This window comes from Syngnathoides biaculeatus, chromosome 3 (assembly GCF_019802595.1).
Source record: "Syngnathoides biaculeatus isolate LvHL_M chromosome 3, ASM1980259v1, whole genome shotgun sequence".
In the NCBI taxonomy this organism is placed as follows: domain Eukaryota; kingdom Metazoa; phylum Chordata; class Actinopteri; order Syngnathiformes; family Syngnathidae; genus Syngnathoides; species Syngnathoides biaculeatus.
The window spans coordinates 6,166,208-6,372,043 of NC_084642.1; the positions used below are offsets into that span (position 1 = coordinate 6,166,208).

Below are 205,836 nucleotides of genomic sequence, written 5' to 3' on the forward strand. Positions count from 1 at the left end.
GTTTTGGGTGTTGGGCTTCGGGGTAAAAATTTAAGAGGAGCATAAAATGCACTATAAACTTTACAGCTAAACCTAATTTGACCAGGTGATTTCATTTTTACTACAACTTTCTGTTCTCTAAGGGAGCGCCAAGGCAAAATCCACAACGTACCGTAATTCCCGGCCTACAGAGCGCACCTGATTATAAGCCTCACCCAGTACATTTGTAAAGGAAATACCATTTGGTACATACATAAGCCGCACCTGTGCGAAAGCCCCAAGTGCCCCCATTGAAACACGAGATATTTACAAAGAAAAATGGTACACAGAGAAGAGTTTTTAAAACCTTAGCTTAGCATAGCAACAACACGGCGGCACAAAGAGAGCCGGTAAAAAAAAACAAAAACAAAAAAAAAAAACAACCGCAGCAGATATACAGTAACAACACGCTAGTGCGGCACTCACAGGGCCGGTTAAAAAAAAAAAAAACATACTTAAATCACTGAGACGCGGCAGTAACACAGCAGTAACATGCTAGGGTGGTGCTAATGCTAGCGCGGTGCTAACTGGGCTGGTTGAAAAAAACAAACCGGTAAAAATCACTGAGATGCCGCAGTAACGCAGCAGCAACATGCTAGCACAGTGCTAACGCTAGCGCAGCGCGAACAGACTGGTAAAAGTCACTTCTTCGGCACATATATTCCACCGGTTTCACTCTTACCTTTTCCGCTCGAGTGCCCCCTTGCGGCCGTTAGAAAAAAAAAAAGCAAAAATGAAGCACATCACCGCATAAGCCGCAGGGTTGAAAGGGTGTGAAAAAAAGTCACGGTTGATAAGCCAGAAATTATGGTAAATTCATACATTTACAGGTCTTTCTGTAACTCCTTCAGTCTCACTTTCTCTTTGTCACAAGTTGCTGTTGACACTCTGAGAAGACGTATAAAGCTAAAGTCGACAAAACGCTAATCGCATCTTTTTGGCCATCTCTTCTCCCAGTCGGCCATTTATGGAGAATTTACAACTCGCCAGTCCGACTATGGACTCCCCCTGGAGCAGTGAAATGATTGTTATCCACTAGCCCCTACATAATGTTACCACTGATCAAGGAAAGTCAAAATATTTACAAAAATAAATGGAGTTTTACTTCCGTAGCAGTTTTATTTCAGTTAACATCTCTCTTTACTTTCCTTGGACTAATTCTGCACCCCCCCCAAAAAAATATCACCAAATATTTACTGTAATTCCGAGCGCACTCGGTTACAAGCCTCACCGAGTACATTTGTAAAGGAAATACCATTTGGTACATACATATTCCGCAGCTGTGTAAAAGCCGCAAGTGCCCACATTGAAATTGAAACACGAGATATTTACAAAAAAAAAGACGGTACAAAGAAAGAGTTTAACGCTAACGCTAGTGCTAGCGCGAGCATCGCGCTAACGCTACCGCTAGTGGCACGCTAAAGCTAGCACCGCGCTAGCGGTAACGCTAACAAGGGTCGGTTAAAATGAAACTTACCGGTAAATATCACAGAGAAAAGCCAGTAACGCAGCAGCAACACGCTAGCACAGCGCTAACAGGGCCGGTAAAACTCACTTCCTCACCGGTCTCATGCTTACCTTTTCCACTCGAGTGCCCCCTTGAGGGCGTTAGAAAAAATGCACAAATTACCCGCATCACCGCATAAACCGCAGTGTCGAAAGCGTGTGAAAGAAAGTCGCAGCTCGTAGGCCGGAAATTACGGTAAAAGGTTTTATTGGTCTTTTTTACTAATTTAGATTTATCGAGAAAGTTTCCGTGAGTGAATGTTCATGTGAGGGAGTATAGCTGGAAATGTTCACTCAAAACAAAACGGTATTAAATCATTTTAATTCCTCCACACTAAAATCCGTTTTCCCACAAATTTAAGTTTACACGGCTTCATGCTATCCGTGACATTTTTTTTTTTTTTTTTTATGAACGCGTGGCGTAATCACTTGTGAATCATCCTGACAAACGCTGTGCGATTTTTCATACTCAACGGAGTGGAGACGAAATGAAATGACTTTTTATTCTTCTTCATTTTCACTTGTGAGGTCTGCGGAGCGTGGAAACAAATCATGTTTTGGCCCGCGGCGGCGGCGGCGCGGTTCCATCCCGGCACTCTCATCAAATAACAACTTCACGTGGGTGAGATTATCATCACCCTCTCACCATCCCATGTGTTCCTCTCCACTACCTTTTTTGGTCTCAGACTCTCCCCCTATTTTTGGGCTCCTTTGCAGACTAAGCGCAGACCCGCTTACTGCAGTCTTGTTTTCTAAGGGAAATGCCAGAACGTTCAAAAATGCGCAAGGAGCTAAATACAAGTCTTTGAGTCAGCGGTGTCCAAACTATGGCCCGGGGGCCATTCCCTGGCCTCACTCTAAGTGGGACAATGCTCGAGAAGTCGGAAAAACCTGAAATCATTTAAAAAAAAAAAAATACAGGGTATCCAAAAAGTCACCATCACTACATCATTCATTTTAGGGTTAGCAGGTTGCTATTTCTCTGCATCTACTAAATCTCATTTTAGTGGATGCAGTACTGCCTCGGTTCTCGACCGTAATCCGTTCTCGAAGGCGGTTCGAGAAGTGATTTGTTCGAAAACCGAATCGCGTCATGGGTGGGTCAGCTGGTTGGGCCGCGCGCGTTATATTTCCGGGTTTTCTGGCGGCGTGGGAACCCACAACAAAGCGCGTCGTGGGTCAGCTGGTCTTATTTCCGGGGTTTGTTGGGGGGCGATCAAGTACCGATTTTCGTTGAAAAACAGAAGCAAAAAAAAAAAAAAAAATCTCAAAATTTTCGTTCCAAAACCGATTTGTTTGAGAACGGGGACGTTCGAGAACCGAGGCTGTACAACCTCGGTTTTCGGCCACAATCCGTTCCAGAAGACGGTTTGAGAACCGATATGTTCGAAAACCGAATCCATATGTCCCACGTCTGCGTACAGAAGCTGCGTTATACACAATAACAACGCGCGTCGTGGGTCGGCTGATCGGGCCGCGCACGTTACGTTATTTCTGGGTTTTTCCGCGGCGTGGCTATTTACAATAAACTGCGTCGTGGGTCGGCTGGTCGGGCCACGCGCATTATACTATTTCCGGGTTTTGTCGCAGGCGTTTGAGTACCGATTTTCGTTCGAAAACCGATTTATTCGAGAACGGGGACGTTCAAGAACCGAGGGTGTAGTGTACTCACACCGACAAGTTCTTCAAAGACGAGTGGGAGATCGTGTTGTTCAACAACCTGAAGTTCATTCGGGTAACGGGTCCACTCAATCACGTTTTTGATCATAACAATGTCCAAAACTGACCCTGAATTGCAGTTGGAGACAGAAAAACGTCTTGCCAGGTTGGCGATTTGCACCGCCGTTCAACTGTCATTTGGCGAGCCGGCAGCAAAAAAGAACAAAAACTGCAAAGCTTAAACAAACAGTTTGACAATAACACGTTAAAATTTAAGTACCGTAATTTCCAGCCTATAAGCCGCGACTCCCCCCCCCCCCCCACAAACACACACACACACGCTTTCAACCCTGCGGCCTGTGCGATGATGCGGCTAATTTGTGCATTTTTTCCTAACGGGCGCTCGAGCGGAAAAATTAAGAGTGAGACTGGTGGAATATATGTGCCGAGGAAGTGACTTTTACCGGCCCTGTTAGCGCTGCGCTAGCATTAGCATTGTGCTAGCGTGTTGCTGCTGCGTTACTGGCGTGTCTCAGTGATATTTAACGCTAAGTTTTATTTTAAGCGTTACCGTTAGCACCAGCTTTAGCATTAGCAACTCTTTCTGTGTACTGTCTTTGTACATATCCCGTGTTTCAATTTGGGCACTTGCGGCTTTTACACAGCTGCGGCATATGGTATTTCTTTTTACCGGTATTTTTTTTTTTTTTTACCGGCATGTTAGCGCTGCGCTAGCGTGTTACTGCTGTGACTCAGTGATTTAGGTATGTTTTTTTTTAACCATCCCCGTTAGTACTGTTCCACCGTTTTGCTACTGTGTAGCTGCTGCGGCTGTGTTTTTTTTTTAACCAGCCCTGTTTGTGCTACCGTGTTATTGCTATGTTAAGCTAAGCTAAGGTATTAAAACTTGGAAAACTCTGCAGACCGTTTTTCTTCGTAAATATCTCGTGTTTCAATGTGGGCACTTGCGACTTTTACCAAATGGTATTTCCTTTACAAACGTACCGGGTGAGGCTTATAATCAGGTACGCTCTGTCGGCCGCGAATTCCGATAAGTGAATTTTTTACAGTTTACAGTTACTTTTGGGACGCTCTGCGTCTGCAAAAACAAGTTAAAAAAAATGTCCAAGGGGTCCTTCGGCCCTCAGAAGAAAAGTTTTGGACACGGCTGTTTCGAGCCTGCTGCAATCGGACTATTAGCAGTTTATACAGCATATTTGTTTACACAAAGGCGTAGTGACTGCCAGGCTCATTAGAGCACAGTTATAACAATTGCGTTCACGTTGGCCGTGACTCATGAGAAAAAAAGAGGCATTTGCAATCTGTGAGAGTATGCGGAGCGTCGACATGATCGTATGACAGGATTTCCCGGCAGAATACGGTCGGACATGGAGAAAACATTAGGAGGGACGTGCACAAGCAAGAGTCAAGTTCCAGGTGGAATGATGTGCGAGGTTCTGGACAGGACCAAGAAATGATCTGGCACCCTGAGAGCAGCGCTTGGGCGTGGACGACCTTCTACATCATTACTCAGTCGTTCCAGGAAGCGTCCGATCGCTCCCGCGTTTACGAGAAATTTCAAGAATCCAGTTAACAACATCGTTTGAAAAAAAAAAAAATAAAATAAAAAATCCACAGAGGAGCCAGTTGAGCGCCGCTCAAGTCGGCACGACATCGCGACGGTAGATTTCACCTCTGACCCGCGTCGACTTGGGGTCGACTGACGCTCGCCCCGACAAAGGGAAATCGTTGACGGTCTCAAGAGACGCACGTGACGTCGCCAGCAAACGGACGCACATTCTGGACTCAGTACAAAATACTCTTATGAAGGTAAACGTACCATCCGTCCATTTTCTTTGCCGCTTATCCCCACGAGGGTCGCAGTTAGTGCTGGAGCCTATCCCAGCTGTCAACGGGCAGGACGCCGGGTACACCCTGAACTGGTCGCCAGTCAATCGCAGGGCACATAGAGATCACACCTACGGGCAATTTAGACTGTCCAATTAATGTTGCATGTTTTGGGGATGTGGGAGGGAACCGGAGTGCAAGGAGGAAACCCGTACGGGCAGAACATGCAAACCCCTCACAGGCGGGTCCGGGATTGAACCCGGGACCTCAGAACTGTGAGGCAAACGCTTTACCAGCTGATCCACCGTGCCGCCGTAGACATACCTTTGAATATATTAAAAAAAAAAAAAAGTAGCCTAAAATGAAAAATAAACTTAAAAAATAAATTGAGTCATTTGCAGCATCTTTGATCGAAGAAATAGCGATTCAGCTTTTTGACCTACATGAAATTAAAAAGGACAAAAGTAAAAATGGAGGCGGAACAGTGGCGCAGCTGGTAAAGTGTTGGCCTCACACTTCTGAGGACCCGGGTTCGATCCTGGACCTGCCAGTATGGAGTTTACATGCTTTCCCTTTGCCTGCGTGCGTTTTCTCCGGGCACTCCGGTTTTCCTCCCACATCCCAAAAACATGCAGCATTAATTGGACACTCTAAAAATTGCCCATAGGTGTAATCGTGAGTGTGGCTGTTTGTATCAATGTGCCCTGCGATTGGCTGGCGACCAGTTCAGGGTGTACCCTGCCTCCTGCCCGGTGACAGCCGGGATAGGCTCCAGCACTCCACTGCGACCCTTGTGAGGATGAGCGGCAAATAAAATGGATGGATGGGTGGATTAATTGGACACTTTTCCCCTAGACGTGAGTGTGACTGTTGTCTGTCTCCATGTACCCTGCAATTGGCTGGCAACCAGCTCAGGGTGTACCCTTCCTTCCACCCGATGATAGCTGGGATAGGCTCCAGCACTCCTGCGACCCTCGTGAGGATAAGCGACGAAGAAAATAGATGGATAACTAATGATGATTTTTTTTTTTAACAGTATATAAAATTTTGCATAGTGCTCATACAGACACGAAAAAAGCAAAATTCTGACAGCAACTCACAACACATGAGAAAAATGCATGAGGGGAAAAAAAAATGAAGTTACCTGTCACGTTTTGAAGTATTTATATTTCCACACCAAGAGATAGTTCAGTGTCAGCTCAACGAAGCAATCAATCAGAATCAGAACCAGCTTTAGAACACACAAGGAATTTTCCTCCAGCAGTCGGTGCTGCCCTGGTACGACATACGGAACGGAAAACAGAGAACAAGGAACAACAAAGCAAGAAGAACAAAGAACAAGAGACATTTGTCTTTATCGGAATCGTTCCTCATCAGACGCGCAAGATGTCAAATCTACATAGATAAGCGTGTTAACAATGTCAATTGTGCAAAGGGAACTGTTTAAAGGTCTAATCCAGAGGAAATGTATTAAAAAAAAAAAAAAAAAAATCTAAAGTTGTTTATGACAACATTAAATGCACGAGTGTCTGGAACAATTTCACACGTGCGCATTCTTGAGGTTTGAGCAATATGTTGCTAGTTTGTCCTCGGCCGAGCTGACAAGTGTAAGACAAGTTAGTGCGAAGCGTACGTACAGCTATTAAAAAAAAAAAAAAAAAAAAAAAATGGAAAAAGGCATACCGGTGCTTAACCGCCAAGCTGTATGGTGAACAAACAGCTGTCTTGCAAGACTTTCGCATATCAGGTTGAACTGTACTTGAACTAAACATTGAAGCAACTTTAAAAAAAAAAAAAAAAGATGGGGATATTAAAAAAAATAAATAAATCAAGATTTTTATCTTGTGACTTTTTTTTTTCCTTCTCAGTGCAGTCCTGAGTTATCAAAACAGCATAAAAGTGACAGGCAAAATTGTGTTTTTTAGCCAACTATATATCCATCCATTCATTTTCTTAGCCGCTTATCCTCAAAAGGGTCGCGGGGATTGCTGCGGCCTATCCCAGCTCTCAACGGGCAGGAGGCCGGGGTACACCCTGAACCGGTCGCCACCCAATGAGCACACGGAGACAAACAACAGTCGCACTCACAATCACACCTATGAGCAATTTAGAGTGTCCAATTCTTGTTGCACGTTTTTTGGGATGTGGGAGGAAACCGGAGTGCCCGGAGAAAACCCACGCAGGCATGGGGAGAACACCCAAACTCCACACAGGTGGGGCTGGGATCGAACACAGGACGTCAGAACTGTGAGGCCTGCGCTTTACAGCTACCCCACCGTGGCGCCAAAACTATATTGCTTGTGCCCCCCAAAAATAATTTTTAAAAATTAAACAGGGGAATGGAGATTTTTACAGTGAATTACAGAAGATCCCTGCTAAAAAAAAAAGAAAAAAATCTATAGAACATTTCTAAAGAATTTCTATATATAAAAAAAAAACTATAAAATTTTAGGACCCAAGTCGTATAGGATTTCTATAGAAATTGTATTGTTCTGCAGAAATTCAATAGAAAATCACAGCCAAAGTTCTATAGAACAAGTTGTTCTGTATGATAAATTATATCAATCAATTATATCAAATTATATACATTTTTAGACATTTTTTAGCAGGGTCACTCCCAAATAATGCAACTAATTGGCTCAACCGGCACCATTATTTAATGAAATAATACTGCTGCCTTTTTTTTTCTTTTCTTTTTTAACTGCAACAATTTAATTTTTTTTTTTTATGTGTATCACTTACTCACTCGTCCTTACCTAATCCCCCCACAGGCCTCACGCCGAGGTGAAAAAACACTCCGGACAGTGACCTCATGTTTCCGAGAGCGAGTGAATTAAAATGAGCAAAAGAGGAGCGGAGCCCGTGGCCCGGGGCAACGGGAAACACCACAACGCCGCGTCGTGAGCGACCGGCGACCGCCGAAGCCGCAATAGTGGAAACAGACGCGGAGGGAGAGGACATAAAAGGGCAAATAAACAAAGCAAGCGCATTTTATTCATCTGCAAATGGAAGCCATCCCGAAAAAAAATTGCGGTCCAGTACGTGGGCCTTAATCTGAAAAATGGCTTGCAACTAAAATTTATTATCATTGTCTAGGATGGGGCCATCTATGGCAGAGCAAACATCAGCGAGGAGGTGCTGGCGGCAAACGGGCGTTTTGAATGATAAAAAGTTTCTGGTAAAAATTGGAAAAAAAAAAAAAGTGTTAGGTTTGCATTGAGTCTCTGCTAAAATAGGAAGCACATGGCCGCGTAATTGTAAAAACCGCCGCTGCTGCTTCGTGTTCTCCGTGTACGGCTACGCTGCTCCGTTTTGTTGTTTCGGATTTCAACAATTGGACCGGAATGACTGGAAACAATTGGACGCTGTTTCCTTTTCCGGGAATCAGCGGATTCACACGGAGCGCCTGGGGGGGATTTCTCCCTCGCACTGCTGAGTCAAAAATGTTGTACGATAGTAACGCAGGGGAGATTGCATTCACTTACCTAAATCTTAACATCCATCCGTCCATTTTCTTTGCCGCTTATCCTCGCGAGGGTCGCGGGGAGTGCCGGAGCCTATCCCAGCTCTCAACGGGCAGGAGGCCGGGTGCACCCTGAACTGGTCGCCAGCCAATCGCAGGGCGCATAAAGACAAACAGCCCCACTCGCAATCACACCTTCGGGAAATTTAGTGTTCAATTTTTGGGATGTTGGGAGGAAACCGGAGTGCCCACCCGTCGAAAAGCGACGCAGGCACGGGGAGCACATGCAAACTCCACACAGGCGGGACTGGGATTGAACCCAGGTCCTCAGAACGGTGAGGCCAACGCTTTACCAGCTGATCCACCGTGCCGCTAAATCTCAACAATTATGTTTCATGGAGTACGAAATTGAGCAATGCAATCGTTTTTTATGACATCCCTATGATGATCGTCTGAAATTAACAGAAAATATAAACATTGTGATTTTTTGCCACGTGCTAGGAAGACAGACAACCCAAGCACGGGGAAAACATGAAGGGTGGATCCCGGATTCGAACCTGAGGTGGGCTAACCCCTCATCACCGTTTCGCCCATAATGTGATCAGAAATGTTTTGTGTACTACAGTGAACTCCAGAAATGGAAGACAGGGACTGCCGTGAATAGCGGAAAATGACAAGTTCACTAATGGTGACCTTTCCAATGGTGACCTTAAGCTCCGCCCCCTTAGCCATGTCCCGCAAGCTTTCAAAATGGCGATTGAATAGAACAGGTTTGAGGTCAATTCTCTATTGCGTATTCCAGATAATATTGCTGTATGTATTTTTTTTTTTTTTTGCCAAATGCGTCAAACTTGTCCAAGAGAGCTCTACAGTAGAGGTCTCGTCTATTTCACGGAAGGATATTTTACAAGGAATTAAGATTTTGGACGGAGCGGGACGCAATGTCAAGAGTTACAGCGAAACGTCAACGATGGATGCAAAAAAAAAAAAGTTTGTAGGAATAATTGTGAATATAATTGCACGTTCCCCGAGCGCATCTGAGGACCATCTTCTTCGTAACATAAACCTTTCCAAGCGCACGCTACTGGCAACCAGCATTGCTTGTGGGACAATACGACGAGAGGGGCGTGGCAAGCTAGGGGTTAAGACAACGTGGCTATCTGATTGGCTATTATTGTTCGAGTGAATGACAGGTCGGAAAGGTCCATTGAACATCGATGCCACAGGATGGCGGCAAAGGACAATGTTTGCCCGGATGAAGCTCCTCAACTCACTTCATACTAAAGGCCGCGATGATGTAGCCATTAGTACTTGCCAAACAATGCTGCGGGCGGCTATCGACTGCACGTCAGTTATGCAACGTGTAGCATCGCAGTGTTTATTTCGCGGCTCAGGCAGAGAAGCAGATAAAGGGAAAGTTGAGTTTTCGGGCGCGAGGAGGGAGTCCGACACGACGCAGCTGCCCTGCAAAACTGCCTTTTACTAACGAGGTCCAAATGAGCCACGTTATGTCCGCCTCACCACGAGAAAGTGGCAGTTGAAGCAAAGACCACGTCCCGTGGAGGCTGTATTCGAGCAAACATGGAATGTTCGAGAGCTTCACGGCACCGTAGGGACGCTCTAGTAGCGCTTCGGCCACGCTTGTGAAAGTATTTCGAAACATGGACGCTCTACCAGCACACAAAACTGCACACTCAGGGACACGGGACGGGCAGATGCGCTGCAACAACCAACCAACGCAAATGTCAGATAAGTGGCAGTGAACACAACTTCCTTCATAAGTTTTGGAGATAGAATTAGTGAGCAATTCATCCATCCATTTTATACCACTTCTCCGGGTCGGGTCCCTGGGGAAGTAGCTTCAGCAGGGATACCCAGACTTCGATTACCCCAGCCACTTCTTCCAGGTATTCCAAAGGGATTCCGAGGCGTTCCCAAGCAAACCGAGAGACATCGTCTCTCAAGCGTGTCCTGGGTTGTCCCCGGGGTCTCTGCCTTGTGGGACATGCCCGGAACACTTCACCAGGGAGGAGTCTGGGAGGCATCTGGATCAGATGCCCCTGCCACCTCACCTGGCTCTTCTCAATGCGGAGCAGCAGCGGCTCGACACTGAGCCCCTCCCTGATGACCGAGCTTCTCACCCTAGCCCGGACACCCTGCGGAGGAAACTCATTTCGGCGGCTTGTATCCGGGATCTTGTTCTTTCGGTCACGAGCCACAGCTCGCGCCCGTAGGTGAGGGTAGGAACGTAGATCGAGTGGTAAATTGAAAGCTTTGCCTTTCCTCTAAACTTCCGCTTTACCACAACAAACCGATGTGTTGCGATAGAATCATCGGTCACCGGTCAAATAAAATTTGTATTTCAAGGCAACGCTTTATTAGCAACAGGACTGTTTCAGGTTAACTTTTAGAGCCAGATCACTAAACCTCAACGACATTGGGATTTTTCCATCTTCTAATTGGTTAGTCAGAGGAAAACCCGGACGCCAACCACGACAAAGACTTCTTGTCAGCAAACCCCTGCTTTGACTGCTGGTCAATCACAGGGCACATAAAGACAGACCACCATTCACATCCGCGGCGTCACTGAGCGGGAAGTGAACCGACGTCGCCTGCTCGGAAGTCAGGCGAGCGAATCGGTAGGGCGTCAGTGACGCAAAGAAACGATCTCTGTTTTTACTGGACCCAATTGTATCGTAAAGACTCTGACTGGCACATCCTGGGGTTTCCTGCGTTAACACAACCGACCCATCGCAATAGAAAACAAATGTTCCGGAATGATCCCCAAAGCCGCAGCGTATTGAGAACACGTGATATCACGGCGTGGGATTCGGTCCAACAGGTAATTCTGAACCGTTTAGCAGACTTCAGGCCGAAATCTGCATCTGTGTTTATTTAACAGTGGTTCATGAGGTCATCAATCATCATTCGCTTTGTGTATGCGAAGGTATTCTGCCGCATTACCTCATGTTCAGTTTGGAAATTACCCATCCTTAGACTCTCAACTGTCTGTACAGTGATAGATTATGATTGACGTGACTGAAAAAAAAAAAAACTATCTACAAATTGTAAAAGAAGCAAGCAGACGTTTGTTGACAGTTTTGTGAAGCGCTATTGTTATGTCGACCTGCTCTTGGAATAATTGGAAGGGAAATCTTTAATTCATACTTTATGCTCAAAGTAGGGCTGGAAAGGGGCAGAACTAGTTCTTTTCCTTTCGGCTTGTCCCGTTAGGGGTCACCAAAGCGTTTCACCTTTTACCATCCAAGCCTATCTCGTGGATCTTCATGTCCTCCCTCACCACATCCATCAACCTTTCCTTTGGTCTTCCTCTCCCTTTTTTGCCTGGCAGGTCGATCCTCAGCACCCTTCTACCAATACACTCACTCCCTCGTACCTGGACATGCCCAAAACCATCGAAGTCTGCTCTCTCTAACCTTGTCTCCAAAACCTCCAACTGCCTCTAATGAGCTCATTTCTAATCGTATCCAACCTGCTCACTCCGAGCGAGAACCTCAGCCTCTTCATTTTTGCCACCTCCAGTTCTGCTTCCTGTTGTCTCTTCAGTACCACCGTCTCTAATCCGTACACCACGTTCGGCCTTACCACTGTTTTATAAACTTTGCCCTTCGTCCTAGCGGAGACTCTGTCACATAAAACACCAGACACCTTGCGCCAACTGTTCCAACCTGCTTGGACCAGTCTCTTCACTTCCTTATCACACTTACCATCGCTCTGGACTGTTGACTCCAAGTATTTGAAGTCGTCCACCCTCGCTATCCACACATATTTTGTTTTGGAAAGGGGCAGAACATTTCTGGAATGTTTCAAGTAAATTACCAAGGGAAATCCAACTGGGTAAGATCAGAAATAATGCACATTTGAACTGGAGCTTTGCGGTCAATGCAGTTTTCACATTGAATGATAAAAATGAACATTTTGTGGCTGCAGAGCGCTCCTTGCCCAGGTGTGAGGCCGTTGCAGTTTTACTGGTTTCAAGTGAACGTTTTTCAAGCGACAGGAGCAGAACAGCCGTCACAACACCCCCAAAATTGTGAAGCATACCCGCCGTGTCTTCTACTAAAACTCCTTCAATGAGGAACTAGAAGGAAGTTTGTTCAGACTTGTGGTCTCCAGTCCAGAACTCTTATCTTGATACCAAACAGATACCATCGAGTTTCCGCCGCATTATGAAAAAGAAGCCATTGACTTCAGCGTTCACTTCTGGCTCTAATTTCTGGGAGACACGTGCGGGAGTCAGGGACATACCGATCAATGATTTCAGCGTCCTACAACAAAAATACCACATGATTATTCAGCGCGTTTTCAGCACATAACGGCGATTAAAAGATGGGCAAAAAAAGCTCGTGATCGTGGCTTTCTTTGAAGACATTCAAAAACAAAAAGCGTCATTCTCTTTTCATCGCGACAGACATGACAAAATAACGACGCCGGCATATTTAATAACAACTGATGTTAAAATACAAGTTTTCTGTTGACATCTTGGGTGACGGAATCCACCTCTTAATAACTATCATATTGCAATAACAGAAAGCATCAAGACTATACAAAAGTACGGAAGTAAATATGTACCACCGGGATTTGAATATGAAATGCCACAAAAAACAGGATTTAAATTCAAAATGTAAAGTGATCACAATTTCAGTGTAACTTTTCAATGTTAACAATTCGCTGTCTAAAATCCACCGTCTGTGCCACCAGGCAGGGTTACTTCAGGTCAGAACCGAACAGCCAGCCAATCCAGTTACGCTTTCTGAGTATGTGACGTCACGTGACTAAGAAAGCGTAAACTGCGATTGGCCGGGTGTTCGGTTCTGACCTGAAGTAACCCTGCCTGGTGGCACAGATGGTGAATTTTAGACAGCGAATTGTAGCAACTACTGAAAATGTGATCACTTCACATTTCAAATTCAAATCCCGGTGGCACTTATTCACTTCCATACAAAAACGCATAATAACAGCACATAACTGCTCCACTTACATCATTTGAAATCAACACATATCTTATAGCGTGATGAACAGTTTTTTTAAAATCCGTCATACTCACCAGTTATAATTATTCACTGTATTAATTTGTGAAGATCAACAGATCTTGGCCAATCGTAGTCGGCTGGGACAGGTTCTGCTGTAACTAATCAATCATGGGATGGAAAAACGCTGACATCATCAAGGGGCCAGCGCTCTGGCCCTGTGAAGATGAATTTGCAATACAATTGGTAAAAAAAAATAAAATGAAATTTAAAAAAGTCCCATTAACTAATGCGGTTTAGTTAGAAAGGCCAGCAGCAGTGAATGTGAAGGCCTTGGGCTGATTTTCTTCACATGCAAAACAAGATATTCGCATTTGGACAACATATATAAACAGCCACATACTGTACATGCCAAGTGAAATGCTGCGAACTGAAAAATCTAGACAGTTGGGGGAAAAAATGACTAACATTTTACTGAACAAATATTACATTGTTGGTTGTACTTAGGCCAGCAAACAAGACTTTGCGACTGTGCACAACTGCTTATGAGGTTCTGTGTCCCCATTTGGGTTTTCTTCATCATCAAGCTAAAATTAGGTAGGCACCAAGTTTTAAAAGGTTCATTTGAGAAGAGTTTGTCCTGGAACAAAAACAAAGTAACCGCAAAGGCTTTTAATGAATGACATGGGAGCACATTTAGAGGACGTGCTGGGAAAGGAGAAACACGACATGCGGCACATTCTTGTGGCGGCCCGACGGCTAGTAAACTCTCAAGGGTTTTATTGGGAAAATGTGATCAACTTTTGGGAATTTATGGTGTCAAGATAGTCCTTGCCGAAATCAACTTGACGTAGCGGAGCGGCTCGAGTGCTGTATTGATCATAGGGAGCGCTGTGCTGCTAGTTTGGAAAACAGGTTCTGGCTGTATTTTATTTTATTTTTTTTTTAAATGCACAAACAGCAGTTCAGGTTACTCATTCTTGTTGGGACACCGGCACCGTTCTACCGGGGGATTTCAATAAAAGGTACACAACCCCAAAAACTACTGGGTCCTGGTATTGACACATGGTCACACCAATTTAACCCTGAGTGGATCTAAAGAGCTCATGCACCTACGTCACCAAAATCACGTGACTTTTGTTTACCTCGCCATATTGCCGGTCAAGCTCCGCATTGGTCAATGCTAAGTCGGTTGAAGACGACACGGAAATGCGTCTTGTAGTACGACCCCCAGAGTCTTGTCCGGTACCGTCAGACATTTAGAACGTGAAAATAAATGACGGTACGTGGAAAAAATTAGATAAACTCGGCAGAGAGGACCCGTATTTCATGCCTAAATTGTTTTCGCCGATAAGAAATTGGACTGTTAATTGGCTTCCACTTGTCTAAGACAACTGGATATACACACGGATCTGGTGAGTAAGTCTTCAAGATTTACACGGAAAGGTTTGAAAGCGTATAAAACTCAAGACGCATACGAATACTTCGTTGCTGGATCTTTTCTCATCAGGAATAAATCCCACAGAGTGACAGTTTTGACGGGCAGCTCGTGAACGTGGAAGTGTGTTCGGCGTCGCGTTAACCTTTGCCGGAATCCAGCGATCTTTTCAGCTAGTATTCAACACAAATGTCAATATTTACACAAACTCACATTCATTAACTACGTTTAGAAAAAAAGAGGACAGGGTCTTTTCCACGGAACGCACACGGAATGGATTGCGGCCACACTTAACCTCCGTAAACCTTTGCGACAGTCTCTTTCTATTCACGAGCAAACTATTTTGAAATAAAACCTGTATTCGGCACAAATGGAAAAAAAAAACCTGTGGATGAAAAGGCCTTCAAACGGACAAATAAAAGCAAGTCATCGTTCCATACATACATTTTATTTTATATAAAAGAAAAATCGTTGTAATATTAACATTTATAAACAAGAGCGATTACTGAAAAACAACCGTATCCAACATGGCAGCGAGGCACTGAACAATGTTAGATGTCATCAAAACATCGACGTGCTCCTCCAAGTGCCTCTTGGGATCCTGCAGGAGAGGAAGAAAGGAAAACAAAAAAATTATTTTATTATCTGCTAATGACTGCCCCATAAATACTCACGTTAAAGCTCCACTGTCATGCCTACAAACATTCTAAAATAGATTGTCATGAAAAATACATATAACATTATTCACATCAATGTCTATACGAAAAAATAAATATGAGCTGAGACACAATCCGGTGAAGTGACCGGGGTAACATTACCCCATCGTTTCGAGCCATATTTAGATGATATGCGAATCGCTTCTAACTAATAACAGACTCCCTAACAATATGTAGTGTACTGAGCCACGAGCGACGACAACGCCGCGGCCCGGACGCAATGAACCGATGCTAAGCCGGGCCGCTCTACGGTGTTATCGTCGGCTATCGGCGGCTGAGTGCGCGTTGTTCATCTGTTGGCGTTGTTCATCGCCGAATGCTGCCGACGATGGCGCACTCAGCCGCGAACGACGACAACACCGTAAAGCCGCCGGGCTTGGCGCCACAATGAGCCACCTCGGCTAAAGCTGTGATCGGCTTGTCGTGCCTGGGCGATAAACAACACCGCCGACGATGGCACACTCAGCCGTAAGTGACGACACATTTAGCACCCCTGACTTATGTACGTGGATCTTTTTTTACGTTATGAGAGGATTATGTCTCCCCCCCCCCCCCCGCCACTACTGTTTTTTTTTTAGTAGCTGTATACAATGTCCAGCAATAGAACGAGCCGGCATTTTGGCTAACACGAAGCAACAACGCGCTACCTTTCAGCAGGTAAAACTAGTATAAACAGGAGAGACCGCTTGAGTGCGCTGCTGCTGTTCACGTCACTTCCTGCTTCTTGTCGAAAACAAATCCCCCGAGAGGATTTTCATGGCAAGAGTTACAAAAGCCATACGTCAAAATCATGTTTTGTGGTGAAAAAAAACATGGATCCATTACAGCTGCCTTTTATTCATTAATAACATACTAAAAATCATGCATTTAATGACAGTGGAGCTTTCAGAAAGAGTGCATCGTTATGTAATTGTATTACATTTACAGTTTGGCCGAGGTGCAATTATTGCGAAGATACTTGACTGGACTACAGTACTGTACTTGAGTTGTCTTAATATACAGTGCTCAAAGAGTTGCGTTTGGCATAACGCAAGTCGTACTTGTACCGCAGCGAAACAATAATTCGATTTTCTCAAATGGGATGCACAGAGTTGAAGGATAACTGCAACATTACCTGTTTTCCGACATTCTTGATGGCCAGCTGTTCTGGTGTCATTTTGTCCTCCTCTTCAACAGCCTGAGATGGAAACGCGACAGTGACGCGAACAACTTGTGTAGCAATGCATCCTGACTATATTTGTGAATTAATTTTGCAAGTTCATTTTAAGATAACTGTTAAAAAAATGACGGGCATTACGTCAATGTTAGCATTTAAATGCTCATATCGAATCACAATGTATGATACTGAAGATTGAGCCAGCGTCATGCCTCAAAATAAAGCAAAATGATCGTTACTTTGTTGTAGTTCTTGGCGAGTTCCAGCATTTCCTTGACGATGGTCTCGTTGAGTTTGCAGTGCTCGCTGTAATCCTGCAGTGTGAGACCTTCCATCCAACTCTTCTTATGCAAGTTGAGCAGCATCTACAGGAGAGTCAGACATGTTTTCTCGTGCTCCGACAAGAACGCTAAGACAGTGAACCCCCTGCTATATCGTGGCCCGCCCAATATTGATTTTTAATGCTAACAAATTTCAGACATATGGACAAGTTGGACAGACAGTACAATCAGGATATTCTGCTTGAGTGACGTAAACAATAGCCCACGGTGTGACGAGGCTAAATTCTGTTTTTTCCAATTAATAATCCTGGCAATGCAGTCAGTTTAAAGCATTAGGGAAACACAGAATTTATTGCAATGATGTTTTTATCTACAGTTCTGTAGTTGTAGGGAAAAAAAAATGAAGTTAAACGTTGCTCTTTACTTGCATTTTTTCCTGCCAATTATGTTATGACAATGTATATGAGCTATTTGTTGGGCTAGTGTTGGTATTTGTGACTTCATTTCACAGAACTTTAACTGTGGTTTGTATTTTAGCCACTTTCTGGACTTGTCCTATACATTCTTAAGCAATATGGGGATTTCCCAAAACTCAGTTGCATATAATATACTCAGGGATGTGTCTTTTTTGGCCAAGAAAAAGAGCATAATTGATTAATTGCTGCCACATTAAAATTAGATCGCCAATTAAGATAGGGTTATCAGAAATGTGCAGGCAATAACTTCTCACTTGACCTATTTAGAGGGAGGAAAAAAATGCATTCAAGCTGCAATAAATAAAGCATGATGGAGCAAGGAATTATTATATACAATGCTTAATTCTATTTTGTTATTTTTCATCACGATATTAGAAATAAAGAGCCTGAATCAAACACTTTTCCTCAAATCAGAGTGTGAAACTTTCTGAATAAATTTGAATGTGATTTTAATAGTGTCGGAGATTTAAAATGTTTTTACACGATTAGACTTTCAGTGGGACTGGAACCCATCTTACACAAAAAACAGGGTTACCAGTGTTATGGGAAATTCATAAACAATGGCGAGTTATACCTTCTGCTCCAACTCATTTTTCCTGTAATTAATGGTGATTGAATAGTAGTGTCTGTTCAGTCCATGAATCAAAGCCTAAAAAGAGGGAAAAAAAGGTTAATTCTTGCATACATGTAGGATTAACAATTCAACAGTCGACTAATTCGCTGTTAGTTGTGGAAGTTCTTATCATTTATATATATTATATATTTCACCTTTTGCACATTCTGCCTGGTTTTAAAGGAACAAGTACTGTATTAAGATCCCGTGATTCAATGGACCATGTTACCTGGATCGAGGGTTTGTTCAGATGACCCAGATTTGATGTGGTTTGTCTTGGTTCATGACCCAAAACCATCATATTTGCATTGATCAGTCTGAAGGCATCAATGACAACCTGGAGGACACACAAATTGAATCCAAACGTATTTTTAAATAATCCGTTTATGCTGAATAAAGATTCAAAAACGCTCACCCACCTTTCCCTTGACACTCTGAATGGGATCCACCACCACGGCGACCGCTCTCTCCGACAGCGCCTCGAAGCTCTGCTGTGTGTTGATGTCCACCCCGGACAACCAGCAGCCAAAACCGGGGTGGCTGTGATACCAACCCACCACCATCTCGGGCCTGGTGAGCAGAGCAACAGCAATGTGCGTTGTTAATTAAATACAGTAAACGTCCGTTTATGTTGAGACAGACCCATGACAGTAAAAGATGAAATGTAGAGACCCCAAAAATAAATAAACAAATAAATAAATGAAACGGAAATTTCCATGGTTTGGATTAACAATGGATCCAATAGGTCATGTCATATAATAGCGTAAAAGGCGCGGCAACAAAGGCTCGCTTACATTAGCAACATGATTTACAGCCACAGGTTCAAATCTGTACGGAAGTATTCCCCCGTCTTCCCGATCAACCGATATTGCAATTTCTTCATCAGATGAGGATAAATCAGAGAAATCCAAAGCCACAATTGTTTCCCCACGTAAGCGAGCCTTTTCTTGGCGCGCCTGTTACGTTGCATCCGCGAGCGGAGGTCATGTGACTCGCCAAAATGGTGGCGCCCCTGATAATTCGTAATTGCTGATAAAAATCTTTTAAAAAAACATTAAATGAGAGAGGATTAACATCACATTGTCAAGGTACAGCACATATGACATGACCTATTGGATACATTGTTAATCCAAATCACCGGAATTTCCCTTGAAATAGTTGATCCTTGCCATATAATTTAGAAAAACACACATTAAAAAGTGTTTCTTAGTGCCTGTTCTTACTCTTGCTGTCAAGAAATGGAATTATCACATAAATGTTTGTTCTCCAAATAATCAGCAAACTTTGTGTGCTTCAAGCATTTTGCCACTGTAGACTGACACTGTAGAACTTGACAGATACAACTAAATATAATTGGACATATATGGATATTTTAAAAAAATGCCAAGTGAAATTCAATTAGGTTAAAGCTAAAATAATCCCAAAACTTTAACGAAGATTAACAAAGACGGTATGGTAATTATAACCTTTGAAACGACTACTACAACTACGACTTTAACCCACATGGCGCAAACAGAGTGAACCCCTAAATACATATTTGTGGTTTGGCAATTGGAAATACACTTTGGTGGATATTTTTGAAACCTGTCTTCTATTATTCACAAGAAAACTCAAAATCAAAATTCAAACTTATCTGTCTGTATATGTAAAAACACACACAAAAAAAAAAAAAATCTGGGGATGGAGCGACAAAATGCATATACTAGGAGTTCACTGTATAAACCAAATCTAAGTTTGACTCATTAAAGACAGTTTTATTACAAACCTGGTCATTCTTTGATACATGGAGACATGAAAAGGGACCGTTCTTAAGCACTGTCAGTGTCGAACATCTTACCTCCCCGTTTGCTTCAACATATCCAACATCTTGGCTTGGAACACAGGATCCACTGCCTCAACACTCACACCCTGTGAGACAACAAATAGTTCAACACATTAAAATAATCAGTATGATGGAACTTCTGAAGTCCAACATCCCTTAGAGTTGGAAATCCTTGCCTTATGGCAGTGCTAATCAAATAGTGGGGCGTGACCTCCCTGGCATCTGAGACACTTGAGAACATGATTTGCCATACTAAGATAAAGTGTGATTGCAAATCCACTGCAGTAGATGGCAGTGGGGCTCTCGCAGGAATTGAGAGTTGCAGTATCATGTTTCAAACAAGTTGTGCACTGCAAAATGCGCTCATTGTAGCCATTAATTGTGAATAGTTTTAATAGGAAAAAAGGAACAGAAAAAATGATTACAATGTTCATTTTTTTGTAAATTGAATAGTTTCAACATTTACAGTTCACGTTATTTATTCATTCTTTTTTTAGGTTTTTCCATTTCAGGGAAATTGATGCAGTGTATTTTTTGCAACATGAATACATTTACAGTATTTGTTATTGTAAATTGATCTCTCTTTTGTACTTTCTTCAATGTTTAAAAAAAATTTAATTATCATGTATATCAGGGGTGTCAAACTCTTTTTTTTGGGGGGGGGGGCACATTGTAGTTGTGGTTTCCCTCACAAGGCCGTTTTGGCTCATCATCATATTTACACATGAAATTTATGAAATAGTTTTGGAATCTGAAATCAAGGGTAATGGGTTTTTCAACTATTGTTGAGATTTGAGAGCACAAAAATGCTTGCAATAGCTCAACGTTATCATTTATGATATCCATCCATCTTCTCAGCCGCTTATCCTCACAAGAGTGCTGGAGCCTATCCCACCTGTCAACGGGCAGGAGGCGGGTTTCACCCTGAACTGGTTGCCAGCCAATCGTAGGGCACATGGAGACAAACAGCCACACTCACAATCACACCTAGGGGCAATTTAGAATGTCCAATTAATGTTGCATGTTTTTGGGATGTGGGAGGAAATTAGAGTGCCCGAAAAAAAAAAACCCACGCAGGAGAGAACATGCAAATTCCACACAGGCGGGGCTGGGTTCAAACCCGGGTCCTCAGAAGTGTGAGGCCGATGCTTTACCAGCTGATCCACTGTGCCACCTTCATTTATATGACAATTTGAAATTTTGGTTCAGATTTGAACAAAAAACATGGAAGCTGTTGCACCTGATTTGCCTCTGCGGGCCACATAAAATCATACGGCAGGCCGGGTCTGGCCCCCGGACCTCGAGTTTGACACCTCTGCTCTATATCCTATATACGTTAAATATAGAGGTGTACTTGGGGGGACAGATTCTTTTACTTTTTTTTTCTAGAGGTTGGGTCATAATAGAAAACAATTGAGAAGCAATTGAGGACCACCTTATTGCAAGGCATTTGAGCAATTATTTAGCATAGTCTTGTGATGCGTTTTTCCTTCACTAGTGAGGTCAAAGAGTACAACACACTTGTATATAGACAATAAGATGGTTAGTGGATAGTGAATACATCCTCAAATGCCTTACCAATCCCTAGCTTCTTCTACTTTTACTACTACTCGTCTTTTTTTTTTTATTTTCTAGCAGTCTGGATATTCTGTGGCACCATGCTGCCTCTCTCTGATTAGTCTTGGTACTACACAAACATGGTTATGTGTGTGGTGTTCTGCGTCTGTCTTCTGGAGTACACCACACCCTTATTAAGAGCAGTCCTTACACAGTTTGTTTTCTAGTCATTTGAAGGGTCTTTCACATTTTGAAAGTCAGCGTAGATGTCAAAAATTATTGTGTTGTCTTTGGAGTGCCAAGTAGTGAGATGTGTTAGTGTAATTGCTACCTTTATCACCCTGGTACTTTTCTTCTTTCATAGACTTTACTACAGTTAATATAAATTTTACAATGGAGGCAGTTTGATATGGAAATTATTCTATTTTCATGACTAGATTGTGGAAAAAAAACGTTTGAAATTGGCATAACACTTGTTTTTTTTTCCTCTGTAGAATACAGAATATGGGTGTAGAATCTCAATATAAAGGAAAATAATAAAAAATAAAAAGAGCATACCGTTCCAGACTGGGGCATGGCAAAGACATCAATAACTCGCACAGTGTAGTCGTCAACAAACTCTCCCAGCATCAGTCCCATGACTTCCATTGGTACGCCCGCACGCCCGTGCTTCAACATCTAACGAGGAATGTTTAAAAAAAAAAAAAAAAGAGGTCACACACACAAGTAAAAAATAATGTTAAAATATATTTCGCTATTTTTGGTGGTGTGTACCTTGAGCAGTGCCAATGATGAGATGTAGACTTGCTCTGCTGTGTCCACAGCCGGTGCATCTGTCGGGGGGCCCTGAACCAGCGCAGACAATCAATCAGGTTATTTAACTTAAACATCAACTAAATACTAATCAATATTTTCTTTCAGAGCTTTGAGGTGTGTACAATTATGGCTTTATGAAAATGTAAGCTTTGCTACCTGGCCGAGCCCTGGCATTCCCCCACCGAGCCTCAAGAGACGGTCCATGTCAGGGTCTGTTGACTTGACAATGACACAAAATGCTATGTGATAATTTCACTTAAATTAAATGAATATTTCACATCTGGTGTTAACAAATTGATCTTTAAGTATGAGATATAGATATGTTTAAAAAAATGTGACCACTAGTGGTCCGTGACCTCTCTCTAGTGACTACATAAGTACAGCCTGTTAGTATTTACCTTAACTTTACTTTAACTTTTAAGTTACAAACATTTGCATTAAGCTTTAAGGACTATTTGTTTTTCTACGTGAATGTTTAATTTTATTTCACCTCTATTTGTGATATACTCATATTTACCTTAATAATTGTTTAAAGTACACTTTTTTTGTTTTAATATTTTTTTCTTAATGCGCAGTCCTAATGTTCAAACTTTTTAAGCTCTTTTGTTAAAAAAAATAAAATACTTGCTGTATTAATGTCAAAGTTGTTCATGAAGAGGGTACTCCGAGAGAAACATTTGCAGTGGTACATTGTGTAAAAAGTTTGAGAACCACTGTTTTACAGGACTGAAAGATGACTTTCAACAGAAAATATGCATACATTTAGTGCATATAAACAGTTTCATTTGTGTGTACAGACTGGATGTTGCACAATCCATTGTGTCGCTAATAACACTTCCCACTTTGCACTAATTGTACAAAATACTATAGCACAAGTGTACTATACATGTTACTTAATTACCTTATACCAACAAGAAATATCGTAATCTTCTACCGCCATCATTTACATTTTGAATGGGTCCCAAGTGCCGCTATCTGTATTCGTTTTTGCCTGGTTGTGGTTCCTACATTAATTAACACACATTCATACAGGCATAATAGGTCTATTTAGTGATGTGACACTTTCATTTTGGCCACAGAAGTAATAACGTATTTATTAAGAAGAAAACTTTTAGTCACATTCGTTCATCGCTAGCATTACTCGGCTAATCTACCCCCTTTTTTATCTGGAAAACTACACGTTGTACTTGGAACCTAGTTCAAGAAGTAAAGCTTTATTAGACACTAGACTGTTCCTGTAGATTGTCGTTCCATGAAAAAAAAAAAAATCGGTGTAAATTAAAATTGACGTTTACGTCCTGGTTAGCATGGTCACGATAGCCTATGGTCAGCCTCCCAAAAGAAGGGCAGCAAACAAATTATTTACACCGATTCCTCGTTATCGAATATCTTACATAATCATACAAATTATTTAATATTTGCCTCGGATGTGCTTACCAATCTGTGTTGTCGCTTTCAGGGTCTGTTTTAATACACTAAAGTAAATCGGCACGACTGTCTACAATGAATCAGCCAGAATGCTGTTGTCGAACAGCTTCCGTCGCACATTCGACGTCACAGCATTTTTTGCAATGACGAAGGTGTGTCGCAAGGGGCCGCTAAATTTACATTCAGTTGCGCAAGTCGTGGCTTCATCCATTTTATATTCAGTTCGGTACTGCTTTTCTTTTGTGGTCATGATGGCTAAGAGGAACTACTATTCCCCAGTTTGCATAATAACAAGTGTATGAAAAGGATTTTTTCTGGAAATTGTGCGTGAATCATGAAATGCTGAAGTTGGGTGCACATTACATCCACATCCTCAAAACATGCATTCATTGACCCTTGTGAGGACAAGCGGCTAAGAAAATGGATGGATGGATCTTGAATGATGGATAAAATATATTTTAAAATGTGTTTTGTTGTGAAGTGAGCTGGACAAATCAAACTTTCTGATAGTTTATCATCATTATTTTTCCATATTCCAAACCCCTTATCCTCACAACCCAGACCTTAACCCAGTTTACTTTGGACAAAAGGTGGACTACACGGGGGACATATCGACGCCATCACTGAGCGGGAATCAATCCCACGCTGCCCGCACCAAAAGTCAGGCGTGTGTACCACTACACCAGAACTCATTTTTGTCACGGGCCACACTGTAGGTACGATTTCCCTCAGAGGGCTGTGATGGTGAAACCATAGAAAACCTGAATCGCCTCATCATATTTACGCATGAAATGTATGACCTAGTTTTGGAATCAGAAATCAGGCGTGATGGGTTTTTCAGCCGTCGTTCATGTTTGGTAATACAAAAATGATGATATCAACATTATCATTTATGGTATATGACAATTTGAAATGTTGAGACATATTTTCACAGGAATCACAGATTTTGACACCGATGATTTACCTTCGCGGGCCACATAAAATCATGTGGTGGGCCGGATCTGGCCCCCCTGGCCATGAGTTTGACACCTGTGCACTACACCATCAGTGACTTCGTTCTTAAAACAAAACCCAAAAAAAAGGACATGGAATAAGTGAAGTCATTTAAAAAAAAAAAAAATGTTGCATAAATTATCCTGCAGTTCTGGAACTGAATTCCAATTTTGAAATGTAAAATCTTGGAAATTTTTTTTTTTTTTTTTTAATTGGTCACGTGTCCTGAATTTTTTAAACGTTTGAAAGTTTGATGACAGTTTGAATCAGTGGTAAGAAAAGTGTGGCAACAACCCGCCAGGAATAGAAAACAATACATTATTATAATTATCTTTATTTTAACTATATACATGTACAAATGTAATAAAACAAAAATCAAGTCATAAAAATATCAAAACTGTGCGTGAATGATGAAGAGTTGAATCTGAATTGAATCTCGACTTGTGTGAAATGTGAAAAGTTGAAGTTGGAATCGTTTTCAGAGTGCGGAAGGATAATGTAAACTTGTAAAATATGTTTTAATCTGGCAAATTCAGCGCGCAGGGTGAGGAATTTGCGGAATGCGGGAATCCTCGGAATGCGCAGGACAGTTCCCGGGGTGTCCTGGACGCGTTGAACACTTTGGATTCGGGACGTGGATCTCCACTTCACTCGAGAGGACTTTGCATTTGTGGAAACGTGGAAGTCTTTCGACGTAACAAATTCATCAACGACTATTTTGATCGCCGATTAATCATTTGCCGTCATTTTCAAATTTTCTAAATCCTCTCATTTCTGCCCCTCAATAGCAAATATTCTCAGATGTCCCAACCCTGGTTTTATCCACGTGTTTCACTAAAATAAGACATTCGCAAACGTGCTTTTACTTTGGAATTCATGGGAAACAAGTAATAGTCCTGTTTTTTTATTTTTTAATCCAATCATCATTTGCAGCTGTAGTATGAATAGCATGCAAATGACTCGGAGTTGAACCCGAAACGGCGACAAAAACCGTCTATCAAACTGCCCTGTGGATTAATCAGTAGCCAAGAAGTCGCTCCTGCCCGTTACAAAACCGTTGTGGAGTACATCAGGCCCTCTGTTTATGATATTGCTTAATTTCTGTTTTTGTTTTTTTTTTTTTTTGTTCAATAATTCAACGATACCTAATCATCATCAATAATCAGTTAATAAACCGTAATGGTGGGGAAAAAGCTTTTGGAATAAACTTTAACAGCTAATACATTTTTATCCGATTGTTCAATAAACCTGGTGAATTAGTAGAATAATCCATCCACCCGTTTTCTTTGCCGCTTATCCTCACGAGTGTTGCGGGGAGTGCTGGAGCCTATCCCAGCTGTCGACGGGCAGGAGGCGGGGTACACCCTGAACTGGTTGCCAGGCAATCGCTGGGCACGTGGAGATAGACAACAGTCGCACTCACAATCACACCTCAGGGCAATTTAATTTTCCCGGAGGAAACCCACGCAGGCACACAGGCGGGGCCGGGATCGAACCCGGGACCTCAGAAATGTGAGGCCGACGCTTTACAAGCTGATCAACCGTGCCGCCAGTAGAATAATTGATTCTAAAAATAATTGAGCCCATGTCACGAATTTGTGACTTTTAAATGGTTTTGAATTATTAGCGAGGAATAATATAATGCAAGAAGCAATGGCCTCGCCGCAGGAAGTTTCCGGGTTTGAATCTCAGCTTTGGCCTTTGTCTGTCCACTTTGGATCTTCGCTCGATCGCCTACTTGTGTGGATTTTCTCCATTCTCTGTTTCCATCCATTTTCTTTTGCCACTTATCCTCACGAGGGTCAAGGGGCAGGAGGCGCGGTTACACCCTGAACTGGTCGCCAGCCAATCGCAGGGCACATAGAGACAAACAGTCGCACTAACAATCACACCTAGGGGCAGTTTAGAGTGTCCAATTCATGTTGCATGATTTTGGGATGTGGGAGCAAACCAGAGTGCTCAGAAGAAACCCACGCAGGCACGGGGAGAACACGCAAACTCCACACAGGCGGGGTGGGGATCGAACCCGGGTCCTCAGAACTGTGAGGCCGACGCTTTTACCAGCTGATCCACCGTGCCGCCCCATTCGCTGTTTATGTCTTTAAATTCCAAAGTTAAAAGCGTAAAAATGTCACAGTGTGTGCACGGTCTCATATTTCGACATGCAAGCATGACGACCCCCTCCAAGGACTCGCCGAGCTGAAGCCAACCCGCACCTTGTTCACTAAGCTTCAGTGTTTCCTTTTGTTCTCGCCAAACGGTTTACAAGTCCCGCAATCCAGCCAGCGGCGTCACTTGACCGCCAAAGCGTCCTACGGGACAGGGTTCTCTTGCCCGGGACCCGCATTCCTCGCTGACGGAGGGAAGAACTCGTCCACATTCCTCGGCCCCTCCCGCTCCGCACCCGCGGGACCTCCCTGGCTGCGAGCTCAAAACCGCCCCGCCAGGATGTGCCTTCCCTTACGTGCGATTTGCTGCTTTCAGCGGCCATTTGAGCTCCACGATGGGCTCCCGTCGGACTTTAAATCTTTCTATCTATTATTCATGCGCTCTCTGAAATCCGTTGACAAATGTTTCCCGACTGTATAAGAATACTTCGCTCAACTAGGAGGCCTTAGATGTTAACTCGTAGTCGTTTTGCCTCCCGTGTAACATGTCCGCCGAATATACATACGGTTTCTTAAAGCTCAACTGACATGCCGATATATGTTTTAAAATAGATATTGTGATGAAAACTACATATAATATTATTCACTTCAATGTCTACACGAAAAGATAAAAATGAACGGAGAGCGTGTCATTCATGCGCAAAGTTGCTGAAGTCTCACCTGACATCCCGGTGGCAGCCATATTGCCTGCTACGTCATCAGCAGACGTCACACCGGGAAATTCGCCATTGATAAGACGCTGTGCCACCCGCTATTGGAGACGAACAACAGAGACTTTCAATTTTTTTTTCTTTCTTTTCTCAATCGAGTGACGTGACTGGGGCCATATTACCGTTAACGCTTCAAGATATATTTAGATGATATGCGGATCACTTCTAACAACAGTATGTACGACAGTATGTCGCGTACTCAGGAGGACCCGTGCCGGGCGAAGTAACTGGCCGGTGGGGGTGGGCTCGTTCCCCCTCCGCACCGACGAAACCGCCTGATCCACCTTCGCGGCGGCGATGAACGACAATGCCGTGGTCGCCGGTGACGACAACGCCATGGCCGCAAGCGATGAACAATGCTGCGGCCGCGAGTAACGACAAACAACGCCGCAGTCGCGCACATCGACACATTTAGCGCCCCTGACTTAAATACTTTATTAAGTTATTATGACGCGGATCTTTTGTTACTTCTGAGAGGATTACACTGTCCCCCCCACCCCCAACTATTATGTTTTTAAAGGGAAATTCTGGTGGTTTGGCATAACAATGTAACCAATCGCGGCGCTCGCTCGTCAGACTTTGCGTCATTCCCGTCCGAAGAACCATCCGAAAATTATACATTTACAGCCATAGGTTCAAATCTGTATGGAAATATTCCCCCGTCTTCCCGATCAACCGATACTGCTATTTCTTCACCAGATGAGGATAAATCCGAGAAATCAGCGCTAGCCATAACTGTGTCCCATCGTAATCGAGCCTTTCGCGCGGCACGTAATACGTCACATCGGTAACATCGATGGAGACATGCATAATAAGTCTTTGTGATGTGACAATTTCATTTCGGTCACACAATTAATAAAGTATTTATTAGGAACCATCAAACCCTGGAAAAAAACTTTCAGTCTGAGATTCGTTCATCACTAGCATTACTCAGCTAATCTACCCCCACATTTTATCTGGTTAACTATACGTTGTACTTGGAACCAAGTCCAAGTGGTAAAATTTATTAAACACTACACTATTCCTGTAGATTGTTGTTGTATGAAAAAAAAAATCAGTGTAAATTAAAATTGACGTTTGCGTCCTGTTAGCATGCTCACGCTAGCCTAGTGTCAGCCTCCAAAAAGGACCAACACTGCTATTTCTTCATCATATGAGGATAATAAATCCGAGAAATCAGCGCAGGCCATAATTGTGTCCATCGTGATCGAGCCTTTGGTGCGGCACGTAATACGTCACATCCGCGCACGTAGGTCATGTGACTCACCAAAATGGCGGCACCCCTGAAAATTCACCATTGTTGATAAAAAAAACTTCTTAAAACACTATTAAATGAGACAGGATGAACATCCCATTTTCAAGATACTGTACGTATTACATGACCCATTGGATACATTTTTAATCCAAACCACCAGAATTTCCCTTTAATAGCTGTATACACGCCTAGCTGTCATTTAGAACCCACAAAGCTCTCGTCCTTTGCACCTGTGCAATCCATTTTTCATGACGAACCGGATCTTTTGGAAACATATGAAGAGTAAATGCATCCTCCCGAGTATTCGAGCGATATCTACCAATACAACAAGACGGCATTTTGGCTAACACGCAGGAAAAACACAGCTACTTTCCCGCCGGTAAAACTGGTACAAAGACACGAAGCCGCCAGTGAGGGCGTCACTTCCTGCGTCTACTCCTAGACAAATGCCTCGAGACTAAAATCCATATACGGTAACTTCATGACATGTGGTGAAAAAATGAATGGGTCCATTCCGGCTGGATTTTTTTCTCATTAAAAACATACTAAAAATTCATGCTTTACGTGTCAGTGGCACTTTAAACATTGGTGACAAAGTTCATACCAGTACACGGACCTGAAGCTGGATATCAAGATATGGAATAAAGCGGTTTTGCATACAACCCTGCAAATCCGTCTGAGCATTTCCTGAACGTGGGCTTTGTTATTGTCGAATTGATCTCTTGAAAACGTTACACATTCGCCGCGAAATGGACTTGCGGCGTCAATGCATCGATCGGGTCAAGACAATGCAGGAAACGCTGCTGAATCACGTTTGCTGACCGGCTCATCTCATTCAGTTCAGCTCGGCACACGACCGGTTGACAGTTTGCCCATTTATTTCATTTTAAAGCCATTCAAGCCGTCGCTCGGGTGGGACGTCATTTCTCCAGGTTTTTGTTGAACGCCCCAAATTACGTCGATTGACCTATTGGCTGTATCGTCCATTTGAACAGACACAATGGCGAGCGACGTCTTTGCAAAAGATGTGGACCGAAAACCACGCGGGGCCCCTCCGCTGTCGCTAAACGAACATATGTCATCCGTTACGAGAACAAGGAATCTTCTAAACAAAGACGCCCGCAGCTGATGATTCGATTTGGAGCGAGCGCCGCTTTCGAGGAACTGAAGAAGTTTGTAACACGACACCGGCACGAAGCCGTAATCCCGCCGGCCCGCTGAGAGAGAAGACCGGAGAAACCTGATTCTTGGAAAAGCTTCCCTGCACGCGGATGATTTGGTCTTACGTTTGAAAATCTCCACCAAGACCCGAAGACTAGCAAAATAAATACTGCACATAGACAAAAGTAGTATCCTGTAGGGCTCGTATTTATGTTTATTTATTGCAGATTGTCACGATATTGCGTGTAGACCGTAAATGAGTCAGGACTCAAAACTGAAGGTCATTTATCATCAATAATTTTGATTTTTTTAAATGAACTTCCGACAAGCCACATCTAAAAACATAAAGAGGCAGAAAGCGAGTTTGACTGTCGGATCGACACGATGTAGTAATTACGGAGGCATTTCTCCCTCGGGGCGCAACACCTAAAGGGTTTCAGTCGGGCCGGGCCTGGACGGCAACGACAGAGATCAACAAAGTCCACTCGAGAATCCATCATCTTGAAATCTTTTTTTATATCCTTATACAAAGCATGTTCACATATTTTTACGTCTTCTTCTAAGTCCCCCGAGAGCTCGGCTTAATCAATAAGTCCAAACTTTCAACCACAGTTAACCTTACTTCTCTCTTTTTATGTCATGTCATCAGCAACGAGACTGTTTTTCGGCAGAATGAGGAATGGAAAATACAGAGATATGTTTTTTGTAACGTAGGGAGAAAAAAAGGGCAAAATTAGGAAAAAATAATACACAAGTAAATTACGGATATCAGAAAATCTACTCCAGCAGAGTCACCAAACATTTGTACTTCAATGAAGATAATTCAGAAACGCTTAGTTCTCATTTTTACTATCAGTTCCATAATGGCAAATTAATGATATAAACGAGCGGGGTGTTAATTCTCGTTTATACGTTCATAAATGACTCAATATTTGCTTGAAACGTGGGTTCGTTAAATCTTTGTAATCTTCACACTATTTCGGCCGTATCTGAGAAGTAGATTCTTTGCGTAATACGTAAATGACGGATGGACTGAAACCTGGTGCATGGATGGATGACACAAAAGTAAGTGCACCCCATAGATTTTTGTGACTATTTAACAATATTTTGTAAAGGACTGATTCTTTATTGGCTGGCTCGGAGGGCCAAACGTGGGTCGCGGCGCCGTGGCGGAAGGGTCACGGACTGCTAGTATCAGAACTTCACCGATGTAAATAAAATACTGGATGGAAAAAAGTAAATTGGCAGTCCGCTCAAAATAACTCAACACGGGCATAAATATGGAAACCACTGGCAACAAAAGTGAGCTCACCCTCAATGGAAAACGTTGAAATTGGGCCCAATAGATGGCTAGCTAGCTGCTAGCTGGGCCCAATAGATTCTTAGCTTGCTAGCTCGCTAGCAAATCCTGTTTTCTGTGGTATTTCAAATTCAAATCCTACTTCAGTTAACATTTCAAATTCAAATCCTGGTGGAACTAATCTACTTTCGATATAGTAGATTAGTGCCACCAGGATTTTAATTGAATTTAAGTGATCACATTTTCAATAGTTGCTACAATTCGCTGTCTAAAATTCACCGTCTGTGCCACCAGGCAGAACGCCCAGCCAATCGCAGTTGCGCTTTCTTAGTCACGTGACGTCAGATACTTAGAAAGCGTAACTGGATTGCCTAGCTGTTCGGTTCTGACCTGATGTAACCCCGCTTGGTGGTACAGACGGCGAATATCAGACAGCGAATTGTAGTCGGTTGAATTGTTAACATTGAAAAGTTACACGGAAATACAACTATTGAAAATGTGATCACTTTACATTTCGAATTCAAATTGGTGGCACTAATCTACTTCTATGATAGATAGATAGATAGATAGATAGATAGATAGATAGATAGATAGATAGATAGATAGATAGATAGATAGATAGATAGATAGATAGATAGATAGATAGATAGATAGATAGATAGATAGATAGATAGAAGAAGGGATGGAGGGATGATAGATAGATAGATAGATAGATAGATAGATAGATAGATAGATAGATAGATATATAGATAGATAGATAGATAGATAGATCGATAGATAGATAGATAGATAGATAGATAGATAGGATAGATAGATAGATAGATAGCTAGATAGATAGATAGATCGATAGATAGATAGATAGATAGATCGATAGAAGGGATGGAGGGATGATAGATAGATAGATAGCTCGATAGATAGATAGATCTCTCTCTCTCTCTCTCTCTCTCTCTCTCTCTAGATAGATAGATAGATCGATAGATAGATAGCTCGATAGATAGATAGATCGATAGATAGATAGCTCGATAGATAGATAGATCTCTCTCTCTCTCTCTCTCTCTCTCTCTCTCTCTCTCTCTCTCTCTCTCTCTCTCTAGATAGATAGATAGAAGAAGGGATGGAGGGATGATAGATAGATAGATCTCTAGATAGATAGATAGATAGATAGATAGATAGATAGATAGATAGATAGATAGATAGATAGATAGATAGATAGATAGATAGATAGATAGATAGATAGATAGATAGATGCAGTCTGGATCATTTCACTCAGGGTCGCACTTCTCTTTTGTCGCCAGCAGCGTAGACACGACAACGGATGAAAGTTATTTTAAATTGACATTTAATTTGCAGTGTAATTCCAAATGTACTCTCACTACTTTACTACTCGTGAGTTGCATTTCTTTAGTGTTGCCCCACAAAAAGGTGTACAGTACAATTATAACTTGACACTAAGGTGAGGAGTGTACTCATTTGAGTGTGTTGTGATCTTAAAACAAAAAGTCAGGCCACACCATTGCATTTTATTCCCAACAGTGAAGGCTCATAGTGCTCCATGGTGATTTATCATCAAACCTCGACGTTATGTATTATTTTCATGTGCACGTTTATTATTTTTTTTTGCAAAGGGGTAGTGTGACCTCCAGTCCAGGCCAGCGCCTGCTTCTATTTCATTCCATCCTGATTCTCTGACATGTTGTGTGTGGGATGGGGGGAAGGGTAGGAAGAGGAAGTGTGTGCGTGCGCCCGCGTGTGTTTGTGTGGTGGGGGTGAAGAATGCTTGGTATGTGCGGGCGACACCAACACGAGAGGCGGTGAGCCTCCCGCGCGCTGCTCAATCTTAACCCTTAGAAAATGCATCTTTTCGCTCGGGATTTCACCGCGAGGAGTTCGCTCACCACCGCGCGACACGGCAACGTCAGATTCCGTCCTGCGGAGGCGGCTACGCAGGCGAGTTGAAGCCGGATTTCCCTCCTCCCCACCCTCCCGGATGCAGGCGGTGGTTCGCTCCGTAGTAGGTGGGACTGGCGAGCGGTGTGCAAGCAGGACGTCGTCGATCAATGAACTGAAGCGGAGGCTCGCTCGATCTCGATCAACTGCTGCACATCAAACTGAGCTAACTGGTTAAATGTGTCACTAGCGAAGCAAAAAAGAGAGGGGGAACACACACACACACACACACACGCTTTGTTCCGCTTAACTAAGTCGCTCAGTATGGCCACGTTCTAACCAGACCGGTTATTAATTTCGAGCCTCACAAACCGCTTCCGACCTTTCCATTCAATCTGCGATTATATATATTTTTTATATACATATATTTTTTTTTGTGGAGGAGGGGGTGGGGGAGTCTTGCTTCTAACCTCCAGGATGATCTTTGCAAACACGGGCAACCCGCTGAAAGCTGCTCCTCGCAAGCAGGTAGGTTATTGTGGTTTTTTTTTTTGGTGTGTTTTTTTCTTTTTTTTTGCTTTCCACTTTTGCTGTCACTTTTCAAATCATCCCGAGCCTCGAATGACATTGGGAAGCCCTTCCTCTTCCTCGCCGCGGTCCGACCCGAAACAGCCCTCGCTATCAAGTGATTAACAATAGAAGAGACTTGTAGGGATAGGGATGAAACCATCTGCTAGAGGTTTACATTTTTTGTTGTTGTGTGTGTGTGTGTCCATGTAACCTTGCTTGGCCAGCCGCTCTGCTCTGCATGCACCGTGGTTGTTGTAGTCCACATTTTACGGCATCGTGCATTCTGGCTGAACTGAGGGGGTGCCCGTGCACCCTTCATTTTGACCTCACAGGTGAACCACAAAAAAAAAAAAAAAAAAGAGGAGGAATGCTGGGGGCAGAAGGCCTCTGATTGAGATGGAAGATTGATGCAGGGTGCAGGAGTTTTTTTTTTTTTTTTATGGCCCCTTGCCGTTGAAATATGAGCACAGCCGAGCGGATGGAGTGAATTATTCCCGCACGTTGACATCCACCTTTTAGATTCCTTCCATATGAATCTGTCATATCATTTGGTTCAGTCAAGGTGAGTCCACCTGTCTCATTGTAGCTGCTCTTTTTGACGCCCCCCCCTTGCCAAGAAAATAAATAAATGTAGTATGTACAGTAATTTCATGCCTACATAAAAAGGGCCTCCACTTGAAGGGTGGACAGATGTTCTCGCCACGGCTAAGCGTTCTGTTAAAAGTATCCCTCGACGCACGTTCACGCGTCACATGACCGGGTAAGAATATCTGGGCGCCGGGCAACGCGACCGTGGCGGTTTCCATGGCCGTGGGGTCTCGGAGTGGCTCGTCCTCCGGTCGCGGACAGATGGCACAACGTCGTCGTGCTTTTGTGTTTGAACTGATCCGGTGGGGAGGCTTCGGGTTGGCCGGGAGCTATTTTAAAGGATGAGTAAGGGGAAGGAAATTCTTCGAAGGGTAGTTATGTGCCGCTTTGTCTCACAAGAACAGGAAAAAAAAAAAAAAAAAAAAAAAAGCACCAGATACATTATTGCACAGCAGGGGTGTGACGGTGTTGAACTCATTTGTGTAGCTGGCCACGTTGTTGTGATAGTTTTCTTCTCAGGGCCACGGAACCATATAAATTTACGATTGCCCGATATTATTACATAAATAAAACAAATTGATGGATAACTTGTTTTGAAATCAGAGCGCAATGAAAATACAGTTCACCCGCACATATTTGCGGCTTGGCGTTTGCAAAACTGCTTATTTGCCATTTTTTTTTTTTGGGGTGGGGTGGGGGGGGGAGTTGGGGATCCTCCATTATCGGCTGGGAAAACTTACAATTGGCTTTATTTCTGTTCAACGCAAAGCCAAGTCGAATTTAAAAATATTGCTTTGGTGCCTAAGTAACTATGTTGAACTTGGGAGGAGCTTCATTTATCAGGCCATAACCTTTTCTAATTAAAAAAAAGTTGTTTGCTGCCACCTGGTGGGATATGTCCGTAATTACAACCCTTTTTGTATGTGCGCCAATTACTAGCAGATTTTTGCAGCGGGCTAAATAGCTGAGGGTTTTTTCTGTAATTGTATAATTGCTTCATGGTAATATTGCATATACACACAACAAAGATGGATGACTTGTTTTTCAATAAGAAGTAAATGCGAAACAATTGTTCAACTACAGAGAGTCCTCGGGTTAAGACGGTCTCGACCTACGACGTTTCAACTTTAAAACGCCCATCCGCCATTTTGTCTGGCTAATGCTTTTGTGTGTGCCCCGGGAGTATCTTCGGATTTTTCGCCCTCCTTTTTAGACCTTGTCGCCCCAAAGAAGAAAGCTGTGTCTTCTGCAGCCAAAAGAAAGTCCATTACCATGGAAACGAAGCTCAAGATCATAAAAAGATTGGAGATTGGAGAGACAGCAACACCACCAAGGCTTCTGTCGGTCAACCGTGGTGACAATTATTAAAGACAAAGTGCGTATTTTAGCGCGTGTGAAGGGTTCCGTTCCCATGTCGGATACAATGATCAAAACAAGGTTCTTTGATACTTGTCGAGACGGAGAGGATCGAGGACCAGGTTCCTAACGCAATAGCGAAGCGCAGCCTCCCCTTCTGCTTCTCCATCCACCTCTCAGCAGTAATGCTATGTACATCATCTTGTTATTTCAATGTATTCAAAGTATTTTCATGTAAATTGTGACTTTAATGGTGGACTCCGACTTAAGTCGAAATTCGAGTTAAGTCGCTACTGTAGGAACGGATCTCAGTCGTAGACCCAAGGACTCTCCTGTATTGTTCAATTTAATAAAGGGATTTGGTAACAAAGAATGGTCGGATTAACGCAACGTTATTCAAAGTGAAGTTGGTCTGCAATTGCAGATTTTAGCAAGAAAATGAAGTAGGCACGCGTGATTTACTCTCGCTGCTGTACACCGAGCAAATGTCCCAACGCAGCTGAATTGGCCCGCAGTGTGCGAGGTTCTGCAACTCGTTCTCATGAGTGGCCAACAGTAAGCAACCACTTTGACCTATTGAGGATTTGTTCAGTGAAAAACATATAGAGACATTTCTACTTTATATAACATCTATAATGTCATTATATTTACAATCCTATTCTTAGCCGGGGGTTAAAAAGTGCAGCGTGAGAATCTCTGTCGCCAAACTACAGACAGTGAATCATTGCTAATATAGCCTCGGAAATAGTCACACTTTCCATTATTGCTGCTCGTTTCCTCTCTTTCTATTATTATAAATATGGCTACAGCAACCAAGGCTGCGCATCTTTCTTGACAATCACACGGCGTTGGTTCTGATTAAATATAATATGGTGTACTGTATATGAGGAATATAGAATGCAAATATTAAATGAAGAACAGTTTTTTTGAAAACTACTTTGGTGCACTGTGATTGCATCATCGCTGTTGCTTCATTACAACATACCGGATGACTGTCAGCTGGTCGAACTTCTGTAATAAATATTGAATAAATATATAAATAACGAAAAAATATATTTCAACTGTCTGTATTTTACACAGTTACCACAAAGAAGATACTAAATGTCCGTCCATGTTGTTACCTTTTTCAATATTTATACCATAATAATATATTACATAATAACCCCTAATAATCATTATATTATATAGTAATAATAATAATTAAAATATATATATATATATATATATATATATAAATAACTTCTGTCAAGTTTTTCTGTTTTTTTTAATTTCAGTATTTTCAATGAAAAATAGTTCTTGGATCACCTTGATTTCTTTTTCTTGTGTCAGCATAACAGAAGCATCTAATATCATAGTATATATTATATAATATTATTATATAATTACTATATATAATAATAGTTATCAGTACAGTATACAGCACTACATACTGTTATTATACCATACAGTGTTGTGTATACTGGATAGGGAAAGATTTTGAACACAGCCCATGTTTTTATAGTGATGTAAATGTCAAACCTCATTCATATTGAAGACCACAATGTTTTCTCCAGCCCATAACAAAATACCAAAGCGTTATTGAGGTTCCGAGGCCCAGTTAAGACTGATGAAAAACATGAGGCATTAATACGGAATGTGTGCACAATTTGATTTGTCTTTCTGTATTCTTCCATGCATTTTTCTTCATCTTCTTCTTCTTTTTAATCCCTTCCAGAAAAGACTTCCTTTGTGATAACAGTTGATCAGGGTTTGAATTTGATTATGTGTCTCTGGCAAGCGCTCGATAACAGTGGCCCTCCTGTGTGCAGTCGTACCCCATGACTCCGTCCAGTCCAAGCAGCAGCAGCAACAGCAGCAGCACGGGCCTGGAGCAGCTCAGCAAGACCAACCTGTACATCCGAGGCCTGCCGCCCGCCACCACTGACCTGGACCTGGTCAAACTCTGTCACCAGTGAGTGCGAGTCATGTGTGTGCTATGGTAGCCGGATTTGCCCCCAATTTTTTTCCCATTACTAATTGTGATTGACAATTGACTGTCAAGTTTGTCCGCTTTATTTTTTAAGTTCAGTATTTTCTATGAAAAAAAAATAGTTCTGAGACCACCTTGATTGCCTTCTCTCATGTGTCAGCTAAACAGAAGAGAAATCTTTTAAGATTTGAAAAATCTGGGCGTGTGTGTGCTATGCCTTTGCTTGTTGTGGGTGGTGTGTGTGGACATTTCAAAATACCTGAGGACCCCTTCTAGACTACCGTAATTTCCGTCCTACAGAGCGCACCTGATTATAAGCCTCACCCAGTACGTTTCTGTGTAAAAGCCGCAAGTGCCCACATTGAAAGATGAGATATTGACAAAGAAAGACGGTACGTAGAGTTTTCATAGTTTTAATACCTTAGCTTAGCTTAACATAGCAACAACACAATAGCACGAACTGGGATGGTTAAAAAAAACAAAAAACAACAGCCGCGGCAGCTACACAATAGCAACAGGGTAACACAGCACAAAATCACTGGTATCAGGCAGCAACACAAGAGAAACACGCTACCGTGACGCTAACGCGGCGCTAACAGGGCCGGTTAAAAAAAAACATACCAGTAAAAATCACTGGGACACGGGAGTGACACAGGAGCAACACGCTAGCACAGCGCTAACAGGGCCGGTTTAAAAAAAAAAAACATAGTAAATTGACTGAGACATGGTAGTGACACAACAGTAACATGCTAGCACAGCACTAACGCTAGCGCTACGCTAACAGGGCCGGTTAAATATTAACATCCCGGCAAAAATCACTGATACACGGCAACACAGTGCTAATAGGGCCGGTTAAAAAAAAATGTACCGGTAAAAATCACTGAGACATGGCACTGACACAGCAGCAACATGCTAGCACAGCGCTAATGCTGGTGCAGCACTAACAGGCCAGGATTAAAAAACAAAAAAAAAAACAGTAAAAGTCCCTTCCTTGGCACATGTATTCCACTGGTCTCATTCTTACCTTTTCCCTTGCGGCCATTAGAAAAAATGCACAAATTAGCCGGATCACGGCATAAGCCGCAGGGTTGAAAGCGTGTGAAAAAAGTTGCGGTTTATAGGCCGGAAATTATGGTACACACTCTGTATCAGACTGTAGTGGAACTTATTACTTAGCACTGCGCCTGCCCCATTAACGAACACAATGGTTCAATGCGGCCTACTAGGTACTCTCGGGTCTAGTTGTGATCCTGCTGTTTTAGTAGGTCCAACTGTTATTACTATTTTTCTAAATCCGCGCTGTGACTGCAATAGCAAATTTTTCGACAGTTTAAAAATCTCGCTGGGCATCCATGGCAATCACATCCTATCAATTTTTTTTCATCTTTCCACCCACGTTGTCTCATGATCACCCCAGTTTGTAACCGGAGACGGAAACAGGGTTGCCATGGGCGACTGGAACCTGGTGTAAATGTAGCCTGGAAGCCATGGCTGTATTAAAAGCCATTTCAGCAATAGAATTCCATATCCTTAATATATGTACAGTACTAGTATGCTGTTTGTCCTCATTACTAGAATAATGTTGGCATATTAATAGAGCAATTACATAACTATAGGTAGTTGGACACCATTGGCATACTAATAAGACAATACACGGCACAACTACTGTATGGACTTTAAGATTGGTATCAAGGATAGCCGCAACCCTAGATCATTTCATTCTCCATCCATCCATTTTCTGAGCCGCTTATCCTCACGAGAGTCGCGGGAGTCCTGGAGGCCATCCCGGCTGTCCTCGGGGGAGAAGGAAGGGTACACCATGAGCCAGTTGCCAGCCAATCGCAGGGAACAGAGACAGGCAAGTCGCACTGACAATCATACCTAAGGGCAATTTAGAGTCTCCGTTGGATGCATGTTTTTTGGGATGTGGGAGGAAACCGGAGTACCCGGAGAAAACCCACGCAGGCACGAGGGGAACATGCAAACTCCACACAGGCGGGAACCCGAACCCCAGTCCTCAGAACTGTGAGGCGAACGCTCGACAGCTGCGCCATCGCGCCGCCCTCATTTCATTCCCATCTTAAATCAATGGCCAAATGCATCTGAGATTTTTCATGATTACATGTGCATTTAAGTCAAAATATGTCTCTCCCTTTGCCACTAGATTTGAAAAATAATGTGTAGAACACGATGGATTATTTTTAGTAAGTATTCCTTTTATGCTAAGTTTCTGTAAATCCTTTAGTAACTCATGTTCCCTTTATACACTGGAGAAACTGTTCAAATTATTCATACCTCAGACAAATTATGAGTTTGGGTGATTTAAATGTAAAAAAAAAAAAATGCTCAAGAAATGGTTGAATTAAAAATGCTTTGCACATCAAATGGTAAATGCATTTTAATAAATGTTTGAAAGCAGTTTTAAAATATTAAATAGAAGTGTATTGCACTTTAAAGTTAAATACAAATGAACTGTACTGAACAAATGTAATGTAAAGTTCAAGATAGGGTTTGAACATTTATTGGTAATTCAGTCAGGCGGCACGGTACTACAGCTTGTAAGGACCCGGGTTCGACCCCGGACCCGCCAGTGTGGAGTTTGAATGTTCTCCCCATGCCTGCGTGGGTTTTCTCCGGGCACTCCGGTTTCCTCCCACATCCCAAAAACATGCAACATTAATTGGGACACTCTAAATTGCCCCGAGGTGTGATTATGAGTGCGGCTGTTTGTCTCGATGTGCCCTGCGATTGGCTGGCAACCGGTTTAGGGTGTACCCCGCCTCCTGTCCGTTGACAGCTGGAATAGCCTCCGGCACTCCCCGCGACCCTCGTTATGGAAGAAAATGGATGGATGGATGGATGGATGGATGATCTTCAATCGTTCTAACTCGCTGTAAATATAGATCATTGGTTATGGCTGAATTGAAAAAGGGGTGGGAGACACTTTTGACTTGGATTTTTTTTTTTGTTTTTTTTTTTGTCCGGCCTGTATGACGCAAACCAAATAAAGTATTTCTATCTAAAGTAGCACAGCGTCGACAAGGATAGTGATACCATGGGCCGGCCTCCATGTGGCCACTTAGCGGTGTAGATTCCATAATTAGCGAGTTTTGTCTCCTCTACTTGCCTGCAAGCACATGGAGTGAGGCATTCAGCCATGTAACCAGCGGCAGCTGTTTTTGTCCTTTTCGCCCGTTTTGTTCACGCTCCTGATGTTGTTTGCCAGCACAAAGCAGAAATGAAAGGGCTTTTTCATAGCAACAACGTCTGAATGGTGATGTCAGGCTCGCCGTTCACTCTGTTTGGACGTGTGTGCATGCAATTTGTTGCACAATTCAGGTTCGGTTTGTGATCAAACAAAGCCTGAATGATGCACAATCATTACACCCACTTTAATTCTCGCTAATTAGCGTTCAAGTGGTTGACTGTGTTAGAAATACAAGGTCCTGTGTTTGGAAAATACTTGAGCAAAGAGATGCAAAGGTTTTTAATTTGACGCCGATTGTATCTAAAGCTTAACTAAGAGGAGCAAATTAAGTGTTGATCAAAGCCGTTTATTAAGTACATCAACTGCATGTTGTGCTCTCAGGTATGGCAAGATTCAGTCGGCAAAGGCGATTCTGGACAAGACAACCAACAAATGTAAAGGTCAGTTTATCATCAGTACCTTGCCATTAACGTTATAAATACGGTAATTCGCGGCCTACAGAGCGCACCTGCTTACAAGCCTCACCGAGTACATTTGTAAACAAAATACCGTTTGGTACGTACATACGCCGCAGCTGTGTGAAGGCCGCAAGCGCCCACATTGAAACGCGAGATATTTACAAAGACGGTACACAGAAAGAGTTTAGCGCCAGCGCGATGCTAATGCCAGCGCTGACACTAGCGCTAACGCTAACAGGGCCGGTTAAAATAAAACGTACTGGTAAATATCACTGAGACACGCCAGTAACACAGCAGCAACACGCTAGTACAGCGCTAACGCTAGAGCAGTGCTAACAGGGCCGGTACAAGTCACTTCCTCAGCACATATATTCCATCGGTCTCATTCTTACATTTTCCAATTGAGTGTCGCGTTGCGGCTGTTCGAAAAAATCCACAAATTACCATATTTTTACACTATACAGCGCACCTCCAATGAATGGCATATTTTAAAACTTTTTCCATATATAAGGCGCACCAGATAATAAACCGCCCAGAATAGACAATACAGTAAAGGCTGAGGTTACGTTATGCATCCATTAGATGGAGCTGCACTAAAGGATCAATATTGGTCCATATATAAGGTGCACTGGATTATAAGGCCCACCGTCGGCTTTTGAGAAAATTAAAGGCTTTTAGGTAGGCCTTATAGTTGCGTTAAATATGGTAGCTGCATCACCACATAAACTGCAGGGTTGAAAGCGTGTGAAAAAAGTCGCTGCTTGTAGGCCGGAAATTACGGTACTTGTAATTCCTTAGTGACACTTTTGGCAGTTTGCACATCCCTCTCTAGTGTTCCCTGCATATTTACGGATTCACCAATCGAAGGTTTTTTTGCTTAACGTAATTCCCAGCCTACAGAGCGCACCTGGTTACAAGCCTCACAGAGTACATTTGTCAAGGAAATACCATTTGGTACATACATACGCCGCAACTGTGAAAAAGCCGCAAGTGCCCACATTGAAACACGAGCTATTTACAAAGAAAGCCAGTACACAGAAAGAGTTTAACGCTAGCGTTAATGCTAACAGAGCTGGTTAAATGAAAACTTACCGGTAAATATCACTGAGACACGGCAGTAACACAGCAGCAACACACGCTAGCACAGCGCTAACAGAGTCGGTAAAAGTCACTTCCTCTACACATATATTCCACCGGTCTCACACTTACTTTTACCGCTTTAGTGCCCCCTTGCGGCCATTAGAAGAAATGCACAAATTAGCCGCATCACCGCATAAACCGCAGGGTTGAAAGCGTGTGGAAAAAAGTCGCGGCTTGTAGCCCGAAAATTCCGGTAGTTTTTTTGTTTTTGCTCAGGCCGTTAAATGCATGTCAGCTCAATGCTAAAGCGCTATGTTGAAGTGAGTTGAAATGCTTCACGTAGTGTATAATCACCAACTTGTCTCATCGCTGGGTGATTATGTGTCAGATTTTCATTCCTCACCACAAAGCTACTAGCTACTAGCCTCTACAAATATCGCGTAATAGTATTCAGCTGGAGATGTGCGTGTGTTTTAAGTTACGCGCAAGGTCAGTTGAACTCGTATGTCGAGGCACTACTGCGCTGGGCCAATCAAGATGATTCTGACTTTCATTCCGTTCATGTAAACACAGCGCTGCTCTTCCGACTACAGGTTACGGCTTTGTGGACTTTGACAACCCAGCGGCCGCTTTGAAGGCTGTCCACGCTCTGAAAACCAGCGGCATTCAAGCCCAGATGGCCAAGGTGAGGAGTTAGTGTGCGCTTGTGCGTTGCGTTGTTGCATCGCCACAAGGTTGTCTGTGCTTCCTCGCTGAATGTGTGCGATGTGCACTACTGAATGACATGAAACCGGTCACGTGACCTGAGCTGACAAGCTGTTCTTCCCCCGTGACCTCATTCTCTTTCACTGTATAACCAGATGCCGCGTCTCGCTCTGCCAAGTAACCTGTCAGTTATGTCGCATACCAGACCACCAGCTCGCGCGTGGACACACACCACCCTTGTGGTGCAGCTTCACAATGTCACGCTACCTCATAAATATTTGGAATATATTATGTCTTTTAGTTTCTCCCTTATTCCTTTATTTATTCTGATCCTGTCAGTGCCATTTAATCACAAGTCGCTAAACTAGTGCTTGTGAAACGACGAGCGGCTTAATGAACTGTACTATTATTAATACCGTGAGAGATTCGCAGTCTCTTGCATATACAGTAGGTGTTGTCACAGCTGCATGGTAGCAGGAAAGCTGCATAATTAACTCTGTGAGTACTTTTCGCACCATTCCTTTCTGCCGCTTCTGCAGCCCAGACTGTGTTGATTTGCGTGAATCCGGAGATAAGAGTTAATTAGCGATGGGTTGCTTTCTAAAGCCATGGATGTAGCGGCTCTGCGAGGAACAAACAGCGCAGCTTGTGCGGGGCTGTAGCTCGGATACGCAGCTCCCCTGATGTTACTCAGGTAGGCCGACGAGGCGCCGAGCTGCTGCAGTGCAGATGGGTGTCTTTCAGCGTATGCGCACGTGAGCCGCTTATTACACTGTTTCGCCAGATGTGTAATGCTTAAGCGTACTGCCAAAAGATGTACTGTGAACCCCTTAACCTACCGCTAATCACGGGGGATACGTTCCAGACCCACCTGCGATAGGGATAAATCTGTCATAATTTTTTTTTTTAATGACAACCCCAACTCCAAGGAAGTTGGGGTATTGTCGACAACAGACTGATTTTTTCTTAACCCCAAGTTCTACTTTTCAAGCATCCAGCCTCTCGCAATCGACGGGGGGATGTTTTTTTTTTTTTTAGAATGACTAATGATGAAATGAAGAAGTCGCAAAAATCTACATACTACAAAAATGCAAAACACATTTATTTTAAAGTATATTGAGGATTTCTTTTTGTTTAAATGTATGTTTGTGTGCCTTGCATAACCGCATGAGCCAATATTACACATAATTAACTTTAAAAAAAAATGTTGTAACTCTGTTTTCACGTTGATGATCACTAAACGGCATACGAATGAAAATGTACACCTGGGCTGTGTCACGTCAGTGGATTCGTCCAACTGCAGTGAGAAACACTCATAATCTCCGACGTCCTTCCACACATCAGCGCCAAAAGATCGGAAGGAGTCAGATATGCTTCTTTTACCATCCCTCCGTCTTGGAAGGACTTCTTGTTATTAACGATGATGTGACGAACCCGGAAACGATGCTTCCGTGGCGGCTTTCGCTGTTGAACGATATTGTGTGAAAAGTGACTGCTGCGCGGCCAGCTGGGATTTTAGTTTGTTCGCTTTTCTCATTCTCAGCTTGCTTTTCGGCGGAATGCCGGTGTCGTATTTTCCATGAACAGTTCGAAAATCCCGCTCTACGTTTCACTACGCTGGCAGATGAGGCAAACGCGCTTCGAAAATGACATCGTTAAAAAGTTGGCCGCCTCCCATTCCGTATGAAAGTGATGCGTTTTTGTCTTCTTCTTTACTCCAGTTTGATAAGATTTTTTAAGCGAGGGCTTAAAATAGTGGGGAACTCACTGACAGCGTGTTTTCCTGTACTGTCGTTGTTTGCACGTGCGCGGTGAGCTAAAGTAAAAAAAAAAAAAATACGGCTGATGTCTTTTTTTTTTCTTTTCTCGGCACGCCATCGCGATCGACGCATTGAGCACCTCTGCTCTACAAAGATTTGCAAATTCCCTTTTAACCAGTGTTCATACAATACAAAGATGTTTAATGTTCAAAGTGATTAACTTTTTGCAGAACTTCTCTTATTTTGAATCCGATCTCTGCAACACACTCACACTACCCTTTGATGTGTATTGAATTGAATACAGATTGAGAAGATTTTGCAAATCATTGTTCTGTTTTTATGCTTTACACAACATCCCAACTTTATTGGAATCGGAGCTTGTAGTTTTACCACTCTCCCAATCGCCAAACTTTTTAAAACGCTTGCTAAAACGCTACATTTCAAGTATTCCGTAGCTCCTGTTCTCATATCAAAATACAGAAGTCAATTGTGTGGGATCGCTTTGAGGAAACGAAAAGAGGGCTCGCTCGGACAGTAAGCGGCAAATTGTGCTGCTCCAAGAGTTTTGTTTGGCATTGCCAAAACAAAAGAAAAGTGAAATATTGATTTTATAAAAACACTGAAAATGTTCTACAAAACCATGTAATTTTCTCTCAGGAATGTCTACTATCTTAATGCTAACGTACACTGCAAAATACCAAGCAAATGTAAAATAGCATAAATTCCGAATCAATTACGCTGCATATCTTCCAGTCGAGCTCAGTGCTGCCCTCCTTGGTTTGGCACAAAGTGGTACTACAATGGAAAATTATAAAACGGTTGCAATACAGTGCAGGGTATGAACGAACGAATGAATGATTAGCAGCGATCACTGTGCAACAATATCATTGTTTCATTTTGTCTTTTTTTTGTGCATCTGAACAAGCCCAATTTTTCAATCTGTTCTCTGTGATTTGTTAGAAAATGTTTGATGCGCCTCATTAAATATCGCTTGTCCATCTTCTTGTCCGTGAGCAGCAACAGGAACAAGACCCCACAAATCTGTACATTTCCAACCTTCCTCTGTCCGTGGATGAGAAAGAGTTGGAGAACATGCTGCAGCCTTTCGGCCAAGTCGTTTCCACGCGCATCCTCCGCGACTATGGCGGCAACAGCAGAGGTGTGGGCTTTGCCAGGTCAGTCACGGAAGAACCGAGACATAGTTGAAATTTTGCTGCAAAATTCCAGGGATTTTCTAAGGTGGGAAACCTTCCATGCTCTTGAACGCAGTTCTGTCGCTGTAGAAAAATCAAGCTAAACGTTGCTCTTTACTTGCATTCCTTCCTGCCAATTACAGTGAAGAAAATGAGTATTTCAACACGCTGCGATATTGCAAGTTCTCCCACTTGGAAATCATGGAGGGGTCTGAAATGTTCATCGTAGGTGCATGTCCACTGTGAGATAGAGAATCTAAAAAGAAAAATCCAGAAATCACAATGTATGATTTTTTTAACAATTAATTTGTGTGATACAGCTGCAAACAGTATTTGAACACCTGAGAAAACCAATGTTAATATTTGGTATAGTAGCCTTTGTTTGCAATTACAGAGGTTAAAGGTTTCCTGTAGTTGTTCACCAGGTTTGCACACACTGCAAGGAGGAATTTTGGCCCACTCCTCCACACAGATTAGATCACTCTAGATCAGACAAGTTTCTGGGCTGTCACTGAGAAACACGGAGTTTCAGCTCCCTCCAAAGATTTTCTATTGGGTTTAGGTCTGGAGACTGGCTAGGCCACGCCAGAACCTTGAAATGCTTCTTATGGAGCTACTCCTTTGTTTTCCTGGATGTGTGATTCGGGTCATTGTCATGTTGAAAGACCCAACCACGAACCATCTTCAATGCTCCGACAGTCACTGTGATTTGACAGATGCGTATGCGCCCGTGGGCCATCTGCACAGTCAAGCACGAAAAATCACGTGTGTAAAATTTGTTACAGGTAGAAATACATAGCTATCGAAAGACGTCGCTTATTTTGTGTAGTCCTGACCAAATTTTCCCTCTAAGCTGCGACACTGCGCAATTGCACACTTGTTGCACAGTCTCAGAGCACACGAAAACTGATCCAGCACAGTGAACCACAGCCTGACGTCATTTTTTTCAACACGGAAGCACACAGTCTCTAACAACGAGTTGCTGCTCAGCTTACTTCTACTTCCTAGTTTACCTGACACCGCCCCCCGCTGCTCTTAAAGGGGTACACTCATAATTAGGAACAGAATACACACCCGCAACTTCATATCTGCGGGCATGACTGACCACACCCGTACATTTTTCAAATGTGAGTAACTGTAGTAGATGTTGGAGGTTTTGATGTACGGAGGAAGCCAATGTATCACTTCGTTGCTGACAACAATGAAAATACATATAGCATAATGCTATACATATTGGATATAAAAAGTGTACACACCCCAGTTCCAATGAGAGTCCAGATACCCTGCAGAGGAAACTATTTTCAGCTGCTTGCGTACGCAATCATGTTCTTATGGTCATGTTTTTTTTTTTTTTATATAGCATTAATGGTTTCTGTAATTGGGACGTGAAAGTGGTGGCATTAAGAGGCGGATTATGTACGGTAAGTACCCACTGAAGGCCCAGGGGTACCAAATGCACAGGCCGCCACCGCAAAAAAATAATTTGATGCGACTCTGATGACGACGATCACACTGTAATGTAATGGAACATTTTGTGCAACCGCATTGTGCTAGTATTTGTTAGCTTTTCATTGTCGTTTCGCCCTCTCCTCTCCCACCAGGATGGACACCACCGAGCAGTGTAACGCCGTGATCTCACACTTCAACGGGAAATTCATCAAGATGGCCTCCGGAGCTCTGAGTAGGAAAGCCATTCCCCCTTTTGTGGAGGCGGTGATGAAGATGGCTGATCTTAACCATATTCCTTTTCCCTCAGCTCCCTCTCAGCCCTTGTTGTGCAAGTTTGCAGACAGTCAAAGGAAGAAACACGCTCACGGTGGATTTGTTCCCAACGGACAGTCGGGCGATCTCAGACTAGTATGTAGCTCCTTTTATAATTTCTGTACACAATGTGAAAAGTAGCTCCAGCTGGCTAACTGACTGTCGGAATCAAATTTGACCTTTTTTGATATTTGATGGCAATAGGGATACTCAAAATGTCATTTCATGACCCTGAAATCTGATGTTAACAATAGTACACATGAAAATGTTAAAAAAATAAAAAACTGTCCATGTCATAAATGATTGTATTTTTTTTAATGGCGCTGTGGTAATAGTATTCAAGAGAGAGCTTGGAACATTCCTGATACTCGTCTGTGTCCTCATAACATTTGCAATGGTTCAGGATAAATACCTACGTATATGAAACCTGATATTCTATTAAGTGAATTTCCTCATTGTAGGGCGCAATGACTCTTACTTACGATCCTTCCTCAGCAGCTATGCAGAACGGGTAAGTCACATGTACCGTGTATCAGATTTTTGGAGTTTTTCCATTCGAGAACTTTATTTTGAGATATTCTCTGTTACCCAGGTACTATCCGTCTCCGTATCCGGTGACCAACAGGATAATGACCGTGCAGCCGGCGATGTCCCCCTACATGTCTCCTGTCTCTGCTTACCAGGTATCGCCATCATATTAGGCTTCCGTAACCCAGATTGAGGCACGTACAGTCACTGAATTTACTTCATTCTCACTCTTCTTCAAAAAGACAATTTGAGAGTTTTGCCCTTTCCACAAGCTCTTTCGACGTACTTTTTAAAATATGCTTTAGCACCTGTTCTCACTCTCTCGCTGTCAAGAAATGGGAGACGATTGTATAACGTCATTTTGAGGAAATGAAAACACTCGTCAAGAAGGAAGAAAAATGTGCTGACGCCAAGCTATTTCTTTGCCACTCCCAGTTGAAGTTTACTGTGCAGCTGATGTGAAACAAACGAGAATTAAACATTGGATACTCAAATACCACAAACAAAACAGAAAATTTGACGATACTCACAGGCAGACGTTCTCTTTGCTCTGCGGGACCGACTCATTTGATTCAATTTTATATATTTATTTTTTCACGCAAATGCTCGTCTGCTAACATTCTCATAATAATATTTTTTTTTGGGTCAGGGGGTGGGGCGGGGTGGACAGTAGCATAAATGTTAATAAGCGGTTCTGTCCTCTCTGAGTCTGACTGCATCTGTCTTGTCTTTCCAAAGGTTCAGAGTCACTCTTGGGTGGCACATCAGCCGTATATCATGCAGCACCCGGTGAGGCAACATGCATTTACACGCTGTGTGTGTGTGTGTGTGTGTCCACGCACTCAGGAAGTGGTTGTGTGGCTTGGCCGCAGCTACATGACACTAACTCATTACTTTAATTCAGCTTGTTCTGCTGACACAGATAAAACACTAACTTTCCCTCTTATAAAGCAGGACTTGTATGGAAAGCCTGTTGAGCATTTATTGAATATACTAGAGTACTGGATGACATTTCTGCACGCTACTAGGAGAACTTTGGTGTACTAGAAGGTCAACTACATGTTACTAGTTGGCCGTTTTGGGGCGATTAGTCTGGCCCAGGAAACTACTAGTACCTGACACGTGATGATTAGTTGGGTCTGTCAGTGTTACTAATGCAGCACAGTAGTTTACTAGTAAGGTTGAGTGGCATACACGGAGGCCAAAAGTAACATTAATGAATGAAAAACATTTGTAAATTGACTGTTTTACTAGTAACATTTTTTTCACTATTGTATGATATTTTTACACAGTATTTTACACACTATGTCCACCTACTAGTAGAACATCTACGTTACCAGTAAGACAAATTGAAGTGTTTTACTCCTACACTACAAGCACTACTAGTGAAGTGCTACAAGTTAACCTTTTATGTCACAAGTACCACTAGTAGCTTACTAGTGCTTCAGTAGTAACATGCTGTTATCTTACTATTGAAAGCAAAGTACTCGAAAGATAAGTCTCCATACTAGTAGTGTACGAGTAAGAAATTCTGAACAGCAGTAGAATGATTGACCCACACGAGCAAATTAACTTTCTTACTAGTAATCATTTTTCCAATCGTGCATGACATTTCTTCACGCTCGTCCCCAAACTGGAATACAAATAAGACAATGAAATGTTACCAATAAGGCAAAACTACAAGTAGGAATTTTTGTGCTACTAGTGTAGGTGTAGGGTCCAGGAAGCTACAAGTGTGACACAATCCTACTAGTTGGGTTACTAGTTCAACACAGCAGTTGACTTATAAAGTGTAATTGTCCAGTTGTGTGAACGTAATTAAGTAGTGGGGGAAAAAAAACATTCCAAGTACTCGAAAGATAATTCTCCATACTAGTACTTTACGAATAAGAGAATTCTGAACAACAGTAGAATGATTGATGCACACGAGTAAATTTATCTTTCTTACTAGTAACCATTTTTCCAATAGTGCATGACATTTCTTCACGCTAGTCCGAAGACTTTGGCATACTGATAAGACAACGACACGTTACCAATAAGGAAAAACTACAAGTGGGAATTTTGTACTACTAGTGTAGGTGTAGGTTTCAGGACGCTACTACTGTGACAGAATCCTACTAGATGGGTTACTAGTCCAACACAGCAGTTGACTTATAAGGTGTAATTGTCCAGTTGTGTAAGCGTAATTCAGTAGTGGGGGGGGGGGGGGGGCATTACAAGTAAGACAAAGCCATACTACTTATGTACGCTAGTCTTAAATCAGGACATTGTATGTACTAGTACATTGATCTTGAGCTAGATATGATATAAATGGTCAAATGGCTTTTCATATGCTTGCCTTTATCGGTATTTACATATCCCACATGTGTGAGGGCACATGAGCGAGAAATGGAACAAGCTGAAAGACTGCGATCCCCTCCAGCAGCCTTCCCACTCTCCGGATCCAGCAGGAAATGCCTGAAGCAGCAAACCCGTCTTGTGACTCTTTGACTCGTCCAACAGATGGTTTCCAATGGAACAAGTGTCTCCGCTCATCTGCCCCCCCCCACCCCCCCCACACTACACTGGGAAACGCACGGTTCCCAAAAGACCACCGCGTTCTGGAAACCAGTTTGAGTGTTTACTTGATATCCTTGATATCCAGCTTGAAGTCAATGTACTAGTTACGCTCCTGGTCCTCATTAGTAAGATAAATAAATGTCAGACAGTATTGGAAAGGCGCAGTGGGCAAAATGTTACTAGTACGACAGTTGTTCTCAGAGTATTCTTTACTACAGCAGCCTAGTAGTTTAGTAGTAAGATTTAATTACATACAGTTGGGCCAAAAACAAAATCAAGAGTCTTTTCACTTGTGCTCTGTAGTTTTTCTACAAGTACACTAATTTGTCTTGCTAGTGTGAAATATTGTACTAGTACATGGACCTTAGATATCGCATAAATGCTCAAACAGGTTTTGCTCCAAACTGTAAGCCCCACCTGAATCAACCCCACACTGTCACCGCGACAGCAAATGAAACGATTTGTTTATGGACCGCAAACCAGAACATGTGGTTAATATGATCATTTGATTCGTGAACATTTCCTGCTCTGATCTGAATTTATTTACTCTACATCCACTTTTTAAAAGAAGCTGCTTCCCTCGACCCTTGCGTGATTTATTCGTGTCCCCCCACAACCGCCACCACGGGTCAATTTCATTGGATGAAGTCTGTCATGTGATCTGGAGTAAAAAGCCAGCTGCTTGTGTGTATTTTGCAGGCTCCGGTGATGTCGCCCTCTGTGGATCCCTCCATGTCACTGCACCCCTCTGCCATGATTACTCAGCAAATGGGTCAGCTGTCGCTGGGAAACACCGGAGCCGTGAGTACAAGTCTACAAGGCAGAGGTGGCAAAAGTACTCACACTCTGGACATGAGTGAAGATACAGATACTTATGTAAAAAGAAAAACAAAGAAGTAGAAGTACTGATTTGCCTCCTTTACTGTAGTCAACGTACTAAAGTACTGACTAAAATGTAAGGAGTATAAAGTGTTATGTTTTCAAATGTAGACAAAAGAAAAATGCACACTCAAGTATCTGAAAAGTACTTCTCACCTCTGATTCTGGAATATTTTTCAAAATAGCTTACATGAATATAATTCTGTGTGTTTTGTTTTGCAGTATATTACAGCCAACCCGGGGGTCCAAGGTGCTTACATGCCGCAGTACCCACCTCTGCCGGGAGCGCCGGTAGGCTACGCGCTACATTTACAACAGTTTACATTTCATCTTAAACCATCAGCTCCTACCTGAGTGATTTCCAACCCCCCCCCCCCCCCACTCACCGACCACACCCAACGTAGCAAAAGTGTGCTTGCTTCGAGCTGATTTGAAGTTAACATTAAAACTGACATGCCAAACAAAAAGGAATTCAAAGATCCACTGCCATGCCTATAAACATTCTGAAATAGATATTGTACAGAAAAATACATATAACGTTATTCACTTCAATCTCTATACGAAAAAATAAATATGAGCGGAGAGCGTATCATCCATGGGCAAAGTGTCATTCAACATCTAAGTAGTCGCCATATTGCCTGTGACGTCATCAGCAGACGTTATTATGCCGGGACATTCGCCATTGATAACACGTCGTGGCAACTTGCTACGAAAAATGGAAGCTCTTTTCGAAGAAGAGAACACATCTCACAATCGAGTGAAATGACCTGGGCAATATTACCCTATCATTTTGAGCCAAAATTCGATGATACGCGGCTCACTTCTAACTAACAACAGACTCCCCGACAGTATGTAGCGTACTCAGGACTCAGGGGGTGGGGGCCTCCTTTCTCCTCCCACACGCGACCAAGCCACCTCTTAAACCGGCGAGCCGACTCGTCAAATGGGGGTGCCCAGACACCGGTGGCCGGTGGGGGGAGAGCCCGGCCAAACCACCTCCGCGTCGGGGCTAACAAGGCCGGCGGCGATCCACAAGGCTAGCGGAGACTGTCCCTCCGTGGCTGCTGCGCAGAAACCATCCGACACGCACAATGACACATTTAGTACCCCTGACTTACATACGCGGATCTCCCCCCCCCCCCCCACTATTGTTTTTTTTTTTTTTTTTTTTTTTTTTTTACTAGCTCTATACAAACCTACCTGTTATTTGGAACCCACGAAGCTCTCGTCCTTTGCAGCTGTGCAATCCATTTTTCACGACGAACCGAGTCTTTGTTAAAAGTATGAAGAGTAAATCCATCCTCCCGAGTGTTCAAACAATATCCAGCAATACAACGAGCCGGCATTTTGGCTAACATGAAGGAACAACAAGGTACCTTCCTCCAGGTATATCTAGTATAAACAGACGAGACCGCATGGGTGCGCTACTACCCTGTATGTCACTTCCTGCTTCTTCTCAAAAACAAATCCCTCGAGAGGATTTTCACATGGCAGGAGTGACAAAAAGCCATATACATACAAATCATGTTTTGTGATGAAAAAACGGATGGGTCCATTCCGGCTGCCTTTTTTTCCCCCATTAATAACATACTAAAAATCATGCATTTCATGACAGTGGACCTTTAACACTATGTATTGAAACACCAAAATGTTCAACCAGACTATGTGCTGTATTTTCTTCCAAGGTCTGCTACCGACGTGAAGTGCCATTGATGTTACGGTCCTTATAAACATTCAAACAACTGCTGCTTTAACACACACCGAGCAACATGACAAACTGTAAAAAAAAAATTATAAGCAGGGATGAGAATTTTCCGCCGATCTGCGGATTTTTTCCAACTTTTTCAGACCAAAATGACCATTCTCGAGATAAGCGCAAATCCTTTGAGAAAATTTCAGGGTTCGGGGTAGGGTATCGTGATCGCTAAAAAATCTGCGATACATCCCTACGCAAACAGATGACCCACGCAATGTAGCGAGGTGACACCATATTGTTTGGTGAATACCTCTCAGAGTGTCCATTTGCTTTTCAGGAAAACGGCACGCCACAACAAGTGGATTCTTCCAACAACTCATCCCCTTACAGTCAACTCAGCAAGTAACCACAGGTACGCGTCCTCAAACATGCTTTCCGGGAACTAATGCAGTGATTTCTTCTCACCTGAAAATGAGCAGATCCTGATAGATAGTACGACCTCGGTTCTCGACCATAATCCGTTCCAAAAGGTGGTTTGAAAGGTGATTTGTTTGAAAGCCAAATCGATATTTGCCATTACAATTCAAGGAAAAAGAAATAATGCGTGACAATAATGCTTTTTAAAGCATTTCATAATGTTTCCTGATAATAAACTCCATAGTAGAAATACATGTATAGTTGACATACTTTATATAGTAAAATAATTAAAGAAGTGTTTTTATTTTTTGCTTAAAATGTATGCTTTAGTAGTAGAGTAGGCTCGGCTGGGAGTGGGAGTGCACCCACTGCAAGGTTTCACTGGCTATATGCTCACATTTCAAAGATGTGGGAATGTATCGGTATAAAAAAGATGCTACACGAATAGCATCTGTTTTCAAGTTTCCCGTTCAAAACTCCTCATTTTTAAACACGCTTCTCGATGTCATTTGTACTTTTAGGCTCGGCGCTTCCTCAGCAAGCCCCGGAGGGTTGGTGGGAGTGGGCTGATGACGTCGCCGTCATAGCAACCCTCTCCGATTGGACCAGACACACAAACGTTTTTTGCACAGCCCTTATGCTTGTGTCGGAAGGACAGTGAAAATGCACTCAAAGCAGTTGGCTAAATCACACACACAAAAAAAAAAGATGAAGAAAAAAAAATAGATTTATTTTGATAAGAAACAACATGCTCTTCAAGATTCTCTTTTTTTCAAGAAGGATTCTCAAATTCCAGAGGACACTCCCTCCCCCTCGACCCAATTGTCCACGGCGTGATGTGATTTTACATGCATGATATTGCATTGTTGTTTTTGTATGATTTAATAGTCCCCCCCCCCTTCCTCCTGCAAAAACCTCGTTTGCACTGACTTCTAAAGTTTTAAAGAAAAGGGTGTCGCGTTTCACAAATTTGTCACACAATCACGAGCTTGAAAGAGGGGAGTGACCACGTCATGATTTTATTCTCGGAAAAGGTGCCTTCCTCGCCGCCGCCATCGTCCGCGTTTCTCAACGAACTTGATCAGGTGTCATATTTCCCCGTCGTATTTCCATCTGATCGAATCCCACGCAGGGAACGTGTCGCTATCTAGTCTTCTGGTCGCAATAAAGACAATGAGAGTCTCACTGCAATACTGAATGGGGGTTGGGATAGTGACAAACTCAAGCAGCATAACTTATTTTTCCTCCACTTTGCTTTTTTTTTTTTTTTTTTAACTAACTGCCAAAATGACATGAAGCAAGAGCTGTGCTTTTTTTTTTTTGGTTTTTGTGGAAATTACACAGAATTGGCCTCTTTTCAATGCAATTTTTTTTCCGCTTCCTTTTTCCTCTCATGGTCAGTTTGACCGGTGATCTACCTCATGGTTCTGTGTCTGCCGGTGTCGTTGGGTTTGCAGGTAAAGCCCGTTTTTTTTTTTGTTTGTTTTTTTTTTGCACCAGAGCGGATGAATCAGAACAAAAGCCACGCTCGGGAGCTGGCCAACTAGGACTTTAAGCATTACGTCTCCTCCCGCATGCATGATTTTTATTTTCCTTCCACGCTTTTGACAATTTGTGACTTTGCCTCGTCTTTATTCGTCATTGCTTATGGTTTAAATGTTGATTTTTTTTTTTTTTATTTTTTTTTTTTTTCTTAAGAATCTGAGTGCAGTTTATTTTCAATGCTCCATCTAGACAGTTCTACTCATTTTAAGAGTATATCATATTTTTTTTGTGGCCCAGAAGCAAACAATGAGTCTTCCTGTTTGTCGCTGATTAGATTTGTTTTATTCATTTTGCCAGGAAATCTCACAAAATTCCATTTTCTTCATTTTTAAAAAAATGTGTATTTCAAGCATTTTTACCAAATCCCTACTTAATCCCAAAAGTCATAATACACTTTTTTTCCCCCAATATTTTGTGTAAGAAATCATTGTGACAGACGTCATCATTTGACTTTTTTTTTTTTTTTTTTTTTGGTAAGCATATTCCCTCGCCTGTGGCTCGCCGATGTACATCGCATACTCCAATTTCCGCCTGAGCTTTTTTGAGCATCGTGATTTTTCCCGCTTGAAGCCTTTCAATGCAACCCTCTGGATGGACTTCCCCCTGGCTTTGCACAAACGGCCGCTCTAAGAGTTTGGCGTTTTCATCAGTTGGCGGCAGTCGCAGGCCTTCCGCTACCCGCTCGTGACGGACAGATCCCGTTTCGAGAAACTTGCCTTGAAGAGCGTACTTTGTACGACGCGTTGTCCAAATAATGCTCAAAACGGGGAAAACAGTGTAGTGTTTGGGGACACCATGTATACGTTACCCCAAAAATGTTTGTGTTATTTGATTTTTGGGTGAAATTTGAAGATGAACCTAAAACGTGCTAGAATATTTGCTTAATTTGACAGATTTCCTTGGAAATGTTCCTGGCTCCAAACAACTGTTGTAAAAAAAAAAAATGGCAAGTTGTGCAAAAAGTGCCCAAACTCTCGTTAGCTCCTTCCATACTGTTCAGTAAATGAATTTGGGCTCGGTGGACCTTTTGTCCATGGTACACACCGCTGCCCCCTGAACGCTTTTCTTTCTGAGGTCATTGTAGGTCAAAGCTGTCGCCATGAAGTTCTCCAACTGCTCACTAGAAGCAAAACTGTTGTTTATGCAAAAAAAAAAAAAAAAAAAAAAAAAACGGATATGAATTTGTGGCACATTATGGGATGTTATTTTTCATGCAGTATTTGATTCCAAGCTGCAATTAGAAGTTGTATGAGTGGTAATGCTTGGTGGACAGTCCTAGATTGGTTGTTAGTTTTTTTTTCAACCAAAAAAAAAAAAAAATGGTGCCCAAATGAGGAAAAAAAAAAAGTGATTTGCATTGTTTGCTTTTTTCCCTCCAGTTGACTTGTTTCGAGATGGACTTCGTGCTATGACACATGAAAGAAAGAACTCATAGTTATGAAGGTCAGGTTGGACTACTTAAGTACTTAGTACACACAATAGGACGGTACTTCTGTAGTTACGCTCTTACTGCAGGGGATTTCACATTGTGGAACATTTATTGCTCGGGGGGGATCTTGTACATTTGATCCTCAATGTTTGCCCTGTCACCCTCAAACAATCATCTCCTTGCTCTCTCTCTCCTTTGAAAACATTTGAAACCGTGCTGAATAAAAGACTTCTTCTCTGACCGCGTTCGAGTCTGTTTAATGCCGCAGGACCCCTGCAGCCTCGTAGTTGGACGCTGGCAATCGATCCTTCGGCCTTTTCATCAGATTTGTTTGGAAAGCAAAAATTTAAGTGGCAAAACTCGACCCCGTGCTCTAGTTAAGAGATGAGCAGCAGCATTTGGAACGACCGGAGATGTCTGAGTGAAGACTGGCCTCTGAAATTGGACAAATAAAAGGGCCCAAGTCATATGCTGTGTTGAACACCAAGGAAGGTATGAAATGTTCCTCATGTGTTCCAGTTACGAGGCAAAGGGCTGCATTCTGAACCAACCGCAGACCTTTGAGGAAAGACTGACACTTTCATTTCTAAGTAAACCATCCACAATTGCATCCATCCATTTTCTTTTGCCGCTTATCCTCACGAGGGTTGCTGGGAGTGCTAGAGCCTATCCCAGCTGTCAACGGGCAGGAGGCGGGGTGCACCCTGAACTGGTTGCCAGCCAATCATAGGGCACATGGAGACAAACAGCTGCACTCACAATCACACCTAGGGGCAATTTAGAGTATCCAATTAATGTTGTGCGTTTTTGGGGGATTTAGGAGGAAACCGGAGTGCCCGGGGGAAACCCACGTAGGCACGAGGAGAACATGCAAACTCAGAACTGTGAGGCCAAGACTTTACCAGCTGAGCCACTGTGCCACCTCTACAATTACTATTTTATTAATTTTTTTGTGTTGATTCCACTTATAATCCATTTTCAGGGTGTCAAAAGTCGTTGGATCATAAGATCGCCAAATGCAGAGAAACTGGAAGAGAGTATGGACATATTGAGAATTTCAGATGTTATTTTTCATGTAAATTGAGCTACGGGGCCTCCTGTAAGTTGTAGCAAAACATTCCTGTTATCTTAATGTGTCGTCACCGAACCCTATCGTGAACAATTTGAGCATGTGCATGAGCGATGCACGTCATCTACCAGAAGAGGGCGCTGTTCAATCCCACACTGAGAACACATGAACGCCTGATCTTTCAAGGGCGATTTAAATTCAGTCCTTCAGATGGGCAACATGCATGTGCGTATGTGTTTGAGAGCTCAACCCCCCCCCCCCCCAAAAGCTTTTGCCGCTGCACTATTTGTGGCACGCAGCCTCAGTAGATTTATAACTCTTGGGCCGGATCTCCAGATTTAAGCCCCCGACTTAGGGGCAGCTGATCCCTGAGACACGAAGGCACCACGCGCCATCCCTTACCAGTCAGAAGGGATCCCGAGCACCTGGGTGCGGGATTAGCAAACGCACCCTCGCGGCGGACCCTAAAACACACACTCGCACTCGCGACTAGGCCTGTCAAGTCATTCAACTTGTATTTCTGGAGATGCTGTTGAGTAGAACCTGTCACCTGCGATCGTGTATGACATGCTGTGTAATTCACAACACCCCACCCCCTCCCCCCACCCCCCCCCAAAAAAGCTCTTACTATACACACACACACACACAAGAAAAACGCTTAAAAAAAACTTTCATGCACAAAAAGCTCACACACATATACACACACACACACACACACACACACACGCGGGTGGTACAGTGGGTCAGCTTGGTAAAGCGTTGGCCTCACAGTTCTGAGGACCCAGGTTCGATCCCGGCCCCACCTGTGTGGAGTTTGCATGTTCTCGGTTTCCTCCCACATCCCAAAAATATGCAACATTAATTTGACACTCTAAATTGCCCCGAGGTGTGATTGTGAGTTCACCAGTGTTCAGGGTGTAGCCCGTCTCCTGCCCTTTGACAGCTGGGATAGGCTCCAGCACTACCCCGTGACCCTAGTGAGGATAAGCGGCAAAGAAAATGGATGGATATCAATTTACCCAAAAATATCACATTCAAAGAGAGAGACAAAACTCACAAAAACAACCTCATAAGCACCAAATACCTCACACACAAATAAAAATTTGATTTAATTTAAAATTCACACACACCAAGAAACACACACACACACGAACAAACCTCTTACACAAAACATCTTAAAAAAAAAAGCTTTTTTTTGGGGGGGGGGGTGAGGCAAGCAACACAGAGAAACAAAAACCTCACACACACCCCAAAAACACAATATTTACCTCTCACAGAGACAAAAATTATGCCAAAATTATGATGACTGTATTTTTCTCCCTTTGTGTACGAGGCTTTTTGTTTCAGTGAGAAGATTCTGCATAAATTAGATATTTTATTGTATTTTTTTTTTATGTGTGTGAGGTTGTTTTTTTTCGTGTCATCGTTGACAACGCACTGTTGCGCTTTTGTCCCGTCACACAATGAATGGCGCTGTACTTGTGACACAAATTCATGCAACATTCTTTTGTGTGTGCGTGTGTTTTTGTGAGCCGCAGCATTCAATGTCATCGCCGGGAACACACACACATTTCCTCCACTCAAAACACACACAAATGTCAATCACATTCCTTTGTTGATGGCATCAAGCCTGTGAACGAACACATGGAACGTGGCGAGTATCTCTCTCTCTCTCTCAACGGCTTTGGTTTTAATATTCACCACAGCTGAAGGGACACATGGCACTGATCCCTGGAGAGAGCCCAAGGTTAGACACGGGGCACCCACATGAAAAGAGCGGCGAGGGGAGCTGGGGGCGTGTGGGGTGGGGGGTTCAGCGTCTAATCTGGTTTATTTAGTGTGACACAATCGGTAATTCGACACGTGGGATGCCTCGGATGATGACTGCTGTCTCCTGTCATCGGCCTGGCGTCGTCACAGAAATAATCCAGATAATCTTTTTTTTTATTTCTTTTTTTAATCATTTATATTATATGTTTTTGAAAAAACGGGCCCGGTGGTGGTCAACATGATGGGAAGGGTTGACCTACATTTTCAGCCTATTCTCCTCATTCATATTCTGTTCGTGTCCCCTCGGCACTACTTGCAGGACTGTATGTGATTGTGGACTTCATTGTTTTTGTCCAATCAGGTTTGGGCCTCCTTGCGTTGCTATGTCAAGCTAATCTGCCAAGGGCCTTCAAACCCATATAACTTCAACTATATTAGCAATTTCTCGAACCAATCAGAATTCAGACGTCAGACCTTTCTCGTCCTGATTGGTTGGTCTGACTTGGACTAGCAAAACACTTCTGGAACATTCTGCAAATGTTAATACAATAAATAATCAGTGTTTCTGGTGAGTACAATGTGTTTTTCTTACATTTTTTGAGTGTTTTTGTCTTGTTATTAGATAAATATCAATTATACTAAAGATGATGTACATGGCCCAGTTGCAGGTGGTTATATGATTTAATTGTTTTATTCTTCTTTGTTCTTATATGTTTTTTAAGGTAGTTTTTATTTTTGTCTGTATTTTGATAATGCTTTAATCATGTAAAGCAGATTGAGTTGTTACCTGATTATAAAATGTGTTCTACAGTATGAATACATTACATTAAATTTTATTTTGATCCCGCTCAAAATTATTACCGGTACTTTGTCTACATAAAAAAAAAAAATACTTTAACACAAAGTGAGAATATGAACATTGAATAAAACTTACTATATTTTTTATCCTGAGCACTGTTTGTTTTTTTCTTTTCTTTTTTTTTTTTTTACACTTAGCAAAAAAGCAATGATTAGCATTTCAGGTAAATGGAGGGAGAGGGGAGTAAAAATTCAAATAATTTTGTTAGAGACTATTTTGTTACCTTTTGTCAAGTTACACTTTTGATTTATGTCAAAAGTGTACTACTTTTAAGTTTACTTTAGTCAATACATTTCTATTGGTCACAAGCTAAAATATGGATGAATTATTTTTTTTAATTTTAAATTTAAATTTTATATATATAAGAACAATGTATGGATTAAGTCTGTCCGCGAACTCTCTTCATCCCCCCACTGTTAAATTGCAATTTTTAAATTATTAATTAATAATGTGTGTAAAATGTTCATTTCCCCTCACTAATGCATGAATGTGTACGTTTACATTTCTGATTCGCATGCTGTACAGGTTAAAAATGCCATTTACCTCCTCCACATAAAATTAAAAAAAAAAAACATTAAAAATCTGAACACTCACCCAAAAACCCTGACACAAGCTATTTTCACAACAACAACAAGAATAACAATACACACAAAAACCTCTCATTCATTCATCCATCCATCTTTTCTGAGACTCTTATCCTCACGAGGGTCACGGGGAGTGCTGGAGCCTATCTCAGCTGTCAACGGGCAGGAGGCGGGGTACACCCTGAACCGGTCGCCGGCCGATCGCAGGACACATAGAGACAGCCGCACTCAAAATCAAACCTAGGGACAATTTAGAGTGTCCAATGAATGTTGCATGTTTTTGGGATGTGGGAGGAAACCGGAGTGCCCACCCGGAGAAAAAACCCACACAGGCACGGGGAGGACATGGAAACTGCAAGCAGGCGGGGCCAGGATTGAACCCGGTTCCTCAGAACTGTGAGGCCAACGCTTTACCAGCTGACCCACCGTGCCGCCTCTCTAAAAACTTTCACCCAGAATTTTGGACTGACAAATCATAGACATATATAAAAGGTTTTTGGGCGAGTGTTTTGTGTGTGTGTGTGTGTATGTGAATGTGAGACTAATCATGTACTACTAGTACAGTACACAGATCTTGTCAAGGAAATCGCTTTAATTTTTCTGGTGTGTGTGAGTATTTTTTTTTTGTGTGCAAAAAGTTTTTGGGGTGTGTCTGTTTGCGTGTTTTCACGTGGAAGAGGTTTTATAGTTTCTGTGAGCATGTTTGGGTGTGTGAGGATTTATGAGTACGAATGCTCTTTTGTCTTCACTATTAAGACAATCCACTGCACTAGTAGACCATCTTACAAGTAAGATATTTTCCACTACTGCTTTCCTGTACATTGTAACACTACCACACATTTGTGGAGAAACTTTGCATACTAGCATGACAACTAAATACTACCACGTACTACGAGTGAGACAAAACTTCTAGTGGCCATGTTTTTATTTTTTTTTTTTGCTACCCATAAGTTCCATCCTCGACAATTGCGTACTAGTAGACCAAAAGTGGCAATGTTGTGAAAAATGTCACCGGTAAGCTTGTGCGCTGAATTGTCTTATTAGTGAGGCAAACCGGGGTACTAGTCCACGGCCCTTAAACTGGATGCCAAAGATCTCCACTCGGCTTTTGCACTTTCCGCTTTGAGTGAGTACTTAGTGAGAGAGCCGAGCTTGGAACTCTCACAGGCAACAGTTGCTACTGTCACTCATTATCATCCCACAGGCACACACACACACACACACACACGTGCGTCACCCACGTCGGGACGCTAGCGCACACGGGCAGCGGGGTCACCCATGCCTCATAAAGGCCGCCCTTACAATGGCTTTTCTGTTTCTCTGACCACGGCGCAGAGATACAATAGCCCACTCGGGTGAACGTTCCGCCCCGATGCGGCCCCGCTTCTCGCTATTTTTCACCGGATGACAGCGAGGACGGCGCAGGCAGACGACGACGGCGGCGGGCCGGCATGTTTTCGCACGACGCCCCTGAAGGTGAGCCCAAACATTGCAAGCCGACACTGGGACGCCGGGAGCAGACAAAAAAAAGAAAAGATAATGCTGTCATTTATGCCACACTGAATTTTAATCAGTCAGCCTCATTATGAAATGCAAATTTAGAAAAAGTGTGCAGGAAGATAAAAAAATTTTGTTTCATTATGTTCTGGTAATTCCTTGAAAGCGGACGTGAAGTGAGAACAGGTAAACTGCTACTTGAGAAGCAGAAATGTAGTACATCACAACACTAGTTATGTTTTATCCACAAGTGGTGCCTACTCGTATACAATGACACTTTATTAGTAAACTGTTATGCACTAGTAACACCCCTAAACCCAACTGGTAAGCATCTGTCTACTACTACTAATAGCTTTCTGGACCTTACTAGTAGCACCAAATGTCTATGTACATTTCACGAGAACAACCGTGTCCACCTAGTAACATTCTTTTTCCCACTACTGTCTGATATTTCCGTACACTAGTTTGACAATTTTGGCATGCTCCATGTTACTAGTGAGGAAAAACTGGGCTCTGCTGCATGCTATTAGTTGCGCTAGTGAACCACTAGATGTTGGCTCGTAGAATTGACCCCTCCGTACAGGGCACTTAACCACGCCTCCTGAAGTGACGTCACGCCACGTGCGCTGACATAAGACAAACAATTTGTAAGAAATGGCAAATACAATACAATACATTGTTAACTGAGACAGACGCCATGCTTCTGATTACATTCAATCATTCACACGTAGCAATGTTATGCTTGCGGAGAACGTCTCATTCATTTATACGAGACGTGGATTAAAAATCAAATTTAGGGCATATCTTCGTGCAAACACAGTCTGGTTAACTTTTGGCCGCGAGCCAGCAAGAAATTGACACGTTTGTGCAGTCCGATCATCGCTAAATATCGCTCAACAAAAAATAAGTGTGTCAATCGTTCACACGTAGCGGTGTTATGCTAGCGGAGAACGTCTCATTCATTTATACGAGACGTGTATTAAAAATCAAATTTAGGGCATATCTTCGTGCAAACACAGTCTGGTTAAGCTTCGGCCGCGAGCCGGCAAGAAAGCGACACGTTTGTGCAGTCCGATCATCGCTAAATATCGCTCAACAAAGAATAAGTGTGTCAATCGTTCACACGTAGCACTGTTGTGCTAGCGGAGAACGTTTCATTCATTTATACGAGACGTGGATTAAAAATCAAATTTAGGGCATATCTTCGTGCAAACACAGTCTGGTTAAGCTTCGGCCGTGTGCCAGCAAGAAATCAATACGTTTGTGCAGTTCGATCATCGCTAAACATCGCTCAACAAAGAATAAGTGTGTCAATGGTTCACACGCAGCAGTGTTATGCTAGCGAAGAACTTCGAATTCATTTATACGAGACATGCATTGAAAATCAAATATAGGGCATACCTTCGTGCAAACATGTGTTCCGGTTGATATTAGATGGATTTAGTTGATGATGCGGTCTTCCACAAAGTTTGATCCATCGAAGGCATTTTTCGGACTGGGTCTTCGGTTTTGGAAAGGGTACGAATGGAACTCCACCAACTCGCCTTTCGGGATACCTGTCGTCACTATTACAAAGTCCGTGACTACACCTCTTAACCATATTTTTTGTTAAATGACCCAAATACGCGATAAAACGCTAACAAAACCTATACTGGACCATTCAATGTTGTCTGAGAAAATGGCGGGAGCAAAAACGGGCTTTGGTTTATGCAGATCTCTGGCCTCTGATTGGTCAGTGACGCGGATTGCGCAATATCCACGGAGGGGTCAATTGTATATTGCCACTAATAGTACTAGTAGGTGTCAACAAGTGAACAGTTTTATCTCACTATATCCATCCATCCATTTTCTTTGCCGCTTATCCTCACAAGGGTCGCGTCGGGTGCTGGAGCCAATCCCAGCTGTCAACGGGCAGGAGGCGGGGTGCACCCTCAATTGGTCGTCAGCCAATCGCAGGGCACATGGAGACAGACAACAGTCGCACTCACAATCACACCTCGGGGCAATTTTAGAGTGTCCAATTAATGATGCATGTTTTTGGGATGTGGGAGGAAACCGGAGAAAACCCACACACGCACGGGGAGAACATACAAACTCCACACAGGCGGGTCCGGGATCGAACCCGGGACCTCAGAACTGTGAGGCTAACGTTTTCAAGCGGATCACTGTGCCGCCCAGGATCACTTTTGTAATGTCGTTTTAGATTAGCGAGCCATTTTTCAATATCAAGAATATCAAAAGCATTTGAGGATTTATTCGATATTCTTGCTTTTACTTCCAACTTTCATTTATTATTTTTTTTTTTTTAACTCAGATAAGATATTAATACAAACGGTTTCCGTATGCGTGATCTCCGGCTCAGGTGCATGTATCGGTACGCTCTTTGAAGTCATTAGCGGACATCCTATTACAATTACACGTGAGTAATGAGCATCATATCAAGGAGATCAAAGAAGCGCCTTGCCTGCGGAGCGGGATTAGCGCGACGGGGGCGGAGCCGGTCTGGGCTCGTGGGCTGACAGATGGACGGGACTCCCCCAGATCGACCGACCGGGGTGTGGCGCTGAACGCAGAGATTCCTGCCGGCAGAGAAATGCGTTGCGATTTGCCCCGCAGGTGTTAACACTTCACCACCTCCCAGCGCCGCCGTCCTCTCCTCATTGGCGGGGCTTCCCCCGCTCCTCCCCACCACCACCTCCCCTTCCAAGGAAGTTAAAAGTAAACGCTGACAAATGTCTGGCGCGACTATGATTCATATTCAGGTCGCTGGTGTTGTTAATAATTGATCTCCTGTTATGTACCTTAGCAATAAAGGAAGAAAGGCGCTATTTGCAAACGGCGTGGTTTGCGGGCCTTTTGTCAAAGTTCACTGCTCCTGCGCTAGTGCTTCACATATTCTCCGCTACTACTTTAAATATCCGATCCTCAATCAAAAGTGAGTCTCATCAACAACTTTGTCAAGAAATTTTCAGACATGCGCTCCTCTATCGGACGGAATTAGACTGTGAAGCTGTTCCCAATGTTTTTTTCTGGTGAGTCTATGGATAGATACCATGAGAGATATTTATATTGTTCAGTTATCTATGTGACATATGGTAACGGACAGTTTTGAGGGTGATGGGAGAGGGGGCGGGGGGGCAAACACCATGTTGGTGGGCACTGCCCCAACAACCCTTCACTAGAACCGCCACTGTTGCTCATTTTAATGCAAAGTACTTTTTTCCTCTTGCCTTCATGGCATTTGCTCTCCAAATGCGGCAACAATTTCGTTTCCGACCATCTTCCGGAATCATTTCTGCACATCCGCAGCGGGAGCACACGAAACAACCACGTTGGATTGAGCATTTGTTTTGTTTTCAATTGTGTGAATTAAGACGAAAACAAATTTCTTTCAAAGTCAACTTGGCCCCTTAAAATCTCTGTGCTTGCCTCATGGTAAGTTCACCTCCTGGTGCATCGTACATGGTATTATATAGAACATAATGAATGTAAAACAAATTATGCATTGATATACATAATTACATCATTATCTAACACACAGGTGTCAAACTCAAGGCCCAGGGGCCAGATCTGGCCGGCCACGTGATTTTATGTGGCCCGCGGAGCCAAATCTAGAGTGTCAATTTCCATGATTCTTGTAAAAATCTGTACCAAAATTTCAAATTCTCATATAACATAAAAGGGGCGGCACGGTTGCTCAGCTGGTAAACCGTTGCCCTCACAGTTCTAAGGCCCCTGGTTCAATCCCGGACCGCCTGTGTGGAGTTTGCATGTTCCATCCGTGCCTGAGTGGGTTTCCTCCGGGCACTCCGGTTTCCTCCCACATCCCAAAAACATGCAACATTAATTGGACACTCTAAAGTGCCCCTAGGTGTGATTATGAGTGCGGCTGTTTGTCTTGATGTGCCCCGCGATTGGCTGGCAACCAGTTCAGGGTCTACCCCGCCTCCTGCCCGTTGACAGCTGGTATAGGCTCCAGCACTCCCCGTGACCCTCGTGAGGATAAGCGGCATAGAAAATGGATGGATGGATACATCATAAATGGTAAAGTTGAGATACTACAAGCATTTCTGTTACCAAACGTGAATAGTTGAAAAACACATGACCCTTGCTTTGTGATTTCAAAACTAGTTCATAAATTGATGATGTAAAATATGATGAGATGATTAAATATTTTTGTTCCACAGTCATAATGGCCCTCTGAGGGAAACCCGAACAGCAATGTGGCCCATGAGAAAAATGAGTTTGACACCCCTGATCTAGCATATCACAGTCAGACTTGGATCATTATATTGTGGTCCACAAAAGCATATCAAGTGTGTCGACTTGGTTTCTGTTAAATTCCTGTTCATTTGGAAGAAAGTCTTGCGCCCAAATTGCATTTTTCTTTAAGTGAATCCTTCCCCCTCCATCATCTATATATATATATATATATATATATATAATATATATATATAATATATATATATATATATAAATGGGCTCCAGCACTTCCGTGACAGTCATGAGGATAAGTGGCTAAGAAAATGGATGGATGATGGATGGATGGATGGATGGATGGATGGATGGATGGATGGATGGATGGATATGTATTTGTGTGTGTCTGTGTGGCGACCCGTGGTCATGCTGAAGTGACACACATGCGAGCACACGGTAGGCCCCGAGCTGAAAATGTTTGGGGTATTTAATGATTAAAAAAACACATGGTAGTTTTTTTTTAACTACGACATCAACATGATTTTGATAGACGTCCTCACATTGATTGTGTAGGTATAAAGTTAAAGCGGAAATATTCAGGACTGACGCAAGTTGATGGACACACAGTCATGTATCGTGTGTCATGTGTGTCATATGTGACATATTTGATAAGGGCAGTTACAGGACAATCACAACAATAAATCAATGTCCTACCTTATAACTTCCATCCTCTGGGCCTTCTTGGTGAACTCCACGATGACTTTCATCTGACTTGGTGTTCTGGAGCATCTTCCGTTCAACAGACATCATGGCAAGGGTCAGACATTCTCTGCTGTCCCATGGCATTGCGCTGATAGGTTTTGATCCGTTTTAGTCCAGAAAATGTTCTTTCCACCGAAGGAGTTGTGGATGGTAAGGTGAGGAAGAGTTTGTAGACTTTTGACATCGCGCCGCACAATGAACTTGTAAATTCTGAGACGTTTTACCACACAAAGTTTGTGCAGAGATCCACGCACGCGCTTGCTCACAGGAGTGTGAATGTTGTTTAAATCATCATAACCTGTCGGAGTCCAGACTGCGTGTTCCGTGGGGGGGACGGAGACGGGGCGGACAGAACAGTTTCCTAACCTGTGGCTAACAGCCGGCTAGCCATTTTTGTTTGTGCTAGCTTGAAAGTGACGGACGAAATTCTTCCCCGTCATCGTGATGACTACTTCAGGAGTAGGCCGACCAATGTGAAATTATATTGTTCTTTTCCTCAAAAGTTCTCCGGGAAAACGGCACTGAACGTAAAGACTGAATTGAATTTATTTCACTCATTGTGACTCCGGCGAAAAACTGGACCACTGACTGTTTCCCGCCGAACAATTCTAATGAGCCAATTTTGCGCGTGCGCGTTGGTAGTTACTGACAGTTTTTGGGGGTTTTTTTTTGCCGTTCAAAATGCGCACGGGATACGACCACTGATCTTAAAAAAAAAGAAAAAAGAAAGACTGGATAGCGCATACATAGCTAGCTGTATGTCGATTGATTGAAGCCACCCGCCGCCATCTTTGTACTCCCAAACTTTGTGGAGGACAAGGTTTACAGGTTGGAATATGTTGGGGGGGTTCTCAAAGTTTGGCATGTAGAATTAAAACTGGTCGTGTGAGCTTGACATTTTTTTCATTTTTAACATGAATTAATTCGACTTAGTAAGCCCAAAAAAGGCTAAGTGCAAAGGAAAGACATATAACACCTTAACTACCAAGAAACCTTGCACATTACCTAAGGGCCTGATTTCCGTGACATGTTAACTTTTCCCAAAATACGCTGTGAAGCAATATCATCATAACATAGCAAAAAACTCAGCATTTTTTGTCATAAAAACATAACATTTTAAGTCACTCAGTTCGATGTATTTTCTGGAAATAAGACTTGCAATGGACAAAACGCATTGTTCATTTGTTGTCTCTGCGACGTCCTATTTCAGACAGAAAATTTAAACTAGTTCCCTTGCATTTGAAAATCAAATAAAATTTGCAGGGTTCTGTATGATGAAATTCATCAAAAATTTCACAGAAAATGTGTTTTCTTGCTTATCCACTGATGAATTTTGTGAAAACATTTACATCACTTTTTCGTGAAAAAAAAAATGTCGTTCTATGAAGGTGAAGCAGAGAGTGAACAGTGAACAACAACAACCGTAAACAAAAACTTTGTTTGAGTGAATTAAGCTCATCAGAAAAAAAAAACCCTTTACAAACAAACTTTAACAGTGTCAAAGTAAATATTTCTAATTCACCTGTGGAATGTTTTCTCACAGCCACGATGGTTGTTTTGGGAGTATCAAGATGGGGGATGGCGACTCCAGTTTTGGTGGCCAAGGAGCCATCCAGTCTTTTTTTTTTTTTTTGTGGTTTGTTTGAGATCAGTGGATACGACTGTACTTGGTATTTCATTGCGCATGCGCAACACATGTCGGCTAATACTAAGGTATTGTATAATAGTACACGCTGACAGATAAATATTTGCAATGATTTTATCAAAGGGCTTGGACATGAACTGCATTTATAGCTTATTATAACCGCTCGCACCTGACAGGTAGTTGATTTTTCACCTTTTTCGCGTGACTTCCGATTCAATATACAATCTCTCGCACCGGAAATTGTGCATAAATAATGATCTGTAATGAGCCGAAAGGGGAATATTTTTATTGATAACGTCCCTCTGAGGGAATGTGGCAAAATGCGTGCGTCACTCTTTTTTTTTTTTTTACTGTCAGTGAGCAAGTCAAGTGTTGTCCCCTTTTTTTTTTCCCCTGAAGCTTCCTCAATAAGAATGTAGCGCACGCACGCGCCGAGGAGCGAGCGTTCTGCGGAAGTGAGCATAAAAGGAAGCCCAGGTGAGGTCTCGACTCACCTATTCTCCCTCCTCCTCCTCCTCCTCCTCCTCCTCCTCCTCCTCTTTTCCAGGTAAAAGTGCACGGCGGCGCGTCTCACCCCCCCCCCCCCCCCCCCCCCCCCCCCGCTCCGCCCTCGTTGGAGAAGCGCAGAAAGGCACAAAGCTGGCCTTGCACGCCTTTGTCGCGTTTAAATATGAAACAAGTTGAAGTCACGTCACGGGACTGACTAAATGGGGCTTCTGCTACTGGGCCTGATTCTCCGCTACTGGATCGCCACTGTGGAGGGTGAGCGCACAACGTCCGCGTGTAGATGTGTATTATGTGTGTGTAAAGTGTAAACAAAAGCGTGCAAGAGTGACACTAGATAACAACTATCTTCATATGGCGTCTCGCCCCTTGTATGTTACCTCAATCATATACAGCCTACTTTTTTTTTTTATGTAGAGAGAGACCAAAAAGGATGACCTGAACACATTTACACATATTGAAACACAATTCTATTGATCAAAACACCGTTTTTTATGTTTATTTATGCTTTTATATTATATAACATCACTTTGAGGAAATGACAAAAATCTCAGTTTTAATCCATCCGTGTCACTCCCCGTTAAATTGACCGTAAGGCGGAAATGTAAAAACAAATAGAATTAAACGCGATATGTCGAACCATTTCGTTTAACAAAAATCCACAGCCTAATAAAATCATGTAATGTAAAATGCCGGGAATGGAAAGGATGCAGGAACTAGAAGTCCGGAACCAAGCAGCAATTAATTGAGTAAAAACTAAAAGTTGCCATGCCTTGTAAATTCTTCAGCAGGCTTTAACGATAGTTAATTGAAAAGTAGTTAGGAACAAAAAAAAAGGAGACAATTTCAATCAACAATAATATTGTAATACAGTATTTCACTTGTCCCAATTACACCTGGATCAATGTATTTATTGAAAACATTTTATAAGCAGCTTGGATAATGACATGACATGCCACTGCGTTTGCCAGTGTGGTGAAAGTCTCGGAGCGAAAAGATGAAAATCGTGCCGGGGAAATTGATGAAAACCACGGGGTAAAAAAACTGTTTCAGATGGTCATGGCTTGAAAAAAGTGTAACCACGCAGATGGGAATGAAAACTGTATGAAAGTGTCTAAAAATGGACGTTCCCGCCAAAGTGCTCTGCACTCTGTGTTCCGATATGATCAATTATGGAAGCCGAGGAGCAAAAAAATATCCAAGCCAGGAAACGCAAAGGTAAGTTGGACGTAAATTTCTCAAATATTATATATAACTGACAACTGTTAATACGATTGGGCCTATCTGTAGCACTGGCCCTGTAGGTCATGGATTTTTCTGCTCACTTTTATATTTCATATATATAAACAAATTACTTGTGTACTTATTTCTGAAGTCTAGCTTGTAAGTGCAGTAGCCGATTTGATATAAATTTCACTCAGTCTACATTTTTATGTCTGAAGTTTTGCAAAATTATTTGGGGTGTTTGGAGTCATATTTTAAGTTTTCAAAATGTTATGATTGCCCTGTATTTACACTGTTAAGAGTAATCACCATTTAACGGTGTGTTTTATAAAAAAAAATTCATAGTTGATTGGAAAGTAATTGGGAACAAAAAAAAGTAGACAATTTCAATCTACAATAATAATGTAATACAGTATTTCACTTGTCCCTATTACACCTGGATTAATGTATTTATTTGAAACATGTTATCATAATGTTAACAAATGAAATAGAGGGTTATTGTTTTATCTAAATGTAACAAAAAAAAAACATGCAGATGGATAATCGGGAACATTTTCAGTGTTTTTCCAAATTGTTCATTCTCAGCCCTGAAACTCGTAAGTCAAGGTACCACCACTGCATCATATCTTGGAGGAATTGCCAAAGGGACTCTTTGATTCATTCCCTCCATCTTGTCGAAAGCGATTATTATATTTTGCGCGCCTGTGTGTGTAATCCAGGTTCATGCTCAGCTAGTAGCGCTGTGACTTGTGATGAATGTCTCCAACTTGGTCCACACTGCGCCTGGTGTACACAGGAGGTAGGCAGCAGAATCCTAACCACGCAATTTTAGTTATTGTTTTGCGCCATCGCGTCATCTCGAAATTCCTCTTGCCTCAGAATTTCACAAACTGGTTGTCAGTCGGCGAAAGATGTAACACTGCGGAACGCCTGCTGGAGCGGGGATGCGCGGAAAGCTTTTTGGAGTTCCCCATTTCCGAGGGAAGGATCCTGGCCGATCGACCGCTCGGGAAGAAGAGTGGCGGAGTGAACCTCACTCAGATCTCCCCGCAGAAAATGGCACTCCGGCTACGGCCCGGTACGCGTTTTTCACGTTCGGAGACGACGGCTCTTCCTTAGCTCTCGATGGAGCATGTTGGTTTTATTTCTGACAGGCAGTCAGGTGACGTTCCAGGTGAAAATCCAGCACACCGAAGACTACCCCGTGGACCTCTACTACCTGATGGACTTGTCCGCGTCCATGATCGATGATCTGAACACCATCAGGAACCTCGGCTCCACCCTGTCCAAGGAGATGGCCAACCTCACCAGTAAATTCCGCATGGGCTTTGGTTCTTTTGTGGAAAAACCCGTTCTACCCTTCATCAAGATCACAGAAGAAGAGCTCGCCAACCCTTGCAGGTAGGACGGGGGCGGCCATTTGTAATTTTCTGCTTCGAGCGTCGCTATGTTCGAGTTCAAATCATAAATCGTATTGCGACCCGTTAGAGCGCCTGTCTCGCAGTCCTGAGGAGCAGGGTTTAAATGCCCCTTGCCTGTGAGGCGTTGGCATGTTCTTCCTGTGTGGGTTTTCTGCGGGTACTCCGGTTTCCTCCCAAAAACCTGCGTTCATCGGAGACTTTAAATTGCCGTTAGGTGTGATTGTCAGTGCGAATGGTTCTTCGTTTTTGATGTGCCCTGCGATTGGGTGGCAACCAGTTCCAGGTGTACCCCGCCTACTGCTCGAAGATAGCTGGGATAGGGTCCAGCACTCCCGTGACCCTTCTGAGCATAAGCAGCTCAGATAATCGATCGATAATTAGAAGACCTGCATACGTATAAACACGATTTCAGATTTTTGCGAGAAAAGCAGCTTAGAGCAGTGCTTGTTCAGAGAACAGTTCTTGGATCATATCATTTATCGAACGCAACTCCATAAACGTGGTATAATTCCTCATCTGACCAAGGTAGAGCGGCCGGCAAAACAGGCTTCGTCGTTTGAATGATGACTTTAGATTTCATCGCTACCGCTGTAATTTGAATGTCAGTTGAAAAGAGGACGTTACATAAGGTAAATTGTTTGGAACGCAAGGGGAACGTCCGCCTTCATTTACACGTGGACGTGATGGACGTTCAGACGTGGGCGATTGGCTAATTCATTGACTTTTAATTTTTCAGTTCCTTGGGCTAATCGACATAAACTTGCTTTTTTGACGCTAAAGTGGGTAGCATGCTGTCATCTACTCGTGGGCTTGCCAGTCTGATTTTTTTAAATCACTCAAAGACAAGAAATATTTGAACCATCCCTTCCACAAACATGATGACGGGGGCTTGATTTTCAGTCTGTCACCTTTAGAAGCCGCCACTGCGCTACCAGACAGTCTTGCCATCTTCTCTGTGACACTATTCACGACATCCACTCATTTCCTCTTCCTTGCCCACTGGTTCCGTTAGATTCATCCTTCCATCCATTTTCTGAGCCGCTTATCCTCACAAGGGTCGCGGGTAGTGCCGGAGCCAAGGAGGTAGGGTACACCCCGAACTGGTTACCAGCCAGTCGGAGGGCACATGGAGACAGACAACGATTGTACTCGCAATCACACCTTGGGGCAATTTAGTCTCCAATTGTTGCATGTTTTGGGGATGTGGGAGGAAACCGGAATGCCCGGAGAAGACCCACAGCACGGTGGAGCAGTTGTAAAGCGTTGGCCTCACAGTTTTGAGGCCTCGGGTTCAATCGTGGCCCTGCCTCTATGGAGTTTCTATGTTCTCTCCATACCCATGGGGGTTTTCATTAGAGTCATTTAGAGTTTTTTTTTTTACGGAAATTAAAAAACAAATGAAAAAATCTGTGAAACATTGAGGACTTTGGCTCTGTTTCATCTTTCTGTGCCTGTGGTCTGTCCTGCAAATTGCCCTGAGATTCAGGACTTGTTTGTCTCGGCTTTGTGTCTTGGAACTCCTCTAATCAAGTCTCAGAGTTAACTAGTTTCTCTCTGGGGTCCTCATGGCCCCCCAAGATGATAATTAAGAGGCGGCACGGTGGATCAGCTGGTAAAGCGTTGGCCTCACATTGCTGAGGACCCGGGTTCAATCCAGGCCCTGCCTGTGTTGAGTTAGCATGTTGTGGTTTTTCTCCGCGCACTCCGGTTTCCTCCCACATCCCAAAAACATGCAACATTAATGGGACACTCTAAATTGCCCCTAGGTGTGATCGTGAGCGCGGCTGTTTGTCTCCATGTGCCCTGCGATTGGCCGGCAACCATTTCAGAGTGTACCCCTCCTCCTGCCCGTTGACAGCTGGGATAGGCTCCAGCTCTCCCCGCGACGCTCGTGAGGATAAGCGGCAGAGAAAATGGATGGATGGATGATAATCTTTATGGGGGGGGATCTTTTTCTGTGTTACAGCAGCGCCGGGGTGAGCTGCTTGCCGACATTCGGCTACAAACACGTCTTGTCCCTGACAAGCAACACGGACAAGTTCAACGAGATGGTCTCGGCGCAACACGTGTCCGCAAATGTTGACATCCCGGAATGCGGCTTCGACGGCGTCATGCAGGCAGCTGTTTGCGGGGTACGTTTGACATCTCGGCCCGGGCGCGAGTCAGGCTCTCAGAAGTGAGCGGAACCAACGGTGTTCTCCCGATAGGACAGGATCGGTTGGAGGAATGATTCCATGCGTTTGGTGGTGTTCGTCAGCGATGCCGACTCGCATTTCGGGATGGACAGTAAAATGGCCGGCATCGTCATTCCCAACGACGGCCAGTGTCACCTGGACGCCAATAACGACTACTCCATGTCCACGGAGCAGGTTTTGGACCCTTTCATTTTCATTTGGTGCATGCGCACCCTCAGCTGGTCATCATGCAGTGTGTTTTTGTTCTTCAGGAGTATCCGACCCTGGGCCAGCTGATTGATAAAGTCGTGGAAAACAACATCTTACTGATATTCGCCGTGACGGAAAATCAGAAGCAAAATTATGAAGTAAGATATTCCTTCCAGAAAGATACACGCGATCGTAATGCAGTGAATTCCCGTTCATCGCATGGGGGAATACATTACAAACACATCTCTCGTCTCCAAAACGGTGACTTTTCATGACGACACCCAAAAGAGGAGCAAATGTTTGTGAAAAAATATGAAATTAACCAAATGTGCATTTGGAAACTGACGAGTGACGATGTGAAAAATATGTTTTTTGCTTGGTTATAAAGAGGTAGAAATAGACGCTTCCGTGTCATGGAACTACTGGAAATGAGCACTGATGTTACAGTAATTGTACTCCTTCATACAATTGCTGCTTTATTGGCACCACACACAAAGAGAGCCGAGCCATGAATTATTGCTTTAAGGAAAATTCCCGTGTTTTTTTTTTTTTAGTAACAATGTATCCAATATGTCATGTAATATGTACTCTATCTTGATAATGTGATGTTACATCCTCTCTCATTTAATAGTGTTTTGAGAAGATTTTTATCGACAACTACGAATTTTACGCCCACGGCTCCGTCACACTCGGCGTCATTCCGCCCGAAGAACCATCCGAATATTCAACATTATTTACGGCCGCAGGTTCAAATCTGTACGGAAGTATTCCTCCGTCTTCCAGCTCAACCGATACTGCTATTTCTTCAACAGATGAGGATTAATCCAAGAAATCAGCGCCGGGCATAAACGGCGTCCCGTGTAATCGAACCTTTGTTGCGGCACGTTACACGTCACATCCGCGCACGTAGGTCATGTGACTCGCGAAAATGGCGAAAATTCGTAATCGTCGATAAGAATCTTCTCAAAACACTATTAAATGAGAGAGGATTTAACATCATATTGTCAAAATAAACTACATATTACATGACCTATTGGATACATTGTTGCTAAAAAAAAAAAAAACACCGGAAATTTCCTTTAAAACTGTCTAACAGGGACGCAAAAGATGATCTGCGTTATGTATTGAACAACGGACTGTACCATCTTAGCTAGGTGTTCATGCTTTGGGTGCTTTTCCCCCTCCCAAACTCTCATAGAACTACGCAAATCTCATACCCGGCGCCACCGTGGGAGTCGTGGCCACAGATTCTCGCAACATCCTCCAACTGATTTTAACAGCGTACAAAGTGAGTATGAGTTTATGACAGAAGTTGTTTGTGGTCGGAAGAACTTTCCCAGTCCTTTTTTTTTCGCCCCCCCCCCCGCCCCCATAACGCGTCCTCACACCTTCCGGGAATTTGCGTCGGCTTGTTTAACTGCAGGTCTCGTCTTGTCCCGGCTGTTTGATCTGAACGTTGTCTTACTCATTTTTTCTCGGCCGCTTGTGCTTCCTTGTCGTACTTTTGTGTAAACCCGGCTCACGGTGGTGAATTTCCCATCACTGAGTGACAGTTCTGCCATTTGTAAACATTTCCACGCCGCCGACTAACTTGAATGTGACCAAGAGACGGGAACTCGCTTATCTTAAAGGATAATGTATCCAAATACATCATGGAAAGTACAGCACATTTTTGCACACTACTAGTAAATCTGGCATACTAGTAGGACTAGATGTAAGTAATGAGCCAAAAATACACTGGTTGACATCTGCATGCTATCAATACTACTAGTGAAGCGTTAGATGTCGATTAGTTGGATTTGATAATGTCACTAGTAATACTAGTAACTTAACCTAACCTAACATACAACAAAGTTTTTATGTCACTAGTAACATGGAGTTGTCCTGCTAATATTCCACAATTGTCCAAAATACTTTTATACATTTTGCCACCCACAGATTCAATGAATCCCAAATTTTTTTAAATATTATTCACGTTTATTCCTTTATTTTTATTTATTTCATTTTATGGTAGCTGTGGAATCATGAAAAATGTATGTTGTCACTTAATACCCTTATCTAAGAATAGTTTATGCCTTTTTTTTTTTTTTTTTTTTGCACTGTACTCCTCTGGGCGGCACGGTGGATCAGCTGAAAAGCGTAGGCCTCACAGTTCTGAGGTCCCGGGTTCGATCCCGGACCCACCTGTGTAGAGTTTGCATGTTCTCCCCGTGCCTGCGTGGGTTTCCTCCGGGCACTCCGGTTTCCTCCCACATCTTAACAAACATGCAACATTAAATGGAGACTCCAAATTGCCCGTAGGTGTGATTGTGAGTGCGAGTGTTGTCTGTCTCCATGTGCCCTGCGATTAGCTGGCAACCAGTTCAGGGTGCACCCCGCCTCCTGCCCGTTGACAGCTGGGATAAGGTCCAGCACGCCCCGTGACCCTTGTGAGGATAAGCAGCAAGGAAAATGGATGGATGGATGGATGGATGGATGTACTCCTCTGTAGGTCCACCGTACTAGTACTAGTAATGTGGATATAATGGGTATTGCATAAATGCTCAAATGGCTTTATAGAATGGTCCGTTTACTAGTATGAGCTTACTAGTGAGACAATTCAACGCACTAGTAGAACGACTGTGCCTTACAGCAAAATAGCACTACTGTATGACATTTAGGATGACTATGTCTTACTCGTGGGCACGATGGTGCTACTATTAGGATCCAGGAGGCTACCAGTTGGGCCTATTAGTGTTGCTAGTGCAGCATAATAATTTACTATTAAGGTTGAGTAGTGGTAAAAAATAAAAAAGCTGTTTTAAAAAAAAATCATTTTGTTAGTGGACACTAGTAATTCTATTTTTTATTGTTTACTAGCGAGGACAAAGCGCATACTAGAGCAAGGGCCTCCAGCTGGATATCAAGAATATTGAATACATGCTCGAACAACTTTCCTTTTAAAAGAAAATATTGTATCATGACAAATGTTTTCACCTTTGTCTCAGTAAGGAACACAGAACTCATTGTTGGCGCTGAAGTAACACACAGTTAAAGCCTCAAAGCACTCGGGCAGTTTGTCACACGGTTCATTTGTTAAACGACGTCTTTCCTCAAACCGAGGTGAGCCATCAGTCTTTCCTCGGGTTATTTTTTTTTTTTTACAACCCAGCACACCTGGGATGATGACTCACCCTCGCAGGGGAGATCGAGACAGGAGGCTTTGCACCACCACAAAAGGACATTGACCTGAAAATATCTGGAAAGTCTGCTTAATGATGACAGTTCAGTGCTGTGAGTTCATGTTTCCGAGACAAAGAAGTTGTGTTTTTATCCGTTTTTTTTTTATTTTTATTTTTTATTTTCAGGAGCTCCGATCAGAGATTGAACTGGAGGTCCTTGGGGACACGGAAGAGTTACGCATGTCCTTCGCCGCTATTTGTCCAAATGGTTCAGTGCTTACGGACCTCAAGCGGTGTTCTAATGTCAAACCTGGAGAGACGGTCAGTTCTATTCACATTCAATTGCTCTAAGTGCGTCCAGACGTTGCCGCAGTACCGTAAATAGTTCCACCAAAAAATATTGGGCACCTTCTCACACATCCCAAAAACATGCAACATGAATTGGACACTAAATTGCCCGTAGGTGCGATTGTGTCTGCGGCTGTTTGCCTCGATGTGCCCTGCGATTGACTGGCGACCAGTTCAGGGTGTACCCCGCCTCCTGCTAGTTGACAGCTGGGATAGGCTCCGGCACTCCCCGTGACCCTCGTGAGGATAAGTCTCAGAAAATGGATGGATAGATTAGTGTGTATTGTTATTGTTGTTGTGAAAGTAGCTTGTGTGTCAGTGTTGAAAATGGATGGATGGATATATCATAAGCATTTTTATGTTACCAAACATGAATAGTTGAAAAACACATGAACCTTGATTTCTGATTCCAAAACCAGTTCATAAATTGATGATGTAAAATATGACGAGATGATTAAATATTTTTGTTCCACAGTCATAATGGCCCTCTGAGGGAAACCAAAACAACAATGTGGCCCGCGAGAAAAATGAGTTTGACACCCCTGATCTAGCATATCACAGACATATTTATATCATATTATAGTTTGGTCCCCGAAAGCATATCAGGTGTGTCTACTTGGTTTCTGTTAAATTCTTGTTCATTTCGAAGAAAATCTTGCACCCAAATTGCATTTTTCTTTTCATTCACTTAAGAACTTGAATCACTCCCCCTCCATCATCCATATATATATATATATATATATGCACTTCCGCGACCCTTGTGAGGATAAGTAAGTGGCTAAGAAAATGGATGGATAGATGGATGGATGGATGGATGAATGGATATATATATATGCGCGCACGTGTGTGTGTGTGTGTGTGTGTGTGGTCATGCTGAAGTGAAAATTTTGGGGTATTTGATTAAATTTAGTAATTAATAAAATATGATGAGATGATTAAATATTTTTGTTCGACAGTCATAATGGCCCTCTGAGTGAAACCGGAACGACAATGTGGCCGACTTGGGTCATTCCATTGTGGTCCACGAAAGCCCATCAAGTGTGTCTACTTGGTTTCTGTTGATTTGGAAGAAAATCTAGCGTCTGAATTACATTTTTCTTTTCATTCACTTATGAAGCATTCCCCCTCCACTAAATCTACTCATCTATATTTCTCCTATATTGCTCCAGCACTTCCGTGACCCGTGATCCATGAGGATAAGCGGCTAAGAAAATGGATGAATGGATGGTTATATATGACATCACGTTGCCCCATATCTTCTCCACTCGTAGGTGGTGTTCAACGTGTCCGTCGAGCTTCCAGGATGCCTGTCGGGAAACAGGCGCTTCTCCTTAAAGCCGGTGGGCCTCCAGGACACTCTGGACATCGAACTGGAGTCGGTTTGCTCCTGCGAGTGCCCGCGGCCTCCCGCAGCCGACGGGAGCAACCGGTGCACGGAGGGCCGGGGGGTTTTCCGCTGCGGCGTGTGCGCGTGCCAGCCGGGCTTCTCGGGAGAGGAGTGCGAATGCGACGAGGAAAGCGCGCTGCCGAGCAGCTGCGCCGCAAACAACGAGAGCGACGTATGCAGCGGTCAGGGGCAATGCTACTGCGGGCAGTGCGCGTGCGACACGTCCACCTTCGGTCGCATCTACGGGCCGTACTGCGAGTGCGACGACTACTCGTGCGTCCGCTTCCGCGGGGAGCTCTGCGGGGGTGAGCGGTCGCATTCCTGTCGGATCGCCGGATGGATTATTTATGAGGCCCTTTGACTTTAGCGCGGTTCTGTTTCAGGCCACGGGGAGTGCGACTGCGGAGAGTGCCTGTGTCAAAGCGGCTGGACGGGGGAGTACTGCAACTGCAGCGGCAGCAGCGAGGCGTGCCGTTCCCAGGACGGGGTCCTGTGTAGCGGACGGGGCAAGTGCGAGTGTGGCCGCTGTGTCTGCTTGGTACCGGGAGCATCGGGGGACTTGTGCGAGAAGTGCCCCACGTGTGGAGATGCCTGTTCGATAGCGAGGTAGGAACACACAAATCCGGGGAAGCCAACTTTTTTTTTTTTTTTTTTTCTCTCCTCCCCCTGATTAAAGGTTAAGTGTCATCCCTATAAACATTCTAAAATAGGTATTGAAATGAAAAATACATATAATATTATTTGCATTAATGTCTACACAGAAAAATAAATATGAGCGGAGAGCGCGTCAGCCACACTCAAAGTTGCGGAAGTCTCATTCGACATCCGAGTGGTCGCCATTTTGGCTGCATCTACTGCCCGTGATGTCACCCCGGACATTCGCCATTGAAAACACGCCCCTACTGTGGGACACGCCCCTTCAAGCTTTTCGAAGAAGAGAACATCTCACAATCGAGTGAAGCGTCCGGGGCAATATTATCCTATCGTTTCGAGCCATATTTAGATGATATGCGGATCACTTCGAACTAATGACAGACTCCCCGACAGTATGTAGCGTACTCAGCCACGAGCGATCACAACGCCGCGGCCCGGGTGCAACGAGCCGAACCACGGCGTTTACAGCGTTGTCGTCGTTCGCTTCTGAGTGCGGCATAAACAATTGTTTATCGCTGTTATTCATCGCGGTTGACGGCAGCGGCTATGAACAACGCTGCCTGTAATGGCGCACTCAGCCGCGTGCGATGACAACACTGTAAAGCGGCCCAGCTCAGCACCGTGATAAGCCACCTCGGCGCCGAAGATGAGCCACCCCATCCGAAGCCGTGACCGAACCATTTCGAGCCCCTGTCATACGTACGCGTAACTTTTGTTACAGTATGAGAGACGGATTACGTGGTCCGCCCCAAACTCTTATTCTTTTTAGTCGCTGTATACACACCTACCTGTCATTTGGAACCCATGACGCTCTTGTCCTCTCTGCACCCGTGCAATCCATTTTTCACGACTAACCGGGTCTTTTGCAAATTTACGAAGGGTAAATCCATCGTCCCAAGTGTTTAAGCAATATCCAGAAGTGCAACGAGCCGGTCTTTTGGCTAACATGGCGGAACAACGAGCTACTTTCCCGGGGGTAAAACTAATAGAAACAAACTAGTCCACTTGAGGGCCGTCCCGCCATGTACGTCACTTCCTGCTTCTTGTCGAAAAAAATACCTCGAGAAGATTTCGTGGCGGGAGTTGCAAAAAGCTGTATACGTCAAAATTGTGTTTCGTGGTGAAAAAAAACGCGTGGGTCCATGTCGGCTGCCGTTTTTTTCATGAATAACATCATAATAATAACATAATAACAAAAATCATGCATTTCATGACAGTATTAACTATTAATGTTAGACAGGCTAAAATCTGTAGTTCAGCATTTGATATAGACAATTATTACCATGAGGAATTTCTGGGCCCAAGTGAACATTGACCTGCAACTAGATTATTTGTGCACGAAAGACGTGTTGTAATTGTGTAAGAGTGTGTTTCCTGACACCACGCAATGAGTTTGATCCGTATTCCCTCCTGAGTCGGATATCAGGTTTTGGTTCCCTGCAGGTGACATCAAAAGGCAACTCATGTCCTCTCCTCAAGGATTTCCTTTCGCTATTGTCAAGCAGTTGTTGCCTCTTGTGCCATTTGATAACTTAAAGGGCAGAGGGATGGCCCTGGGAAAATATTTTTGTCTTTTTTTTTTTTTTGTATTTGTGAAAGATACTTTCTTGAGACAATAACTTTATGTGGCATCTCTTATTTTCTCAACAGGACATGTGTCGAGTGTCATATTCATGCAAAAGAGGATGTTGAGCTGTGTGAGCAAAACTGCAGTCTCCCCAAGATTTACATCAACACGACAGCAGGTACTAGTACAGCATAGGAGGCTACTAGTGCATGACACGTGCCTACTGGTAGTATTATTAGTGCAGGAAGGTTTAATTCAGGGGTGTCAAACTCATTTTTCTCGCGGGCCACATTGTTGTTCCGGTTACGACGGTGGAAAAAAAACATTTAATCATCTCATCATATTTACATCATCAATTTATGAATTAGTTTTGGAATCACAAATCAAGGGTCATGTGTTTTTCAACTTTTCACGTTTTGGTAACACAAAAATGGTTGTAATATCGCAACTTAGTCATTTATGACTTATAAAAACGGCGGCACCGCTCTGCTGGTAAAGCATTGGCCTCACAGTTCTCAGGACCCGGGTTCGATCCCCATCGCGGCCCCGCTTGTGTGGACTTTGCGTGTTCTCCCCGTACCTGCGTGGGTTTCGTCTGGGCACTCTGCTTTCCTCCCACATCCCAAAAACATGCAACATTATTTGAATGCTCCAAATTGCACATAGGTGTGATTGTGAGTGCGGCTGTTTGTCTCTCTGTGCCCTGTGATTGGCCGGCAACCAGTTCAGGGTGTACCCCACCTCCTGCGTGTTGACAGCTGGGATAGGCTCCGCCACTCTCCATGACCCCTGTGAGGATAAGCGCCAAAGAAAATGGATGGATGGATCTATGAAAACTTGAAATTTAGATAGCAGATTTTTACAAGAATCATGGAAATTGACACTCTAGATTTGGCTTCGCCGGCCACATAAAATCATGCGGTGGGCCAGATCTGGCCCCCGGGCCTTGAGTTTGACACCTGTGGTTTAATAGAATAGCAGTTGGCCAAAAGTGGCACTAGTAGTGCAAAAAAATGTTATTAATCAGATAGTTGTTATACTAGTGCACTGACATTTTTTTTTATAGTGAGAACATTAAGTTGGCAATAAAGGCTATCCAATCAGTTTCAAATGGCTTGAGTTAAAGACAAAAGTACACTTTTGAGCTGCTGAAACCTTGGACCGAACCAGCAACCTTTAGATCTTCAGTTCAACGCGCTCCCAACTGAGCTATTTCTGCTGCTGCTGATGGTTTAGAGTATGCAAAGGTGGTCCACAACGTGCTAGTCGCTAGTTCTCATGTCAATCATTGCTCATGGCTAACGACACCGTTATACTTTTTCGAACGAAAATTTCTGACTGATTCTTGATGAACACCTGGGCCTACTAGTGACTCTATTGTAATGATGGCGGTACTTGGTTGCAACAAACTTGAGAACCACTACTCTGTTTGATTGTGAGCGACATCCTTTCAGACAGCGTCGAACAATGGCGAACATATTCTTTACCTCGTTCCGCGGGGCCAGCAACTGCGGTGCGTGTGAACGGCCGTTCAAGCGTGGCTTCCTTTTAAAGAAGAGATGATTTTAAACACGTTATCCTGGCGATATCGGATCGTCGGCGCGGATTTTTCAGGCTTCAGATGCGAAACACAATTGCGGCGACCACGCGCTGGCTCGCACGCGCAAACCCTCGTCTTTGGTATGGAAATCACGCTGACAGCGCAACAGAAGCGAGGGGATCCTTTTACGTTCTCGCCCGAGTGTTGAGAGGGGAAGGACGAGATACAATTCATCGACGGGGGTCATGAAATACGTACGTTCCGATTTCCTTTCAGGAGTGGACGAGAGCGCCTCGAAGCAATGCACGCTGATGTCGGGGAACGAGTGCTGGATCTCGTTCCGTGTCCTCGGAGGGGACGCGATGACGGTCTACAATCTTCACATGTACGGTAAGTCCGGCCACACAATATACACAGTCTGTACATACATAGATAGATTTAGCTAGAACCCTGTTGCAATTTATGCCACATTTTTCTCCTCAATTCAATGGGCATTGTGCTGCTCCCTCTGGTGTGCAAGTACAGGCCACATTGGGGCAGTATAGCGGTAAGTATAACTCAGTAAGGCACAATAATATCAATCATTTTTTTCCATAGATGTCGTTCTTTGCGAGTATAATTATATGACACGAGATCTACAGGAGTTGCTTCACCGTTTGTGTTCAAGTAACCCCGCTTCAAAGGTTATAACACAGAGACGCTAACGCTAGTTGTTTGCCTGTAAATTGACCTTTGGCACTATACGTCAGTATCTTTTTAAAATAACAAATGTGTAATTCTCCTACGTTTATTTTGACAGTAAACTTCAACTGAAAATGCTAATAAACAGCTTGAAGCCTCTTATTATTTTTTTTTTCAATAAAGCAAATGTATTTGTATACCGCATTTCATACACAAGGTAACGCAATGTGCTTTACAGCATTTAAATACAAAGAAATAAAAACAGTAAAAGAGAAAAAAATCAAAACGACAGCTACAAGTGTGTACAGAGCAAGAAATATCAAAAAAATTGGAAATACGTACTCCAGAAAGCATGACAAAAAAGTAGATTTTTATTTACTGACAGCAATTCTCTTGTTTTTTCCCAAAAGTAATTAGTAAAGTTTTGTTCTGGTTTAGTTGAAGAAAATTGTCTTATCCAGTTATTTATCGGCGGCACGGTGGATGAACTGGAAAGCGTTGGCCTCACAGTTCTGAGGTCCCGGATTCAATCTCGGCCCCGCCCGTGTGGAGTTTGCATGTCCTCCCCATGCCTACGTGGGTTTCCTCCTTGCACTCCGGTTCCCTCCCACATCCCCAAAACATGCAACATTAATTGGACAGTCTAAATTGCCCGTAGGTGTGATTGTGAGTGCGACTGTTGTCTGTCTCCGTGTGCCCTGCGATTGACTGGCGACCAGTTCAGGGTGTACCTGCCCGTTAACAGCTGGAATGGGCTCCGGCATTTCCCACGATCCTTGTGAGGATAAGCGGCGAAGAAAATGGATGGATGGACAGTTATTTATCCGCTTGCTGAAGAATTTGACCCGAGGGTTGCATGTATAGTTAATAAAGTAAATCAATGAATAAAGGTCAACTATTTGTCACTCTATACTCACTGTGTAAAAGAGGACGAGTGGTTCTGAGTGGTCCAATCAGAAAGTTTTCTGTGGGGTGGCCACAGGAGGGGACGGCATCTTAGCTCCGCCCGGGCAAGGTGAAGTTTGCTCTCGTACTGTGTGCCAGGTTGCCCCGACCCGCCCAACATCCCCATGATCATCCTCGGCGTCTCACTTTCCATCGTGTGCATCGGACTCATCCTGCTGGCTGTTTGGAAAGCGCTGGTGTCGGTTCACGACCGCAAAGAGGTGGCCAAGTTTGAGGCGGAGATGGCCAAGGCAAAATGGGAGTCGGTGAGATGCTGCGATACCTCTGCTGCCATTTAGTATGATTACATTTTCTTTTATGCCGTCACCACGTAGAAAAGGGTGATTGATGTGTCAAAATAAGAGAAATGTCACATTTATGGATGTCGTGTCTTGTTTAGAGTTGCAACAGTTTTCACATTTTCTGTAACTTTTTATGGGAGGTTCAGGTGTATTCCAAATTAAAAAACTTTCCATGGGATTTTCTGGGAATTGAGGCTATTTTAATTGAAAGCCATCACATTCAAACATTGAATTATGTACCGGTAATTAACAAGCAAGACACGGGCGGAACGGTGGATAGAGCATTGGTCTCACAGTTCTGATGACTGCAGTTCAAATCCCGGCACCGCCTGTGTAGAGTTTGCATGTTCTCCCCGTGCCTGTGTGGGTTTTCTCCCGGCACTCCGATTTCCTCCCACATCCCAAAAAACATGCAACATTCATTGGAGACTCTAAATTGCCCCAAGGTGTGATTGTGATTGTTTGTTTCTCTCCGTGTGCCCTGTAATTGGCTGGGTCAGGGTGTGCACTCCCTGTGACACTCGTGAGGATAAGCTGTGAAGACAATGGATGGATGGAAAATATGTCTTGCTTTTCCATTCATCCATCCATTTTTGAGCTGCTTATCCTCACAAGAGTCACAAGGAGTGCTGGAGCCTGTCCCAGCTGTCAACGAGCAGGAGGCGGGGTTACACCCTGAACTGGTCGCCAGCCAATCGCAGGGCACATGGAGACAAACAGCCGCACTCACAATCACACCTAGGGGCAATTTAGAGTGTCCAATTAGTGTTGCATGTTTTTCGGATGTGCCTGAAGAAAATCCACGCAGGCACTGGGAGAACATGCCAACTCCACACATGCGGGTCCGGGATTGAACCCAGGACCTCAGAACTGTGAGGCCAATGCTTTACCAGCTAATCCACCGTGCCGCCAAGAAACGTTTTAAAAACTTTAAAAAAAAATCTTGAATGAACAGTTGTTTCATTGTGGAACAAAAATATGAATGTTTAATTATAATATTACAAACTCGCCGCTGCCCCCCCCACACCACTCCAACCAAAACACCCCAAAAATCCGATTCAATGTGCAAATAAGAAAGAATTTTCCCTCAAGCTTCTCAAATCTCACCTCTGCAATCCACGCAATTTCATATTTCATGGTACAGTGAAAAAAGTGTGGGGGTGTCCTCGCCACACTTTGGCACGAAGGTACTACCAGATGGCCTGACCACAAAAAAAAAAAGTCTTTCCGCCAAAAAACGGAAAATCGAAATCCAAGAAGAGGCGAATTCACTACGCTCATTGGTGGGCGTTCATTGTACTTGCAAAATCTGGATCGATAGATTCCCGATGATCCCCCGTGGGAAGTTTCCATCTTTCTGCGAGTTTTCAGTCTTCGTCTTGTTCGTTTGATCTCATTTTCTTTTTGTTCTCCATGTGTGTTTTTTTTGGTGGTTCTACTCAGGGAACCAACCCGCTGTTCAGAAGCTCAACATCCACATTTAAAAACGTCACCTACAAGAACAGAGAACGGGACAAGATGATTGCGATGGATCACTACTGAGGATAAGCTGGAGGCGACGCCGACCGGCATGAGTGCACTTTGTGTGTGTGTGTGTGAGTCTAGAGTATGTGTGTGTGTTTAAAATGGGAATGCGATATATATAAATAGTTTTTTTTTTTTTACTGCTGCATTAAAAAAAGCTCTGGATCGGGTTCAGAGAAAACCGCCAGACTGTGACCGTGTTATGGCCGCGGGTCGTAACGTTTGCTGCTGTTTGCACCGCAGTTTGACTGCAGGCGCGAATGCGCACTGACGGACAATCGCGATGATCTCCGCCATCTCAGAGAGAGAACACAAAAATATATGAGTGGTCGACTACTGAAAAAAAAAAAAAAAGAATAAATGTCGTGTTATCTAGTGAATGTAAATGTCAAATTTATAATTTTCTCCCCCTTTTTTGTTGTAATGTAAGGCTGAGCCTTCACTGTTGGGAATAAAATGCAATGGTGTGGCCTGACTTTTTGTTTTAAGATCACAACACACTCAAATGAGTACACTCCTCACCTTAATGTCAAGTTATAATTGTACTGTACACCTTTTTGTGGGGCAACACTAAAGAAATGCAACTCACGAGTAGTAAAGTAGTGAGAGTACATTTGGAATTACACTGCAAATTAAATGTCAATTTAAAATAACTTTCATCCGTTGTCGTGTCTACGCTGCTGGCGACAAAAGAGAAGTGCGACCCTGCGTGAAATGATCCAGACTGCATCCATCTATCTATCTATCTATCTATCTATCTATCTATCTATCTATCTATCTATCTATCTATCTATCTATCTATCTATCTATCTATCTATCTATCTATCTATCTATCTATCTATCTATCTATCTATCTATCTATCTATCTATCTATCTATCTATCTATCTATCTATCTATCTATCTATCTATCTATCTATCTATCTATCTATCTATCTATCTATCTATCTATCTATCTATCTATCTATCTATCTATCTATCTATCTATGTCTGTCCGTCTCTTTCTGGATCATCCGTCCATCCATCCATCCATCCATCCATCCCCTCCTTTTCTTCAGCTTCCTCCGTCATAGGTGACGTTGCAGCTCCCCACAGTGAAACTCTAGAACGTCTGCCGCTGAGCTTTCTGCTGCGAGTGGGGGGAAAAAGGACGACGACGACGAAGACGACGGCAGAAGTGGATTCTCGGAATGTTTAGCCACATCGGACCTTGCAACCCGAACCCGCAGTCGAAATGTTCCTCCGGTTGTGGCGCTGCGCGGACGTGGACGTGCTGACGGCTGTTTGCGTAACTTTGTTGCTGCTGAAAACTTGTACTTGTTCCGCCCAGGAGGACGACGACGACGACGACGTCGTCGACGGCGAGATTTTGGAGGACCGCGAAATTACAGAGTTTTACGGTAAGTAACACTCGTGGTAGGGCTTTTTTAAAATTTGTATTTTATTTTTTTTCCCAGCAAGTAGCTATTACTGTCGTAACTATGTAAAAAAAAAAAAAAAAAAAGTGGAGAAGAAAGTATGCGGTAAAGTAAGCAGGATGGATTACGTGAAAAGTGATTGACATCTGGTACTGAGTACGCATACTCTGGACTTAAATAGAAGTACAGATAGGCTAATTGTGTAGAATAAAGACAACTAGAAGTACTGATTCGTCCCCTTTCTTAAGTAAAAGTAGTCCTACTAATAACAACAACAAAACAAAAAAAAAAAAAAACGGGAAAAAAGTCCTGCGTTTTTATTCCATGTATTCATTTGAAATTATTTTATTTTTACATTGACAAAAATACATTTAAAATGTTCTAATCGATACTCTTACTGAGAATTTTTAAATTACAAATCCACCCATCCATTTTCTAAGCCGCTCATCCTCACAAGGGTCACAGGAGCGATGGAGCCTATACCAGCTGTCATCGGGCAGGAGGCGGGGTACACCTTTGAACTGGTTGCCAGCCAATCGCAGGGCACATAGAGATCACACCGAGGGATTAATTTAGAGTGTCCAATTAATGTTCCATATTTGTTGGGATGTGGGAGGAAATCTGAGAAAAACCACACAGAGACGGGGAGTACACACAAACCCCACACAGGATGATCCGGGATTGAACCCGGGACCTCAGAACTGTGATGCCAACACTCTAACCAGTTGCTCCACAGCGACTTGTAAATTACAAATATTAAAATATATTTTGGCTGTAATGTACGGTATATGTGGAAAACAGTCACATTGTATTTGTGTAGAGGGATTTTATATCCACAAAAAATGTATTAACAAATTTTCAGATGAAGAAAAAGTACACACTTTTTTCTTAAGTGGAAGCATGTGTACACAAAAAAAAAATCCATCCATTTTCTTTGCCACTTATCCTCACAAGGGTCACGGGGAGTGCTAGAGCAAACTCCACACAGGCGGGGCCGGGATTGAACTCGGGACCTCAGAACTGTGAAGCCAACGCTTTACCAGCTGATCCACCGTGCGCATGCCGCTGAAACTTTTCTATCGAACATTTCCAAAGACTTATTAATTCGATAGAACTTTAGGAACCAAGTGCTTGTGATTGTTCTGTCAAATTTATATCAAAAATCACATCCAAAGATCTATAGAACAAGTTGTTCTGTACAAATTCTATAGATTTCTAGATTGTATAGATTTGTATAGAATTTATTTAAAAAAAATTTCAGCTCGGGCTGCCCTAATTCAACGTCTTCACTTAAAAAAAAAAAAACATTTTTTTCATGCGCTACTTTTATTCAATCAATTTATTATGGGCGGCAGAATGGACAACTAGCTCGAGCGTCTGGCTCAGTTCTGGAAAGCTGGATTTCAAATAAAATAAATCCAGTAAGTACAGACAAGTGTAAGTAATTGCAAAAGTAAACATGATTGTTTTATTTTTTTTTTTTATTACTGTGAATTATATAGACAAACATGCTAAATTAGAGTAACGCAGACAAAGCAATTTCCCCTGTGTGCACCTCCGCAGGAAAGGGTCTCTTCATCCTGGAGAGCAACCTGCTTCAGCGCTGCGTCGCAGTGGAACGGTCCAACCTGGTGCTGCGGGACTGCCGCCGTCCCACCCGCCGCATGCTGTGGAAGTGGGTCTCCCACCATCGCCTCTTCAACTGGGGCACAAACACGTGCCTGGGCCTCAACATGTCGGACCCCGCGCGGCCCCTGGGGACCTTCCAGTGCGACGTGGACCTCCCCGTGCTGTGGTGGCGCTGCAGGGGCAACATGCTGTACGGGGCCTCCCGGTGGAAGGTGGCCGTGGCGGGAAATCTGGTGGTGGTCAAAAGACACTCTTACCACGAGTGGAAAAGGTTCAACACGCCGAGAGAGGGGCCATGCTCAAATCCATATGAAGGTTACAAAAAAGAATCAGCCGAAATGAGCACTTAGCCCTCGAGTTGATTTCATTTGGTCTTTGCAGATATCCACACTTTGTTGGGAAACGCACACGGCATGCCCTGCGCGTTGCCCTTTAAGTACAACAACAAATGGTACTCGGAGTGCACCACCGAGGGCCGCGAAGATCATTTCCCGTGGTGCTCGACCACCACCAGATACGACCAAGCGGAAAAATGGGGTTTCTGTCCCGTCCATGGTAAAAAAAAAAAAAAAAAATAATAATAATAATAATAATCCTCGCACCCCTTCCCTTCTTCCTCTTTGGCTTGTCCGTGAAGCCGAACATCACTTTTCGACTGTCGTGCTAGATTACAGTTGCGAACATTTCTGGGAGTCCAACCAGGAGCTGCGTGCTTGCTATCAGTTCAACTTGTACACCATCCTCACCTGGAGTCAAGCGATGCTGACGTGTCAGGCTCAGGGTGGGAACCTGCTCAGCATCACTAGCTTGGCAGAGCACAGGTACATCACAGGTATGCATCTGTTTCAAGGTACTCAAAGGAATCAGGGCTACATTTTACTCCTATGTTGTACATTTACTATGTATAGGTCAGTATAGACTGTTTTCGATCACGTGACTACATTCGGGACATGCGGCCATGTTGGATGGGTTCACTCTACTGACGCGTCGTTGACTCGATCGCTTTTGCACGTAGACCGGAGTTACACAAATGTTCGTACGACTGTTAAAAGTGACGCGTGATGGCTAAAAGAGAGTTTGGAAAGTTATCGGGGCTCATTAGATGTCGTTTCAAGAAAGCGATACGACAAGAAATGCGCTTTGAGCGACAATATCGACCCGCATGCCTTGGAGAAACACAAATGGAGGACACAAATGTGGGCGCCGGTAACCTATCGAGACGTCGTCAACTATCTCCTCTTCTCGACGAGCGCTTGTACCATGGACTAACTGAAGCATTACAAAGGCCTGGAGGCCTACAACTGGGTTTGTGATGCGGCAGTATCCATTGTAAGCAACCTGTGTCTCCACACTCCTTAGGTTAGCGTAGCAATTTAAATGTGCACTGCGTGATAACAGTCAGCGTTGTGTTAAATCATGTTTATTATACCAACGAAAGAGCTGTAGATTATTATTTTCGTTTTTGTAACCAAGAGGGCGAGAGAGAGGTTCGACCGGAACGAGTCCCAAGTGGAGCCCGCACCGCTTTCTCCACTTCCATGGCAACATTTTTAACTGAACTCACGAAACAGCGAGCGCTGCGGTAACTCCTTTTTTCCATACTTTTTCTAATAAAACAAAAAATACAGAATTTGGAGACATGCATTGCATTCACACACAAGTATCTTTTAGGCCCTTGGCCCTGAAGAATACTCCTTCTTCACAGAACTTAGTTTTTGCTAAGTAGGTGTGAAATTCTAAAAGGTATCCATGCTTACCAAGGACAAAATGCTCCAAGCAAACTCTGACAGAAGGGAATGACTGATCGGCTCTGCTAGTACGAGACAGCCACGGTTGTCGGCGTTTGGTTGCTCACCGCTCCGTTTTCTCGCACTGGTTCTTGATCGCAGGTGGCAGACGAAAGAAAGACGCTTTACAAACGGCCTCTTTCGTTTGAGCAACCGATAACATAGCGGTGCGTCCCCGTTCACACGCCTTCTGAAATGATTCCTGCTTAGTTACGGTTTGTTTACTCGAATTCACCAAACCAAAATGGCGTCCGCGTTCTAAACCTGAACCTAAACAGTCTGTACACATTAGTCTGTGTTTGTACTGCAGCACCGAATTGGCGTACCACCTGATTTTGCACTTCAATTAGAAGCCGGGACAGCTCATGAAGTGACGCTCGTTTGGTTTTTGTGTCAGATCGCATGCGGAGTGTTGGCGCAATGGTGTGGATCGGGCTCAACCACTTGAAGGACGGTCGGGGGTGGGAGTGGTCTGATGGCGCACCTCTGTCCTTGGTTAATTTCACAACAGGTAGGAAAAATTGGGATGTTTATTTTAGTGCTGGGATTAAATGTAATTGCGGGAAAGATGAAAAGCAATTCCATTAATTTTCGCTGTTCTCCCTCCACTTTTCGCTACTGATTCAAACCGTTCAAATTTCAAACATTTCAAGTTCAGTACATTGACGGAACTAGTCTTCACATTTCTATACAATTTATGGATTTACCCCTGTCCAGATTCACTAAAACGATCCTGACATGAACTTCCAAATTCTACGTTTCAACAATTCAATTGCTACCTACAAGCCGTGACTTTTTTCATACGCTTTCGACCCTGCGGTTTATGCGGTGCTAGCATTAGCACGGCGTTAGCGCGGCACTAGCATTAGCGCAACGCTACACAGAAAGAGTTTAACGCTAGCCCCGTGCTAACGCGAGTGCTAGCGCCATGCTAACACTAGCGCCGTGCTAACGCTAGTGGCCCTAGGGTTAAACGCTTTCTGTATACCGAGGTTTATAACCAGGTGTGCTCTGTAAGCCGGGAATTGCGGCATTTTAGCTCACATTTTATGCAAAATTATGTACTCTGTGGAAATGTAAAATGTCAGACAAGACGTTGGAATGGTTTGAATCTGTCAAGAAATCTGGAAGGTGGAAAATTTTGGATTTCGGGGGACGTCCCAAGACGTCCTGAGTAATTTTGAAGTTGCAATGGTTTGAAGCTATTTGCCAATTTGTATTATGTCTGTAAACAGAAATAAGAATAATGATAAAAAAAAAAAGGGAGTTTGGGGACTGTGAAAAATATTTTCCAAGATCCAACAGTCGGAAAGGTTTCATCAGATAAAATGTGAATCACGAAAGAGGGATAAGTTCAATATGAAACACGACTCCTTTGATTTCAGCGGGAAAAATATTTTCAGGGAAACGTGGAATTGAAAGAAAATCTGCAATTTGGGGGAGGAATGTGGAAAATAGTTTCCCAGCTGTACAGAATGACGTGAATATGTTCATGTCGGAATGGTGGAGATGGACTAGAAGAGCGGAATAGTAATAATAATAATAATAATCATAAACAATTTGAATGCAGAATAACCCGTTTGAAAGCCCGCCAGCGCTTCCACAATCAAACGGCTTTTCTTTCCCCTTTTGTGATTCCGCCAGCGCTGCCGGCCAGCCCGCTCGAGGACAACAGACAGTGCGGCGTGTACAACTCGGGCCCCGACGGACTCTGGCGGAGTCTTTCCTGCGAGTCGGCTCTGCCTTACATCTGCAAGAAGACGCCCAACGGCACGCGGAGAGCCGAGCCGCTCGGTGAGGAACGCGCGAATCGCCGTCGTCTTTACCGGGCCAAGTGCGGAAGGAAAAACACGTGAGGACATTATCGGTTGTGGTTAGAGTCGAAAAACAACAGCTGCATTTTTTGATTTTTTTTCCTTTTTTTTTTTTTTTTTTTAAATCTGTGGTTGCTGCTTGGCTGAACAGCTGCTCTGCACCTGGAGCGCAAACCTCTGACCTTCCTTTTCAAGTGGCCGCAAAACCAAAACAAAAAGTCTCCGGTGAATGTATTTAACCTCGGGCTTTGGTGGATTTTCTTACATTCTCATCTCGTTTTTGGAGCCATTTTTAGCCAGCAATTTAAAATGTTTTTTTTTAATGTTGACTCAATCAACGCCACAGCAGCAAGTGTGACGCCGTAATTGAATCCTGAAGTACACGCACTGTGCTCCAAATGGTTGGTTTATGCTATGTTGGGGGCGCCACCGTGGTAAAGCGTTGGCCTCACAGTTCTGAGATCCTTGGTTCGATGCCGGACCCTCCTGTGGGAGTTTGCATATTCTCCCCGTGCCTGCGTGGGTTTTCTCCGGGCACTCCGGTTTCCTCCCACATCCCAAAAACATGCAACATTAATTGGACACTCTGAATTGCCCATAGGTGTGATTGTGAGTGCAACTGTTTGTCTCTCTGTGCACTGCAGTTGGCTGGCAACCAGTTCAGGGTGTAACCCCGCCTCCTGTGCGTTGACAGCTGGGTTACGTTCCAGCACTCCCCGCTACCCTCGTGAGGATAAGCGGCAAATAAAATGGATGCTATGTTGGACCTGTGTAAACACAAGTTATCACTTTTGTTCAGTGTAGTCAATAATATTGCATATATTATTTCCATTTTAAGACCCTTTGTGGACAGTTTTAATTTTTTTTCTAGATTTTAGAATAAAATATGCATTTATTCTTTTAACCCTTCAAATTTATCTACCCAATGCGCACTTTGTAAAATAACCACCATTTTTATTTACTTCCCCAGACCTTGCCATGGCTTGATTAGGAAACAATTGCATGTAATTCCCTATATATGCCACATGATGGTGGTAAAAGCTAGTCTTTTATATTAGACCAGGCTATGGCCTAATTAAATTAAGCTCCTCTAATAGTTCCTGGGCACCAAGATGGCGGCCAAGTGATGTTTTTATATTAGACATTGCTTTCCCAAATAGCAAATAAGTTAGTTTTTAGCGACAAACGGAGGAAAAAAAAAATGGAAATAGGAAAATGTCTGCGTCCAGCAGAGAAACTTTCATTTCTTAAATGAAAACGTGTACACTTCTGAAAATCCAAATTGTGTAATTCATTTTGCACCATTAAAGTCCAATCTTTCAGAAACTATGAATGTTAGATGAAATTAGCCCCCTTTAGGGTTGATTCTATCATAAGAACCATCCATCTATTTTCTTTGCCGCTGATCCTCACTAGGGTCGCGGGGAGTGGTGGAGCCTATCCCAGCTGTCAAGGGGCAGGAGGCGGGGTACACCCTAAACTGAACTGGTCGCCACCCAATCGCAGGGCACATGGAGACAAACAGACACACTCACAATCCTCAGAACTGTGAGGCCAACGCTTTACCAGGGGATCCACCGTGCCTCGTAGCCATTTTACTGAACTTGTATGATTATATTCAGTAAATATCAAAGAATTAAACATGGGATTCATTTGGCCCAAAAGATGGCCACAATTTGATATTTCAACAGTATATTATTGAAAATTTAAAGAGCCGGAGTTGGAAATGAGAAAATTGTCAAAATTGTCTTAACAGCTAAAAAAGGTTTTGGATTGTGTTGTCAAAGAAAACCGAGGTGGACAGAAATGGAATTTAAAAAATATAGGCAATCCCGAAGTGTTGCATTCTGATTCGGGTTCTCTTGTCCTCCTGTCCAGAGAACTGGCAGTATGTCCATACGGTGTGTGATGAAGGCTGGCTGCCTCATAACGGTTTCTGCTACCAGATCCTGGAGGATCCCAGAAGCTGGCAGGACTCTTCCCAGGCTTGCGTCTCTCGTAACGCCAACCTCACCGGCGTTCGCTCTCTCTCCGAGGTGGAGATGCTGCACAGTCTTCTGGCTAACTGTAAGATATTTTCCCACTCTTGTAACGCTGGAATGTTTCTATTAGCTACAGAAAACGCTGTGTCCAAATCCAATGTTGCTCCAGATTCTGGCGAGAGTTCAGGAATGTGGATTGGTCTGTGGAAAGGAGCCTCTTCTGAGACCGTGGAGTGGTCCGATGGCTCGGCAGTAACTCTCACGATGTGGCACCAATACCAGCCTCCTCGCAACCTGAGCGGCGCGAGCCTCTGCGCCAAGGCCGACAGGAAGGTGGGGAACAAATTCTGTTCTTCGGTTAGCCTCACAATGAATGCTTGGAAAGTATGGTTTTCCGTTTAGAGACGCGTCTGAACTTCACGGTACTGTACACTATTTTGCAGCTATACCTTTGCCTGTGACAGAGGAAATTACAATATAGCAGTCACTCACATTTGAAAAATGTACGAGTGTGGTCAGTCATCCCCGCAGATATGTATCGGTGTGGTCAGTCATGCCCGCGGATATAAAGTTACGGGTGTGGTCCACCAGTCATGCCCGCAGATATAGTCGCGGGTGTGATTAGGAATGGAATCCCAAGACTTCAAAATAATTTTCCGAGTTGTTATACCCGAGTGTGTAGTTGTTACCTAATACCATGATCATAATTTATTGACACTGCACAGACTGAGACAGACATTTTTAAAGAGGTCAATAGACCTTTCAATTTCAAAACTAAATATTCACACCATCAAATCCTTTTACTTCATCATAATTTATTGTTATAAACTCACATAATTTATTGTCATTCCATTGATGAAAGCTAGCAGTAGACGATCTGTATCTTCCTAAGGAAAAATTTTCAACTTCAGGGTAACGCGGTACCACGGGAGAAAATGACCGTTCGCATTTACATATATGGACAGACTAGTCTAACGTTAGAAATTAGATCAAGTCAAAGTACATCACAATCTCATACTTATTATAGTGAGATACTGAAAAATGATCTGTGTTATATCCCAGGAATCTATTCAATGTAACTCAGGGGTGCCCAGATTTTTTTCCCCCAAGATCTACTTTTCAAGCAGCCAACCTCTCGTGATTGAGGAGCGGGGCGGTGAAATAAACACGTAAATTAATGTCGGGACTACACAAAATAAGCGACGTCTTTGTCTATTTTTCTACTCGTAACAAATTTTACTCGCGTGATTTTTCGTGTTTGACGGGGCAGATTAGCTAGTGCGATGGTGCGCAAGCGTGATCACGCCCGTCAGATATGACTGATTGATATAGAGAGACCAAATAGAGTGAAAACTCGGTTCTCGAACAAATCGGTTTTTGAACGAAAATTTCGAGATTTTTTTTTTATCTTCTGTTTTCGAACGAAAATCCGGTACTCGTATACCCCGGGAATAGCATAATGCACGCGGCGCAACCAGCTGACCCCCCCACGACGCGCTTTGTTATTCTGTATAACGCAGCCTCTGTAGGCAGACGTGTCCCGGTAGTGACTGTTTTTTTTTTCTTCCTATTGAGGACTGTTAACCCCCAATCATGGCTCCAAAGAAGGCAAGTGGAAGCAGTAAGGCTGCTGGTGCTGAAAAAAGGAAAGATGTGCATAAAGAAAAATTCCATAGCCAAATACGAATCTGGACTGCGTGTTTCTGAGCTATCGAAGGAGTACGTCATGTCAAAATTGAAGATAAGCGCCATTCTGAAACACGAGGACGCCCTTAAAGCGAGTGATGTTGCTAAAGGAGCAACCGCGTTGAGCAAGCAGAGGCCGCAGATCTTGGAGGAAGTTGAATAGTGTCTTTTAGTTTTCATAAACGAACAACAGTTAGCTGGGGATTGTTTCAAAGATTTTGTTAACTCGAGTTACAAGTTAATGTTTTTGTTACTTTTGGTAAAAAAAATTTAAAAATTTGTTTGCTTTTTTTCCCCCCTCATTATTGCTTGTTTAAAGTTATTCTGCACTTATGTTAATAAAAAAAAAAAGTTTAAAAGGCTGTTGACTTAGTTGCTACAAAAATAAATGTATTTCTTAAATTTGTTTATTGTATAAAGTATTTAAATTATACATGTATTCATACGATGCAGTTTATTATCAGGAAAAGCTAAAAAAAATCCTTTAAAATGCCAATTTTTTTCAGGCTTGGAACGCATTATTTCTTTTTCCATTAATTGTAATGGGAAATATTGATTCGGTTTTCGAACAAATCACTTCTCGAACCGCCTTCTGGAATGGATTGCGGTCGAGAACTGAGGTGGTACTCTAAAAACAAATGTAATTGTTTGACGGCGAGTGGAAAAAAATCACAAGTGTTTAATTCTGACAAATATCCTTTACTCTATGTAAGGGTTCTAAACATCTCTGACTGTGACAATCGCAGTATTTTTAAATCTTGTGAGTGCGCCTAAGGAAGTTTAAAATGGCTTTACTTGTTGTTTTTTGCAGGACGGTACCTGGCTTTTGGTTTCGTGCGACGAGCGATTTCCCGCCGTGTGCCGAAAAGACAGCCATCGTCAATCGGTTGCGAAACCCGCAACTTGGGACGAAGGCTGCCCTGAGGTGCGACACGGACACACGTACACGTGTATTAAATCTGCGCGACATTTATTCCCGTAATTTCCGGCCTACGAGCCGCGACTTTTTTCACACGCTTTCAACCCTGCGGTTTAATGCGGTGATGCGGGTAGTTTGTGCATTTTTTGTAATGGCCGCAAGGGGGCACTTGAGTGGAAAAGGTAAGAGTGAGACCGGTGGAATATATGTGCCGAGGAAGTGACTTTTATCATCCCTGTTAGCTCTGTGCTAGCCTTTTACTGCTGTGTTACCGCCATGTCTCAGTGATATTTACCCGGTAAGTTTTTTTTTTTTTTTAATCGGTCCTCTTAGCGCTGCGCTAGCATCTTACTGGTGTGTCTCAGTGATTTTTACCAGTATTTTTTTTTTTTTTAACCGGCCCTGTTAGTGCGGTGCTAGTGTTAGCACAGCGCTAGCGTTAACGCGGCTCTCTGCATACCATCTTTCTTTGTAAATATTTCATGTTTCTATGTTGGTTTCAATGTGGGCACTTGCGGCTTTTACACAGCTGCGGCGTATATATGTACCAAATGGTATTTCCTTATTTATTATTATATCCTTATATATTATTATAACCAGGTACGCTCTGCTGGCCGGGAATTACGGTACTTGCTTTTTGCATCTTGCCACTAGAAAATGCAAATTCTAGAGAAACATTTGCATTTGAATGCTGAAAAGCTAGACTGAAATACCGTCGAGTGGATGGAATTTTTGAAAGGTTTTTGATTTTTGAAATGGTTTGAAAAGATCGAAAAAATGTGGAAGAAGGGGGTAAATAATGTGGTGTGTAACATTTTTTTATTTAGAAATTGTATTGCGAAAATTTGGCCATTTTGGGAGTGTGTAAGTTGAGATTTGGAATGTTTTGAGTAGGTCAAGAAATGTAGAAGTAGGAATGTCCAATTTCCTAATTGTGTGACTGCTTGTCCATCATCCCCACACGGGTTCCGGCGGCTCTTACTGCTGCGTCATTGCACTCGCAGCTCCCGTTTTTGAGTAAGCTGCTCGTCAGCATCACAATGAAAGTGATTCAACGGAGTTATGACGTGAATTCTGGCACCGGAGCGGCCGCTTGTGACTCTGTTGACATGAATATCGGCGCGCTGAGTCATCGCAGGAAACTCGAACGACGCCGTAACGGTGCGGAGGCCACGTTGCCCATGGACCGGATTACGCAAGCAGTGATAATTCCCGACTGTTTTTCACGACTTCTGCTTACGTCTTCTGTGGTCAGTGCTGACCCACTACAAATTCTTCATTACTATTTTTTCATTTCTGCACAGTACAGATGCAATGCCCCCCCGCTATCGGTTTAAGGCTAAGGCTTGCCACAAATAAGAAAAGTCAGCAAATAATTAACTCCCCCTCCTCCCTCCAAACAAATAATAATGTTTGGAATTGCCTATAGATGTCCCAAGGTGTCAGAAAATAAGTTTTTATCCATCCATCCATTTTGTTAGCCGCTTATCCTCACAAGGGTTGCGGGACTGCTTGAGCCTATCCCAGCTGTCAAGGGCAGGAGGCGGGGTACACCCTGAACTGGTCCCCAGCCAATCGCAGCGCACATGGAGACAAACAGCCGCACTCACAATCACACCTACGGGCAATTTAGTGTCCAATTAATGTTGCATATTTTTGGGATGTGGGAGGAAACCGGAGGGCCCGGAGAAAACCCACGCAGGCACCACGGGGAGAACATGCAAACTCCAAACAGGGAACCGTGGCCCTCAGAACTGTGAGGCCAACAACACTTTCCAGTTGCCCCACCGTGCTGCCAATGACTTTTTATACCTGAACAAATCTCACCTCATCTCTGCATAAGTTATTTTTTTTATGTATATATATATATATATGTTGTTTGTATGTTTTTTACGCTTCATTTTGTGCTTAGGCCGAAACAAAACAACTAACACTCTGGCGCCATCTTGTGGAATATTGTTTATGTTGATAAGTATAATTCATTGATGAGTTTTTTTTTTTCCATATGCTTGAGATGTCCTCTTTCGTTGGCGTCCCTTGAATGCACCCCGTGCACCAGTCTATGAAATCTACATTTATGGTGTATAAATGGTGAAAGATAGGTCTAATAATTTTATACCGTTTGTGGAAACTGTCAGTTTGTGCTAGCCTGTTATTTAGGGTAGGAGGCTAGAGCTACTAGTCTTCAGAAAACATTAGTACATGTAACCTGGGTACAAGATTATGTGCGGACTAGAATAGATGCATTGTTTTGATATATTAAATGTATTCATTTTACTATTCCTGTATTGTTTGATACTAAAATCCATTTCAGCGCTTACTTTTGAAGTTTTTCACTGATGGTGTAGTGGTACACACGCCTGCCTTTGGTGCGGGCTGTGTGGGATTGATTCCCACTCAGTGATGGTGTCGATATCTGACTGGTGACCAGTTCTTGTTGTAGTCTGCCTTTCGCCCGAAGCTAGCTGGGATAGGCTCTGGCTTTCTCGTGACCCTTGTGAGGATAAGCGTCTTGGATAATGACATTAGCTGACTCTTTAAATTGTATTTATCTGAAGAAGTTTAATTCAGTGCTTCTACTTTTACCAGTCAAAAACAAGTATTCCATGTACTTCCACAGAAAGTGGTGTTTTGCCACCGAGGCCTACCGTCACTTGACCAATTCAGAACTTGGAGTGTTTATTTCTGATTAGTTTTCTCAGCAATAGGAATCATACTTGGGGATGAAAAAGAAAAAAGAGAACTATTCCTTTTGTTCAACGTCAGCGCTGAATTTCTCTCGAAATGAGCGCGTCCTCCTGACTTCCAAGTGACTGAAGGTTACGCAAATGAAAGTGGACGGCGGATGTGGTGCTTGCAAAGGGGTGACAAATTAGAGATTAGCATGAGAGATTACAGATAATGCTGAAATAATACTAATAATGCGTTTGATAGCTTATTCGTAGACCTCGCTTTTGCAGCTATGTTTCTTTGTAAGCAATCATGTGATGTGTTTTTCAACCTGTAAATGTTTCATTCATATTTCATTAAGTGAACTTTTATTGATGTTGCAGGGCTGGAAGCGTTACGGTCACTCCTGCTACACGGTCACCAGGCACGAACAGATTTTTAAGGATGCACAGAGCGGCTATTACTGCAACGCAGCTCTCCTTACCGTGGCCAACAGGTGCTACATTCATATATTATTTCGTCTCCGTTTAAAATCTTGTTATGGGTGTATCACAATATTTTTTTCCATCCCTCCGAAAGGTTCGAGCAAGCCTTTGTCAAGAGTTTGCTGAGCGCTAACGGGGCCAACGGCAGCACGTCGTACTGGATCGGCCTCACGGACTCGGGGGAGAGCGGAGAATACGGATGGGTTCATCACAATGGGTCGGCTCTCCCGCTCACCTTCACAAACTGGAACAAACATCAGCCGGGTAAATGGGATTCAAACCTGGTTTCCGCTTTGGATACCGTTGCTCATCATGTGCTCGTAGATAAGCCAAGGGAAGGGGTACGTATCCTAGGGAGCACTCTTAAACGGAATCTCATGTATCGAATAGATATTGTTCTGTGGTTTTTGGGCTCATAAATCAGAGCCCGTTGTCCCCCTTTTGTGTGGTGTTCCTCAAGGGTCAATGTTAGGGTCCATCCTTTTTGTGCTTGACTTGCTTTCTCTCAGAGATATCGTCTATAAATTTCAAGGTGTCTCTCTACCACTTGTGTGCAGATGAAATTCAATTTCTTTACTTCAAATCTTGATTTTACAGATGAGAAAAGTCAACTCATCGTGATTTGATTTGTTTTCTTTTTGGTGTTGTTACAATGAAGAAAATAAGTATTTGAACACCCTGCTATATTCCAAGTTGTCCCACTTAGAAATCATGGAGGGGTCTGAAATTTTCAACGTAGGTGCATGTGCTCTGTGAGAGAGATAATCTAAAAAGAAAAATCCAGAAATCACAATGTATGATTTTTTTTAATGATCTATTTGTGTGATACAGCTGCAAATAAGTATTTGAACACCAGAGAAAATCAATGTTAATATTTGGTACAGGAGCCTTTGTTTGCAATTACAGAGGTCAAACCGTTTCCTGTAGTTCTTCCCCAGGTTTGCACACACTGCAGGAGGGATTTTTGGCCCACTCCTCCACACAGATTTTCTCTAGATCAGACAGGTTTCAGGGCTGTCGCTGAGAAACACGCAGTTTCAGCTCCCTCCAAAGATTTTCTATTGGGTTTAGGTCTAGAGACTGCCTTGATACGCTTCTTACGGAGCCACTCCTTGGTTTTCCTGGCTGTGTGCTTCGGGTCGTTGTTATGTTAAAAGACCCACCCCGACCAATCTTCAATGCTCTGACTGAGGGAAAGATTTTGTTCCCCAAAATCTCACAATACATGGCCGCGGTCATCCTCTCCTTAATACGGTGCAGTCGTCCTGTCCCGTGTGCAGAAAAACACCCCCAAAGCACGATGCTACCACCCCCATGCTTCACAGTAGGGATGGTGTTCTTGGGATGGAACTCATCAGCCTTAATATTCATTTTCTTCACTGTATATACGTATCTGAGACTATTCCCTAACTATGTGAAGCACTCTGTGAGACCTCCCCAGTGAAAATTGCTATATGTTATATAAATAAAAATCCACTTGCCTACTTACTCTTTTTTTTTCCACCTCGTTTTAGTGAGTTCCAACGGCTGCGTTGCAATGTCGGGTGGTCCCGCTCTGGGCCGCTGGGAGGTGAAAAACTGCAATACCCACAAAGCCTTCTCAGTTTGTAAGCAGAGCATCAGCGGCTACCGGGAAGTCCAGCTGCAACCGGAAGCCGGCATTGACGCCTTCAGCGCCTGCCCTCCGGGATGGGAATCACAAACTGGTCTCCTCCACTGTTTTAAGGTATGATCAACAAGGCATCAGTCGGAAAAATTATGTTAGTCAGTGGTTGATTGATTTTCTTGAGGTTCAAACGTTATTACTAAAAAAAATTCTCAAGTCAGTCCTTTTCCTTTTGTTGTTTTTCTGCCTTTGTCATCTCACAAATAACAGAACAACAAGATTCACAAGCGTTTGGTCCATGAACATGTCATTTGACTTCCAATTCTATGACTTTATGTGACTCTTCAGGTCTCTCCGCAGCCGCTTTTCGCACAAGCGTCATCAGCGTTTGAAGGAATTTTTTTTTTTTTGAAACGTCACAACTGACGACGACGCGTTGTCGTTTTAGGTTTTCCATGACGAAAAGGTTCTCATGAGACGTTCCTGGGTCGAAGCGGACTACTTTTGCCAGGCGCTCGGAGCCCAGCTGGCCAGTTTCCGCCGCTACGAGGAGCAGTTGTTTCTCAAGCGGCTCCTCGGTACCATCTTCGAAGGGTTGGTACCGCCTCACTACAGCAGGATTATTATCGAATGCATTCAGAGTACCGAAGATGTTTCTTCATTTTGTTGGTGTTTGTGATTTCTGCCAGATTTTGTGTACACGCAACGTGTTGTTATGGTTACCAAATACGTTTTAGCTTGGGTCCATATTGCTCATCACTCGTTTGCAAGATATTGTCCTTGATCAGAGCGGATTTTTAACATTTTTATTATTCACATTTTTCATTAAGCGGCACGTAGGATCAGTTGGAAAAGTGTTGGCCTCACGGTTCTGAGGTCCCGGGTTCAATTCCGGACCCGCCTGTGCGGAATTTGCATATTCTCCCTGTTCCTGGGTGGGTTTTCTCTAGGCACTTCGTTTTCCTCCCACATCCCAAAAATTAGAAATAATTATTTCAAAATGTTAGGAATTTTGTGCTTTGGTGTGACATTTCACCGCAGTGTTATTAATGTAAACGTATTAACTTTTTTCGGTTGGGTCAAATAATGTGAGAAGAATCTGCCATGCTGGACACATAACCCGACTTGGTGTTTTTGCTCCTCCTTTTCAGAACAGAGGGTCGCTGGTTGTGGGTCGGCTTCAATAAGAGAGACCCCGAACATCCGGGAGCTTGGGAATGGTCCGACGGCTCCCCAGTGAGTGCCTCTTTGACGACTATCATCCAAAATCGTTTCCATAATTTTGTACCTTGGGAAATAATCGTCCCTCGCATTATCCTTGGTAACCGGAGTCTTAGAATACCTCTCAGCATGATGGAATGGATCGTAAAACACAAACAAATTTGGCTCTTATGAGACTGAGAGCCGAAGGGTGTTGCTTACGGGAACACACTTGAGCGGTAATTGGATATCCTTGACGTGCATCTTTTGCTGCACGTACTGTACAAGTACACTCTTTGTCATCAGCAGTAAGACTATTCAACAAACTGTACTGCAAGAACAGCTCGGGAGAAGAAATAGAAAAACTAGTTTTACTTTTTACTAGTTTTTTCCACCAGCCGTGTCTACTACTTTCCAATTAAACCATTCTAATAAACTATTGTAATGTTCTGCATGAGTAATACTGCCGTAATTCCCATCCGACACAGCGCACCTGGTTTATAAGCCTCACTGAGTACATTTGTAAAGGAAATACCATTTGGTACATACATACGCAACAGCTGTGTAAAAGCCGCAAGTGCCCACATTGAAACCCACATTCAAACACGAGATATTTACAAAGAAAGACGGTACACAGAAAGAGTTTAATGCTAGCGCTAATGCCATGCTAACACTAGCACCGCGCTAGTGCTACCGGTAATGCTAACAGGGCCGGTTAAAATAAAACTTAGCGGTAAATATCACTAACATACACCAGTAACACAGGAGCAACACACTAGCACCGCGCTAACGCTAGTGCAGCGCTGAAAGGGCTGGTAAAAGTCACTTCCTTGGCACATACATGCCACCGGTCTCATTCTTACCTTTTTTGCTTGAATGCCCTCCTTGCAGTCGTGAAAAAAAAAAAGCACAAATTAGCCGCATCACCACATAAACCGCAGGGTTGAAAGTGTGTGAAAAAAGTCGCGGCTTGTAGGCCGGAAATTACGGTACTAGTACACCCTTGGTTCTGGCACGAGGGTGCACGTTCTCCTGTGTGCTGACGTCTGAAAAGGTGCACAGGTTGGTGCTTTTTTTTTTTTGCAGATTCTGCCGTCTGCTTAAGGAGGTCATATCCGCACCCTCATGGCTGCCGCAACCGTTGAAAGTGGTCCGTTCACTGTCGAATTTGGTCGCGCGCGCATTCTGCTGTCGGCTTAAAGCACCTTTCTTACTCCGCTCTGGAGGTTATAGTACGCCACGAGCGCTAACGCTAACAGGGCCGGTTAAAGTAAAACTTACCGGTAAATATCACTGAGACATTCTAGTAACACAGCAGCAACACGCTAGCACAGGGCTATTACGCTGGGCAAAGTGCTCAGAGGGGCGATAAAAGTCACTTCCTCTGCACATTTATTCCACCGGTCTCATTCTTACCTTTTTTGCTTGAATGCCCTCCTTGCAGTCGTGAGAAAAAAAAAAGCACAAATTAGCCGCATCACCACATAAACCGCAGGGTTGAAAGCGTGTGAAAAAAGTCGCGGCTTGTAGGCCGGAAATTACGGTACTTATGCCCAAATAGGCATGTGTCGTGCATAAGTGGCCTCCTGGACCTTCCAAAGCAGCACCAAAATTCCCACTAGTACTTTTTCCTCACTAGTAGAATTATGTGTGCTAATTGTCCTACTCCTATGCCAAAATTGTGCTACTAACGCACGGAAATATCAAGACAGTGTGCCTTAGTCAGATTTATTGAATTATCTCACTAGTTCCTACTTGTATTATGGAAGTACCTTTAATACTGAGTCTAAGGTCTGTGTGCTGGTACCTTCTTTTATTCACTAGAAAGATAATTCGGTTCACAAGGCACGTTCGTAGAAGGACCAGCATGGATCTAAAGCTGAATATCGACGATATCGTCTAAGCGCTCAAAGAGATTGTCAGTGAATGTATTTTGACCGTTTTTGCGCAGGTGCTGACCTCTTTCGTCGAGGACAAAAATGATGAGGATGACAGGAGGGACTGCGCGGCGTACAGCGACCTGCCCAACAGTCTCGCGCCGCGGCCCTGCGAAAGCAAATACGAGTGGATCTGTAAGCTGCCCAGAGGTAAAAGTCACAACCCAAAACAGTCGTACAGAAAGTGAAATCAAATGACTGAGCAAAATGTGTTGACGTTTCAGGAGGGCAACTGAAAAAACCCTACTGGTATACTGAGCGTAAGTGCATTGAGAAATTTTGCAATTTGATTCATGAAATTGTGACAAGTTGGTACACAAAGTTTGGGGTATTGAACTTTCGGGTGAAAGTGAGAGGAGAAGTGGCAGTAAAACAGGCCAAAATCGGGTTGTCAGGGCGTCAGGCAAGGCAAGACACTAATTGCATGTTACAGGTTTTAACCAAATGCAAACGGGTAGGAACAAGTCTTGACTCGAGTTTACACACCCCAAAGTACTGAAGAACCTGCAATTACTTGCATTCATGGATCAAACCTGTTGTGAATTTTGCCATTCAGCTCAAGTTGTGCAAAACGTACTGAAACAATGACCAGGTGGACACCCAAACGTTTAAGCTCAAATGAAGTTCACCTCTAGTCCATTTTCAGTTAAAATGTCACCCGAAAGCCCAATGCGCCCAACTTTTTCGAAGTAGTTTATACCAATCAGCGGCTCATCCGCAGAGAGCGAGCCGTGGGTGTTTTACCGCGGAGCCGAGTACCTGGTGGCCAAGCAGCCTTTCAGCTGGGATGCCGTCTCTCTCGCCTGCCAGATGATGGGCGCGTACCTGCTGTCCATTCACTCCCGAGAGGAGCTGAACTTTGTCAAGGAGCGCTTGCAACGGGTTCGTTTATTGATTATTATTTTTTTTTTTTATCATATGGTGCAAACGAGAGAATTTTCTGCAGATTTCTATGGAAGCAAATATGTACCACCAGGATTTTAATTTGAAATGTAAAGTGATCACATTTTCAATAGTTGCAACAATTCGCTCTCTGAAATTCACCGTCTGTGCCACCAGGCAGGGTTACTTCAGGTCAGAACCGAACAGCCAGCCAATCGCAGTTAAGCTTTCTTAGTTACGTGACGTCAGATACTAATAAAGTGTAACTGGATTGGCTGGCTCTTTGGTTCTGACCTGAAGTAACCCTGCCTGGTGGCACAGACGGTGAATTTCAGACAGCAAATTGTAGCAAGGTTAAATTGTTAACATTGAAAAGTTACACTGAAATACAACTATTGAAAATGTGATCACTTTACATTTCAAAATCAAAGATTATTTTATTTCATCTATTATTGACGCCAAACTGTAAACTACTTGACATCTGTGCACTCCTAAATATTTATTTTTACTTTATCCATTTCAGTTTGTACTTGCTTACTTTTACTTGGAAAGTAATACATTCATCCATATTCTGAGCTGCTTATCCTCACGAGGGTCGCAGGGAGTGCTGGAGCCTATCCCAGCTGCCATCGGGCAAGAGGCGGGGTACACCCTGAACTGGTTTCCAGCCAAAGACAGACAACAGCCGCACTCAAAATCACACCTAGTGGCAATTTAGTGTGTCCAATGAATGTTACGTGTTTTTGGGATGTGGGAGGAAACCGGAGAAAACACACGCAGGCACGGGGAGAACATGCAAACACCACACAGGCGAACCCAGGATTTGAAACCGGGTCCTCAGGACTGTGAGGCCAACGCCCTAACAAGTTGCGGCACCCTGTCGCCATACTTTGTATATAAAATTGTTTTAATTCCATCCTTTTTCTTTAACCCGGAGAGTTTTTTTTTCTTCCTCAAGTATCGATACTTCTGTATCTGGAGACAGAAAACCAGACAATGGAAAATGAAAATGGATTTCGAGGCCGAGGAGCGCGATGATTGGCTGTTGATGCTTTCCTTTCTCCTCAGCTGTCCCTCGGGCCCAGTGACTGGTGGATCGGTCTTTCCGTCGACCAGCACGGAGAGGAGGTCAGGTGTGTGCGTGTGTTTGTGTGTGTCTTGGAGCTGTTGAACATTTCGATTGGTCGCAGTTCCACGACTGTTGGTTACAAAAGATCACATTGGAAAAAAAAAAACATGTTCAACCAGATGTATTTTGAAAGTGATGGCAAAATGATGATCTTCATTGAAGATGTCTCCTCTCTACAACAGACCCGTTTCCGATCCCTTTATCAATACTTTGGAAACATCGGCATGTCTGGTAGACAGGAAATCAGGCCTTCAAAATAACAGCATTCCGGCAAAAGAACATGGTTCCCCCTTAGACCTCAGAAATGGAGGACCAGGTTATTTAACGTGTCAGACTTGTTTGTCCAGATTTTAAAAAAAAAATGATAAAAATTGGTTGCGAGACCACCATCATTCCTTTCTTTGTGTGGTCTTCAGTATTGCTTACTGGGTTTTTGCTGTTTCTTTTGTTTTTTTTTCACGAGATTTTTGTCTTTATGGACTAAATTCTAGATTGTGGTTAGAACTAAATCTTTAAAATTTATTTTTTTTTTATCTTCATGTGCATATACTGTATGGGGTCTGTAAAAAATGAACAATCTTTTAAGAATAACAAATCCATATGGGACCCTATGGGAAGCGGTTTGATCATTTATTTCATAGCATTAAAATGCAGTTTATGGCCCAGGTACTAGTAAGCCCTTTGTTCTCAGTCGTAGAATGACTATGTCTGACTTACTAATTCCTGGCCTACAGAGCGCACCTGGTTATAAGCCTCACTCAGTATATTTTTAAAGGAAATACTGCTCAATAGCAACAGCTGCTCAATATTGAGTTTAGGTTTATGTTGCGTTGTGCAGGTGGAGTGACAAGACAGAGGTCGACTTCCACAACTGGGCAGGGGCCAACGGTGGCCATGACGGTAGAAAAACTGGGTTGTGTGTCGCCATGTCCTCATCGACAGGTCATCAATCACACAAGACGACAGCGCACTAGTACTTTGCTTGTTAACCGCGTCCTCGCCCGATGCAGGAAAGTGGTCGGCCAACCAATGTAGCGGACTTCACGGATACGTTTGCAAGAGAAAGACCGTCTCTGTCGTGGAGACTCCGAGGGAGCCGCACTACATTGGAGGGTGTCCGGAGAAATGGATGTACTTTGGACACAAGGTACCGGCACTCCAGTCACTCTGGATAAGACAATTGTTAACAATGCTCCTGAAGTAGAATGAACAAAAAAACTGTCAAATATATAAAATGACAAATCAAAAAAAATCAAGACATTTTCTCCACTTTTAAGCCTTGTGGCCGCGTCGATTGAACATGCTGAGACTACGCCCAGTTCAGCTTTCAACTCTCAACCAAACACCACCCCTACACCTTTCGAAATTTGGACGCTAGTTCAGCCGCCGTCATCCGAGTACACAGGTGGCAAACCCAAGGCCCGGGGGGCTAGATCCGGCCCACCACATGATTTTATGCTAAATCACATGTGTGAACTTCCATGATTCTTGTTAAAATCTGTACCAAAAAAAAATTCAAATCGTCATATAATCAATGATAAAATTGAGATACTGCAAACATTGACGATAGTTGAAAAAGCCATTACCCTTGATTTCTGATTCCAAAACTAGTTCATAAAGTTCATGTGTAAATATCCATCCATCCATTTTCTTTGCCGCTTATCCTCACGAGGGTCGCGGGGAGTGATGGAGCCTATACCACCTGTCAACGAGCAGGAAGCGGGGTACACCCTAAACTGGTTGCCAGCCAATCGCGGGGCTGTGTAAATATCATGAGGTGATTTTTATGGTTTGAGTGCCCTCTTAGAGAAACTAACTACAATGTGGGCCACGACAAAAATGAGTTTGACACCCCTGTCCTAGTACCGACATAACTACAATACATGTTTTAGCCACAAAAAAACGCTCTGGTGACCAGGTCCGTTTTCCACACAACGAGGCGCTCTAAGGTTTGGCGTACCAGCGGACCACGAAGGGGAGATGCATTTTTGTACCGTGTAAGTACTGTAATTTTTTGGTGTATAATACACACCCGTGTATAATGCGCACCCCCAAAATTGTCTCCAAAAAATCAGGAAAGCCTTTTTCCTATGATAAAGCACACTCAAGACGTTCCCTTCATTAATTTCCCTCGTTCAGTTGGTCTGGCCGTCACTAATAATTCCAGTGTTGAGTTGAATTTCCCCATGAGGGATCAAATACCGTAAATCCCGGCCTGGTTACAAGACTCAGTACACAGAAATGAGTTTAACACTAGCGTGGCGCTAGTGTTAGCGCGGCGCTAGCGTTAGCGTGAGGCTAGCGTTAGCACGGCACTAGCATTAAACTCTTTAAACTCTTTCTGTGTACCGTGGCTTATAGCCAGGTGCGCTAAAGCGGGTGAAAAAAGCCTCGGCTTGGAGTCCAGAAATTACGGTAATCAATTGAACTTCACACAAAAATAATCTAAACAAAATGTCCAGTAGACACCCAAAGGCGGCAGTACTTTGTTTGCAAGTGTAACAAATAGACTACCACTGAATATTTTGCTTCCAGGTTTCAGTAATGCATGTTCTCACTGATTAAATGAAACGTTATAATTGCTCATGTGAAGAAATTAATAGAGCATGCCGATGGTGCACTGAGCTAACGGTGATCAAGTGGGAGGATTTCCTGGTTCTTTCCTTTACTTCTCCATCTCTGAAAGGCAACTGCGTGCAAATGATTGCGACAATTCCATTTGTGTGCACGCGTAGTGTCTCCTGCTTCACCTCCCTGACACGCCGAAGGAGGGAAAGAGTTGGAACGACGCCCGGTCCATCTGCTCCTCATTCCAAGGCTCACTCGTGGCGATAGAAGATGAGATTGAACAAGGTACATTTGACATTGTTTTCTTTACATTTACAAGCTACGTGTAGTATGCAACTACTGTACCTACTGTACTATATGTATTTTTTTTCTGTGTCATGCAGCATACATCACCATGTTGCTTCAGGGGATCTCTGTAGGCGTTTGGATTGGGCTGTGGAATCAAGACACCATGAAATGGATAAACGGGAGACCGGTCAGCTATACCAACTGGTCTCCCATTGAGCCAAAGAATAACCTCAATGTAAGATCCTCTGAACACAAAGCTTGCTAAATATTACCGTAATTTCCGGCCTGTAGAGCGCACCTGGTTATAAGCCTCACCCAGTACATTTGTAAAGGAAATACCATTTGGTACATACACAAGCCGCCCCTGTGTAAAAGCCGCAACTCCCCACGAGAGATTTACAAAGAAAGACGGCACACAGCGGTTTAACGCTAGTGCCGTCGTGCTAAGACTAGCGTCGCGCTAACATGGACAGTTTAAAAAAAAAAACATACTGAGGCAGTAACACGCTAACGCAGCGCTAACAGGGCCGGAAAACGGTTAAACAGAAAGCGTTTTCAAAGTTTTAATACCTTAGCTTAGCTTAACATAGCAACAATGCGGTAGCACGAACAGGGTTGGTAAAAAAAAAAAAACGGCCGTGGGAACATGGCAGCATAACACAAACAGGGCCAGTTAAAAAAAACATACCTAAATCACTGAGACGCGGCAGTAACACAGCAGCAGCCGTTAGCGCAGCACTAACTGCGCTATCCGCTAGCGTGGTGCTAACCGCTAGCGTAGCGCTAACCACGGTAACTGCTAGTGACACACGCGTACACAAAAAGCAAGATATCACTATCATTAAGCAATACACTGTTGAGTTTGAGAGTGACACGCAGACAATATGGTGGAAGAAAAGGGGGATGGGGCGGTAACCGCTAGCGCAGCGCTAACAGGGCCTTTAAAAAACAAATAAACATACCGGCAAAAGTCACTTCCTCGACACATATTCCACCGGTCTCACTCTTACTTTTTAAGCTCGAGTGCCCCTTGTGGCCGTTCGAAAAAAATGCGCAAATCAGCCGCATCGCCGCATTAGCCGCAGGGTTGAAAGCGTGGGAAAAAGGTGGCAGCTCGTAGGCCGGAAATTACGGTATTTGTGAATCTGAGTCAGAAAGTTGGAATAAAATGCTGCCATAATCACCAACTACACAGTGAACCACCGTTGATCTCAAGAGATATGTTCCCAATAAGTGAACAGTAAATACTGTCACCTGTTTTAAAAGTGGCAAATATTACGGTGGCATATTTGGGTGGCATTAAAGTAGTACGAAGAGGGCATACATGTCGAATAAACGTGCCAATGTGTGTAACGTAACGCCAGGAGGAGGAGTTGCTCACCGGCTTCGCTGACGAGCCGCTGTGCGCCGTGCTGTCCAACAACCACAACGTCCACCTGACTGGGAAGTGGTACGATGAGAAGTGCACTGACGATGGCTACGGCTTTGTTTGCCAAAAACCTCAAGGTCAGAATATCAAAAAATAAAGAAAAGATGATATGGACAGATCCCGGGTTGGAGTTTTCATGTTCTCCCCTGTGCCTGTGTGGCTTTTCGCCTCCCACATCCCCAAAACATGCAACATTAATTAGACACTCTAAATTGCCCAAAGGTGTGATTGTCCCGTTGTGCCCTGCTGTTGGCAACCGCCTCCTACCCATTGACAGCTGGGATAGGCTCCAGCACTCCCTGCGACCCTTGTGAGGATAAGCGGCGAAAGAAAATAGATGGATGGATGGATGGATTTTAAATATTTGATGATTTTATATAATTTATAATTGGCAAAGTTGTTAACAACACCCCCCCGCCCCCTCCCACTTTGCAGCATCTTTAACTGAGAGGCCACATGATGCGCATCACAATTCCACAAAATCCACAACGCTAAACATATAAATACATAAATGAAAAAATGGCAGAATTTTTTTATGCAGCTCTCTCACATTTGATCTTCTTAAAATGTGCCAGCGGAACATAATTTTGTGTTTGATTATTGACTTTTTGGATGCTGCTAAAATGAGCACACGAGAACATGAACATCATTTGCTTATCGATGGCTACCGTCGTGATCTTACTTACAATTGTCCGTGTTTTCTCCCCGTCCTTGTCTCAGATACGTCCAAACCCCCCAGCCACTCGTCCCGCCACCCGCTCCCTGACAGCCTTGAGTACAAAAGCCGCAGTTACAAGGTGGTTTCGGGCAACATGAGCTGGTACGAGGCCATGCACGCGTGCATTGACAACGACTCGGACCTCGTGAGCGTCACCGACGCCTACCACCAGGCTTTCCTGACGGTCCTCGTCAATAGATTGGGAGTCCCACACTGGATCGGACTGTACAGTCAAGACGTAAGTAAGATTTGTAAATTGATGAGCATCCGACTTGTCTCACATGGAATGACTTTGAGAACTAGCCTTGCAAAAATGTCATTTTTTTCAATACTCTGTGGGAAATTATGCAAATACTGTACATGGGAATAAACCTTGAAATATAAAAATAGAAGAAATATTGTGGCCCAGCAACACAGTGTTGATGAAGGACTGCGGCTAATTTGATAGTATAATATAAGTAGTGGCGGCACAGTGGATCAGCTGGCCTCACAGTTCTGAGAACCTGGGTTCGATCCCGGCCCCGCCTGTGTGGCGTTTGCGTGTTCTCCCCGTGCCTGCGTGGCTTTTCTCCGGCCACTCCGGTTTCCTCCCACATCCCAAAAACATGCAACATTAATTGGACACTTTAAATTGCCCATAGGTGTGATTGTGAGTGTGGCTGTCTGTCTCCATGTGCCCTGCAGTTGGCTTGGCGACCAGTTCAGGGTGTAGCCCGCCTCCTGCCCGTCGACAGCTGGGATAGGCTCCGGCACTCCGCCGCGACCCTTGTGAGGATAAGCGGCTAAGAAAATGGATGGATGTGACGTTTACATGTGCGGGGTACTCTGGCTTCTCTCCAGTTTCATCCCCTCGTCGGTAATTGAAGACTTTAAATTGTCCATAGGTGTGAGCGCTTATTCGCCCATGTACTATTCCACAAAAGTGAGTACATCCCCCACATTTGTGCCAACCTGTGACGCTCATATGAACTCCATACCCAAAAGGGATAAGGTAGTGCTGGAACATAGCGGTGCCACACAAAATAGTGCGACTTTGGGTACAGTTTGGACTTTTTCACATGGGGGTGTACTCACTTTTGTTGCCAGTCATTTAGACGACAACGGCTGTGGGTTGGGAGAAGATAAACGTACGCTGCGACAGTATACACGTAGGAGCTGCACACGGACTACTTTGGAGCAACGTGTTATTTCGTCATTTTCGTCCCACAAAAAGATATACCGTAATTCCCAGCCTACAGAGCGCACCTGATTATAAGACTCACCCAGTACATTTGTAAAGGAAATACCATTTGGTACATACATACGCCGCAGCCGTGTAAAAGCCGCAAGTGCCCAGATTGAAACACGAGATAGCTCCAAAGAAAGACGGTACACAGAGAGTTTAACGCTAGCGCCGCCGTGCTAACTATAACGCTAGCGCTGCCGCACAAATGCTAACGATGCGCGCTACCGCCAGTGCCACCGCGCTAACAGGGCCGGTTAAAAAAAAAAAAAACAGTAAAAATCACTGATACACGGCACTAAAACACTAGCGCAGTACTAACAGGGCCAGACTGGTAAAAGTCACTTCCTCGGCACATATATTCCACTGGTCTCACTCTTACCTTTCCTGCTCGAGTGGCCCCTTGCAGCCGTTAGAAAAAATGCGCAAATTAGCCGTATCACCGCATAAAACACAGGGTTGAAAGCGTGTGAAAAAAGTAGGCCGGAAATTACGGTAATTGGCAGCAGTTTTGCCTGACTGATGACTTGTAGTTGTCCTACTAGTATGCCTTCTCGTGTGCAGAAATGTCATACTGTAGTGGAAAAAATACACAAGTAAGACACAATTGTTCTTACTCGTGTTTCCTGTTTATAAGATGGAAATTATGGTAATATTTCACGCAAGTGTATGGGATGTGCTCACTTTTTTGGGATACTCTGCATGCTTTGCAATTGACTTGCGTAGGTGCACCCCACATCTTTGCCAAAGTCAGCCGGTGTACGTTCTAGCTTACCTAGAAGAAGCGTTAGAAAAAAATGCATGGACGGCACGTTTTTTTTTCCATTTAGGTTACTTACAAAAGGAGTGCAAACTTTTCCCCTTCGTGAAATTCCGTTTCGTGTTTCATTTCATCCAGACTGAATGCGGTATATTTTTTTTTCTTTTTTTTTTACAGAGCGGGATCAACTATCAGTGGTCGGATGGCAGCGACACCGTGTACACGCACTGGGATTCGGCCGAAGACGACTTCGACACGGGAGAATGCGTTTACATGGACGTGAACGGGGGATGGCGGCGAGCCGACTGCGAAACCTTTCTACCGGGAGCCTTGTGCCACGTTCCTCCGCCAAGTAAAAAATATGAACACTCAAATTATGGCTGCACATCTGATTTCCGGTCTTGTCCGCTTTCATTGAGTGACAAATACGCAACTTGAATTCTAAAAGGGTGGAAAATAGCGGTAAATGTTCTGGAAAGCTCCCATGGCAAGTGACGCCAGGGAAATTTATTTTTATTTATTTATTTCATTGATTATCGTTTTTATTTATTTATTTTGTTTATATTTATTTTTATTTATTCACTGGAAATGTAGGGTGACTTAATTGAAATTATACTGTATATGATATATATATATATACTAAAGTATATACAAAATATTTATGTATGTATGTATGTATGTATGTATGTATAGATAGATAGATAGATAGATAGATAGATAGATAGATAGATAGAAATAAAACAGATAGATATAGATAGATATTTTATAGGCGGCACGGTGGATCAGTTGATAAAGTGTTGGCCTCACAGTTCTGAGGTCCTGGGTTCGATCCCGGACCCGCTTGTGTGGAGTTTGCATGTCCCCCCCCCATGCCTGTGTGGGTTTTCTCCAGGCACTCCGGTTTCCTCCCACTTCCCCAAAACATGCAAGATTAATCGGACACTCTAAATTGCCCGTAGGTGTGATTGTGTTGTGCTGTTTGTCTTGATGTGCCCTGCGATTGGCTGGCGACCAGTTCAGGGTGTACCCCGCCACCTCCCTGTCGACAGCTGGGATAGGCTCCTGCGCTCCCTGCCACCCTCGTGAGGATAAGCGGCAAAGAAAATGGATGGATGGATTAATTGGACACTCTAAATTGCCCCTAGGTGTGACTGTGAGTGCGGCTGTTTGTCTCAATGTCCCCTGCAATTGGCTGGTGACCAGTTCAGGGTGTACCCCGCCTCCTCCCCGTCGACAGCTGCGATAGGCTCCAGCGCTCCCTGCGACCCTCGTGAGGATAAGCGGCTAAGAAAATGGATGGATGGATATATATTACATATGTAAATGTTGTGTTTTATCACAAGCAAAATAATCCGATTTAAAAACAGGACAAAGTACAAACTATTAAGGCCAAACTTAAATGATGGTTTGTCTGTTTATTCCTATAAAAATATGTTAATACAATAAATTCCTGTTCACAACCAACTTGAAACATTCTCAGAATTTTGCAACCCCGAACACGATTTGTGCTCCTTCCCAGCGAACAAGCCGTTCACCTCCTACGAGTTGGTGTGCCCCTCGACGTGGGTGAAATTTGGCCACGTCTGTTACAATTTTGAGCCCGCGGTGCAGCGGCTGACTTTTGAGGAGGCGCGAGACCACTGCAGGCGGAAAGGTACGGTGGCAGTCCGTTGATTCCACGTGAAAGCGCTTTAAGTGTAAATGAGGTGCTGCTGAACTGAAGTTTAGCAGACCACTCGATTCATGAATTAATATTAATTAAGTTCAGCATGTGAAAGGTTATACGGTGAACACAATGCAATTGCGCGGATTTTAGTGATTCGCCGCCCGGCCCTACACGCAAGCGCCTCTTAAGATCATTTAAGTTCATCGTGTCTTGGGCAAGCGGCTCGGGGGCGGACCCAAATGCGGGACTCCGAGGCGAGGGCATGATATTAAGAGTGGTTTGATTCCAGAAGGTGGTCAAACACAGACAGGTGGAAGCACAGAAACGCTAGGCAACGGACAAGATCCAAAAACGTGCACGAGGTCCGATGACTACGAGGGAAATTTAGAAACATGGACAAGACGTAAGGGGCACATGCTCGCTGAAAGAGGAATACTCGCCACTAAACTTGCAAACTTACGCACAGTAGCGGAGTATCCCAGGATGCAGTAAAGCATATGCAGCGAACTGGCACATTCACCACTTAAATCTTTGATCGACTAGTGTCCAAAATGTAACGCAGCTGTCAGAGGTGGTACCGCCCAGGGCAGTGGTTTGGCCACGCCCCTGACACGTCATGATTTTACCATTTGCCAACTTTTGTGAGCAGGCAAAGAAAATCCTGGCATAATGTCGAGTGTCTTTTCATTTTCACAGGCAACACTTCGGACGTCCTGTCCATCGAGAATGAGGCGGAGAACCGTTTTGTCCTGGAGCAGCTGTGGACTTCAGGGTTCCTCCACCAGAACATGTGGTTGGGCCTTTACTTCAACATCGACAGTGAGCGTTTTCATCACCGTATGGAAAATCGTTTGAGCATTTATTCCATATCTTCGCGATACAGCTTAAGGTCCAAGTACTACTATGCTCTTTGTCCTAAGACAACTATTAACCCATTAACAGGAAATCATAGGAAGTTTAACCTTTACCCTTTTAGTGGACTACAGCAGTGATTGGCTAATTTTGGTTCCGGGATGTTTTACCAGGGATGACGTGGTAGCTTGCTCAGGGGGTAGTGCGTTTGAGAGCTTCAAAAACTTTTGGGGTGGGTTCTAAAGCTTTGAATCTGATTAACGTAATTTGCGTCCGATAAAGCCGTGACTTTTTTCACACGCTTTCAATCCTGCGGTTTATACGGGGACGTGGCTAATTTGTGCATTTTTTGCTAACGTCCGCAAAGGGGGCACTCGAGTGGAAAAAGTAAGCGTGAGACCGGTGGAATACATGTGCTGAGCAAGTGACTTTTACCAGTATGGTTTTTTAACTGGCCCTGTTAGCGCTGTGCTAGCATGTTGCTGCTATTTTACTGCGGTGTCACCGTGATTTTTACCAGTATGTTTTTTTTAACCTGGCCTGTTAGCGCTGTGCTAGCATTAGCGTCGCGCTCCCGTGTTGCTGCTGTGTTTGTGTATGTGCCGAGGAAGTGACTTTTACCGGTCCGGCCCTGTTTGCGCTGCGCTACTATTTTACTGGTGTGTCTCAGTGATCTTTACCAGTATGTTTTTTTTTTTTTTAACTGGCCCTGTTAGTGAGGCGCTAGCGTTAGCATTAGCATGGTGGCGCCAGCGTTAAACTCTCTCTGTTCCGTCTTTGTAAATATCTTGTGTTTCGATCTGGGCACTTGCGGCTTTTACACAGCTGCAGTCTATGTATTTACAAAGTGGTATTTTTTTTTTTTTACAAATGTACTGGGTGAGGCTTATAACCAGGTGCGCTCTGTCGGCCGGGAATTACGGTAGTTACCTGGAATTTCAAGTAGAAGCTCCTTGACAGCGTAGTAGGACAAATACGCGTTACTCGTGGGGCAGAACTGCACTAGTTGTCCACTGTGTGCAACTATAAAATGAGATTCAAATGCGACTCGATAACATCTAGCACACAGGTGTCAAACTCAAGGCCCGGGGGCCACATGCGGCCCGCCACGTGATTTTATGTGGCCCGCAAAGGTGAATCATGTGTATCAACTTCCATGATTTTTGTTCAAATCTGTACAATTGTCATATCATAAATGATGACACTGAGATATTGCAAGCATTTTTGTGTTACCCTTGATTTCTGATTCCGAAACTAGGCGATGAATTGAATGTGTAAATATGGTGGGTCAATTCAAGATTTTCATGCTTTCAGTCACAATGGGCCTCTGAGAGAAATCGTAACTACAATGTGGCCCGCGATTAAAAATGAGTTTGACACGCCGATCGAGCACTTCATTAGTCGCGCAATTAGCATACACATCTCTACTAATCAATTGATTAGCTTCATTAGCAACAGGTAGGTGTACTATTTTTGTGCAACAATTTGAAACATTACGTGAAAAAGCATTATTAAACTTATTTTTACTAGCTTACTATAGTCACTTTCCGTGTCTGCAGAATTTGCTTGCCAGAAAAGATGAAGAGCAATCTTGTCAATAAAAGTTGCCGAAACCCGGGATCGAACCAGGGACCTTTAGATCTTCAGTCTAACGCTCTCCCAACTGAGCTATTTCGGCACATGAACACGGCGTCACTTCTTCTCTTTCCAGCCGGGTCGACGGCCTGGGTCGACGGTTCTCCTCTGGACTTCACCGGCTGGCCCGACAAAGCTCCGGACCCCAAGATGCTGACCCCCGGCACCTGCGTCAGCACCCGGGCGGCGGACGGAGTGTGGCGCCTGTCGGGGTGCACCGAGCGCCTCGGCTTCGTCTGCAAAACCGCCTCGGTTGAGCAAGGCACGTCTTGAGGAATTAGGATCTGTGTTATGGGCAGAAATGTTCTCTCACAATCCCGATTTTGTTTCTCTCTCCCACACCACAAAAATGTTCTCTCACAATCCAGATTTTGTTTCTCTCTCACACACCACAGAAATGTTCTCTCACAATCCCAATTTTTTGTTTCTCTCTCACACACCACAGAAATGTTCTCTCACAATCCAGATTTTTTTGTCGCTCACACACCAAAGAAATGTTTTCTCACAATCCCGATTTTTTCTCTCTCTCACACACCACAAAAATGTTCTCTCACAATCCCGATTTTTTTTCTCTCTCACACACCACAGAAATGTTCTCTCACAATCCAGATTTTGTTTCTCTCTCACACACCACAGAAATGTTCTCTCACAATCCCAATTTTGTTTCTCTCTCACACACCACAGAAATGTTCTCTCACCATCCAGATTTTGTTTCTCTCTCACACACACCACAAAAATGTTCTCTCACAATCCCGATTTTGTTTCTCTCTCACACACCACAGAAATGTTCTCTCACGATCCAGATTTTGTTTCTCTCTCACACACCACAGAAATGTTCTCTCACAATCCCGATTTTTTTTTCTCTCTCACACACCACAGAAATGTTTTCTCACAATCCAGATTTGGTTTCTCTCTCACACACCACAGAAATGTTCTCTCACTATCCCGATTTTGTTTCTCTCTCACACACCACAGAAATGTTCTCTCACAATCCCGATTTCGTTTCGCTCTCACACACCACAGATATGTTCTCTCACAATCCCGATTTTGTTTCTCTCTCACACACCACAGAAATGTTCTCTCACAATCCCAATTTTGTTTCTCTCTCACACACCACAGAAATGTTCTCTCACAATGCAGATTTTGTTTCTCTCTCACACCCCACAGAAATGTTCTCTCACATCCCGATTTTGTTTCTCTCTCACACACCACAGAAATGTTCTCTCACAATCCCGATTTTGTTTCTCTCTCACACCCCACAGAAATGTTCTCTCACTATCCCGATTTTGTTTCTCTCTCACACACCACAGAAATGTTCTCTCACAATCCCGATTTTTTTTTTCTCTCTCACACACCACAAAAATGTTCTCTCACAATCCCAATTTTTTTGTTTCTCTCTCACACACCACAGAAATGTTTTCTCACAATCCAGATTTTGTTTCTCTCTCACACACCACAGAAATGTTCTCTCACAATCCCAATTTTGTTTCTCTCTCACACACCACAGAAATGTTCTCTCACAATCCCGATTTTGTTTCTCTCTCACACACCACAGAAATGTTCTCTCACAATCCCAATTTTGTTTCTCTCTCACACACCACAGAAATGTTCTCTCACAATCCCGATTTTGTTTCTCTCTCACACAACACAGAAATGTTCTCTCACATCCCGATTTTTTTTCTCTCTCACACACCACAGAAATGTTGTCTCACAATCCCGATTTTTTTTCTCTCTCACACACTTACTGAAATCCTCTCAAACACTACAGAAATGCTTTCAGATGATACCGATTGTTTTTCTCATATAATACACACACTAAAGAAACACTCTCATACATACATACATACATTTTCTTAGCTGCTTATCCTCACGAGGGTCGCAAGAGTGCTGGAGCCTATCCCAGCTGTCCCGGGTCCTCAGAACCGTGAGGCCGACGCTTTACCAGCTGATCCACCGTGCCGCCGCCCTCTCATACATACGTACATAAATGTTTTTTGCTAACTGCTCATACAGCCACTAATGAAAGATTCTCTCACACAGTACTGATTTATTTTCTCGTCACAGACACTCAAGCAATGTCCTCATACGCCAATTTAACAAAAAATTAATGTGCATAAATGAATCGCTCTCATGTACGAACTGAAATTCTCCTACCTACAAAACTGTTTTTTGACTTTTTTGCTTGCATGCAAAATTAAAACACTCTCACACTCACTACTGAGGCAATCATACACACTGCTCTCTCTTCCTCTCTCTCATACACACACAGAGGCACCATCATGAAGAACCTGAGAGATTGTTTTTAAAATGAATAGTGGCTCTGAATAATTAGTATTTTTTAAAGCGAGAACCTCACTTTATGTCCTCTTTTGCAGATGCAACTACCGAGGTGGAAATGAAACCATTCAAAGGTAAAGTGGACTTTTATCACTCTTTAACTCTATTTTTTTTTTTTTTTATTGGGTCACAAGTGTCATGTGAGTTGGATGCTGCTCCTCTTTTGTGTCCGTTTTCTTTAACTGTGTTAATGAAAACCGAATAAAACTTCCCAAGGGCGGGGATTATTGTCTAATTTGACCACTTCCAACTTGGACTCTTGTATATCAAATATATCAAGAATATACTGTTTACAGGCGGCACGGTGGAGCAGCTGGAAAGCGTTGGCCTCACAGTTCTGAGGTCCTGGGTTCAATCCTGGACCCGCCTGTGTGGAGTTTGCATGTTCTCCCCGTGCCTGCGTGCGTTTTCTCCGGGCACTCCCGTTTCCTCCCAAAAACATGCAACATGAATTGGACACTAAATTGCCCATAGGTGTGACTGTGAATGTGGCTGTTTGTCTCGATGTGCCCTGCGATTGGCTGGCGACCAGTTCAGGGTGTACCCTGTCTCTTGCCCATTGACAGCTGGGATAAGCTCCAGCACTCCTCACGACCCTTGTGAGGATAAGCGGCAAAGAAAATGGATGGATATTGTTTACATCAAACAGAACCTTTTGGCACTGTCGTGGCCACATTTAGTCAATTGAAATACATGAAAACGGCATTTTCTATCCATCCATCCATCCATTTTCTTTGCCGCTTATCCTCACGGGGGTCGCATGGAGCGCTGGAGCCTATCCCAGCTGTCAACAGGCAGGAGGCGGGGTAACACCCTGAACTGGTTGCTAGCCAATCGCAGGGCACATGGAGACAAACAGCCGCAATCACACTTAGGGGCAATTTAGAGTGTCCAATTAATGTTGCATGTTTTTGGGATGTGGGAGGAAACCAGAGTGCCCACCCGGAGAAAAGCCACGCAGGCATGGGGGGGACATGGAAACCCCACACAAGCGGGTCCGGGATCGAACTGTGAGGCTAACGCTTTACCAGCTGAGCCACACTAATTCCTTTTTATTTTCTGAAGGTAAATCATACAGTTAGAGTCCATTGTCAAGAATTGAAAATCCATTTTTTATTGTGTTTTGCACCAGATGCTTTGGACGATGCCGCAATTTCCACGTTATATTGTTGGTTTATGAAAGAGGCTTTGAAGCGACGGACGATTTTATGTTTTTTTTTTTGTGACGCTCGCCTAAACGGAACGTCGTGTCCTTTTTCCAGGATTACACGACGGCGTCATCCTCGCCGCCGTTCTGGCGGCCGCGTTGATGTCTGCCCTGCTGGCGGGAGCGCTGTGCTTTGCGTACCGGAGAAACGCGGCCCATTTTTGGGGGCTCCCCGCGCTCGCCACCGCCTACTACCGTCAGACGGGCTCCCAGGCCACAGAGTCGGACGGTAACGTGCTGATCGCGGAGCTGGAGGATCACTCGGGATGACGTTTTCAAGGCTGACGTCGCAACTTCCATTCACAACAGGGTCGACTTCCCGCTCGCACATATTTTCTAATTTGTACATTTGAATTATTGGCCAAATAATCCCGGCGAAAATTTTATTTTGTCAGTATTACTAATATTGGATGTAAATACGTGTTTTGTTGTTTTTTTTTTATGTTGAAAGCTGCCAAACCTCAAATCTCCGAAGTTTATGGAAATGTTTTGAGCATTCGTTGCACATCTTTAATATTCCGCTCAAACTGTATGCATTAGTACATATTTTGTCTTCACGAGTAAAACAATATAGAACGGCAAGATGAGAACAACTGTGACTTACTTGTAATATTTTCCCCTAGAACTGCCATTTCTGGCCTTATGGCACATAATTAAACGATAACCTTATAAACTCCTGTGCAGCATGACGCACACTACTAAGCTGTCATGCGCTACAAACCTCCTGGATCCTGGAGTAGTTCAGTGTCGCTATTAACCTGTATTTGTCCTACTAGTATGACATTTCTGCATGAGTGAGGACCAAGAGGGTACTAGTAGATGGCCATCACATGCTAATTGCACAACTAGTAGGACAACGAAGTACTAGTGTGCATCTTCTGCTACTAGTAGTGTCCAGATTACTAGTGCATGACAGATACCTACCATTACTAGTGCACTGCAGTAAGTTACTCGTAATGCTGAATTGTGTGCTATTACACCAAATATAGTGCCAGTAGTGGAAAATTTTACCCTTAAGACAGTTGAGTTCTAGTAGTCATGTGCTGAATTGTCTTACTAGTGAGGACGAGGAGCATACAAGTACATAAATGCTCAAACTCCTTTCCGTCCAAGGTGACGTAGACTTTAATGGATGTGTTATTTGTTGCAAAGCAAGCAATGAGTGGTAATTTACACATTTGTGTGTACACTAGTTCAATAAATTCACGGTGGGCCGACAAACAAACAATTTGAGTGGTCAATTTGTTCTTGGGGCTGGTAAAGCGTCGGCCTCACAGTTCTGAGGACCCGGGTTCGATCCCGGCCCCGCCTGTGTGGAGTTTACAACGTTCTCCCCGTGCCTGTGCGGGTTTTCTCCGGGCACTCCGGTTTCCTCCCACATCCCAAAAACATGCAACATTAATTGGACACTCTAAATTGCCCATAGGTGTGATTGTGAGTGATGCTGTTTTTCTCTGTGCCCTGCGATTGGCTGGCGACCAGTTCCGGGTGTACTCCGCCTCCTGCCCTTGGACAGCTGGTATAGGCTCCAGCACTCCCCGTGACCCTTGTGAGGATAAGCAGCTAAGAAAATGGATGGATGGATGAATACGTACATTCCTCTTTATTCAATATCATACTATTTTGTATTATATTCAACAGAGTGGCACGGTGACTTAGCTGTAAAGTGTTGGCCTCACAGTTCTGAGGTCCCGGGTTCGATCCCGGCCTCACCTGTGTGGAGTTTGCATGTTCTCCCCGTGCCTGCGTGGCTTTTCTCTGGGTGGGCACTCCGGTTTCCTCCCGCATCCCCAAAACATGCAACATTGATAGGACACTCTAAATTGGCCCTCGGTATGATTGTGAGTGCGGCTGTTTGTCTCTACATGCCCTGGGATTGGCTGCCGACCAGTTCCGGGTGTACCCCGGCTCCTGCCCGTTGACAGCTGGGATGGGCTCCAGCACTTCCCACGACCCTTGTGAGGATAAGCAGCTAAGAAAATGGATGGATGGATACTATATTAAACAGCCCTTGCAACACTGATTATTGCCGGCGAGTTTAAAGGTCAGATGATCAAAGAATAACATTGTTTTATTGATTTTACTTAAACTCGGCAGTTGGCAGCAAGAAATCATTCATTACAATGTGACAGCAAAGTGGAGCTATTGCTACTCTGAAGAGAATCTGACAAAAGGATGCGATTAATAATTCATTGCCATATTTGAAGGAGTCAAAACCGCAGCCGCTGCGCTCTGCAAACTCAAAAGCACGACATCACCGTGCGCCAACGAATGAGCACCAAACGTTCAAGAAGGAATCGCTCAGTGCAGCGCGCGGCGTCTGTTCCATGGGAACTTGTGTTTGTGGTCTACGGGTGGAAATTGTGCGCGCTCTTTGCAAACACCTGCCACTGACTGGCAACCAGTTCGGGGGTGTCGTTTGCCTTTCGCCTGAAGTCAGCAGGGATAATTTCCAGCGCCCCGTGACCCTAACCGGGTCAAACCGAGTTATGTTTGCAAACATGCTGGACGAGTACTTTGCCAATACTGTGGCATAACGAGAGGTTGGGGTGACATTTGACATCCTGCCACTGACAACCGACAAAATGGCTTCATCGTCTGCACAGTAATTCAAACTCTTACCGAAATCAAAATTTAGAAACTAAGATTGTAGTACTGAACTTTTACGTATGTAGTTCCGTTCCGTTATAATACTATTTTACGTCACGATATGTATTTATATAATGTCTTTTTTTTTTTTACATGTATTTTAATGTCTGTACTGCATGTTATTCAGATGTGGCAAAAGTACAGCTACTGTACTCGTAAAGAAAAAGTATCCGAGTAAAAGTGAAAGCACCGACTCAACTCCTTTACGAAGAAGTAAAAGTAAAAGTACAGACTGAAATTTAAGAATTGCAGCCAGTTACCAGTATATACAGTGTCGATTTTTATAACTTGGCATACTGTAAAAATACATAAAAAAATACTTTTCCCTTGTACATAATTACCTTGCATTGTGAACAAGTGGAATCAGTACTTTTGCTATTACCAGAATCTTTTTTTTTTTACTCAAGTATTTGTACTGTACTACTCTTTATGTAGCAAATGTGTTTTTTCCTACCTCTGAAAAGCAGGAAGTTAAAAAAAATGCCAGAAAACTAAATATTATAAGTAAAGACAGATAGTGCAGTGGCTTAGTAGATTATAGCGAGTAGTTATGAGTAGTTGTACTGTAATTATTAATTGCATAGCTCTATTTACATGATCAAACGTATTTTACATTATAGTACATGTATTTCCGTTTGAAGTAGTCTCGCCGGCGAACAAGTAATTTTTGCCGGAAGTTACATTTATTTTATAAATGCCACCGGAAGTTGAAGATCGTTTCACATCCTGAACTTGTCGGCGTTATCGGCGCAACATTGGACAGTTATCAGGGTGGCCCACTTTTTTTTTTTTCATATTTCACTTTCGATTTACATTAAATGAAAGCGCGAGAAGTATTCTTTTCACAGCTTTGAATCTCAACGGACCCCGCCATATATGTGACGGGACGACGTCGCTGAAAATGTTGCGAGCGGTGGGACTCGGTTTGTTGTTGGTGTTGGGGACAAGTCCGACTTTTGGTAAGCGGCCGACTCAAAACACACTTTTACACTTTTAATTTATTTTTCTCCCGGTTCCTTTGTGACGCTTTGAATATGTCTAACCGAAATAAAAGTGCTTCTGGTTGATCCACACGAATCGGGACAATAGCCGCTGAGCCACTTCGCGACAATAAGGCAAAAAAGATGATAAAATTCGCTTTTAGTCAAGTGTTTTGTTTCCTTTAATGTGTCCGAAGATGTTTCGTACTAGTCGCTTTGGTTGCGTTCAAAGCGGCCCGTCAAGTTAAACGTAAATTGGTACAAACATCGTGTGTGTGAAGTCTCACGTTCAGGGGTGTGTCCACCATAGTCCACTGTACGTCCGAAATCAGTGGAAAATGAGCTCCAGAAATAGAAATAAATGCAATGTTTACCTTGAGTCTGGAGACCAGCTGTAGTCCACCAAGACCAGAAATTTCTAATGGCCGACCTGGACAACCAAAATTCGAAATTAATGGTGCACTTCCTTGATATTTGACTTTAATTTGTCCTGTCGTCACAAAGATTCTCCTCAATTTACTTGTAAAGTGGATCCCAACCTAAACTGTTTCAGTTTTTTCTTTTACGGGGGTTGGAACCAACTCCCCAAAACACCTTTTGGTGGTTTATTCTCTCTCCAAGAATTTTGAGCATTTAACCCATTCGTGGACATCATGATTTTCCACGCATTCTATCCTTCACTATATCAAAATATGTAAGTGTTTTTAATCTGAAGCCATAATTTGGCATCAGGAGAGGATAACTCATCGGTCAAAGTGAGCAGTTAGATTTTTGGGGCGAGATTATAAATGAGTAAAGTTATCATATAACTTAACCATAAACGAAAAAGAAGTGTTGTTTGCCACCGTGCCCATGAATGTGTTAAAAAAAATATTTTTCATGCAGTTATAATGACCGACGATGATCCACAAAGTTTTGCCAATCATGGTCCATATCCCCAGTAAATAGTAAGGGTCCACGTTATGTAAAATTTCCGATTAAAATTGCAGTAATCTGTAATACCAAAGAATTTCTGTTACATTTTTAATTGTAAAAAAAAAAAAAAAATTAAAATGGCTCACCCATCCATCTATTCATTTTCTTTTGCCGCTCATCCTCACGAGGCTCGCGGGAAGTGCTGGAGCCTATCCCAGCTGTCGAGCTCAAAATTTCACCCGCGTCGAGGGGCACAAGAACTCGTCAAAGATGAACGGCTTATTCGCTGCGAAGGAGCATAAATCGTGTTTAGGGTTGCTAAATTCTAAGAATGTTTCAAGTTGGACGTGAACAGGAAATTATTGTATCCAACAAGTTTTTATAAGAATAAACAGACAAACCTAAATGTAAGTTTGGCTTTAATAGGAATATTAACTTGAGAAAGTTTGTACTTGCATTGGTCTAAATATCCTGTTTTTAAATGGTATTATTTTGCATAGATGTCTGCTTGTGACATCATCAATACATCCATCCATTTTCTTTGCCGCTTATCCTCACGAGGGTCGCAAGGAGTCCTGGAGCCTTTCCCAGCTGTCAGCGGGCAGGAAGCGGGGTACACCCTGAACTGGTTGCCTGCCAATCGCAGGGCACATGGAAACAGACAGCAGTCACGCTCACAATCACACCTAGGGGCAATTTAGTGTGTCCAATTAACGTTGCATGTTTTTTTTGAGATGTGGGAGGAAACCGGAGTGGCCGGATAATTTTGAGGTCAACTTTTGACGATGCGTATTATACATGAGCGCGCATTATACACGAGAAATGATGGTACATATTGAATGAGTCCAATAAATGTATAGACACAAAAAACTGAACCCTACCTTGACTTTCATCTGAGATAGGCTACTGCTTACCTGCGACCAGTCCAGAAAATGGAAGGATAGATGGTCACATGCAAAAAAAAATTACTAATACTCGAGAAGTAAATGACTTTAATACCGAGAATATATTTTCAAGGTTCTCTCTATAGCGGTTTCTAAAGATGATTTAAATCCATCCATCCATTTTTTTACCCGCTTATCCTCACGAGGGTCGTTCCCGGAGGAAACCCACGCAGGTACGGGGAGAACATGCAAACACCACACAGGCGGGTCCGAAATTGAACCCGGGACCTCAGAACTGTGAGGCCAATGTTTTACCAACTGATGCACCGTGCCGCCGATAAATTGCACAGTATTTTAAAATTTATGTAAAAGTAAATGACGAAAGAGTGTTAAAAAAAAATCCTTCGTTTATAGTGTACTATACTTCAACCGAAAGTCACACGCTCTATAAGACGTTCTGTTTATAGATACTGTTGCCGCGGTGAATGACCTCGGGAACTGTTGTCACGTAATTACAACCGAGATTCCAATGAAGTTGGGACATAAACATGCTTTAGTGTAAAGCAAAGCTTTACTGTAAAACTTTATTGTTTTCAGCAAATAATCATGAACTATAACTAATTTGATAGGTGCAACACGTTCTTAAAAAGGTGGGACAGGGTCATGTTTCCCACTATGTTATATCATCTTTTAATAACAATAAATATTTGCCAACTGCTTTATAGATGGAATTCTCATTCTTCCTTTATGCATAGCTTCAGCTGTTCAACAGTCCGGGGTCTCCGTTGTTGTTTTATTACGCTTCATAATGCGCCATAAATTTTCAATGGGAGACAGGTCTGAACCACAGGCAAACCAGTCTCGTACCCATATTCTATTACTCCAAAGCCACGTTGTTGTAACACTTGCAAAGTGTGGTTTGGCATCATTGTGAAATAAGCAGGGACGTCCATGCAAAAGACGATGCTTGGATGGCAGCATATGTTTCTTTAACACCTGTGTGTAGCTTTCAGCTTTAATGGGGCCTTCACAGATGTGAAAGTTACCCATACCATTACCACTAACAGCACCTTGCCACTACAGATGCTGTCTTTTCAACTTTCCATCCATAACAGTCTGGATGGTTGATTTCCATTTTGACGTCCACGACTTCCAAAAAAGGAAATCAATGAAATGTGGACTCGTCAGACCACAGGATGATTTGCATCAGTCTACCTTAGATGAGCTTGGGGCCAGAGAAGCTGGCAGCAATTCTGCTTATTTTGCTTTGCATAGTAGAGTTTTAAGGTGCACTTATGGATGGAGCGCCGAACTGTATTTATTTACACACTGATGTAATTTTTTGATGCAGTGCCGCCTGAGGAATCAAACGTCACAGGGATTTACGATTGGTTTTCAGCCTTGCCACTTTCATGCAGTGATTTCTTCAGATACTCTGAACATTTTGATGATATTATGGAGTATAGATGTCCATCCATTTATTGAAAAACAGGACTATTTCAAAACAATGTTTACACGTGATCCAATCCAATAAGGTCTGTTTTCGATAAAAGAAAAAAAAAATACAGTAGTCAGAGAACATTTACTGTTCAGAATTGTTAGATGGCAATTCATTGTTGCACCTCTGCAAATTTCGGCTAACAACACAAAGCAAAACCAAACGATGGTTCGCAACCTGCAAAACTTTTAAATTTAGGCTCTTGTACGTCACTGTAGTTTTATTTGTCCCGGAAATTAAATGCCAGCTTTTCTGAAATATTCCTTTTTGTTTTATTTTCTTTCTGTGGCAGTGGAGGACGCATTCACCATCCAGCACTCTATCACAGCGGAGTGTTTATCCGCTCAGGACTCGGGAAGTTTGGGTGTTGGGGCCTGTGACGCCAACAGCACGTCCCACTTGTGGAAGTGGGGCTCGGCTCACCGGCTCTTCCACGTGGACACCGCCCTCTGCTTGGCGCTGGACGTCCACTCCAAGTCTTTGTCGCTGGTCGACTGCGGCTCGGACGGCCAGCTGTGGTGGCGCTGCCGAGACGGCGCTGTGTTCACCGACTACCAAATGGGCTTGGAGGTCAGCGGAGGCCAGCTGGTCGTCAAACGGAACAGCCGTGACGTATGGGTGAGAGGAGGATCTCTGGAAAGCATCTGCCAGACGGCGTATCGCAGTGAGTGACATGCGACCAAAACGTTGGGAACTCGTCCAGATTAGGTGCGGGAGCCACGTCCGAGCCGTTCTAAAAACGTATGTGGCCCGCTAAAGAGACTAGTGTGTGTCTACCTCAGGTTTCTCGATGAATGCGTTTGTCCTCTTCATTTTGGTCGATATCTGAACAAGATTGAACATTCTGTTCACTTTTAAAGGATATTAGAAATAATTTTAATAGCTTTTAAGGACATTTATTTGCAGGAAATAAAGGAATATAAAAAACGGGCCATTGTTTTTTTAGGGGGATTTTTCATGCAGGGGCAACTGTGTACAGTGTGCCTCCACGAAAGCAACAGTTCAAGAGTATTTGATGTCCCCCCCCCCCCCAAAAAATATTTATTCGTGCCTAATTATGCCACAAGATCCTGCTAGAATAATACTTTTAAATAAACTCCTGAACTCACTTTAGCATGCTGTAACTACTTGGCAGTTGGCACCAAGAAGCCACAAAATGGCAGAAAAGCACTACCGTAATTTTTTCGCATGCTTTCAACCCTGCGGTTAATGGGGCTAATTTGTACACTTTTTCTCACGGCCGCAAGGGAGCCTCGAGTGGAAAAGGTAAGAATGAGACCGGTGGATTATATATGCCGAGGAAGTGACTTTTACCTGCCCTGCTAGCATTAGCGCTGTGCCAGCATGTTGGTTCTGTGCTACTAACGTGTCTCGGTGATATTTACCGATAGGTTTTGGTGATATTTACTGATAAGTTTAGTGCTAGCGTTAGCGTCAGCTTTAGCGTGGCGCTAGTGTTAGCGCTACGCTAGCTTTTGTGTGGCGCTAGTGTTAGTGCTACGCTAGCATTAGCGCTGTGCTAGCATGTTGCTGCTGTGTTACTGACGTGTCTCTGATATTTACTGGTAAGTTTTATTTTAACTGGCCCTGTTAGTGCTAGCGTTAGTGATAGCTTTAACATGGTGCTGATGTTAGCACTACCGCTAGCATTTAATTCTTTCTTTGTACCGTCTTTCTTTGTAAATATCTCGGGTTTCAATGTGGGCACTTGCGGCTTTTACACAGCTGCGGCGTATGTATGTACCAAATGGTATTTCCTTTGCAAATGTACTCGGTGACGCTTCTAGCTAGGTGCGCTCTGTCGGCCGGGAATTACGGCACTTTTGTGAAAATTAAGGTCCTCAACTCACTTCTATTTAGTACCTTGGCACCATTACATTACAAGATGGTGCCTAAGTAGTAGTTTAATCGCATTAGTCTAAAGATGAAAACAGCAGTTTTTAAGTTAAGTTAAAAAATCTGAATGTCAAACCGTCAGATTGAGACCAAAGCGATTATTATTGGGAATAAATTAAGACAATATCAGGAACCAAATGTTGGAATTTTGTTTGTAAATAGATGGTCACATAATCACATATCTTGACATATAAGAAGTGAATTAGTGAATCATGAATTAGACGGTGTGGGAAGAAAGCGAGACAACTCAAAGCAGGCATGTGACGTGACCAAACTGGTTTTTGTACATTTCTAACCGCTTCATTGAGGTGTTGATCCTCATTCCTCGCAGCCAAGTCTCCTTTTATGTGAGATAACAACGGTTACGGTAAGTAGGTCGAATTCCGATGTCTCATCTATATCTGCCGTGTGACTTGGGCATCACACTCAGTCGTCCATTTTCTTTTCACGATAATGTCGAAGTGAGCTTTGACCCTTAGTCCCAGATATTGCTGCGTTCATAATAAAGTAGAAAAATCCCTGTCATTCCATAGCGTTGAAAAATATGTCGCGTCCTAGATAATCAATCGATGGTTCCTTTTCATTTTGATTTATGTTGATCAAAGTAAGTGTAACTCCAGTAAAAAGGGACAGAATAAAGCACAACGAGGAGTATCGAAGTCCATCAGAATTGTTGAGATGAAGAATTGCTTTGACCTTTGATCCATGAAGTTGTTGGATATGATAGCCAGTAAATTTTCGATTCTTCGGGGCTGTTACCGTAATTTCCGGCCGAGAGAGCGGACCTGGTTATACGCCTCACCCAGTATATTTGTAAGTGCCCACATTGAAACACGAGATATAAAGATAGTACACAAAGTTTTGATACCTTACCTTAGCTTAACATAGCAACAACACGGTAGCACGAACAGAAACCAAAGAAAAAAAACATACCGGTAAAAATCACGGACACACAGCAGCAACACGCTAGCACAGCGCTAAGGCTAGGGCAGCGGTAACAGGGCCGGTTAAAAAAAACATACTGGTAAAAGTCACTTCCTCTGCACATATATTCCACCGATCGCACTCTTACCTTTTCCGCTCGAGCGTCCCCCTTTGTGGCCATTAGAAAAAAATCCACAAATTAGCCGCATAAGCCGCAGGGTTGAAAGCGTGTGAAAAAAGTTGCGGCTTATAGGCCGGAAATTACGGTAAAATAAATGATGGTTATTAACAATATACTGTAGTCGTTTTTTGTATGTTTTGTTTTTATAAGTCATCATATCAGCCATTTGTTCAATTGGGCAGTCAAACACAAGCATGCGAAATTCAAACGCTCAAAAGGACAACTAATGGAGAGGATCCTCAGACGGGCGGGGGAAACAGCCAACCGGAGACAGACTCAGAACATGTGACTCACGAGGCCACGCCTCTTAAAGGCACATCAACTCACAAATTCAGTGTTAATGTCAGACTGTCAGTGGGAACATTGATTTGATTGACAGATTAAACTCATACAAGGCACCACTATCGAAATGTCTCTTTTATCTTTTATTTATTCTTTTATCGATGGTTCTTGGCTGTTATTTCATCATCGCAATGTTTTGCTCTTAACTTTTTCCAACCGACAAACAGGATAATATGTACGTTGTCACTGTTGAAACAAACCAGTCTTGTCTCTGAATGACTAAGCGTACTGTCCGTTCAGTTCGCCAAGCAATGTTTGACTTCTTTTGCGTCGTGATTCACAATTCAACAGTTAAATTTCTAAATAACTGTTCAATCATGAGCTGACATTCTTTTTTCATAATCTCGTCACAGTTGTTTGACTTTCCCTGTATTTGTGGTTTTGTTTTTTTTTATATATATTCATGCAGTCATTCACACCACGGGCGGGACTGCTGCTGGCGCTCCCTGTGAGTTCCCCTTCAAGTACAACGGAAGCTGGCACCACGGATGCCTCCCAGATGCCGACGTGCAGGGACTCTCATGGTGCTCCACGTCGTCCGACTATGATCAAGACCGACAGATGGGAAACTGTCTACTACCTGGCACGTTTTACACTTTTGAACTATTTGAACCCTTTTTTCAAAGATCTCTCAAACTGCTAAATTGCGCGTTGACCTGAACAAGTGCTGGTGGACATGTTACTTGTGATCTCATCAAATTGATTTTGCACTTTAGATAGCTCTTAGCCCTACAAGTGCAAAAATAAAGATTGAAGTGATGGAATTGGAAGTGTTAGTGGAAGAGGCGAATTAAACTTGGATATATCACCACAACGTTGGACTAATTTTGAATTCGACCAGCTTTGCACATAAATCTGTGTGCTTACCATTGTATTTAAACTCCCTATCTGAGGGAGGAACAAATTGCACAAGTGCAATTTTTGCAGCTAATTTTAATTTTTTGATTTAACTAGTTGTGAAGACTGGGGTTCAAATCTCTGCCCCACCTGTTTTGAGTTTTTATTTTCTCTCGTGCCTGTGCGGGTTTTCTCCAGGCACTCCGATTTCCTCCCACATCCCAAAAACATGCATACATTGGGGACTCGAAATTCCCCGTAGATGTGAAAGTGAGTGGATGTCTGATTTGATCTATCACATTCTGCGTTATCAATTAATCTTTTCATAGTATTCAACTCTGTGTCCACCAAGTTTGTACATCAGCTTCTGCATCTGTTTGCTACCGTTTTTGTGTGCACAAAACTTGAGTAAATCAGGCCATTAGTGGCAGTTTTTTAGCAAAAAACAAACACTCACTCTGTCCCTGACATTTCAGAGGATGGTTGCCAGACGCTGTTTACCGGGCCGGAGGGAAACTCCTGCTACGAGTTTGTTCACGATGCCGCCGTGACCTGGCAGCAAGCGCTAGATTCCTGTCGGAGCCAAGGTGCAGATTTGCTCAGTGTCTCTAGCCCGGATGATCTCCACTCCTCTACATGTAAGAAAGATACCATTATAATATGGAGAACACTTTAATTGAATAATACTGCACCTAACACAGATCAGCGCTCGAGTCATTGCCATTTGGATGCAAGGCGTCATGAGTCACTGTCTTGATGACTTGTGACTTGTATTGATAAAACACGACTTGACATAAGAGTCAAGGCATCTGAGAAGCTAGATCATATCACGGTCATATCATTAGTTTCCGGGTCTAGTATGTACTAGTACTTTCAACAATCACATCAAATCAATCACAAAAACTGCCTTCTACCATCTAAAAAACTTATCTAGAGTGAAGTCTTGTATGTCTCAAGCAGACCAGGAAAAGCTCATCCATGCTTTTATCTGAAGTAGACTTGACTATTGTAATGGTCTTCTGACTCAGTTCCCCCCAAAAAAACCATTAAGCAGCTGCAGCTCATTCAGAATGCTGCAGCTCGCGTTCTGACCAAAACAAGGCGTTCAGAGCATATAACTCCAATCCTTAAGTCCTTGCACTGGCTTCCAGTCAGCTTTAGAATAGATTTTAATGTTCTGCTACTGGTCCATAAATCACTAAATGATTTCGGTCCTGAATACATGAAAGAAATGCTCATGGAATACAAACCCGGTAGAGCTCTGAGATCGACCGACTCGGGTCAAATAATGGAGCGCAGAGTCCAAAGCAAACATGGCGAAGCAGCATTTAGCTATTATGCTGCTGCAAAAAAAAAATGGAATAAGCTGCCATAAGAGGTGAGGTCAGCCCCAAGTGTGAATGTTTTTAAATCTATGTTGAAAACTCATGTTTTTTTTTCTCATGCTTTTTAGAATATATCCACTTTTTGATCATATTACTTGCATTGTGTGCGTCTTTAACTGTGTTCTTTTTTTAATAATGTGTTTGTCATTTTTCTTGTTCTCATCCCGTTTTAAATGTTTTTTCTCTTTGTTTTCAACTGCCTTTAATCATGTAAAGCACATCGAGTTATCTCGTGTATGAAATGCGCTATACAAATAAATTTGCTTTGCTTTAGTACGCAAGTTGTCCTCACTAGTAAGACAATTCGAGACACAAGTACAATGATTACGGCATACTTGTAGAAGTAGTTAAGTTTAGATGGCTACTAGTGCCACTTTTGGCTTACTGATAAATTACTGTGATGGACTAGTAACACTGCTTGGCCCAACTAGTTGGCTTCTGTCATGGCCTCCTGTGTTGTACTGCTCCAGTTGTGCCAAAATGCCCACTTGTAGTTTTCCCTCGGTCACAACGGTTTTACTAGTTGTCTAAATAGTGTGCAGTAATCTTAAACAATGGTGGAAGGCAATAGTGGAAAAAATGTGACTAGTAAATTACTAAGGCACACTACAGACACCGTTGTACTACCAGCATTCCTTAGTTTTTCTACTTTTACAGTTAATTGTGGTAGTGTATACTCAATATACTTTATCTAGCTTAAGACCCATATACTAGTGTGATCTTTGTGCTCACTAATAGGACAACTTTGGCATACTAGTAGGACAACTGCTTGTTACTAGTGAGGTAGAACCGCACTACTTGATAATTGCATTATACTAATACTACTAGTGGCATATAATTATACTACTTAACATGTAGCACTTCACTAGTGAACTAATATAGCACAGATGTCAACTATTGCACATTTTTACTTCACTAGTACTGTGGCTAGGTTTTCCTGCTAGTTTGCAGAATGTCATATTGGAGTTTCTACTTTCTACTGGTGTTATGTCTTGTATTACTAGTAAGGGCAAAGAGCATGCTACTAGTACATGGACTTTAAGATCGATATAAAGGATGTGGAATGAATAAATAAATGGAATAAAAAGTCTTGTGACTTGAGGTGAGACATGATGATAATGTGTTATACATACAGGTTAGAATTGGCTAATAATGTAATATCATTATCAGACCTCTTTTTATGAAAAGTAGATGTGGTCCATAAGAATGCATTAATAAGATGACATGACTCGGGATTTGACTTGCCCATAACCAAATTACATTTTTGAAGGTTACAACGTCAGACTAACCGTAGACGTTTGTGAAGTGATCCAATTTTAGATACATAATCAGTCATATTGTCATCTTCGGCTTCCACCGGACGACGTCACCTCTCCTTAGTGTCAGTGTCACTTTCCTTTCTCTAAAATGCGCTCCGTTGCGTTTTCTTGGTTCTTTTCAGTTTTAGACGGCCTCAAGGTGATGCCCCAGAGAATGTGGATCGGCCTCCACCAGTTGGACACATCTCAGGGCTGGCAGTGGTCAGACGGCTCCCCGCTCTCGATCCTGCGCTGGGAAGCAGGTGACGATGCTTCTTATCCTCATTTTAGTTTTTTTTTTTTTTTATTAGGATAACAAAGGGTTGGAAAATCTCATGGTAAATTTCCATGCGAAGTTAAGATGACAAATTTGGGAAATATTCTAAATGGAAAACTTGTTGTTAATGCTAGCGCGCCGCTAACAGGGCTGGTTAAAAAAAAAAACAACAACATACCGGTAAAAAATCACTGAGACATGGCAGTAACACACCAGCAACACGCTAGCACAGCGCTAACAGGGCCGGTTAAAAAAAAAACATACCGGTAAAAATCACTGAGACACGGCAGTAACACAGCAGCAACACGCTAGCACAGTGCTAACAGGGCCGGTTAAAAAAAAAAAAAAACATACCAGTAAAAATCACTGAGACACGGCAGTAACACACCAGCAACACGCTTGCATAGCACTAACACTAGCGCAGCGCTAACAGGGCCGGTTTCTAAAAAAACATATCTGTGAAAATCACTTCCTCGGCACATATATTCCTCCGGTCTTACTCTTACCTTTTCCGCTCAAGTGCCCCCTTGTGACCGATAGAAAAAATGCACAAATTAGCCGCATCACCGCATAAGCCGCAGGGTTGAAAGCGTGTGGGAAAAAAAAGTCGCGGCTTATAGGCCGGAAATTACATTATTTGCAGTCTGCATGACCTCGGTAAACATTTACTGTATTTGAACATACAAAGATTTTGTGTGGATTGTCGGAGGAACAATGTGGCTAATAGCTGGTGGTGTAAAAAAAAGGTCATTGTCCTTGCTTGTTGGCCGCCCTGGCATTGGGGGGATGGGGGTGGGTTCTTCTCGATGAATAAGACCATTAATCGCCATGAATAGACGCCTCCGAGTTATTGTAATCTGGTAGTTTCTTTTCGAGGAGTGAAAGTGAAAAATACTAACGCTATTAGCCTGTCATGAACGCTACCCAAGTACTAAGTACATGCCATTGGAGATTTTTGAAGATGTTCTGCCCAGACATGCCGGGGATTTTTCTGAAGAAGCCTTTCTGGTCAGGGGGAGGCAACTCCTAGAAACTTTTTGGTGTTAACTCAACCCCACAGATAATGGATAATGCGTATATTTAAAATATACCCAGAGGGAAATGCCACTTGTCTTCTATTCTGTCATAAAGTGTTTTTTTTTTTTTTGTGCGTGATTGTTTTTCAATGACAGGAATGCCCCCCGCGTCCCTAATAATTGAGTCAGACTGCGGCGTCTTAAACTCCAAGCTGAACTACGAAGCCGAATCATGCAGCAAACTCCTGCCGTACGTCTGCAAGAAGACAGTCAACGCCACTCAGTCAACGCAAACAGGTTGCTTACTTTACGTTGGACAACTCGCGTGAATGTCAGCCTTTCAGTCATTTATTGATGCCGTTAAAGACACTTTACCCGTGTTGCTCTCCCTGCAGAGTCCCTCATGTATAAAGACACGGTGTGCGCTCCTGGTTGGGTGCCATGGAACGGCTGGTGTTACAAGTTAGTGAGAGACAACCCTTCGAACTTCACCGCCGCGCAGCAGTATTGCAACCGCACCGAGGGGGGAAGCTCTCTGGCCAGCCTCCATTCCATCGACACCAAGGAGATGATCAGCACAAGTTTTGCTTCGGGTCTGCCTCTCTCTTAAGTTTCCAGGTTTTCACAATTACTGTCTAAAGGTTTGGGATATTTGGCTTTGGGGTTAAATTTCAGGATCAATCCAATCAAAAGCAATAAATGTCCTTGTTCAATTGGAGATGCCATTCAAACAATAATTTTCATGCTCTTCACATCACAAGGATAGGGAAGAAACCTCCCATGAATAAAAATCTATGACAAATTGACAGCTAGGGAAAAATCTAATTGCCAAAAGATGGTGACAAAGCACTTTTTTTATGTTAGACAAAGCTACGGCCTGACTAAATAAAGCTCCTCCCCTTAGTTCACGAAAGGTGCTTTGCACCACGGCACCACCTGATGCCGTCAAAGCAATATTTTTATATGAGACGTGACTGAGGTGGTTTTTCACCAAATAATGGAGAATAGGTTCCCTCCCAAAAATCGCAGACTAAACCAATTTGTGAATGCCAAATTATGAATATACACGAGTTCAGTCCAGTGTATACCTGTTTAAACTGAGAATCACATGTGAATTACTGTTTGTCAGGTGGACCGTGGTTGGTTGTTTGGATCGGTCTGGTCGGAGAGGGCGGGAATCCTGCTGTCTTTAAGTGGGTGGACCAGTCACCAGTCACCTTCACGTTCTGGAGTCCGAATGAGCCGGTGCAGCCTTCGCAGGACAAGAGCTGCGTGTTCTACTCCGCGGTGTGTTCGTGTGTGTGTATGTGTATAGGGAAAGTTGTCCATTTGTGTAATGATTGTTTGTGCTGAACAGAGCTGGCAAAATCAATCACATGAAGAAATTATAAAAAGTATTCTAAATTCACACGCAACAGACAGTGTTGATACAGTGAAGAAAATAAGTATTTGAACACCCTGCTATATTGCAAGTTGTCCCACTTAGAAATCATGGAGGGGTCTGAAATTTTCACCGTAGGTGCATGTCCACTGTGAGAGAGATGATCTAAAAAGAAAAATCCAGAACTCACAACGATTTATTTGTGTGATACAGCTGCAAATATGTATTTGAACACCTGTCTATCAGCTCGAATTCTGACCCTCAAAGACCTGTTAGTCCGCCTTTAAAAGTCCACCTCCACTCCATGCATTATCTTGAATCAGATGCACTAGTGTGAGGTCTTTAGCTGCATAAAGATGCCTGTCCACCCCACACAATCAGAAAGACTCAAACCTGTAACATGGCCAAGACCGAAGAGCTGTCCAAAGACACCAGAGACAAAATTGTACAACTCCACACAGCTGGAAAAGGCTACGGAGAAATCGCCAAGCAGCTTGGTGAAAAAAGGTCCACTGTTGGAGCAATCATTAGAAAATGGAAGAAGCTAAACATGACGATCAATCCTCGATACAGAGGAGTCATGGGAGAAAGTTTTGTGGTCAGATAAGACCAAAATGGAGCTTTTTGGTCATAATTGCATTAACCGTGTTTGGAGGAAGACGAATGATGAGTTCCATCCCAAGAACACCATCCCTACTGTGAAGCATGGGGGTGGTAGCATCATGCTTTAGGGGTGTTTTTCTGCACATGGGACAGGACGACTGCACTGTATTAAGGAGAGGATGATCGCGGCCATGTATTGTGAGATTTTGGGGAACAACCTCTTTCCCTCGGTCAGAAAATTGAAGATGGGTCGTGGCTTGGTCTTTCAACATGACAATGACCCGAAGCACACAGCCAGGAAAACCAAGGAGTTGCTCCGTAAGAAGCATATGAAGGCAGTCTCCAGACCTAAACCCAATAGAAAATCTTTGGAGGGAGCTGAAACTCTCTGTTTCTCAGCGACACCCCAGAAACCTGTCTGATCTGTAGAAAAGATCTGTGTGGAGGAGTGGGCCAAAATCCCTCCTGCAGTGTGTGCAAACCTACTGAACGACTACAGGAAACGTTTAACCTCTGTAATTGCAAACAAAGGCTACTGTACCAAAAATTCACATTGGTTTTCTCAGGTGTTCAAATACTTATTTGCAGCTGTATCACACAAATAAATCGTTAAAACAAAATCAGACAGTGTGATTTCTGTATTTTTTTTTTTTTTAGATCTCTCTCACAGTGGAGATGAACCTACAATGAAAATTTCAAACCCCTCCATGATTTCTAAGTGGGAGAACTTGCAATATAGCAGGGTGTTCAAATACTTATTTTATTCACTGTAACAACCCTGACAAATACAAATGATTGAAAAAATTCTGAATTTGTACTCTACTTGCCACCACTAATGCAGACCAAGTTTATTTGCGTGTGACAGTGTAGACGTGAGTTTGTATGAAAACTAAAGATCTTTGTACCCCCCCCAGTCTCACGGTTGGCACGTTGGCAGCTGTTCTGAGACGCTAGCGTTCATGTGTCAGACAAAAGGAGAAGTCAGCCAATCATCGGGGACGGCTGGATGTCGCTTTGAGGATGTGAGTACTGCCTGCATTCCGGATTTCAAAGTCTGAACCGTCATAATTTGACCTCACATTTCTAGAATAGTTGAGCCACTGCGTTAACAATTTTAAAAAAAATCTATTTTCATTGCTGCAATAAAATCTAGGGGATTCATAGCTTTGTGATACAGTATATATGATAATTTTTTTTTTCTGGAAAATTTCTGCCTTTTGCTTAAAAATGGCAAAAGTTGAATTGTTCTCTGTGGCTGGGTCATACCTCATATTCTATTCATTGTCATTTGAAAAGCTTCAGAAATGAATATCTCTTTGCTGCGATTAAACTCTTCCTTACATATTGAGCCTCCCTATTAGCTTTGCTATTTGTCTTTTCTTTGATGATATCTGAATGAAAATAGAAGTACTAATCCAGTCATTATAGCATAAACCTCAGGACAGTTTGTATGTAGTATTAGTAGTGCATGTTGCTAGCGGGCAAGCTTTGTTTGGATGACTTCAATACCGTAATTTCCAGCCTATAAGCCACGACTTTTTTCGCACGTTTTCAACCCTGCGGTTTATGCGGTGATACGGCTAATTTGTGCATTTTTTTGTAACGGCCGCAAGGGGGTCTCGAGTGGAAAAAGCAAGAGTGAGACCGGTGGAATATGTGTGCTGAGGAAGTGACTTTTACCAGTATGTTTTTTTTAACCGGCCCTGTGAGCATTGTTCTAGCCTTAGCACTGTGCTAGCGTGTTGATACTGTGTTACTGCCGTGTCTCTGTGATTTTTCCCAGTATGTTTTTTTTTAACCGGCCCTGTTAGGACCACGCTAGCGTTAGCGCTGTGCTAGCGTTAGCATTGCACTAGCATTAGCGTGTTGCTGCTGTGTTACTGCCGTGTCTCAGTGATTTACGTATGTTTTTTTTTAACCGGCCCTGTTTGCGCCGCACTAGCGCCACATTAGCATTAGCGTCGCGCCAGCGTGTTGCTGCTGTGTTACTGCCGCCTCTCAGTGATTTAGGTATGTTTTCTTTGTGCTGTGGTACCGTGTTGCAACTGTGTAGCTGCCACGGCTGTTTTTTTTTTTTTTTTTTTTTTACCAGCCCCGTTCGTGCTACCATGTTGTTGCTATGTTAAGCTAAGATAAGGTATTAAAACTTTAAAAACTCTTTCTGTGTACCGTCTTTCTTTGTAAACATCTCGTGTTTCAATGTGGGCACTTTCGGCTTTTACGCAGGTGCGCCTTATGTATGTACCAAATATATTTCCATTACAAATGTACTGGGTGAGACTTATAACGAGGTGCGCTCTGTAGGCCGGAAATTACGGTAGTTGTGAATTTCAAAGAGTTAATTGAACATTTATTTTCTACAGTAATATGAAAGTTTGCCAACATTTCGCTGCTGTTTAAATGTAGGGATGGAGGAGACACGGCAACTCTTGTTACAGAGTGAACACCACGCAGGTGTCCTTCAAAGATCGCTGTAACCTCACCATAAGAAACAGGTAGGACTCGGTTCGCCTGAACACTTGACCGGTACCGAGAACCACACATGTAGTGTCACTATCAGAATACCAAAATTATGACTAAATTACTGCACCTGTACTGGATTAATTAAAAATAATTCTATGCTATGGAGGATGTCATGGCACATTTGGTATCATTTCTTTTTTGATGGCGAGGTATTGCCATATGTGTCAAGTACTGGTATAGCATGCATCAATACTATTACTTTTGTGCTTTTGTAGGCTTGAACTGTTCTTTTTTGTGGTTCTGAACAATCATTTTTATTTGTATTTCTTATATCCAGGTTTGAACAGGCCTTCATTAGCCGTCTGCTCGGCGATTATATCAGGAAGACGCCTCAGTACTTCTGGATAGGACTGCAGGATGTTTATAACACAGGAGAGTATCAGTGGCACGGCCAGAATGAGTCCTATGCCGAAGTTACATACACCAATTGGGGCTCTTCGGAACCAGGTAAGTAATACTTGATATTTACAAAAATGTATCCAGGAATTATTGGTCCTGGTAGGCAAATATGAAAACAGTTTTATCTTCCAAGCCCCTTGTTGACATTGCTGCCAGTGAGGTAACAATTTGGTTCCAGCATATTTGTCTGCCTGAGTTACTCAAAAACTGATAAGCTCATGATAATAGTCCGAAGCCAAAAATTCTTTTCCCTTTTGCTGACATTTGGCCTTGGCAAAGGTTAGATGTATTTGTTTAATCACACGAGCACATGCTCTGTGTAGTAGTACGTCTTTACTTGTAAGACACTTCAGCGTACATGTAGACACTAGAGTGCTTTAGTAAAACAAGTACAGTGCTACACTAGTAACACCACTACGGACAAGTACTGTACAGTAATTCCCGGCCTACAGAGTGCACCTGGTTACAAGCCTCACCGAGTACATTTGTAAAGGAAATACCATTTGGTACATACATTCGCCGCAGTTGTGTAAAAGCCAAAAGTGCCCACATTGAAACGCGAGATATTTACAAAGAAAGATGGTACACAGAAAGAGTTTAATGCCAGCGCTAACGCTAGCACCCGCTAAAGCTAGCGGTATCGCTAACAGGGCCGGTTAAAACAAAACTTACCGGTAAATATCACTGAGACGCGCCAGTAACACAGCAGGAAGACGTTAGCAGGGCCGGTAAAAGTCACTTCCTCGGATCATTTATTCCACCGGTCTCATTCTTACCTTTTCCACTCGAGGGCCCCCTTGTGGCCATTAGAAAAAATGCACAAATTAGCCGCGTCACCGCGTAAACCGCAGGGTTGAAAGTGTGTGAAAAAAGTAGGGCGGAAATTACGGTAATTGGCAGTAGTTTTGCCTGACTGATGACTTGTAGTTGTCCTACTAGTATGCCTTCTAGTGTGCAGAAATGTCATACTGTAGTGGAAAAAATACATAAGTAAGACACAATTGTTCTACTCGTTCACCCTTGTAATTTTATTGGTCTTACCAGTGAGGACAAAGATCACACTAGTATGTGGATGTTACGCTGGTTATCAAATTTATGGAATGAATGCTCAAAGTGCTCTTTGTCTTCACTATTTAGGCAATTCAGTACATAAATAGAACAACTAGGGCGCTCTGTGCGCTACTAGTATCACTAGTTTAAATGGACTAGTTGACATCAGCTGCTTCACTTGTACTACTGGTAGCACACAGATGTCATCTAGTGCATGGTTTTCCTTCACTAGTAACAGTGTGCCAAAATGACCTGATTTTTTTTGTCCCTTTGTGGGAGGTCAGCATTCTCTTGAGTGATCTTTTAAGACTGCCGGGTCAAAATATGATGTATTCAATACCTTCCCAAACTGATAATGTATAAAAACCAGTTGAACCATGAAAACTAGATTCAGAAGTTAAAAAAAGAACATTAAGAAATTATAAAAAGTATTCTAAATTCACACGCAACAGACAGTGTTGATACAGTGAAGAAAATAAGTATTTGAACACCCTGCTATATTGCAAGTTGTCCCACTTAGAAATCATGGAGGGGTCTGAAATTTTCACCATAGGTGCATGTCCACTGTGAGAGAGATGATCTAAAAAGAAAAATCCAGAACTCACAACGATTTATTTGTGTGATACAGCTGCAAATATGTATTTGAACACCTGTCTATCAGCTCGAATTCTGACCCTCAAAGACCTGTTAGTCCGCCTTTAAAAGTCCACCTCCACTCCACGCATTATCTTGAATCAGATGCACTAGTGTGAGGTCTTTAGCTGCATAAAGACGCCTGTCCACCACATACAATCAGAAAGACTCAAACCTTTAACATGGCCAAGACCGAAGAGCTGTCCAAAGACACCAGAGACAAAATTGTACAACTCCACACAGCTGGAAAAGGCTACGGAGAAATTGCCAAGCAGCTTAGCAGCTAAGAAATGATTATATTGGCAGTTCTACTTGCTGATTGTGTTTTTGTTGTTGTTTGTTTTGTATTGTTTTTTTGCAGAGTGGGATGGAGGTTGTGCTGTGATCTCCACTGCGAACCACCTTGGCAAGTGGGAAGTGAAAAACTGTACCGTCTTTACGGCCGGCACCATTTGCAGGACGGACCTCAGTCCTGTTGTGCCACCAGAACCGGAGCCGGACCCCAGCTTGCCGTGCCCGGACGGATGGGTTTCCTTACAAAACTCTAAATACTGCTATAAGGTGAGTGAGTATATATATGTATACTGTAATTTCTCTAAAATAATGTGCAAATTTTTCCCAAAATATTTTCAAAAAAGTTAATAGATTATATTTTGGGATGGATGAAAAATAATAAATACAGTCACATTGTGTAGTTGTATACAGGTACATAGAGTGGGGGAAAAAACAAAAAGGTATCCATATACAATTCAATATGATATTTGATGTCTTATGTTATATTTATTACAGTTATGTGTGCCCCCAACCTGAGCTCTCTTACCTCCTCGGGGTGCTTTGCATTTTACGATCGTTAGCGTAGCACGTTTGTTGCTACTGCACCAAAGATCAGAAACGACTGCCCGTGAGTTTGTTTTAACTTAAACCAAGACAAAAAATGCCGACTACAACGGCTAATTGTGGAGCCGCTTTTAAACGAAATGTCATAATTCGTGCCGATAACGCCGCGAACCCGGAAATAGCGCCGCAGTCCGAAACGATAGCTCGCCTCAATGGCTTCAGGTGACTATCAAAAGATCGTGAGCTCAAACTATGTAACACGAGCGTCATGGTCACATTAAAAAAAAAAAAAAAAATGGGAGAGCGCACACAATTAAAATTCTCGCTTTTTTTTTTTAAAAAAAAATGTGCCCATTACCCTCGTTACTACGTAGTTTGAGCTCACGTTGTTTTGATAGCCACCTGACGCCAGAGAAAAGCCAGCAGCAAATTGGTGGTGTGCATTGTACATGGGTTGAAGGGTTTACCTGATTTTTTTTTTTTTTTTTTTAGGTTAGGTTAGGTTAACTTTGGGGGTGCGCATTATACTTCAGGACGCATTATACTCGAGAAATTACAGTATATATGTATCGCAGTAGTATATAGCGTATTAATGGCTTTGCATAAAGCCGTTTGACCATTTATTATTTGTTCAATATCCTTGAACTTTTACACTCTTTGGCCTCACTAGAAAAACAATTCAGTACACCAGTGGAATGACTGTCTTATTGCCAATGTTTTTTTTTAATTCTACTAGTGCCACCTTTGTCCAAATGGTACACAATTCAACCACTAATAACAGTACTAGACTCAACTAGTAGTAATGTGTCATGCACTCTTTGCCTCCGTAATCCTACAAGTAGCAACAGAATGGACGGTAGTAGTGTCGCCTCACTAGGAATATGTAGTTGTCCTACTTGTATGTCAAGGTTTCCGTATTAGTGAGGACAAAGAGCATACTTGTACATGGACCTTGAGTTGACTATCAAGGACATTGAATAAATGCTTGATCATTTCATAATTCTTTCTTTTCATTTCATTCTTTTTTACATTTCTACATTCAGTTTCTCCGGAGGTTTTCTTTTGTTGTTGTTTTCTTGAATCAGGTGTTTTGCGTCTGAATCAGGTGTTCCACAAGGAGAGGCTCAGTCGTAAGCGGTCGTGGGAGGAAGCTGAGAGGTTTTGTCAGGCCTTTGGTGCCAACCTGCCGAGTTTCACCAACTTGGACGAGATGCGAGCGATCCATGGAATCATAAGAGAAACCATCAGGTGCGCAGAATGTGGCTATTCTACACTAAGCGGTGGAAACTTAACTGATTTGAGAGAGTAATTTTTAAACAATGAATCTGAATCCTCTGTTGTTGTCGCCGCAGTGACGATCGCTACTTCTGGGTTGGCCTGAACAGAAGAAACCCAGCCGACCGCTCCTGGGTGTGGAGTGACGGCCGACCTGTGAGTGAAAATTGAAATATTCTGTTTTATCATATTAGTTGTCACAAGGGCATACATTGAATTCCGGTTTTTCGTTCCAGACCCACCTGTAATAAGGGAATATCTGCATTCTGCAATATTCCACATGCTTTAAACCAGGGGTGTCAAACACGGAACCGGCCCGCAAATGCATAAAAGACACGGAATAAATATTTCTAATAAAATGCAATTCATAGATTATCCGACACTCTTGATCAGAATAGAAGACAACTTTGTTTTGATCAGAGAAGAAGACAGCAGCAGTCTGTTACTGAGACAGACCCAACACACCAGACTGTATCAAAGCGCCATCTGCTGGTAGTTACAACTTTGTTTTTACCATGCTCACTACCCCACCCCAACACCCTCATTAGCCAAAATTGTGTACTATTTATTGATAGAAATGCCCGGAAAACCTTTGTGCTTGGTGTGTTTGCAACAAGTTTCGATATTGAACGAATAAAATATTGGACGCCACTACGAGACTCATCACAGCGAGAAATATGACGGCTCACAAGGAAATCTGAGGTGTTTCATGAAATGTTTTAATTACATTTCAACATTTTCCTAATGTTCTTGTGCTTCTTTACACCAAAATAAAGGACATGATATTTTGGTTATTTATAGCAGTAAAGTATGGTATAATTTTAATGGTCCGGCCCACTTGTATGTGGCCCACAATGTGAAATGAGTTTGGCACCCCTGCTTTAAACACATTCAAAACTCTTAAAACACACTTACGTTTATCAAAGCACACTTTTTAAAGTTTTTCTTAGCACCTGTTCTCGCTCTGTTGCGGTCAGGAAATGAGAGACTGTTGTATAACCTCACTTTGAGGAAACGAAAAGATTGTTCTTCTGAAAGTGGGCTTGCCTCATTTCTCCTTCACAGTTGAAGTTTAGTGTAAAACCAACTCATAAAATAAAAGAGAAATACATTTTCTATGTTCAAACACCAACATTTTCCTCTAAAGCCTCATTAAAAACAAAGGTCTGCTAGCTTAATGTTAAATTATAATGCAAAACACCATAGAAGGCTAGCAGGAATTAGCATCAGGGTCGCGCTAACTATTACCCTTCAAACAACGATTTCAACACACTTTGAACAACAACATTAAAAGTAAAAGCGAGCAATATCAACATCACTCACGGGCATGCAACAGATTCACTCTGCCTTTTTGGAACAGCTGGAATTGCAATCCTATTAGGAGCTCATGCAAGAACTGTATTAAAGAACATTCACTTTATTATAATAATATATGAATATTGTAATTTATTTCATTTTAGTTCTTTCAGTTGTGCATGTGTGTGAAAGGACGTATCCAGTTCAGTATACGTTAGGTGCTGTTTTAACTCTGGATAAGACACGAAAGAAATTATGTTACTGTACTTTTTAAACGTGTTTTCCTCAGGTATCCATGCATGTTTTACATCACGACTTACATGAGGATGACGCATACAGTCGGGACTGCATTGCATTCAAGGTGACTTGCATGACTCCCTTGTCTGCGAATGACACATTCCTTTCCCCCCAACCCTGAATTGTTAGACATTTATGAGAATTATATGCCGCTTTTGGAGAAATTTGAATAGTCTCACTGATGTTGAACTTAATTTCACTTTTTAAAAAAAAACAGTTAACCGTAATTCCCGGCCTACAGAGCGCACCTGGTTACAAGCCTCAACGAGTACATTTGTAAAGGAAATACCATTTGGTGCATACATACACCGCAGCTGTGTGAAAGCCGCAAGTGCCCACATTGAAACATGAGATATTTACAGAGAAAGACGTACACAGAAAGAGTTTATTGCTAGCGTTAGTGCTAGTGCTGCTAACGCCCCTAAAGCTAGCGCTAACACTAGTACCAACGCTAACAGGGCCGGTTAAAATAAAACTTAACGGTAAATATCACTGAGACACACCCGAAACACAGCAGCAACATGCTAGCACAGCGCTAACAGGGCCGGTAAAAGCCACTTCCTCAGCACATATATTCCACCGGTGTCATTCTTACCTTTTCCGTTCGAGTGCCCCCTTGCGGCCGTTAGAAAAAATGCAGAAATTAACCGCATCACTGCATAAGCCGCAGGGTTGAAAGCATTTTTTTTAAAAAAAGTCACGCCTTGTAGGCTGGAAATTACGGTATATTTGTTTTATTATGTTTCTAATGTATAATACATTGCTTCTTTTTTTTTTTTTGTTTATTGACACAAGGTACCAAACAATTAAGGTGGTTATTTAGGGGAATTTAGAAGGGATTAATGCATTTTTATTTAAATGGGGAACATTTATTTACTTTCCTAGTAAATTTAGTTACGATCTTGGTCACAGAACAGATTAATCTCGAAAGTTAAGATACCACTGTAGCTTTATTTCACTACATTATTTGCTTTTTTGTGGTCATGTTCGGGTGTTAAATCAAGCAGAATCCAGAATCTGCATTCCCTTTACACCGAGTGTTTGAGCTTCCTCTGTGATTTCTTCTTATTTTCATTGAAGTTTTATTGAAGATTAGTCAAACAGAGCAGAATTTGTAAAGGGGTGAGAGAAAAAAAGACAAAGACAAAGCGCTAATTATAAGCATTTTTTTGCTTTTGTAACTATTGCATTTTTGCATTTCCAGAGACTTTAACAATAATAAAAAAATATATACCTGCATAAAAAAACCATTTTGTTCTTAAAAAATGTAACTTATTAGAGTTGTCCTATTATCGCCGGGTACAACATAGTGGTCACTGTGTATTCTCGCTGCAGTGACATTTCTGCAAACAATTTCTGCCCTCATTTAGACGATGAAGAGAACCTTGAAGGATTTCCTGATGTTTTTACTCCACGACCGTCTTACCGCATCTTTCTATGGATCGCCATTTCACTGTGATGCCCGGCTGGAATGGGTCTGCCAGCTCCCTCGCGGTGAGGCCGCCTACATATATGAAACCACAATGAAATGAAATTGCTCTCATTGTAGCAAATTGACTTGAAGAATCGAACAGTACTTAATATTTCATAACATATCATAGAAATCCCTGATATTGGAGCGTTGCTGTATATCATAAAGAGCAGTTTGATTCAATGGGTACACGCTACTCATGATGTCACTGGACAAAGATGACTCCCCCAAGTGTTCGTGTTCTTTAAATATGAATCCATAAATCTGACAATACTATGACCCAAAGTTATTATTGAAGTGACTTTCGATGTGTCCCTCCAGAAAACTGAAAACAGCATTTCAACCTCACGAAAAGATTTTAAATGTGAACCTTGCTTTTTTTTTCCAACAGGAAAGACACCAAAGTATCCAGACTGGTACAATCCAGGTAATGATTTTTTTTTTTCCCCCTTGATGGTGTACAGTAGGTTCCTATTAATCGTTTGCCATCTTCAAATACTGTCGAAACGTGATGCGGATTAAAATCAAAAGTCTGCAAAGATGTGCAAAATTCCATGGGAATTGGTATGACAGTACTGTAAATGGAAACAAAACAGGAATGTACATAATTGAAGGATTGGTTCGTTTTTGGGAACTAGTTAAGGAATATGTATGTTAACGGAACAGTGGACAGCTGGTTCGATCTTCTGCCTCACAGTTCTAAGGACCGCTGGTTCAAATCAAATTTTAATTAAACTTCCCCGGGCTGAGGATTTTTTTTTTCCCCTGATTTGGTCATTGCCACATTCAGGTCTTTAAATATATCAAAAATATATTTTTTACAACGGCACGGTGGATCCGCTGAAAAGCGTCACAAGGCCTCACAGTTCTGATGTCGAGGGTTTGATCCCGACCCCACCTGTGTTGAGTTTGCATGTTCTCCCCGTGCCTGCTTTTTCTCCGGGCACTCCGGTTTCCTCCCACATCCCCCCCAAAAACATGCATTAATTGGACACTCTAAATTGAGACTGTTGTCTGTCTCCATGTGCCCTGTCATTGGCTGGCAACCAGTTCAGGGTGTAACCCCGTCTTGTGCTCGTTGACAGCTGGGATAGGCTCCAGCACTACGACATCACCCACGGCACACCTGAAGAGCGCTCACGGCACACTAATGTTTGGGGAATCACTGATTTAGGATATGACAGTGGGAAATTTTGGTGCAGATTTTAGCAAAAATCATGGAAGTTGTTTTTGCCTCCGCGGGCCACATAAAATCATGCGGCAGGCTGGATCTGGCCCCCGGGCCTTGAGTTTGACACCCATGCTTTAAGATATTGTAACTCCTCTGCATGCGGTCAGGAATAACTATTTTTCATGGATGTCTGTAAATGTTTGCATCCAGCAGGGTTGAATGATACCTTTCCACCAGATGACCAGTTAGTTCAGCTACAGGAAGTCTTGTCGTATGTTGTGTTTCTCAGGTGCGCACCACGAGACGTCCATCTTCGTCGACGGCGGCGAGTACTGGTTCGTGAATGAGCCTCGCCTGACTTTTGAGGAGGCCATCCTGTTTTGCAACATGAACGGCAGCAAGCTGGCGACCCCGCCGAGCTCCACTGCTGCCCGAGTCATCCAAAAAAACATAGAAAAGGCAAGTGCCCCTCGCGCTGACACGCTATTAGGATTGCAAACACCTCTTACGGTCGCGCAACGCAAATCTGCGCCGCCGCTGTACGTAAGACTGAATGCTATCGATGCAGTCGATGAGCTAAGAGCCGAGCGGGATTGATCGTAAAATGATTCCGAGCAGATGTCGAGTTCTCCTAAGCAAGGCTGGTGGGTCAATCTGAGAGATCCTCAGCGGATGTTTCCCATGACGTAAGGAGAATACACACACCCACGGTTCATTTTTGCATTTCAGTTGACGACAAGGTAGCTGTGTGTATGTGTTGTAGGCAACCGCGGCTACACTTCTATTACTCAGTTCTCTTCGGCAGATGCACCTCCATCAGTTCTGAGAGCTCCTATCCAAGTGAGTAAACAAGCTTGTGATGAACACGGTTAACCCATTCGTGGGCAGGGTGGCAATTTTTTGCTTTATTGAGATAAAAGTCTCCTAACAGGCCACAATCAAGGAAATAATGTTGAATTCTTTTTGGATTAACGCATAAAACAAAGGGCAAAAAAGATGCAACCTCTCGCGGGCAGTATCCCAAAACTGGGACAGGTATGTTATCATATCTGTAAAGTGGTACATACTACAGATATGTTTATTCATTCTTATTCTAGAACGACACTTATGCATGAATAATACTGATGGATTCGCATTTTGAAGACAAACTTGTTTGCATACTGACCTTTCTCCTTTTCTTCTCTTGGAAAACGCTCCATGTGTACGTGAGGCAGCCATGTTAGTTTCAGGAAGGAAAGGGAAATAACTCCATACTAACTTTGACCAATGAGTTATCCTCTCCTGATACCAAATTATGGCTTCTGATTAAAACACTTAAATATTTTTGATACACTGAGGGATATAATGCGTAAAAATCATGATGTCCCTAAAATGGGACGTTGCCCACGAATAGGTTTGTTAGTTGTGCAAAAATATATTGAGACTTTTTTTGTTTTGCAATGGGTTTAACGCATTTTTCCATTTTGTAATTTGCAGAGTACGAGCACAGTTGCAGGCAGCGCTTGCCCTTTGTGTGTGAAAGGCTCAACGTCACCTACGTGGAGAACAACCCTCTGGAGCCTCATCCCGGAGGCCTGCCATGTGGAAATAACTCCCTGGCCTTCAGAAATAAGGTTTGGTACTTCTGATTTCTGCTTGTCACTGTCATCTTTCTTGCTAGGAGATTGTCGGCGATATTGAGCACGGTAGTCGCTGATCGAGGCCAGCAAGGCCTTCTCTCTCGCTCTTACAACCTAAATCGAATTTCTCTTCCATAAAATTGTAGTCTATATCATTTTCATGTTGTAATTTTTCTATACCTCCACTGCTTCCAGTAAAGAAATTTGAATATTTTATTAATTTTTACTTACTTAGTCCAATGAGAGTTCAGCCTCAATGTGTTGCAATGTCAGTCTAATCTGCTCAAAAAATTTTGGATCAGTAGTGCTGGCCTTGTAACTTAAACTTGTATAATGTCTTAGCAACAGAATTGTTTCTTTACCAAATAAAATTTCAATTTCATCCTCACGGTGTTAGAGCACTGACTTAAGTATTTTTTTTGTCCTCTCGGTAGTTACTCAGAGGAAACACTGTTATAACCAACTTTAACTAACAGGAGACATGAATACATGTGAAGTATTTTTTTGATACCCGAAATGAATGACAGAGGAGAAAATCACATACTTAAAAATCCATTTTGAATTTGGACTTTTCCAGAATGGTTCGGCATTGTAAATTATTTTTTCTATATGCACGTAGTATTGATGGTTTCTGTGATTCTGGCATGATAGTGGTGGACTCCATTCACAAATGTCCGCCTCGTTCAGGGATGTCCAACCCATTTTTATCACCGGTCTTCAAAAAAAAAAAAAAAAAAAATGGAAATCAAATAAATGTATTACCTATACACGATTACGCCTGCATTTCATTCTTACAGGTTATCCACAACAAATTCAGTTTAAAATCCGAAATCGTGGAAAATAGCGACATTCAAATCCAGTATACGTACTATTCAATTTATGTTATGGAATTTGGAGAAAGAACTAAGGGGGAAGTCAGAAAGGCACTACAAAGGATGAAAAATGGAAAGGCAGTTGGTCCTGATGACATACCGGTAGAGGTATGGAAGCAATTTGGAGAGATGGCTGTGGAGTTTTTGACCAACTTATTCAACAGAATACTAGCGGGCGAAAAGATGCCTGAAGAATGGAGGAAAAATGTTCTAGTTCCCATTTTTAAGAACAAAGGCGATGTTCAGAGCTGTGGGAACTACAGAGGAATAAAGTTGATGAGCCACACAATGAAGTTATGGGAAAGAGTAGTGGAGGCTAGACTCAGGACAGACAAAAGTATCTGCGAGCAACAGTATGCTTTCATGACTAGAAAGAGTACCACAGATGCATTATTTGCCTTGAGGATGCTCGTGGAAAAGTACAGAGAAGGTCAGAAGGAGCTACATTGCGTCTTTGTGGATCTAGAGAAAGCCTATGACAGAGTACCAAGAGAGGAACTGTGGTACTGCATGCGTAAGTCTGGTGTGGCAGAGAAGTATGTTAAAATAGTACAGGACATGTATGATGGCAGCAGAACGGAGAATGGTGAGGTGTGCCTTAGGTGTGACAGAAGAATTTAAGGTGGAGGTGGGACTGCATCAGGGATCAGCTCTGAGCCCCTTCCTGTTTGCAGTGGTAATGGATAGGCTGGCAGATGAGGTTAGACTGGAATCCCCTTGGACCATGATGTTCGCAGATGATATTGTCATATGCAGTGAAAGCAGGGAGCATGCAGAGGAACAATTGGAAAGATGGAGACATGCACTGGAAAGGAGAGGAATGAAGATTAGCCGAAGTAAAACAGAATATATGTGCGTGAATGAGAAAAGTAGAGGGGGAAGAGTGAGGCTACAGGGAGAAGAGATAGCGAGGGTGGACGACTTCAAATACTTGGGGTCAACAATACAGAGCAATGGAGAGTGTGGTCAGGAAGTGAAGAAACGGGTCCAAGCAGGTTGGAACAGCTGGCGAAAGGTGTCTGGTGTGTTATGTGACAGAAGAGTGTCTGCTAGGATGAAGGGCAAAGTTTACAAAACAGTGGTGAGGCCGGCCATGATGTACGGATTAGAGACGGTGGCACTGAAGAAACAACAGGAAGCTGAACTGGAGGCGGCGGAAATGAAGATGTTGAGGTTCTCGCTCGGAGTGAGCAGGTTGGATAGGATTAGAAATGAGCTCATTCGAGGGACGGCCAAAGCTGGATGTTTTGGAGACAAGATTCGAGAGAGCAGACTTAGACGGTTTGGACATTTCCAGAGGCGAGAGAGTGAGTATATTGGTAGAAGGGTGCTGAGGATGGAGCTCCCAGGCAAAAGAGCGAGAGGAAGACCAAAGAGAAGGTTTATGGAAGTGGTGAGGGAAGACATGAGGGCAGTTGGGGTTAGAGAGGAAGATGCAGGAGATGGGCTAAGATGGCAAAAGATGACACGCTGTGGCGACCCCTAACGGGACAAGCCGAAAGGAAAAGAAGAAGAAGAAGAATTTGGAGAAATAACTAAATCCTTGTAATATCTGTAAAAAGTAAAGAATCGCAATTATTGAACAGATTTGATTTGCTTTACAAATGACAAAGAAAGAAACGTTTAGTGGCGTCCGATGTGAACTGTGTTGTGGATGCGTGGGCAACATTCTAGACAGACTCCACAAACAATTATTTTGGTGTGATAGCTGATGCCGTACTATATATATATATATATATATATATATATATATAATTTTATTTTATTTTATTTTTTCCTAGTGCTACACACTGCTCCAGAACGCGAAGCCAGTGTCATTCAAGACCGCCAATGAGGTGTGCCTGTCAGTGAGGGGAACCCTGGTCACCATAGCGGACCAAGTGGAGCAAGGTAATTCCTTCATTTGCAAGCCAGACTGTTAAAAAATGAAAATAAAAAAAATTAAGATAACATCTTGCTCTCCAGAGTTCTTTATCTTAAGCAGATTGTGTCCCTTGCACTGAAAACACATAAAGTGCTCCAGCTCCCTTTTTTTGCATTTAGACTTCATCACCAGCCTGTTGCCAAGAATGAAGAACATGGGAGGCATTTGGATTGGTCTCAAACACAAACTCTACAAAATGGAATGGTTGGACAGGTCGCCGGTGAATTACGTCAATTTCCATCCGCTGCTCGTTGGAATGCACAAGGACATAAAAGTCTATGTGAGTGATTTTAATTCCGATTGGTTTTAAGATAATTGCGTGGGGGGGGCTGAGTAGCATTTCACTTTAAGACACACATTCGCAATTTTTCATTTTACAGTACTGTAATTTCTTTCCTATAAGCCGCGACTTTTTTCACACACTTTCAACACTGCGGTTTATGCAGTGAGGCGGCTAATTTGTGCATTTTTTTTTTCTAACGGCCGCAAGGGGGCACTCGAGCGGAAAAGGTAAGAGTGAGATTAAATTTTTTCTCAACAGCGTTTCAATAACATGAATTCAATTCCCAATCACATACATGAAAACTTCTGTGGGAAACGACAATTTGGCCATTGAATAGGGTATGATTTTTTTTTTTCCGCTTACCACTACTACCACTAAAGAGAGCTGGCGTACCACTAGTTGTACCACACTTTTGAGAATCACAGTTCTAGGATATAAAAGCGAGAGTGTGTATATTATTCCAGTGTTGTAGTCCTCAATTTGTTTCTCTGTTTTGTGGACTCATCTGCAAATGTTCTAAATGTGTATTTTCTCATTACAGTCGCAAGAGCCAGACGATTTGGGTTTGTGTGTGTATTTAGTCAATAACCATAATTCAGCTGTGATTGGTACCTGGGACTACACCGCCTGCAGCCAGTATCAATACGGAGCCCTTTGCCAACATTATGCTGGTACCTGACTTCTTCGTTGCACTTACGTTATTTGAACTCGCGTCCTCTCACTCGCAAACGCGTCTGCGCTACATTGTAGTTTGCTTTCTCGTTCTGCATCCTCACCTTAGCGCTCTTGTCACTTCAGATGTACCGGAGGAGCCATCCGTCACGTCGGACCCCTTCCAGGTCAACAACCACACCTTCCGGCTACTTGTCCGGAACCTCACCTGGTCCGAAGCCTCGGCGGAGTGCATGAAACTGGACATGGATCTGGCGAGCGTGGACGACACCTTCATCCAGTCAGCGCTCACTGTGCATGTGAGCCGGGCGCGTACGCCCATGTGGATCGGCCTCGTCAGTCAAGACGTACGTGTGTGTGTGCCCAATCGTGCGATTTAGGCTCGCCTTAAGCCGGATATCAGCTAAGTGCTGAAATATATCAATATCACTGATATCGATTAATGGATTTATAAAGAACACTGCACACGGCGCTACACGCTCTAACCCAATTGGACCGGACCATCGTGTAAATAACAGTTCCCAACATGACCCCCGGCACATTGAGCGATTCTACACATGGTAGTACGCTCATTTTTTCCTCACTCGAGGGACAAATTTGGCCTACTAGTAACACATTTGACCCGTGAGGCAAAACTTGGCATTAGCTGACAAATGTGTGCTACAGTTACTACGAGTGACATTGTAAAATTCTACTAGTTAACAATCCCATTCTCTAGCAATAGTAATGAGTAGCATATAACAATTAGTAAACAGTTTTGCCTCACTAGTAACATAGTTCTCCTACTAGCATACCAGAGTTGTCCTTCATGTATTCAAAATGTGACAAAGTAGTGTAGGGGATTAGTGGAAAAATAACCTTGCTAGTAAGACAGTTATTCTACGAGTGCACTGATTTGTTTTACTCGTGAGTATGATATCCAACTTAACCCATTCGTGGGCAGCGTCCCATTTTTGGGACATCACGATTTTCACACATATCCTTCAGTATATCAAGATATTTAAGTGTTTTATTCTGATTCTGGTTTTTGGTACGATCAACTAAGAAAACCCAAGTACCCTCTCGCAGGCAGCGTCCCATTTTTGGGACGAGATTACAAATTGGTAAAGTTATCATATAACTTAAACCATAAACGAAAAAGAAGTGTTATTTCCTTGATTTTTTTTTTTTTTTATCTCAATAAGGCAAAAAATTCCCACCCTGCCCATGAATAGGTTAAGGTTACTAGTATGCTTTTTGTTTTCACTACGAAGACAAATCAGTGCACCAGTAGAACAGCGAGTTGCACAACTAGAATTAATGTCTTACGGATAACGTTTTGTCCATGACTAGTGTCACATGGCCTACTTGTGTACACAGTAGTATACTAGTGGGCTGCAATAGTAACAGTGTTAAGTCTAACTAGTACACATCTCATGCAGTAGTAGCCTTCGGAAGTGACCCCTCCGTACAGGGCACTTAACCACGCCTCCTGAAGTGACGTCACGCCACGTGCGCTCACGTAAGACAAACAGTAAAAATGGCAAATACAATACAATACATTCTGAACTGAGACAGACTCCATGCTTCTGATTTCATTCAATCATTCACACGTAGCAATGTTATGCTAGCGCAGAACGTCTCATTCATTTATACGAGACGTGGATTAAAAATCAAATTTAGGGCATATCTTCGTGCAAACACAGTCTGGTTAAGCTTCGGCCGTGAGCCAGCAAGAAATCAATACGTTTGTGCAGTCCGATCATCGCTAAATATCGCTCAACAAAGAATAAGTAACACGCAGCAGTGTTATGCTAGCGAAGACATACGAGACATCTATTGAAAATCAAATATAGGGCATACCTTCGTGCAAACATATGTGTTCCGGTTGATATTAGATGGATTTAGTTGATGATGCGGTCTTCCACAAAGTTTGATCCATCGACGGCATTTTGCGTACTGGGTCTTCGGTTTTGGAAAGGGTACGAATCGAACTCCACCAACTAGCCTTTCAGGATACCTGTCGTCACTATTACAAAGTCCGTGACTACACCTCTTATATAAAACGCTAACTAAACCTATACTGGACCATTCAATGTTGTCAGAGAAAATGGCGGGAGCAAAAACGGGCTTTGGTCTATGCAGATCTCTGGCCTCTGATTGGTCAGTGACGTGGATGGAGGCAACGAAACGCTCAAAAGTTGTTTGCCACGCAGGATGGGATCCACTACCGCTGGACGGACCACAGTCACACCGTCTTCAGTCGGTGGTCTTCCGAGGTCACCGCAGGCTCCTGCGTCTACCTGGACACCGACGGCTTCTGGAAAGCCACCGAGTGTGAGCAGGAGCTCGGCGGCGCCATCTGCCACCGACCGCACAGTGAGTGAGGATTTCTGCCTTCTCCCGTTTGAAAAGAAAGAAAAAAAAAAAAATCTAAATTCCTCTGCCTGGGGAAGTTTAATTCAAATTCAATCAAAAGACCAACTCGGTAAGTAAAATATCCCCTCAATTCTGAATTTCAGAAGAAATCATAACCCCAGCGGAGGACGTTGCAGTGAAGTGCCCCCACAAAATCAACGGGCCAAACTGGATCCCCTTCAAGAACAACTGCTACGCCTTCCAGCTGGCCGCATCCAGATGGCAGCGGGTGGACCAAGGCCCGGTCCGCCAAACCTGCGTCAACCTTCGTGAGAAGCCGGATCGTTTAAATTGTCTCCCGCTCGGCTTCACGTGCGGCTCCTGACGAGCTTCTTTGCGTTGCAGACGAAGGCGCCGACATTCTGACCGTCCGGAACGCCGAGGAGAACGAGTTCATCAGGCAGCAACTTCTACCGTTTCAAAACTTGGTGCAGTTCGTGTGGCTCGGCCTGTACAAGAACACGAGTGGGTGTTTGGATCCGTTTCGTAGTCCTGCTCCCGGTCGGGCCGCAACTTTACGTAGACCTCCGTCCTCAAAAGAGATTTCAAAAATGATACCATTACCCTGATAATAATGCATCTTATTTTTTATTGTGATGCAGAATTCAAACAAATCATACTACCGTTTGTCAGTTGTCTGCATGAGTTACATTTGACATTTAAAGGTGAAGTGTCATGCCGATAAACATTATAAATTAAATTTAATTTATAATGTATAATTTAAACTAAATAAAATTTTACTATTATTATTATTAAATAGATATTGTAATGAAAAATACACATAACATTATTCACTTCAATGTCGATACGAAAAAATTACTTCTAAAGCATAGATTCTAAGCAAAAAAATACACATATTTCTCAAATTATTTTAATATATAAAGTATATAAACTATACATGTATTTCTACTAAGCAGTTTATTATCAAGAAAAACTTAAAAATGCTTTTAAAAAGCCTAATTTTTTAGGGTGGAACGCATTATTTCTTTTTCCATTCATTGTAATGGAAAACATCGATTTGGTTTTCGAATAATTCGCTTTTCAAACCGTTTTCTGGAACGGATTGCGGTCGAGAACCGAGGCATCACTGTACATCTTGTATTAATCACGGAATCCGGCTGGAATGATCTAACTAGTTTACGGATGTTAATGTTATGTTAATGTTAGCGACGGAACCGTGTTGATATTTTTCATAATACAAAATGAACTAACTTTTTTTGACACCTTTTCCATGTCTTTGGTGTGGTCCGTTCTTTTGCTAAAATGCGTTTTCAGCCGGTGGGAACCAGCTGAAGTGGTACGACGGCACAAACGTCCAATATTCCAACTGGAGGGACGGCAGGCCGGAGGTCGCCGGCGACTTCATGGCAGGTCTCAGTCTCCAAGGCAAATGGGTCCTGATCACAAACCAAATGTTGTTCCCCGAGTTCAAGCAAAGAGCCATCGTCGCCTGTAAACTAGATAAAGGTTTGTGCTGCCTAACTAGTACTGTCTGTGTCATTTAAAAAAAAAAAAACAAAGTGATCATGAGCTTTTTTTTTTTTTTTTTTTTTTTTGCTTCTTCTGTCTTGTGTCCTTAGAACCAAAACAGGAGTACTCCAAGTCCACCAGGGACTTTCAGCAGTTTGGCAATTTAAGCTACGAGGTGGTGACGCGACGCGGGCTGACTTGGTACCGGGCTCTGGAGGAGTGCGCTCGGCGTGGAGGTCACCTGGCCAGCGTGCACGACGCGCGGCAGAGTGCGCACGTCAAGCTCCTCGCGAAGACCGACGGCTTCCCGCTTTGGATTGGCCTGTCCAAGCAGGAGGTAGCCCGGCAGGGACCGAGGGGGGGGGGGGGGGGGGTCACAGTTGACTTTTAAAATGGAGATGAAGTTTAATCGTAACGGATGAAACAACTACCGTAATTCCCGGCCTTCAGAGAGCACCTGGTTATAAGCCTCACGCAGTTCATTTGTAAAGGAAATACCATTTGGTACATACATACACTGCAGCCGTGTAAAAGCCCACATTGAAACCGACATTGAAACACAAGGTATTTGCAAAAAAAAGATGGTACACAAAGAGTTTAACGCTAGCACCGCTGTGCTAACACTAGTGCCGCCGAGCTAATACTAACACTAGCGCCGCGCTAACAGGGCCGGAAAACATACTGGTAAAAATCACTGAGACAAATGCCACGCAAATGCCCACATTGAAACTCACATACAGAGAGAGTTTAACTTTAGCGCCACTGCGCTAATGCTAACACTAGCGCAGCGCTAACGCTAGTGCCACCGCGATAACAGGGCCGGTTTAAAAAAAAAACATCACTGAGACCCAGCAGTAACACGCTAGCGCAGCGCTAACAGGGCCGGACCGGTAAAAGTCACTTCCTCGGCACATATGTTCCACCGGTTTCACTCTTACCTTTTCTGCTCGAGTGCCCCCTTGTGGCCGTTAAAAAAAAAATGCACAAGTTAGCCGCATCACTGCATAAACCGCAGGGTTGAAAGCGTGTGGAAAAAAGTCGCGGCTTATAGGCCGGAAATTACGTTATTCAAAATCCTTAATGATACAGAAATACAGATAGATACATGAAAAAACAATTTTTGTGCTATTGAATTTTAAAAACATATTAGAGATACATGAGCATATTGATTAGATTAATGAATTGCAATTGCCTGTATTGATGCAACAGAAGTTGTGATTGAATCTCTCCATCCATCTTCTTTTGCTGCTTTTCCTCACAAGGGTCGCGGGGTGTGCCGGGGCCTATCCCAGTTATCAACGGGCAGGAGGCGGGGTCATCCTGAGATGGTCGCCAGCCAATTGCAGGGCACATGGAGACAAACAAGCATTCGCACTCACAATTGCACCTACTGGCAATTCATTTTAATCTCCAATTAGTGCATTTTGGGGGGGGAGTGGGAGGAAAGCCGAAAATGCACAATAACTATCTTTATTTTTATTTTTGTTTCATGTATTCACTTCCGACACTAACCGGGCGATTTGTTGTGTTTCCGCGTAGGCCGGGGGGGAGACCTACGAGTGGTCCGACGGGACCGGGTACCAGTACAAAGTGGACATCTCGCAGTCTCTGGAGGGCTCCAGCGCCGACGAGGGAGAGACGGGCTGCGTCACGGTGACGCCCTCCGGCGCCTGGGTGCGGACCGGCTGCCGCTCGCTGATCGATGGCGCCGTCTGCTACACCGCCAACATCAGCACCCCATCCCAGAGTAAGGCGGAGTACTTTCAAAGACTGATTATTATATGCATGTAGATCAAATTCTTTTCTCATATAAATAACTACAAAGCAAAAAGCAAAAAATGACATGGAAAAAAAAAATTACAGAATAAATTCATACATGTTCATAAGAGAACAATGATTTTTAGAAATGTGGCAAAAATAAATTTTGATTAAAATATTGTACATCAGAAATTTGAGAGGGAAAGTATAGCTTAAATCTGCATACATAAAAAAAAAACGAGCTCAGAAATGTGAATAAAAATAACAATAAAATTCGCTAACATTCATAAACAAACAAATGCAAAATACAAATACATTTTTACACATGAGCACATCATAATCATAGTTCAACCTTTTGTGAATTTGCAGATATTTGACAGAAACATCCAGAAGTTGCTTAGTCGCTGTTTTTATGCGCAGGCAAAGGCGCTGTCACATCTTTTAAAATAAAAATAAAAATTTAAAAAACACCTAGCGCCTATAGGTATGTTGAACTGAGTGGAGGAGCTTCAACTGGTCAGGCCATAGCTCTATCTAATCGAAAAAGATGCTTTGATTGAGTGGAAGTGCATCAGATGAATTTGCTGTTTTTGAAAAATGTTGAGCGGCACGGTGGTTTCAGCGAGTAAAGCGTTGGCCTCACAGTTCTGAGGTCCCGGGTTCAATCCCGGACCCGCCTGTGTGGGGTTTGCATGTTCTGCCCGTACCTGTGTGGGTTTTCTCCAGGTGGGCGCTCCGGTTTCCTCCCACATCCCCAAAAACATGCGACATTAACTGGACACCCTAAACTGCCCCTAGGTGTGATTGTGAGTGTGGCTGTTTGTCTCGACATGCCCCGCAGTTCAGGGTGTGCCCGGCGACAGCTGGGATAGGCTCCAGCACTCCCCGCAACCCTTGTGAGGATAAGCGGCAAAAGAAAATGTTGAATTTGATCCGGCCCCAGGAGCCAAGTTGCAGGCGACGGCCAAGACCAACAAGTGCCCTCAGAGCAACGGCACGTCCAAGTGGGTGCAGCACGAGGGCCGCTGCTACGCCTTCGACATGAGCTTCTACAACTACAGCGTCTACGACATGCGGCGGGCCAAGCGCATCTGTCAGGACCTGGGTCAGTTCCACGCGGGGGGGAAAAACCCGATTTTAGAAAATCACCTTCCGGTCGTCATCGTGCGCGGTCGTGTCTCGCCAGACGCTCAACTGCTGTCGGTGAAAAGCAAAGAGGAGAACGACTTCGTGGCCAAGTATATAACGGACGACCCGCTCATCACCAGCCGGGTGTGGCTCGGCGTCGGCCTCGACGCGCAAGGTAAGCGGACGCCTGCGGAAATTTTCCACTTTAGGTCTTGTGTACAAGTGAAGTAGGTAAGACGCAGAGATTTTTCAAATGCGATTGAATTTTAGTAGACGAATGAAACACAACAAAAGGCCCACACGCAGAAATAGAAACGTCAGTCCGATCGCAGCGTACGTTTGTACGGACATTCCACGTGAAGCCGTTTCTGATCCACGCAGGCGCCCCAACGGCCTGGGAGGACGGTTCGGTGCTGTCCTACACCAACTGGAAGTCGGGCGCCCTGCTGAGCGCGGGGAAGCGGGACGAGGCCCCGTGCGCCGTCCTGGACGGCGGCAGCTGGGGCGTCGTCAGCTGCGACGGGAGCCTCAGTCGCGTCGTCTGCCAAACCGACGCCGGTGAGTGCCGCCGGCCACAAAGAGCGTAACTCCCAACCTACCGAGCGCAACTGGTTATAATCATCGGTACGCAAGAGTTTAACACGAGCGCGGCGCTGGCGTTAGCGCGGGGCTAGCGTTAAACTCTTTCTGTATACCAAGGCTTATAGGCAGGTGCGCTAACGCTAGCGCCGCACTAACGATAGCACGGCATAAGCTGCAGGGTTGAAAGCTTGTGAAAAAAGTCACGGCTCGTAGGCCAGAAATTACGCTACTTTCTTACTATACTGTTGATTTTTCAGGCCATTTTTGTTCATCTTGTTTAAAAACTGGGCTCAATAACATACTGTAGTGCTGCGCTTGAGTGAGTTGCCCTGTCCTAAAAATGGATATTTATGAGAAATGAAGAGCGCACCTGATACAGGAAATACCATTTGGTACGTACTACACAAGCCGCATCTGTGGAAAAGCCGCTCGTGCCCACGTTGAAACACGAGATATTTACAAAGCACAGAAAGACTTTTAATACCTTAGCTTAGCTTAAGTTAGGTTGCGCCAGGAAGGGGATCCGCCAAAGAAATATGAGTGTTCATCTGAGACGCGCCAGTAACACAGCAGCGACACGCTAGCACAGTGCTAACAGGGCCAGTTAAAAAAAAAAAAAAAAAAAAACATACCGGTAAAAATCACTGAGACACGGCAGTAACACAGCCGCGACACGGTAGCACAGTTGCAAAGTGCTAACCTACTGGTAAAAGTCACTTAGGATGTGAGTACTTGTGCCACTTCTGTGTGAAAAGTCACGTGACCCGGCGGCGGTCCACTCCCCCCCCCCCCCCCCCCCCCATCCATTGCGTTCTCGCAGAGTCGTTTGGTTCTCCCGTGGCGGTGGTCTTCTTCGCGGTGGCCGTCCTCGCTCTGGCGCTAGCCGCGGCCTTCATCGTGTACAAAAAGAAGCGGGACCACTTCTCCTCTTCGGTCCGCTACAAGAGGACTACGGACCAGACGGACACCACCAGCATCCTCACAGAAGGCGACTGAGCCGCGCCGGAGGGGTCGCCTCAAAGTGGGGGGGGGGGTGATTTGGGGCCGACGGCGCCCCGCCCCTTTTAAGTCATGTATTTATTTATCTTATCAAGTCTCCCACCTGCTTCGATGAAGAGCGTAAATGTGATTTGATTTCAAATGTGCAAAAAGTACAGTGAACCTCGCAGCTATCGCAGCAGCGATATGAACAAAAACAATCTTTGGTGACGGAAGTACGTCGGAGCTTTTGATTGGCTGAAATGGAGACGACGGCCGTTTGGTTTTGCCGGGGTAGGAAACGCCGTTAAAGAGGAGTACGGGGAACTTGAGCGTTTACATCCGGGAGACCTCAGTGCTTCCTGGAGAAACAGGAAAAGTATGAAATATATAAACACATACCTTGTTTGAAAAAATAAATAAACAAACAGATACTGACTCCGGATGGTAAAGCGTTGGCCTCACAGTTCTGAGGACCCGGGTTCGATCCCGGCACCGCCTTTGTGGAGTTTGCATGTTGTCCCTGTGCCTGCGTGGCTTTTCTCGGGGTGGGCACACACCAGTTTCTCCCACATCCAAAAAACAACGTTCATTGGACAGTCTAAATTGCCACTCGGTGTGAATGTGATTGCGGCTGTTTTTCTCCATGTGCCCTGCGATTGGCTGGCGACCAGTTCAGGGTGTCCCAAGCCTCCTGCCCGTCGACAGCTGGGATAGGCTCCAGCACTTCCCGCGACCCTCATGAGGATAAGCGGCAAAGAAAATGGACGGATGGATGTATTTTGTTCCAGTTCTGAGGTCCTGGATTCAATCCCGGACCCGCCTGTGTGGAGTTTGCATGTTCTCCCCGTGCCTGCGTGGCTTTTCTCCGGTTTCCTCCCACATCCCAAAAATTGGACTCTCTAAATTGCCCAAAGGTGTGATTGTGAGTGCGACTGTTTGTCTATACGTGCCCTGCGATTGGCTGGCAACCATTTCAGGGTGTTCTCCCGCCTCCTGGCCGTTGACTGCTGGGATAGGCTCCGGCACTCCCCGTGACCCTAGTGAGGATAAGCGGTGAAAGAAAACAGATGGATAGCAGAGGTTCACTGTACTTCGTACTACATTGTTTGGATGTGGCTTTTATCTTCCTGAAAATGTGGCCCCATTTTTTTTTTTTTAGTTTGAATAACAAAATGTCGCTTCACTTCCCGAGCAGGTTTGATTGCACTAAAGATCGCTCAGTTTTGAGAATTTATTTTATTTTTTTTTTGTCAAGAACTTGAAGGAAAGAAATTATTTTATGTTATGTTTTAAATAAGATGGGGGGAGGGAAGAGAAAATTGTCTCATTGTGCCTTTCGGATGCCTTGAAACAAATCAGGAGCCGTCACGTCACTGGAAATTTTTTTTTTTTTACTTTGGTCAGGACACGTCAATGAGCCGCAACCAATAATAATGCGTTTTCATAATTCATGGGGAGCGCGGTAGCATAGTTGACCTCCGGTGAAGCCAGGACCACGTTTCTATCCGCTGCTTTGGCCGCTCTGGCTTTTCCACGGACTTCCGACTACTGAGCAAGAACGCACTTTAACAGCAAAATTGTTTGAAGACACGCACGTGCATGTTTGCTGGACGTGATTTGTACATAGCTGATGTTTGCCTTGGAAACCAAAGACGCTTTGTTTCTATTGAATGTCAGAACAATTTTTTTTTTTTTTAAACTTTGGTTAATAAACATTTGTGTTAAGGTCTAAAGCTGACTTTTTTTTTTTCCTTCTTAAAATCAGGTCAAATTAAGTACAACAACTAATAAAGTCTTCTTGTAATATTTGTCTGGATTTTCATTGCAATTAGATACAGGAAGGGACCCACCAGGCTAATTTCATTCGTGGGTATATTTTACACCATTGCGTGGAGGTTCCATAGCTCAGTGGTTAGAGCACTGGTTTGGGAAACGGGTTGTGGGTTCGCATCCCACTGGGGTTGTCAAGAAGGGCGCCCGGCTTAAAAACTGTACCAGACAAATGTGAGTGTTCATCTGAGATGTTATGCAACGGGACAAGCTGAAAGAAACTTACTCTAAAAGTTGGATATTTTGCTTGGGGTAAAAATTTCACACACAAAAAAAAAAAAAAAAAAAAAAATCTGCCATTTACCCAAAATTGGTGAATTTTATTCCACATTGAAACTTTTAAATGACCTTTCAGGGTTTTAGTCCCTGATGCTTAAAAGTCCATCTGACACTAAAAGCATGGGAAAAAAAGCAACCAGCTTGGAGCCACCTGTTTTTTTTCCCCCACCACAAAATATGATTTTGACGTGTACAGCTTTTTGTAACTCCCGCCATGAAAATCCTCGAGGGTTTTGTTTTCGACAAGAAGCAGGAAGTGACGTTATCAGCAGACGTATACTCAGGCCGGGTTCGTGTGTTTATACCAGTTTTACATGCAGGAAGGTAGCTCTTTTGCTACTTTGTGTTAGCCAAAATGCCGGGAGAATGGATTCACTCTTCACACTTTTCCAAAACACCTGCTTCGTCGTGAAAAATGGATTGCACAGGTGCAAAGAACGAGAGCTGCGTGGGTACCAAATGACAGGTAGGTGTGTGTATACAGCTACTAAAAATACATATATGCATTGCCATCCGGCTGAATACGCTACATAGTGTCAAACATACTGTTGGAGAGTCTTGTTAGAAGTGATCCGCATATCATCTTAAATATGGCTCCGGTCACTTCACTCGATTGAGATCTTCTCTTCTTGGAAAAGAGCTTCTGTGTCAGAAAATTCCAAAAATCTGTTGGTCTCCCATAGGCGGTGGCATAGAGTCTTCACGGCGACTGTCCCAGCGTGACATCTGATGATGACGTAGCGGGCAATATGGCTACCACTTGGATGATGCGTTCGCCGCTCATATTTTTTCGTACAAACACTGAAGTGAATATTGAAATACGATGTATTTTTTTTTCATTACAATATGTCAGTTGGACTTTAACTTGCTTTGGTTTAACTCCAAAATTCACAGGCGGGATTATTTCCATTGGACGTTCACGTCTGCCTTTCTGTGACCCTTCCAGTCTCCGCTACAACCGATTTTGAGCACGTTCTGAGACCGGCTGAGTCACAGAAAGGTCGCTACTTCCAAATAGCCATTTCATACATCAAAAAGTTGTTCATAATTATCAGTCGCTGTTTGGTATATTCAGAAGACTGAGAACTAAAAAGGTCTCTTTTAAAATCATTTATTTCTATAATGCAACACAAACAGTTTAGCCTTTAACATTTGAACACTGAAATGAAGACAATGAGCGAGACACCCATGCAATCAAAAAAGGAAGAGCGGACCAAAAATGGGGGAAAAAAAAAATTAAATAAAAAGAATTGACAAATCATTTACTTTTTTTTTTTTCTTTCCTCTCTTCCACTCCATTAAACCACTTCAACAAAAGCACTTGTGGTTGCATTTATACTGAATTATTCTGAATAAAGCGCAAATCACGTCCAAACCTAAATGCATGTTGCTAAGCAACATCTTTCACGACAATTTAGTTCCAAGTTTGCACTTGTGTGTAAATCAAAAAGTCAAGTCAAATGTTCCCAGAGCGCGTGATCAAAGCCAAAATGTGCATCACGCATTTATTCCATAACCTTGATATTCATCTTTGGGTCCTTATTGTAATACTGTTCCGACCTTTGTCCTCACCAGTAAGACGATTCCGTCCGCTACCCTGCTGGTCAAGTTCGCCCCCACTACTGCACAATAGCGCCGGCCAGCGACGATAATCAAGGATATGGAATGAAATGCTCATAAAGCTCTCGTTACGTGACGACGGTCAGTATTCCTCCTCGTCAAGATCGTCGTCCAGGTCGGAGAACTCGATCGACGGTCTGCCGTCTTCCTCCTCGCCGTCACTTTCTTCGGTGGGATCTGCGGCGAGAAGAAAGCGATGGCACAAAAAGTCTTTTCAGCGTGTATTCAATAACCAATCTGAGGTACTCGTATGAGCTTTGTCGTCACTAGTAGAAGGACTAATGAGGAGATGGGGAAAGTAGTCCGAGGATGTCTCTAAACCGGGCAGACCGGGCGGCCTGATTTTAATGCGGGGGGGGGGTCCTGTCAATCACTCGTACAATAATAACCAATCAGATAGCCGCATTTTCTTAACCCCTGGCTTGCCACATTGTCCCACAAGCAATGCTGGTTGTCAGTAGCGTGCGCTTGGAAAAGTTCATGTTATGAAGGAAATGGTTCTGAGATTCTGATGAAAGATATCCGGCTAAGTTAGATGACACGCTGCGGTGACGCCTAAACGAAAGGAAAAGGCGACGACGACTCTGGTGCTGACTGAGTTCATCATTAAGTGTAGAAAATCAAACATAACTCACATAAAGACTACAATGATATTAGTCGTGATCTTTCCAAGTAAAAAGGAACCCACCCTGCTTCACATGCGCAGTACGATTCCACAATTTTATCCTGTTGGATTTCAATATGAACTTTGTGAGGCGCCAAATTTTTTTTTTTTTTTTTTTTTTGCGTCCATCGCCAACGTTTCGCTGTAACTCTGACATTGCGTCCTTCTCCGTCCAAAATCTTAATTCCGTGTCCGTATCCTCGCGTGAAATAGTTGAGACCTCTCTTGGACAAGTCTTACCATTTGGCAAAAAAAACATACCGCAATATTATCTGGAATACGCGATAGAGAATCGCCTTCAAACCTGTTCTGTTCAGTCGCCATTTTGGAAGCTTGTGGGACGTGGCAACTGTCGCGAAGGTGGGCGGAGCTTAAGATCGCCAGTCGGAAAGGTCCATTCCTTCGCACAGATCACACGAAGGGCTACGTGACCCGTTTGCACCAAACTTTTATACTTGTATAATAAATGTATATTTATACTTTCCCAATGTATAAATACAATATTATTCTAACAATGTCAATGCAAGCAAATCAGATTCAAAATTTCAAAGCACAAATATTTTGACAACACGGCACCTTAAAGCGATCCTTGCGGGCACGGCGTTAGTGAGCCTGTTTTAAAACGGTATCGGGTACCCGTAATGCAAAAACAAAAATGTACAAATGGCTTTCGTGTATTTAGATGATCTCCAGCTCAACGTCCGTGTACGACACTTCGTCCTCAAGAAACTTTTGCCTTATTATGTTCTCGCCTTGTGACACGTGCATTTACTTCCGCCACAGCCTCGTGCGAGATGACATCATTCCCACAATGTGGATTTTCCTGTGACGTGAGGTCCTTTGGCGCCAACGTTGGAAATGAATCAGCCTCCAAAATGTGAAAACAAAATCAAACGTTGCTGGCAACGTGCCCTGCCTGGCGTATCGCACATTTTTTGATTATATAATACTGCGGCTGCCTCTAAAATACAAGTGGCGGAGGAAGAAAGGGCCTTCAAGTCGACGGACGGCAGATTGCGCGTGCGACCAAATTTGACAGACCACTTTCAACGGTTGCGCCAGCCACCAACCTGTGCGCCTGTTCAGATTTCAGCACACAGGAGAACATCCTCCCGAGTACCAGAAGCAAGCGTGCACTAGTACACGGACGTTGCGCTGGATGTCAAGATTACGGATTCATGCTCAAAGTGCTTTTCCGTGTTTGTAACACACGAGTGAGTGACGTACTTTCTTGGGTGTCCACATGTTCTGGAAGAATTCTCACCAGGTTAAATAACTGCATGGGAAGAGGGAACAAATTAGATCTTTTCAAAGCTAACTACAATACTTACATGTGTTCGCTCATCACAAAAAAAAAAAAAAAAAAAAACCCTACAGTACAGTGAACCGAATGGTATAATCACAGTTACTTTTGCCATCGTGATTTACCGTAATTTCCAGCCAGTTAGTCGCAACTTTTTTCCTCACACCTTCGACCCTGCGGCTTATGAGGTGATGCGGATAATTTGTGCGTTTTTTTTTTTTTTCTCTAACGGCAGCAGGGGGCGGGGGGGACTTGAGCAGAAAAGGTAAACGTGAGACTGGTGGAATATATGTGCCAAGGGAGTGACTTTTACCGGCCCTGTTAGTGCTGCGCTAGTATTAGCTTTCTCTCGGCCCTGTAAGCGCTGTGCTAGCATGTTGCTGCCGCATCTCAGTGATTTTTAGCGGTATGTTTTTTTTTTTTTTTTTTTTTTTTAAACTGGACCTGTTAGCGTAGTGTTTCAGTGATTTAGTTTTTTTTTTTTTTTTTTACTGGCTGTTAGTGCTGTGGTACCGTGTTGCTACTGTCTCCCCCCCCCCTTTACCAGTATGTTTTTTTTTTTTTTTTTTAAAACCAACCAGCCCTGTTCTTGGTACGTTGAGCTAAGCTAAAGGTATTAAAACTTTGAAAACTCTGTGTACCGCCTTTCTTTGTAAACATCTCGTGTTTCAATGTGGGCACTTGCGACTTTTACCAAATGGCATTTCCTTTACAAATGTACCGGGTGAGGCTTATAATCCACTGCGGCCTGTAGGCCGGATATTAGGGTAATTAACAGCGAGAGGCCACGAAGGACTCCTACTACACACCAATATGTCAAGAGCAGAACAAATACACGGCCGTGTACACTGTTTTTGTGTTGCTGCTCCATGTGTCTCAAAGTGACAGCTGTTTCAAGGATTACAATTAATGTAACAACTATGTTGACTCCCATTAACCCATCTATGGCATTTCACCTTCTATTACCATTAAACTAGCAGATTTTAGTATTCAACTGCTTTAAAAAAAAAAAAAAAAAAAACTGCCTCTTATTTTGGAAAATCCCAAGGATGATTTGAAAACGTGTGCTTGAATAATTTATGTTTTAAAAATTATTTTAATAAGTAACTTTAAAGCACTATATGACTTTACTTCATAACTTAAGACATCTCAAATTGTCCTTTCCCAATGAAATGAATGGAAATGCCATTAATCCTTTCTAGTATCCCCCCCCCCCAAAAACAAACAAACAAAAAAAAAAAAACGAAATGAAGCAGGGGGGTGGAAGCACTGTACAATTATTGTACAATATAAATAGGCCACACAGCACAGAAAATGTCATTAAATGATCTCTATAGTCCAGACCCCCACTTGTCAAGGTCTGGAACGCGTCTCGATAAACAAAGTGTTCGCTTTAAACGGGGACAGAGCGGAAAACCACAAGTAACTAATCAACACCAAAATTCACTACCCATGGAAATTTACTGGAACTTTTGCAAGCATATAGAAAGCGGTGCAAAAGAATCATAAACAAACACTGAATGATAATGATTCAAATTTGTGCACGTTTTACTTGCCTCCCCCTCCCTGGAGTGTGCGTGTACTCACCCCGGCCGCGTCGACTGCTCCCAGGACATCCGAGAACCTCTGTTCAAAAAAATGCAACAGGACCACCAGATAGAGACCACTGCTGATGAAGTTGTCATATTCTGACTGTGGAGCGAGACGAAATGTCTCAGCGCGCTGTAAGCTAACGTACACAAAAAAATATGTCTACCAAAAGAGCGAACATTCCTGACCTGCGCGTGTGTTCTGTACAGCTGCTGGATGTCGAAGTTGGCGATGTTCAAGCGCAACTTCTCCTTGCACAGTTCACAATTCGTGATGGCTGCCAGGTTGGTAGCTAAAACACAGACGCACCAAAGTTACTCGCATTATACTTAAATACAAGTACAGATATTTGTCCAAAAATAAAAGAGGTAACAGTACAGCAGTCACTTGCATTTGAAAAATGTACGAGTGTGGTCAGTCGTGCCCGCGGGTATAAAGTTGCAGGTGTGTGTGTGTTCCGTTTGTAATTATGAGTGTACCCCTTTAAGAGCGGAGGGGGGCGGTGTCAAGTAAACTAGGAAGTAGACTGAGCAGCAGCTTGGCTGTGTGCTTCTGTTTTAAAACATTTTTTAAAAATGTCAGGCTGTGGTTCACAGCACTGGATCAGGGAACATTGGTCAAGCCTACACAAAATAAGCGAAGTATTTCAATATTTATCTATTTCTACTCGTAACAAATTCATAAGAGTCATTTTTCGCGCTCGACTGTGCAGATTTACGAGTGTGATGGTGCGTATGTCAAATCAGTGACTGGTGCAGTGAACCTTCATAATTCAGGAGGGGAAATCCAAGTTTTTTTTTTTTTTAACTCCGAAAAATGCGACCGCGCCAGCCTAACGACTTCCGAGCAGGCGGAGTAGGAGCCACGTCGAAATACTTTAATGGCAAATATGGCTGGGGGAAAAAGAAAAAAAAAAAAAAAACGCACTAGAGTAGCGATGGGGCCAGTCCGGCAAGCACCAGGTTTCTCGAGCCCCGCCACTGTGTCACAAAGTCAACACGCAAGCGGTTGTATGATAAATTATTACTTCACTTTTCTAACTTGTGGGGTTCTCAAATACTTATCTTGTATTTCTTAAGACCAAAGAAAAACACTCCTCGCACATACCGGAGCCAATTTTGGAGCACAGCCATCTCTTGATGCAGTCCTGGTGGACGTACTGCAGACTTCCAGTGCAGCGGCAGGGTTGGATCAAGGGGTTTGACGTCGACTCCTCTCCCATCTGGCAGATTCGGCACAAGTCTCCTTCGTCCTCGTCGGAATCTTCCAGCAGGAGTCTGGCGGAGAAGAAGGGCATCAGCGGAAGGCAGCTTGCCACTTAATATGGAACAACTAACTTGCAGTTTTTGTGCCGGGTCGGCATGGTAAATGTTGGAAGTTACCTCTCCTTAATAATGCGGAGCTTCTCTTGCTTGCTCCTTGCGCCGTCCAGCGCCATCTCAGCACCAACCTGCGGCCCAGCGGCCTTGTTGTGAAGTGGCGGGCCTCTGCGGCCCTGCGCCAACCCCACTAAACTTTCCTCCGTTTGGGGTAGCTTGTCTTCCTCTTGCCTGCGAGGGCACGCCGCGCCGAACAGATTCAGACCCACTGCCCCTTGCTCTTCTTCGTCGTCCTCATCCTGCTCTTGAGGCGCTCTCAGTTCGAGGTCATTCCACCTTCTCAGCAAGTGTTGAGGACGGCGAAGGCCGGCAGTGGAACGCGCGCTCTCTTCCCGTGTGTGTCTTCGAAGACGAGAGAGGAGAGGAGAGCAGCGGCTCTGGAGTGAGGACGAAAGCCAGGAGGAGTTCCCGCCGCTGCCAAAGTCACTGTTCTCTACTTCAGGCTCTCGGGCCAGCGTCGCCCTGGATCGGCCAAGTCCAAAATCGTCGTTCTCCCAAATCAAAGAGGGATCCGCTCTGCGCTGCCTAGATTCAGGTGTGCTTGCTGGGCACCTGCGGGAGGCCGGCTCCACATCCGCCGACATGCTGGCGCCCTCGTCGCTGTCCAAAGAAAGACTGTCATCATCCGACGAGCGGACGCTAGACAGGCTGCTGGAAAAGGAGGAGGAGGAGGAGTTTTGGGGGCTGGGGCCGGGCGAGAAGAGGCGAGATAAAAGGTGCCGGGATGAGGTACGCCCTTGGGCGTCGCCGCCTTCGGGGGCGGGTTTCGGCGGTAGCAGGGCTTCCGGCCTGAGAGGGGAAGGCTGTTCCTGAGATGAGGCACGGCGGGACGAGGCGGTCAACAAGCGTGACGAGGGTCTGTTATTGTAGTCGCGTGGCGCAGATGAGCGACTGGCGAAGGAGGTGGACGCGACGTGACCACCCGGGGCGCTCTCTCGCCCATCAGTGAAGGAACAAGAGGAGTAGGCTTTATCTTTGGGCCGAGCTCCTTGGGCATACGTGGACGTCAGACGGTTCGTCTGGTCTGAGAGCCGAAAAGACGAGAGAGAGCGCACTTGCGTCAACAATCAAAAGAAACTCCACCAAGTATTCACTTAAAGCACCTACACAACGAAGACTTCAGTTCCTGGAATCGTGCCCTTCTTTCTCGCAGCTCAATGTCATCCTGCCTCTCTTCATCTCTACTGGACGCGAGTGGCTTCGAGCAGAAAGGCGAAGACCGCGAGAGAAAACGGCTGGAGCTCCACGACTGCTCCGAAGGCTCACTGTGTTTCTCTTTAACGCCTGCTGAGAGAGGACACAGAGTTGGTGGATGGGGCCAAAAATCAACAACCTCGCACACAAACACCAAAAACGTGAACTACATTCATGAGATTGTTGTTGTATGCAGTTTGAGTCGGTGTTGCGGCTCAGTGAGTGGAAAACTAGTAGGCGTTTGAAGGTTTGTATTTTCCCCAACATCAATGCTAATTTCTAAGCCCCGAGGTTGTTATACAGTTGAGAAAATAAGTATTTGAACACCCTACTACATTGCAAGTCCTCCCACTTAGAAATCATGGAGGGGTCTAAAATTTTCATCGTAGGTGCATGCCCACTGTGAGATGGATAATCTAAAAAGAAAAATGCAGAAATAATTTTGGATTTTTAACAATTTGTGTGTGTGTGTGTGTGTGTTATACAACTGCAAATAAGTATTTGTAGTACACCCGGGAAAACAAAATGTTAATATTTGGTAGAGTAGCCTTTGTTTGCAATTACAGAGGACAAACGTTTCCTGTAGTTGTTCACCAGGTTTGCACACACTGCAGGAGGGATTTTGGCCCACTCCTCCACACAGATCTTTTCTACAGATCAGACAGGTTTCTGGGCTGTCGGTCAGAAACAGAGCGTTTCAGCTCCCTCCACAGATTTTCTATTGGGTTTAGGTCTGGAGACTGGCTAGGCCACGCCAGAACCTTGATATGCTTCTTATTGAGCCACTCTTGGGTTTTCCTGCTCGTGTGCTTCGGGTCATTGTCATGTTCGAAGATCCAGCCAAGACCCATCTTCAATGCTCTGACTGAGGGAAAGCGGTTGTTCCCCAAAATCTCACAGCCTCACACAGGTCCACCTGATTCAGGATAATACATGGAGTGGAAGTGGACTAACAGGTCTTAGAGGGTCAAAATTCTAGCTGATAGGTGTTCAAATACTTATTTGGAGCTGTGTCACACTAAATTGTTTAAAAAAAAATAATAATAAAAAAACATACATTGTGATTTCTGGACTTTTCTTTTTAGATGATCTCTCTCACAGCTGACATGCACTCTACGATGACAATTTCAGCCCCCTCCATGATTTCTAAGTGGGAGGACTTGCAATGTAGTAGGGTGTTCAAATACTTATTTTCTTCACTGTATGTTAAGGTAGCTGACAATATTAAGATCTATATCAGTCATTGGCATTTAAATTTACAATGTTTATTTCACTTTCCTCGTGTGCATTTGTTATACTCTGCCAGAATGTTCACTCGAGCAGATACGAGTGGGAATGACCACACATCGGGGTTCCTCCACCCAGTGTGAGTCAACACCCAAAAGGTGCACGAATGACCGAATTACGTGGATGACAGAATGCGTGCGGGATATTTGCAAGGTGGGTTTTCGGTACCTCTGGCGTTATTAAGTCCACTACTGGAGTAGGTGGATCCCGTAGAAGAGGCACTGGGCATTTTTGAGTACAGGCCTCTGTTGCTGTAGGTCAATTTGGCTCTCTTTTTGTCACCATCAACAGTGCTGGCCAACAGAGTGGAATGGCCGAACCTCCCCTCCGAGTCAGTCTGTGAAAACCGGACGTTAATAGGAGTGGGGGAAAAAAATAAAAACAATAGTTCCTCCGGGTGGCAGAAGCCAAAGCTTTTTAACTAATTTCCTGCCACCTGGAAGTATCCTGGCATCTATTGCATACGTAGATATATCGTTTTCTAAAACAAGAGTTAGTTGACGGTTTAGTACCAGTTTAGTCCTGCTGCTGACTGAAGATTCCGCCCTCGGATGCTCGTAAGATCGGCTGGAAGATGCGAGAGGTGAGTGGAGCTTCCATCTGCTGCTCCGCGAGTCGGAACTGCCGTAGTCTCTCGACGAGCTCGCAAAGTGAGAACTCTTGAAAGTAGAAGATTTCAGTTAGTAACCTGGGCACAGTTATACTGAAGCTTAAGAAAGCCGTTTGGGCATTTACTAAAATAAACCGTGATTTGCAAATCCTTTAACCTATATTCAACTGAATACACGTCAAAAGATATTTCAATGTTCACACATACTTATTTTCCTGTTTGTTGTTTTAAGCAAATATTCTTGCATTTTGTACTTGACACACTCAACATGTTCCAAAAAAGCTGGGACAAAAAAAACGATTGGGAATGTCTTGTACGCTTTCAAGAAAAGGGTCATGAGCGGGTTTGAAAGAAACCTACCCAAAAGCCCGAGTTGATCACAACCAATTATGAGGGTTAAAATCAACAGCAAATAGTTCAACAGTTTAACCCATTCGTGGACAGCATCCCATTTTTGGGACATCATGATTTTCACGCATTATATCCAAATATTGAAATGTTTTAATATGAAGACATAATTTGGTATCAGGAGAGATTAACTCATCGGTCAAAGTTAGCACAGAGTTATTTCCCTTTCCTTCCTGACCCAGCATGGCTGCCTCAAGTTATCATACAACCATCAACACTACTTAAAAAAAATAATAATAATTTAAAAAAAAGGGTTATTTCCTTGATTGTGGCCTGTTGAGAGACTTTTATCATCTCAATAAGGCAAGAAAATTGCCACCCTGCCCATGAATGGGTGAAAGGGAACAACAATTCTCACCAGGAGGGGACGAGAGGGAAAAAAAAAAAAAAAAAATTCACAAGGAATTTACACATTTCATTACCTATTGTCCAAAACAAACAAAAAAATTCAGAGAATCTGGAAAAATCACGTAAGCAGCAGTGTGTGCGTGTATGTAATTGATACACCCAATGGGAAAACTGTAGGGGTGGGGCGAGTAGAACGGATACCAAGTAGTATTGGGCCAATACCAATCTGATTGGAAAATGTAACACAAACTTGTGAAAGCTGCTGAGACCAGCCAACAATAATTAAAAGGTTATAGTCTTCCAGGCCAGTACACTGTAAGAAAGTAAGCTTTGTCCACATTGTCATTCTGTTACCTGAAATTGTATGGAGGTTGTCTGGCAACTATTGAAAGTTTCTTATATTCTACATCTTAAAAATGATTCGTAAAAAAACACTTTCCTGAATTTTTCCACCATTTGCAGCACTACATTTGATCAAAACTGACGTAGTTGTAAGTATCGTAACTACTATATTTGATCACATTATCTGTTTACTAAAAGAAAAATACTGTTAAATCCGTGACTACAAGCGTGGCCTCTTTGAAAAGGTAGTTTGAATGAGATTAAACGAGGCTTGTTGAGCCTTTACAACGAGCTCAGATTCTTCTGCAAAGAACAGGAACACATACGAAGCAAACGCCATCTCGTGAGGAGTCTTGACCAATAGCTGGATTTAAGTACACGTGTTAGCTGCAAAGAAACCCGAGCCGTTCCATAAAAAGACCCCTGATGTTGCCCCACTGGCGTACATGCATCGCAACACAGTTTTAACTCCCTCACAACACGAGCAGAGAACATTGATCCCATCTCAAAAGACCGCAAGTACTGATGTGGTTTGACAACGCCAGCTTGTGAAGAATTTGATTGTAAAGCTTTAAAAACTCAAGCGAGTGTTCCAATGGACATCAGCACCCTCCAGAATGGAGCTGGACTGCTTCAGTTCCATTTTATTAATTTAAAAAAAAAAAAAAAAAAAAAATTCCTCTTCATCATGACGCAAAGATTTTGACATCATGGGACCGTAACCACACCCAGCAAGTGATCGAGACCACGTCAAACTCAGATTCTTCCTGGAAGCCTCAAGTTTTATTGACAAACATATTGCTAAATCAACTTTGATTTCAGCTATTCATACAGTCTTAGGTCAAACAATCGTTTACCAAAGAATACTCCAACTTTTTATGTTAAGTGATGCACAGTAGAACATAAGTTACTTTCACCAAATGCGCCCGTTTGAGTCAAAAGTGGATAAAATGAGCTTTTTGTGAAAAGAAAAGGGTCAGACAAAAACAGTGACTTTAACCCATTCATGGGGAGGATGCCAATTTTTTGCCTTTGGAAATAACACTTTTTCTTTTATGGTTAAGTTATACAATAGCTTTACGAATATTTCATCTTGTCCAAAAATGAGACACTGCCTGAGAGGGGGTACTTTGTTTTTCTTATCAGATCGTCCCAAAAACCAGAATCAGATTAAAACACTTAAATATTTTGATGTACTGCGTGAAAATCATGATGTCCCAAAAATGGGACGCTGCCCACGGATGGGTTAATGCCGAAATATTTTTTGCTTGGGTGACAGAATAAGAAAGGGCTACGTACAACTAAGAAACATGCCGTGAACGAATCCAACCGTCTGCGCTATCTCGAGTCAACATTTTATTCTTCCGCGAGCATCTTCTCTCATAACGACGACATACACTCCGTTTATACCATAAATAAAAGCTGTGTTGATCAGAAAAGCTAAAGTGAGCCCACGCCATCATCCACAGGGATCTCTCAGAGGGGTTTATAAACATGAATTTCACAAACAAGTTGGGAAAGACCCTCTTCTTCCAAGTTCACCCTTTGAAAAATTTTTTTTTGCCCCCGGTGGCAGTGAATATAAATATAAACACCCATGGGAGCAAAAAGGAGCGAAAGAGTTCACCTTTTGATCCATATCTGCTTTGTATGTGGATGATCCTCTCGGGAAGCGATCGCGAGGAGGCAGAGTTTCCCGGCTGGACAATCCGCTGGAGGCCAGTGACGCCGAGGACGCTCTGGTCGTGTAGGTGTATGGTGAAGTTGACAGGCAAAAGGGAAATCTGAAAGACTTTGAGTCCATCCCGGCTCCCTGTTATAAACGAGAGCAGGAGCGATGATGTCACGCCAATTACTAGCAAAGGCACCATGAAAAGAGCCAAGGTGAGGCACCGACTGTCATAACCTGTTCTGCTTGACAAAAGAGTTCGTCACAAAGCAGTCTGGGAAAGCACCCAAAAAAATACATTCATTCCATTCACAAATGATCTTAGTGTCATTCTTTAGAACGCGGGTGCCAAACTCAAGGCCCGGGGGCCAGATCTGGCCCGCCACATGATTCCACGTCGCCTGCAAAGCCAAAATTCTGTCAATTTCCATGATTCTTGCAAAAATCTGTACTAAAATTTCAAATGGTCATACATCATAAATGATAAAGTTGAGATATTACAAACGTGTTTGTGTTACCAAACGTCAATAGCTGAAAAACACAATACCCTTGATTTCTGATTGCAAAATTAGCTCAGAAAGTGATGATGTAAATATGACTATTACTGTAATTCCCGGCCTACAGACCACAACTGGTTATAAGCCTCACCCAGTACATTTGTCAAGGAAATACCATTTGGTACATACATATGCCGCAGCTGTGTAATAACCACAAGTGCCCACATTGAAAGATGAGATATTTACAAAGAAAGACGGTACACAGAAAGAGTTTAATGCTAACGCGGCGATAAAAGCATTGCGCTAACACTAGCTAGCATGTTTAACGCCAACACTAGCGCTGACAGGACCGGTAAAATAAATAAATACATTAAAAACCTTACCGGTAAAAATCACTGAGACACACCAGTAACACACGAGCACATTGCTAACGCTAGCATAGTGCTAATGCTAGTGCAGCACTAAGATGGCCGGTAAAAGGCACTTCCTCTCATCTTCCCAAATATCTTCCACCGGTGTCACTCTTACTTTTCCCAATTGAGTGTCCCCCTTGCGGCAGTTAGAAAAAAATTGAACAAATTAGCCGTATCGCCGCATAAACCACAGGGTTGAAAGCACGTGGAAAAAAGTCGCAGCTTGTAGGCCGGTAATTACGGTAAATATTTTTGTTCCACAGTCATAACGGCCCTCTGAGGGGAACCGGAACAACAATGTGGCCCGGGAGAAAAATGAGTTTGACACCCGTGCTTTAGATTAAGGCCACTCTTTAACTAACATCCAAACTTAAATCTTGCGAAGACTTTACAAGATGGTCACTTCTTGGTGCCGTCTAAACTTCCACCCCACCTCCTCAAACGCATGCCTATCGGTCCAAACATTCACAGCTAAGAAGACTACTTTGAAAGATGACACCGGTAATCTCATCAGCGTTGGAACTACCCCGCCTGTATGGAGAGGGAGCTCTTTGTAGAGAGACTATTGGACACTAGGCTGATTTTAAAAATAAATATTCCAAATTTACTCTTGTCTATTTCTACTACTTCCTGAATCTATAAGAGCAGCTCTAACTCAATATCGACTAATAAAAATCAAAACCATGAGGTCCTTAATGACTAACCCGATTGCACCAACACGCATAGCGAGGCAGAGGCGAAGCTAACGGGAAGCACTTTCCAACCCACCAGCTACTATGCTTCGGACAGAGTGCGTTGTGCTAGTAACCTTTTACCACTAATCTATGATATTTGTAGTAGTACTACTAGTTAGGAAGTTGTAACTAGTAGGACATCTCAGTCAAGCTAAAATCTAGCTAGCTACATGTTTCTATGTGGAGCAGCTGGTAAAGCGTTGGCCTCACAGTTCTGAGGTCCCGGGGTTCGAACCCGGCCCCGCTTGTGTGGAGTTTGCAAGTTCTCCCTGTGCCTGCGTGGGTTTCCTCCCACATCCTCAAAACATGCAACATTAATTGGACACTTTAAATTGCCCCGAGGTGTGATTGTGAGTGCGGCTGTTTGTCTCCATATGCCCTGCGATTGGCTGCCAACTAGTTCAGGGTGTACCTCGCGCCTCATGCCCGATGACAGCTGGGATTGGCTCCAGCACTCCTCACGACCCTCGCGAGGATAAGCGGCCAAGAAAATGGATGTTTCTATCAGGCAATACTGCATCAATTGACATCCTCACACTATTCGTACTAAAAATAGAATTAATAGCATTCAGTAATACATATATATATATATATAATATTCTTGCCTCACTTGTTACTAGAGTGTGACCCTGATTGGTGGTGTATTGTGCATCCTCTTATTTCAAATATTGACCAACAGTGTAATCAGATTTTTGGGTTACCCCAAATACCATTGGGGGAAAAAAAAAAAAAAAAAAAAAAAATAGCAGCCTCCATATTGGTGGGGCTCTAAAGGTAACGTGTATTTTATGTTTTGTTTTTTTTTTTTCCTGCCAAGATGCCAAGTTGTCCAACTAGTTAAGACAAAAAGTGTATTAGTACGTGGACTTAAAGAAGGAACACGTCAAAGGTGGTGTATAATTTTCCGGGAGGCTTATCATAGCCACCCCCACTCCTGTTCAGCAACCGGGCGCTAGTAGCGTGTTATTCATGAGTCACACGTGACGGTGTGTCCCCTGGACTTTGTCAGTCTATCTTTGGTACTGCAAACGCAAGTCACAGTAATATGATACTAAAAAAAAAAAATAAGTGCCAATCAAGAGAAGCTCTCTGAGCAGAATCAACAGCATACTAAAATTGAAATGATGAATTAATAGCGTTCAAGGAAGCCCAAGCATAGAAGAATATTTATTCAGGATTCTTCTCTTTTTTTTTTTTTTTTTTTTTAATGCACAAACATTATCTTCAATCCCTTCGGGTATAATAATTTTTAACAAGCTGGATTGTACATGTTTTATGATGCTAATCTCGCTTTCTCCCAAGTGTGATGAAAACAAAATTATTCAAGAATATGGCACAAGGCAAAATCTATTTCAAGACGCATCTGAAGAAGTTAAAAAGCGCACAGAGAAGGAATGGAAATACTCGAGAGTTTGTTGACTTACCAGCAATCAGCAACCCCGATAAACAAGTCGTCTGTGTGGAGTTTAAACTTGATACCATGCAACCTGAATCATCAGAATGGGGGGCAAAGGGGAGGGGCCTATTATAGCATGCTGTGATCATGGAATACTGCATATTTACTACTATAACACCTTGGCTTATAAAAATTTACAATTTCATACATTTTGTGAAGTGATCACTGCACCAAGCGCAACAATTGACTCCTCCGTGGATATTGCGCAATCAGAGGCCAGAGATCTGCATAGACCAAAGCCCGTTTTTGCTCCCGCCATTTTCTCAGACAACATTGAATGGTCCAGTATAGGTTTTGTTAGCGTTTTATCGCGTATTTGGGTCATTTAACAAAAAATATGGTTAAGAGGTGTAGTCACGGACTTTCTAATAGTGACGACATGTATGCTGAAAGGCTAGTTGGTGGAGTTCAATTCGTACCCTTTCCAAAACCGAAGACCCAGTACGAAAAATGCCTTCGATGGATCAAACTTTGTGGAAGACCGCATCATCAACTAAATCCATCTAATATCAACCGGAACACATGTTTGCACGAAGGTATGCCCTATATTTAATTTTCAATACATGTCTCGTATAAATGAATTCGAAGTTCTTCGCTAGCATAACACCGCTACGTGTGAACGATTGACACACTTATTCTTTGTAGAGCGATATTTAGCGATGATCGGACTGCACAAACGTATTGATTTCTTGCTGGCTCGCGGCCGAAGCTTAACCAGACTGTGTTTGCACGAAGATATGCCCTAAATTTGATTTTTAATACACGTCTCGTATAAATGAATGAGACGTTCTCCGCTAGCATAACATTGCTACGTGTGAATGATTGAATGAAATCAGAAGCATGGCGTCTCTCTCAGTTAAGAATGTATTGTATTTAGAATCTATAATATATCGTTGATTTGAATGAAATCAGAAGCATGGAATCTGTCTCAGTTCAGAATGTATTGTATTGGCCATTTTTACTGTTTGTCTATCGTGAGCGCACGTGGCGTGAAGTCACTTCAGGAGGTGTGGTTAAGTGCCCTGTATGGAGGGGTCAATTCCGAAGGCTACTACTGCATGAGATGTGTACTAGTTAGACTTAACACCGCCCCCGATGTTAAATAGCAAACCTACCACGCGAGACATCAAAAGCATGAAGAAACACTACTTGGCGTAAAATTTTTAACATCAATCTCAGTTAATTTCAAAAGGGACAGCTGCATTTTGCTTTAGTCACAACTTCAACAGTTTTGTTTTTAATAAACATGACCATGATTGTTTTAGTATTTTTTTTTTTTACACGACTGTGATTGCATTAGCAACATTCTCATGACCCAACTATGAGGTGCCTTTAAATGCTTTGATGCCCTTTACGATAAAAAATAGAGCGAGACGCAAAAATGGAACAGCTTAAAAACTGGTAGGTGCGCTGAACTATAATTTAAGATAACATGAGAGAGGACTTGATTTGAATTTCTTGTAACTCCTCAAAACTGTTCTTTGGATTTCTTTTTGTTTTTGTGTCCAAACGGTGACTACAAGTGTGAGTGAATATTGTTCCCGTTGTGACAAGTTCCCCTTTCAGGTTGAATAAAGGATGAAATTTATCCCCTAGTAAATACTTTTTCCCCCTCTTGTTCAATTTTGCCCCAATTATGACACTGACGACAAAGGGAAAAATGTGGAACCTTGAGATGGATAACAGGAATCTACAAAGAAAAAAAAAGAAAAAAAATTTACAAACGGCTTTATCTGTCCTTGATTTGTGATTTAAGGTCGTTCTACTCACTAGATCATAAGTCGTACGGTTCATATTTCATGGTAAAAAGAAGGGGGGGGGGGACTTAACGCGTTCGAATATATTCCTAGTGAAGACAAAAAGCAGGCTAGTACATTGATATTCGATTATTACGATAGATACCAAGAGTGTCAGATAAAGAATTGATTTTCCATAAATAGTTTGTGGTTTTGGAACGGTCCAACAGGCCGCACAACAAACTTTAACTATCAACGTTACGCTACAGTTGAAACGCTTGTTGAGCGCGCCGATGACATTACGAAGAATGCATATTTAACGGCTGATGTTTGCATTTTAAATGGAATTAGCTTGAAAAGTGGAGCTAAAGTCAAGCTGTGTGGACACGACAGCTGCTAAACAGCTTAGCTTAGCATTGTTAACACGAGCACTCGGTGTACTAAATAAACCGAATAACGGCTGCAATTTTCCACTGACTTGTGATTGACAGATGTAAACACGACGCAAAAGACATGAGAAACACCTCACCTTGAATTTCCGAGCTCGGCTGCACCTTGACGAATTCGCCCCGTTCGTATTCGGAGTGCACAGATCCAGGAAGTCAGGTGGCTCAGTATTAAATAGCTAGCACGTCTACGGATTCGTTATAGCCGATGACGTACAACAGGCGCAGAGGCCCCTTTCACTTGGTAATTCGGATTGAACTTCCGGCCAGGGCAAAAACATTGATTTGGGTACTAGGCAATGGCAGAAAATAATAATAATAATAATAAAAAAAAAAATATATATATATATATATATATATATATATATATTATATATATATATATATACTGCGCACCTCCGGTCAGGGCAAAAATCCATGGTAAACAATATATATATATATATTTTTTTTTCTTTTTTTTTTAATGGAAAACGATGTGATAAATCAATATACATGGGATGTTTGGAATCCCTAGGGACATGAATATAATCTAAATATTTGCACCATGCCCAGGAAGGTTTAAAAGATACATTGCGCCATACATAAGTAATAGGAGGTACAGACCTTCATAAGATTATAATGATATATTTTTCACGTTCATAATTATAATAATCATGAAGGTTAAACTGAAACACACTGACCGGTGAAAAGATACTTCTTTGCGACCGCCTGCACAGTTTTGACTGATAACAGCACAACAAGAATATTATTGACACCAAAAAAAAAAAAAAAAAAAAGCCAATTGTAAGGAAATCAAAGGATGTCAACTTTCACGTGAAATAGTACACAAAGCAACGTTTTCCCCTGACCGGAAGTTGAAGCCGAATTACCACGTGAAAGGAGTCCGTGCGCGGTCTCGTTTTTATTTACGTCATTGGTGGTATTTTTTCCGTGAAAGTTGACATCCGTAGAGTTGTACATTGTGAAACAAGATCGAATTTCATTGGAATACGTTAGGTTTAGCTTTTTTGGTGTCAATATGGTTAATTCTTGTTACGCTGCTCGTTGTCAAAACCGTGCAGGTGGTCACAAAGAAGTCACTACACCGGTAAAGGTGTTGCAGTTTACCCTTCATAATTAATTTTTCTAATTATGAATGTGGAAAATATATCATTATAGTGCAGATTGTGTTTGGAGTATTAGATCTAGGTGTATAGGAGTCTTCTATATTTCAGTACCACAGGCGTATATCTCAGCCTGATCACAGTATATCACAGTCACTGATATATATTTCAGAATCACAGTTCATCACAATTGTTAGATATCACAGGTTGTATCCTGTTCACACATTTTGATATGTATTAAATACCTAAAATTTTCAACACGAGATAAAAGCGCAGGGTAGAATTATTTGCATGAACACTTTCTGACACCTCGTGGTGACTATTCAGACAACAAAATAAAATGCACATTTTTACTCCTAATTTACGGGGGCGCTCCACGTTACATTTCCTTGAATCTAACAAAAAACAAAATAAAATATTGCAGTACTCACAAAGCTGTTTGGAACAATTGCACTTTTATTATGTAAACAAGAGAAAAAGCTTATATTCTCCTACACAATTACAAGTGTAGACAAGTTGAGGTCATGCACAATCATAATGCCATATTAAAAATAAAATGAACACGCCACAGTAAACATAACGCCAACACTGAAAAAATAATAATAATAATAATAAAAAAAATAAATATATATATATATATATATATATATATATATATTATATATATATATATATACTGCGCACCTCCGGTCAGGGCAAAAATCCATGGTAAACAATATATATATATATATTTTTTTTTCTTTTTTTTTTAATGGAAAACGATGTGATAAATCAATATACATGGGATGTTTGGAATCCCTAGGGACATGAATATAATCTAAATATTTGCACCATGCCCAGGAAGGTTTAAAAGATACATTGCGCCATACATAAGTAATAGGAGGTACAGACCTTCATAAGATTATAATGATATATTTTTCACGTTCATAATTATAATAATCATGAAGGTTAAACTGAAACACACTGACCGGTGAAAAGATACTTCTTTGCGACCGCCTGCACAGTTTTGACTGATAACAGCACAACAAGAATATTATTGACACCAAAAAAAAAAAAAAGCTAAACTTAAAGTATTCCAATATTATGTTTCACAATTTCCAATTGTAAGGAAATCAAAGGATGTCAACTTTCACGTGAAATAGTACACAAAGCAACGTTTTCCCCTGACCGGAAGTTGAAGCCGAATTACCACGTGAAAGGAGTCCGTGCGCGGTCTCGTTTTTATTTACGTCATTGGTGGTATTTTTTCCGTGAAAGTTGACATCCGTAGAGTTGTACATTGTGAAACAAGATCGAATTTCATTGGAATACGTTAGGTTTAGCTTTTTTGGTGTCATATGGTTAATTCTTGTTACGCTGCTCGTTGTCAAAACCGTGCAGGTGGTCACAAAGAAGTCACTACACCGGTAAAGGTGTTGCAGTTTAACCTTCATAATTAATTTTTCTAATTATGAATGTGGAAAATATATCATTATAGTGCAGATTGTGTTTGGAGTATTAGATCTAGGTGTATAGGAGTCTTCTATATTTCAGTACCACAGGCGTATATCTCAGCCTGATCACAGTATATCACAGTCACTGATATATATTTCAGAATCACAGTTCATCACAATTGTTAGATATCACAGGTTGTATCCTGTTTACACATTTTGATATGTATTAAATACCTAAAATTTTCAACACGAGATAAAAGCGCAGGGTACAATTATTTGCATGAACACTTTCTGACACCTCGTGGTGACTATTCAGACAACAAAATAAAATGCACATTTTTACTCCTAATTTACGGGGGCGCTCCACGTTACATTTCCTTGAATCTAACAAAAAACAAAATAAAATATTGCAGTACTCACAAAGCTGTTTGGAACAATTGCACTTTTATTATGTAAACAAGAGAAAAAGCTTATATTCTCCTACACAATTACAAGTGTAGACAAGTTGAGGTCATGCACAATCATAATGCCATATTAAAAATAAAATGAACACGCCACAGTAAACATAACGCCAACACTGACAAAATAATAATAATAATAAATACAAATATTTACAATAAGTCTACTTTTCGATGAGGAGGATAAAGAGTATACAAGTAATGAAACGAAAAGTTGACACATTCCTCTTTGTTTGTTTTCGTAACATACATAACCTTTGGCCATTAAGAAAGTGTTGAAAAATAGTTTTTAAAAAATTACAAAATCGACAAGTGGCTCCTCTTCAACACTTTCAAAAATCTCCCTTCTGTATTCATCCCGACACCAGGCAGGAACTTCCAAGTTGCCCCGATGTTTGACTTCATCCGGTAGAAGTTCACAGAGCATCTAAGGAGCGGATGCTGCTGGTTCGTGGTCGTTGCAATCCGATGTGGGCGGGTCTCCACCGTGGTTCTGATCGCGTCTGGAAGAGCGGCCGTGCCTCGGCCGGTTCCAACTCGGCCCCCCTCCTCAAAGTTCTTTCGGTAACAAAGTTCTTAATCCTGCTTTCAACTTGGTCCTCGGGGTATTTTGCTTGTACACTGAAATTCAAATTCCAGTTTTTACCCAAAGCTTGCAGGGCTCGCGAAGAGTACCGAACTTCATCTGTAAAGATGAAGGACGCAGACTCCTCGTGGCCCAAACCCGACGGATTCAGTTTCTCCTCGCGCAAGTAACTTACCCGATACCTCGGACGCATCAGAGTCTTGCGGACACGCCACACACGTTTCCTCGCCTCATGTTGGGTGGGAAATCCATTGAGTGTCGCCTTTTCAAGACTGAACACGGTCGATCTGGTTTCTGGTTCCGACACCGCTCCTGCTGCAAAGGCGAGCCACACGAGCTGTGACCGAGCAGCTCTTTCAAGACGTCGCAAGACGTCAGAGAGCGCAGGTCTGGCTCACTTCGACAGGCCATGGTCCTTGAGAGTAGAAATCTCAGTCGACAGACTTTCCTTAGTCACCGAGCAGGTGAAAGGAGATTTGATCTTGCAGGTTGCAGCGGTCCAAATGTGTTTCAGTGGCCTCACGAGCAGAAGGCGTCTTATTGTTATTGTGGCGAACGGCCTTGGCCAATAACAACAGTAATTCATGAACCGGTTATATCAGGTGAGACACAACAGCCAATCAGCACAATTCAAGTCTTTCAAGTCGCTCCTCCGTTTTACTCACGTTTGGCCAGTGTTATTCTAGTCAAAGTTGTGCGTTTCTAAACCTGTTTGTCGAATAATGATTGCAAGTCATTGTTGAACGTTCCATTTAGTCGATGACGTTTATGGTGTTGATTCTAATAGTCATTAGTAAAATGTTTCACTGCTGTTCAAAAGCGCTGCTTTGAAATGAGGACCGAAGTAGTTTTAGCATCAAACGCCCATACAAGGTACAAAGTAATTTCGTAATATCAGCTCGATTAAGATTCTTTTCATGTTGTAAGAGGTTCGTATAATTACACGTCGTCATTGTGGTTAAAAAAGAAAAAGAAAAAGAGAAACTATGACTTGGCCTAACTCTTGAGCAAAAGGCCTTCGTCATTATATGCAAAAATCTAGGGGTGACGTCATTTTGGATGCAGATACTTTTCGAACCACTAAGAGGCGCTGCAGTTCACTTCCCCCCCCCCCCCATCCCAAGCAGCGTCAGCTCAACTGGGTGAAAACCAAACTGCTCCTTTCCGCTCCAGAAGTTGTTTGTTGAGTCAGGGGAACAATTAAATCCCGTTTCAACAAGTTTAATTAGATCAATTAGAATAATTGTTTTGAAAAAGCACTGCAGATCCCCGTCGTCGGTGTAAATCCCGGATTAGCCAGCCTTCATTTGATTTGCACACTCGAACGGCTTTCTCATTTTGCAGGAAACCTTGGATCGGGCCCGCACCGTCATTTATTAGTCGACTTTAATTAAAACATTTCGGTGCAGAATAACGTGTAAATGCTCCTCACAATTATTGCTTATCCCATAATTCCACATTCAGTAAAAAAAAAACAACAACAACAAGACTGATACACATGGTCCAAATTGAACTCTTATATACATATTTTTTTTAGTTCATATATTAAGAACCTTTGCTGTTTTAATGATCCACGACTGCATTCATAAATGATCTTTTTTTTTTTTTTTACATTTCCTCCTTCCACAATCTTGAGTACTTAAAGCTATTCCAACTTTAACCCTCTCTGGAACAAATAAAATTTTGCAGAGAGAAAAATTTGATACTTTCAGGAAATTGTACTCTGGATTTAAAATTTTGGGATTATATTAACCCTGTTGCAAATTTGCAACCCCTGCCCAGAAAGGGTTAAACTGTCCAGCGCATTCATAATATATAAGTGATGGTGTCGATATATGACTAGCGACCAGTTCTGGGTGTAGTCACTGATCTCCCCCCCCCCCCAAAAAAAAAAAAATTAAATTAAAAAAAAAAAAAAAACACATCGAGCGGTATGTCGATTGGTTGAAGCCCGTTGGCCGCCATCTTGGCACTCCCAAAACGCGTGGAGGACGCGATTTACAGGTTGAATTATGGTGAGGTTTTTCCTCAGTTTGGCATGTAGAATTAAAACTGGTCGTGTGAGCTTGGCATTGTTTCAGTTTTGGTAACATGAAAGATTTTTAATTCGACTTTGTAAGCCAAAAAAAAAAAAGCTAAGTGCAAAGGAAAGACACCAAGAAACCTTGCGTATGCCCGAGGGCCCGATTTCCGTGACACGTTAATTTTTCCCAAAATACACTGTGAAGCACTATCATCATAACATAGCAAAAATCTAAGATAAATCTAATTTTTTCGTCATAAAAACATTCACTTTTAAGTCAATCAGTTCGGTATATTTTTGGAAACAAGGACTCGCAATGGGAAATACATGCTAAACGCGTTTGTACATTTGTTGTCTCTGCGACGTCAGAAAATTTCAACTTGTTTCCTCGCATTTGAAAATCTAATTCAATTTGCAGAGTCCTGTATTATGAAATTCACCAACAATTTCCCAGGAAATGTGTTTTCTTGCTTGTCCTTTGATGAAGTTTGGGAAAATATTTCCATAGCTATTTCGTGGAAAACCGTCAACCCATAAAGAGTGAACAGTGAACAACAACAACCGTAAACAAAACTTTGTTCAAGTGAATTAAGATCATCAGAAAATAAAAAAAATAATAATAATTTACAAACAAGCTTTCACAGTGTCAAAGTAAATCTTTCTATCTTACCTGTGGAATATTTTCTCACAGCCACAAAACTGGCGATCAACGCAGATAATCGCTGTAGCTGCGCAGGTCGGCATGGTTGTTTTGGGAGTATCAAGATGGCAGACGGCGACTCCAGTTTTGGTGGCCAATGCGCCATCCCTTTTTTTTAAAAAATTTAGATCAGTGGGTGTAGTCCGCCTTTCGCCCGGAGCTAGCTGAGATAGGTTCCGGCTTTCCCGCGACCCTTGTGAGGATAAGCGGCTTGGATTTGGATTTGACGCGATGTTGACAATTTACCTCTGCGCCTCCCACATTTACCAGTTCTAATCATTGTGTCTCCAAACTGTTGAGCTCGTTTTAGGACATAAATGAAGCGATTCATCACATTCCCCAAATTCACACATTTCTGAAGTGAATTTCCCAAATTCAGAAATATTTCACATAATATCCTCTGGCGGCACGGTGGCTCAGCTGGTAAAGCGTTGGCCTCACAGTTCTGAGGTCCCGGGTTCAATCCCGGACTCACCTGTATGGAATTTGCATGTTCTCCCCGTGCCTATGTGGGTTTTCCTCCGGGTACTCCGGTTTCTTCCCACGTCCCAAAAACATTCAGCATTATTTGGAGATTCAAAATTGCCCATAGGTGTGATTGCGAGTGCGACTGTTTGTCTCCATGTGCCCTGGGATTGCCTGGCGACCAACTCAGGGTGTACCCCGCCTCCTGCCCGTGGACAGCTGGGATAGGCTCCGGCACGTCCCGCGACCCTCGTGGGGATAAGCGGTGAAGAAAATGGACGGATGGATGACCTCCTCCTTCCACATTTGACTGGAACCATTTGTCAAAGACTCGAGATACCGCACTTGGATATTTCAAATAATCCCATAATCCATCCATCCATTTTCTTCGCCGCTCATCCTCATGAGGGTCGCGGGGCGTGCTGGAGAATTCTTTCTTTCTTTCATTCTTTTTCTTTCTTTCTTTCGGCAGGTCCGCACGGACGGCAACGCGAAGGTCAACATTTCACCGTGTGCGCACACGGTGAAATGTTGACCGCCCGCCGCGTGCGGCACAACAGCCGAGCGACCAAATCTAAATCGACTCAAGGCTGACGGAGCGAGAGGTGAAGGAGAATCGGGGAGCAAAAGGGATAAATATAGTCGGCGCAAATTAATTGCTGACAAAAAACAAACAACAAAAAAAAAAAAAACGGACGCCTGACCTAGACAAACGAGGAAGCACAAGGTCTACGGAGTAGGGGGGAGGAGGCTGCTCGGCCCAATTGCAGGGTTCCAGGCCAGTACCGTTCACCCTCTCCCTCCCCCCTGCCTCCTTCAGACACATGATTGTGCACACAGACAACAAGTACCCCCCCCCCCCCCAACTACCGCTGATAGGATGATAATGGAGCATTCCTCAGAGCTGTTTCTCATTCATGCTAGCTGTGACAAGGGAGGAACACGCTTGTTTTTCCACTGACGGCAGCTCAAAGTCTTCCAGGCCGGGCCGGGCCGGGCGCGTGAAACCCGAGATGGGCGCACAATCTCCTCCTCGTGCTGCTTGGATATGAGATGGATACTTAGCGGGTTGCCTCGCTCTCTCTGAGAAGTTGATCGTTTATCACAGGCCGGATGGGACGACACGCTTCATGGCGTTCGGTGTAGTTTCCTGAAGCATTGCAAATACAGGATGTGCCGATTTAGATGCCTGTGCCGCGTATCCTCACAAGGGGTCAGAATCAGAGCCGTCTTTATTGGCCAAGCATGATACGAAAAATAAAAGAAAGACATGAACGCTGACTGTGCCACAAATACCGTAATTTCTGGTCTGTAAATCGCAAATTGTTTCACAATCTTTTATGCGGTGATGCGGCTGCGAGGGGTCACTCGAGCAAAAAAGGCAAGAGTGAGACCGGTGGAATATATGTGGCGAGGAAGTGACTTTTACCGGTATGTTTTTTTTTTTTTTTTTAACTGGCCCTGTCAGCGCCGAGCTAGCGTTAGTGCTGGGCTAGCGTGTTGCTGCTGTGTTACTGCCCTGATTTTACCGGTATGTTTTTCTTTTAACCGGCCCTAATAGCGCCGCGTTAGCATTAGCACCACGCTAGCGTGTTTCTGCTGTGTTACTGCTGCATCTCAGTGATTTAGGTATGTTTTTTTTTTTAAAGCAGCCCTGTAAGTGCCGCGCTACTGTGTTGCTACCGTGTTGTTGCTAAGGTATTAACTCTTTGTAAATATGTTTATTATTAATGTTTAATTGTGGGTACTCGCGGCTTTTACACAGGTGCGGTTTATGGACCAATACCAAATGGTATTTCCTTTACTCCCTAGGCCAGAAATGATGGTACTGTAAATGTACAAGTAATTTATACCCCCACTCGCCCCCTAAATGGTTTATAACTGCTTACCGATGCCAGAAGATGGAGTGAAGCTACTCACCTCACTTCCACATTGTTCCTCAGCACCAAGATGCCACTCGATAGAGAAAAGCCTTACTTTTGGTGAAATGAAGCTCCTCACCTCTAATCTACATAGCTCCTTTGCGCCAAGATTTGACAATATACCGGCAAAGAACTCCTCAACTTACTTCAACATAGTCCTTTGACACCAAGAAGCCTCAAGATGGTGCTAAAGCAATATATTTATCCTACGTGTTCATAGATAGTTATTTATCAGCTGATCTGCTGATTTTTCGATAGGGGAGTGGGGTAAATAAGTAAAGACACAAAGCACACTCCTTTGGCCTACTCGTGCAATTAAGAAAATGACAACAAAAAAACACACCAACCATGTGGATTTTCGCTCCAGCCTTAAGACGCAAGATAACTTGGAAGAATGTCTGGATTTGTCCGGCAGTGTGTAATCACAAAAGAATGTCCTGAGACATTTCTGCTTTTCCTCCCCAAGACCCCTCTTTTCCCACGGCTCGTCCAGGGTCTTGAGAATCTGTTTCCGCTCCCTCCCTCGCCTGCGGAGTTTTCCCTCTCCCCGCGCGTTCGCCGAGACGCGCGGACATCACAAAGGCCGGTCGGTGGGAGAGCGATAACGCCGAGCTCGGTGTCCGCGAGAACACAAAGGGCAAAAGGCCCCCGCCATGCTCTGCGAGGAGAAAGCACTCAGGAGTGACATGAGGGTGAAAGGTTCGCAGGCGTTTCGAGTGCAAATCAAAAGCAAGATTCGGGGAACAAGCCAAAACACGGCGCAGTTGAATGGATTTGAAAAACACATTTTACAAAGACGCCGAATCCGCCGCGTACTCTGTATTTGCGCTTCATCGTTTGAAAATGTACTTCTTAAGTGCTCACTATAAATATCACTCCGTGCTGTTTTTGCGCTCACGCCAAACAGAGCAATAAAAGTGGGGTTTTGCCACCACCTTGGGACGCGTTGGTGCCAATGAACTACGTTGGAGCGAGTGCAGGAGCTTCACGGAGGCAAACGTAGCTCTTTGCTGGCCCCTTGTGGCATCTTGGTGCTCCGGAGTTATGTTGGAGTGAGTGGAGGAGCTCCATTTAGCCAAGAGTAGTGATTTGCTGCCGTGCTGCTCCCAAGGACTCAAGTCGAAGTGAGTTGAGGAGCTCCGAGTAGCAAAGGGAAGCAAAGAGATCTACGCTAATTTCCGGGCTACAGAGCGCACTTGATTATAAGCCTCACCAGTACATTTTTAAAGGAAAAAGCATTTTGTACAAACACAAGACGCAGCTGATTAAAAGCCGCATGTGCCCACGTTGAAACACAAGATATTTACAAAGACGGTACACAGAAAGAGCTTTCAAAGTTTTAATAATATACCTTAGATTTTCTTTTCAAACAGTGCCGGTGACATGGCAATAACACAGCAGCAACACGCTAGCACAGTGCTAACGCTAGCACAGCGATATCGGGGCCAGTTAAAAAAAACATACAGGTAAATGTCACTTCCTCGGCACATATATTCCACCGGTCTCACGCTTACATTTTCTGCTTGATTGCCCCCTTGCGGCCGTTAGAAAAAAAATGCACAAATTAGCCGCATCACCGCATAAGGCGCAGGGTTGAAAGCGTGTGGAAAAAAGTCGCGGCTTATAGGCTGGAAATTACAGTATTTATACACAATATGCTTTGCTTAAGTAAAATCGCGTAATATTGCAACTTGATCATTTATGATATATGACAATATGAAAGTTTTGTACAGATTTTTACAAGAATCGTGGAAATGGAAACTCTAGATTTGGCTTCGTGGGCTGGATCTGGCCCCCTGTGCTTGAGTTTGTTAAGGCTACGCTAGCGTTACCGCTGTGCTAGCGTGTTGCTACCGTATTACTGCCGTGTCTCAGTGATTTTTACTGCTATGTTTATTAGTTTATTCTTTTTTTTACCGGCCCTGTTAGCGCCGCGCTAGCGTCTTGCTGCTGTGATACTGTCCCGTCTCTGATTTAGGTATGTTTTTTTTTTTTTTTTAACCTGCCCTGTAAGTGCTGTGCCCCCGGGCCTTGAGTTTGACACCTGTGATCTAGTGTATCACCAAGACTTGAATTGACACCTTTCCCTATTCAGTCACTATTCAGAAAGTAGCTTCGGACAAGAGTAACGTATTACTGCCATCCTGGCGGCAAATAACTCTGTTGAAGTGACTTGAAGAGCTTCATTTTGACAAAAAAATGTGCATTGCTGCCATCTTAGTGCCAAGGAACTGTGTTGAAGTGAGTTGAGGAGTTTTACCAAGATGAAAATCAAGCTTGGCAGCCATCTTGTGGTATCGTGGTGCCAGGGAACTTTGTTAGAGTGAGTTAAGCCGCGATATGAAGACAAAAGTTGTGCTTTGCCACAATCTCGTGGCATCTATAAGTACTTTTAGGCGGATGTCAATCACGCAAAGATTTTCAACATCATTTTCTTGTGCTGGGGCAGCACGGTGGCTCAGCTGGTAAAGCGTTGGGCTGACAGATCTGAGGTCGCAGGTTCAATCCCGGACCCGCCTGTGTGGAGTTTGCATGTTTCCCCCGTGCCTGCGCGGGTTTTCTCCGGGTACTCCGGTTTCCTCCCATATCCCAAAAACATGCAACATTAATTGAAGACTCAAAATTGGCCATAGGTGTGATTGCGAGTGCGGCTGTTTGTCACGATGTGCCCTGCGATTGGCTGGCGACCAGTTCAGGGTGTACCCCGGTGACAGCTGGGATAGGCTCCAGCACTCCCCGCGATCCTTGTGAGGATAAGCAGCAAAAGAAAATGGATGGATGGATTTTCTTGTACTTTAAAAAACTCACTTATGGAGCTGTTGTTCCTTTCTGGTGGTATTGAGGCTCTCAGCCATCTGTTAATGGACAGGAAATGTTTTGAAAGGTTTTTTGTTGTTGTTGTTGTTATTCGCTTTTTTTTTTTTTTTGTCCCCGTAGTTACCATTTCCAATTGGAAACAGATCAGGTAAATGAAAAACGTCCACACGTGGCAACACTTCCCCCCAACCCCTCGCGTCCAGCGGCCGCCATCCGACGCGCTCGCGAGCTATTTCGAGACGCCGTTGACTCGGGTGAAACGCGCGTCCTGTCGATCTGACTGCTTTATTTCCAATCACGTCGCGGTGGGTAATGACAAAGTGAAATGTTGGAGCCGTTTATTTTCAATTAGGGACATTTTGGAAGCAGCGTCTACTCCCAACTCCGCGCAACCACTAAAAGGCTCCCCCTCCTGAAACACTCAGCAAACATTTGTTGGTCTTAATGTTCCCCAGACACAAAGTGACATCTGCCTCCCTCCCTCCGTGCCCGCTGCTCTTTGTTTAGAGGAGCGCTGAGGGGAGCCTCTGCACATTGAAGGCAAAAGATGATGTCACCATTGTGATCATTTCGGTGTCTGCGCGCTGGCCTATTTTCGACCGGGCGTCACCGAGGGAAGGCCGAAATGTCTCCTCGCACAGCGCCAGGAGCTACGCAGGCCTGCCACAATTAATTAACGCAAGGGCTGTTGTGTATTTATTTATTTATTTTATTCATGTTTCGGGACCACCCCCGCAGACGCGCTAAAACATCTAACAAACGATCCCTGGCAAATATTTGGAGCAACCTCAACATTCAGCGCACTTTTAATGGAAAAATGTTTTTAAATGTACCGTAATTTCCGGCCTATAAACCGCGACTTTTTTCCACACGCTTACAACCCTGAGGCTTATGCGGCGATGCGGCTAATTTGCAATTTTTTTTCTAACGGCCGCAAGGGGGCACTCGAGCAGAAAATGTAAGCGTGAGACCGGTGGAATATATGTGCCGAGGAAGTGACATTTACCTGTATGGTTTTTTTAACTGGCCCAGATATCGCTGTGCTAGCGTTAGCACTGTGCTAGCGTGTTGCTGCTGTGTTATTGCCATGTCTCAGTGATTTTTATCGGTATGTTTTTTTTTTTAACCGGCCCTGTTAGTGCCATGCTAGCGTTAGTGCCACACTCGTGTGTTGCTGCTGTGTTATTGCCATGTCTCAGTGATTTTTACCAGTATGTTTTTTTTAACCGGCCCTGTTAGTGCCGCGCTAGCGTTAGCGCCACACAGTGGTTTACTGTAGGTATGTTTTTTTTTTTTTTTTACAGGCCCTGTTAGTGCTGTGTTACTACTGTGTAGCTGCCGCGGCTGTTTTTTTTTTCCGGTATGTTTTTCTTTTTCCCAGCCCTGTTCGTGTTACTGTGTTGCTATGTTAAGGTTTGCGAAGGTATTAAAACTTTGAAAACTCTTTCTGCGCACTGTTTTTCTTTGTAAATATCTCGTGTTTCATTGTGGGCAGTTGTGGCTTTTACACAGGTGCAGCTTGTGTATGTACCAAATGGTATTTCCTTTACAAATGTACTGGGTGAGGCTTATAATCAGGTGCGCTCTGCAGGCCGGAAATTACGGTACTTGAATGAGTTCAATGGAATGCAATACTATTGAACATATTGTAAAATATGATGTTAAGTCAGAACCTTGATGAGATATGGATTTCTGCTGAGCAAACTCATCACTCAAATCCACTTTATAGACACAAAATGGTCAATATTTTGTCTGCATACATACATACACATGAGAAGTTTATCGATATCAATTGAAGAATCTCATTGGTTTTCAATTTACGCATTTAAAGCAAATAATAAAGCTACCAACTGCTTTAGGGATCATAATCAAGTTAAAAGACCAAAGTGCGGTGTTTTTAACCGATGTACGAGAGCACCCTCTAGCTGTATGTGAAAGAATCACCGACGTGTACGTAATGTTACAGTGGATTCAACTTTTTATTCTTTTAATCCAGGACACTACAGTCGTTAAATGTAGTTCATTTGTATTTAACATTTCAGCGCAATACATTTGCATTTAAAACAATTTGTTTTCAAACATTGACTTGTAGTAAAAATTAAATATTTTCTCACAGGCTCCGCATTTCCACAGAATCCTCTTTTAAGTGTCGTGTTTTATTTTCCGACAGTAAAGGACTAAAGATTTATGTTCAAACCGTCTGGAATGTTTCAGTCTGAGATTGACAGAAACAGCCAGTATATATCATACTGTATTTTGCATTATGAAATGACACAACGGGCGCCTTGTATACAGGTTCCGTTTCCCCTCGACGCTACTACTTAAGCATTCCGTGTCTTTCCCTGCTATTCATACGCATGACTTCCTGTCATAAAAATAATGGAAATGCCCATAACTCCTACAAATTGTCCAAATGCCTTTGAGCGCACAATTTGCAAACATGCCGCTGTGAAGCTGAAGCCGATTGAGGCTCTCCGGAGCGCTATAGAGATGTCTCTTCAAAAATATAAAAAAAAAAAAAATGAAAAAAATGAGCGTTTTAGGTTCTTGATGAAACACTCGAAAAACTTCAATCAGGCTTTGGGCCAAATGTCAACTCGTGATGAAGACAAAGCAAGATGTTACCCCGAGGGGGGGTAACCTTGCATAGGAATTATCCAAAAACGTCTTCTTGCAATTGCCCTGAAAATACAATTTGAAACTGTAACAATAAAAATATTATTTTTGATGTCGTATGTCAATGAAAGTGATGATAACTGCGAGACGGATACAATTCAATCACATCCATCCATCCATTATCTTTGCCGCTTATCCTCACGAGAGTCGCGTGGAGTGCCGGAGCCAATCCCAGCTCTCGACGGGCAGGAGGCGGGGTACACCCTGAACTGGTCGCCAGCCAATCGCAGGGCACATGGAGACAAACACCCGCACTCACAATCACACCTCGGGGCAATTTAGAATGTCCAATTATTTTTGCATGTTTTGGGAATGTGGGAGGAAACCGGAGTGAAAATCCACACAGGCACAGGGGGGAACCGTGTAAACTCCACGCGGGCGGGTCCGGGATTGAACCCGGGACCTCAGAACTGCCAGGCCGACGCTTTTACCAGCTGAGCCACCGTGCCGCCCAATTCAATCACAAACATTTTCAATTTGGATCCCAAAAGTCACAAGCATCGTTTAGAAATTCAACAACTATAAAATATTTCACAACCAACTACAGTGTGCCATATTTTAGTTGCACAGTACATACACCAGATGTTTATTTTATAAAATAATTTTTTTCTCAATTACGTACTAATTGCCTTTGAAGCAACGCTACAACTTGCTAAGACTTTTTTTCGATTTGAAAACTCAAAGTAGAAGAACTTTTCTATAGGTATACAGTAATAATAGCTCTTATAGTTTATATGCAAGTTTATGCTCTCCACAGACTGAAAATAGCTCCTGATATGCGTGTACATTTTTTCACAGGTGTCAAATAACTTTGAAGTCTATAACTGGACCACACGTGGAATTTGCGTATTGTTTATGTGTATCAAATGTCTGCTTTTCATTTTTAAAAACTATCTGTGAAAAAAAAAAGACCAAATAGAGACATCACGTGTTATGCTATCAAAATAAAGACTCTGGTACTTTGTGTTGAATTACACGTGTGTTCAAATGTGAGGAATAAATCTGTAATATTAATAACACATGTAATATGTGGGTGGCACAGATGGAAAGTGTTGGCATAGATAGATAGATAGATAGATAGATAGATAGATAGATAGATAGATAGATAGATAGATAGATAGATAGATAGATAGATAGATAGATAGATAGATAGATAGATAGATTAGATAGATAGATAGCTGGTAAAGCGGAGTTGGCCTCACAGTTCTGAGGACCTGGGTTCAATCCCGGCCCTCCCTGTGTTGAGTTTGCATGTTCTCCCCGTGCCTGCGTGGGTTTTCTCCGGCCACTCCGGTTTCCTCCCACATCCCAAAAATTGGACACTCTATATTGCCCCTCGGTGTGATCTCTATGTGCCCTGCGATTGGCTGGCAACCAGTTCAGGGTATACCCCGCCTCCTGTCTGTTGACAGCTGGAATTAGCTCCAGCACTCCCCGCGACCCTTGTGAGGTTAGGCGGCGAAAGAAAATGGATGGGTGGATATTGCATGTTGGGACAAGCCAGAAGTCAAGCCAAATAGAACTCGTGTAGCACCCAAATGCAACAGAAAGTGCAAAGACATGGAAAAAGCCCCCCCCCCCACACACACACACACACACAAAGTGTCTTCCCCCTCCCCCCGACACGCACTTACACGCATACATACATACTAACTGTGAGTATAGCAACATGGCTGAGCACTGAGGAATCAGGTACAAACAGACCAGCTGAGGGGAGCATCAAGACTAAGGTGCCAAAGTCCATCTGGTCCGAGACAACGCTGCGACGACGCCCCCACAGGCGGATCGGTGCGGAGGCCCCATCGGGGGGCACAGAAGGGGTGAAAGGGCGCTAAAACAATCCAAGAAATCACTTGAAAGCCCAAATAAAAAGGTGAGTCTTAAGCCTGCTCTGGATAACATCGCCAGTCTCCGCAGTCCTGATCTTCCCTGGCAGGCTGGTCCATAACTTAGGGCCATAATAGCCGAATTCAGAGGTTGTGTGCTCCTTGTGAGAATTCCCATTTTGATTATTTCAATAAATGCGTGGCCGGCATTCCCTGCGGAGTTTTTCTTTGTGTCAAAGCCCGCGAAGGGTCCGACCTTGCGTCACAAGTCGTGACGTCATAGAAACTCAACGTGCGGAATGACAACAGGTGTAGACGTGATATTTTATAAACAAATTAACCGTCACCTAAATTGAAATAGAACAACCTTTTGACCCAAACAGAATAGTCGATATCTTTGATATCCATCTTTTGTCCCGACTAACAAAACAATCCATCACACTAATAGAACTCTCTTATTTATTAATAATGTTTTTTTACTACTACCATCTACTGATGTGAGACATATTGTGGAAATGCAAACACATTTGAACACATATTATATTTTGAGAGAGCAAGAGCACTAATAACACAAAATAACAGTATATGTCATATATAATATATATAACAGAATTTAAAAAAATAAAGTAACAGTTCTGATAAAAGTGACAAAATAAACAACTGTGACTGCGAAAGGTGAACCGCAATTTAGTGGCGGTTTAGCGTACAATTAGATTATCCATCCATTTTCTTAGCCGCTTATCCTCACAAGGGTCACGGGGAGTGCTCCCACATTGAGACAAACAGGCACACTCACAATCACACCTACGGGCAATTTAAGGTGTCCAATTAATGTAGAATGTTTTTGGGATGGCGGCACGGTGGAGCAGCTGGTAGAGCGTTGGCCTCACAGTTCTGAGGTCCCTGGTTCAATCCCGGCCCCACTTGTGTGGAGTTTGCATGTTCTCCCCGTGCCCAGGTGGGCACTACCTTTTCCTCCCACATCCCAAAAACATGCAACCTGAGTTGAACACCCTAAATTGCCCGTAGGTGTGATTGTGAGTGCGGCTGTTTGGCTCGATGGCTGGTGACCAGTTCAGGGTGTACCCCGCCTCCTGCCCGTTGACTGTTGGGATAGGCTCCAGCACTCCCCGTCACCCTTGTGAGGATAAGCAGCTAAGAAAATGGATGGATGGATGGGTGGGTGGGTGGATGGATAGATGGATGTTTTTGGGATGTGGGAGGAAACCGGATTGCTCGGAGAAAACCCACGCAGGCGAGTCCGGGATCGAACCCGGGTCGTCAGAACTGTGAGGCCAACACTTTCCAGCTGCGCCACAATTAGAATACTTTCCTATATTCAAGCCCCGTGTTCATTTTTAAACTTGACATAAATTGCAGTGTATTATATTATTTATATTAAAATGTACATTCTAGTGCGACACGGTGGTCCAGCTGGTTAAGCGTTGACCTCACAGTTCTGACGACCCGGGTTCGATCCCGAACCCGCCTTTGTGAACTTTGCATGTTCTCCCCGTGCCTGCGTGGGTTTTTCTCCGGGCACTCTGGTTTCCTCCCACATCCCAAAAACATGCAACATTAATTGAACACCCTAAATTGCCCGTAGGTGTGATTGTGAGTGCGGCTGTTTGTCTCCATCTGCCCTGAGATTGGCTGGCGACCAGTCCAGGGTGTACAGCTGGGATAACCTCCAGCACTCCCCGCGACCCTTGTGAGGATAAGCGGAGAAGAAAATGGATGGATGGACGGTCATTTGCAAGCACTTTTGCAGACAGACCCCTTTTTAGTTTGCCATCAGCTTCGACACAATGACGAGATCCCCCTCCCGCTGCAGGTGCCGCAAATACAGAACAAGATCAACCGCTCAGCCGATGAATGCGAGAATCTTTTTTTTTTCCCCACGTCGCTTCATTTTCCGTTGATCTAATTTAAAAAAAAAAGAAAGAAAGTGCACAGCTCAGTGTATTTAACTGCTGTATAATGCGTGTAGCCCCCTCCCCCCTTCCCCCACACTGCTCGGACGATGTTAAAAATGAAGGAAATACAGATTTGATTGCCTCAGCGAAAGCAATGCACTTAGCTGCAAGATGCCAAAAAAAAAAAAAAAAAAAAAATGTTTGGCGTGTGCATAAAACGACACGAGTATGAATGTCTTTTTGATCGGATTAAGGTTATTTGGGCCGGCTGGGGAGACGTTTGTTTTGTGAGCTCATGCTTTTTTTTTTTTTTTTTTTGCTTTCGCCGAGCGATGCGTCACCGGAGGGCCTCGGCCTCGCTCCTGCACTTTTCCCGGCATAAGTGAGTCGCCGTTCCCAGAAAAGCGGCGCGCAAATACGTCCCCGCTCCGGCTTTCTCCCTCCCGCTCCGTCGGTCGCACACTGACACCATGTGCGCGCATCTCATCGCCGAATGACACAGTGAATACACCTCATCAACAAATGAGTCACTCCGCTACTCCGCTATTACGATGATTTCTCCCTTCTGTGTACTCCGTTGCGCGGAGGGGCCCCCTGCGCAGTTTTATCCGCGATAAACACCGCCGAAAGTGCTCGTTTGGACTCGGTTGGGTTTACCAGTTAACCTAGCAGGAAAAGAAAAAAAAAAAAAAAAACCTTTACAGATCGATGACGGCACGGTGGATCAGCTGGTAAAGCGTCGGCCTCACGGTTCTGAGCACCCGGGTTCAATCCCGGCCCTGTGCCTGCGTGGTTCCAGTTTCCTCCCACATCCCAATATCACAATCGCAACATTAATTGGAGACTCTGAATTGCCCCTAGGTATGATTGTGACTGTTTGTCTCGATGTGCCTGGCTGGCAACCAGTTCAGGGTGTACCCCGCCTCCGGCCTGTTGACAGCTGGGGTAGGCTCCGGCACTCCCTGCGACCCTTGTGAGGATAAGCGGCAAATTAAATGGATGGATAAACAGACTGCATGAGTTGACTGGGCTTTGTGCCGCTCTTTCATGCTGTACCCACCTCGGCCACCTGAGAGAAGACAAACATTTATTGAGAAATCTCAACTCGTCTCCCGGATCATCAGTGCAACACTTTTATCAGTCGTTCTTTGGAGAGGACTCCAAAAATATGAGTCCTTTTTTTCATATTGTCGTTCTTTGTACTGCTCCATTTCTGTTTGATCCATTGCTTAAAGCACAGGTGTCAAACTCAAGGCCCGGGGGCCCAGACCCGGTCCGCCACATGATTTTATGTGGCCCGCGAAGGCAAATCAAAATCCGTGATTCTTGTGAAAGTATGTCCCGCCATTTCAAATTGTCATCCATCATAAATGATAATGTTGAGATATGATCAGCATTTTTGTGTTTCCCAAACATGAACGACGGTACCAAACCCCATCACGCTTGATTTTTGATTCCGAAACCAGTTCATAAATTTCATGTGTAAATATGATGAGACGATCCAGGATTTCTGTGGTTCCACCATGACGGCCCTCTCAGGGAAATCATAACTACAACGTGGCCCGGGACAAAAAACGAGTTTGACACCCCAGGCTTAAAGTGTCACAGCACCGGAACATACGTAATTCGTGACTTTATTTTTCTTTTTTTTTTTTTTAAATTTGGAATGCTTTTAGTGAAATGAAGGTTTGCTCTATACTGTAGAACAGCCGCTCCACAAAAAGTGTGCCGCAAATGTCACGGTGCTTCCTTTCCACGTCCCAGGGGTTAAAGGTAAAGAATGAAGGCCCCCACCCCCCTTTTTTTCGCCGCCACATTGATTTCAATGCGCCATTTTAGGAAGATCTGCAATTGGCTCGGCGCGCTCAAAGCCATTACATCAATTGCAAGCCTTCGTCATTGACAGATGGTTGCACTCTAATCAATAAGAGTGTTCATGTAGCATAATCGCAGAATTTCATGTCAGCCAGAGAGAGCGTGACGGCGACGTGCGGCACGGCAATAATACGTTACAGCGGTTGCAAATTGCCCCTCCGCGCTTTAATCACACCGGCAGCTCAAATCATTGACTTTGCACAGCATCGAGATGTTTACCCTCATATTGCACTCAACGCCTGCATGTATCGAAACGATGCTGCAAAGAAAGAGAGATTAATTGCAGTTCACTTGTGAGTCTTTTTTTTTTTTTAAATTTGGAATGCTTTTAGTGAAATGAAGGTTTGCTCTATACTGTAGAACAGCCGCTCCACAAAAAGTGTGCCGCAAATGTCACGGTGCTTCCTTTCCACGTCCCAGGGGTTAAAGGTAAAGAATGAAGGCCCCCACCCCCCTTTTTTTCGCCGCCACATTGATTTCAATGCGCCATTTTAGGAAGATCTGCAATTGGCTCGGCGCGCTCAAAGCCATTACATCAATTGCAAGCCTTCGTCATTGACAGATGGTTGCACTCTAATCAATAAGAGTGTTCATGTAGCATAATCGCAGAATTTCATGTCAGCCAGAGAGAGCGTGACGGCGACGTGCGGCACGGCAATAATACGTTACAGCGGTTGCAAATTGCCCCTCCGCGCTTTAATCACACCGGCAGCTCAAATCATTGACTTTGCACAGCATCGAGATGTTTACCCTCATATTGCACTCAACGCCTGCATGTATCGAAACGATGCTGCAAAGAAAGAGAGATTAATTGCAGTTCACTTGTGAGTCTTTTTTTTTTTTTAATGTTATTACAAAGCAAAATTAATCCAATTAAATTACTGTACTGATGGAAGATGTTAGCGCGTCAGCGATGCTTAACACAGCAGAACCATTTAATTTATTGGCTGTTTTAATTGTTATGATGCACTTGTAAGGTTCAGCGGCAAGCGAGGTGTAATTCAGCCGCATCAAAAAGGGACGCTTTCCTTGAGGCCACTACTCGCGCGAGACCTTGTTTCAAGATGGCTCGACGTCGCTCAAATTAAGCATCTCGCAGTGGCTGGAAGCTCGTCGCGTTAATGGAATCATCCCCCCAACCGCGTTGAGGACGGCGAGCGGGGAGGAGGGCGCAAATTCATCTGTATTCCCTGAATGCGTCCGTGCGAAAAATCAATAAATGCAAGCGCAGCTCCTCGTTTCTGACGGTTGTCCCTGTCTTTGCGGTGGGAGGACTAATAGAAAAAAAAAAAATAATAATAATAATAATTAAATCCGAATCACCAGATTAATTTGTTTTCCATCAGTCTCAGGAGAGATTTTTTCCTCCCCTTGTTTCTTTAGAGCTCATTATACTTTCTAATCAACACGCACACACGCACGCAAAACTCTTTTCGACAGACATGCGGTGCCCCCCCCAACCCCCCCCCCCTTCTTCTCTTCCCTGTGGTGCTCTTTCTCGCGTTGCAGTCATTGTGCTGGCACTTATTATGTTACAAATGACTGAGGTACGGCAGCCATTCTCAGTGTGCATGCAAAGAGGGCCCACCCTTCTTTGCAGCTTGTGCCTTCTCCTAATGATGATGCTCGGAGTGCCCCCCCGCCCCCCGCGCCCTCCCAAAATAAAAAAAAGACACACACACACACACACAGGCTCCTCATGCTGCCCACTCCCC

General features: G+C 43.3%; 6 protein-coding genes, 1 long non-coding RNA gene and 1 other non-coding gene across 13 annotated transcripts; 4 read left to right on the top strand and 4 right to left on the bottom strand.

Annotated features, from left to right (window-relative positions):
- Positions 1-15,355: 15,355 nt before the first annotated feature.
- Positions 15,356-23,953, bottom strand: psmd14 (proteasome 26S subunit, non-ATPase 14). Its single transcript, XM_061813894.1, has 11 exons — positions 23,798-23,953; positions 22,517-22,579; positions 22,319-22,390; positions 22,103-22,222; positions 20,003-20,073; positions 18,585-18,735; positions 18,395-18,502; positions 18,127-18,201; positions 17,035-17,160; positions 16,754-16,816; positions 15,356-15,524 (listed from the first exon to the last, which is right to left on the bottom strand). Exons 2-11 carry the CDS (start codon positions 22,562-22,564, stop codon positions 15,426-15,428), a joined length of 933 nt encoding a protein of 310 aa, XP_061669878.1. The 5' UTR covers positions 22,565-22,579; positions 23,798-23,953; the 3' UTR covers positions 15,356-15,425.
- Positions 23,954-33,198: 9,245 nt separating this feature from the next.
- Positions 33,199-56,545, top strand: rbms1a (RNA binding motif, single stranded interacting protein 1a). The gene is made up of 14 exons (XM_061813904.1): positions 33,199-33,790; positions 37,585-37,727; positions 41,335-41,393; positions 43,085-43,176; positions 45,974-46,131; positions 47,751-47,830; positions 47,906-48,006; positions 48,372-48,421; positions 48,503-48,593; positions 49,177-49,227; positions 51,697-51,798; positions 52,099-52,167; positions 53,910-53,984; positions 54,511-56,545. Exons 1-13 carry the CDS (start codon positions 33,740-33,742, stop codon positions 53,976-53,978), a joined length of 1,116 nt encoding a protein of 371 aa, XP_061669888.1. The 5' UTR covers positions 33,199-33,739; the 3' UTR covers positions 53,979-53,984; positions 54,511-56,545.
- Positions 56,546-56,680: 135 nt separating this feature from the next.
- LOC133497753 (uncharacterized) lies at positions 56,681-67,789 on the bottom strand. Its single transcript, XR_009794101.1, has 2 exons — positions 67,654-67,789; positions 56,681-57,398 (listed from the first exon to the last, which is right to left on the bottom strand). It is a non-coding gene; the product is annotated as an uncharacterized LOC133497753 (long non-coding RNA).
- Positions 67,790-69,941: 2,152 nt separating this feature from the next.
- Positions 69,942-87,546, top strand: itgb6 (integrin, beta 6). 3 transcript variants are annotated; one of them, XM_061813899.1, is made up of 15 exons: positions 69,942-70,108; positions 71,794-71,873; positions 71,954-72,152; positions 72,229-72,475; positions 74,462-74,627; positions 74,703-74,864; positions 74,942-75,037; positions 76,078-76,167; positions 78,227-78,361; positions 79,660-80,080; positions 80,159-80,381; positions 82,080-82,174; positions 83,813-83,926; positions 85,262-85,428; positions 86,908-87,546. In XM_061813899.1, exons 1-15 carry the CDS (start codon positions 70,054-70,056, stop codon positions 87,004-87,006), a joined length of 2,349 nt encoding a protein of 782 aa, XP_061669883.1. In that variant the 5' UTR covers positions 69,942-70,053; the 3' UTR covers positions 87,007-87,546. The 3 variants fall into 3 exon arrangements, with proteins under 3 accessions (XP_061669883.1, XP_061669885.1, XP_061669884.1); XM_061813901.1 differs by lacking the exon at positions 85,262-85,428; XM_061813900.1 differs by lacking the exon at positions 69,942-70,108 and having other exon boundaries at positions 71,801-71,873; positions 72,233-72,475.
- Positions 87,547-88,017: 471 nt separating this feature from the next.
- On the top strand, positions 88,018-124,025 carry pla2r1 (phospholipase A2 receptor 1). Its single transcript, XM_061813906.1, has 30 exons — positions 88,018-88,386; positions 89,968-90,348; positions 90,415-90,588; positions 90,701-90,865; positions 92,218-92,331; positions 93,465-93,614; positions 95,513-95,701; positions 95,786-95,949; positions 98,114-98,227; positions 101,275-101,387; positions 101,471-101,640; positions 102,891-103,102; positions 103,431-103,576; positions 104,134-104,218; positions 106,134-106,269; positions 106,344-106,379; positions 106,841-107,001; positions 108,070-108,134; positions 108,969-109,072; positions 109,141-109,277; positions 110,866-110,983; positions 111,082-111,221; positions 112,351-112,492; positions 113,136-113,371; positions 115,293-115,467; positions 116,635-116,769; positions 117,478-117,600; positions 119,345-119,530; positions 121,644-121,679; positions 122,868-124,025. Exons 1-30 carry the CDS (start codon positions 88,221-88,223, stop codon positions 123,080-123,082), a joined length of 4,488 nt encoding a protein of 1,495 aa, XP_061669890.1. The 5' UTR covers positions 88,018-88,220; the 3' UTR covers positions 123,083-124,025.
- On the bottom strand, positions 119,239-119,311 carry trnaf-gaa (transfer RNA phenylalanine (anticodon GAA)). Its single transcript has one exon. It is a non-coding gene; the product is annotated as a tRNA-Phe (tRNA).
- Positions 124,026-126,170: 2,145 nt separating the features above from the next.
- ly75 (lymphocyte antigen 75) lies at positions 126,171-164,951 on the top strand. Its single transcript, XM_061813905.1, has 35 exons — positions 126,171-126,420; positions 130,031-130,402; positions 133,491-133,664; positions 134,395-134,556; positions 136,745-136,864; positions 138,051-138,191; positions 138,290-138,487; positions 139,024-139,181; positions 140,793-140,900; positions 142,285-142,373; positions 142,679-142,848; positions 144,845-145,044; positions 146,426-146,568; positions 146,673-146,751; positions 148,181-148,252; positions 149,559-149,682; positions 150,051-150,086; positions 151,120-151,289; positions 151,449-151,516; positions 151,594-151,670; positions 152,307-152,443; positions 155,103-155,211; positions 155,365-155,525; positions 156,070-156,199; positions 156,327-156,547; positions 158,396-158,558; positions 158,702-158,866; positions 158,943-159,062; positions 159,873-160,064; positions 160,178-160,404; positions 161,607-161,814; positions 162,769-162,930; positions 163,012-163,128; positions 163,335-163,511; positions 164,356-164,951. The coding sequence occupies exons 1-35, from the start codon at positions 126,363-126,365 to the stop codon at positions 164,529-164,531; spliced, it is 5,184 nt and encodes a 1,727-aa protein (XP_061669889.1). The 5' UTR covers positions 126,171-126,362; the 3' UTR covers positions 164,532-164,951.
- A 2,769-nt stretch (positions 164,952-167,720) lies between these two features.
- Positions 167,721-184,558, bottom strand: marchf7 (membrane-associated ring finger (C3HC4) 7). Of its 4 annotated transcripts, none has more exons than XM_061814265.1 (12): positions 184,405-184,558; positions 182,108-182,170; positions 178,998-179,183; positions 176,175-176,321; positions 175,831-175,999; positions 174,289-174,465; positions 173,185-174,205; positions 172,910-173,079; positions 171,991-172,094; positions 171,800-171,904; positions 170,137-170,185; positions 167,721-168,422 (listed from the first exon to the last, which is right to left on the bottom strand). In XM_061814265.1, exons 3-12 carry the CDS (start codon positions 179,172-179,174, stop codon positions 168,328-168,330), a joined length of 2,214 nt encoding a protein of 737 aa, XP_061670249.1. In that variant the 5' UTR covers positions 179,175-179,183; positions 182,108-182,170; positions 184,405-184,558; the 3' UTR covers positions 167,721-168,327. The 4 variants fall into 4 exon arrangements, with proteins under 4 accessions (XP_061670249.1, XP_061670250.1, XP_061670247.1 ...); XM_061814266.1 differs by having other exon boundaries at positions 171,800-171,838; positions 174,289-174,468; XM_061814263.1 differs by having other exon boundaries at positions 174,289-174,468.
- Positions 184,559-205,836: the final 21,278 nt, after the last annotated feature.

Excerpts from the sequence above, each read along its gene's own strand:
- marchf7 (XM_061814263.1), bottom strand. The coding sequence starts at position 179,174 with ATGGACTCAAAGTCTTTCAGATTTCCCTTTTGCCTGTCAACTTCACCA. Across the intron at positions 173,080-173,184 it reads CTCCGCATTATTAAGGAGAG|ACTCCTGCTGGAAGATTCCG; the intron begins GTAACTTCCAAC and ends CTTCTCCGCCAG. Across the intron at positions 170,186-171,799 it reads GAGCAGTCGACGCGGCCGGG|TTATTTAACCTGGTGAGAAT; the intron begins GTGAGTACACGC and ends CTTCCCATGCAG.
- ly75 (XM_061813905.1), top strand. The coding sequence starts at position 126,363 with ATGTTGCGAGCGGTGGGACTCGGTTTGTTGTTGGTGTTGGGGACAAGT. Across the intron at positions 155,212-155,364 it reads AGCGGACCAAGTGGAGCAAG|ACTTCATCACCAGCCTGTTG; the intron begins GTAATTCCTTCA and ends TTTTGCATTTAG. Across the intron at positions 160,405-161,606 it reads TTGGCCTGTCCAAGCAGGAG|GCCGGGGGGGAGACCTACGA; the intron begins GTAGCCCGGCAG and ends GTTTCCGCGTAG.
- itgb6 (XM_061813899.1), top strand. The coding sequence starts at position 70,054 with ATGGGGCTTCTGCTACTGGGCCTGATTCTCCGCTACTGGATCGCCACT. Across the intron at positions 74,865-74,941 it reads ACTCCATGTCCACGGAGCAG|GAGTATCCGACCCTGGGCCA; the intron begins GTTTTGGACCCT and ends TTTGTTCTTCAG. Across the intron at positions 80,382-82,079 it reads GATGCCTGTTCGATAGCGAG|GACATGTGTCGAGTGTCATA; the intron begins GTAGGAACACAC and ends TTTTCTCAACAG.
- psmd14 (XM_061813894.1), bottom strand. The coding sequence starts at position 22,564 with ATGGACCGTCTCTTGAGGCTCGGTGGGGGAATGCCAGGGCTCGGCCAG. Across the intron at positions 18,503-18,584 it reads TTCAGAGTGTCAAGGGAAAG|GTTGTCATTGATGCCTTCAG; the intron begins GTGGGTGAGCGT and ends TGTGTCCTCCAG. Across the intron at positions 15,525-16,753 it reads TCAAGAATGTCGGAAAACAG|GATCCCAAGAGGCACTTGGA; the intron begins GTAATGTTGCAG and ends CCTCTCCTGCAG.
- pla2r1 (XM_061813906.1), top strand. The coding sequence starts at position 88,221 with ATGTTCCTCCGGTTGTGGCGCTGCGCGGACGTGGACGTGCTGACGGCT. Across the intron at positions 104,219-106,133 it reads AATGGTCCGACGGCTCCCCA|GTGCTGACCTCTTTCGTCGA; the intron begins GTGAGTGCCTCT and ends GTTTTTGCGCAG. Across the intron at positions 108,135-108,968 it reads CAGCACGGAGAGGAGGTCAG|GTGGAGTGACAAGACAGAGG; the intron begins GTGTGTGCGTGT and ends TGCGTTGTGCAG.
- rbms1a (XM_061813904.1), top strand. The coding sequence starts at position 33,740 with ATGATCTTTGCAAACACGGGCAACCCGCTGAAAGCTGCTCCTCGCAAG. Across the intron at positions 47,831-47,905 it reads GATGGCCTCCGGAGCTCTGA|CTCCCTCTCAGCCCTTGTTG; the intron begins GTAGGAAAGCCA and ends CTTTTCCCTCAG. Across the intron at positions 48,422-48,502 it reads TCAGCAGCTATGCAGAACGG|GTACTATCCGTCTCCGTATC; the intron begins GTAAGTCACATG and ends TCTGTTACCCAG.